Source organism: Astyanax mexicanus, chromosome 17 (genome assembly GCF_023375975.1).
Source record: "Astyanax mexicanus isolate ESR-SI-001 chromosome 17, AstMex3_surface, whole genome shotgun sequence".
In the NCBI taxonomy this organism is placed as follows: Eukaryota; Metazoa; Chordata; class Actinopteri; order Characiformes; family Acestrorhamphidae; genus Astyanax; species Astyanax mexicanus.
Window position 1 is genome coordinate 32,928,912 of NC_064424.1, and position 288,358 is coordinate 33,217,269.

Here is a 288,358-nt window from a genome sequence, read left to right on the forward strand (position 1 = left end):
CAAAAAGTTAAATCTTCGTCTCATTAGACCAGAGAATCTTATTTCTCATAGTCTGGGAGTCCTTCATGTGTTTTTTGGCAAACTCTAAGCCACTCTGCCGTAAAGCCCTGACTGGTGGAGGGCTGCAGTGACTGATAGTTGATTTTGTGGAACTTTCTCCCATCGCATTTCTGAAGCTCAGTAATCTTTGGGTTCTTCTTAACCTCTCTCACCAAGGCTCTTCTCTCACGATGGCTCAGTTTGGCTGAACGTCCAGGTCTAGAAAGAGTTCTGCTCTTCACAAACTTCTTCTATTTAAGGATTATGAGTATGGAGGCCACTGTGCTCTTAGGAACCTTGAGATCTGCAGAAGTTCTTTTGTAACCTTGGTCAGATCTGTGCTGAGTGTACATTAATGAGCAATAAAATCATTTATTTATTTTTTTTTTCATTTGATATTCAGCTCCATTACATCAGCTAAGAGATGCCTGTGCTGACCAACATTGCATAAGGAATGATGGGTGTAAGAGAGAGCCATATGTTCATTTAGAGAGAGCACAGCCAATTGCGCTCTCTATGACTTCAGCTGCTGATGGAGAAATTGCATGAGCCAGCATTTAATAACTTTAATTAACTTTATAATTTGTTAAATACAATACAGTCTATTTTCATTGTTTAAAAAGCAACAGTGACTGTGAATATATCTAGGCGGATGGGCGTGGTGGTCTGAAAGTGAAAGTTTGTTCAGGTACATTTCTGTAAAATTGCTATCTTGGCAATGGAAAACACAAGGGGCACCTTTGACTGAAATTAACCCAGGCAGATGTCAATAGTCATACGTTCATTGCTATCTTGGCAGTGTATTGACACAGGCACATCAAACTCATAGCTCGTGCCTGTTAGAAGCTGTACACACTTTTACATCGAGAATAAACAGAACAAACAAGCAGGTCAGTTTCCTCTTATGAGAAGCTTTGGACACATTTAGGTAGCTGCACTCCTAAAATAGCAAACCACCAAGGTCAGAACACACCTGAGAAAATGGAAAGTAAAATGGGGTTAAAAGAATTAGTACATGCCTTTTTGCATATTTCGAGCCACACAAGGCATACTTTCCCCATCGTTATGACAGCAAAGACATACTGATATGCCCTAAATCAAGCTGTATAGTACACAGTAGATGGCTTGTCTACACTGTAAAACCCGATAAGTTGACTAAACTCAAAACTTTTGTTGTAACCGATTACCTAATAAATTTTAAGTTCATGTAATATAATTTTTAAGTACAATAAACTTAACAAATACAAATATATATTGTGGTAGGCCCCTGGGGTAAGGGGCGTGACCACAGTGACCCAGAAGGAGGAAGCACACAGAGAACACAGACACGGGGAGTAAATGAACTCAAAACGTACCTTTTATTTGCTTTTAACGCCCTCCACCACACCCAGAATAAACTTAAATAAACATACTCAGCCCAATGGGGCTCTAGAGTCTGTAGAATGAACTTTAGTTTAAGTTAAAGGTCCGTGCAGCCTCAGCCCTCAGCTCCCCATTCAAGAGAGACTCCTTCAGTGAGGCTGAGTTTTATACCTGTCCCAGCCGGCTGCTTAATCAGTCCTGAATGCACACCGGCTGGGACAGACATGGCTGTGAGTTCCGGCATGGGGCGGACCCACGGTTCCCCCGCCTCCTCACGCCACAATATATACATATATATATGTATATATATATTTATTTATTAATATTTATTCATATTTTCCTGAACTTATATTTACTATATTTAGTCTTCTTTCTGGTTTCATTCAATTATTTTTTTTAAATACTTATAGAAAAGTAGATGAAAGAAAAAAAAAGATAAATCATAATATGTGATCTACAAGTTTACCTAAGGTAGCCCCCGGGTGAATCACTACACATTGCAATTGCTTGATCAAATCCAACTGTTTTTAAATGTGACATACCGATTACTCTTTTAGATGACGCTGATTCTTACATACAAGACTGTCCAAAAGTTTTAGGCACTTATTACACTACACTAATCACTATTACATTACACTAATCCATTTATCTCAGCACTATGAGTGTTTTTACCTGAAAAAGCACCACATATGATTTAAACAGATGCAAATAAACATACATACAGTATTTTATTTTTAACTAAGTATGCTATATTCTGTGAGCCAAGCTGAAGAACTGTGATGTAGTTCCAGATTTCTCCTGGATGCTCCTCAGCCAGCATGTGTGTATGTTCAGTTCCGTCAGCAGCTCACCTGATTTATCACATATAATATGATGAGAACTAGAAAGAACTCTATTAAACTCAGATGAGGAGGAGAAGAGATTAGAGGATGTTTTAAAGAAAACACTGTTTGTATTTATTGTAATGCTGTGTTAAGTGTTTTACTGAGCTAATAAACACTTACTGCACAGATAAGAAGCGTTTTCTTTGCTGAAATTCCACCACAGGTGCCTAAAACCCTTGCACAATACTGTATATATGAAGCCAGACTCTTGTCTGAGATCTCTTGTTAAACCTCTGTTGATAGAACATCACTGGGGTAACCACAGTTGAAGGAAAAGTGCTGGATCTCCAGCTCTGATACATCAGCTAGCAGACGCCTGTGCTGACCAACATTACATTTGGAGTGATAAGCACCATCTACCCACCCAGAGAGGGCCAATTGTGCTGGAGTCTCTCGGACTCCGGCTGCTGATGGCAAACAGCATGAACCGGGATTAAAACCATCGCCTTGGACTGATGGAACTCTCTGAGACCCGCACCAGCTCTTGACCTGCATACTGCATACTTGATAATGCTGTTTGGTCATGCTGTTCATCTGATGTGGTTTTGCTGATTATTTTGATTATGCTGTTCATCAAATACTAAATATGACTATGAACTGGGCCTAATTAACACAACCTAAATAACACAATCCGGACAAGGTCGAGCTGACCCTGACTAGGGCGTGTTCGCCGGAGAGGCCAGTAAATCTCTGACACACAGATATACAGTATACAGATAATTGAGTCCATTGATTTTCACTTCCTCCTTTTTGACGAATCACATCGCGATTCCGTGGCCGCAGATGGAAGACGATTTGCAATTGTCCGAACACTTTCGCGCACAAAGGCGAGTAACAGTCGTGGCAAAAGCCTGTTATTAAAAATGCTCTCTCCTTGTTGAGGCTCAGAAATTGGGCTTTTCTTCTCGTTTCATTCAGACTCTGATTATTCCAGCAGAAGTGCAGAACCTTGTTTTGCAGAAGATGATTTAGGGATGAGCAGTCTCTGCTTAAAACACAGCCTGAGTGCTGGATTAACACCCACTACTCAATCAGTCCCAGTTTCGTTAGTGAGACCTACACTGATCTCTTTAATAAATCCATGGAAATATGCAATCACCAAACCTGCAGTCTAGTTGATATTCAAAGTTTGCTTCTAAAATGTGAGATTTTCTTGATTCACGACTTTACCATTAAATCAGAGGAGATTGTTACACCTTTGTTACACAATTTTTACTTTAGAACAGTGATGTCAAACTCAAAACTCAGATTCAAACAGAATCGATTCATTTGAATCCATGGCACTGTTGAGTACGTCAGCCATTTTTTTTTTTATAGTTTTTTTTAGTTTTTTGTCATAAGGGGGATTTCGAGCGTGATTTTTAGGGCACTATAAAATCCCATAATGCCCCAGGATTTACAGTAAACACCACTGTATACTATGCAAACTGAATGTGTCCCAGAATGCATTTTGATTCTCGCTACTGAGCAACAGATAGCCGAACAAAAGGAGCGGACAGTGAGCCACCAGGGTTGCCAGATTGTTATAACAGTGGAATTCAGATAAAACCACAGATCAAATCACTGAGTAAAATGTGTTTTAGCAGGGTTTTTCCAACATGAATCTTTATAAAATACCTTACATATCTTAATCACTTAATCAAAAAACTACATTTAAATAATTTTATGTTATTTATGTGTTTTGTGCATTCTGTGATAGGACACAAGAACCAAAGAAATTAAAAATAAAAATACAGTACATAAAAATAAGCTTGCAAGCAATTAAAGCAGTAAATACTCATAACTAATAATCAACACAAACACTGCTTATTTAAGACTAACTGTCTCTGCAAGGTTAAATATCTAAGTTCAATTTCCAAACTCTTAACACTTGCCTCCAGACAATTTCAGACACAAGTCGACATTTAGCATGGAACCGCTCAATCTGGCAACAATGCGAGCCATTGTACGCTGTTAATTTTAGATGGTTTTCACATGTAGTTTATTAATATGAGGATTAACTTTAATTCAGAGCTCAGTTCAGTGTGTTTATGGTGTTTTAAACACGGCTCAACCCCTCTCTCACCTGTGTGTGTTTATGAGACTGGGGCTGGCGCATGATAATGAATTTACTTGTGTTTTCACCGCTACTTAGTTCACTAAATAGTGTCTCCCTATATAGTGCAACACTAATGAGGGAGTAGGGAGCTATTTCGGTCACAGCCTATATTAAAATAAAAAAAGCCATGTGACTGTCCCAAACAGGTTTCATTACATCACACAAACCGCTTCGAACTGTTTCCCACTAAACAAAGAGACGTTGAAACGACGTCTTTTCTAGGTCATTTTTGCACGTCCAATTTTGGTCTCCTGAAGGTGCAGACTGTGACGCCAGACAACGTCTTTTTTCTGACGTCCCCCAGACCTCCGGATAAGGGCTAATTCTAGTTTAAATTACGTCGTTGCGGACGTCTTTTCTACGTGAAATTTACATATATACGTTTTTATAGACCAACTACTTTGAGGCTCCCTGCATAACTGTAGTGCCATTTCAGATGGTGGCAACTGTTCCATTGTTCCAGCTTCAGCAGATAACTGGAAACGCATACAAAGCTAAGCCAAACAATTAGGTTCACAACCTTCTGGAACTAGTTATACACAATATGCTTTACAAATAAATTACATTTCAACCCTCTCACTTTTTCCAAAACATGTCAACCTGCAAAGAACCAGTAAAAGCAACGGATAAATTAATTACCCCCATCTTACCACTGTTGATTTTAAATTGACCCTTTCTGTTTGGGGAAACATTAATATAATAATAAAAATAATGAGTAAATCTCATTTGGGGTTAATGCCTTTATTTTACATCAACATAACATACACCTTAGATTCACACCATAACAATTTCACTAAACATTTACCTTCCCTTAAAACTATTACAGCTTTACATTACACCTTCCCTTAACAATATTATACCTTCCCTCAACACTATTACACCTTCCCTTAACAATATTATACCTTCCCTTAACACTATTACACCTTTAACATTACACCTTCCCTCAACACTATTACACCTTCCCTCAAAACTATTACACCTTTAACATTACACCTTCCCTTAACAATATTATACCTTCCCTCAACACTATTACACCTTTAACATTACACCTTCCCTCAACACTATTACACCTTCCCTCAAAACTATTACACCATTACACCTTCCCTTAACAATATTATACCTTCCCTTTAAACTATTACACCTTTACATTATACCTTCCATCAACACTATTACACCTTTAAAATTACACCTTCCCTTAACAATATTACACATTTACATTACACCTTCCCTCAACACTATTACACATTTACATTACACCTTCCCTCAAAACTATTACACCTTTAAGATTACACCTTCCCTCAACACTATTACACCCTCCCTCAACACTATCACACCTTTCCACTACACCTTCCCTTAACACCATTACAACTTTACATTACACCTTTCCATTACACCTTCCCTTAACATCATTATACTTTCATTAAGATTCTAGGTCCTGAGAGACAGCGGTGTGTCCTCCACGCCTTTGTGGTGCATGTTTGAGATGCTCCGAAGTACACATCCGTATGAAGTCCTCGGTGGCTGTCCCGTCACATTTCATGACTCCATCTGCACAAGTAGAAAAAGACAAATTAGAAATCTCAGCTAAGCTAGCTGACGCTAAGCTAACGGGAATACACCTGACGAGAATTATCGTGCCGTTTTAATTCTCACACATCATATTAAGCTATTTTAATTTATTTTTGTCCCACAACAAACTATATTTTAAATTGCCTTATTTATGTAATATTCACATAAACTTACTTCTTCACACTATGGCTTAGCTAACGCTAAGCTAACGGCGGAAATACACATTTAACACCTGACGAGAATTATCCTGCCGTTTTAATTCTCACACATCATATTAAGCTATTTAATTTATTTTTGTCCCACAACAAACTATTTTAAATTGCCTTATTTATGTAACTTAATATTAACATAAACTTACTTCTTCACGCTATTCAAAATGCACTTGATATTGCCCCAAGTTGCCTAGGTTAATTGTGGGCGCCACAAACTTATATAACTTAACGCTAGCTTAGCGAATTTAGCCAAAGACGGTTCTTTGATTTAGCTTAGATTGGCTTATCAGCCTAGCTCTGGTTAGTGCATTGACTTAATGACCGGACAATGCTTCTACGTTAAAGCTTCGGTTACAGTAAATATTATTGGCAATAAGTAATTCCAAAAAGTATGTTTTTACTTGAAATTCAAATTGTTAACTAGTGTACAAGGCCAGAACAGAAGTACTGTTTCGGTATTTACGTTAGCTAAGCTATAAACAGTTAGCTAGCTAGGATAGAAACCAGCCAGTTTGCTAGCGTTAGCTTAAATGCTTTTACAAACATACATACTGTAAAAGCATTTAGGCTTGCTAGTTAACCAATTTGGTAGTTAGCTAGCGAATTGGTCTTTACTAGCTAACCTAAATGCTTCCACAGAACTTTTGTTTAGATGTTGTACATTAGCTAGCTAGTCAGCTAGGTTAACTTAGTGGTTGTGTGTCTCTACAAGTCACTGTGTAATGTTTGTTTTAGCTAGCTTTTTAGTTAAATAAAATGGTGCTGTGTCTGTGAGTTAATATAAAAAAAATCTTTATTTGTATTGTTTATTCCAGAGTTCAGTAATACGTTCCTGCACACTCTGCTACTTCGTTAAAAGTGTATGTTATTAACTTAGCTAGCACATTTTTATATAAACACACTCACTACTACCAAATAAGCTTTAGTCAACATTTCTCTAATTTGTAAAATCACACTAGAAGTTGTTTGTGTATGCAGTATATTAGTATACTAGAGACAAAAATGTTTTACTTGAAAAAGTTTAAAATTAAATTACACACACACAGTTATCCTGTTAGACACAACAGGAGAATTTAACAACATTAAGTAAAATAGTGGAGCTTTTCAGAGCAATTAAATTATTCATGTTTTATATTGGCAAAAAAAGGAAATAGGAAAATCATAGATACATTTTATTATTGTCAGTAAATTAATATGTTTTAATGTTGCTGCCCCTACTTTCGCTTCTGCTGGTGCCCAATTTTCCAAGTACTTATTTCAAGAATGTGATGCTGAATTTAAAATGGTCATGTCATACAAAAGAAAAAACATAACAGCATTATATTTGTAAATATGACTGCAATAAACATATTTAACATTAAACTATTACTGTACTTTGATTCTATTAGTTGATAGTTGTATCTATAGAAACAAGCGTACAATTAAATATGTGTAGAGAAGGTATAACTTGCTTTTAGAGCCTACTCAGAAAATATAAATAATAAAAACTATACTGGTGGGTGTGTAATGCTCTCAGGGAGTAAGATATAAATTTACTGAGGAGGAGACATCAATGAATTATTAAATTATCTTTATTTTAATTGTCTTTATATTATTTTAATCTTTATAATCAACACATTTCCCTTATAATTAATGTAGATGTATTTATATATTTAAGTATTACAGTATGGAGGACCAAAAATGACATACGTATAAATAAATAAATAAATAAATGCACATATAAATGTAGAAATAAATAAATGTTGAAATAAATAAATGAATAAATAAATAAATGTTGAAATAAATAAATACATATATAAATACACATAGAAATGAATAAATATATAAATATATAAAAAATAAATACACGCATGAATAATTGTATAGGTAAATAAATAAATTAATAAATACATTTCTAATTTTTTATATTTATTTTTATTTATTCATTTATATGTGCATTTATTTATTTTTTCATTTATTTAGTCATTCATTTATTTCAACATTTCTACATTTATTTATTGATTTATTGCCACATTTATTAATTTATTTATTTCCACATTTATTAATTTATTTATTTCTGTATTTCTGCATTTGTATGATAGTTAGGTAGGCGGTCCTATCCTCGCTCTAAAGCAGGATTGGTTTTTGAGCTGCAAAAGTTTTGGCTCTACTGCTCCTGCCTTGGCCTGCAGCGGCGACATTTTTAAGCTGTTGACCCTCATTCATTTTCAGCAGTTGTTACTGCAGTAGGGGTTATAGCCGCGATGTTGCTGTGCCGTCCCTTTTGTTCCGTCTCACTGATACCGGAAGTACAGGACGGTGGAGATAAATAAATAAATGAAGAAATGTTGAAATAAATAAATGAATGAATAAATAAGTGTTGAAATAAATAAATGAATAAATGTTGAAATAAATAAATGAATGAATAAATAAATAAATAAATGCACATATAAGTAAATATATAAATAAATATATAAATAAATAAGAAATGTATTAATTTATTTATTTACCTATGCAAATATTTATTCATTCGTTCATTCATTCATTCATTCATTCATTCATTCATTTATATGTGCATTTATTTATATATTTATTTATTTATTTCAACATTTATTTATTTATTCATTTATTCATGTATATATTTATTATTTCTACATTTATATTTGCATTTATTTATTTATACTTATGTCATTTTTGGTCCTCCATAGTACAGCTCAAACACACACACACAAAAACCTATACAGTATGTGTGTATATGTACAGTACTGTGAAAATGTTTTAGGCCGATGCAAATTTCTTAAAACCAATTATCTCAATATTAAGTTGAGTTAATATTGAGTTTTACTTGGCAAAGGTACCACGTATTAAAACAGATACAAATAAAAATAAATACGGTAAAAAGTAACAAGAAGTCCACAGGTGCCAAACCTTTGTTTGGGCGAACCTATTAAACCAATGTTTTTCATAGTACAAAGTAGGGCTGTGAATCTTTGGGAATCCCAAAATTCGATTCAAAATTGATTCTTGGGGTCACAATTAAATTTTTTCCTGATTCTTTCAAATCAGTTGGATTTCTTTTTCTTCATCCTCCATACTTTAGCGGCGCAACAACAAACACTGTAACACAATACTACATGCCCCTCTGTAGCCTAATAGGGAGAGGCAGTAAGAGCACTGTCGTGGGGAGCTTTTTAACTGTACCGCAGAGCTCAGCTAGTTAAAGAAACAGTCCGGGGTCTCCGTTCTCGTATTTGGTCTTCATAATGCATGCATAATGTTGTTACCCCTGTCTTAACTTTTGGAACATGTTACAGGCATCAAATTCAAAATGAGTGAATATTTGCAACATTAAATTTCTTGTCTTTGTAGTGTATTCATTTGAATGAGTTAAAAAGAATTTGCAAATTGTAATCTGTTTCTGTTTTCTTTTTTTCCCTTTATTTTTTAAATATGTAAACTTTATGAATTAAACATAAATTTAATATAAATCTTTGTTTTATGTCTTTCTTTGAGCTTCCAGACAAAGTTTTTCTCTCATTAACACTAATTGAGTAAACAGAATACTCTATTTAAACCAATGGTGAGTTCCTTATTAGTGTTTCCTATAATAATATATAATAATCATATTGATGTACTGATGTACAAAGTGGTTATTTACATAAATTTTATGTACAAATAGTTTGTAGCTTGTAGTAGTAGGAATAACATTGTAGGTTCCTGAACCTCCTAGTTCTTAGAAAACAAATTCACCAACAGTAAAAGACAAAGTACCTTCAGTTACAAAAGTTTTGCTTAACTTGTGTTGGGCACTGGACCAAGTTCAGTGGCCGGATGTCAGCCAGCTTCCAGAACAGTCAGAAACCAGTGCAGGCCCAGTCCTGGTCCTACGTTCAAAAAGACACTGGGCCGAGTCCGGTGACCGACTCTCAGCCAGCTTCGAGGAGTCAGAAACCGAATAAGGCCCAGACTTGGTCCTACGTTCAAAAATACACTGGGCCGAGTCCGGTGGCCGGTTCTGGGCCACCTTTGAGGACAGTCAGAAACCAGCTAAGGCCCAATACTGGGCCAGCACTCGGTGGCTATCTGGGAATATTGATAACAACAATGTTGACATACATTTAAAAATAAATATATTCTTAAATAACCTTAATTTCCTGCACCTGTATTAGACGTCCCCATGACGTCCAAAAAAGTGACCTAGTCCGACGTTCAAATGTTTAACTGCATATTGACGTCCAAGTGGGGTCATAGTTAGACGTCCAAATAGTGGACCTAGTTTGTACGTCGTGTAGACGTACAGAATTGGTCTTGGACCGACCGACGCAATATAGACATGATCTGCACGTCCATAAGACGTCTAATGTTTAGTGGGTTAGAATCCTTTTGTGTGTTTTAGAACACACATAAGATAATGCAAGTAGCTGATCTCAGATCAGAATGTTTTATCCCCAAATGTTTCTAAAGAAGAGTTAAACAAAATCTGATCTCTGATCTCGGAACTGTGTTTGTGTGTTGATCTGGAAAAAGATCCAGGTCAGATAAGTAAAAAAAGGATGTCACTATGATAAATGAGGATTCAAACATCTGGCAAAATGTAATCTTTTTCCAAAAAGCCCCATTTTTACAATCAATATTTCAGAATCTAAAGAGTCAGTTTCCCAATGAGGGATTAAGCCTAGTCATATACTACAGCTACTTTCCACTGCACAAAAAAAAACACACACATTAATGGGTTTAGTAAATATAACAGAAGTTAATTGCCTGGCCACAAAAAAAAGTCACCACCTGGATTTAAGTAAGTAAATGATGTGGGGTTGATGCTGCAGTTGGTCTGCAGGTCTAGATTCAGCAACAGTATGTGCTGAAAGAATGAGGTCAGCTGACTACCTGAATATACTGAATATATAGACCATGTTATTCCTGGATCAATGGATTTTTTCTTCCCTGATGAACACGGCCATATTCCAAGATGACAATATCAGAATTCATGGGGCTGGAATTGTAAAAGAGTGATTCAGGGAGCATGAGATCATCATTTTCACACATGAACTTAGAGTTCACCACAGAGTCCAGACCTTAACCTCATTGAGAATCTTTGGGATGTGCTGGATGGAGAAGCGCTGCTCTGTGCAGTGGTCAGACTCTACCATCATCAATGCTGCTGCAAGATCTTGGTGAAAAATTAATGCAACACTGGATTGAAATAAATCTTGTGACATTGCAGAAGATTATTAAAACAATGCCACAGTGAATGTGTGCAAAAAAAAAATAAAAAATAAAGGAGGTCAAATTAAATATTTTAGTGTATGTGACCAATTTTTTTGGTGATGACTTTTTTTTTTTTTAGGTAGGCAGTGTAAGTAAGCAAAGCATAGTAAGCAAAACTAAATGCCATGGTTTCTTTTTCCAGATTTACTGTATGTATTCAGTCCTCTGGTGAGCATTAATTATTATTATAATCAATTTACAAACAGTGTCCATGTGAAAAAGCTACAGAGGGGCTACCCTTTCTGCTCAGAACAGTTCAGCCATGCAGAATTGACTGTATATTCAGTGTCTACACTGAATTATTCAGCGTATGTTATGAGTTAAATGCAGTTTTAAATTTGTTTTGTTTTGGTAAAGTTAAGTTTTGTATTTTTTTGTACGTAAGCTGACTGATGTGAGTGTGTTGATTCAGTAGTGCTGAGCTGTGTGCTGGACGCAGGTGCGGTCAGTGGGTGGAACATTGCGCTGACCCTGTGTTTGGATTAGCATGTCAGTGTTGCTTGTGAGTAATCAGAGGGGTAGACCTCATTAATCCTGTATTAGCACACTTAATTACACACACACACACACACACACACACACACACACATAGTGAGTGCAAGCATAATGTAGTAGCAGGGTGTTTCTACTAAAGTGGCCAGTGAGGGGAATCACAAGGTAGTAGATGTTTCTAATAAACTGGACAGGTTAAGTGAAAGCATAAGGTAGTAGTAGGTGTTTCTAATAAAGTGGCCAGTAAGGTATTATTAGCGTGTTTCCATTAAAGTGGCCACTGAGTGGAAGCACAAGGTAGTGAGTAGTAGGTGTTTCTAATAAAGTGGCCAGTGTGGGATTAGTAGGGTGTTTCCATTAAAGTGGCCACTAAGAGGAAGCACAAGGTAGTAAGTAGGTGTTTCTAATAAAGTGGCCAGTGAGGCATTATTAGGGTGTTTCCATTAAAGTGGCCACTGACTGTAATTATAAGGTATTAGCAGGGTGTTTCTAATAAAGTGGCCAGTGAGGCATTATTAGAGTGTTTCTATTAAAGTGGCCACTGAGTGGAAGCATAAAGTAGTGGTAGTAGTAGGTGTATCTAATAAAGTGGCCAGTGTGGGATTAGTAGGGTGTTTCCATTAAAGTGGCCACTAAGTGGAAGCACAAGGTAGTAAGTAGTAGGCGTTTCAAATAAAGTGGCCAGGGAGGTATTATTACGGGGTTTCCATTAAAGTGGCCACTGAGTGTAAGCGCAAAAGGTATTAGAAGGGTGTTTCTAATAAAGTGGCCAATAGTATATTATTAGGGTGTTTCCATTAAAGTAGGCACTGACTGTAATTATAAGGTATTAGCAGGGTGTTTCTAATAAAGTGGCCAATATGGTATTATTAGGGAGTTTCCATTAAAGTGACCACTGAGTGGAAGCACAACGTAGTAAGTAGTAGGTGTTTCTAATAAAGTGGCCAGTGAGGTATTAGTAGGGTGTTTCCATTTAAGTAGGCAGTGACTGCAATTATAAGGTATTAGCAGGGTGTTTCTAATAAAGTGGCCAGTGAAGGATTAGTAGTGTTTCCATTAAAGTGGCCCCTAAGTGGAAACACAAGGTAGTAAGTAGTAGGTGTTTCTAATAAAGTGGCCAGTGAGATATTATTACGGGGTTTATATTAAAGTGGCCACCGAGTGTAAGCGCAAAAGGTATTAGAAGGGAGTTTCTAATAAAGTGGCCAGGAGAGTATTATTAGGGTGTTTCCATTAAAGTAGGCACTGACTGTAATTATAAGGTATTAGCAGGGTGTTTCTAACAAATTGGCCAGTAAATTCAGGTATTTGCTTTATATTAAACTGTTTCCATTAAAGTGGCCACTGAGTGGAAGTGAATGCAGGTATCTGCTTTATATTAAAATGTTTCAATTAAAGTGGCCACTGACTGTAATTATATGGTATTAGCAGGGTGTTTCTAATAAAGTGGCCAGTGAGGCATTATTAGGGTGTTTCTATTAAAGTGGCCACTGAGTGGAAGCATAAAGTAGTAGTAGTAGAAGGTGTTTCTAATAAAGTGGCCAGGGAAGTATTAGTAGGGTGTTTCCATTAAAGTAGGCACTGACTGTAATTATATGGTATTAGCAGGGTGTTTCTAATAAATTGGCCAGTGAATGCAGGTATATGCTTTATATTAAAGAGTTTCTAATAAAGTGGCCACTGAGTGGAAGCATAAAGTAGTAGTAGTAGTAGGTGTTTCTAATAAAGTGGCCAGGGAAGTATTAGTAGGCTGTTTCCATTAAAGTTGGCACTGACTGTAATTATATGGTATTAGCAGGGTGTTTCTATTAAAGTGGCCACTGAGTGGAAGCATAAAGTAGTAGTAGTAGAAGGTGTTTCTAATAAAGTGGCCAGGGAAGTATTAGTGGGGTGTTTCCATTAAAGTAGGCACTGACTGTAATTATAAGGTATTAGCAGGGTGTTTCTAATAAAGTGGCCAGTTAGGCATTATTAGGGTGTTTCTATTAAAGTGGCCACTGAGTGGAAGCATAAAGTAGTAGTAGTAGAAGGTGTTTCTAATAAAGTGGCCAGGGAAGTATTAGTGGGGTGTTTCCATTAAAGTAGGCACTGACTGTAATTATAAGGTATTAGCAGGGTGTTTCTAATAAATTGGCCAGTGAATGCAGGTATGTGGTTTATATTCATAAGGAGGATGAGATGGGGGTTTATGAGGTGAGATGTGCTGCTGCTGGGATGGATTGGAGCGGGTGTTGTGAATGCTCTCTGTGAGCTTTGTAGTTGAAGGATTTAGCGTTTTGCATGCAGTTCATGAATAGCAGGTAATTGCTATGTAGTGTTAGAGACAGTGTGCGTCAGCCTCTGCGGTTTGGGCTGCCTGTGCCACAGTGTGCAGGCCGGGCCTTATGGTGAGAAATAATGGCTTATAAACAGAAGTGGCAGGCCAATCCCTCACAGAAGGAAGCTGGTGTCAGTTAGTGACAGCAGTGTCTGATTGAAATATCATAGCCAAATGAGGTATGTAAGTGCTATGCAAATCCGCGGCGTCCTATTCCGCAGCGCGATCCTTCACCGGCGGGAAGGGGAAGAGTCTGCCGAGGGTGAAGGTGCTGCCGTCTCTCCGCTGGTAAACAACGGCCGCATTTACATTAACCCGGGAACAGACCTCTGACAGATATTTTACACATTTCCTGCAGAAAAGATACGCAGAAAAAAAATGACACGACTACTGTTTTCTGAAAACCACTCAGGAGGAATTCCTCCTATCCTACACCCCATTATTAAAGCGATAGTTCAGCAAAAAAAAAATATTCAAAACATTCCATTCAAATTCTAGCGGGTTCCACTTTTTCCATAACTGCTGTCATTTCAGCAAAAAAAAAAAAAAAAAAAAAAAAAAATATATATATATATATATATATATATATATATATGGGGCTTCTTTTGTGTTACTTTTGTACTGTAGCTAACAAACAATGGAAGTGCAAAGCCATTAATTAGCAATTTGCTAACTGATATCACATTCTCACACTCTCCATAATTTCAAAGTACTGACCTGAGGAAGTTGTGATTCTCGGTTCTTCTCCTCTCTTGGTTTCATAGAACAGTCATAGTCAACCCACAGAGCAACTCAGAAAACGTACAATACGGTATCATCCAACTATTCAGTGCACTTTACACAAGGAGAGGCTGTGTGGAAGGGTAATGCAGAAGAAGCCTTTTCTGAGCACACGCCACAAACAGAGTCGCTTGAGGTATGCTAAAGCTTAAGCACAAGCTACCTTCATTTTGGAATAAGGTTCTTTGTACAGATGAAACTAAAATTGAGTTATTTGGAGGGCGGTTATTTATGCATGGAGGGAAAAAAATCACAGCATTCCAAGACAACACTTGCTATCCACAGTATAATCTGGTGGTGGTTCTATCATCATAGTGTGTGGTCAGTGCAGGTCTGGGAATCTTGTTAAAGTCGAGGATCTCATGGATTCCAGTCAATATCAGCAGATTCTTAAGAACAATGTTTAAAAATCAGTGAGAAAGTTGAAGTTAAAGCCCCGGGGCTGGATACTTCAAAAAGACAACGACCCTAAGCACTAAACACTGCTCAAAATCTACTAAAGCTTTCATGTGGAGGAACAAGTACAACATTCTGGAATGATCATCTCAGTCCCCAGACCTGAATATTATTGTGAAATAAATCTGTGGTGTGATTTAAAGCAGCTGTTCATGCTCAGAAACCATTAAACCTGACTGAACTGGAGATGTTTTGTTAAGAAGAATAATCCAAAATACCTTTTTCATCCAGAAGCCAGACTCTCTTTCAAAGCTATAGGAAGAGTTTAGAGGCTTTTACTCCTGCAAAAGGAGGATCTACTAAATATTGAAGTAATTTTTTTTTGTTGTTGAGGTGCACAAAACAATTTTGCACCTACATAATTTTGTTTAAAACATTATTACACACTTTCTGTAAATCCTATAAACTTAATTTCACTTCTCAAATATCACTCTGTTCCTCTGCTATATGATATATTTAACTGAAATTGCTAATCTGATAAAACAATGATTTATAAAGGTAAATAGTGAAAATTATAAGGGGTGTCCAAAATACCACTGTAGATGGATGGATGGATGGATGGATGGATGGATAGATAGATAGATAGATAGATAGATAGATAGATAGATAGATAGATAGATAGATAGATAGATAGATAGATAGATAGATAGATAGATAGACCAGTACATAGCAATGCTAAATAACATTAGCGTGAACATTAGCGTGAGCTTACTGATCACTCACGAAGAGAAGCACAGGACATGTTCTGGCTTCTAAAGAACCATCGTACAAAACTGTCTTGCTGAGTTATTCGTTAACTCTGCAGGCTCGAGGTTTCTGTCAGTTGTCGAGGAGACGCTCCAAATGTACACACTGTTTACGACGCGGGTCGTCAGAGACGAACGCGGAGAACGTTTTAGAGGCTGTGAAAAGGTTTCTTTCAGCGAGACGCCTTTCCTCAGTTTGTCACAATACATCAGACAGCTCCAGGTAAAGAGTAATAGTTTTCCCTGAAAGGGCCGCCGTCCGAAATTGCATTCTAATTACACAGCGGGAATCTTTTTTTTGTTCCTGATGTCATTTATTTTTTGATTTGTTTCCTTGAAGTGTTTTCATGGCCACTCTTCTTTATTTATTTATTTTTTTATTCCGTGCGTCCACTTTTATGATTTGGTCCGAAGCTAAAAAAAATGAAATCAAAAGACCTCCTGAAACAAGCTGAGATTTCCTGAATGGCCAGATCCATACTGAGTGTCTAATCTTTCATTGGTCTGTCGTCACAAATGAGCTTCAGAGCTTCCTTTTAAAAAACCTGAACAGCCCTGATCCTTCAATAGCGCTTGAGAACAATCTTAGCGGTCAGCCTGGCATTAGCGGAGCTCTGCTGTTCCGGCCTTCTCTTCTCACATCCACTCTATGATTGTTGGAGCCAACTTTCATATCTTTGTGGTTTCAGTCTTTATTTTCCTCCTCTCTTTTGTTTTGTATTGATTCTCTCAGAACCAAGTGAGAGCTCCAACAGCTTACTGTACAGCTTGCATTTATATTATCTCAGTAAAAGTTAGTTACAACCTCTTTAGTTGGAATTTTTTTAATGAAAACCATAAAAATGATGATATTACATTATTCAGATTGAATCACCTGGTTTTACATGGTAAGGAACATGGCAAAGACTCAACCAGGCACAGGCCTGCTATGAATGGAATGCTCCAGAGTAAAATCGCAGTAAAATCAAGGTAACTAATTACTGATAGCCATATAAAATTACGTTGAACCTTTGGGTCTCCTTACAGTAGTAAACAGTTAATTACTGTATAAAAAACCTCAATTTTCTACTCAAGAATATGTAATTCATTACTTTAACAGTACGATGCTTTTAAACTACTTCACGTTTTAGTATAATTTAGTACTGATGTAGGGATACAAGTTGACCTTTTCGTAGTACACTGTAAACCCATAAGTTGTTTGAACTCAAGTGATTTAAGTCTGTTTTATTTTGAGTTAGTTGAACATTTGTGGGCACATATAAACATTCAAACTATGATCTATTAGCTGAACCAACTTAATAATAACAATAATAACCAATAATTATTATAGTTTAGTCTGTTGCCATTGGTAGCTTCTTTTCCATTGGCTTCTGTCACAATCTATTTGCATACTGGGTGTGTCCAACAGTTTCTGACACTCACCATCAGTGTGTAGTGATTCCCCCTGGGCTACCTTAAAAATAAATCAAGTTCACCTTTAGTTGTAATAATAATAATGTTTTAAGTTATGCTAACTCAAGTTTTCATTCCCCATTACTTAACTTTTTTAAGGCAATCGGTTTCCTCATTTTTTTTTAAGTAAATTCAACTAATCCGGACTTACAGTGTACATTTTGTTTTATTTTATAACACATTATGATGTAATACAGTTATTTAGTACTGTAGTATTACTTCATTCACAGATTACATTACATTACATTATATAGAGAGATTTTGTATCTAAAGCATCTTACAAATGATGAGCTACATTAGAAATAGAGGACATAAAAGTTCAAGGCAAAAACATTTAGCAGGGCCTGAAGGAGGTCAAAGAGTAATATTGGGATAGAGAAAGAAGGAAAAGAGGGGGAGCAGGGGATGAGGTAAGAAGTAATTAGAGTGTTAGAAAGCTTCTTGAAGGTACTGAAGGATGCTCCTGATCTGGTAGTTTGTTAGAGGTGTTAGGAGAGTAAGTGCTCTTTGAAGAGCTCTGTCTTCAGGAGTTTATTAAAGATAGCGAGAGATTCTTCTGATCTGGTAGTGGAAGGTAGTTAGTTAGAGGTGTTAGGAGAGTAAGTGCTCTTTGAAGAGCTCTGTCTTCAGGAGTTTATTAAAGATAGTGAGAGATTCTCCTGATCTGGTAGTAGAAGGTAGTTAGTTAGAGGTGTTAGGAGAGTAAGTACTCTTTGAAGAGCTCTGTCTTCAGGAGTTTATTAAAGATAGTGAGAGATTCTCCTGATCTGGTAGTGGAGGGTAGTTTGTTCCACCATTGGGGAACTCTGTATGAGAACAGTCTGAATTGCTTTGTGTGAATGTTTGTTTGGTAAAGAGAGGCGACGTTCATTGGAGGAGCGCAGCGGGCGGGAGGTAACATAAGCCTTCAGGCGTGAATGCAGGTAGGAAGGAGCTGTTCTGTCATCACCTTGTAGGCGATTGTAGGAGCTTTGAATTAAATATGAGCAGCAAACGGAAGCCAGTGGAGCTCAATGAGCAGTGGGGTGACGTGCCCATTTTGGATGGTTGAAGACCAGGTTTGGTTATCTCCTTTACCAAGAGTTAGGTGGTCTGTTGAGTGAGGAAAAGTCAAAGTTGTCTAATGTTGCATAGCTCAAAAGCGGCAGGATCGAGCAACTGAAGCAGCATGATGTGTAAAGGATAGCTGCTCATCAATCATAACGCTCAGAGTTTGTTTACTATGAGAAGTACTGGGGTTGGACAATGAAACTGAAGCCTGGTGGCCAATATTCGTTAATTGCACATTGCACCAGTAAGAGCAGAGTGTGAAGGTTAAATTATCAGGGTAAGAGCACAGCTTTGCTCAAAATATTGCAATGCACACAATATTATGGGTAACATATTCTAAAGAGGACAAATTGTTGGTTCACGTCTTGCTGGTGCATCTGTGACCAAGACAGCAAGTCTTTGTGATGTATCAAGAGCCACTGTATCCAGGGTAATGTCAGCATACCACCAAGAAGAACCAACCACATCCAACAGGATTAACTGTGGACGTAAGAGGAAGCTGTCTGAAAGGGATGTTCGGGTGCTAACCTGGATTGCATCCAAAAAACATAAAACCAGGTTTCAGTTTCATTGTCCAACCCCTGCATATTTGATGGTTGGATCAGACTGAGACCGGATCACGTTCTCACCACAAACAAACCACTCTGGAGTTTACTTAGAACCGTGCAGAGATCAGCACCTCTCTTGGGTTGTTTCACACCTGCCCAAACAGACCACACCAAGACTGAATCAGAGTCTGTTTTAACTTTGTGCTGGTATGAAAACACCCTTAGTTGATACACAAGTACAAGTTCTACCAAGAAACTTAAATGCATGTCACTCACGTCACGACTTACCACCTGTCTTTGTAAGATCTCTTCCGCTTTTACACCATCACTGCTTTCAGACGCTGTACTGGTGGATTGGTGGACCTTGTTCAAAAGTTGGCTCTATGGTCAAAAACCCAAACCCAGTTCAGAAGCTACTTGTTGATGGCTGCCAAAAGCAACTGGTGTTCTATTCTTCTAGCGTGTCAGTGTTAATAAACAAGCATTATGGGTTGTTTGTATATTTTTGGTTTTTGGTTATTTATCTGATTAAAACCAGAGACTTCAGAGACTTTTGTAGTCATCATTGACTAAACTAGGTTAATCTAAGCATTCTTAGCTGCCTTTCTTGTTGGATGCGCTGTGTTTTTACTTGATTTAAGAGAAAGTATTAACACAAGTGATGTGTGACCTATGTTCCTTTAGGTGTGTTTTCTTGTTCAGAATAAGAACTTCCACTAACAGAAATCAAATTCGTGAATGTTTAGCTTTTTTTGGATCAGCTTTATTGATTTCAGCGAAGAAACACAACAGTATTAGAGGGACATACATTCGATTTCACAGCAGAAACAGCGCCCCCTTTGCAGGTCTACGGAACGAGTTTAATTAATTTACCGATGAGCGCTTGTCTCGTGATGATTGTCTCATGTCAAAATTTCAATTAGGTTTAGATTAGCTCTGTATCCTGGACCCTTGAAGGTCCCCGGACCCCCATGGATCTAAAACTCCCCAAATCATGTTTACAGTGTGAACGGCACGGATGGCTGTAGTCAGGATCCGTTCAGGTTTAGCGTTTAGCCTTTAGCGGATAATAGGGAAGCTGCATTGGGAATGGAGGATATGTTCTCTCAGTAGGTGTGTGAGTGTGTGTGTGTGTGTGTCTGTGTGTGCTCAGTCGCAGTGATGGATTGAGCACTGAGGCCAGGAGTTGACTCAGCAGTTTGATTCAGCACTTTTGGGTAAAATTACCTCCTCTTTGGGATGTATGAAGCGGAGGCTGAGCGAGCGCATCTCACATGCATCAGCAAGCCCTGAAAACACAGTCAGGGATATTATTACAGCATGTTATAAATGTATTATATTAAAATACACGCCAGAATGACAAATATGTAGGACTGCTTTCATTCACAGGTAGTCAGAATTAAAGTGAAGCGAATGCACTGCGTCGATTTCTCATTTCCTGGTCTTGTCTAATCCATGCATTGTAAATATACTCATAATCACAGGTTGCTGCAAAACTTTCCACGCAGTTGCCTGGCCAAAAACAAGTTCACACACTCTAATATTTGGTTGGACCATCTTTAAGCTTTAATTGGGGCACACATTCACTTTAGCATTGTTTCTAAAAGCTTCTGCAATGTCACAAAATGTATTTCAATCCGGGGGTACCTCCCTAAAATTATTTTTTTGCAGTTTGAGATGTCTGCTGTAAATCAGTGCATAATTGCTCGGTAAAATCATGTAAAGTCACAACCAATAAAAGAGCTTGTTTAGATAGGGTGACCAAACGTCCGTATTTCCCGGGACATGTCCGTATTTCACGTCCTGTCCCGGGTGTCCCGGGTTTTTTTTTTCAAAAAGTGAGGAAATGTCCTGGTTTTTAAAGTACCTTTATTGGACCATTAAATTTACAGGCACTAGGGCACTGCGCACAGCGCTGCGTTTGACAATCCCTGAGTCGCGTCAGTGAGAGCAGCCCTGTTCTTAATCAGAATGTAGACAGTGTGACTGTCAGTCAGTGCTACCAACTTAGCGGCTTTGTCGCTATATTTAGCCAATTTTCAGCCCCTTTAGCGACTTTTTTGTAAAAAAAAAAAAAAAAAAAAAGCGACTTCCGACAAATCTAGAGAGTTTTTGTGGTGTTACTGGACACTTTTGGCGACTCTGAGATGAACACACGCTCTCACACGCCCCGCCCACAACACTCACAGTGCAGTCTCTCAGTCAGAGCTTACACACCGCTCCACCAACAGCCTTCAGTGTGACACGAAAAAAATATTGAATTTATAACACAGTCTCAGTCAGTCTCTCACCACATTCACCACATAGCCTGTCACTCACCTCCTCCACAGTGTCTGCCTCTTTGTAAAAAGCTAAATATCTATTGAACCACTGAACAATTTGTCTATGATAGGTTTAAAAATAAAGAAAACGTAAAAAAATATATAAAATAAAACAAACAAAAACCCTAAAAAAAAAAAGCGTAAATTAACACTTCTGGCTAACTGCTGCTCTTATAATAACATCTAAGAACACGGCAAAAAAAATGTATTTATGTAAATCACGTAAAAATGAATTTGCTGTAAAAAAGTGACCGCCTATTTAAAAAAGCAACAGATGTTGTTCATTTGTAACATTTCTAACATATTTAGGATGTTTTTTTACACACTTTTTTCACTCCCACAACCTTAATCCTTTACAGCTTCAAAAACATGTATTATGCAAATTAGGTTACGTCGTTTAGCCCCCCCTCCCCGGCTCCCAGGTTTCCTGGTTTACTCAAATGGAAATATGGTCACCCTAGCTTAGATATATCTGCCTAGATACCACTGAGAAAGTGATCCTGATTGGACAGTTAACCAGTGCCAGTATTTCAGTACTGTAATACTGCAGAGTGCAAAGTACTCTCATATTTTCTGATCCTAAACACGCAAGAGAATTACAGATTGTGCCTAAACGTCTCAAAAAGTCTCTTACAACACACAGACACACACAGACACACACACACACACACACAGACACACACACACACTCTGTCAGCAGGGAAAACAGTTTGTACCTGCTCCTCATTCACTCAAGTGTCTTCTCTGGCAGACCGAGTGTTTTACCTGCTGTAACAGTTCATCGATTCCCAGCTCACAGCTTGACTGCAGCTCAGACCGGCAGATAAATCACACACCCTCTGTGTGTGTGTGTGTGTGTGTGTGTATGTGTGTGTTTTATGAATGAACACTATATTTTAGAACATAAATACATATATACATATACATAATATTAAATATACATCCGCTCAGATCTATTGATGTATTTTTAAGGTGAGCCAAAAAAATTTATTCTTTTTTTTAACCCATTTTCTCCCCAATTTACACAAGCAATTACCCAACCCACTCATTAGGACTCCCCCCATACTAATGATGCCCCAACACACCAGGAGGGTAAAGACTAGCACATGCCTCCTCCGATACATCTCTGACTCTTTTTAAACTGCTGCTGATGCAGTATTAACGAGTAGCATCACAGCCCACTCGGAGGAAAGTGCATACATACATCAGCTCACAGATGCATTGTGCTGATCGACATCACCTTTTGGAGTGATGTGGAATGAGAGCACCATCTACCCACCCAGAGAGAGCAAGGCCAATTGTGTTCTTTTGGGGCTCCGGCAGCTGATGGTAAGCTGCATGAACAGGATTCCAACCAGTAATCTCTAGATCATAGTGGCAGCGCCTTAGTCTGCTGGACCACTCGAAGCCCTACTTTTTAGTTTTTTTAGGTTTAGATAACTGGATGCAACAAAATATATAAGTAACATAAATGTATTTATACTATATACAGCCCTGTGAAAAAATTAAAAATATATTTAAAACATGTTTACTCCTACAGATATCTGAGCTTCATTTGTATTGAGATTATTGAGAGACGGAGCTTACAGTATATAAACAATTAAAACTGTAATTACATTTAAGCTTAAGAACACAAATGTATAAAGTTAGGACATCCCAAATCCCTCATAAAATACAGTGGAAATAAGTAGATTGTAGAGATACAGTACCAGTCAAAAGTTTGGACACACCTTTTAATTTAATGTTCCCTACATTTTAAATGAATACTGAAGTAATTCAGACCATATAAGGAATCGTGTAATAACTTAAAGGTGGTGTAACAATTCTGAGGCAGGAGAAAAATGCAAGTTTGTTTTATTTTCCATTTAAAGATCAAAAACTAAGACAATGAGACAAACACTTACTTAAAAAACAAATATGGAGCTAAATTAGTGCCAAAACTACGCAAATAAAGAAAACGTATTCTGTAAATATGATACTACTTGCAAATAAACACAACGCGTTTTACAAATACAAAACTCGACTCTCTAACTCACACGGTGTGTTTTACAAACACAAAACCTGATGGTTGTAAATATATACGTAAACTTCAAATAAATACACAGCTGTTTTCTAATACATTGCTCTTTACAAACAAATATAACACGTTTTACAAATGCAAAAAGTAATAAATAAAACAAGTAAAACATTATTTTCAAACATTACCGTGTCATGACTCACGAACACGCACAGCCCATTTGTAAATCACGTGACTTTTGGCACAGTTTTAGCAGAGTCGCAAACTCGTGTTGAGATTTTCTCACAAATACACCCAACCCTCGTACAAATGCATCGCCCCAGAACAGCAGGTGGCGCTGTGGGACACTTTACGAGAGGTGGCTGCACAGCAAAGCAAGCTCTCCTATCCAGCGCTCCCCAGAGCATTAATTTACACTGATTAAGGTGTTTAATACACCTTTAATAATCACAACTCTACCATTTTATACCCGATTTACACACGGTTTGGTTTGTTACAAACAGCAGAGATGTAATTATGATATAGGACGCTGTTACACATCACAAATATGAGCTTTCATGCTGAAATACTTTATATTATGCTCTTTAAAAAAGAAAGAAAAAAATATTAATTGATGTTTAAATTATATAGATAGATAGATAGATAGATAGATAGATAGATAGATAGATAGATAGATAGATAGATAGATAGATAGATAGATAGATAGATAGATAGATCTGGACAAAAGGAAAGACCACCTAAAAATGGTAAAAAAAAAAAACATTGATTTTACCAAATTGAAAACCTCTGGAAACTAATCTACAATTCTTTGCATTATTTGAGGTCCAATAGCTTTGCATCTTTTTTGTTATTTCAGCCATTTCTCATTTTCTGCAAATAAATGCTGCAAATTTACTGACAATATGCTGAAATACTTTGTATTATGCTCTATCTATCTATCTATCTATCTATCTATCTATATAATTTAAACATCAATTAATATTTTTTTCTTTCTTTTTTAAAGAGCATAATATAAAGTATTTCAGCATGAAAGCTCATATTTGTGATGTGTAACAGCGTCCTATATCATAATTACATCTCTGCTGTTTGTAACAAACCAAACCGTGTGTAAATCGGGTATAAAATGGTAGAGTTGTGATTATTAAAGGTGTATTAAACACCTTAATAAGTGTAAATTAATGCTCTGGGGAGCGCTGGATAGGAGAGCTTGCTTTGCTGTGCAGCCACCTCTCGTAAAGTGTCCCACAGCGCCACCTGCTGTTCTGGGGCGATGCATTTGTACGAGGGTTGGGTGTATTTGTGAGAAAATCTCAACACGAGTTTGCGACTCTGCTAAAACTGTGCCAAAAGTCACGTGATTTACAAATGGGCTGTGCGTGTTCGTGAGTCATGACACGGTAATGTTTGAAAATAATGTTTTACTTGTTTTATTTATTACTTTTTGCATTTGTAAAACGTGTAATATTTGTTTGTAAAGAGCAATGTATTAGAAAACAGCTGTGTATTTATTTGAAGTTTACGTATATATTTACAACCATCAGGTTTTGTGTTTGTAAAACACACCGTGTGAGTTAGAGAGTCGAGTTTTGTATTTGTAAAACGCGTTGTGTTTGTTTGCAAGTAGTATCATATTTACAGAATACGTTTTCTTTATTTGCGTAGTTTTGGCACTAATTTAGCTCCATAAACAAACACTATAGAACTATCTATGTCTAACAAATAAAGAGGCAAAAATAAACAAACAAGAAAAACAAACAAACTGTAGAAAACAAACCAGAAACTCACAAATGTTGCAGGACTGAGGCTCAAACTAATTACAGTAAACATTAATGCAGGATAACACCACAGTGTCAAACATGAAGCATGGCAGAGAACAAATGAACACATGGGGTATTTATACACAGACACAGACAAGGGACACATGGATAGGTAACGAGGGGGCGGAGTTACAAATGTGACTAGGCAGGCTAGGGCAGAGACAAAAAGGGAAATAACAAAACAAGGCCATTTTGCTTAAAGAGTGGCTCTGAGGTGCTGTTAACTTGCGGTTTCTGAGGCTGGTAACTCTGATGAACTTTGATGATGTGCAACAGAGGGAACTCTTGGTCTTTTTTTCCTAGGGCAGTCCTGATGAGGACCAGTTTCAGCATAACTTTTAATGGTCTTTGTAACTGAAAACTTAAGGATACTTTCAAAGTTCTTTGAAATAATATGGTTTAGAACATTACTCAAATTGACTGTATATTAACTCTATCTCTTTACAACTTTACAACTGATGCTCTCAAACACATTAAGAGACAAGAAATTCAAGTAACTAACTCTTGACAAGTTCAGCACAGCTGTTAACTGAAAGCTCACATTCCAGGTGACTCTACCTCATAAAGCTGACTGATAAAATCCAGCCAAGATGTTCAAAACTGTCATCTAAACAAGAAGTGCTAAAATATATAACATTTTCTGGTTTGTTTTATAAAAGAGTTTTATGTTTACTAAATAATCCCATTAGTTTTTCTTCATAGTTTGCATGACTTTAGTAATAATCTACAACTTTCTACAATTTAAGGTGTGTCAAACTTTTGATAGGTACTTTATTTGTTCCAAAGAATATAAAAATTGTGCTGGATGACAACCACCTTTCAATGACAGCATGCCGTGTTAAAATCAGCGCATATAAATTTGTAGTGCAACCAGACCTTTAGTAAAAGGATGAATTGAAACGTCTTAATTAATGTTAACTAAGTATTAACTTTACAAACAGACTTAGATAGAATAGAATAGATAGACGGAATATATGCAAATTTGATGCAACCCTGTCCAGTGGTGCCAATGATTTTGGAGGACGACGCCTAAGAGAAAGAATTCCAGGCAGTTCCGCTCTGAGTCGTCTTCTAAATCAGAGTCGGAGGAGCTGGAATCAGTAGGAGCGGATTCTGAAGATATTTTATTATTATTTTCTTTAATATGGAGCCCTGAGGAATTGGTTTCATGGCCTTGCTCAGACGCTGTCCCTCTAGCCTTGGAGCTATTTTTTTTTCTCTGACTCATCAATATTTATGAGCTGAAACAAAAACTCTTCCTCTCTCTCTCTCTCTCTCACTCTCTCTCTCTTCTATCAGAGTCTGCCAGTGTCCAAAAGTCTTAAAAAAGAGGGCATAAAACTCACTTTTTACGACTGTCATCATCACACTCGCAAAACGACATCTTAAAACTCCTAATCTGTCGCTAAATCTGTGCAGGAAATGACAGAAATACAATAATGTGTGATGCTAATAATTAATAGCTACAACTCTCATCATACAAAAGCAAACAATCAGAACCTTACCTCAAACAATGTCCATCTGAAGGGGCGGGGGGATGAGTATCCTCTGTTGTGCAGGAGGAGTTCATCAGATTTACCAGCCTCAGAAATATATAATATATATACTATATATCTAATATATACATACATATCAGATTAAACGATGCCTTATTAGCAGTTTAGCTCAAATAAATAGACCATATCTAATAGCTGGGTCAGATCGAGACCAGATCACGTTCTCACCACAAACAAACCACTCCAGAGATTACTGTTTTCACACCTGCTCAATCAAACCACACTAAAGGTACAAATGAACCAGAGTCTGTTTTAACTGGACCAAATAGTGCTGGTGTGAAAACGCCCCAATTAAAAAAAATAAAAAATACTGTAAAAAATGAAGGCCAGTCAATTTGAAAATTTCAAGACGTTTAAAAGTATCCTCAAGTGCAGTTGCAAACACCAATTAAAAACGTTATGATGAAACTGGCCCTCATCAGGAACACCCTCTGTTGTGCAGGATGAGTTCATCAGAGTTACCAGCCTCAGAAGCTGCAAGTTAACACCTTAACCCTAAATAAGAGCTACTTAAATGCTTCACAGAGTATTTTGTTTTTTTTTAACACTTTTAAGTTACTACATAATTCCTATTGTGGTGCTTTATAGTCTGGATGGCTTCAGTATTAATTAACAATATAGGAAAAATATATATATATAAAAAAAGAAAAACATTGAATAAAAAGGTGACTTTTTTGTGCTTATTTTGAGTTTAAATTACATAAAATAAGATAAAAAGCTAGAAAGTGAGACTGATTAAGGTCATTGTTCCTAAAATAAGCAAAATAATCTTACTTAATACTTTTTTTTACATATATATTTTATATATGTACTGGAAATTATATTAAGTTACAGTACAAATAGTAACAAAAACAATGCTAACATCTATTTTAACCTAAACAACATTTTCTAAGTTGGTCTAATGAGATGCAAAAGAAGAGAGGAAGTAAGTAGCATTTTTAAATACAATGTAAAACATACAAAAGTGAATAGAAAATAATATAAAATTAAATAATAATAATAATAAGAATGAAAGTAGTGCTGTGCGATATGACGATAAATATTGTGGGGATGACAGAAAAGTGTCTATTGTGCCACTTACCTTCTATCGTCCCTATCGTTTCTAAAGTAATTTCATCAATTATTCATGCAAATATATTAAGTAGGCTATGATGAAATGTATTGCCGTTGTCACTTTGCATAAACTCGGTTTATATAAGTGATAATAAAGTAATCTTCGCAAAAAAAGCTTCATAATGTGTTTTTCCGACATGCTTTACGATGCTTTACGTTATTTGACGGACACGCGTGGACAAGCCGGTTTGCGACATGCTTTACGTTATTAAACTCATGAGAGCTGAACAATGAAGACGCATTGTTCTTTTGGAAAAATTAGCTACTGCATCTACCTCCTCTGTTTAGTGTCACTTTAAAATAAAGTTGAAAAAAGTAAGCAATGATATTATTTTGTCATATTTTTCGAAGAATAACTGAAAACATGCTTAAATGTGATATATCATGATATATATCGTTATCGTGATATATAAAAAATCGGTACCACTTTAAAATAAGACTAACTTTATAAAGGGTTTATGTGTTATAAATGGTTTACAATTAGTGTATTAATGGTTACTAATTAGGTTGTAAATGCCTTAAAAATCATTAATAATCAGTTATAACACATACAAAGAAAGGGCAACAATATAGATGGCTGTGGGTTCACTATTTGGCAAACAACAGGTCATTGTTGCCCTTTCTACGTATGTGTTGTAACTGATTATTAATGATTTTTAAGGCATTTACAACCTAATTAGTAACCATTAATAAACTAATTGTAGACCATATATAAACCCTTTACAAAGGTAGTCTTATTTATTTAAAGTGGTACCAAAATTTCATATCGTGATATATGATTTTTGGCCCAGCTAAATGAAAGTAAAGGTAACAATGAATATGGTATGCACACAATATGATCGATTAGTTAAAAATAAAGATAGAGGCTCTTAAGAATTAGTCAGTTTATAGACAAACGTGGTGATTGTTTAAAATAATGAAGAAGAGGTTGCCAACATCAGTAAAATTTGTGAGTTGAACCTCTTAGTGTCAATTAGATTTTTTTCCAATTTCAGAAAGGACATTGAATCAGATATTCACATGAGGTCTGAGGGGGCAGTGGAAATTTCCAGTGTAAAAATAAACGTCTCCGAGCTTTTAAAGATAAAAAAGACAAAACATTTTCTATATAAAACATATATCTAACATATAGTTAGATACGTTTAAATAACTTATTGGGACGCCAAATAGAGCTATTGAAAGGCTGGGGTCTATACAAACGCCCTAGGAATCAGACATCGCTTAAAAAAAAAAAAACTGGACCAATAATTTTTGAAGTTTTTGGGCAAGACCAGAAGATGCGAGTGAGGTCAGCTAACGCTACTGAACATCTGTCACACTTAGGATCCATTTCTTTGGTTATACTATATAGATAATCTTGTTTTAAAACTTTGAACATGCTTGGTGTGATTCATTTCCTTGAAATTAGATTTACATTTAACCCTTTGAACCCTAGCCTGTTTTGGTGTGTTTTTTCTCTATTTTTGTCAGTTCCTCTTCATACAGGTCTTATAACACAGTAATTATATCAGACAGACACATGCTCTGATCTCTTTTACTCCAGAAGCCATATGGCTGCCCAAAAATATAATCATTTAAAATGTAAAAGGAAGCAGAATTGTTATATTTTTCTGGAACTGATCATGTTTTGCTCAAAATTTTACCAAGCGCCTATTTCGTTTTTTTTTTTTACTTATTTTTGAATGTATAGACTTTAAATATATATTCACACCTAAGAAATCTTTTCGAAAATGGTTAGACTAGAGTGTATATAAGTTGAAAGCATAAGAATATTAATGATTCATTACATGGTTTATTACTATTTTTTTATTACTATATTATGGTTTATTAGCTATTTTTCTTGATAATCACACCTCTAGGATACATGTAGATTAATTTATTTAAAAAACCTGATACTCACAGCAGCCTATGCCTTTCAGTATTTTGATCAGGACACACAAAGAAAACTATATACAAAAATTTCAACTTTTTAGTCTAAATAAATAAAAATGTTTAATAAGTAAAAATGTGTGAGTAAAATAAAAAACTATATAAAGTAGTGCGCACACCATACCTAGCTTTAGTTTGAGTAAAGCAGGTAGTTTCACACTTTTTCTGTGGACACTTTTGAGTCTTTATTTACTGATATTATTTGGTTTGAAACATCATATAAATATGTTTGAAGCACTAAAGGTGAATAATATTGGTTGGGGAAGGAGATCTCACTTTTTTAGGTGTGTTTCTCAATGGATTTCTTGTTGATGCTTTACTGCACTGGGATGTCATGTGTTGATGAATGAAGGGATTCCTAAATAATTAAGCTGAGAACACAAGGTGCGATTTTGGACGGAGAATCCGTCCGTAGGGTTCTAAGGGTTAATTTGCTAAGATTTAGTTTTTGCAGTGTGGAAAGTGGAAATTTATCCAAAATGTATCCAACTAATCAAGCCTCCGTCCTCACTGTTGTGCAAATGTGGGATTTTTCAGCCAAAACATTCTGCAAATTTGGCAACCAGCAGCCACCCGCCACTCATGGTTTGATCTGGGTTTCTTGTCCTCATGCTCCTGCTCCTCTCCAGGCCCCGGTACTGCCCCACCAGCCTCCGCAGTGGGACCATCTGAGCGTCTGACGTCTGTTTGTCTGTTTTTAGCCGCGCCGGAGGAGGTATCTGGCAGCCTGAGGGACGGAAGCGGCTGGGCATTCCCGCTGCAGCCTGTCCTGGCCCTCCGAATTAATCAGATTTACCGCGACGTCCATATGTCGAGCCAGCGTGAGCCGGACTCCACAGGGTCCGGCCCGGCAATCTGACCCAGGATCAGCTTCCACCTGCCTGATCTGTGAGAGGAGATGAAGCAGCACTGATCTGAGTCACAGTGTAGCTCAGTTCTGAGTTCTGAGTGCAATCAAACCCGGGCACCTGGATGCTCTGCTTTACTGTTGCTATCCCTCACGACTCCTCGGGGTTCCAGGAGTTTTACAAATATATATATGTATATATAAATGATAAAAAAGTGAAATAAAATGTAAAAGAAAACAATAGTTTGCACACTTTCAATTGTGCTGTTAATTTACAAACAAAAACCTTCAGCTGACTACTAGTTAAATATTAGTTAGCTACATAAGAATTAAAAATAAAAATTGATTTACTCAATGATGGCTTATATATCTGAAAAATATTGAAATTAATTTATTCTACAATATCGCCCAGCCCTAAATAATAATAATGTGGCTTTCAGGTGGTCACCTACATCGCCTTTTTGTCATACTGATATTTTTCATTTATCAAACCAACTTTAATATCAGACCAAGTCAGATAACCTGAGTAAATATAAAAAGCACTTTTTAAATGATCCATTTAATTATTTATTAAAGAAAAAAATATATCCAAACCAATCTAGCCCTGTGTAAAAAAGCATTTACCTTCTAAACCCAATAACTTGGTTGTGCTTCTCTTGGCAGCAACAACTGCAGTCAAGCTTTACAGATAACTGTCACTGATAGTCTTTCACATCTCTGTGGAGGAATTTTGGTCCACTCTTCTTCAAAACAGAATTGTTTTAATTCTGCCACAATGGAAGATTTTCAAGCATAAACATCATGTTTAAGATCAGCCACAGCATCCCAATCAGACTCTCCAGAACCTTCATTTAGTTTAGTTTTGTTGTTTTTTTTAAGTCATTCAGAGGTGAACTTGTTTATGTGGTTTGGATCATTGTCCTGCTGCAGAACCCAAGTACACCTGAGCTTGAGGTCACAAATAGATGGCCAGACGTTCTTCTCCAGGATTTTCTGGTAAACAGCAGAATTTCTGCTTCCATTTATAACAGCTTTTTTTCAGTTTTCCAGACCCTGAAGCAACAAAGCAGCCCCATCACACTACCACCACCATGTTTTACATTCAGTATGATGTTCTTTTTCTGAAATTGTGTGTCAGCTTTATGCCAGATGTAACGAGGCACACACCTATCAAAAAGTTCCACTTTGTCACATCAGTCCAACGGAAATTGGAAAGTCCTGGGGATCATCATGATGTTTTTGGGCGTTTTTTCCTTGGAACCACTTTCGACCAGTCTCTTTCTAATTATTGAATCATTAACACTGATCTGATCTGATCTTAACTGAGGCAAATTAGACCTGCAGTTCTTTAAATGTTGTTCTGGGTTCTTTTGTGACCTCCTGGATGAGTTGTTCATGCCCTTTCGGAATAATTTCGGTAGGCTGGTCACTCCTGGGAAGGTTCACCAGTGTTCCATGTTTTCTCCATTTGTAAATAATAGCTCTCACTGTGGTCCCCTGTAGTCTCAAAAACATAGAATAAATTTTAGAATTTCTTCAGATCATGATTTGATTTTTTGATTCTACAGGTCTGGCAGTAATCAGGTCTGGATGTGGGTAGCAGTGAAATTGAACTCACTGTGATAATTCACAGTTAATTTATGGGGGGCAAACCCTTTTTCACAAAGGGCTGGATAGTTGGTTTGATAGTTTTTTTTTTTCTCTTAATAAATGAAATCATCAAATAAAGGTGTTTTTTTATTTACTCAGGTTATATTTGTTGGATATTAAAGTTGGTTTGATAGTCTGAAAAATATAAATATGCCAAAAATACAAAAACATTAGAAATCTTTAAGGGGCAAATGCTTTTTCGCACCTCACACAGACACGTATGACTACGTCTTTGTTTCTACACCAATTTCCTGATTATCAGCTGCACTGATCATATAAGACACTTTGTAGTTCTATAGTTAAATGCTTCACAAGGCGAAGAGGAATGTTAAATGTAAACTACCATTAAATTTATATACAGCTATCCCATGACTTGTGGCATGTTATTTTGCATATGGGGCATATTGTTCTATTATTATTATTACAAACAGACACTGTATATGTGTAAAACATAGTACGTAGTTGTCTGTCTGGTTCTGAGTTTATGGAAAGCTGTTTATGGAGTAACAACAGACATCAGGAAACAGATGCTTGTTGTTGGTTTTGTAATCATATTCTAACTCCCTCTATTTTGATCTGTACATCTTAGTTTGTTTACTTGTTTGTTTATTCGTGTTTTTTTTTTTTTTTTTTTTCATTTGCTCTTCTGGTGCTTTTCTTTTCAGAGACATATAACGAGGTGTAACGCTGATTCCGGGAGGAGCGTCACAGGTAGCTGCTGCTGTTTGATGAGTTTTCACTTTCGCTCTGGAGCGCGTACTTTTCATTGGTTCTGTCCTGTTCAAATATTTATCAGCAGCAGCGTGATGGAGCTCAGGAAAGCAGAGTGGAGGCAGCGCGTCCGCCCGGGAGACAGAAACACCGCTATTATCTTCCCTTTATCTTCTCCGTGACACCAACCCTGATCTTCTGCTGTATCTCTCCGGCCTTCCAGATACACACCGCCTCCTCCCTCCTGCTCTACTGTCACACAAAATCATACACCCCCCCCCCAAAACACACACAGGGGAACTACAGCCTGTAATCATACAGCTAAAATACAGCCATTAGGTAGTGTGTGTGTGAGAGTGGGAGCACATGGAATTAAGAAGGTGTTTCTAATAAAGTGGCAAGTGTGTGGAAGCACAAAGTGAAAGTAGGGTGTTTCTAATAAATTGGCCAGTGAGTGGAAAAACAAGTTAGTGAAGTAGGTGTTTCCAATAAAGTGGCCAGTAAGTGAAATCACATGCTATTAGTAGGTGTTTCTAATAAAGTGGCCAGTGAGCGGAAGAAAAAGGTAGAAAATTAGGTGTTTCTAATAAAGTGGCCAGTGAGTGGAAACACAATTATTATTATTAAAAACATCTAAAGTGGCCAGTAAGTGAAATCACATGCTATTAGTAGGTGTTTCTAATAAAGTGGCCAGTGAGCGGAAGAAAAAGGTAGAAAATTAGGTGTTTCTAATAAAGTGGCCAGTGAGTGGAAACACAATTATTATTATTAAAAACATCTAAAGTGGCCAGTAAGTGGAAGCACATGGTAGTAGTAGTAGTAGTAGTAGTAGTAGGTGTTTCTAATAAAGTGGCCAGTGAGTCGAAGCACATGGTAATAGTAAGTAGATGTTTCTAATAAAGTGTCCAAAGAGTGAGAACACAAGATAGTGGTAGCAGAAGGTGTTTCTAATAAAATGGCAAGTGAGTGGAAAAACAAGGTAATAGTAGTAGGTGTTTCTAAAAAAAAAATGGCCAGTGGGCAGAAGCACAAGATGGTAGAAGAAGGTGTTTCTAATAAAGTGGCCAGTAAGTTGTAACACATAATAGTGGTAGTAGAAGGTGTTTCTAATAAAGTGGCCAGTGAGTGGAAACAAAAGGTAGTAGTAAGTAGGTGTTTCTAATAAAGTGGCCAGTGAGAGGAAGCCCAAGCTGGTAAGTAGGTGTTTCTAATAAAGTGGCCAGTGAGATGAAGCCCAAGGTAGTAGTAGCAGGTGTTTCTAATAAAGTGGCCAGTGAGTGAAAGCATAATGTATTAGAAAATGTTTCTAAAAAAGTGGCCAGTAAGCAGAAACACAAGATAGTGGTAGTAGTAGGTGTTTCTAATAAAGTGGCCAGAGAGTGTAAGCACACAGTGATAGTAGTAGTAGGTGTTTCTAATAAAGTGGCCAGTAAGTGAAAGCACAAGGTAATAGTAGCAGGTGTTTCTAATAAAGTGGCCAGTGAATGTAAGCATACTGTATTAGAAAATGTTTCTAATAAAGTAGTCAGAGAATGGAAACACAAGGTAGTAGTAATAGTAGGTGTTTTTAATAAAGTGGTCAGTGAATGGAAGCACAAGATAGTGGTAGTAACAGGTGTTTCTAATAAAGTGGCAAGAGAGTGGAAACACAAGGTAGTGGTAGTAGTAGGTGTTTTTAATAAAGTGGCCAGAGAGTGGAAGCCCAATGTAAAGTAGTAGGAGGTGTTTCTAATAAAGTGGCCAGAGAGTGGAAGCACAAGGTAGTAGCAGTAGTAGGTGTTTCTAATAAAGTGACCAGTGAGTGGAAACACAAGATAGTGGTAGCAGAAGATGTTTCTAATAAAGTGGCCATTAAGTGAAAGCATAATGTATTAGAAAATGTTTCTAATAAAGTGGCCAGTAAGTAGAAACACAAGATAGTGGTAGTAGAAGGTGTTTCTAATAAAGTGGCCAGAAATGGAAGCGCAGGGAGGGTAGTAGTAGGTGTTTCTAATAAAGTGGCCAGTGAAACAGGCACAGAATAATTTATTTGAACATGTTTTTTAATGGTTTGAAAAAGATCAGATTGAAGTGAACTGGACGTCTCAGTCTGCTGTTGTTGTTAATAATCGTCTGTAGTGGTGAACTCTGACAGGCCACGTAATAAACAGTGGCTTCACTAGTGTTACAGCATGTACAACACGCTACAGGCAGTAGAATGTAAAATGTTTCAGTGTAAATAATTTATGTGCCCCTTGTGCCTCAGGGGCATTTATGTCATTTAGACTCATACTATAATGATTTATGAATTACAGGGCTGTGTAGTACAGTCTAAATGGCTTAACTGCTCTGCTAAAAGGATATGAGTGGCACTTGGTGAAAATCACAGCTGTTGAAGAAATGTTGGGTCATTAGAGCACAATGTAATGTGGGGTAAAGTAGATTTTTACACCACTGGCCAAAAAAATATGAAATTCATTGTGGGAATGAAGTTAATCTTTATATGTGTGAATGTAATGATGACATACATTGGGGTTTTTAATGTATTTAATGCAAAATGCAGTTTTTAAATAAAGCTTTTCATTATTTAGAGAGAGAAAAATCCAAAACTACATGACCCTGTGTGAAAAAGTGTTTGCCCCTGTGTTGAAACAATACTTAACTGTGGTTTATGACACCTTAGTTAAATTCCTCTAGGTACACCCAGGCCTGATTACTGCCACACCTGTTCTCACTCAAGAAATCACTTAAATAGGACCTGCCTGACAAAGAGAAGTAGAACAAAAGATACTCAACGGCTACACAACCTTCCAAAAGAAATTCAGGAACAAATTTGAAAGAAAGTGATTAAGATCTATCGGTCTGAAAAAAGGTTTTCTAAAGCAATTTCTAAAGTTTTGAGAATTTTAGCAAACCACAGTAAGAGCCATTCTCCACAAACATGGAAAACGTGGAACTGTGGTAAACCTTCCCAGGAGTGGCTGGCCAACCAGTATTACCCCAAGAGTGCAGTAACCACTCATCCAAGAGGTCACAAAAGACCCCACAACAACATCCAAAGAACTGCACTCTGCATGGCAGAGAGCTAAGACAAAAACTACTGCTGAGCAAAAAGAACATTTAAGCTCATCTCAAATTTTCCAGAACACATCTTGATGATCACCAAGACTTAGTTAAATATTCTGTGAACTGAAGAAACAAAAGTTGAACCTTTTGGAAGGTGTGTGTCCCATTACACCACATTTCAGAAAAAGAACATCATACCTGCAGTAAAACATGGTGGGGGTAGTGTGATGGTCTCTGGCTCTTTTACTACTCCTGACCTGGAAGACTTGCTGTGATAAATAGAACCATGAATTCTGCTGTCTACGAAAAAGATCCTGAAGCAGAATTTTCGTCCATCTGTTTGTGACCTCAAGCTGAAACGAACTTGGGTTCTGCAGCAGGACAATGACCCAAAACTCACCAGCAACTCCACCTTAGAACAGCTGAAGAAAAAGAAAATGAAGACTTTGGAGTCCTGACCTGAATCTGATTGAGATGCTGTGGCATGACCTTTTAAAGGGTGGTTCATGCTGGAAAACCTTCCAATGTGGTGGAATTACAACAATTCTATAAAGACAAGTGAGGCCAAAATTACTCAACAACGCTGTAAAAGACTCATTGCAAGTTTCCGCAAATTCTTGGTTGCAGTTGTTGTTGCTAAGAACAACCAGTTATTAGGTTTAGGGGGCAAATACTTTTTCACACAGAGCCATTGGACTGTTTTGTCCCTTAATAATATATAAACCTTCATTTAAAAACTGTTTTTTTTTGTGTTGTCTTTGACTAACATTTAAATTTATTTGATGATCTGAAACATTTAATAGTGAGAAACATGAAAAAAAATTGTATCGTGATTACAATATTATAGTAAAAAAATTGTAGCACTGATAGAAGACTCTAGTACCCTAACTCCTTTATGGATACAAGATGAGATACGGTTGGGCATGGAGGTATACAGGTTTTGAATGGCAGCCTATAGCATATTTAATCACATATGTTGCAGCTTGGCCTGTAGATCCTGCACACTCGTAGGTTGCTGAAGCTTCCAAAAATCTTACCTGATTTTTTGAAGTAATTGCATCATTGCAATATTTTGAGTAAAACTGTGCTCTTACCCTGCTAATTGAACCTTCACACTCTGCTCTTACTGGTGCAATGTGCAATTAATGAAGATTGGCCACCAGGCTGCTCCAATTTAGCTATGAAACCTCCCACATTAAAATGACAGGTGTTTCAGTTTCATTGTCCAACCCCTGTAGATGACAAAACTCATGTGATAAAACTCTTGGATCCGGACTGCAATTTAAAAAACACTCGCTGTTGTGTTTACATGGATCTCCATGGAAACGTGTGGCCAAACTGTAATTACGGTGCGTGGCAGTGGACAAATAGGGATTTTATTAAATGCAAAGTGACGGAACTCAGAGATGTGCATCTGAACAGGACTAAAATTACCGGAGGACCACAGAGTTCAGTGTTAAACAGTAGTTATTTCAGCCTGTAATTTTCTCAGAGGACGTCTGAAAAAAACACATACATGGTCATTCCAGACGGTAATAAAATCACAGAGAAAATAAAAGAGGAAATCACCCCAAGACCCCGTGATAAAATAATCCCATTCAGATAGGGCTATAGATGCATATCTAGCAGTCAGCAATCTCTCACCAGGAGGGACACTACCCAAAACTATCCCCTGAGAATGATTTTAAAGGCCGGTGGAGAAAACACTTTTTCCCCCTCTTGTGGAAACCAGAACCAGTGTCCAATCAGAACGCACCTGTACTTATTTACATACCTGCATGCCGAGGTAATGTAGTAAAACAGGCTCAACGTGTTTTGGTCACCTTCTCAAATTTCTACAGCAGTGTAACCTAACGACTTTCCAAGCAGATGTTTCTCCAGATTCTTCCTCCTGACTGAAAATATCTTTGTTCCTGATCAGTGGATCTGATTTATTTGATTTGATTTGATTGAGTTTATAGTGGAGTGTGTAGAAACCACATTATTTGAATTTCCCTCTCTGTGTATCTGTGTAATAGAGCACTGCTTCACAACAACAAAGCACAGTGAGAACCAGCCTGACTAAGGTACAGCTTAAACATGGTGGAGGTAGTTGCACAAATATTCAATTACACTAACCGATGGGTTGCACACAAGTGGATGTGATGCAAATAAAAATATATATTTTTTTATTTATTGAATTATTTAATATACAATATGAACTAATAAATAGCCAAAATAAAATTATTCAGTAATTACTGTTTATTATTTGTATAATTAACTAGGAATTAATCAACATCCACTATGTTGAATGATTTATAACTTTAGTACGTAATTATAATACATATTAAATTCATATTTAAGAACTACCATTAATAATTCAGTTTTTAGGGCTTATTGATAATTTCCACTATTAATTATTAAGGAGTAAATGAAAACGAATCAATGTCCACAATTATTTTTATTTTAATACCCACAATTATTTAGTATTAACTACAAATTAAGCAAGCTCCACTTTAGTGTTATCTAGGAATTACTAAATATTCATTGTAAATTATTTAATATCAATACTGATTAAAAGTATACTATACTTTAATTAATATTAATATTTTTTATTAATTATTCTACAAATTATTAAGCGATAACTGGAATTAATCAATGTCTACTATAAATTATTCATTAGGAATTATTAATCATTTTATAGTATGCACTATAAATTATTAAATACAATAAGTTATTTACTAAAACATTATCCACTTTAAATGATTTAATATGGATGTATATATTGTTTATTAATATATGTTTCAGTATGTTTATTAAGATTTTTTTTGTAATTTCGGTTTACTTAATATTTATAGTGAATTGGACTTATTAGCATTAAATGACAATTAATTAATATCTATTATCAATTATGCAATCACTTCTATAAATTATTTAATATTGATTAAGATTTTTTTTCATGTGTACTATACATGATGACGTAATAATAGGCTTTAATCAATTTCTAGTATAAATGATTTTTTAAAATGATTTATATCTACTTTGAATCATTAAGTAATGTAAACTGACAAATGATTAATAATGAGGAATTAATTAGTATGCAATATTATTAATTAATTATTTAATATTTATTTTGAATAAGGCATTAATTGCTTTAAATTATTTACCATTTACTAGGAATGAAGGAATAAATTGCCTACAATGTTTATATTATATATTCAGCAATTACTTATTACACTACTATACACTACTGTTCACTACTACACACTCCTACACACACTTTCCCAAATGCTACACATGCTGTGTGCGGCTGAGAATTGTGAATGGGTCTAATGTTATGAATGAAAGAGGATTTTTTTCAGGACTGAACCTGCATTACATGGTTATAACCATGAATAGGTGTTTATAAACAGTTTATTACTGTCTAACTACAGTTTAATTCATAGTGTTTAATTGTAAGATTGCATTTCTTTATTTATTACTTGTATTTCCATCTTCTATTTCTTCCATGCATATAAACACACACTTACTATAGACCATGTGTGTGTGTGTGTGTGTGTGTGTGAGGTCAATGAGTTCAGTGTCACCGGCTGCTGCTCACTGTGGACTGTGGACACTCTCCTAGTGACCCCAGGTTGACCCCACGTGACGTTTGCCTATAGATAGTAGTATGCAGCTAGTTTTGTCTGCCTGTGTGTGTGTGTGTGTGTGTGTTTATGTGTTTGTGAGGACCCCCCCCCCCCCTTCTCTTTTCCCGCTAGCGTGTACACACTGAGACAGACAGAAGAAGATCATGGAAACACACACACAGACACACACACACACACACACACACACACACACACACACACACACAGGCCGGCTTTAGAGAGTGTGTGCGTGCATGCGCGATGAGCGCGTCACCGGCGTGCTCTCGCGCACCCTCTGGCGCTCAGTGCGCTCCAGCCTCCAAAATAAACTTCTTTTGTGCTGCTGCTGCCGCCGCGCGTCTCTTCCTCCTGCGCGTGGAGCTGCCGGACGGAGCCCAGAGGAGGAGGAGGAGGAGGAGGGAGAGGAAGAGCAGCTGCGGGAGGAGGAAGAGGAGAAGGAGGAGGAGGAGGAGGAGTTGGGGGAAAGATGGCGACCGGACAGTAGAGACAAACAGGAGAGGAGAGACGGGGCAGCCGCGCAGGACACGAGCCGTGAGTACAAAAACAGCACGAGCCTGGGAGCACTTCTTTCCAAGTGTAGCAAGTGTATGTGCGCGAGTGTGTGCGTGTGTGTGTGCGCGCCGCTGTCTCTGTGTGTGTGTGTGTGTGTGTGTGTGTTGTCTACACGGAGAAGGCTGCAGGACCTGAGGTTGCTTCAGTTCTCGTTCCCCTCCCCCGTTATTTTGTTGTGGAGCTTCTGAGGTTACGTGCAGGATCTTCTCTTCTCTTGAAGGCTCTTGAGAAGACGGCAGCTCTTGAGGTAGAGCTCCACCACCATCAAGTGTAGAAGCTCCACCAGGCAGGTTGGCCTGGAGGAGCCGGGTGGTGGAGAAAGAATAAGAAGAAGAAGAAGAGAAGGAGGAGGTGAAGGAGAGGAAGTAGAGGAAGGAGGGGGGCTGTCTTGCTGCCTTACTGTTGCCACTAGAGCCTCTACTGGCTTTATGCTATTTATAAACCAGCCCCGCTAAACCAGCAGCAGCAGCAGCAGGAGGAGGACCCGGCGAGGAGATCCATATGGACCTGGGCGGACAGCACTGTGGTCGTCTCTCGACCACTTAGAGGAGGTGGGGGATAGAGGCTGCCGGCACTCGCGAGAGCTCCTCACGTTGCTTTGGTGGAGCGAGAGAGGTGGAGAAGGACGAGACGGAGGAGAAGCGAATGGTGCCGTGTGAGGTGAGCCACCATTAAGTCGGTTGGGGTTGGCCAAAGTGGCTTCTGGCTGGATGACTGGCTGGCTAGCCGGTTAGCCGGCTGGCTCACTAGCTGGCTCACTGTCTGGCTAGCTGGCTGGCTGGCGTGAGCTTTCGCTCCACCTTCTCCACCTCCTCCGTGGTCCCTCAGTGGGCATTCATGGAGCTTCTGCCTGGTGTTTTCCGAATGCACGTGTCACTTTTCTGTGGTCCTCAAAAAAGTGTCTATGTACGAGTGTGTGTGTACGTCTCTCAATGAGTGTCTGCGCGAGAGTGTGTGTGTGTGTGTGTGTGTGTGTGTGTGTGCGTGCGCGAGTGTGCTCGCTCTCGCTCTGCCAGTGCTCTCTCTGAAGGCAGGTATGTGTCATTGTGGGCTTCTCCATAAAATGGAGGAAGGCAGATGAGTCTCACAGGAGCGAGAGGAGGAGTGAGACAGCTAGAACAAAGGTCGACTTCTCTCTCTCTCTTTCTTTCTTTCTTTCTCTCTCTCTCCTCTGTCTGAGCCTACAGTATCTCTCTCTCTCCCAATCTCTTTCTCTATCTCTCTTTCTTTCTTTCTCTTTCTTTCTCTGGTGGCCTCACTTGCTCACTCGCTCGCCTCAGGAACCCTTGGGAGATATTTTCAAGCAAGTTCAAGTTCAACTTCAAGGTTAGCTATTTGGTTGTACTTCTTCTTGATCTCCGTACACACTTTTGGAGAGTGTGTGTGTGTGGAAGTGGAAGTAAGTGTGTGTGTGAGCCTGTGTTGGGGCGCTTTTGTTCAAGGTTGTTTCTCGCAGGAGACGTCTAGAGAGAAAGGTTCCTGAGAGGAGACAGGAGGACAGGAGGAGGAAAGGGAGGAAGGGAGGGTGGACTAGAGAGCAGTGCTGGCCGCCGTGTCGTGAGGGACGTCGTGGACGAGATGCGAATGCTAATGCCTCCGTCCGCAGGCCGTTAGTGGTTTACGCAAGTCCGGCAAGAACTTTTGAGAGCCCCATGGAGCCCTGTGGAGTGGCAAGATGGTGTAACTTGCGCCTTGCCATTGCGAGAGGTTCATCTGCTTTTGACCCGTGGCTTTGGAAAGCTGGTGTTGCATGCCATGCACTCACTTTCCTTAGATGCAGCAGGTTCCGCAAAGGTTCCTTAGTTAAAGAGGGTGGTGGTGTTTGAAAGAGCGATGCTTCAGAGGCTCTTTAAGGTAGAGAACCAATAAAATATCTTTATAAAGAGCACTTTCAGAACTTGTTAGCAATATATAGATCCCAAGGAGAACCAACAAAAAAAGGGATCTGTAGGGAAGTCATTGTTTATGTGACAGCTCAGAACCATTAATTATTTGCATGGAAAAAATGGTTGTAATCTTTGGAGGAGAACCTTTTATGAAGAGTGCAATTCTATTTTTGGCAAGCTTTGGATTGGCCAAGCATTTTTGTTTCTCGCGTTCAATGTGGTGCTCATTCTTTTCTTTGGAAGCAGCAGGTTCCTCAAAGGTTCCTTAGTTGAAGAGGGTGGTGATGTTTGAAAGAGCGATGCTTCAGAGGCTCTTTATGATAGACAACCATTAAAAAGACCTTTCTAAAGAGCACCTTCAGAACTTGTTAGCAATATATAGAGATCCCAAGGAGAACCAATGAAAAAAGGATCTGTAGGGAAGTCATTGTTTACGTGACAACTCAGAACCATTGATAATTTGCATGGGAAAATGGTTGTTATCTGTGGTGGAGAACCTTTTACGAAGATTGTTTCATTTGTTCTCTATTTTTGGAAACTTTTCTATATAGTACTACATTTTTGGCAAGCTTTGGATTGGCCAAGCATTTTGGATTCTCACGTTTCTATGTGGTGTTCATGCAGAAGGTTTTCCCAAGGCTCTTTAGTTCTATAGAAGGCTGTGGCTGTACGATGTCCATTGAAGTGTGACTCTTTGCATGATGACGTCTTGGTTCCTTAGGGAAGTTCTAGTGAAACAACCTTTTTAAATAGCATTTACAGAACTTGTCAGCAATATGGGGACCCTAAGAAGAACCATCTTAGAAAAAGTGATCTGTGGTAAAGACATTGTTTTAGCTCATTTTTATTCAATTTTTAGCAATAACTTTTTAAAGAGGGCATGGGATGGCATGGGATTGTTCTGCTTTCAAGAGTTTCAAGCTTCTGAGTGCACATATTTCATGTAGTGCTCATGCTTTGTTTGGAAGCAAAACATTCTTCCAAGGTTCTTTAGTTGAAGGCTGTTGCTGTATGATGTCTCAGAGAACCATGGAAGCGAGGCTTTTTGAATGACCAAGCCTTGGTTCCATGGTGAAGATCCAATGAAAAGTCATCTTTTATTGACTTTTTCCTTGGTCAGTTGGTGTTGTTGAACATATCATCTATTTAGAGACTCGATGGAGAGCTCTAAATTGGTATGCAGCTTTAAAAAGGGATGTTCTTTAAGAGTTCCTTAAAAAAAGCATTGTTTATGTGTCATAAGCCATTGATTATTTGCATTTAAAAATGATTCTTGCCTGTGAAAGCGAATATAAAGAACCCTAAGTGGGTAAAATTCAAGTATATGACGGCAATGTTTCATTATTAATAGCAATGTTTACTTATAAAACTACAACAACCATGGTTCTTCACTGTGTTGTTGAATATGGCGTAGAGTTCCTAACTCACCATCAGTGTGTAGTTGTTTCCACTGTACTGCTTTCTCTTAGGTTTGTGTGTATAACTTATTTAGTAGCCTTAGTGTTGCAGGCTGTAAGAGCAAGTTAACCCTTTCTTTGCTACTAACAGTAGATTTATGTCAGCTAAAGGCTACAGTGTTCACTCATACGTTAATGCAAATTATGCCATTGAAATAGATAGTATATTTTAATGTTTCAGTCATTAAAAGTCTTATAGGTTTTAGACTTATGCCGTAACTTAATTTCAGCACATTTAACTTAAAATTATTTAGATAGGGTAGCTAGTTGGGAACGACTACAAGAGGACAAGCCTATTATGCAAACAAATGGTGCCATGAGCAAATGGGAAAGATGAATATGTTCATGTTTCAGTCCTTAAAAGTCATAAATAAGTATTAAATAAAAGAGACAACTTTGAATTGTGAATTTGAGGGATGTCAGCTTACACAACATGTTTTATTACACAGTAAAGACTATACTTAGTCAGGAGTACATCCAAAGATAATGATTAAGTCTATACTCTATATATACTTTTAAAAAAACAAATAATAAAAGTTGAAAATACTTTAAATCTTCTATGTTGACTCCACTTAAGACCTACTTAAAAAGCTTGAGTACAAAATGCTGCCTTGATTTTATTTAAGTAAATTCAACTGATAATTTTTTTCAGTGTAGTTTCTTTGTTATAGTGTCTTTTGTTATTTGCATGATTCATATCGCAGCCTAGAGCTCTATAAAATCTGTTTTATTGTTTTAACAATTTTACAATCAACAGTGGTGTAATGTATCACAAAACTCATGGTTTGCATTGGATCTCTAATTTTTTGTCACAGATCGGATTACTTTTCAGATACGCAAAAAAAAAGGAATGTGACACAGTAAGTTCAGCTTACAGTTGCAAAAGTATTTTGATTTAATGCTTCTTTGATATTAGTGACTTTTATTTTGGCACCTAGAGCCTTTACTCACCATTCTTAAAACATGGTGTCTTTGGCACTGACGCTCACCGTCAATGTGTAGTCGTTTCCCTTGGGCTACCTTCCTTTGGGTTAATGCGTATGACTTATGTAATGGCCTCAGTGTTGAAGGCTATAAGAGCTAGTTAAACCTTTCTTGGCTGCATGATTTGTTCTTTTGTATTAGACTGTTTATTTGCTCGTATGTAAGCATGTGTAGATAGCACAGGTACCAAAGGAACAACTGCAATTTTGGGATAATATTCAGATGGGTACCACTTTAAAATAAGACTACCTTTATAAAGGCTTTATAAATGGATTACAATTAGTTTATTAATGGTTACTAATTAGGTTGTAAATGCCTTAAAAATCATTAATAATCAGTTATAACTCATACATAGAAAGGGCAACAATGACCTGTTGGTTTGTGAAATAGCGACCCCACAGCCATCTATATTGTTGCCCTTTCTACGTATGTGTTATAACTGATTATTAATGATTTTTATGGCATTTACAACCTAATTAGTAACCATTAATAAACTTATTGTAGACCATTTATAAACCCTTTATAAAGGTAGTCTTATTTTAAAGTGGTACCTTCAGATGACTTAAGTCATATTGTGTACCTTTCTTTACCCATATTTAAAAAAATTACATTGCAAATGTTCTTTTTTCGACTATATATATTGCACTTAATCAGCGCCGAGCACTTAAAATAAAAAAAACAGCAATCGGCCCTTTAATCAGACTTTCAATTTTTTTTAAAAGGTGATTAAGAGGGTTTTTCTTTGATTCAAAGCATAAATTCAGCTGTAACTGAAAATATCTGCGCAAAACTGTGCTGGACTGAGGTGCACAGCTTTCGACACGTGTGCTTACAAGCACGTGCCCAACCATGTGGATGGAGGCCATGCGGTAACCTCGTGTTTGCTCCTGCTCCCGACCTCATGCTTCTCAGGCAGCAGCAGCCTGTCACTCACACGGACACAGAGACAGCACTGTGTATCTACTTCTTGTGTCAAGAATTAAAACATTGCAACATGATGCGCACATCACAATGACAGAGCTTAAACGATATATCGTGCAGCCCTACCTCATATATATAATTGAATTCCTGCTAAATTCACCCTTGGCCTTGCTTTGACCTGAGTTTATCCTTACCTGAAGCTTAAGATAAGTCCTAATCTTGACCTTGGCCTAAACTCAACCAAGTTCCTAAGTGAAGCAGGGGCTGATATTTTTAGCGTTTTCCCCCTGCGCTACTTCATATCTAAGAGGAACTGGGCATTGGTTGGGTTGTTTGTGTTGTTGAGTGTGTTGAGTGTGGTGCTCCAGGCTTCCAGAACCTGGAGTTTGGAGATGTTCGGTGGTCCACAGTTCCACAGTACAGTTTCAGCACCTGACCAAGGACCTCTCTGTCATTCCTCTCTTTCATTTTTCTCTCTTTCGTTGCATCAAAACCTGGTCTTTCTGGCTGGCGGCGGCTCGTCTTGCGCGAGTGAACGAGTGTGTATGTGTGTGAGTGTGTGTGTGCTTGGCTCCTGCAGTTCCTCTGGTCACTGAAGAAGAATCCTGCTGACGGGGACGGAGAGACAGAGCGAGACACACACACACACACACACACACTCTCTCTCTCTCTTTCTCCCTGCGACAACCCAGGGCTAGGAGGAGCTTTCAAAATGGTGGCACGGCTCTTGTGTCAAGGCGAGCAGGTTCCCTCAGATCAGGGTGGCTGTGCTGGGGGTGACAAGGACAGGCCGCTGTGGTCGACTAATGAGCCTCTGCGCCGCTTCTCGCGTCCTTGAGGAACGTGGCTTTGTGTGATGTTTTGCTGCGAGCTTTAGACGCAAGGTAAGCCAGGTTCTTCTGGAAGGATAGATAGTGTGTATCTGTTTGTGTAAGTGTTTGTCTGTGTGTGTTTGTGTTCTCTCTGGCCTTGTGTAGGCCTAGCGTCAGGTCATTCAGTTTTTGAACATGTTCTTCTTCTCCAGATGTTTTGCGCTCTTGGTTGTTTCTCTTTCAGTTTATTCAAAACTTCTCTAGGAAATGTCTAGGTATTTCTAGGTAGCCCTTTTCCACCAATGTGTAATGGATGGATCCTTTCTGGTTCACGCACTTGATTTTTAATTGTGTTGAGCATTTCCAACAACAAAAATACAGTAGCTTCTGGAACCCGGAAAGTTAGTTCCAAGCTGGAACCAAAGAATAGTAGTTTTTTCTTTCTTTTTTAGGGTGAACAGTTGTGGGTGTGACTTGTTGTACCAAGAGCCAAAAGTTCTTTGTTTTCTTTATGCATCTTCAAAGGTAATCAATGATCTCCACCATCTTCTTACCTCTTTTTACTGCCATTGTTCAACACCCTCTGTTATGTATCTTAGGTTCCACTTAAACTGGTACAAAGTGGACTGGTTCGCTGAAAAGCACCAAACCCAGGGGAAAGAACAATCAAATATCTCTCTAGTTTCTCCTAGACAACTATGAGATTCAATGGAAAGAAGACAATGGAGATGTTAGCGAAAGACTCCTGCTGCTCAGATGTGTCTCCTGAGATAAAAAGCTCAGTAATCTCACCTATCTATACTAAACCTCTTGAGGTTTAGTATAGATCTTAATGAAGTCTGACATTGTGCTCAGATATGCCATAATAATAATAGTAATAATAATAATAATAATAATAATAATAATAATACAATCAATCAACCTTTATTTTGACTCGGAAGTACATTGAGGGCAACCCTCATTTTCAATGTAGCTGAGCATTTACAAAAACAGGGATTGACATGACAAAGAAAATAATAGCTAAATTTAATTATTTTAAAATAACAGTAAATAAAATATAAAATTAGATAAAAAATATATAAATAGAATTAGAATAAAATGATAAAAAAAATTATAATAAAACTTGGTTTCATTGATAAAAAATAAGATCAAAATAAGATAAGATTAAAACAACAGAAATTTGTTAAACTTTTACATAAAACAATAAAAATACAAATAAATAAATGAACTAAAACAAATAAAAGCAATAATAATAATAAAATAATAGTAATAATAATAAAAGAAAATCAAAATAAGTTAAATTGCAATAATACAAAACTGTTAAAAATAATAAGAATAATAAGAAAATAAGAAAATAAATAAAAAGGAAATAAAAAAACTAAAAGAAGAACTAAAATAAAAATTGAAAGTTAAGGCTAAATAAGATTAAGTAAAAGAGGTGCAGGCTGTCTGAAGGTGTTTAGATATTAAACGTTTAAAATGATTAAGTGACACCAGTGAGCTGAGTTTTAGAGTGTCAATCATTTTTTAAAGACAGCAGTCTCAATATGAACTATTTCTTATCCAAAGACTGGAAGCAGAAGATCATTTTTAGTGCTGGTTACAACATATTGCATAATGTTTGAATGTATTTATTTTTTTAACAAGCATTTAAATGATTTAGTTGTACATTGTAGTTTTTTTTTTATAATTTTAAATTGTGCCAACACTTTAGGTGTTATTAATGCAATATGATTTTTTTTTTTATTATGATTTTTTTTGTTTGTTTAAGAAATAAAGGTTTGAGAATAGAAGGGCAGTTGTAGGGCAGTGGTGGCTCAGTGGTTAGAACACTGGACCACAGAAGGCAAGGTTGTGGGTTCTAAAACCAAATTAAGCAAAAATGTTAAAGAGGATATATTATATACTTCTTTTTACACCAGTTAGATTAGGTTCATTAAGTTATTCACACAATTTCAGTCTCACATAAAGAGATCTCGCCAGCTCTATTCTTGCCAGTTTCAGTCTCTTTCAGAATGAGCTGTTTAGGGGCTCTGTCACTTTAATGCAAATAAGCTGTTGCTGGCCACACCATGTTTTTGCTCTCTCTAGCATTCACCACGTTAGTGTTAGCTTGTGCTAAATGGCAAAACACGAACACGCTCTACATGCTTAAGAGTTGGGCAGTTGTTTGTTTTGATTGAGTTGAATGTGTTTAATTAGGGTTACAATGCTTATTTAGTTCTTTATGATTATATCTTCTGAATGATTTAGTAGATTTTGCAGTAGTGGCTCAGTGGTTAGAGCACTGGGCCATAGATGACAAGGTTGTGGGTTTGATACCCAGGTTTAACAGGCTGTTATTCAACCTATCCAGATCTCATATGCTTCTAAAAACCAAATTTTCTCAGTTTTGACTTCTTCTTATCTTATATCTCATGCTTGTCTAATGATATTTCTTCTAAGCAATTTTAGAGGAAACATCTGTGACACAGTCGATCTCTACATACGTCTCTTGAGACACCAAAGATCAACATTTGAGCAATAAAATGTTCCTCTGGGAAGGTTCTTCTGGAGTTCCAGAAGCTCCAGAGAAGAGCTATCTATCGCTTTCACTCTCACTCTCACTCTTTCACTAAGGCAACCACGTGAGAATTAATCAAATGTCCGTGATGACATGGCTGTAGTAACAGAGTAATGTATTTGATCCCTTTGTGTGTGTGCGTGTGCACATGTGTCTATGTGTGTGTGTGTGTGTGTGTGTGTGTGTGTGTCTGACCTGGAAAAGCTAAAAGCCCCCTTATGCAACTGTGGAACGTTCAGTGATAGCCCAAGGTTCAAGTTCACCGCTGACCCATTTATGCAGGAGAGTCCAGAATGACGGGGGTGGAAGGGGGGGGCTTTTGTTTGGCGCTTGAGTTTTAGAGTTTAGAACTTGTTCCCAGTTCACATAGGGTTTCCAGAGCATGTTCTGTAATACTCATATATATATATATATATATATATATATATATATATATATATATATATATATATATATATACTCCAGTTATATAGGCTAGTATCTATAATACACTGATCAGCCATACCGTTAACTAATTAATTAACATTAATTCATTCATGTGGCACTTGTTATGGGGTGGTATCTACATATCATGCAGCAGGTGAACAGTAAGTTCTTTAAATTACAGAAGTTCAATGTAGTTGTACACATTAGTACCACATGCACTGATCAGCCATAATATTAAAGAGGACATCGTATAAATTAGAATAATGTAAATGTATGATCTATACCAGGGATATTTAATTAGAATTCAGTTCGGTCCAGTTAGAGAAAATTTCTTCAGGCTAAGATCCGGACCGTCATCATTTTCTAATTTTTCTGATTTTCTTCCCAATTTACACGGCCAATTACCCAACCCACTCATTAGGACTCCCCCTATCACTAGTGATGCCCCAACACACCAGGAGGGTGAAGACTAACACATGATTCCTCCGATACATGTGAAGCCAGCCACCGCTTCTTTTCGAGCTGCTGCTGATGCAGCATTGCCGAGAAGCAAGCGTGCTCGGAGGAGAGTGCAGCGACTCGGTTTTGATACATCAGCTCACAGACGCCCTGTGCTGCAGACATCACCCTAGGAGTGATGTGGGGAGAGAGTGCCATCTACCCACCCGGAGGGAGCAGGGCCAATTGTGCTCCCTCTTTGCTTGGTGGCAAAGCTGCATGAGCGGGGGTTCGAACCTGTGACCTCCCCTCATCATTTTTAACTGGTGTTATGATTCAGTATTATATACTGTATACTGAAGAAGCCTAGTAGTTCTGTCAGTGTTTTAAAGTTTGAAAGACAAAACAAATAACAAATACTATTTAGTATATTTATTTATTTATTTATTTAACAATATTTATTGTTTTAAATATGCCTGTCACAATGATTACATTATTGACTTATCTTACAATAAATAAAAACACCCTCAATAATTAAACTTATCATGTCTATTAATGTGAATCTGTATGTAAACTTTGTTTCAGAATGTTATATTTATTCTATTTGATTTTATTTATATTTGATTGTGGCCTGCCTGTCATAATAATAATTACATGAATGACAAATCGTACAATATATGAAGAAATGTTTGCTGAACTTGGCCAGAAAATCAGCATTGTTCAAAAACAGCAGTTTTATTTAATTTAATATTATAACTTTTAGTATGTTTAATAAAGATCTGATTGGCAGAGGAGAGCGTTTGGTGATCTTACAACACACGTGATTGGTCTGTGAGTTTACTGCACCGTAAAGCACGTAAACCATAAAGACAAGAAAATTCCACCGCTTTAAATAAACACTGTCAGAATTAAATCCTTCTCTGTAGTTGGTAATTGGTTTGGGTCCGCATTGGACAACGTCTGGGTCCGGACCAGCTCTATTCTCACTAGTTTTAGTGCCTTTCAGAATAAGCTCTGTCACTTTTATGCAAATAAGCTGTTGCTGACCATGCCCTATTTTTTTCGCTAACTGCTACAAACAAGCGATTTTATGCTAAACTGTGATAGAAGCATAAAACTCATTATTTGAAAGAACTTACAGCAAGACTCCCTCACCTGCAGACTTTCCACAGAGAGTAGGTATAGATCCCTTCATCAGACGAAGTCTAATGGCAAATCCTGCTGTGTATTATCTGAGGTTCTTAAGCAAAATGACCAAAACAGCATTTTTTCAACTGACCTAGTGGGGTTTGACAGGTAAGGGGTGGAGCCAGGGTGGATCTATGCAGATTTTATCCAAACGGATTCAAAGAAAACGGATAGATGGATAGAAGAACTTTTTTTACAGTTCAAATCTGTTTTTAGGGGCAGTCGATTTTCAGGTGGAAATACAAAAGCATGCAAAAAGTAAGTTTTGCATAATATTTACTCATTAATTAACTCAATGACCTCCTTTAACAGCTGCTACAGGGTACTGTTTACATATTAGGCAGCAAGTGAACAGTAAGTTCTTAAAGCTAACATGTTTCTTGCTAATCTATTTACAGAAGTGTTATGATTAAATACATAGGCTAATACTGTATACAATGATCAGTCATAACTCTAATTAAATTAATTAATTCCTGTTGCACCTGTTATGGGGTGGTACCTACATATCTACATATATTAGGCAGCAAGTAAACAGTCTGTGTGTGTTTTTGCAGCCAGTTTAGAGAGGAGTAATGTATAATAATGTAGTTATATAGTGTAAAACTGTAACATTAGTGTTGTGAAACATTAATAACAAGGCTGATTATAGATACAGTGAATGGTACTGATTGTCTAGTTGAAATGGCACCAGTCAAGGGGTGAATACTATATATTAGGTATAAAACATTAATGACTTAAGCACCCAAGGTTCACTGATGCTCATCGCAGCCCCACCTTAAAACTTAGCAGCACTGAAAGGATATGCTGCTAATGTTAGCCGTGGTACCAGATAACAGAGGAGATATTCAGAAGTCTTGTGGAGTCACAGCTGTGTAGTTTTTTTTTTTTTTGTGTTAAAGATGGGTGGTTTTAATGTTATGGCTGATGGCTGGTGTATACAATGTCAGTTTAATACTGTAACTCTTTAAAACTAGCTGTTTTCAAGCTGTGCAGGGCTACGTTAGCTAAGGTAACTTAGCATTAGCACATGTTTGTTTACCAAAGTACTGACTGCTGTTCTCTGTGTAAATTTCAGCTTACATGTTATCCAGTGTCGTTTTCTGTTTCTCCCTGGCTTTAACTACATGTAAAATTTTTAAAATACTAAATAAAAGAATAATAATAAATCATTGTGAACCAATGAGGTATTAAATAGTACTTACAGTAATGAAGCTCCTGCGTGTGTTGATGTGCAGCAGCAGTGTCAGGCTTTATGTTACTTAATGATAGCATTTTTAATCTACCATTAATCTACCTTGTTGCACCTCTTGTATCCTGCATTTCAAAATAAAAGACCTCTGAAAAAAAATCTTAAATCCCTGAAGCAGCAATGGCAATAATTTATGTTTATTTTTTTATGATTATATATATATATATATATATATATATATATATATATATATATATATATATATATATATATATATATATATGCTGAACTGATTTTTTGTTTATATAATTGAAAAGTTACTTTATTTAAGTAATTCAGTGACCTATTTTAAGTATTTAATTATTTAATTGTTGATGATTATGACTTACAGCCAATGAAAACCCAAAGATCAGCATTTCAGAAAATTTAAATATCATATATGACCAACTGTTACTGCTGGAAAATGAAATCCGCATCTCCATAAAAAGTTGTCAGCAGAGGGAGGCATTAAGTGCTGTAATATTTTCAAGGAAAACACTGCAGATGACATGGTTCTCCAAACCATCACTGATCATCAGTAAATTTTACATTTCATTTGGAAATCAAGAGATCAGAGTCTGGAGGAAGAGTGGAGAGACACACAGTCCAAACTGCTTGAGCTCTAGTGTGAAGTTTCCACAATCAGTGATGGTTTGGAGAGCAGGTGTGTGTGTGTAATGAAAACAGCATATGTTGCAATAATGTGATTTTATTTTGTGTTTTTAACTGAAAATTAAAAAATTAGCACAATAATAGAATGTATTTATTTTTCATTCGGACTTTCAGACAATTGTATCGAACAGTGTCTGACTGAAATGAAGAACAGCAGTAATAAATATTTGTTTTAGGGACTTTTAGCATGAGGTATGGGAAGGCCTTTGTTGTTAATAATATCAGATGTTGGTTGTAACAGGCTTTGTAAGTAAGGTGGTGTTTGTTTGAGAAGAGTCTAATTAATGAATATAAATCAGGAGGTCTATCAGGGTAGTATGGAAGCCCATTTCCGCCACCTGAAGAAAAAAAAACGTCCTCAACTAAGTCATAATTATGAGATAGAAAAGTCATAATTATGGGATAGTAAGTCATAATTATGAGATAGTAAGTCATAATTATGAGATAGTAAGTCATAATTATGAGATAGAAAGTCATAATTATGAGATGACTTTTTATCTCATAAATATGACTTACTATCTCATAATTATGACTTTTTTATCTCATAATTATGACTTTTTTATCTCATAATTATGACTTACTATCTCATAATTATGACTTACTATCCCATAATTATGACTTTTCTATCTCATAATTATGACTTAGTTGAGGACGTTTTTTTTTCTTCAGGTGGCGGAAATGGGCTTCCATAGGGTAGAGGGAAGAATGTGAGAAAGAGTGAAGAGGCACACATTTAAAGCTGCTTTAGGTCTAATGTGAAGTTTCCACAATCAGTGGTGGTTTTGGGAGATATGTCATCTGCTGGTGTTGGTCCACTGTTTTTATCAAGTCCAAAGTGAGTGCAGTCTTTTCCCTGAAAATCTTACAGCACTTCATGCTTCCCTCTGCTGACAGCTTTTATGTAGATGTGGATTTCATTTTCCAGCAGGACTTGACACACTGCCCACACTGTCAAAAGTACCAATTGGTCACTGATTTTTTGAGTTTTCATTGGCTGTAAGCCAGAATCATCAACAAAAAAAGAAATAAACTCTTAAAATGAAGTGCTGTAAGATTTTGTGGGAAAACACTGCACTGACTTTGGACTTGATTTAACACAGTAGACCAACATCAGAAGATGACATGTCTCTCCAGACCATCACTGATTGTGGACACTGATTGTTCACACTAGACCTCAAGCAGCTTGGACTGTGTGTCTCTCCACTCTTCCTCCAGACTCTGATCCCTTGATTTCCAAATTAAATGCAAAATATATGGACGTCAACGATGGTTTGGAGAGACATGTCATCTGCTGGTGTTGGTCCACTGTGTTAAATCAAGTCTAAGAAGTCAGTATAAACGCTTAAAATAGATCACTCTGTGTGTAATACATCTATATAATATATTTTGAACTGAATTACTAAAATAAAGTAACCCTTGTTGTAATAATGGCAGGTGTTGGTTGTAACAGGCTTTGTAAGTAAGGTGGTGTTTGTTCGAGAAGAGACTAATAAATGAATATAAATCAGGAGGTCTATCAGGGTAGATGAAGAGTGTGAGGAAGAGTGGGGAGGAGCATAGTCCAAGAACTTCATGCTTCCCTCTGCTGACAGATGCAGATTTCATTTTCCAGCAGGACTTGGCACTCTGCCCACATGGCCAAAAGTACCTGTCAGTCTTATATTCTAATATTATTATATTCTTCAAATATTTTGAGACATATATGTTTGGGTTTTCTTTGGCTGTAAGCCATAATCATCAACAATAAAATAAATTGTTTTAATATTAATAATAATGTTATATAAACATATAAACTAGTGCATACTGCGATGAATGTGAACAGAGGGACAATTGACCAGAAAGTACAGAGAAAGAGACAAAAAGACAAAGAGAAAGAGCATTGAAGCATTTTTTTATCTTATATTCAATTTTATTTAAATTGCATAGCAGAACAATAAAGGATACCCCCTGTAAACTGCATCCCATAATCCAACAGAGGAAGATCAATCATGTTCAATTCAATTCAATTCAATTTTATTTATATAGCTTTTTATAACAAAGGTTGTCACAAAGCCTCTTTACAGGAAAAACAGGTCCACGCCTCTTATGAGCAGCACCACAGAGATGTGAACTATGTAAGTTATTTTAGCAGTACAGGTGAAAGAGGAACGATTTCTTTATGACAAATAGAATAAGCTTGGCATTAACCTGTGATTTTAGCTCATCAATATGAATTTATGCACAATATATACAATATTCACCATTTTAAGGTGCAATAAAGTGAAAAACACTAAAAAACGAAAGGCCAAAGGATCAGTTCTGGTCATCTCTGTAATCATTTGGATTGTAGTGCTACCATTATAGTCACAAAAGGGTGTCGAGAGTCCACTTGACCTTCTGACCTCTTTGTGTGTGCTTTCAAAGCATCAGCTAGCCTTGATTCTGAGCTAGCCCTGATTTTTGTCTGTGTGTTTTGCTGGTGCACGAAGAAAACCAACAGGCCCGAATAAAACAATTATGCTTTTTTTCATGTTGAGATTATGGTATTACTGGATCAGTGCAACACTCCATCATGTCTACGTGCAGATCAGCCGTGCATCTGTTCCTTTCCAACCCCAGAGCAGTGTGCTTTCCCCTCTAGCTGCAGCTTCTGCTGTCAGGCTAACTGCTAACTGTTAGCTGCTAGCTGTAGCTGTAGCTGTTGCTGATCATTGTATGACAACACAGAGGCAGACCTCTATAGACGTCAGATTCTACAGTTCAGGACTCTGCTTCTCTGTGCTGTTTTGTTAATGCTATCTGCTTTAGGCTGGGAACTGGGCTGCCCGGTGGCTGTGTTGGTATATTAGCATGGGTGCGCTAACTGTTTATGCTGGGCATAAAGGTACACAGAATCCCAACTTCAGCAAACAAACAGTGCTTTAGCAAGATAACATAGCAGTGTAATGGTTTTACAGATTGATTTTCTGCTTGTTTAAGATGGAATTGAAGCCTCAGTCGGGATGTTTTACAGCTAAATTAAATGTTCGTTGATCGCTATCAGGCTGTTCTATCTAAATGTAAACAAAACTGACCTAACCAGCAGGACTGAAGATCAGATCAGCTCCTGGATGTGCACTGGCTAAACGTAATCCGATGCTCTTGCTTCTAAACTCTTAACAAATGGTATTAAAAGTAGTGTTTTTAACTTGTAAACAATGGAAAAACCTTTTTTAGTACTTACTTTTTAACTCCAAATCTACATTTTAAACAAGCATTTTAAGACTTTAGGCATCCTAAATATGGACCTGTATAGACTAACATGTCTATATGGACATGAGACTAGTACTGTGTCCCATGAATTTTGCCCTGTCCTATACAGTGTGATTTCGCTCTTAGGCACTTGTCTGTTCAGTTCTAGCCAGACACTGCCGGTCCTGATCATTACCACCCACTGCACTGTTCACTAAGGGTCTTCTATTGCATTTTCCTGGTCCACACACAATACTGTAGATTGAGAAATGTATAATGTCATCTTAGTGGTGTCAATCAATTAAAATATGTAATCTAATTAATCACGACAATTTTCTTTAATTAACTGCAATTCATTAATCACACTTGTTTTTCTTAAGATGCAAGTTTTTATAGTGGAGAAAGTTAAAATAGTTTCATTGCTGCTTTGTTTGTAGCTGTGCTGTTTGGCTTGTAAACGCTGCATCGTTTCTAGGTTACCCGTGTATGTGGTAGAGTAATACATGGAGAGCTTCAGTTACAGTGCATTACCGGCTGGTAACGGTACTCATAGAACTCCACTCAGCCAATCACATTGCAGTGTCGGAACTAACTGTGATATAGTTATATTTATATTAATTGTGTTAATTAAAATATGATAAATAGTATATAATTGTATGTTTGAGGGGAGATAAAGCCAACGAGGGGTGCTGGAATAAAGAATGCATTACGAATTGGATAGAGGAAACTTATTTTTTTTACTTTGTTGTAAACATCTCAGCTTGGTTGTAAGGATTTCTGAATTTCAAGCACGCTGGTCATGAAGTGTTACCTCAGGGGATGCAGTGTTTCCAGGTTTGCGGTTTTCCTGCCAAATTGGGCTTGTTTTAAAATTCAGTCGCAGGTGGTGGGGTGCGTTTTTTGGGCTACTTTTAAAAATTACTGTGGCCTCCAAAAAACAAAAAAGTGGGTGGGGCAAGAACAGAAAATAGTAAATAAATGTCAAATTATGTTACTATTAAATGTTTATATTCCTTGACAGGAATATAAAACTGTAATGAAAGAACTAATAAAACACTAATGTTGCAATATTATTAATGACCTTAAGACTAGGGATAGGCATCAGCCCCCCTGTAACCCTTGACAGACTCTTGGTATTGACAATGACGATGACTTTAAGATAAATAGCAGTACTGATAATAAATCCCTTGTAAACAGAATACTAATTTGTACACTCATAGGTGTTTTGCCATTTGCTTTAAACGTGTGACGCACAGATATTTTGGGCTAGTTTAAGCTTCTGAGAGGGCATTTTTGTTGGACCTGGCAACCCTGAGGGGATGCCAGTAATTTTTGAAAATATAACCATGTTCTAGACCTGTCGAGAACAGCAATACACTGTAACTTTTCTGTTACACCTGCCATAAAAACCTTGTAGTTCAATCTACATAATACCTCATGTTTGCAAGTACTCCAGGACAGATGCCCCCCTGAAGCCCACTGGGATACCAGAGCCTGTTTGGAGGTCCTCAACCTGGTGTGAAGATTTCATTTGAATAATTCTTGACATAAATAGGCAGGTGGTGGAAAACATGAGAAGAGATTGGCTGAAGGTGCAGCTGAGGCTTGTTCAGTTTTATGTATCTGCATTTGTCTTCTAACTAAAGACGGACAAAGTGATTTTAAAGGGCTCATATCATGAAAAAAAATATTGTGTAATTATTGCTAAACTCCATGTATTATAACAAAGCCACACTACATTGTTTTGTGATGTCACAAAGTTGAAATACATATCACTGCTGTCCTAAGAAAACATGTATCTGTGAAATCCTGACTTTACAAGAGAAGGCCAGTATGGATTTAAATTTGAATGAAAGATAATGCAAAGTAATAGTTCATTTCACAAATTTAGAGCATTTCTATTGGTCCATTAAACAGGTTTTTATTGGAGAGCAGTGCTTTATCCATTCATTCGGCCTATTTAGCCCCAGCCATTTATCCTACTGCAATTAAACTGCACATATTCAATCTAAAGCAGTTAAGCTCCACCAATTTATTGTACAGAACTTTAGTTCCACCTCCTTAAAAATACAACAGTTAAGCTCCACCTATTCATCTTACAAGCTAAGCTCCACCTATTCAGACTACAGCAGTTTAACTCCATCTATTTATCTTACAAGCTTAGCTCCAACTATTTATTTATTTATTTAGCGTAAAAGCTTAGCTTCACCTATTCAGCCTAGAGCAGTTTAGCTACACCCATTCAGCCTACAACGCTTTAACTCCTCTTATTCAGCTTACAAGTTTAGCTCCACCCTTTTAGCCTACAGCATTTTAGCTCCACTTATTCAGCTTACAATCTTAGCCTCACCCATTTAGCCTGCAGCACTTTAACTCCTTTTATTCAGCTTTCAAGCTTAGCTACACCCATTCAGCCTACAGTATTTTAGCTCCACTTATTCAGCTTACAAGCTTAGCTCCACCTATTCAGATTACAGCAGTTTAGCCCCACCTATTTATTTTATAGAAGTTTAGCTCCGCCTACTCAGCCTACAGCAGTTTAGCACCACATATCCAGCCACAGCACTTTAGCTCCACCCATTCAGCCTACAGCACTTTAGCTCCACTCATTCAGCCTACAGCACTTTTGCTCCACCTATTCAGCCTACAGCACTTTAGCTCCACCTATTCAGCCTACAGCACTTTAGCTTCACCTATTCACCCTACAGCACTTTAGCTCCACCCATTCAGCCTACAGCACTTTTGCTCCACCTATTCAGCCTACAGCACTTTAGCTCCACCTATTCAGCCTACAGCACTTTAGCTCCACCTATTCAGCCTACAGCACTTTAGCTTCACCTATTCACCCTACAGCACTAAAGCCCCACCCATTTATCCTATAGCAGTTTAGCCCTTCCCACTTTTTCTGGCGTTCTAGTGAAACTTTTCATCACAGACTATGTTTTAAAGCACAAAGCAAAATAAAGCTTAACCACTCAGAACTCAGAACAGAGCTCATTCCCATAGTACAGTTAAAGAGACCTAATGTTCAAGTCTTTAGCTCCACCCATTCAGTCTACTAGAGTTTAGCTCCACCCATCCAGTCCACAGCACTTTAGCTCTTCATGATTTGTTATTGTTCATGTTCATGTGCTAGTCAGAGTGTGAAGATCATTCAGATTGTCAGCTTGTTGTTCCTAAGTAGGTGTTCCCAATAGAAGACAGCCAGTCAAATCAGAGCTGATTTGCATATATTACTCATAAAGACAGAGTCAGGTTAGTTCTACAGGATAAATACGAGTTGTGTTCAAATGCAGTAGGACTGTTTTAAGTTTATAAACCCACACAGATGCTGCAAGTGGAGAAAATAAGATTGGGTGAAGTGTGTTCTTGCAGGCCATTGAGGAAGGTTGCACGTCCTTTTGTTGTCGAGGCAGGATGACAAGCCTCCATTTTGATGGACGGAGGTGGAAAATAAGTGAAGTGTGCAACAAAATGGACCTCTCAGTCCAGGCAGGCCACAGGAGGAAGTGGTGGAGAGCTGCTGAAACCTTGAGCTGATTCTTCAGGCTTCAGCCAGAGAGAAAAAGTGAGAAAAAGAGAGAGAGAGAGCGAGAGAGAGAGGGTAAAACACACAAAAGCCAATTGAAATGGTCCACTGGCTGCTTTCTTGACATGATGCATTGGCTCCTGGGGAATCGCTAACCTGCTCCTCCTCACACAGCCCGGGCCTCTCCAGTGATGCGCGCACACTTAGCAGAGCGGCAGGTTCTTTTATAAAAAAAAAAAGAGAAAAAGACCCCGGAAAAGTGCATTCAAATCCCGTCTATTTTTACAAGCCTTTTTTTTGTCCCTCCACTAAAAAGGTCCTTTTAAAGTTATGTAACTTTTTAATTGGCCAAGCAAATTCGCTATTAATTTTACATCATCACACACTTCGCGACTTTACTCCACTGTACAGGGATTTTTTTTTTTATGGATCGTCTAATTGGCTCTTCTTGCGCTGCAAGACTAGCCTAATTGATTTGCATTAGCACAAGTTGGAGTTGATCTGATTAACACGCTTTTTGCTGAGTGTTTAATTATTGTGGATCATTACCCCACCGTCGCGCGGCCCTTCGTCGCCTTTGCCGCCAGAATTCTGGGGATATTCTCACACAGACTCGCTGAAATGTGATGACACAGTAAAATCAGCTGCTGTACACTAGTCAGTGTGGTGAATATTGCTCAATTTTGAGACTCGTACGTGTATAAGAATGTTATTTCTCTTATATTTTAGTCAGTTCATCTTAAAAAGTAAGCATTTTGACTAGCACAATCTAACACCTCCTGTGAATACAGTGACTAATAAAAATGTCACTAGAAATAATCTAGAAAGCTAAAAAAAAATCTCATTGAGTTCAAACTGTGGTGAATCTTGACACACAAGCTTGTGTCCACCTGCTTTGGCTGTGCTAACCTCTAAAGACCCAAAACAGAGGAAATGCTAATGTTAGCTCAGTCTAAGCATGACCGTTTCCCTTCACTGCCTCTAAATATAGAAAAAAGAGAGATAGAGAGTGAAAGAGAAAGAGAGAGAGAGACAGTCTGCACAGACAGTCAATCAGAAGCCCTGATTCTCATCACTTTACTGTTTATTTAAGGCATGTTAGCCAGCATGCTAATCGCTGAGAGGAGCTGAGAGGCGATTAAACACAAATCCCCCCTTGGTCTGGCCACAGAAGTTTCAAGGAAGTTTTTTTTTTCCTTATATAAAATATATAAATCACAATATACTTTAAGGATATTTAAGGATAAGGACTTTTTTTACAATATTTGACCAGAAGTCAATTATTCAGCATGTATTATATTAATAATGCATCCAATATATCGAAAACTGGGGTCTAATAAATGACACAGGATGGATTATTCTAAGGTATATATTTGCCATGGCAATATTTGCCTTTTTATTAAGGGACAAAAAAAATATTTTACGTAATTTGCCCTATGTCACATTTTACCTCTTGTAAAATGACTATTATACATTATACATTATCATAAGGCCTAATGATTCCCGAGATGTGGAGACCTTGGATGGAATTATGAAATTAAGGCATAAAATGGGGATTCAGATATAAACATCAAATACACACGAAAAACACAGAAATAAAAAATCTAAAAAAAATTACATTTAATAAACTGAATGAACTGTAGCCTGGTGGAGCTACTGTTCTAACCTTAGTAACTGAATAGAGTAAGGAATAGACATCATACACGTATCATATCATAGCACAGTGCCATCTATCTGCTATCAAACATCACAGCGTTAACAGTTAGCTGTTAGCATTACCAGTTAGCAAAAAAGATAAGCTGCCATTTTGGATTTCATAATAAGAGCCCCCAGGGCGTAAAATTGAAATGAATAGATGTTTTGACTAAAATAATAGAGAACATTTAATTTTTTTGTTACTTTCATAAGAAAACTTATGATATTGTCAAATTAGGCCTGGACAATAATTCGATATCGGTATTTATCGCGATAAGAAATGTTTCAATAACGGTGATATCAGTTTTGTGGTATATCGATATGTATTAGAATCACGGACAGGCGTTTTTTACTGGTGTCAGCTCGCCGCAGAGCTCAACACATTCAGCCCCCGTAGCTGGGCTACGTCAGTGCGTGATGACGTAACCACACAGGCACGTAGCCAAATAGGCTAGGCTAGGCAAGGCTAGGTTAAAATGGCTAGGCTCGGGTCCGCTTCGCTACGCAGCACATATGTCTCGCGCTGGAGCCAAACGGAGCCGGGACGAGCGGATCCAAGGCTAAGGTAGACTCGATTCGGTCGGCCCCGGATCCTCGAGGCCGGCCGCGGGTCCGCTCGCGGGTCCGCTCGCTCGCCCGCGGGTCCGCTCCCTTGCCGCTTTGCTGCAAATTGTGCGGGAGAGTGCAGCCGACCAGCAGCGGTAATGTTAATACATCTAATCTGTTCCACCACTTCAAGCAACTCCACTACATACAATATTTTTCTTATACTGACTGAAGCACTTTTATAGCTTATGTTGTAACTAAGTTATTCATAGTTGATAAAGCCTGTAGGTTTGTTTATTTGACGGGAAAATCTTGTTGCTTTTATGTATATAAAGGCTTATTGTATTCTATATCCTAGTTGAAACACTTGTTTTAATCTGTTAAATTTGTTCACAAAGAATAAGAAGCTCTGCCTCTGTTGTAATTTAAAGTTATTTTTATTGGTAATAGTTATATAGGCTTATGTTTGACAGGGATGTCATGTTATTATTTTGCTATATGCAAATAATATTGAGCATTCATTTATTTTGACTACTTTTATTTCTAAAGTATTACAGTTTTTGTGAAAGGAGGTTTCAATGTCTTAAATTACACAGTTATATAATAATTTAAATCCGCAGTGCTGCAGGGATTGCAGGGCTTCTTAGCAGTTTTCTGAGGCCTTCAAAGTATTTATATCAATATCGAAATTATATCGTATCGACCGAAATTTAAGGAATATATCGTGATATAAATTTTGGCCATATCGTCCAGCACTATGTCAAATATATATTTATTCTGATAAATTGTGTTAATATTTAAAAATTTCAACTATTAATATACTGTAAATAGCCTAGAATCTCTTTAAAATAATCTCTTGTCAGTGTGAGTGTCTTCAATAAATTGTTTTGTATTTTTAGATGAATAAATGTGCAGATATAAAAATGGGTGTTGTAAGAGATTTACAGCATCTGTTATTGTTAATGATGTTCATTACAGGGAGATTTTAAATCTATTTATTTAATCTATTTAGTTACTTATTCATTAATTTGCTCCTTAGCTAAAATGTAATTGAATTGTACAATTTAAAATACTTTAAAAGAAAGCACTGAAACATGAACCTAAAAATTCAGAACCTAAAAATCTGAAATGTGATATAAAAAAAACCAAAACAATAAAAAACGAAAATATAAAAAAATAAAGCAGAATTTTCCAAAAAAATAATAGGGTCCTATGCTTACTTTAAGAAGGTGATGCAGTGCTAGTGAGTACAGGTAAGCGATGATAAATCAACATGCTATGGGAACTTGTCTGTTACCGCTCATCATTTTGAAGTCACGTGACCCTCCGATGGAAGAAGTAGCGCTACGTGGTTAGCTCCGGCTGTGAGCCGAGTCTAAAACCAGCCTTGGTGTCACACCTTGCTAAAACATATGTAGAGTGAGCCCCTGTGTAACCAGCATTAGATACCTAACTATAGTTTATGTTCCACCTTAAAAGATCAGCAGTTACTCCTCACACACTAGCACCTGTGCAGGATTCATGAAAGTGTTGCACCCATTTAAGGTGGAATTGAAACTCCCAGTCTGAAGCTGACTTTAGATTTGTGAGAAGAGGAACAAGACAACATCCAGTTTCTCCAGAGTGAAAAAAGTGTACGGCTGGGTTGTGTGAAACAGACTCTCTGATTTGGAGAGGAGTTTGACAGTCCATCAGCTCTACAACCTGGTATGAAATGTGAATTTGCATAAAGATCTGCTGTACAGCTTATATGTTGAGTAGATAAGATCTGTAGCAAAGCAGAGGTTTGGGTCTGTGGTTTTCTGAGAGAACCACACACACACACACACACACACACACACATTCAGTATTATGGTTGGGTGCTGTTAACTTGCAGTTTCTGAGGCTGGTAACACTTGGTCTTTCTTTTCTTGAGGTGGTCCTGATGAGAGCCAGTTTCATCATAAAGTTTTGATGGTCTTTACAACAGCATTTCAGCATACTTTCAAAGTTCTTGACATTTTTTGGATTTCCTTATTGTTATTTTCTAAAGTATATACAGTATATTTTTTATTTTACTTTAGTTGTTCTCACCATGATATGTATTACAACAGTACTCAAATAGGGCTATTTACTGTATACCAACATATATTAAGAGATACGAAATTCAAGTAATTAACTCTTGACAAGTTCAGCACAGCTGTTAACTGAAAGCCTGAATTTCAGGTGACTCTACCTCATAAAGATGACAAGTATTATACTGAATGTGTATATTTAAGGGGAGATAAAACCAAACGTGGGGCACTGTGATAAAGAATGCATGATAAAACAAATAGAGAAAAGATTTTTTACTTAATTGTAAACATATCAGCTTAGTTGTAAGGATTTCGCAGATGTAGTAAAATATTAGATATTTTTTTTTATATTTAATAATATTTTTTTAAAAACTGATGCTGGATGATTAAAAGATAAGAGTCACAAAATATCAAATATGTAGTGAAATGTAGCATTGTGATGCTACGCTGACTGAAAAAGGGAAAATGCATTTTGTGTGTAACTTTGGTGAAGTATAATGCTGCATACTTACCATATACAGTAAAATTACTGTAATGCTACTCTAGCACTATTAATTTAAGTAATGGTTCTTTATCTGACAGCTTGTCCAGGATTGCATGTGTAAAGCGTGTCCGTTAGTTGAGTGGCTTAGTGCATGAATTTCTCTTCCCAGTTGTGGTAAGGGCCCAAGAGCAGGAAATACCAGTTGAAAACATAATACTGCTGTATATATGTAAGTATATTTGTCTAGTAAAAGTGTCTGATTTCTTTTTTTTATTATTTATTTACCAGTTGAAAACACTTCAGGTAGATGACGTGGCTAAAACAGCTTAAGCAGTCCATAAACAGCTGAGCTAATCTTCTGGTGTTGTTAGAAAGAGATATATTAGCCCAGATTTGAGAGGTTTTAACTGGTCGGGATGTTATTTTTGCAGTGTGTGTTCTGTCGGAGGTGTTCTCTCGGGGTGTTATCGTGTTGTGCACCGCTGTAGAGGAAGTCCTCTCCCCCCTCGGGGGATCCAGAGATAGGAAGTGGCAGTCTGCTTTCTGTTGCCACCTCAGACCACAGAGCAGATTTGATAGGAGCTCATCCTGTCTGTCTGGGCGCCGAGCACACGCCGTGTCTCCTGCTCACATTGCTTTCGTTTCAGCATGTTCTCCCACGTTAGCGCCGCATCTCCTCTGTTTAGCAGAAGATTCCTCTTTTTCCACGCTGAGCGGGGTGATGTTAGAGCAGAGTGAAGGCTTTTACTGTTTCTCTTTTGTCCCAGATTTGTGTTATTTTTTTTAACTGAATAAAAAAATCTAAGTAAATAAAAATCCTTTATCCTTTAAAATGACAATAATATACTTTAATTGCATTTATTTTACAGTATATTGTTCAAAACAAAGCTAATTTAGGATCTCATCTTGAACTCCACAGTTCCCCTGAACTAGTAAAAGTCTACGCTGTAGTAACGGAAAGCTGAACAGGCTTGGCTATCTTTGTGAATCCTTTCCCCTACTCTTCCTCTATCTTGTGGGCACTAATTAATTCAGTTTCACATCAAAACAAACAGACGCTTAGAGGAAGCCATGCTTTAATATTGATGTTTTTGCACTGAAAGTGTGTATACTTCTTTCTTCACCAGCGTCATTGTATGTCATTGTATGACTAGTTAAAATATTGCTGGTATGTAGTGGATGAGTGGTTCTTCACAAAATAGCTGCAGATCCTGTCTGCAAATGTTAAAGCATCTATTAAAAAACTAAAGCTAAAAAAAGAGGATGTGGAAAATATTATTATGGAACATAAACGAATAATATCTGCAATATTATTTTATATATTTATCATTTTTGCGTCTATTTTCATACACAAGGCATACTAGATTATAAGTTGCATTATGTGACACTAGTAAGGAACAGGGGTATTGCCATGTTTTCCTTCTAATTCAGCATGTCTCGCCGCTGGGTGGTGGTGGGTTTAACTAAGTAAAGTAAAGCTAAGTTAAGTAAGCAAAACTATAATAAAAAAAATTACATTACATAGATTTCTCTCCTGAAAACTGTTTATTTGGGTGAGTAAAGTACTTCTGTTTATTACAGTAAGCTTAGATTTCCAGATTTCCACTAGCATTAGCACTAGCATTAGCATTACCAGCTAACTGCTAGCGATAGTCGTGGTTAGCAGCTAATGCCGCCCAACAGCGCTACACTGAGGAACCCTTAGTGTTCTAGTAAACCAGCGCGATATTAGCTAGTGGTTAGCTTGTTTTAACACAGTAAACACACAGACTACAGTCTGATATATCTAATCTAATATATATAATTGCAGAAAGAGCTAGCGTTTAGCGCAGTTAGTGCCTAATGCTAATGCTGCTCCAGCAGTGCTAACCAGTGTTAGCTGCAGGCTACAGGCTGACCATATTCTCCTTAGATGGGTAAAGAGCTAGTGCTTAGCGCGGTTAGCAGCTGCTCCTGCTAGATAATGCTGCACTTCAGCAGAGTGGCTTTACTGCTACTTATAATCTGACTGCTAAAATTCATACATAATTAATAATCACAGAATATTGTTGTGATTAATCTGACTATTTTTTAATCAACTGATATCGATTAACACCACTGGTATAAATATAATCCCATTTTGTCAATCTTACATCATTCTTTTGTTTACATTTAAACACTTATTATTAAAAGATTATTTCTTAAAAAGAAGACCAAGTGCGATCAATTACGAGTAATCACAGAATATTGTTGTGATTAAGCAGATTTTTTTTTAAATCAACTGACATCAGTTGACACCACTAGTATAAATATATAATCCCATTTTGTGAATCATACATGCATTTATTTATTTACATTAAACTATCCATTATTAAACACTTTAAAAAAAGAAACGATAAATCACAGAACATTGTTGTGATTAATCAGACATTTTTTACTCAATTGACCCATTCAATGTACTGTAAATACAGTCTTACATTCATTCTTTGTTTACATTTAAATACCCATTATTAAATATATAGTATTAAAAAGAAGACGAAGACACGATTAATCACGATTAATCTCTGAATATTGTAGTAATTAATCAGATTATTTTTTAAACAACTTACACCACTACTACATGTATATATTTAATTATATATATTTATATTACATTTATAGAATATTTATTTGTATATAATCTGTATTTACACTATTTACTTTTTCATGCATCTGTCCATCATTTCGTCGTAATACAAAATGTGCCACAAATCTATATATTATCATAAATATACAGCCAGTTTTTTTTGGACCAAATGCATTGTGGGTTTTTTTTGTGTGTAAAGGAAAAACTGCATCCGCTGCAGGCAAACTCCAATGTCATCCTCTTCCAGTTTCTCCTTGCTCTGAACTCCTTGCCTGTGCGTCTTTACGAAGCGAAGCGTTTTCTGAGGGACCTGCTGATGCTGACGCTCGTGAAACGCTGACACATATCCTCGTTTTCCCCAGATGCCAGCCCGACACCAACCCCCCCAGGCTTCAGACTGTCCCTGCGTTTTCCAGTACAGCGGAGAGGCTGGTCGTCAGGAGGGATGCGTCGGTATAGAAATCGTTTTTTGGCGTCGATATGTGATATTTTTACTGACATTTAGATGACATTTAATGTGGACAGAAGTATTGGGACACCTGCTCTTTAATTGTTTCTTTTGGAATCAAGAGTATTTAAAAGAGTTTATTTTGCTAATAATAATAATAATAATAAACTTTATTTATATAGCACCTTTCATACATAAAAATTCAGCTCAAAGTGCTTTACATAGAGATAAAAAGAGTAAGAAATAGTACACAAGCACAACAAGCAAGCAAGGCATTTAAAAAAAAGAATACAATAAAAATAAAATAAAAAAAATCAATAAAATGAACATTAATAAAATACAATACTCAAAAACAGATGAATGAAAATTATGATAGAATAAAAAACAGTCAAAACCAGACAGATAAAAATAAGATCTAATTTAAAGCTATAAAATCAGAAAAATCTGAACTAAGTTATAAAACAGTTATAATATATCAATAATAAGAAGGGTCTAAATGAACGCTAGAAAATTAAGAATAAGGTCTAATTAAAAGCTAATGTAAAAATATATGTTTTAGCTTTTTATAAAAATAGTAACAGAGGTTGCTTGACGAATGTTTATTGATAACGTGTTCGAGATTTTTGGTGGTTAAACAACAGAAAGCTTCTCAACTCTTTTTGAGTTTCATACGGAGGATCTGGAGGAGTTTATCAGTTGATGAGCTTAAGACATTTCACAGTTGTATGAAGGTGCTAGACCATTAATTGATTTATAGACTAGTAATAACATCTTAAACTTGATTCTAAAAGAAACAGGTAGCCAATGGAGGGAAGCTAAAATTGGTTCGATATGGTCGTGTTTTTTAGTATGTGTCAGTAATATTCTCTGTGCTGTATTTTGCGCAAGTTAGAGTTTATTTATTGTAGCATTAGGAAGTCTTGTTAGTAGTGCATTGCAGTCAGCAGTCAATGCGAGAAAAAAATAAATGCATGTATCAGTTTTTTTAGCATCATCTAACTGAAGATGAGATCTCACTCGTGCAATATTTAAGTATATATTAAGTGATAAAAGGCAGTGATAGTGATAGATGTGATAGATATCAATTATAGTAAGTTTAAAGTCTTTGAGACCCAGGTCTGCAACATCTGGACCCTGGTGCATACATACATGGCAACCCCAGAGTAACAGGCGGGACAAAACTGGAAGAGGCGGGGAGAAAAAAGAGGAAACAAAACAGCGTCTGAAAGTTGTCACAGAAGATAGAAGTACAGTATAAGTGGAGGTCTTGCAGAGGCAGGTGGAAGCTGGTGATTGGTTGAGACATTGGTTGAGTGATGTGCGTATGAGTCTCCTGGTAGAACTTGCACTGAAGCTCCTCAGCTAAGTGCTGTATCCCTTTAGGCAACACCTAGCATTAGGCCAGATTCCAAAGAGCTCATGTTTGTTTATCTGCTTAAGAGGGTTCATTTCTCCTGCCAATATTTTTCTTCAGGTAGCTGAATGCGTTAATTGAAGAGCATTAGGATGTCCACAAATATCTTAACTTATCATGTCTCTGTCGACACATAAACATCACTCACGTTGGAGAATGGTCAGGAGATGAGGTGATGTATCATAACGTAGCATAACGTGTCTCCTAGTAGAACTTCCACAGAAGCTTTCATTTACGTTGGGTTTTACATGGTTCTTTAGCTGGTTAAATGATCTTTTGAACCAAAAAGCACCATTTCTGTATTATACATGGCCCTATTGTACACCCTGTGCAAGATGTGTCACAATGATCTTTGCTATCTTACACCTTATCTATATAACAGTCTATATTCCCTATTCTTGTGCGCACTACACTGATGTAGATTGTAGATGGTGGTCGGAAAGTGAGGTGTGTTCAGGTAAACTTCTGGCGTTTTGCTATTTTGGCGGCAGAAAACACTGAAATGAATCCATTGAAGTCCATTTCTATTGGTGCGCCCAGGGCGCGTACACCCCTGTTCGTTAAAAACATACACAGATGTGCTGCAAAAAGTGAAAACCCAACTTTTAAACCGAATAAAGGATAAAAAAAACTTGCTGCTCCCTTTAATGAGCCGCTGGTGTACCTTTATAATGGGCAGGTCAGTATCCTCTGCTGAGACACACGAAGTGCCTTACTGTTAAGAAACGAACGTGCCAAAGTCAGAGCTCACCTGCCTCTACCTTAAAGGAATGGCAAGTGACACACTGATTGGTTTATTTCCTATTATGCCCAAAACACATCCTTGATTACTTACAAGAGTAACAAGGTGTTTTTTTTTTTGGCGCCCTCCCAATATCAAAGACACAATGACACACCGTAAACCAAGCTGCATGATACACAATTGACTAGTGTGCTATAGATTGATAAAATAGGGCCCATAGTGCTTGTAGTAAGAGGCAATACATGTCCACAGCCCATTTTTTATGTTATATGTTATATAAGAGTGTTCACGCTCATAATCAAAAGTTCATTTAGTAAAAGGCTGTGATTATACACTGACTTGCAACATATCATTGGACAGGAAGTAGTTATCATGTCTCCAGCATTGAATGTGGATGTGATTTCTATCACAGAGTCACAGCTCTGTGGTACTTACTAATGTCTACATGTTCATTGCCTGAGTAAATGGTCCATCATACACAACAAAAACCTCTTGTAGATATATACTTTTTTTTTTACAGTATTAAACAGAGATATATAGTATTTTTCGCACTATAAGGGGTTTACTGGATTATAAGACACACTATCAATCAATGTCTATTTTCATACATAAGGTGCTGGATGTTAATCTACACAGATATTTTCGTGGAAACTGTTTATTTGGGTGAGTAAAGAGCTTCTATTTATTTACAGTAAGTGTAGATTTACAAATTTCTCCAGCACTAAGGCTGGAGCATTAGCATTAGCGGCAAACCACTAGCAGTTTGCGGCTGATTCCACTAGACAGAGCTACACTGAGGAACCCAGAGTGTTACGGTAAGCCAGGGAGATATTAGCTAGTGGTTCATTCCACGTAGCTTGTTTTAAAATGGTAAATGCGCAAAATACAGTCCTATAATAATCGCATCTGAATGACGAAAGAGCTAGCACGGTTAGCGGATAATGCTAATACTGCTACAGCAGTGCTAGGCGGGGTTAGGAGCAGGCTACAGGCCGATAATACGCAACTTCGAACGGGGAAATAGTGGGTAGCAGCTAATACTAATGCTGCTCCAGACTCTATGCTAGAGAAACTTCACTGTATTTCAGTGGAGTGGCTTTACTGCTCCTTACAACCTGACTGGTACAATTCATATACAAGGTGCACTTACGATTTTGTAGAATTTTTTTTTAAGAATTTTTAGTGCGCCCTTATAGTGTGAAAAATATTATATTAGTCAACAAATCTAGTTTTATTAATATACAGAACCCCTTTTTTCCCTAGAGTGTAGTAACTACAGCATGGACCATCATCACCACGATTGGTTTGAAATCCAAACATCTCAGCTGATACCAACATGCTCCTGATATCATCATCAGGCACCTCGGTCTAAACTGGCCCCCTTTTCTTTTACCCCCATTGAAGCAAGACACCCTGCTCAACAAATTCTTCCAGCCTCGCTGCTGTGAATGGAAAAACCCAGAGCTGTATGGAGAAGTCTGTTCCCTTGGAGGCCCAACCAGGACAAGGCTTCCTTTCAGAGGGAACAGGAGTAGTCTTGTGGGAGAGAGGGAGCGAGAGAGAGAGAGAGAGAGAGAGAGAGATCCACTGCTCTTGGTTCCTCTGGGCTACGGAGGTGCTGGTTTCCAAGTCTGATTAAACATTGAAGGAGTTGGAAGGGGAAGGCCTCAGCACTGAGTTAATATTAATGGCTCTCTCGTCTTTCCACCACAAGTCACTGGTTTGCTGTGAGAAGCTGCTTTGCCTCTCTTTATGTATCGTTTTGAACAAATCTAGTCAATCCAAACGTTGCAGACAGATAATGAATACACTGCAAAAAATCCATTGGCAAAAACTAGACAAAATATATGCAAATTAAGACAAATATATGTATATTAAACAAAAAGCAAATGGCAAAAAGCAATGGCAAAGTCTCAAAATGAGTGAAGTAACACCTAAATCAAACAAAAAAGTCACTGTTTTTGGACACAAGAATCAGAATAACTTGATTGCTGCTTGATTGTGCTTATTTTGAGTTCAAATTACTTAAAATAAGGTACAAAATTCTAAGTAAGATTGATTAAGATAATTATCCCTAAAATAAGCAAAATAATATAACACTTACACAATGCTTAGTAAGACAGAAAGTCTTATCAGAGATGAAAATAAGATTTATTGCCTTAAATTTAGAAAATTTCACTTGCTAAGATTTAGTTTTTTGCAGTGTTGACTGTGTACACTGCAAATAATCCATAAATTATTTGCATAAATGCTTAAATTAAGCAAAATAAATCTGCCAATGGGGTGAGCAAATTTTTCTTAGTAAGATTTTTTTCAAATAAGCAATCCCAAAGTTTTTAAATGAGTGAAATAAGCTAAATTTTTTATTTAAATATTTATTTTGTGACTTAAATTTGTACATAAGAATCAATCGTCTAACTTGACTAATAACTTTTTGTGCTTGTTTTGAGTCTAAATTACTTAAAAAAGGCGAAAATTCTAATTGAGACTGAATAAGATCATATTCCTAAAATAAGTAAAGCAATCCTACACTTAGGATGCTTAGTAAGACCAAAAAAAATTATCAGACAAAAAATATGATTTATTGCCTTAAAACTAGTTAATTTCACTTGCTAAGAATAATGTTTTTGCAGTAAAGTGATAATAAACTAGTGCATCTCAAAAAATGAGAATATTGTTGAAAAGTTACTTTATTTCATTAATTCAGGTAAAAATTTGGAACACACATATTATATCTGTATTACACACAAAGTGATCTATTTTAAACATTTATTTCTTTTATTGTTGATTATTATGGCTTACAGCCAATGAAAACCCAATAAAACAAAAGTGACTCTAAAAATTATAATATTATATAATACCAATTGGTACTCTTGTCAGTGTGGGCAGTGTGCCAAGTCCTGCTGGAAAATGAAATCCGCATCTCCAATAAAGCTGTCAGCAGAGGAATGCACAAAGTGCTGTAAGATTTTGTGGGAAAACACTGCACTCACTTTAGACCTAATGTAACACAGTGGACCAACACCAGCAGATGACTGACCTTCAGTAAATTTTGCATTTCATTTGTTAATCAAGGGAGCAGAGTCTGGAGGAAGAGTGGAAAGACACACAGTCCAAGCTGCTTGAGGTCTAATGTAAAGTTTCCACCAATCAGTGATGACTTTGGACTTGATTTAAGACAGTGGATCAACACCAGCAGATGACATGTCTCTCCAAACCATCACTGATTGGTGGAAACTTCACACTAGACCTCAAGCAGTTTGGACTGTGTGTCTCTCCACTCTTCCTCCAGACTCTGATCCCTTAATTTACAAATTAAATGTAAAATTTACTGATGATCAGTGATGGTTTGGAGAGACATGTCATCTGCTGGTGTTGATCCACTGTATTTTATCAAGTCTTTAAGTCTTTTTTTATAATATTATTATATATTTCTTTTGAGATGCACTAGTATGTAGCACTGAAAAAAAAATATTTCACATGTAGTGATAGGCTATCTACTATTTTCTAGGGAAAAATAACTGAGATTGCAATATTTTTTCCTGCAGTGTATATTTACAATACAAAATACATTAAATTCAGAAAATCAAGCATAAATCTTAATAAAAAAGAAATAAAATAATTCACTTAGTGTAATAATGATTGAAATAATAATAAAATAAATCTAAAATGTTATTTGGCAGATAAAATTTGTCTCATATAGATTAAAACAGAGTAAATTTTTCTTAACATAAACCAGCACAATTAAAAAAAAAAGTAACATAATTAAATGATGTAAATTATGTGACACTGCACATCCTGACCATGTGTCTGTGGTGCATATGCCCACATTGTGATGAACATGCTGAAACAATATATTTTAAAGCCATAAAGTAGCATTCAAAATCTTCCACAAGAGGCTGCAAATCAGTCTGAAGAGGAACTTTTAAACCAGGCTAAAAATACCTGAGACTCCAGATGTTTTTAGAGTTGTTCCGGGTATTTATGGAACCATCCTCAGCACCAAAACGCTTCTATGTGTTGCCATGGTTCTGCCATTTAACCAGTCCAACATCTGTTCAACCAGGCAAAGAACTGATTGACTAGTCAAATAACCTCAAATAACCACTTAACCAGAAAAATAACTATTTAACCAGTCAAAGAATCATTTATTCAGTAAAACAACCATTTAACAAGAAAAATAACTATTTATCCAGTCAAAGAACCATTATAATACCAGTTTAGCCAGGCAAAGAACAATTGAACCAGATGAAGATGAACCATTTAACCAGACAAACAAACATTTCACCAGGAAAAGACACATTTAACTAGGAAAAGAACCAATTATCCAGGCAAACATACATTCAACCAGTCAAAGAACTATTTAACAAAGGCAAAGGACCGGTTTAAGTTGATTCTTTGGTTCTTTGAATTGTCACAGTTTTATACAGAACCATTGCCCTGACAGTAGAACTCTTGAAGAAGCACACCATAAACACTGTAATTCAGTCTCAGCCTTGGTTTCATTTCTCTGAAATGTCATAGTCTTCTTCCCTGCTGATCTGAGACTAGATATTCACATCCCCTCAGCACTGCAGAAGAAGCGCTGGGCCAGGCAAAGCACTATATGTCCTTGAAGGCCTCCAGACCAGCATGTAACTCCACCCGCATGCTGTAACTGTAGTATTTGCAATGTCAGGATTGCACAGAAGGAGGCAAAGCTGCAGAGTCTTGGCCTGAGTCCACGACAGCCTGGACAGCTTCCTTTAGAACGACCTCAGCCAGGCAGATAGTGAAACGCTTGAAGGCATGAAGGAGTGTTTTGCGTCGGGTAGGGATAGGGAAAGGAAAGGTGCTTGCGCCGGCATGACTGGTTGTTCCAAGGCGAGTACGACAAGCTCTGGAAACACCTTTGTCTTCCTTCCGTACAGGAATTCTGTTTGGAAGCATTCTCCAAATGCAACCGTGTGGTAAGATGTGTTCTTCTTGCCACGACCTGCCAGGGAGTTACGTCTTCTTCCGGCTCGAGCCGAGCGCCCACAGATGCACGCCTAGAGTTCGGGAAAGCGTTTCTTCTCGGGTCAGGAATGTGCGAAGCCCAGGTTCACCCTTTGATCCATAATGCAGTTTGATCTTAGCAGGTGTTGGCCTGAGCAAACCCACCCAAATGGTGCCAAGCGCAGAGAGGTGGAACGCAGGAGTGCGCTCCTTGGTTTCCTGAAGGAACTGTCTCAGTGGAAAAACACTTCCCGGTTATTTTCCAGCTTTATGACCTTGGCACCCCTCCTCTTGCACAGTAATCCTTCGCGGTGTAAAAACGTCCTCACGGGGGGAAGCGTTTTCGGAGCGGTTAAACTCTGTACAGTAGGTCACATGAGGTTACATTTTTGAGCATTAAGAATGTAGAGGGGATTGCAGTTCTTGTTTGCGTGCTTGTTCTTCTTGTTGGAAGCCCCGCAGGCCTCTTAAGAGGAGCTTCGCCCGGCTTCCTCCTCATGACAGATTGGGTTTAGAGACGCGAGCCTGGTCAGCACTTTCTGTTCATTAAGCTCATCCTCATGTGAAGCCGGTTGAGAGGTCTCGTTGTTGCTGATTCCAGACTGGTGTAACAAACAGAAATACACCACTGCAGCAGATGTGATGAATTGCTGTTGCTTGATGCTGGGAAAAAGATCTTTCTTTCTGTGTAACATCAGGGTATGGTTTGGGAACACCTACACCTGTATGGTTGTAAATTGTGTGGTGTTATTTAAGGTGACTGGGGCTGTACACTGTCCAGCAATGCCTGTGGCAAGGTGACATGCATTGTGGGAGTTGGAGTGTGGTCTGATAGTGGATGGTAGATGAATGGGACTTTGAGGTTCTGAAGTTGTTTGGGATTTAACATTACCATTGGCTGGAAATTATGGGTACCGGCAGTTTCTGGATAGAATGGCAAAAATCATGCGACACCATACTAGTCCAATGACATGTGGCAATGTACAGGGGTTGGACAATGAAACTGAAACACCTGTCATTTTAGTGTGGGAGGTTGCATGGCTAAATTGTACCAGCCTGGTGGTCAATATTCATTAATGGCACATTGCACCAGTAATTGCTCAAAATATTGCAATGCACACAACATTATGGGTGACATACCAGAGTTCAAAAGAGGACAAATTGTTGGTGCACGTCTTGCTGGCGCATCTGTGACCAAGACAGCAAGTCTTTGTGATGTATCAAGAGCCACGGTATCCAGGGTAATGTCAGCATACCATCAAGAAGGACGAGCCACATCCAACAGGATTAACTGTGGACGCAAGAGGAAGCTGTTTGAAAGGGATGTTTGTGTGCTAACCCAGATTGAATCCAAAAAACATAAACCCACGGCTGCCCAAATCACGACAGAATTCAATGTGCCCCTCAACTCTCCTGTTTCCACCAGAACTGTCCGTCGAGACAATAAATTATTGTGGTCTAAAACCAGGTGTTTCAGTTTCATTGAATGGACAACCTTTTTTTTCTTTAGAGCTTGTTTGAACACTACTATAGAAAAAGAAACAAACATATTAGCTTCTGTACTTGGAACACTATTGAGGCAAAGCTTAAGTGCAAAGCTTAACTTCTAGAACGTTCTCCTCTAAGAAGGTGGAATTGTCTCCCAGGGAACCAGAACCTTGTTCTTGTTCTTCATCTTCTTCTTCAGGGCATGTCATCAGATCTGCTCAGACTGTGTCAGCAGTGGAGAAGACCTTGAGGTGGCCTTCTACCAAAAAAAAAAAAAAAAAAAGAGAGCTTCTTAGTTCTGCTTTCACAAGCACCAATGGTAATGAGAGCGCGCAGGGTGAAAAAAAAAAAGAAGAAGAAGAAGAAAAAAAGAGAAAGAAGGCAGGAACGGAAGCTGGCCGAGGTCTTCGCTCTAGGTTACTCCATCCCATCTGTGTAATAAGATAGCAGGGCTCGTAAAAGTGGGCAAGGAGGGAAGCGTGGAGAAAGGAGAACAAAGCAGAAGGAGAGGAGAAAGGCCCTCTTCATGGCCTTGAGCAGCACAAAATGGTGGCTGACCGGTGTCAGCGCTTGCTGCGACGCTGCAGTGGCTCCGAGTGTGTGTGAAATGGAGTCCTGTGAGCGACGCTAGCTCTCGGCCGGCCGATGCAGAAGATTATTCTGTCAGCCAGGCGAGGCGGCGGCTCCTCCAGCGCGGATGGCTTCAGCTGTTGTCCTGGGAGACGCTGGACCTCTCTGCTCTTTACTTTTTTTATTTTTTTTTAGTTGCACCCTTTGAACTCTTAAAAAAAAAAATCAATGAAGAATCATGGAGATGATTTCCTTCTCTTTGAAGGACCCTTTTTACCAGACATAGACAGATTGAAGCATGCAAAGAGTTCTTTAGAATCCTAGAAGAACCTATTTTTGAACGTTTTCCACCAATTCAAAGAGCAGTCTTATAGAGTCTTCTAGTATGGTATTATACAGTATATTAGGAGTATTGTATCCTCTCTCAGAGACCTTCCAGATGTCCAGAATTCAGTAAAAATACTACATTGGTTTCAGTCACTGGAGCTCCAAACACAATGTAATTGGATGAGTTCTAATTATTTTGTTTGTAATCTGATAAATCTAATGGAAGATCTGGTGTAAGATCTTCTGGAAGAGCACAACATTATCTATCTTAGAGTAAAATAATATATAAAATAATTATAATAACATTTTTGCTTCCATTTTATCCTAGAATACTGCTTTATATTTTAGAGTATTGTATTGAATGTGAGTATGAAATTGTATTTGAGAGTGTTGTGTTGTGTCAAGGAGTATTGTATTAATGTTGTAAAGTATAAAGTTTAGTATCATAAGCCCTATCCGAACGGAATTAAAAAACAGGAGGACCAGTGAGTTTTTTGGATTTCTCGGTCACATGACATCGAGTTGAGTAGCTTGTCTCGTAGAGTATTAAACTGCATTGTATAGTACTACATTATATCGTAAAGTATGAAACTGTATTGTTTTATAGTGTATTGTATTTTAGAGTATGAACTTGTATTGTAGAGTATCGTATTCTTTTACAGTATAGAGAATGGAATGGTATTGGAGAGTATTGTGTTGTATCATAGAGTACGAAACTGTATTGTAGAGTAGAGTATTGTAGAGTATTGTATTGTACCATTGATTATGAAATGGTATCATAAAGTATCATAAAGTATTGTGTCATAGAGTACACCTGCTGCACTGTAGAATACTGCGCTGTATCTCAGAGACCTTCAGGAGTTAGTCCCAAAATTAGTCCCACTGGAGAGGTAAACGTGATTGGTTAATTTAGATCCTGATAGTCTAACCAATGGGAGAGCTTGCTTGGGTGTATCTGCTTAGATACCACAGATAAACAATCCTGATTGGATGAGATCTGATCAAAGTTTATTAAAATAAATCCTCACATTTAAGCGTTTTTTTTTTTTGTAGTTTTCTGAAATCATTAAGCTTCTTGAAGACACTCTTGAAGGAGCGAGGGTTCCTCACTATTGGTTTTCATGGTAGGCAGAAGGAACCGGCCTGTAGACCTTTATCTCTTTTAGAGGTTCTTGTGCAAGAGGGCACGAGTGCACACTAGTGGTTTGTGCAACTACTCCTTTTACTGAATAGACAGTGGAGGCCTGATGGTGGACACAGAGGTACAGTCCCTCTAGGAAGGGTGTTTAAACTGCTGTAGGCCTTTGACTCACAAGCATAAGAGTGCAGCCAGCCCATGTGTGTGTGTAAGAGTTTGTGTATGTGTGTGTGTGTGTGTGTGTGTGTAAGGAGGACAAGAAGCTTGTGATTCATCTGGAATAATGCTGTGGGGTATTATTCAGTATTAAAGGGAAGTTGGGTGAATTTAGCCATCTGCTAGATGTCGGTCCGACGTTCCTGCACAGGTTCCCAGACATCAAACAGCAAATTATAATTTCAGTAAAGGATTAGCATAAAGTCGCAGCTGCCGCAAATGGCATTTCTGAAGAGAAGGTCTGCCTTAAAGAAGCCGAAAGTCAGCGGAACAGACGACGGCGAGCTCCTCTGCGCGTCTCGTGCTCCGCAGTGTTTACTGGCGAGGATGTTTCTTAATGAGATACTCCATATTTGATTTACCGGCAGCGGTTTTATTCAGACGCCGTGTCGACAGGCAGCTCCATTGTCAGATCAGGGCTGCCGTGGTTCAGCGCTTTTGTGTATTTGATATTTTAAGACCGTTTTTATTCAACCCAAACAAATGTCATAAAGAACGGTCCCGCCTGGCAGCAGATCACCGCCTGTAAACCACGCCAGATATGTAGCTTAATTGGCAGTCAGGTCACGGAGAGAGGGGGTGTTTTGGTATGTGATATGCCTGACGTTATGTCAATAGTCGTGTCTTTCTGTCTCGTCGTTTCATTTCTTTCTTTTTCTTTTTTTGTTGCAGTCTGTGTTTCTTATGATGCATTAGTTCTGAGGCATTAATTAGGGCTGCACTCATATTGAAAGGGTGGGCCGACACATGAAGGTATGCATGCATGTACATACTATAATACAGCATAGTATCAAATGCATTTATCAAATGAAATAAGAAATAATGATCATTTTGCATCAGCACAACACAGATATACAACCTTTATTTCTACACGGTTAAAAAAGCCCCCCATTTAAAATACACTACAGGTCATACACAACACACATTTAAACATCTATTACTGTTTAACCTAAAATCATTTCGAAAAGCTACAGGAATGATTAGGAATGTCATAATGTGTTGTGAGCTGTGTATGGTATGGTGTCGTATTGAAGAGTATGGTATTGTATTGCCTGAAATCACAGAGTATCATATTATGATTAAAATAGCACTGCTTAAGTACATTTATGATTGGAATAGCACTACCGAGGTAGCAAGCTAGCTATCTAGCTAAATGTGTGACTAAAACAGTACTGTTTAAAAAAACATTTAATGATTAGTGTAGCACTGCTAGGGTAAATGTTTTGTGCTTTGTTTAGGATATTAAAAAGAGTTCACTAAATGTATTTAAGTTTTGTAACTGACTTTTTTTAAAGCAATACAAAACATATTTTGGCTATTTCATTTATTCAGTGTAAAAAAAAGGTGAAATAACTGGAATCTTTTGAAAAAAACATATTTGGTATTCAGGATGTGGCATTGTTTCATTTTGTTAAGTTAGTTTTGCCCAAAATATGAATCCTGTGAACTGTATTGTATTGTTGAGTTATTGTGCTGTAGAGCAAATAATGTATCGTTAAGTATTGTGCAGTATTATAGGATGTAGTATTATAGAACATCTGTACAGTATTGTAAAATATTTTGCACAATTTAATTATATTAGTCTGCATTGCAAAGCATATAGCAATATTATAGGTTATTGTACAGTGTTGTAGAGTAATGTTTGGCATTGCATGGTACTGTGCAGTGTTGTATTGCATGTTATTTTAGAGTATTGTTCTCTATTGTAGAGTATTGTGCACTAATATATTGTGCACTATTGCTTAGTATTGTACAATAATGTATTGTGCATTATTGTAGAGTTTTGTTATGCATTGCAGAGTATTGTGCAGTATTGTAGAGTATTATACAGTATTTGAGAGTATTGTTCACCATTGTGTAGTATTTTTAAATAATTATAGAGCATTATTCAGTATTGTAGAGCATTGTACAGTATTGTAAAGTATTGTTCTGCATTGTAGATTATTGTGCAGTATTGTATTGTTTCCACATTGTACAGAATTGTAGAGTATTGTTCTGCATTGCAGTGTATTGTGCAGTATTGTATTGTTTCCACATTGTACAGCATTGTAGAGTATTGTTCTGTATTCCAGTGTATTGTGCAGTATTGTATTGTTTCCACATTGTACAGCATTGTAGAGTATTGTTCTCCATTGCAGTGTATTGTGCAGTATTGTATTGTTTTCCCCAGTGTAGAGCATTGTACAGTTTTGTAAAGTATTGTACTGCGTAGTAGAGTATTGTACAGTATTGTATTGTTTCCACATTGTACAGCATTGTAGAGTATTGTTCACCATAGTAGAGTATTGTGCAATATTGTATTGTTCTTACATTGGAGAGCATTGTACAGTATTGTATTGTTTCCGCATTTTAGAACACTGTACAGTATTGTAGAGTATTCACCATTGCAGAGTAGTGCAGTATTGTATTGCATTGTAGAGTAATGTGCAGTAATGTTCTGAATTGTAAAGTGTTGTTTAGTATTGTATTGTTGCACATTGTAGAGTATTGTTGTGTATTGCTGAATATTGTGCAGTATTGTGTATAGTGTTTTAGAGTTACATTTAATTCTAAATTCTATAATAATAATAATAATAATAATAATAATAATGTTGGCAGAAATGAAATAATGTGTTTGATTGTTGTTTCCCTTTTTAAGTAAATTTTTTTGTTGTTGTTGTTGTTGTAAAAGACAGTAAAATTCAGTTGACTATAGGACTACAATAAATTCATAAATATTGATATGGGCATCAGAGGCTTATCTACAGTACTGATATGTGGAACTGTTGTTATCTGTAATGATTAGCTGACTCTGCTAGCTCACTGTTGCGCACCACCACAGACTGTACATGGAAAAAGGGTTGTGTTCAGTTCCACCTGAGCGGTTCAGGTTTATAGCTGGAGAAGGATATCTGCTGTTTTATCGGCAGAAGAAGGACTGGCAGTGCGAGTCTCTAAGGCCAAACCAACACAAACAGGTCCTTTGTTATTGTCCCATGTTAGCAACTGCTGAGGAACTCGCCGCTCTTCACAGACTCTGCTCTTCTCTGTGTTTTTCTTTCTCATCTCTGCTGTTTTTAAAGCATGACAAAGGTTAGAGGGCTGAAATCTGCTCTTTGGAAAGGGGCTTGTGATGGTTGCTTCTTTGAGACGTTAGTTGGTTAATGGTTGACCTAGTTCTGCTGCCATCTGGTTCCTGGAATGGATTTGCTGAAATAAAAGCCAATGATTTTTTTGGGGGGAGGAAGAAGAAGATTACAAACCATGTCATACTGGGAGATCCAGAGGCCTGGGTTATAAATATCAAAACGTTGTGTGATCTGCACAAACTAGGAGAATTGGGTAGGAGGGTCATATGTTAATTTTTTTCTGCAGGTTATTTTATTTACAGAGCTCCAAATATAATGCTAAAAAAAACTTGCCATAATTCATCATTGCAACATATTGTTAAAATAAATTGTATTAAGAAATCTAAAAGATTACAGGACTTTTTAATTTGTCTAGCGTCCATTCATCTTACATCATTTTAATACAGGCTACACCAAATTAGGACCACTTATTCTGCATACAGCAGCTTAGCTCCAACCATTCAGTCTACATTAGCCCCATCCATTTAGCCTATAGCATGTTAGCCCCTCCCATTCAGCCTACAGCAGTTTAGCTCCAACCATTCAGTCTACATTAGCCCCATCCATTTAGCCTATAGCATGTTAGCCCCTCCCATTCAGCCTACTGCAGTTTAGCCCCGCCCATTCAGCCTATAGCAATTTAGCTCCAACCATTCAGTCTATGTTAGCCCCACCCATTCAGCCCACAGCAGTTTAGCTCCAATCATTTAGTCTACGTTAGCCCCTCCCATTCAGCCTACAGTATGTTAGCCCCTCCCTTTAATCCTACAACATTTCCATACAGGCTACATTAGTTTAGCCCCACTCATTCTGCATACGGCAGATTAGCCACGCCCATTCAGCCTATAGCAATTTAGCTCCAACCATTCAGTCTACGTTAGCCCCGCCCATTCAGCCTACAGCAGGTTAGCTCCAACCATTTAGTCTACGTTTGCTCCGTCCATTTAGCCTATAGCATGTTAGCCCCTCCCATTTCTTATCAACATTTCCATACAGGCTACATTACTTTAGTCCCACTCGTTCTGCAAACAGCAGTTTAGCCCCGCCCATTCAGCCTATAGCAATTTAACTACAAACATTCAGTCTACGTTAGCCCAGCCCATTCAGCCTACAGCAGGTTAGCTCCAACCATTTAGTCTACGTTTGCTCCGTCCATTTAGCCTATAGCATGTTGGCCCCTCCCATTCATCCTACAACATTTCCATACAGGTTACATTAGTTTAGCCCCACTCATTCTGCTCCAATCATTCAATCTATGCTAGCCCCGCCCATTCAGCCTACAGCAGGCTAGCTCCAACCATGTAGTCTACGTTTGCTCTGTCCATTTAGCCTATAGTAGTTTAGCCCCTCCCATTCATCCTACGACTTTTCCATATGGGCTAAATTAGTTTAGCCCCACTCATTCAGCCTACACCAGTTTAGCTCCGCCCATTCAGCCTACAGCAGTTTAGCTCCAACAATTCAGCCTATGTTAGCTCCACTCATCAGCCTATAACAGTTTAGCTCCAACCATTCAGCTTACGTTAGCCCTGTCCAGCCTATAGCACGTTAGCCCCGCCCATTAATCCTACATAATTTCCATACAGGTTACATTAGTTTAGCCCTGCCCATTCAGCCTAAAGCAGTTTAGCGCTACCCATTCAGTCTACAACAGTTTAGCCCCACCCATTTAGCCTACAGCACATTAGCCCCTCCCATTCACACCAGGTATTGGGAGTGTTTTAGCATAGACTGCTTTTGAATGATGGTGGCCACTTAGAACAGAGCTCATTTGCATATATCAGTCTTTACGGTGCAGTCTGATTAATTCTGTGTGATAAAGGGAGGCTGTAAGTTGGTCATGTAAACATGCTTTGGCACATTAACCCACATAATCTTCACAAATGGGCCTGCAGAAAAAGACAGATGCAGGCTGTGGGTCTGCGAGCACTGGGACTGTGTTGTGTGGAGCCTCTGCTGGAGGTGGGTGAAGAACAGTGAAGAACATTTAGGAAGAACATGCTTTTAACAGCTTTGCACATTTAGAGTCACATATAGAGAAAGACACTGTGAACGGCAATTTCTATACAGCATGTCTTGCCACAGATTCTTAATGGGATTTAGGTGTAAGTTTTAACTGGGCCATTTTTAAACATTCCACTGTAGCTCTGGGCTGTATGTTTAGGGTAGTTTTCTTGCTGGAAGACAACAGGTTTTCCTCCAAGATGACCTGTATTTATCTCCATCCATCCTTCTGTGAACCATGGCCAGCTCTCCTGAACCCCATTAAGAAAAGCATCACACAGTATAATGCTACCATCATGTTGCACTGTGGGTTCAGACTGATGTGCAGTGTTAGTTTTCCTCCACACATAGTGTTTTGTATTTAGGCCAAAAGTAAAATGTTGGTCTCTCTCTGGTCTTTCACATGTTTGTCCTGTGTAGTTGTGGATCTCTGCAGCTCTTCCAGAGTGACCATTGTCCTCTGCTGCTCTGGCTGCTTCTATAATTAGTGCTCTCCTCATCTGGGCTGCCAGTTTATGTGGATGGCCATGTCTTGGTAGGTTTGTAGTTATGCCATACTCCTTTATTAAAAAAAAAATATCCTGCTTTACACATCTCCACAACTTTTTATTCCTGACCTGTTTGGTGTGTTCCTTGGTTTTCATGATGGCCTGTTTACACCTGACAGTAACACATTTTGGGCCCAATTTTAGCGATCTATAGCACACCATTCAATTGCGGATCATGCATCTGGATTTAGGCCGTGTCAGTGTGTCTTTGGTATCAGGAGGGTGTAAAAAATACACCTGGTGCTGCTCGAAATGTTTAAAAGGCATAGATTAGTTATCTTAATCAATAACTGGTGTGTTTTTGGCATAATGTAAAATAAATGAATCAGTGTTTAACTCGTCATTGCCTTTCAGAGGCAGGTGTGCCATGCGCAGAGGAATCGACTCTGATTGTCGACTGTTGTCTAGGTTTATTACAGTCAGTGGCGCATCTGTGTTTTCTGCTGCCAAAATAGAAACACGCCAGAAATTTACCTGAACACACCTCACTTCCAGACCACCACACCCATTAGTGTAGATTTATTTCTAAATGTTGATGTTTTGGTGTGAAAATAGACAGTTGACGGGGTGAAAGATAGCAAAGGGCATTGCGACGTGCCTTGCACAGGGTGTACTATAGGGCCCTTTATGTTTCTCTTAATATTTATAATTGATTCTCACCACATTTTCCTGATCAGGGAGCCTGTAAACATTTTAGAGGAACTACAGGATTTTTACAGTATGGTGGAACTATAAATAGTTCTCACATTCTCATAATGCCTCTATCAGAAAGTGTGTGAGGGCATGAACTTTACTGCTCTCATCTACTGGTAAGATCTCATGTGATCACACACAGTGAGAGAGAGAGAGCAAAGGAGGTCAAGAGAGCAGTGGAGAGAAGTAAAGATTTGCAGTAATACAGTAATTAATGTTTTTTTTTATATAAAATATGTATTTCCACTTGTCTGACAAAATTTGATCACATAAAACTAATTCAGCATAAAAAAAATCCAACTCTAAGTGATCCGAATCATTGGGAGGGTGTTTACACCTGACCTTTTACCCAGACAAGTGAAACTGGAATGTGACCCGATCACCAAAACTGTTTTCAATTTGGTAAAATCTAAGAAACCCATAATTTGGAATTGGTCTCTTATTTTTTTTAGAGCTTTAATTAAAGGAAAAGTATAAATGGGCATGGATTGGTGTCAGTCTGTACAGAGAGATATGGGTGGGGGTATGAGCTTAAAAATGTAAACACACTTGTAGTATCAAATCATTTTAGCAGGCAAATATATGTATTAGGAAAGAAATATTCTACCAATGTTTTTTACAGTTTTGTGAATGAACTCTGAATTTGCTGGTGCTCTGGGCTTTCTGGTGGTTTCTCACATTGTCAGTCTGTGCAGTTTATGCTGATCTGAAACAAAGAACAGCTGTATTAAAGATCTTTTAGTGCCTTTAGAGAAGTAAAAACATATAACAACAATTTCAGGATGTCATTCTGTTTAAAAATGCCTCAGTTTCTGGAGGTTATAATTGAGTTCTGTTGTCTCCTGACTGTTCTCAAAAATTGCGACGCCTGGGCCAAGTCGTTGCGGCGGTTATTTCTGTTGCTTGTGTAACCTTTGTGCGCTCAGTGGGGCCACCATTTCCAAACTCAAACCAAAATAACTCCCAAATCCCACGTCAGGAACTTCCTTTTGCTCACCGCTTGAAATTTGTGGAGCAGGACGGCGATAAAGAGATAGCGAGGTTCAGGCAGGCTCTTCAGAGGCTGGGCAGCTTTCTGCAGGAGAGCAGGTATCAGGCGTGTGCCGCCGCTGATCCGCCGCCCGGCTTTGAGTGAAGGCAGAGCTGGTCCTGGGGCCTGTTCAGGATAAATCACAGAGAACGTGCTTCTAATTATATCAAGAATGTAAGCTATGGTGTGTGGAAGGAAGATGGCTCAGTTGGAAAAGAACCTGGCTTGTGACGAAGCAAAGTGCGTGCCTCTCTGCGTGATTACCGTGCTAAATCTGTGTTTTCGCAGTCTGTCACGACTGGGTTTCCTCAAGAAACATAATAATGTGAGGTGATGAGTTGCTGAGAGGGGCTAGAAAAGCTGTTTGTGGACAAACCACTTCCATCCCAGCGTTACCCATTTTCAAAACAGAGATTCCTTAAGAGTTTGTGACCTGGAAGGATTGGAAAAAAAAAACTTTAATAGTGCAAGGAATGGTGCCACACAAGTTTTTACTGAGCTGTGCCTTTGAGCAAAGAAGAACTACGCCCCCTGCAAGCAGTAGTTCCCAACCCAGGTCCTGGAATGACCCCCTGCCCTAGATGTTTTAGAGGTTTTCTGTAGGAATGCACCAAAATGAACATTTTTGGATAAAAATGAAGAATATTTAGCAGATTTTGCCACTTTTTTCACCATTGCATACATAAATAAATACACTATATTGCCAAAGGTATTGGCTCACCCACTTCTGTGGTGGCCATTTTGTGGTGACAAACATTAGTAAAAGAATGGGTCACTCTCAGGAGCTCAGAAAATTTCCACCTGTTCAACTGTAAACCCATCGTAAAAGTTCCTCATTACTAAATATTCCACAGTCAACTGTCAGTGTTATTATAACACAGGGGAAGTGACTGGGAACTCAAGCAACTCACTCTGTCAACGTAAAAAAAAATGCAGCGATGCAAAAAAATGCAAAATAGATGAGGTCAGATGTCAGAGGTCACCATTTTTCTACTGAATCAATCGTTACAGACCTCCAAACTTCATGTGGCCTTCAGATTAGCTCAGTAACAGTAGAGAGTAGAGAGACTCATGGAAACGGAGACTCATGGATGGAGTATTTCCATCCAAATGCATGGCAGGTGAGTGAATACATTTAGCAATATAGTGTAGCCTAATACCTTAATTTTTTGAGCTTGTAAAGAAATGTGAACTCCTTCTTTGATTCATTGCAGCCATTAGCTAAAAGCAAAAAAGTTATAAAAGTTCAATTTTATTTCTCAAGGTATCTGAACACTTATGTACCATAGATTTGAGAGTGTGATGAACCATTAACCTTTCCATGGGTTGTAAATGACAGTATGTAAATAATCACTAAATGTTAACTCAGGTGACGGTGGCTTAGTTGTAAGGTGTTATCTTGTGAGTGTGGCCGAACACTGGCCAGTGTGCTCATGGCAAGGTGATGTCAACTATGGAAGTTCGAGTGTGGCCTGATAGTGGGTACCAAATGATGGGACATTCTTTCATGATGTATAGTGAGATGGTTCATGATTCTGATGGCAGTGTAATATTTAACATATGACTTAAGAACACAAATGGAACAGTATTTCCAAGTGGTGTTGCAAAACATGCTGTTGTTGTGATGTTTGGTGGTTGCTCTTTTATCCCAGATGGTTGGTAGATTTTTCTGAAGGGGTCTGTAGAAAAATTGGGTCTCTGACTAAGGAACCCCCTTTAAAACATCTAACATACATACCCCATATTGCCAAAAGTTGGTAGGAGCTGCTTAGCCATGGAAACCCATTCTTGAGCTAATCTGAAGCCACGTGAAGTTTGGGGGTCTGTAATGATTGACTCTGCAGAAAGATGGTGAGTTGCATTTGTTCTCAGTCATTTCCCCTTTCTTATACCGCGTAAGACAAACCAAATTATAAGGTTCACTATACAACACTAGTAAGGAACAAGGGTGTTGCTATGTTTCCCTTCTTGTTCAACAGGTCTCGCCTCTAGGTGGCGAGTAAGCTTGGATTTCCAGATTTCCTGCTGTGTGCAGCAGCATTAGTGGCTAACCGCTAGCGCTAGCTGCAGTTAGCGGCTAATGCCGGCCAGCAGCTCTACACTCAAGAACCCTAAGTGTTCCAGGTAGGCCAGAGCGACATAAGCTAGCGGTTTGTTCCACGTAGCTTGTTTTAACACGTTTGTCTGGTCGTAGGACACAGAAAATGACCAAATGCTTCCAGTAAAAAGAGACGGTCTGTAAATACTTTAAAGCATGAAGGTCAACTTTGCAAGAGGCTGTAACAGCTCTGCCCAAGATCATCAGCATCAAAGGGTCTGAAGAAACTGGCATTCATGGGGATTGAACAAGGTCAGACAGGCCACAAGTTCTTTCCAGTCACAAGCCTGCAGCACCAGCGATTAACTGCCCCTGAAACCCAAGCCCTGCTTAAAGCTCCTACAAGTACAGATTGAGATGTTTCTGCGTCGACATCAGAACAGACGGAGTGAAAGTTGGCTGAACTGCAGAAGGACTGTATAGCTGAAGAACAGCACTGACAAAAGTAGGGATGGGATAAAATACAAGTGCATCATTTCAGTAATTCAGCTCAAAATGTGAAATCCTATGTTATATAGATGTATTAAACACAGAGTGATATATGTCTTTTATTGTTGATTATGGCTTACAGACAATAAAAACCCAAAGTCAATGATTTAGAAAATGAGAATATTATGTAAGATCACTTAGTACTTTTGGCAGTGTGGGCAGTGTGCCAAATCCTGCTGGAAAATGAAATCCCTAAATCAGTAAATTTTGCATTTTGTTTTTGTTTTGGTCCACCGTGAAAATCATACAGCACTTCATGCTTCCCTCTGCTGACAACTTTTATGGAAATGCAGATTGCTGCAGTTGCTTGTTGTTCTACAGTAAAACTACAGGAGCAAACACTGTGGGTAGACGTAGGCAATAACGGGGTAAATGTTGTGGTAAATGTTCTTGTCATATCAACAATAAACTTTTTATATAGCATATTGATGATATCTTCAATGCCCAAAGAACACTGACCACCTATAAATTGCATTGCAGAGAGTGCAATTAATCCAGTTTAATTGAATGAAGGACAAGACAGTTAATATCATCACTGTCCATTGAAAAACAAGTATCTCTATTTTTTTCTCGATTTTTAGTTTACTACATAATTTAAACAGACAAAGTATTTCTTACCCTATGCCAAAATTTCTTAATGAACGGACCAATAAAAACTCTTCAAAATTACCTGAAATATATGTATTTTTTTTTTCCATTGACTTCCATTGAAAGTTTAGAAGGTTTTTTCTCTCTCCTGTAAAGTTGCTGTTTTGGAGATACTTGTTTTTCATTGGACAGTGACGATATACAGTACCAGTAAAAGGTTTGGACACACCTTTTTATATATGTTTTTATTATTTGTATTTTTTTTTCTACATTGTAATGAATACCGAAGCCATCCAGACTATGAAGCAACATATAAAGAATCACGTCGTAACTTAAAAGTGTTAAACAAACCTGTAATACAGTGATTCTAATGAGCTAATCCTGTACAACAGTGGTAGGTCTTGGTCTTCCTTTTCTTAGGGTGGTCCTGATGAGAGCCCGTTTCATCAGTTTCACAATGTGTTTGATGGTCTTTGAACTGCACTTCAAAGTTTTTCAGATTGATGGATTGACTTTTTTTCTTTACTTAGTTGAGCAGTAGTGAGTCAATATGTAATGCAATAATATGGATTCACTGTATACCAACTCTACCTCTTCACAACTTTTCAACTGATGCTCTCAAACACATTATTAAGAGGCAAGAAATTCAAGTCATTAACTCTTGATAAGTTCAGCACAGCTGTTAACTGAAAGCCTAAAATTCAAGGTGTCTCTACCTCATAAAGCTGACTGAGAAAATCCAGCCAAGATGTGCAAAACTGTCATCTAAGCAAGAGGTGCTACTTTGAAGAATCTAAAATATAAAACCTATTTTGGTTTGTTTTACGCTTTTTTATGTTCTTTAGAACGTAAAACATGTAATAATCTTGATGTTTTAGTGCTGTCAGTTCTGTGTTGTCAGTTCTGGATTAGCTGAGCTCAGTGAGAGGGCTGTCCAGTCTATCCCTCACATGGCCTTCACCGTCTAGAGCGTTCCATGGCCACATGTAAGACCATGACTCACACGCTCGACCCCTCCGGGGGCCTTTAGCCCACCGAGAGCAGAGTAAGCGTTAGTTACAGAGTCATCCGTTTGTGTCACTGATTGCTGCGTCAAATCAGGCGGCTGCACAGAGCGTGCAGGAGGAAGGAGCAGAGGTCAGGTTGAGCTTTAGCTGCTTCCTGATCTTCTCACTCCAACTTTCTCCAGATGCATTCTTCATCAGTACTGTGATACAAAATGTAATTAAATTCTTTTCAAGACTGTAGGAAAAATCTCGGTGATGTCAGAAAAATGCCCAGAGTTTCTTGGTATTTGGTGTTTATGTGGTATTCTTTATTGTTGTAGTTTCTGTGGTATCCAATGTTTCTGTGGTATCCAGGGTTTCTGAGGCATCCAGTGTTTCTGTGGTACCGAGTGTTTCTTTGATACCTAGGGGTTCTGTGGAGTTCAGGGTTCCTGAGGTATCCAGGGTTTCTGTGGTATCCAATGTTTCTGTGGTATCCAGGGTGTCTGAGGCATTCAGTGTTTCTGTGATACCCAGGGTTTTTGTGGTGTCCTGTGTTTCTGTGATACCTAGGGTTTCTGTGGTACCCAGTGTTTCTTTGTTGTCTGGGGTTTCTGTGGTATTCAGGGTTTTAGTGGTTTTTGTGGGTTCTGTGGAATTCAGGGTTCCTGAGGTATCCAGGATTTCTGTGGTATTTAGTGTTTCTGAGATATTCAGTGTTTTTGTGGTATCATGGGTTTATGTGGTATTCAGTGTGTCTCTGGTATTCTATGTTTCTGTGGTACCCAGGTTTCTGTGGTAAACTGTGTTTCCTTGATACCCAGGGTTTCTGTTGTATAAATGGTTCATAAGGTACCTATTGTTTATGTGGTATTAAAGGTGTCCGTGGTATCCACTGTTTCTCTGGTATTCTAAGTTTTTCTTTGTGGTATCCAGTGTTTCTGTGGTATCCAGGGTTATTGTGGTATCAATAGTTCATGTGGTATCTAGTGTTTCTCTGGTATTGGTACCCAGGTTTCTGTGGTATTCAGGGGTCTTGTGATGTCCTGTGTTTTTTTGGTACCAAGGGTTTCAGTGGTATCCAGGGTTTCTTGGTATTTGATGTTTATGTGATATATTGTATTTTTGTGGTATCTGTGGTATCCAGTGTTTCTGTGGTATTCTATTTTTCTGTGGTACCCAGGGTTTCTGAGGTATCACAGGTTTATGTGGTACCCAGAGTTTCTGTGGTATCAAGGGTTCATGTGGTATCCAGTGTTTCTCTGGTATTCTATTTTTTCTGTGGTACTCAGGGTTTCTGTGGTGTCACAGGTTCATGTGGTATCACGTGTTTTTGCGGTACCTAGGGTTTCTGTGGTATCAAGAGTCCATGTTGTATCCAATGTTTCTCTGATAGTTTGTATGGTGCCCAGGGTTTCTGTGGTACACAGTGTTTCTGTGGTACCTAGGGTTTCTGTGGTACCTAGGGTTTCTGTATCCAAGGTTTCTGGAGTATCCAGGGTTTCTTGGTATTTGGTGTTTATGTGATATTCTGAATATTTGTGGTATCTGTGGTATCAAGTGTTTCTGTGGTATCCAGTGTTTCTCTGTAGTTCTAAGTTTGTATGGTACCCAGGGTTCCTGTGAAATACGGTGTTTCTGTGGTACCCGGGGTTTCTGAGGTATCAAAGATGATTTCTGTGATTTTCTATGTTTCTGTGGTACTCATATTGAAGCTACAAGGCTAATGTAGCTCAAAAGTAATGTGAGCTTACATCTCACTAATTAGCACTGGAGCTACCATGCTAATAAGAAAGCTTATAATAACCCACTAGTTATCACTTAAACTTTGGGGTTAATATACAGTAGTTAACACATTTTTGGAAGTATTACCCACCAATTAATACTTGATATATTACACCTCTGTAGCCCATTCACACAAATTGTCACTGATTCTGCTGTGCTAATGTAGTTAACAAGTAATGGAAGAATATACCCCACCAATTAGCGCTGGAGCTACGTATGGGGCTTGTGTAGCTAACGTGTGATGGAGGCTTACTGTATTTCCCAGCAGTTAGCATGGCAGCTACGAGGCTAAATTCACTGAACAACATGTGTGGAGTAAATTAATTTAGTGAGTAAATGTTGAGAAGTGGTGGAAATGGTCTTTTGTATGCGTAGTAAGGAGTTTGAGTTGGTGTTTGTTTCTTGTTGGAGGTCTGAGAGGTGATTAAACGTGTCTGTTGAAACACATCATGACGACTGTGGATCTCCAGCCAGATAATATAATCCCCCCCACCCACTCACTCACTCACACACACACACACACACACACACACACACACACATCCCTCCTCCCATCCCCCCGAGCTGCACGAGATGGTGGACCAACGGTTAAGGACAAAACCTCTGTACTTCTAATCAGCTTAATGCTGGCTTACTGAAAGGCCCTGTGTGGAGGAGCAGCTGCTGCGCTCCCTCTCTCCCTCTTTCACTCTCTCCCTCTCTTACTCTATCACTCTCTCTCTCCCCCTCTCTCTCCCTCTCTCGCCCGCCGGCTCGCTCTGCCGGGGCAGTTTGAGTAGAGGGTGTGACTGCTGGCAGCGCAGGGCAATGCGGAGAGACCGGTTGGTGATTAACAAACGTCAGTAGACTTTGGAATCCAGGGAGCCCAGTCAGATGTATGTGTGTGTGTGCGTGTGTGTGTGTGTGCGTGTGTGTGTGTGTGTGTGTGTGCGTGTGTGTGTGTGTGTGTGTGTGTGTGTGCGTGTGTGTGTGTGTGTGTGTGTGTGTGTGTGTGCGTGTGTGTGTGTGTGTGTGTGTGTGTGCGTGTGTGTGTGTGTGTGTGTGTGTGTGCGCACAGAAAGGTCTCCCAGGTGGCCAGGCCAGGCTGGCATGCTCCCCACTCCCCATCAACCCCCCCCAAACAACTCTCTCTCTTTCTTTTTCCCTCTCTTTCTTCTCACTCTGGTTCTCCAGCATTCATTCTCCACTCATCCATCTTCTCCACTTTTACTCTTCTTCTCTCTCATATCTTCTTTTCTTTCTCTAATTCTTGGCCTGCTCTCTCTTTTTTCCACCTGAGCTCTCTCACTCTTTCTCCACATCTTCTTTCCACGTACTTGTCTTTCTGTTTTCTACATTTTTCGCTTCTTCTTTTTCTTTATCTTTCTCCATGTCATCTCTTTCTCTCTCACTGTCTTTCTCTCTCTTTCTTCTCACTCTAGATCTCCACCATTCATTCTCCACTCATCCATCTTCTCTACTTTTCCTTTTCTCTTTTATTTTCTTTTCTTTCTGTAATTCCTGGCCTGCTCTTTTTTCCCACCTGAGCTCTCTCATTCTTTCTCCACATCTTCTTTCCACGTACTTGTCTTTCTGTTTTCTAAATTTTTCGCTTCTTCTTTTTCTTTTTCTTTCTCCACATCATCTTCTCTCTCTCTTTCTCTGTATACATCTCTCTTCTTCAATTCTTCTTTTTGTATTTCTTTATACCGTCTTTTCTTCTTTTTCCATTTTATTTTCTGCATTTGTTATTTCTCTCTCTCTCTCTCTCTCTCTCTCTCTCTCTCTCTCTCTCTTTCTTCTCACTCTGGATCTACACCATTCATTCTCCTCTCATCCATCTTCTCTTTTCTCTCTCTCATCTTCGTTTCCTTCCCTAATTTTTGACTTGCTCTCTCTTTTTTCCACCTAAGCTCTCTCTTTCTTTCTTCACATCTTCTCTCCACGTACTTGTCTTTCTGTTTTCTTAATTCAGTTTTTTGCTTCTTCTTTTTCTCTATCTTTCTCCACGTCATCTTCTCTCGCTCTTTCTCCACCTACATCTCTTTTTTTCACTTTTACTTATGTATATTTTTATTATAGTTTTTTTCTTCTTTTACCATCTAATTTTCTCTATTTGTTCTCTCTCTTCATCTCTTTTTTCTTCTCACTGTAGATCTCCACTATCTATTCTCCTCTCATCCATCCATCTCTTCCCTTTTCTATCTCTCTCATCTCTTTCTTTCTTTCTTTCTTTCTTTCTCTAATTCTTGGCTTGCTCTCTCTTCTTTCGTTCTCCTCTCCCTTATTCTTGCTCCACATGTTTTCTTTATTCGGGTTTTCTCTTCATCTCTCTGCACATCATCTTCTCCCTTTTTTTTCTTTCTATTCATCGCACTTCTTCACTTCTTCTCTCTGTATTTTTATTACCCTTTTTTATTTTCTCTAATTGTTTTAGAGTTGTGTGTAAAGAAGGGGATGTTCAGGTGTGATTTGTGTTTTTAGACCCTCTATTACAGAGATGCTGCAGTTCAGCCCCCACCAGACTGTGTGTGTGTGTGTGTATGTGTGTGTGTGTGTGTGTGTGTGTGTGTGTGTGTGTGTGTGTGTGTGTGTGTGTGTGTGCGTGTGTGTGTTTACAGTGGGCTGTGTGTGAAGGTCCAGGTGGTGGGTTCATGTTGTTATTTATGCAGGTGGCTTTTAAGACGGCTGCTTCTCAATGACCTGCTCAGACAGGTGCATGGTGAGCTTCTCATAGTTGCCAATAATAACAAATAATCAATAATTATTTTTCAATAGTAGTTAGCATATGACTGTAGGGTAAGGATTTTCAGGTGTTGGTTTCCCTCCACACAGTGTTAAAAACAGATGTATGAATGTGTGGGTGGATGTTTTTAATTAAGCATCTTCAACAGCAGACACAGCTCCTCTTGTTTGAAAGCAGGTGGATATAAGTTATATGAAGCTCCACAACACTCCCATCCAATCAGCTGTCTCCCTTAATCCTGCCTCTATCTAAACATAGTACACTTCTGTAATATTTTAAACTGTAAGGCGCTCTTAAAATCCTTTAATTTTCCCAAAAAATCATCAGTTCGCCTTATAATTTGGTGCTGGAGCATTGTTAGCATTAGTCGCTAAGCGCTAGCTCCTTTTGTCGTTCAGAGGTGAGTATAGCCTGCTGCTAACCCCAGCTAGCACTACTGGAGCAGCATTAGCATTAGCCGCTATCCATGCTAGTTAAATGCTAGCTCTTTTGCTGTTCAAATGTGAGTATATTAGACTGTAGTCTGTGCATTTACAGTGTTAAAAAAAGCTACATGGTACAGACCAATAGCTAATATCACCCTGGCTTACTGGAGCTCTCAGGGTTTCTCAGTGTAGAGCTGCTGGGCAACATTTATGCCCCACTAGCGATGTAGTTAGCAGCTAATGCTAATGCTGCTGCACCCAGCCTTAGTGGAAATCTGGAAATCTAAGCTTACTGTAAATAAATGGAAGTGCTTTACTCACCCAAATAAACCGTTTTAAGGAGAGGAATCTGTTAACTTAACATCAAGCACTCGTTTGACTTTAAAAGAAAAAAAAATATGGTACCACTTTAAAATAAGACTACCCTTATAAAGGGTTTATAAATGGTTTACACTTACAGTTTATTAATGGTTACTAATTAGGTTGTAAATGCCTTAAAAATTATTAATAATCAGTTATAACACATACGTAGAAAGGGCAACAATATAGATGGTTGTTGGTTTACTATTTTAACAACAGGTCGTTGTTGCCTAAGTATGTGTTATAACTGATTATTAATGATTAAGGCAACAATGACCTGTTGTTAAAATAGTGAACCCACAACCATCTATATTGTTGCCCTTTCTACGTATGTGTTATAACTGATTCTTAATGGTTTTTAAGGCATTTACAACCTAACTAGTAACCATTAATAAACTAATTGTAAACCATTTACAAACCCTTTTATAGAGGTAGTCTTATTATATATATATTGTAAATATATATTTTTTAAGAATTTTTATTTTTAGTTTTGCTTAGTTTACTTAGGTGCCCCCAGCAGCGAGACCTGCAGAATTAGAAGGAAAACATGGTGACTCCCCTGTTCCTTACTAGTGTCACATAATACGCCTTGTATTCCGCTGTGTGTATGAAAATAAGACTACAAATTGATAGTGTGCTTTATAATCTGGTGCGCCTTATAGTGTGAAACATATGGTATATAAAGTGAACAGTATAGCATGTATTATACAGTATATTTCACACAAATTGTAATGCATTCATTAATGCAGCTCTTTAATTGCAAATATATCAGTGAGGCAGGAGTTAAGGTTTCGACTGGTCACGTTTATCACTGCATGTGGATCAGGGTGGAGTCTCTTGCCGGGCCGTAACCCGACCCTGGGAGACAATGAGTGGAGCGGGCCTCTTTCAGATGCTGGTGGGGATTGTTCAGAATGAAGGTCTAGCCTTACGCTTGGAGAGGCCTGAGGTGATTGGCTGTGTGTGAGGAAGCTCATGTGTCTCTGTGCTCACCTAGAAGGAATTTAAACCATTCAGGGTTCTCACTGGTGCTGTTTCTCGCTACCTGGTTTTAGCAAAAGACTGGAAGTGTGGTCTGAGAGGACTCTTATTATGAAAAAAAATGCATTTAATTTGACTGAAATAAAGAAGTATGAATCGGTATATTGGTCAAGTTCCGGTTACTCAGTCCAGACAGTCCACTCTATATAAAAAAGTCTTAAGGATGCACAGGATATATTTGGCAACCCAAAAAAATCAGTCCGAAATAATATAAATAATATAAAATGTAATAATAATAATATGATATATAATTCATATATTCATATATTGTGTAATATTTTGTGGGACAAAGTAAACCCAATATTAATCAAGGCCTTTATTTAAAGCCGTAGTGTTTTATATTATATGCACTCCTAACAGTACAGAAACTCGCAAACCTATAATAAAATGAAAAAAAAAATAATGATAATTTTTAAAAATACTGTGATATATTGTGTTACAATCAGAATAAAAAAAAATACTGTAATATGCATTTTTGGCCCAGCACTAGTTTCTTTTCTTTTTCAGTAAAACCCCTTTCTACCCATCCATCACCAGCCCAAAATCATTGCTACTCCCAAAATAAATAAATCATATACCACAGATTATTAAAGCTTTCATACTCCAGTTATAAACCTTTTAAAAATAGTCTGACTCACTCACCAACTCACCAACCAATAAGCTCATTGTAGCAGTAATGCTAGAGTCTTTACTGCCTAAAACTGATTTATATAAGTATATTTTCTACTGTTTTTTACTGAAGAAAATTGCAGAAATTGGATGTGAATAGGCTCTACCTGAACTGGCTATGGCTTGGCTTGGCCTTCAGTCGTGCAACACTGCAAATGACACTCCTTTCAAAGAAGGTCTATCAGTAGTATCCAAGTAGAGGTTGCTGAGGCTATACCAGGTGGATGCTAGGGTTTTTTGAGGTGCGCACATCCGTGGGTGGGTGGGGGGGGGGGGGTCTGAATGCCTCTTTTGGTTTGGTTCGCTCGGTAAAATCCAAGGCGTGTGTTTCCTGTGGGCTTGTTTGTAGCAGCTTCAAAGCCTTGGCTTGCGTTCACGTGAACGGACCTTCTGCACTCGTATCCTTGTCTCCACGTCCCTGACTGAGTTACGCTACTGTTTATCGGCGGGAGCGGCGGAGCAGCCAGAGCTTAATGAGTCGGTTCGCCTCGGACTAAGACCGGCGTTTATTTTGTAGGAAGAGCAACCGAGTGTTTTGTTTGTTTTACCGGATTTCAAGGCCGTCCGAGGAGCGATGAACACCTACTTACCGCTAAACCGGTGTAATGTTCACTGACATCGGCATCTTTCCTGCTTTCTTGGTGGAACTTTGTTAGAACACCCCCCAGCCCCCCCCCCCCCCACCCCCCCCTCCACCACCCCAATCTTTGCTCTGATGTATTATCCTGCCAAGGCTGACGGATTACACAGAACTATGCAGATTTCAAAAGAGCCAGCGCCTGCAGCGTCCCTCTGACTTTCAGTCCGCACAAAAACGTTTGCGTCCTTGCCTCCCAGAAGCTGCAAGATGACCCTCTCACAATTGAAGACAGCGTATCAGCTGCTTTTACTGAATGTGTTTTTACTAAAAAGATATTTTAGTCCAGCATGCGTACGAAATGGCTACTTTACAAGGGAAGAAAACTCCTTTGAATGAAAGTTTGAATGGAAGTCGATGTAAAGAGCTTTTATTCCCAGTCATTATGCACTACTTCTATTGGTGCATTTATCGTGAAATTCAACATACGTATCTGTCAGACTCACATTGTGTCAAAAAAGTGAAAAAGGAAGACTAGAATGTATTTGACGTTTATAACAGGTAAACATAAACATAGAACTGCAACACGTTCTAAAACAGGAGCTAGTGACTATGTCCAAATGAAGCTAAAGTACATTGATCATTATGCATTGATCTGTGGGATATGTGCTATGTGCGTTATAAATATAATTATATAATCTCCTGCCCTGCATGTGGATATAATTTCTCTGGATGTCTTTTAACTTAGTCTCTTCTCTGTTCACATGGACAATTCTAGTCAGATTCCACTGGTCACACTCACTGCACTGTCCACTGTGGGTGGTAATGTCTTTTATGATGTATTCCCAGTACACACTTGATGTGTGGTGAAGAAATATTCAAACTACAAACGTATACAAAAATATTATGTCCCATTCATCTGGCATCCACTACCAGGCCTCGCGCCTACTGGCCAAGGTTCAAATTCACTCACAAGATAGCACCTCACAACTTACACATATATTCTACGCCGTCCCTTGGAGTAACATCTACTTTTAATATCTACTATAAGTTTTAGGATAAATGGACCGATTGGTGCTTCAAAATGGCCTTGAAAATGTATAAATGTTTATACAGTTCTGTGAAAAATATTTGCCCCTCACAGATTTTTTTTGTTTTTGCTTTTTTGTCATACTTCCATTTTTCAGATTATTAAACAAACTTTAATGTCAGACAAGGATAACCTGAGTAAATACAAAAAAGGGTGATTAATTACATTTTTTGGAAACCTAAATGAAATTTCACTACTCATAACCAGGCCTGATTACTGCCAGACCTGTAGAATCAAGTAAATCATTTAAATAGAACCTTTTTGACAACATGAAGCAGATAAAATATCTCAAAAAGCAGCACATTATGCTGTGATCTGAATAAAGAAGTCATTGACATCTATCAGTCTGGAAATGGTTCCAAAGCCATTTCTCACAGCGAATCACAGAGAGAAAAACATGAAACACTGGTGAACCTTCCCAGGAGTATTCCAAAAGGGCATGGACAACTCATCCAGGAGGTCAGAAAAGAAACTCAGAACAACATTAATAGAACTGCAGACCTTATTTGCCTTGGTTAAGGTCAGTGTTAGCGATGACTGTTGACCAAAAAGAACACAAAAATCACATTTTTACACTAAACATCCTGCCAACAAACAAAAAAGCAAAATTAAAAGAAATCTGTAGGGGGCAAATATCTTTTTCACAGTATTGTGTATATAGTGTTTAGCTTGTGCTTAAAAGCTCAGGAGCAAACCGTGAAGCAGATAAATGATCCTGTTAAGTCTGTTGAGTATTAAGTATTAAAATAAGATAGTAGAAGAAAAAATAATGCAAAAAAATATGCATTGATGTTCACACAGAGTGAGAGAGTAATTTAATCTTCATTGTTGGGATGAATTAAGCACTATTACCGACAAGTGATTTCACACCTTTGAATATCAGTGTATACTGTATATAGAAAGCCTAATTTATAAAGATTCTTAATGCAGATTCTAAAGCTGACTGCATTGTATACTGAAACACTCAGTTCTACAGCAAGAGGTCGTCCTCAAATAGGAGATTCGCAGGCGATATGAGTCTGTGCAGAAAATGGCAGACGTCCATATTTTAATGAAAAAATATTGATCTCAACGACAAGAAGAGATAGCTGTAATCAGACTTCGTTAGGCCGATAATAGGTCTTTGTTGCTGGACGTTGATTAGTTCTGCCGCTGGGTGCTCTCGGGGCATGAGGCATAATTATGCCACCTCCAAAGTGCTGGTCCCGTAATCCTTCATGTTTGCATGGCAACCTCGGGGGCCCAGAACAGCGCTCATCCCTCTCCGGATTCGCTCAATCTTATTTCAGAGGGGCTTGATGCAATCTGACGGAATTGTCTGATGTAAATACGGAGACACACTGGTGTTCTCCAGCTGCGGCTTATCCCAAGGTAATAAAAAAATGGAACAAATCAGCCCATAATCCCTCCTCAACTATTGTTCTTGGAACAGGCCGTCCGTTCACCAAAAAGAAAAAAAAGAGAGAGATCCTTCCTCAATTCTTTTGTGCCGCATGTTGTCAGAATTCAAGCCTGTGTTTTCTTGAAGTGCAGTGTGTAATTTTGGCTTGTATTGTCCTTAGAATTCAGTGTGTTTTTGGATTTGTTTTCTAAATCTATGTTTCTTTTCTCTCTCTTTCTTTCTCTCTTCAGCTTTCCCTGATTTTCCAGGGAGGCCTTAGCAATGGAGGTGCTACAATGCGACGGCTGCGATTTCCGCGCAGACTCCTACGATGAGCTGAAGGCGCACATACAGGATGTCCACACTGCCTTCTTGCAGCCCACGGAGGTTGGGAATGGGTCACCGCAGCAGTCAAGGTCCAACTCCTTAAATTCCCTCAGTCACACAGAGGAAGATGAGGAGGACCTAACCAATAACGAATATGAGTTGCCACACAAGGAAGCAGGTGCCTTTTAATGGTGTCTGTGCTTCATGCATGTCTCATAAAATCAATGTTTGCTTGTAAACCATCTAATGACCTCATCATGACTCTTTTTATGTTTGTTTTTAATGATGTCATTATGCAGGACGCAATGGCAAATTAAATTGCTTTAGAATAGAGAACATTTGTCATAACATGGCCTATTACAGCACCCGTATCTAAAGATTGTTGGAGCAGTTTCTGCCCCAAGCAAGTTAAAATGATGAATGGCTATGGCAAGAAACATAAATATTGCTCTTCTCTGTTTACGTTTCAGGTCTCAACTCCTTTGATTCAGACTCGGGGCACTTGTCAAGTTCAAACCAAACAATATACAACCAGTCCAGCAAGGCGACAAACCCATTTTTCCAGTGCAAGTCTTGTGTTCGCTACTTTAGATCAAAGTCCCTCCTCAACGAGCACACTAGAAAGGTTCATGGCACAGGGGGAGCGTTTCCAAACGATGGCAACTCACTCAATGCTTCCAAGCTGTCTGCCTTCAATGCTACGATGCACGATGGTGTGGAAAAGGTGTACTCGTGTCAGTATTGCACATACAAGTCTCCTCGTCGAGCCAGAATACTGAAGCACCAGAGGATGTACCACAAAGACAATTTTCTGGGACATTCAGATTCTCCAGTTGAAGCCGAAGCAGAGTTAGGAACTCTAGACATGGACTCTGATGCCTTGTCTTCGGAGGAACAGTGTGAAGAGTCTCCAGATGTTCTCATAGAACGCAGCATTCTGGAATCCATGATCAAACCTCAGACAAGAGACGGCTTCAGCTGCGAGTGGTGTGGCTTTCACACGTTGCAAAGGCAACGATTATGTGACCACATGATAAAGAAGCATCGAAACATGGTAAAGATCATGGCATCGCTACAAAAGCCCAAAGCGGAAGGAAGTGCAGGATCCTCCAAATCTGCTTCTCCCTTATCACCAAGGAGCACTCCAATGTCCAACTTAATGTTAAATGACCTGAGCGGAAATGAAGGATCCTTAACAAATATCTCATCTTTGAAAGGGACAACATCTTTGAAGTCCACAGCAGGGCTGTCAAATTTCCAGTATTCCCAGCTCACAATGAAAGTACCCAACAGCACAGGCTCTTCCATACTGTCGGAAAGGTCTACATTTGCAACTTCTGACATATCAAACTCTGCAATAGACATAGATTCCAGCCTTCTCAATGATTCACATAGCAGCTCTGATGGTGAACTCTGTGACATGGATGATCCCAATAACACTGAACCATTGTCAGCTGAAAATTCAGCTAAGCTGCTTCTGTCAGAAGAGGATAATAAGTTGCTGGAGACTAAAGGGATTCCAATCAGAAGACATCTGAATAGGTTTCAGTGCCCCTTCTGCTCCTTCTTAACCACACATCGCAGAAGCATCTCTCGCCATATAGAGAACATCCACTTATCTGGCAAAACAACATTGTACAAGTGTGACGAGTGTCCGTTTCTTTGCACCAGTCCTGTAAAGCTTACCACACACAAGCAATGCCATGGTGGCTCTTCTTCTGAATGGGACACCATGGACCTAACCAATGAATGTGCAGATGACCAAAATGAAGACTCTGTAAATGGAGGAAATGGCAGCTCTAAAATGAACGGCAAGAGGTCCTCTGCTGTAGATCAGCAAAATTCCCATCACTGCGCACTCTGTAACTTTTCCACAACAACGCTAAAAGGCTTACGCGTCCACCAGCAACACAAGCATTCGTACTGTGATGAGATTCAAGCCCCAAGTCAGGAGGGCTCATCAAATGAGCAGCAGGATTCTGAGTCTGAATCATACAGCTCATTAAACTTTGTGCAAAAAACTCAAACATCAATACTTGGATATTCATCCAGAAAGCACCTTATTGGAAAGACAGCCAGGAAGTCTATCAACGACTTGCCTCTGGATCTGTCGCCGGTCAAGAAACGAACAAGAATCGACGAAATTGCAAATAACCTTCAAAGTAAAATCAACCAGAGTCAACAGCATGAAGATGTTATAAACCTTGAGGAGATGGACGATGAAGAAGAAGAAGCTGAAAATCACATTGATGAGAAAAGGGAACGAGAGAATTCTGAAATTCTAAGTCAGCGCTTCACCTACAACACACAGCATCTGTACATTAGGAAATCTGGTGGAGCTCAGGCGGAGCGGGGTGTTGCCAAAAGGAAACGTAGCTTGCAGCCTAATTTAGGTTCAAGAAACATTCCTATCCCAGTTACTGTCTCTGACGATGAGGACAACAATTTCAGTGCCTCCATAGAGTCTAAAGATATCCAAGATCAAAGCAGTCTAGACGGCAGAGAGGCATTTAGCGAGAATGCTGACTACATGGAGGAAGCTGGGGTTCTTTTCTATTGCAAACACTGTGAGTACCAGAACAAGTCGGCCCGCAGTGTCAGCACCCATTACCAGCGAATGCATCCCTATATTAAGTTTAGCTTTAGATACATTCTTGATCCTGAGGATCAGAGCGCCGTCTTCCGTTGTCTAGAGTGTTTCATAGAATACAACAACTTCAATGACTTACACCAGCACTACATGGATCACCATCCGGAAGCTAGCAATGTTCTCAACTTTAACCAGCCGGATTTGGTGTACACATGTCGTTTCTGTTCGTATACCAGCCCAAATGTTAGAAGCCTGATGCCTCACTACCAAAGAATGCACCCTTCCGTGAAAATCAACAATGCCATGATTTTCTCAAGCTACGTGGTTGATCAGCCACAAAAGGGAACGGCAGAGTCGCAAACACTGAGAGAAATTTTGAATTCTGGTCCCAAGAGCTTCACAAGTTCTGCATCAAGGTCTTCATCAAGTCCTTCCCTGAAAAACCTGTGCAAGACGCCTGACTCAACTGTGGACTCTGAAGCCTATAGGGAAACTCTCGATGGCAACGTTGTAGTTTATGACTGTGACATGTGCTCCTTCGCAAGCCCCAACATGCACTCTGTGTTGGTTCACTATCAGAAAAAGCACCCTGAGCAGAAGGCCTCATACTTCCGCATACAGAAAACGATGCGAGTCATATCGGTGGAAAGAACGCAGCCACCGACCAACCAAGCATGTAACCTGGTTAGTACGCCGAAGTCCTCCAATGTTGTTTTGCCCTTGGCTGTAGATGAGGAGGTTTTCTACTGCAAACACTGTGTTTACAACAATCGCTCTGTGGTTGGTGTTCTTGTCCATTACCAAAAGCGGCACCCGGAAATCAAGGTGACAGCGAAGTACATAAAGCATGCCCCTCCCACACCAGGGTTAATGAAGCTTATGGAAGAGTTGCAAATTGCACCTCCTAAACAGTTCATGAAGCAGTTCAGCAGCAATTCAATGGATGGATCAAGCAATTCACACTCCAAAGGAGCAGCAGACAAAGGGGAGGGAGAGATGCTGTTTTTCTGTCAGCACTGCGACTACGGGAACCGTACTGTGAAAGGTGTGTTGATCCATTATCAGAAGAAGCACCGAGATGTGAAGGCCAATGCCGATTTGGTTCGAAGACATACTGCCGTGGTTCGCAGTCAAAGGGAAAGGGCGCAAATGAACCAAACAGGAACCTCCACGTCCACTGCGACTTCAGCAACTGACACAGAAAAGCCAAGAGCACTTCGATCTTTAAAGTGCAGGCACTGTGCCTACACATCTCCCTATGTGTATGCCTTGAAAAAGCATCTGAAGAAGGATCATCCTACTGTGAAGGCCACGGCCATGACCATTCTACACTGGGCTTATCAAGATGGTATCTTGGAAGCTGGTTATCACTGTGAGTGGTGCATCTATTCCCATGCCGAACCCAACGGGCTGCTCATGCATTACCAAAGACGACACCCAGAACACAATGTTGATTACGCATACATGGCCAGCAAGTTGTGGGCTGGCCCTGATACTTCCATCTCCAGGCAAGCGGGGAACTCTGATACAAAGCATTATCAATGCAGAGATTGTGCCTTTGAGGCTTGTTCCATCTGGGACATTACAAATCATTACCAAGCTGTTCATCCGTGGGCTATCAAAGGAGATGAGTCCGTTCTCCTTGACATCATCAAAGGAAACCAGGCTGCAGAAAAGCTGCTACCCCAGTTGGGAAAGGGAAATGTCTCAATGTCCAGCCCATTCAATAGCCACCAGTCTGATGAGGGAACTGTAGAGATTAGCAGGTCTGTGGCTGAACGCCAGCCAATCTTTTCCTTTTCAACGTCCTCCGCTATATCAAACAATCCCTACCAATGCACTGTGTGTCTATCTGAGTACAACAGCCTTCATGGTCTTTTGACGCATTATGGCAAGAAACATCCAGGCATGAAAGTGAAGGCTGCAGACTTTGCACAGGAAGCAGACATCAACCCCAGCTCGGTTTACAAGTGCAGACACTGTCCGTATGTGAACTCTCGCATCCATGGGGTTCTTACCCATTACCAGAAACGGCATCCCCTTGTCAAAGTCACGGCTGAAGACTTCGCCAATGATATAGAACAGGTGAAAGATGTAACAGCGGAGGGAGATGAGCGGGCTAAGAGCCAGAGGCAAGGATACGGTGCTTACAGGTGCAAGATGTGCCCGTACACTCATGGAACACTTGAAAAACTGAAGATACATTATGAGAAATATCACAACCAGTCAGCCTCGGACATGTTCACACCAGCGAACGTGCATTGCCTGGTAAACAAAGAGGACTCTGTTGCCGAATGCAGTGCGGCCAGCGTGCCGGAAGTCCCTGAGGTCTGCGACTTTGACCTCACTCTGTCAGAGCTAGCAAAAGGAGAGAAGCATGCCGTGTTCAAATGTCAGCTTTGCAAATACTTCTGCTCTACCAGGAAAGGCATTGCCCGACACTACCGCATCAAGCACAACAATGTACGAGCTCAACCCGAGGGCAAAAACAACGTATTTAAATGCGCTCTTTGCTCCTACACCAACCCTATCCGCAAAGGTCTGGCTGCTCACTACCAGAAACGCCACGACATCGATGCTTACTACACTCACTGCCTGGCCGCATCTAAGACTATAGGAGAGAAGCCCACTAAAGTAATGGTGCCTTTGGCCTCAGAAGAAGATGGACCGCCGATGAGTGATGAGCTGAGGGAGGCAGTGGACCGAAGGAAGTGCTCGATGTGCTCTTTTCAGGCATTCAGCAGGAAAAGCATCGTCTCACACTACATCAAACGCCATCCAGGAGTCTTTCCTAAAAGGCAACACTCAAGCAAACTTGGACGCTACTTCACTGTGATTTACCCCAAGGAGCCAGAGAAATCGCCCGTCAACGAGGACGTTGAACTTGTAGAGGTGAAATCGGAAGCCGATCAGGAGAATGACTCGGAGTGGTTGCCATTCAAGTGTCTAAAGTGTTTCAAGCTTTCTTTTAATGCTGCAGACCTGCTGGTTAGACATTACAATGACTATCATGACAGAGAGTTGAAGCGGGATTTCGTCACCATACCGAGCCTGGTGGAGGACGGCACCGAGCTTTACCAGTGTGTTCACTGTGAAATCAAGTTCCTGACCCTTCCTGAGCTCAGCACCCACCTAACAGACCACAATTCAGAATTCCAGAAGAAAGTGACACGGCAGGAACGGAGGAAGCAGCTCCAGTGTAAGCAGAAGTCTACCGGGCCAAGTGAGATGAAAACAGAGAACAAGGTGAGTTCTGTTTATTTTTATGCACACATTTTATTTCACATGTTTTTACAAGATATTGACTGACTGCAATTACTTGAGTATCCTGTTGTTATACAATTTGAAAGCTGACAGCTTATGATGGACAAAAAATGAATTTCCAGGTCTCAGAAGGATCTAAATCTGTCTAATTTTCCTCAAAATAAAAACCATGTTTAAAAGATTTAATAATGAATCTTACGTGCCAATTTAACATGCATCTGGACCTATGGAAGCAGATGCTCTGGGCTTTTTTTTATTTATTTATTTATTTATTTACTTTTACAAATACATTCCAGAGCAGAAAGTGCTCATAGGCAGGGCTAAATGTAAAATATAAAAAAAAATTAATTGAACTGTAATAGCTTTCTCTAAATGGTCTGACATTTATGTCATTCGCAAAGCCTTTGTAAGGCGGTTAAGTGGACAATCTCAGTGATTGCACTTGCATTTAGCATTCATTAGTTATCAAAGGCTTTTGATGACCCAATTATAAGTAATATTGAAGTGACTGCATTTCTTACCTCTCCATTTGCTTTGAAAAGCAGCTACACCCAGGAGATAACAATGGAGATAGAAATGCGATAATGGTGTTCTCAGCTTAGCAGCACTTGATTTGCAACTCTGTGCTAAATTCGTACCAATCAAGACCACATTGTTTCCTCATTGTCTTTTTTATAGATTGATGGCCAGACTGATAGAGCTCCTATTGGCTACAGATGCAACTTCTGCGTGGAGATGCACCAAACACTCCGAGCCATCTGCAACCATCTGAGGAAGCACGTCCAGTACGGGGAAGTTAAAGAGGGTCATGTGAAGGTAATATAATCTTGTAGCTCTAAACAAGTTAGACTGAACCTCCTGCAGAGCTTTTATGACTCGAGTGGTCCAGGGGAACGAGACGCTGTCACTACGATCTGAGGATTGCTGGTTCAAATCCAGGATCATGCTGATTTACCATCAGTGGCTAGAGACTTAGAGAGCACAATTGGTCATGATCTTTTAAGGGTTGATTGATGACTTTTCCTCCCAACATCACTCCAGTGTGTGATGTTGGTTAGCACAGGTGTCTTGTAGGCTGTTGTATCAGGTGCATTACCAGTGGTGGGTGAGTAATTGGCCTTCCTTCCAAATTGGGTAAAAATGCCTTGAAAATAGCCTAACTTGAAGAGCAACATCGGCTGCCTTTTAACCATGCTTCCCTTCTCTTGCTATTTTTGGGTTCTGGAGAAAGAGCGCTGATCATTGTGACATAATCATGGGTGGGTCCTTTTTTTTTACAGAAAGATACTGCCCAAGCAATATAACATAAGCTACAGTCCTCCAGGACTGCTGTTAGCTACTGCTGCTTTGGCTTTGCCGCTTTGGGTTTCCCAAGCACTTCCACATTTATAGGGCCTTTTTTTAGAAATCTATAGGCAATCTGTCACCCGTGCACTGTGCAGCTTGATTTAGGGCAAAAGCAGGTAATTTAAGGGAACAGCAATGTTATTTTATGAAGTATTCTGTTTATTATCTAGTAAAAGTTGGGTTTGTGCACTGCTGCATGTTCTTATGTGCGTTCCTGCATTGCTAAGATAGCTAGGAACGTCTGACTGTTGACTGTTTTCTAGACTTTTTTCAGTCAGTTGCACACCTTTGTCCTAAACACACCTCACTTCGAGACCCCCACGCCCACCGGCATAGATATATTCACTAGTTAAATGACACAGGTGCAAGGCGTAAAAAAAAAACTTTTCTTGGGGTGTAAGTTAGTAATGAGCATAGCGACACTTTGCCAAAGGTGTGAGATAGGGCCCAGAGTCTTCTAGTTTTTTTAGGCTTAATTATTGTCACTTTGAATTACTGTATGTGATGGATGGAGCCACTTGTCCTAAATGTGCACAGTAAATAAAACTGGGCCACATTTTGGGTTTCTCCTTTTTTTTCCTTCCACAAAAACAGTATGTAACTCCTCTTCGCTTCCTAGTCGTTGTTTCACACGCCTCAGACTTTAACGCTCTTTACATAACCGCCTGCATCCATCACCACAGGCAGCAGTGGGGATAGCCACCACCGTTCCAGGCCCGATCTGTCCCGGGGGGTTTTCTCCAGGGTGCTCTCTTTATCCTGCTTTAATGCAATAGCAGTGTGTCATAAACTCCATTCAGAGGCCATTCCAGCCCCGATGCGCTCAGCCTCCACCTCGAGTGTCTCCGGCTCTTATTTGGATGGTTAAACGGCTGCGATTCAGCCACACTTTCAATTAAGAGCGAGTCCTCTGGGGTCTTACAAAAGGACCAAGGATATAGAGAGAGCGTGATATTACATCAGCTGTGCTAGTTTGTGTGTGTGTGTGTGTGCAAGAGCACTTGCAGCATGATTACAAGAGAAAACCTTGAACTTGCAGTGAAGTTCATCTCCGCGATCAGATTTAAATTTTCAGATTTTTGTGGCCTTGTCCTTTGGGTCCTGTTTACACACCGCAGGCTTGAATCAATGGATCGTATTCATTTCTATAGCTGTGTTTTTTTTTTCTTCAACATCTGTGAAAAGATTCCAGTGCAGCTGGTGTTCAACCTCGAGATCAAGCCGAGCAGCTTTTCATTTGAGGGTTTTATTTTAAAATCATTCACCAAACAGAGAAAAAAGTTGCCTTTCATCACCTTGGAATTAATATTCTGTTATATCTTTCACTCAGTTTAGAAAAACCCATGAAAGCGGCTGTTTTAATCATCGCACTCCTCTTTTTGCATTTTCAAATCTGAGCGTAATAAAGCCTAATAGACTTCTTAGATAATTAGCAGATCCTAAATACACTCATTTTAAATTTGGAGGTACTGAATTAGTAGTTGCTGATTATTAGAAGGTCATTAATACAGCATTTTATTATTTGGATGTACTGAATTAGTAGTTACTGATTATAAGAAAATCATAAATACAGCAATTTTAAATTTGGAGGTTCTGAATTAGTATTTACTGATTATAAGAAGACCATAAATACAGTCATTTTAAATTTGGAGGTTTGGAATTAGTCATTTCTAATTATTAAAAGGTCACAAATACAGTCATTTTAAATTTGGAGGTTGTAAATTAGTAGTTACTGATTATTAGAAGACCATAAATACAGTAATTTTAAATTAGGAGGTATTGAATTAGTAGTTACTGATTATTAGAAGGTCATTAATACAGCAATTTTTAATTTGGATGTACTGAATTAGTATTTACTGATTATAAGAAGATCATAAATACAGTAATTTTTAATTTGGATGTACTGAATTAGTATTTACTGATTATTAGAAAATCATAAATACAGTCATTTTAAATTTGGCGGTATTGGATTAGTAGTCCCTAATTATAGGAAGGTCATAAATATAGTAATTTTAAATTTGGAGGAACTAAATTAGTAATTACTGATTACTAGAAGGTCATAAATAATAAATAGATTATGAATATTTAGCACATGCTGAATAATTAATACATTTTGAATCATTATTATGTACTAAATAATAAGTAGGAAATAAATAATAAGAAGATATTAGGATGCATTAAATGATTTTATGTGGCTGAAACCAAACGAATTGAAACGTGATGAAAGGCTGAATACTGAACATGATTTATAGGAGATTTATGTTTATTTACAGTAAGCTTAGATTTCCAATATTTGTCTAAGGGTGAGTTTTCAGTGAAGTTTCTCCAGCACTAAGGCTGTGTGCAGCAGCATTAGCATTAGCCGCTAATGGCAGCAGTAGCGAGACATAAATGCTGCCCGATATTGCTAGACTGAGGAACTTTGAGTGTTTCAGTAACCCAGGATGCTATCAGCTAGCAGTTCCTCCCACATAGCTTGTTTTATCACTTCAAACACTCAGACTACAGTCCAATATACTTGCCTCTGAACGTCAAAAGAGCTAGCGCTGCGGTTAGCGGCTAATGCTAATGCTTATAATGCTGTACATCAGCTTATTTATCCCAGTAAATAATGACTGTATATCAATCAATCAATTAATATGTACTGAATAGTAGCTGTTGGAAAATTCAGAAATAAGGCTGGGGTTCCTCTCAGTAAAAGGCCTGCAGTTTCTACCACTCCTACAGTTCAGTAGTGTTTATTAGGACCCCCGCCCAATCTCAGCAGACACTCTGTCACCCACCCCCCCCCCCCCCCCCCACTCCCCCCCACCACCACCACCCTTAAGGGAAAACAAGTGAGGTAGTTCTGGTTTGTAGCCCGGACAGGAAGACAGCCTGGCTTTGGCAGTGCTAAAGCAGCTGAGCTATTAGTATTCCGGTCTTGGCCCTCAACACAGAAGCAGATCGTGATGCAGATACTGCACACAAGGGGGCGGAAGTGAGAGGGTGAGGGATATCTCCTTTAAAATGAATGGAATGCAGGAACCAACCTTTATCCTACTGCTGTCGATTAGCTTTAGCATCTCTGTGATTGTACTTTAGGCCACTTGAAGTTTAGATGGATTGAAAAGTGTTTGTTTCCCAGATTTTATGTTCAGTCCGCATTTCAACCCAGTTCATTCAGGTTCAGAACCAGACTGGAATCCACCTTATAAGCTCTGAGTGGTCCACCGGTCTAAAGCTCTGCCACTATGATCAGAAAAGCTCTGATGTTCGAATCCCAGTCATGCAGCTTGCCATTAGCAGCTGGAGTCTGAGAGCACACAATTGGGTAGATTGCACTCTTTCCCCTCATCACTCCTAAGGTGATGTCAAATAGCAAAAGCCATCTGTGAGCTAATGTATCGAAACCGAGTCGGTGCATTTTCCTCCAAGCTCAGTGGCTGCTGGCAGTTTAAAAAAAGGTAATGGCTGACTTCAAGTGTCAGAGGAGGTGTGTTGTGTTGTTGCCTTTTGTTGTGGCATCACCAGTAATGGGGGGATATACAGCTGACTAGCAGCTGAGTGGGTGGGACAATCGACCTAGCTTAATCAGGGAGAAAAAATAGTAGAAAATTTGAAATAAATCTTTAAAGAAAACGTTCCCCTGCTATATTGAAAACTTTCAATCCATCCACAACTGTGTCTGTATGAAAAAAATATATATAAATATATATGTATATTATGATTTACTTTAGACCCTCAGGGGTTCTGCAACCTACGAATTTTCAAAACAGTCAGAAAGATATTTCCCCAGACTCTTCCTGAAGACTGAGAGTATATTAGATAATGGCACTCTGGGCTTTAGAATTGAGTTGTGTGTACAAGTTCCAGGTTCCAGAATTCACTGCTATGCTATTCGAGTCTCCCTCTTTAATGGCTATATTAGGTGGATAAAAGAGAGCACTGGTTTGGAACAGGTCAACCACTTACAGTAAAAGCAGGCCAGAATAAAGTACAACTTTTAAACATGGTGTAGGTAGTTATATCAGCAACTTACAGTGAGAGCTGGTCTGGATAAAGTACAGCTTAATTATGGTGAAGGTAGTTTTAACAACTACTTACAGTGAGAGCTGGACACAATAAAGAACAAAACGTGCAAAAGGTATGTACTAATTCTCTTAAATAATCATGGGCGCTTTAAGGGGCAGGTGAGCTCTGACTTTGGCGCGTTGATATCTTAACAGTGCAGAGAATACTGACCTGTGTGTTCATGCTTTGAAGGTACGCCAGCAGCTTGTTTTAAGGAACAGTGTAACGGCCAGTATTTTAGTTTTGTGTACACTGTCCCTTTAAGAGACCCTCGCGCCAGGCGCACGGGCACATGGGTAGCTACGCTGATAATGTTAGACGCAGAGAGTTGTTGTGCTGTACCACTAGACCCACTGGACCTAAGCTCCTTTATTTTGTTTATTTTATTTTTGTAGTAACGCCTAATAAGTGCTTTTGGTGTCTACTTAGTTCATGTATGAACTAATAAACGAGTGGAGTACCGCCAGAGTGAGTCAGAGTCTCTCATCTGATCCAGAGTGCTTCGTGTTTCACCCGCCCAAAGGCTCCCTATCTGGGCTGGAGCGTTACAACAGCAATGTTATTTTATTCTTTATTCTGTTAATTGTTGATGTAAAAGCTGGATTTATGTGTCTGTGTGTGTTTTAAACGAGTGGGGTGTACATGCTCTGAGGGTGCACAGTGCACACAGTGCTCCTGCATGGATAAAATAGGATTGGGCATCTGACTGTTGACTGTTGTCAGGGTTTTAATCAGTCAGTGGCGCACCTATATTACTTTAACGACACGGGTACAAGGTGTAAAAATAGACTTTTGATGGAGTGTAAGATAGCAACAAACATCACAACGTACTATCTGCAGGGTGTACGGTAAAGCTCATAGTGTTTATATGAATAAAGTAAACCCAGCCTATGGGGGAAGTTGTCACAGTTGCAGTCGGTAGAATCCTTCATAAACACAATTGATTATTCTGAGTAAATCGATACAAATCAGTACACATAGATTAGTCCTGCTCTCTCTTACCCTCTGCTCTCTCTCTCTCTGTCTCTCTCTCTCTCTCTCTCTCTCTCTCTATCTCTCTCTTTTGCCTCCTGTGACTGTCCAGATCAGCTGACGGTGCAGCACTGGTCGTTTTGGTGGACTGTATGAGAGTGTGAGTGTGCGTTATTTATGGCAGGCTGAAGTGCGTGGTCAGGTCCACTTGCTGCATTTCCTGTGGGCAGTAAAACGGCCAGCACTGCTCGTTCCCGCGGCCGTGTCCAAATTAAGAGTGAGGGATGTCCTGCCGCCGGTGAAGAGCCCTCAGAAGGCCTTTTAGCCCTGTAATCAAACACAGCCTCCGCCATAACAGCCTCAAAACTCCCCTTCACCCCCCCCACACACGCACCTCTGCGGCCTCTTACCGGCCATCGCACTCACACTGAGAGCGCAAACAGCCAACACGAGGGGTTTCCGAATATTAGATTACAACATGATTTATTAATAATAATAATAATAATAACAGTTCAAACAGCGCTATGAATGCCACCACACAATCTCTCAGTCCGAATCTGCACCTGGCCAGCATGTAGGTGACCTGTGAAGAGTGACTGCAGGTGGGCTGGTCATTATAAGTCCGTTATCAACCTATCGTTCCATATACAGTAACAGTCAAAAGTTTGGACACTCCTTAAATTAATTCAGTAAACAAAAAAATGTTAAATAATATTTTTAGATTTCACATTCTTCAACGTAGGCACCTCTTGCTTGGATGCCATCTTGGCTGGATTTTTTTTTCAGTCAGATTTATGAGGTAGAGTCACCTGGAATGACTTTCAGTTAACATCTGTGCTGTGATGTTGTCCTCTTAATGTGTTTGAGAGCATCAGTTGTAAAGTTGTGAAGAGGTAGAGTAGGTCTACAGTGAGTAGGTCTATTTGAGTAATGTTCTAATCTTTGAGTAATGTTCTAATATTATGGCAAGAACTGCTCAATTAAGTAGCAAATAAAACAGAAGAAATGAAGGTCAGCCAAGCCCAAATATTTCAAGTTTAGTCAGTCGCAAATACCATCAAAAACGCTATGATAGAACTGGCTCTCATCAGGACCGCCTCAGGAATGTTACCTCTGTTTTACAGGATAAGTTCATCAGAGTTACCAGCCTCAGAAACCGCAAGTTAACAACAAATCCGATTAGAACTAAGCCCATAAACTGACATTTTTTAAGTAAGCAGAGCGTTAAAACTGAACTTTTTAAAAACATTTAAAAACAGCAGTTTAAATGAATGAAATCTGTTCAGAATGATGTTGATTAACATTGCAACACTGAAGAAGCATAGGCCTATTATTTAAGAACAATGTTTATTAAGAACAGCCACACACAGCGCTGCATGTCAAGTGTGTAATGTAGACAAGTAGAGGAGTAGAGGAGCCCCAGAGCTTCATGATTCTAACATTCAACTTGTGCAACTTTTATTTAAAGAAAACTTTGATTTGTTACTTATCTATATTGTGATTATCATGCAATAGCTTTATATAAAATAAATATAGCATTAAAAAATTTATTTTCTCCATCAAGCTGCCGCCGCTCAGAGGGAGCAAAACTGGCTCTGTTCCCTCTGGGTGGGTAGATGGCGCTCTCTCCCCACATCACTTCTGGGGTGATGTCCACAGCACGGGGCGTCTGTGAGCTGATGTATCGGAACTGAGCCACTACGCTTTCCTCCAAGCGCACTGGCTGCTCAGCAATTCTGCATCAGCAGCAGCTCGAAAAGAAGCGGTGGCTGACTTCACATGTATCAGAGGAGGCATGTGTTAGTCTTCACCCTCCTGGTGTGTTGGAGCATTACTAGTGATAGGGGGAGTCATAATGAGTAGGTTGGGTAATTGGCCATGTAAAATGAAATAAAATTATATATATACAGTGCCCTCCATAATTATTGGCACCCCTGGTTAATATGTGTTCTTTAGCTTCTCATAAATTGAGTTTTGTTCAAAATAATATAGGACCACGATGGAAAAAAAGAGTAAAATACAACCTTTAACTCAAGTGAATTTATTCAGTAGGAAAAAAATCCCACATTAAGAAATAATTATTTAACATCAAATCATGTGTGCCACAATTATTATCACCCCTGATGTTAATACTTTGTACAACCCCCTTTTGCCAACAAAACAGCACCTAATCTTCTCCTGTAATGTTTCACAAGATGGGAGAATACAGAAAGAGGGATCTTTGACCATTCCTCTTTGCACATTCTCTCTAAATCATCCAACGACCTGGGTCCTCTCCTCTGCACTCTCCTCTTCAGCTAACCCCACAGGTTTTCAATGGGGTTGAGGTCTGGGGACTGAGAGGGCCATGGGAGGAGCTTGATTCTGTGTGCGGTGAACCATTTCTGTGTAGATTTGGCCACATGTTTAGGGTCATTATCTTGCTGAAAGAACCAGTGACGACCCATCTTCAGCTTTCGGGCAGAAGCCACCAGATTTTTTTTTAAAATGTCCTGGTATTTTAGAGCATTCATGATGCCATGCACCCTAACAAGGTTCCCAGGGCCTTTAGAAGAGAAACAGGCCCACAGCATCACTGATCCCCCGCCGTATTTCACAGTGGGCATGAGGTGCTTTTCTGCATACTCAGCTCTTGTGTTACGCCAGACCCACTTAGAGCATTTGTTGCCAAAAAGCTCTATCTTTGTTTCATCTGACCAAAGCACACGGTCCCAGTTGAAGTCCCAGTACCGCTTAGCAAACTCCAAACGTTTGCGTTTATGATTGTGAGTGAGAAATGGTTTCTTCCGTGCATGCCTCCCAAACAGCTTGTTGGCATGTAGATAGCGCCTGATGGTTGTTTTGGAGACTTTGTGACCCCAAGAAGCTACCGTTTGTTGCAAATCTGTAACAGTGAGCTTTGGAGAACTTTTTATTTCTCTTATCATCCTCCTCACTGTGCGTGGTGGCAAAATAAACTTGCGTCCTCGTCCAGGCTTGTTTACCACTGTTCCAGTTGTTTTAAACTTCTTAATAATTCCTCTGACAGTAGATATGGACAGGTGTAGGCGAGTAGCGATTTACTTGTAGCCATTGCCTGACTTGTGAAGGTCAACACACATCTGCCTCACTTGAATGGTATGTTCCTTTGTCTTTCCCATGTTGAAGATAAATGGCCTCTGTGTCACGTCATATTTATACCCCAGGGAAACAGGAAGTTGTGAATTACTAATTAAATGTTCCTACATACTCTGATCAACTTCGTAAACTACTGTAGAAGTGACAGAAATACTTTTATTAAATTTATTTCCTAAGAATTGTTAGGGGTGCCAATAATTGTGGAACAGGTGATTTTATGAAGAATAATTATTTCTTAGTCAGGGATTTTATTTCCCCCTTAAAATTTACTTGAGTTAAAGGTTGGACTTTACTTTTTTTTCCCATCGTGGTCCTATATTATTTTGAACAAAACTCAATTTATGAGAAGCTAAAGAACACATCTTAACCAGGGGTGCCAATAATTATGGAGGGCACTGTATATATTATATATATATATATATATATATACATATATATATATATATATATATGTATATATTTTTTTTTTCTTGAGCCTGACCTGACCTGACCCGGTGCGAGGAAAGTAATAGGGTTCGGGCAGAGAATCTAAGCTCTAAATAGAACCCACCTAAATGCTTCACAGAGTAACACTTTTAAGTTACTACATGATTCCTTATATATAGTCATCGTACATAATTTGAACAGACAAACTGTCCCTTGCACTGTGCCGAAATTTCTTGATGAATGGACCAATAGAACACTTCAAAATGACCTGAAATAATTTTTTTTTACATTGACTTCCATTGAAAGTTTAAAAGGTTTTTTTCTCTCTCCTGTAAAGTTGCTGTTTTAGAGATAAGTGTATTTCATTTTACAGCGACGATATGTTCCTTCATAGTCTGAATGACTTCAGTATTAATTTACAATGTAGAAAACAAATAAAAAAAAATACAAATATTGAATAAGAAGGTGTGCCCACACTTTTAACTGATACAGTATAGGCATGACATCAGTCATTTTTGCTGATCTCAGCATTGCTTTATATTTTTTTGTAGCACAGAGAGCCCATATGGTTTGGGATCTTCTTCCACTGCTCAACATCTGTGTATATGTTATGTAGTGCTGGAAAACACAGAACTGCTACACATGGAACCTGCAGTTTCATGCTATGCTAGAACATCAGCTGTTGTAAAGCTTTTTTCCAGTGTCTCAATCTAGTGTAAGAGTAAACTGAACCAGACAGCTTTCTTCTTTGCATGGGCTTCGTCAGGTGCAGTGGTTTAAAATAGGGAATTTATATTAAAAAAGCATTTTAAACTGTTGAAGAAACGCTTTCAATACACAGAAAACTTGTAATAGCTGATCCCTCGTCTTTAAATAGAATGTTATTATAATTTTATTTCAAATTTTTCCCATTTTCTCCCCAATTTACACGGCCAATTACCCAACCCACTCATTAGGACTCCCCATATCACTAGTAATGCCCCAGCACACCAGGAGGGTGAAGACTAACACATGCCTCCTCTGATACATGTGAAGTCAGCCACCGCTTCTTTTAGAACTGCTGCTGATGCAGCATTGCCGAGCAGCCAGCCAGGTCGGAGGAAAGCGCAGCGGCTCGGTTCCGGTACATCAGCTCACAGACGCCCTGTGCTGCAGACATCATCCTAGGAGTGATGTGGGGAGAGAGCACCATCTACCCACCCAGAGGGAGCAGGGTCAATTTTTGCTCCCTCTGAGCGCCGGCAGCTTGATGGCAAAGCTGCATGAGCCGGGGTTCTAACCTGTGACCTCCCGCTCATAGTGGCATCACTTTAGACCGCTGGACCACTCGGCACCCTTTAAATAGAATTTTAATAGACCAAGTTTAAAAACATCTGTAGCCAGCAACACCAAAAAGTAAATGGAGCTTGATTAATTTATTCCTTGAATTTAGCTAAAGTTGCAGTGCGACCTCATCATCTTGATCATTTGGTGTAAGGTAGTCATCAAAATGACAAGTCTTTCTTTTTCTTGTCTTGACGTGCTGAAATTAAATCAACCGTGTTTAAAGGACCATTAAGGATTAAGTATTTTCTGTAGTAAGATGATCAGTATGTATCATCAGACAGTTCTTGTCAAAAAAGCTTCATACATTATTTTTTTTAACTGAGCTGTACATCATGAAAATATGTGTGGGATTTACAGTAGATTTCAAATCTGCCTACTGCCATTTCCACACTCAGGGTTGTCGGGTATAGACATCAGCATGTAAACAACAGTGTGCTGTAGACATGGAATCAGACAAACTGCCTGTTTTTCTGGTGGACAGGTAATCACTAAGCTTCAGTAAGGTTTGCTGACCATTGTTGAGTAATTTATCATTACCACTAGTGTAGTAGAGATGGGCATTTTGGACACTAAATGTATATATTTACTGATTAGCTACAGATTTAGTCTTGTGTCAATCTTGCAACCCACATTCAGCTTCATGTCTGGGAAGGAACAGGTGGGGCAGAAAAGTCTCTCCATTGTTTGAGAATTGTTTTGAGAGTTCTGTAGCCATTTTATACACTTGCTCTGAGTTATTACTGATTGTTCCTTTAATATTATCCTTTTTTGTTTTGTTTGTAATTTCTTTTGTGATATGGACATTGTGAATAACCATTAGATGAGCTGTCTTCATCACCAGAGAGAAAGCATTTATCCCATTCGGATCATATTCATAATAAATTTTTCATTTATTTTACCAAACAATCTACTGCACACAAGGGCAGCTGTGGTCAGAACATCAACCAGGAGCATGATGGGAAACAATTTTGAAAGGGGAATGTCTCCTATGTATTGATGGTTGGCAAAGGTTATATTAGAAATACTATACTTGGATGATATATTAGTATATTCTTGCTTTTCGGCTGTGTTGCTGTAGTGTTGCCTAGTGGTACACTGTTACAGTAAGGACTTTGTGTGTCTGTGTAAATTCTGAATGGTGTACGTTTGTCTGTTTCCTCTCCCAGCAGGAAGTGCCGGAAATGCCAGTCGCTCCAGCCGTGGACGTCGTCCCCAATGGCAGCGTGGAGGAGGTGGTTGATGTTGATGCCATCCCAACAAACACAAACCTGGAGATGCAGGAACGAGTCACCCCTGCAGCCGAGCCAGAGCAGGGCGGAGTGGTGGAGATGACGACGGTGGACATGATGGCGGGAGATCTGGAGCAGGAGAAGGCAGCGGTGGTCCCGGGGCACCCCTGTAGTCTGTGTGACCGAGTGTTCATGTCCATGCAGGGCCTCCGCTCACACGAGAGGAGCCACTCTGCCATGGCCCTCATCAACAGAGAGGATAAATACAGCTGCCAGTACTGCCAGTTCCAATCCCCATTCAGACACAAGTAAGACCTGAGAGAGAGAAAGAGAGAGAGGCAGAGAGAGAGAGAGAGAGAGAAAGAGAGTGGATACTTGAATGGGATTAATCCCTTTAACTCTCTGCTTGATGTTTCATGATGAGTTATTTATAGTAATATGCACTGTGAATTATCCAGAAACTACTATAAATTATTTATTATACCACAGTTAGTTCAGACCACTGCATTGTAATTCGCTGAGAGGCGTTTTATGAGTGACATTATCAGCCGGTAATGCACTGTAACCGAAGCTCTTCATGTATTATTTCACCACTTACTACTAAACTATTATGAATTATTGAGTATTGCTTGTTAATTATTCATTGTCAGTAACGTCTATGAATTATTAAGTGTACACTATGTACTATTTAGCAGTTTCTATGGATTATTTAGTAACTATTATGTTAGGTTTAGTTACAACAACAAATTATTAAGTATCTTCTATGTATTATTCAGTAAGTAGTATGAATTATTCAGTATCTAATGTAAATTATTCACTATCCACTATGAAATATTTAGTAATGACTATCAGTTATTCAGTTTCCATTATGAATTCTCAAATAACTATGAATTATTCAGTATCCACTATGAACTATTGAGTAACTACTATGAATTATTTAGTATCCACTATGAACTATTGAGTAACTACTATGAATTATTTAGTATCCACTATGAATTATTGAGTAACTACTATAAGTTATTTAGTATCTAGTATAAATGAATGAGTTCTGAATTCTTAAGTATCCACTATAAATAGTTTAGCATCCACTATGAATTCTTTCATTTTTACTATGAATTATTGGGTACCTAGTATGAATTGTTTAGTATCCACTATGAATTATCGAGTAGCTACTATAAATTAGTCAGTATCCACTCTGAATTATTAAGTTACTACTATGAATTATTCAGTATCCACTATTAGTGACTGAGTAACTACTATGACTTATTCAGCATTCACTATGAATTATCGAGTAACTACTATGAATTATTTAGTATCAAATATAACTGATTAAAAAACTATACTATACCGTGCTGCTGCACTGTTCACTGTTCACTATTAACACCGTTACCACTGTTTGGTAAAAGTTTACTTTGCTTGTGTTGTAATGCGGACGCTATGTGTGGAGCAATCAGAAATATCCCGCCTGAGGGGTTTCGGGGGAGGTGAAGAGGCTTTGATCCCTCAGAGACAGATTAGGTTATGACTTCATTCCAGACGTCTAGACACTGAGCTGCATTAGGAGCTGCACTCTTCTCCAGCTGTGAAATGAGTGGAGACAGAGGAAGAAGAGCACTTGGACAGCTGATATTGTATGCTGTCAGGTTGATTAATATTAGTTGTGCTGGGAAGTTTGGGGAGGTGTTTGGTGGAGTATTTTTGGTAGGAATAGTTCCTGTTTTGGCTCTTTAAACCCGAGCTTTAGTTAAGCTTAGCTTAGCTGCAGAAGGACTGGGAGGGAGAGCTGACAAATCTACAGAGCCTAGAATGAGTCCAGCAGTAAATATCTTAGTAAGAATATGAAATGATGTGCATTTATTAATATAGAACTAATATAAAAATTAGTTACAGATTATAAACATGATTTTTGTGAAGTGCTAGGATGCCCTGTATATCTGGGTGCTTTTACTTTCACTTTTAATTTTCACATTTACTTTTAACATAAGTGTCACGGGAGCCAAAAGTGCAAGGCATAGGGAAGGTCAATAAACAGAAACAGATCAATATGCTAACAATGCTAACAATAAAGGGCTAGGCTAGAGAGTGGTCAAAAATTAGTAAAGGGTCGGCAACTAAGGAAGAGCAGGTAGAAGAGCTATACAAGATAGATTAAAAACCGGGCGACTAGTGAATGGAAACAGGGGGTATTTATATTAATGAGTCCAGGTGTGAGCAATCTCAGAAGCAAGGCGAACCGGAACTCCGATGTGTCACATGATCCGGCAAGTCTGCAGGACTGAGTATTGGTGCATTCTGGGAACTGGAGTCTTTCTCAGGAGAACTAGAGTCATTGGCAGGCAGAGCTGCAGCGACAGGTCTGACAGTAAGTCAGGGATTTTTAACATTTTTTGCTGTGCAACCCCTTTTGAGGGTTCAAAATATTTTATAAACCCCTTTCTTAAATAAAAAAAGATGTTCTGCAGCACTATTTTCAAACAATATGAGAATAACAATTATATGTAGTACCAGTCAAAATTGAGACACACCTTAAATTCAGATATTTTAGATTATCTGCATTGTAGATCAAATTTACAGTTATCCAAACTATGAAGCAAAACATTTGAAATGATTTAGTAAAAAGTGTTAAACAAACCTTAACATGATTTTAGATTTTAGATTCTTCAAATTAGAACCTCTTGCTTATAAGACAGCTCTGCACACCTTGGCTGGATTTTCTCAGTCAGCCTTATGAGGTAGGCTTTCAGTTAACAGCTGTGCTGAACTTATCAAGAGTTAATTACTTGAATTTCTTGCCTCTTAAAGTCTGAGAGCATCAGTTATAAAGTAGTGAAGAGGTAGATTTACAGGTATACAGTGAATAGCTCTATGTGAGTAATGTTCTAATCCATATTATGGCAAGAACTACTCTTTACTAAAAGTAAAGAAAAAAAAATACTTTTTAAAAATAAAGGTCAGTCAATCTGTAAAATTTAAAGAGCTTTGAAAGTATCCTCAAGTCCAGTCGAAAAGATCATCCCAAACGTTATGATGAAACTGGCACTCATCAGAACCGCCCCCGGAAGGAAGAACAAGAGTTACCTCTGTTGCACAGGATGCCATTCTAGATGACTACCTTAAAATATGGCCAAAATGTTGTGGAAATCTCTTCATTCAATGTTTCCTACAAAATCTAGAGCATAAACAGGAAGCTTGTCCTTTTGTTGCTGCAGTAACAGTATCTGCTCTTCTGGGGAGGCTTTATACTAGACGTTGGAACATTGCTGTGATGAGGATTTAATAGCATTCAGCCCCATGAGAGCAAGAGCATCAGGGAGGTCAGGTACTGACGTTGGATGATTAGTGCTGCCACTCCAGCTCATCCCAAAGGTGCTGGTTGCGCACCATTATTCCAGAGAACACAGTTCCACAACTCAACAGTAGTCTCAGTGCTGGAGGGCTTTTGTACTCCTCTAGCATATGCAGGGTGCAGGGTGATCTAGCTGTTCTGGAGAGGCTCACTGTAGTGTAATGCAGTAGAGCTCAGCATTAATTAGGAAGTAGGTACAGTAAGTGTAAGTGTTGCTCTGTTGTATGAAAGTGGACAGTGCCCTGGTGGAGCTCCGGTGAGACTGTTGGGTATGTTGATGGAGTAATTTGTCTTATCGGAAGCTGAAGGCTGCGTCTTTGTTGAGTTCCCTGGAGTAATCCGTCTTCACTGGATGTTCTGTGACCCAGAAAGCCGGAGCGTTCCCATGTCGCTCCAGAGGCAGGGATGAAAACACAGGGCCTATTCCCAAGATTCCTCCTGCTGGAGACGGCTGGGTTGCCAGAGACTCGCTGTGCCAGGGTGGGCTTTCATGCCTCCTGTTTAGTGGTATTAACAGGCAACAGTTAGCAGATAGCAACCTAAGCTTTAAATTTGGTATACTTTACTGAACTTTGCTTTTGTTTCACTGAATTTCTGTTTTATTTTACTAAACTTAGGTTTTATATGATTATTATTTGACCAGGATTGAGGATCAGTGCTTTCCAGAACTGAGTGGCACTTTAGGGACCGTAGAAAAAATATCGGACAACCCAACTAACGAATAAATCTATTTATTTTCTCAAAATGATAAAAACAATAATAAACTGTAGGGCTGCAAGCAAAAATTATTTTGATAATCAATAAATCTGTTGTTTATTTTTTTTAGATTAGTTGATTATTAATCTGATAAAAAAGGGAAAAGCTAAATTTGATTTCCAGCATTTTATTTAATAAACCAAACTGTATTGTACCTGTATAAGGAACACACAGTGTTTACATGAAGAATTAAACAAACATTTACACAGATTTTATTAATAACAACAGTGTATGTAACGTAAATACACTTTCCACTTGGCTGTGATTCTCAAACACAACCTCAGAGTCAGAAAAGACCTTGAAATAGGCTCTTTTTCATTTATTATTAAGAAATGCTGGATTTATCTTCTTTTGCTCTGAAACTCTTTAAACGCAAGATAAATGTACTAAAAATGAGACACATCTTGTTTAACTACTCTAGCAGGCTCTAGGAACACTGAGAAAGAAAAATAATAGAACTTGTTGCTAACATTTGCTTGTGTAAAACTGCTGCTTGTTTGGAACTGCTGGTCGAACGGTCACATTTAAGGTGGAATTTAAAGAAGAATGAAAAACTCCAGGGGGTGGGGGGAGTTCGTACTAAGGCTAACTTGTTTGCAAATCAATGATTTTGTTTATCTACTCTAGCAGGCTCTAGATAAAATATAATTAATTTATTACAAACTTAGCTTTTAATCATGGCTCCTACATGCATCCAGCTTAATAGTGCTTTGTTTGGCTTACTGCCCCATGTTAGGGGTAGCAACTGTACTTGTATAATATAACTGTGTATAATAACGACCCAACTAATCGATTATTAAATGAATTTGTTACTATTGTTCTTGTAGCCCTAGTAAAATATGTGTACATATTTTTGTATGGTACCATAGTCTTCACAAGTATCACAAGGCTAATTGGTACATCAGCCTTATAATTCCAGGACTAAAGAAAGAGAAGTTCAATACGATTCTAATTTTAATAATCTCTCTTTTTTCTGCTTTCTTTTTCTCTATCTAGTTTGGACCGGCATGTCCAGTCTCACCACGGTCATCACAAGCCGTTCCGCTGTAAGCTTTGCCCGTTCAAGTCTGCCTACCTGAGCCGCCTCAAGAGCCACCTGCACAAATCTCACGCAGGTAAAGCTGCCCCTCTGAACCAATCACAAACAGCCACATCATCACCTACCAACACCAATTACACACAGCTACATGAACCCACTTACACCAATTACACAAAAACAAATCACCTACCCATGTCAATCACATGTATCAACCTCACCTACAACAATCACAAGTATGGTAGCCACGTCACCAGCCTTCCCCAGGTGCACAGAGCTACATCAATCTACCTGCACCAACTGCATAGAGCCACATCCCTCACCAGTTTTAAGTAGTCCTGTTACCCACCTATACCAATCATGAGCAGTCACATTGTCCACCAATCAGATTCAGTCATGTTTTCCACTTATACCAATCATATGCAGCCGTTTTACCCACCTGAAACAGTCACACAGAAACCCTTTATCTATTTAGTACAGATTCCATGTTATAAAATATGCATACCTCTTAATTCTCCATGACCATGTCTGTGTGAGCGTCATGCCATTTATCAATGCTAATTTAGGTCCGGTTAGCATGAACTTTTAGAGCCATCTGCTACTTTCATCCGCCTTATTTTCTTCCACACTATCGAAACATTGTCACTGTGCTGACTACTTTTAGCCATTTCTTACACACACACACACACACACACACACACACACAACTTAGTACCAGCATTTAAAAAAAAAAAAAAAATCATGATTTTAATTATGGTTAAACACAGAATGTTGTGGTGATTAATTTTGTAAGTGATTGACACCACTAATATAAATATAATGTAATTTTGCCAATCTAATGCTGATTCTTTTCTTTACATTTAAGTATCTATTATTAAAGGCTATATTAACTACCTTTACCAATTAAAAGTAGTAGTAATGTCACCCATTATGTATTTTAATGTCCTGTAGAAGTAAACTTAAATAGCCTTACCTTACCCAGCAACCCAGGAAGAAGTGCCAACTTGCACGTTTACCAACATTTATGAACATTGTGGTCTGGTGTGTTTTATACTTTTGTCTGACTAAAATGAAACTGCCATGTCAGGTATGCTTTTTCTTTTTAAACCTAGTTAAAGCAGAACAGAACAGATTATTATGGAATTTCAGTGAGAAGATAAAGCTCACTATATTGCTGCGTTTGAGCCACAGTGGAACTGCAGTCAAACAGTATCTGTATTCATTCATAATAGAGCTAACTGCAGTTTCACTTCAGATTAGATCAGGAAGGTAGAAACAAACAGACATTCATCCCGTTTATTTACACAAATAGAATTGCAGTCTTTTCAGTCTGAGTGATGAGTGAATGCAGCAGCAGACAGAGGGCTAATGCTGAATGAATGGCATTTTCAGTCACGGCAGAGAAATAGAGGACAGAAACGAATGAGTCAGATCAATACAGCATAGCTTATATAATCCTCACCTGGCCATAATAACAGAAACATCATAAAATTGTGTGATGGTGTGAGTTCAGTCCTCGTCATCATCAAAAACCTCATGTCCACCTTGTTGCATCATTCTCCTCCATGTCCTTCGAGGCATGATCTTGGTGTGTGTGTGTGTGTGTGTGTGAGCGCACATAACAATCCTCACTCCACTCCAAGCCACTTGATTGAATCCATGGAAACTCCTGCCATGCTAGCGCTGGTGTGAAGGTCGCTCAAGGATACATTAGCAGCATCTGCCTTGCTGTCAGAGCTTTCCGAGCATGTGGCGTCTCATGTCAAAACACCTTAAAGAGCCTGTTTAATGGAAAATTTGTATACTGTATATTTTATAGTAGGATTTTTCATGATTCAAAATATTGTATATTAACCAATTAACCCTTATATACCATATTTTTCATACTATAAGGCTCACCGGATTATAAGGCGCACTCTAAATACGCCTAACGTCTATTTTCTGGTCTATTTTCATACATAAGGCACACCGGAATTTAAGGCGCATTTTAAGCAGCCTTTGTTAGGAACAGGGGTGTCGCCATGTTTCCTTTTTAAATTCAGCGAAGCTTAGCTAAGTTAATAAAAAACTGTAATTCTTAAAAAAAAAAATTTTGAGACGAGTCAGACAAGTCAAACCAGCACTGCATATTAATCTACATATATTCCTCTCCTGAACGCTGTTCATTTGGGTGAGTGAAGCACTTTTTAACAAACTTAGATTTCCAGATTTCCACTAAGGCTGGAGCATTAGCATTAGCATTAGCAGCTAACCGCCTAACGGCTGCCCGACAGCCCTGTTTTTAGAAACCCTGAGTGTTCATGTAAACCATGGTGATATTAGCTAGTGGTTCATCCCACGTAGCTTGTTTTAACTCGGGAAACGCTCAGACTACAGTACGCTATAATGTTAATACCGATCCAGCAGTGCTAGCTGGGGTTAGCAGCAGACTACAGGCCTATAATACTCACCTCTGAGTGGTCAAAAAGCTAGAGCTTAACAGGTAATGCTAATGCTGCTCCAACAGTGCTAGCCAGGGTTAGAAGCAGACTACAGGCCGATAACACTCACCTCTGAATGGCGGAATGGCTAGCGCGGTTAGCGGCTAATGCTAATACTGACAGAGAACTAAACTGAAACTCCTTTATGACGGTGTACTTCAGTGGAGTGGCTCTACTGCTTCTTACAACCTGACCGGTAAAATTAAAAACATATAAGGCACACTGTCGATTTTTGGGAAAATTTAAGTATTTTTTCTTGCGCCTTATAGTGCAAAATTCACGGTATATATATATATGCCCTGATGAATGTCAAAAATATAGACAATTTGGTCTTCATCAGTTCAACCCACCCAGACAAACAAGAAATATGACCATGTTTACTTATGACTACTAACTCAGCTTTACAGGAGTTTAGCCTCACCTATTCAGCACACTGTGAGCTAGCCTTGCCCATTTAACCTAGGCCCATCCATTCAGCTTACCCCAGTTTAGCTTCATTCAAAATAGAGAATTTAGACCCATTTAGCCTACAGGACTTTTGCCCCACCCAGTTAGCATATTGTAAGGCAGCACTATCTGTTTAGCATCGGTTTTTCCCTTCAAATTCAACCTAAAAAAAATATTAGCTGCCCCTATTTAACCTATAGCAGTTTAGCCCCACCATTCAGCTTACCACAGTTTAGCTTCACTTAGCATACAACAATTTAGCCTCATCCATGTAGCCTACAGGATTTTGCCCCACCCATTCAGCATACTGTGAGGTAGCACTGCCTGTTTAGCACTGTTTAGCATCGGTTTTCCCTTCAGATTCAACCTAAAAAAGATGAGATGCCCCTATTTAACCTACATCAGTTTAGCTCCACCCATTCAGCTTACCACATGTTAGCTTTATTCAGCAAAAAGCAAGTTTTCCTCTCAGATTCAACCAAAAAAAAAGGTTTAGTTGCCCCCATTGAACCTATAGCAGCTTAGCTTTGTCCGTGTTCTAAGCTAAACTGTGGGTATATTCTTCCATTACTTAGCCTTGTAGCTCTAGTGTAAAACTAAAGAAGGTTAAGACACTGAACATGACTGACGTAGAAACAAGCTACTAACCCCTTTGTGCTGTTTTTTTTTTCCTGGTTAGGTGAAAACACCTACAAGTGCATCTCGTGCTCCTTCTCAACCATGACCATCAGCCAGCTGAAGGAGCACTCTCTGCGGGAGCACGGAGAGGCGCTCACCCTGCCCAGGTTGCGTGCTGGAGCCGCCCTCCGCACCACACGGCCCAGCACCAGCCCCCACTCGGACCCTCAAGACGCACCAGTTGATCAGGACTCCAATGGTAAGAATGGACATGCTTCACCTTTCATGTGTGGAGCACATGGGAAACAAAGCTTGTTTGATGTGCAAAAGATGAAAGCTGTGGGTCTTCAGGACAGTCCAGCTGTGCTTTTCTTTACTCATATCAACTTCACTGATTTGGGCACCAAAGTTGATAACGTTGTGGCAACACCCTAGCAACCACCTAAAATGACATATGAAATGGTTAACAAAATATTAGCAAGCACTGTAAAAAACATAGAAAACCTTAACAACATGTGCAATACCATATCAACCATATATCAATGCTTTAAAAAACACCTGAAAACATTCTAGCAAGTGAAATATCATAGCAACCACCTTGCAGTTCCTTAGTGACTGAGTAACTACAGTATATTCTAGCAACCACTAGAAATGCCATAATAAACCACATAGCAATTTTTGCCCTAGCAATCACCTAACAATACCCTTGTAACCACCCAAAAAAGGTCACACTCTCTAATATTTTGTTAGACCGCCTTTAGCTTTGATTGCTGCACAAATTCACTGTGGCATTGTTTCGATAAGCTTCTGCAATGTTTAGGTTAAAAGCAGTGTTGCAATAATTTTTCACCAAGATCTTGCAGCATTGATGATGGTAGAGTCTGACCACTGCACAAAGCCTTCTCCATCCAGCACATTCCAAAGATTCTCAATGAGGTTAAGATCTGGACTCTGTGGTGAACTCTAAATCCATGTGTGAAAATGATGATCTCATGCTCCCTGAATCACTATTTCACAATTCCAGCACCATGAATCCTGGAATTGTCATCTTGGAATTTGCTTGTGTCATCAGGGAAGAAAAAAATGAATTGATTCAGGAATAACCTGATCTATTTTCAGTATATTCAGGTTGTTAGCTGATTCTTCCTCATTCTTTCAGCACATACTGTTGCTGAACCTAGACCTGCAGCGTCCCCAGATCATGGCTTAGTTAAATCCAGGTGGCAACTTTAGTAACCACCTTGCAGTATCTTAATGATTACTTAAGTGTTCACAGAAATATCATCGCAACCACCTAGCAAAACCTTAGCAACCATTTGCAATAACATAACATTAATAATCAAGGAATGCCTTAGTAACCACCTGCATTACATTAACAACCAACTAACAATACTCTAGGATCAATCACTAATTTGGTTTTAACGATGTTTATTTGAGTTTTCACTAAACTGCTCTTTTAAAGGCACACTATGCAACCCCTGGTTGGTTTTCTTGTGAGGCTGTTCCTCCGGTACTTCCTCTAAGCCATGCGTGATTGTTTTGAGCATAACAGATTGGCAAACATAATGGAAATGGGTTTGTATTCAGCAACAGACCACATCCATAAAAAAATAGTTGAACAAACACCTTTACAAACATTGACTACCATTGTAAAAGCACAAACATGCACAGAAAGAGAGAGAAATCATCCCAGTGTTAATTACAAAAAGCCTTTTAGCTCTGGCCAATCGGAGAAGGCTGGCCTGAGGTTTAATTTTTCTGTCGAGAGCTATTTTCTTGTTCCTTACTGCTTCAACATGGGCTTTCTCTGTTTTCTTGCTGATCATAAATGATTAACCTACATGTATACAGCTATTACCATTGTGATAGTAGAGCTGCTAGCAACTAGCCTGCCTCTCGCTCTCTGCTGGGGGTGTGTAGCTAATATTTGCCCGAAAGCAAGACAGACTCTCGTGATGCCCGAGACTTGTGAACCTGTGGGCGCAGGCCGAGGTCTCCTGAACTTAGCAAGCGTGTTTTTTTTTTTTTTTTTTTTCAAAAGGACAGCTGAGAGAACCTGTAGTCACCCATTTAAACATGTATGAACAGTATGAAATGGATTAATTAACTATAAAAATGTTGCATAGTGTGCCTTTAGGTCTGGTGGGTTTACACTGAAAAAGTGTATTTGAGTAGTAGTTGAAGTAATGAAGAATTTTGAATGAGAACAAGGTCAAATCTATCTGCTCTAATACTTAAACAAATTACGTTATTGTTACTTAAATACCACAGAAATATAAGAACACTTAACCTGATAAGATCATACTAACTCAAAAGCAATTATTTGAGATACACACTTAGATAAGATCAACGTTCGGGCATAGTTTGAGTTAAGTTGGATTGATTTAGATGTGTTACACTGACAGCAGTGATTCATTTCCGTAAAATATGGTAACTATTAGGATGTTTCTTATGTTTAGGATATGTAGTGCCTATCCTATTGGCTCTTGCACCCATATATTTGCATACTGGGTGTCACCCCCACCTTTACTCACCATTCATAAGCAGCTATTCCCCAGGCTACTTTTTCTTATGTGTACTTTTAGTATGTAATATGTCACAGCTGCCTAAACTCAGTGTTGAAGGCTATAAGAGCAAGTTAACCTTTTTCTCTGCTGCAAAGAGTGACCTTATGTTTTCTGAATGTCACAGTGGTCACTCATGCAACATTACGATATCCATACCTGTTACATGTTAGATTTAAGAACATTCTAGAAAGAGAAATACCATAGCAACCACCTTGCAGTTCCTTAGTGCCTGAGTAACTACAGTATATTCTAGCAACCACTAGAAATGCCATAATAAACCACATAGCAAAATCAGCTGCAGTGCTATATCAGTCATATATTATTGCCCTAGCAATCACCTAACAACACCCATGTAACCACCCAAAAAAGGTCACACACTATTTTGTTGGACCGTCTTTAGCTTTGATTGCGGCACAAATTCACTGTGGCATTGTTTCGATTTTTCACCAAGATCTTGCAGCATTGATGATGGTCCTAGATTTTGTGCTTGCTAAAATTTAAAGGAACAATTAATGTATTTAATTGGCCATTTAGCACCACACCTACCAAATATTACCATCCAAGGACTGGATCCTGGATTGAAGGTCCAGATGTAACAGAGTTCTTTGAGTACTATCAACAAATATTAAGTACAGATAACTTAATTCCCTTAAATAGTTTGTGCTTAGTTCAGTGTCTTATTAAAGCTCAAATTATTTATGTTATTAACAGTTATTATTATTTATTATTTAAGTTGCATTATTGCAAACTGTTAACTTGAAAACAATCAGATAATTAGGTCGAGCTGACTTAAGGTAACTGTGTTCATTCAACTTGTTAATCTGATTTAGAAAAACTTAATTCAATTATGTGTTACCAATTGAAGCAATTTATTTAAGTTGGTTCAACAAATCGCCTTTTTCTGTGTAATGAATAACAGTCAATAGATAGGAACTTGTTTATTTGCTGCCTTATCTGATTGAAAGTGTTCGAAAATATGCCACCTAATTACAGTGGTGTGCAGTGAGGCCCTTCTAACCCTTCAGAGAAGGGGTGACAATAAGTGCATGTAAAAATTTACATAATTTCTAATCAGGAAATATCTATAATAGCTATTGTAAGTATAAGGACTTATTTTATAAATTAACTAAACTAAAAAACAGCAACGAATTCAAAGCATTAGTCTGTGTTTTTCAGTTGCTACAGGACTCCTATCTGACTGACAGTGGTACTGACCAATTAAAGCTTTTTAAAATGGCTTCAGCCCCTTGTGTCTGCTCGTGGACTCTTCTCCTGATTTTGAGAAGAGTGTAGTAATGAGTCTATTAGCAAAGTCGCAGGACAATCTAACCAATCAGATTCATGATTTTCACTCTGGGGCGGGGCCATGGCTGTCCTTGCTGAAGGGGTACGTGTTGATTAGTTGTAAAACAGCGCGCATGCTGGATTAATTTATTAGTTAGCTAACTATCACGGAACTGCGACTGTAAATCAGACAGATATTGTGTCACATCATATTAAAAAGCCCTTTTAAACGCTGCCCTTCAATGTGAAACTAATCCACAATAATAGGCTGCGTGACCGGTGAGTTTTTGTGTGTACTTAATGTTTTGGCTGCCCTGGCAGACTGTTGTCATACAAATGAATGAGTGATATTTGTTGAATGGCTGTACTTGTAGGAACATTAAGCATTGATTGTTGGATCTATTGTATACTTTTGTGGTTTGTAGCTGTATTTGTGGGCTGTTAATGTTTGTTAAGTTCATAAAATTCAGTCAAGACAGAGAATATGTAGTTATTGTAATTTTTATCTATGTGTCACATTTTGGGGGGGCGGATGGTTTGCAGAAGGGTTACCCACTATATTCATTGCACGCCACTGCCTAATTATGAGCTGTGCTGCACTGATCTCTGACTCCTAGTATGATCAGTTATTGATGAATGTTGCTAAAGGTAACAGTAGCATCATCTTCCAATTCCTGTTAGAGACAGAGTCAAAAACACTTCATATAAAACTGCTCCAATGGTTTTGTTATCGTGATAACTGTGACCTCAGCTTTAGCGATTCATTAATTACGCCAGCATTAAAAAAAAAACAGCATGGTAAGTTTGTGTGTAAGCCCATCATGCTGGAGTAGAGTAGCAGCTTGGTCATTTACACCGGACTCTGTCCCAGGCTGCGCTGTGGGTCCCCGCTGGGTTTAAATGTTGGACGGGTATTGGGCTGTTTTGCGCTGTCTGCTGCTTTCTAGAACGTTCCTGGCAGCTGCTGGGCTCTCTCTGCTGCCGCTGGCACGCCGGGGCTTCCCCCGGGCGTATTCGAAGCGAGCACCACTCTGGAATGCACTGCTAGCATTTTCCAGAGCAGCAGCAGCAGCAGCGCTGGGGACCGGCCGGGCCAGGACGAGCCGCTAGTTATTATCAGTGTGAGCCGAGAGATGCTGAATTTATGCTGACGGCTGGTTAACGGGAGAGTTTATCAGAAATAAATGCTTAGGATTGTCAGTCAGCTACATTTACACTGCAGCTATGAGGCTAATGTAGCTAACATGTATTGGAAGCTTATGCCTCACTGATTAGCATGGAGCTAACTGCATAATTGAATCTTCCCACATTCAATAAAATACAGATAATATTGAGTTAAGCTAAATGGTGCAGTAGTTATATTTTTGCTTCTGAAGCTCAATAGGATCAAATACAGAACCAGTCAAAGTACCAGTACATAGTCATTCAGACTATGAAGGAACACCTGAGGAATCATGTAGTAACTTAAAAGTGTTAAACAAACCACAATGAAAAATGTGTGGTTTCTGAGGCTGGTAACTCTGATGATCTTATTCTGTGTGCAACAGAGGGAACTCTTGCTCTTTCTTTCATTGGGTGTTCCTGATAAGAGCCAGTTTCATCATAATATTTTTGATGGTCTTTGCAAATGCACTTGAGGATACTTTCAAAGTTTTTGAAATTTTTCGGATCGACTCACCTCATTTCTTAAAGTAATTATTTCTAGTTCCCACCATAATATGTATTAGAACGTTACTCAAATAGGGCTATTCACTCTATACCAACTCTACCTCTTCACAACTGTACAACTGATGCTCTTCAACACATTAAGAGGACAAGAAATTTAAGCTTTTTTTTTATTTAACGTAAGAGAACGGTATTCCGTACACATTTTCGGTATTTTCCGCGTTTGAGTGGATATTATGAAAATACCCGAGTTCAAATAGGCTGCAGTGATTAGCTAAACTATGGAATATCTGCCTAGCAACCAAAATAAATTTTGATTGGTTACTTTTGGACCAATAGTTTTAAAGAAAACCCCAAAAAACTGACCTCAGTCCTGTCACCAGTGTGCATCAGTATTCCGTACACCTGCAAACAAACAGGCAACGGTGTTCCGTACACCTCAGATTTCCGCTCGTGGTGGCTGTATTTTACAAAAGTTCACCACCTATAACATATGAGCTTAGACTGACATAGAAGCTTAGTAAAGTGTTTGTCAAATGGATTTGATAAGTTGTCTATGAATTGAAAAAAAAAAATGTGCTGAAGCTGCAGCACAAAATCTCAGCTGTCTGTGAGTGGTGATGTGGAGCTGGAGTAAGCTCGTTTTTAAAGTAAGTTATAAACTATGATTATTAATTCCTCAATCAAATATTACAACGGATGCTGTTAGTTGGATGTTTTAACGTTGCATTTTGGGTGAAATGTGATGTTTAAAAGTGGGTAAAACCTTATGTGAACTAGTCGATAAAGTTTTCCCCACCCCCTAGCCTCAACGTTGTTAACCCTTCCCCACCCACCCGTTTTCGGCGACGCGGGCAGTTCCTCCCTACCTACCGGAATTTCAAGAGAAAACACAACGTGGATGGTCACTGACCTGTTTTAATGGAAAGAGGAAGGATTGACAATGACCCCAGACTATATTTCAAACATAACAATAGTTTATTATTATTTTATTGTTTAAATGCTCAACTGTATGGAATACTGAAGTGTACGTAATACCGTTAAATGCCAAGATGTGCAAAACTGTCATCTAAGCAAAAATAGCCTATATAAAATATAAAACATATTTTTTATTTACTCAATAATTACATATGTTTCCTTTATAGTTGGGATGACTTTTGTATTAATCTACAATACAGAACATGTTTAAATAATGAAAAACCCCTGAATTTAACGTGTGTCCAAACTTTTGATTGGTATTTCATATTTTGATTATTGCCAAAATGCCAAAACGTCTTCTGTGGTTGAATTTCTTACATCATCTCTGTTGGAGGCGGGGCCAATTACAGTAAGACTTTTCTAGAGTAAGAGTCCTCAACCCAAATCTAGATGAGGTAGCTAGTTGCGCTTGCACCCCAGCCACCGTATCACCTGTATTCACTAGCTTGATATTTGAATGTACTAACCTGTGTGGAGGGTGGATGGTGTGTTGTGTTCTGAAAGGGGTGGTGACACAGTTAATATGGGCGGGATTTTGCTGTCGGAGGTTTGAGATGCTTTGGCGTTTACACTACAATAATAATGTGCTCATATGTGTCTCTCATCACCTTCAAATGTGGTTTGAGGGATCAGATTATGATTAGTCCTCAAGACGCACTGTAACTTGTTCACACTTGTACATTTTTCTGGACCCTACTGATTAGATCACCAAAAATACGTTGTTATAATATCGTATGATAGCAAACGTATAATAAAACCCAATTATTTCTTTAGTATTATGCTAACATCGCATGAATAAAATCTTGTGATAATATTGAACTCAATAGCTACTCAAGTATTAAAATAGTACTTTAATGGCATTTTTTGTCATCGGTTAAAATGGACTCTTGTTCGCTTGTACCATTAGTGTGGTTTGATTGAGCAGGTGTGAAAACAGTAACCGCACTCAGGTTCGGATCAAAACAACCTGCTAGTGGAGGTGGTCTCGATGCGGTTCCAAACGAACTCTAATATATTTATCTTTTAATCTCTAATATATTAGCCAGAACGATAATTACCACATATGAACAAACACTGTCTCTGCTCCATGCTGTTTACATGCCTGGTGTGTGCAGCGTTCACTACTCGCAGCCGTGCGACTCCATTTACTACATGTAGTGTTCTTTGTTAAAGCAGATCTGGAACACAAAATCTTCTTTCTATATATTTTCTTTCTTGCCCTTGCGACAGACAGCTCTGACCAATCAGAGGGCACAGTGTGCTTGCATGGTTTATTAGTGTGTATTTTGGTGCGTTTAGGTTTATTTCTGTGTGAAACCAAACCAAACAGAGGGAACAAACACTCCAAGTAAACAAACTCATCAACTGATCTGGACCAAAGAAAAAAAACTACAGGTGTGAAAACCTGTGAAAAAAAAAGTATTGTGATATTGTATCATAGCTAAAGGTATTTTTAATCGTGACATATTTTGGCTCAAGTATCGTGTTATGCCTCTAGCGATATCCACGCCTACTTAGAGAGTGTGAAATGTATTGCTGTGGGTTTTGAGTCAGCTGTTGTAGGATTCCTCTCAGATTAAGGTTATCCGTGCATTTGCTGATATTCCGCAGTCCTGCCGTGTCGTTCCAGGTCCCCTGTTCTCTCCACTGCTGTTCCCACCAAAGTAGATAAATCACCCCCGTGAGTGGAATATTAAAAGCGCTTGCTCATCTTCAGTCTTCACTGAGTGATGTGTTGGTGCTGCGAGTCCAGCGTGAGCTCAAGGAGGCTCAGGCAGGGTTCCTCTTCGCTCTGCAACGTGAGATCTGCATTTTGCGCTGATTTCAGCGCTGAACATTTTATCCGCTGAGGCCTGCGCTCTGCTGATAGATTGCACCACAAGCATGCTTTATTGATTGAACGGGCCTACGCTCAGACAGCAAGCCAGGTCTAGTGAAGTAAGCATGTGAAGAAATCCAGTTTTTTGGTGGGGTGAGCAATAAAACAGAAAAACAGTTACGCCAATGGCAGTATTTGTGCTAAAGTGAGTATGAAACGCTTTGAAATTAAGCTTTGAGCAGCTACTGCTTCAAGACACTAGGCGGCATTGGCATCTAGTATCTCTAGAGGAAAAAAGAGGAGATGTCTAGCTATTTACTGCAGCAGACACCAGAGACATAGTCAGCGGAGTTAACTAGCACTATCACTTGTAGTTTATTTGGCATAATTATGTTTCTGTTGTCGAAACACTTATTTTAACATTTAAAAACGAATGGATTAAACCAGATAGGAAAACTTCTGGTATATAGTCAAGAGGAAGCCATTAAACAAAGCCGAACTGCTTGATTTTTTGTACCAAGAATGGCATAAGGCCACCCAAAAGCAGTGTGCAAGCCTGGTGGAGAGCATGCCAAGACACATGAAAGTTTAAGGTCTGAAAGGTGCTATTTTAACTATTTTGGTTTTGTTAATATAAGATTTCTGTTTGGACAGTTATTATTGGTATTTTTGATTATAACTAGTGTAAGTAGTAAGTAGTGTTTGCCCTTGTGGCTGTATCAGCTATTGTTGAATGCTGTTTTTTGATGCAGTGCTGTCCAAGGAATCGTAAATCGCAGGTGTTCAGCTTAGGCTTGACTTATTACGTTTTTTTTTTTTTTCCTGCATAGTTTTTTTTTTGGAGATGTGAGGTTTTTGTATAACAGCAATATTCTTAATAATATTTTTTTTAATTAATAGAATAGTTAAATAAAATCAGTATAATCAGTATAATAGTCCAATACAAGTAAAAAAATGTATTCCAAATAAACCACATATGTACATATTAAACCAGAATGAGCTTAAATATCACTTAAATTACTTATTTTATTGACATTGTGCACCGTTTTAATCCTGTATAAATAGAACCAGGACTGCTTTCAGCTTTATATCCGATTTAGTTCATTTTCTGAAACGTGATGCAGAACCAATGTGAAACACCTTATGTACTCACCTCTCTTTCTCTCTCTCTTTCCCTTATTCTCTTCTGGTTTACAGAGCCGATGGGGTATCTGGAGCCTCCAGATGTTCAGCAGCAGTTGACTCACTACCAGCTGGCGTCTCGCAGCCAGGCCCCTGCTGTGCCCTGTAGCCCCCCAGGCTCTGGGCCCTCCCCCACGCTGGCCCTGGACTCCCCAAGTACTGTCCCGCTGCGGCCTGATGCCATCCTTACCTGCGAGTTCTGCGAGTTCAGCTCTGGCTACATGCAGAGCCTGCGGAGACATTACCGCGACCGGCATGGCGGCAAGAAGCTCTTCAAGTGCAAAGACTGCTCCTTCTTCACCTGCTACAAGTGAGTACCATTATCTGCTGCCTGATGATCTAAATCTGAGCTGCTTCGGTTCTGATAATGTGCAGTCGAGGGATTTCTGCTTACTGCAGTATTACGAGCAGCAGGTGGGACCTGGATTATTTACCACTTTATTAAAGCTAGGAGGGATCTGGTGAAGTGAGGTTGCACAAAAGTAATTAACATTAGATCATTACCAGGTTCCTTCACTGCCTTGCATCATGCTGAGTGCATGGGAGAGAGATGACCTCCCTCCTAACCCAGAGACAGAGAGAGAAACAAATTAGGGTTTCCGATACTTCTGGACACTTGGAATCAAAATCGCTGACCTCCTGCTTAAAGCCAAAAGTGGCAAGATGGCTACTCACGATCCACTATGTGTTAAATATATGAGTTCAGTATGAGCAGCAAAGGGTAGAACTTTCAGCGGGTGTTGTTTTTCTACACTAGGGTGTGTCTTGAAAAGAAGAAATGCTGTCTTGATGCCTTGCTGCTTAAATGATCTCACTAAGAAGGCATTCTACAGTGTCTTATGAACCAACAGATAAAGTCCTGCCCTTCAACAAAAAGAGCCATTCAGTTTGCTGGTTGTGCTGAGACTGAAGATGCGGAGATCTGCGCAAGTGCTGTAGCCATGACAAGGCTAAAAATGAGGATGTTTGTGCATTATGGAGACAAGCACTATATTGCACTACTATATAAGCACTACTTTATTCTCTCTCTCTGAATATACATCTCTGACAAGTAGGAGCTGTATAACTACAAACAAAAAACAATTACTAAAGTAGCTAAAACTAGAAAAACCTATGATTAAGTGTTAACAATAAACTTACACCACTGTAGTAAAGTATAAAGAATGTTCCCACCACTACCAATCTGATTTATCATCTGATCTCAAAAACACAACAGTAAAACAAATAGAACCTGAACATACGCCCAGGTATGGTGAAGAATCGATGCCAAATTAAAATGCAATTACTGCAAATGTAAGTAAACAGCCGTTTTTTTTATTGTATGGTGATTACATGTAAAATGTTTATTCAAAAGGCAGAACAGTACAAGGTAACAATAAAATGTAATGTTTAATATTAAATGTTGTTTCAGCATTAAAACAATAACAGACAATACTTCAAACATATTTCAACCACATTTCAATATTGGAGGCCTGTTTTCTGAGAGAACTAGAGGTACAGACACAAGGGGGCACACCTGAGTGAGTCCTTAATGAATGAGTTCTTCTGAAGCTTTTGAGCAAAATCATAATATATAAATATTACTGCTGAAAAGTGTACTCATACTCATATGAACTCCAGATCTAAATCTTTTAATCACTCTTTGAATGTTACTTCAGCATCAGCTCACCAACCAGTCAGCACCGAGTAGTAGTAATGTGTGTGCTTGTTGTAGAAAAAATTTTTTTTTTTTTTTTTGCTCTTTTATCAAAATTGTTTATTCTGCTCATGAGCTCTTCTAACAGCATATTCTGGATGAGTAGTTGGACACTATTCTTAATTTAAGATTTTTACCTGTTAACTCTATAAACTGGTTCTGACACTAAATCTACTAGACAAGAAGGAGGCAGACATCTGTTCACTAAAAACAGCACAGTGTTAGGACAGTTTTTTTTTTACCAAATACTATTAGCAGAGTAAGCATGTGTTAGCTATTTATAGTTGGCAAAATAGGTTGGTGTTTTTTTATGTGGAAGAGTTTGCTAGTGCCAGTAACTAGCTAGAATTAGTAATTTTAGCAATATTTATGTTAGCTTTTTATTTCGAAAGAAAATTCAGCTGGGGTTATTCTCAATTATTTTCAGCAAAATTAGACAGTTTCAGTTGGTTGTAATTAGCTAGCAGGGTTAGCTGGAGTCATATGATTCAGTATTATATTTGGATAGTGTCAAGTTTCAGTTGGTTGTAATTAGCTAGCAGGGTTAGCTAGAGTCATATGATTCAGTATTATATTTGGATAGTGTCAGCCTATTTCAGTTAAAAAAATATCTAGAGCTAGCAACCGTTTTTAAAATAATTCTTTGCTAGTGCTAAACTAGCTATTTTCAGTTAGCAGAGTTAGCTAATGCTAAAGTTAGATATTTTAGTTAACAACATTATACTGTCAGTTATTTCAGTTAGCGGAGTTAGCTGGGGCTAGCGCTTTTTTAATTAGCAAAAGTAGCTTAGCTAGATTAGATATTTCAGTTAGCAACATTATAACTTACTGTCAGTTATCCAAATTATCTTTTTCATTAGAAAGGTAGCTAGAGTTATAAAATTCACTTAGCAACATTATATTGTCAGTTATTTCGATCAGCAAAATTAAATGGAACTAGCTCTTTTCAGTTAACAGATTTAGCTAGAGTTAGTTTGGTTAGCAACATTATATAGTCAGTTGTTTTCAGTTAGCAGAGTTAGCTAGAGTAAAATATTTCCGTTAGCAACATTATATTGTCAGCTATTTCAATTAGCAAAATTAGCTGGTGCTAGCTCTTGTTAATTAGCAGAGTTAGCTAGAGTTATTTTAGTTAGCAACATTATATTACATGGTCAGTTGTTTTCAGTTAGCAGAATTAGTTAGAGTAAAATATTTCGGTTAGCATCATTATATTGTCAGTTATTTCAATTAGTGAAATTAGTTAAAACATTTCTGTGCCTCTTTAAACTGAAATGTAACTAACTCGGGAGAACTGCCACCCAGAGAGATGGAGGGATGCAAGGAGAGAGAGAGCATTCTTCCTAAAAAAGTTTGTATGTTGTCTACAGGTGGTTATTTTAGATTTATTGTAAATGTGTCTTAAAATGTAAGGAATACTGAACCTCCCTTGGGCTGTTGGGACGACTCAAAGCAGGCTGTGGAAAACCTACCTTATTTTTAAATCCAAAACTTTACCTTAATTGTGTCCAATAATATGATGCATATAATAATAATTATGTCTAATAATGAATATCACATACTCGAAAAAATAGTTCTATGTTTTGGGACAGTAGATGCTGTAGAAACTCCTGTACAAACAAAGCAAAACACTTTAGGACATGAAAATGCTGTGGTGTAGAAGAGTTACACGGCAGGTTTAGGGTTGGACTTGAGTGTGTCCCTCAGTAACACAGGGAAAAGGGAGCTGCTTTTGGATGTGTTTATTGTGTCCACTCCCAGGTCAAATTAAAGCTGTTAAATGGACGCCTCCAGAACACGCTGGAGGCCTGTTTGCTCTGTGGTTAGAGTGGAGGTGTTAATTTAACCCTGCTGATAGTGCTGTGCAGAGTGTTCACTGCTCAGACTTCATCATCCTCTCACTCCCATCACTTCACCTTCCAAAGATGTTCTGATTAAAGCTGATACACAAAGATGAAACAAAACATTATGACCACCTGCCTGGTATGTTGTTTCACCAAACCAGCGTCCTTTAAGTTATTTGAAGGTGGTCTGATGATTTTTAACACCAGGATGTTGCAGCTGATACTGTAAGCTTCCATTAGGCTCTTTTAAAGTCTTTTCCACTGAATTTATACAAGTCCTATCTTGTGTCTCGCTCAGGTCTACCTTCACCATGCACGTGGAGGCCGGACACGCCAGCACTCCTGAGGAGGGTCCGAAAGACCTGCGCTGCCCCTTCTGCCTCTACCACACCAAATACAAGACCCACATGATCGATCATATCATTCTACATCGAGGTAAATGCCCAGATAAGATTAAATTATTCGAATATCTAAAGCTCTTTCTATACTATATACTGTTGTATCTGTATAAAGATACAGTACAGGTTTGAACACAATTTCTCATTCAGTGTTTTTCTTAGATTGTAAATAAATATTGACGTGATTTCAGACTATGAAGGATCACATAAAAAAACATGCAGTACCTTAAAAGTGTTATTCAAACTAAAATAATCTGTGAAGCATTTAGGCAGCACACTTCAAACCAAGGGGTATAAGAATAACTGGCATCATGGCGGCACATGGCATAACTTTCCTGTTCCACCTTAAATGGTGTAACAGATGGCAGGGGCTGCAGCATTTAAGGCGGAATAAAAGCTAATCAAAGCTAATTTCAGCTCCCCATTAAAGATGAATAAAGGAATGGACAATAATAAAAAATAAACCCTACCTATTCACAACACAACTTATGATAAACCTATGGTAAACACATAACATATAATAATAATAGTAAATAGAATTATAAATTTAAGTAATTAACTCTTGAAAAGATCAGCACAGCTGTTAACTGAAAGCCATTCCAAGTGACTCTACCTCATAAAACTGACTGACAAAAAGCAAGATGTGCAAATCTGTCATCTAAGCAAGAAGTTCTACTTTGAAGAATCTAAAATATAAAACATATTTTGGTTTGTTTAACACTCAATCGCATATGTTTTGCCTCATAGTTTAATGATGTTAGTAATAATCTACAATGCAGAACATTTTAAAATAATGAGAAACACTGAATTTAAGGTGTCCGAACTTTTGATTGGCACTGCATGTATGTGATCATAAGCTGCAGAGGTCGTAATGAAGACTTTATAAACTGTAGGGTTGTGATGAAGAGTCATTACTGATGAATGTAATACAACTTTCCCTGTTTCTTTCTCTCTTCTTTGCAGAAGAGCGAGTGGTGCCACTGGAGGTCTCTCGATCTAAGCTGTCCCGTCACCTGGAGGGTTTGGTGTTCCGCTGCCACAAGTGCACGTTCACGTGCTCGAGCGACGAGAGTCTGCAGCAGCACATCCACAAGCACGAGGACCTGAAGCCATACCAGTGCCAGCTCTGCTACTACGACACCAAACACCGGGAGGAGCTGGAGAACCACTTGCAGGATGAGCACAAGGTCAGACCACAGACTCCGAACACGCACTGTGTTCAGTGTCAGCTGTTTATTATTAAGTTACCACTATGAATTATTCAGTATTATATCACAGTTAGTTTGGACCCTAAAATGTGATTGGCTGAGAGGTGTTCTATGAGTGCCATTATTAGCCGGTAATGCACTGTAACCGAAGCTCTCCATGTATTACTCCATCATATACATGTAACCTAGCAACAATGCAGCGCTTACAAGCCAAACAGTGCAGCAATGACACTATTTTAATTATAGCACTCCTTCTTGTGTATTATTGTTTAATTAATTAAGAATAACTCACCACCTTCTTTCTCAGAAGATATCAAAACTCAAACTATGACCTCAGTATCACAACTCTAAAGCTCTGTGCATTGTTGAATTACCAGGTGATTCGTAACTTTGAGCTGATGGGCCGGGTGAACCTGGACCAGCTGGAGGCTCTGCAGGAGAAGATGAACTGTCTGAGCAGCGCTGAGGAGGAGTGCGAGGAGATGGATGAAATGGCGCTTGCTGGTGAGGAGGTGGAAAGGGTGGAGCCAGTGGCGGTTCAGGAGGAAGAGGAGCGTGTGGCTGTCATGGAAGAGGAAGACATGAAGGCTGTTGAGGAAGAGGAGGAGGAAGCAGCAGCTGTTGAGGAAGAGGAGGAGGAGGAGGAGGATGAGGGGATGCTACAAGAAATAGCAGAAACAAAGGAGGGGAGGAAGCAGGAAGAAGAGTCAGATACACCAGAGGCAGCCGGTATAAAAGCAACCACACACACACACACACACACACAAAAAAAAACTTTTCTGACTGTTTTTTTTCCTGTGTTTTCTGTTTCTGTGTTGGACCTTATCCCTGACTGGCTCCAGGTGTTCCTATGGTGACCTCTCCGAGTGGCAGCAGTAGTGGTCTGGCATCTGGTGGCGAGAAGCGTTTCCCCTGTGAGTTCTGCGGTCGATCCTTCTCCCTCAGCTTAGAGTGGGAGCGCCATGTTCTCCGCCACGGCATGTGAGTCTGTCTCTTACAACTCGATCAATCAATTAATCAATCAATCAATCAATAAACAAATAGATATGTAATACTTTACAGTAAGGTTCACAAATAACAGTAATTATGGCAAAAAAAAATATTGCTAAATGGTTAAGTAATGTCTCAACTAATTATTAATTAACACTAATTAAGACATTATTAAACAATACAAAATTTTAATCATCAAGAATATTGTAAATAATTGTGAATCTAGACATAATTTAATACATTCAGATGATTAATAATGGCTTAACTTGTGCCCATGTGAGTAATAATGAGTCGAGACATTCTGTCATAAGTACTGTTAATTTGTATACCCTTACTGTAAAGTGTTAAAAATAAATTTAAAAAATGTCCAAAAGTGTCCAGATGCCTATTTTAAGAAATTAGTTCCATCACTTTGAGGTCCCCCATTGTGTTTAATTATTTAGTGACATGCAAATAAATTTTTTTGGTTAGAAAAAAATTATGTTAGAAAAAAAAACCCTGCTTTTAACATTTTAACGAATTAGTATTATTAGTTTGATCGTTAAAACATGTTCACACGTTAGGTAACACCACTTTATGATGCTTTATAAAAACCATGTCTCAACAATCAGCAGCCATAGTATAACTCCTCTATGCAGCTGCCTAGCACTCCAAAGAAAGAATGTATGCCCACAAAAGCAGAAAAAAAATGTATATTTTTTTCCATAAGTATATGGTGCTCTGTTGTACTGTGCACAGCATCTGCACAAATTTTGTTAAATAATTTTCTTTATTTTTATTACTATATTCAGCATTAAGCATTGATTGTATGTAATAGACTAAAACAGGAGTGCCTTAGAAGAACTATTTTTCTTTGTTCTACTGTGGGACACACCTGCATTCCAAAGAACACTATACAGCTCACAAGTGGCCTGACCAGCTGAGCATGTAATTGGCTCAGACATCAGGAGGTGGCAGGTTCCTGTCCCAGTGATGCTATTGTTATATGGTGCAGTATGATGATGTTCAGATCATATTAGCTCTAAACCCAAAACCTCCCAAGATACTTCCTATTTAACTTTAAAATCAACTTTTAAACTTTTAAAAAATCAAATGATCCATCAGACCAAGGTGCTGTTACTGTGATCTGAGGATCTCTGGTTCGAATTCCAAATTGTGCTGCTTGCCATCAGCAGCCGGAGTCAGAGAGAGCACAATTGGCCATTGGATGCATTGGAGTAGCCTTTAGTATGTGAGTTACCCTGGGCTAAGCTTTTCAAAATAAAGGTGCTACAAAGGGTTTTTTGAGCAGTGTCATTTTTCTTTGTTGCTCTGCTCTGCTAGGGAGTCAGATTCTGGCAGGGAGACAGAATTCAGCACAACACCTGTAAAGGCAACTCACCAAATTGATAACACTTCATCACCTAACACACACCTAGTGTTAAGTATAGGGAGACTCCTGTCACTAAACTGCAGTGTGAAACCAAATCTAACCGGATCAAATGTACAAAATGTAACAAACTTTAGTCCAGATTTGTAGCACCTTTTGTAGCACATTTTTAAAACGAAGATCCCTGGATGAGTTGGAGTTGCAGAACTGATCATCCAACACCAGTTCCTGACCTCCCTGATGCTCTCAGGGCTGAATGTAATCAAATCCTCCGTAAAGCAATGTTCCAACACCTACTGTGAATCCTTCCCAGAAGAGCAGAGGCTGTAACTGCAGCAAGAGAGGACAATCTCACAGCTAATACCTCTGATATCAAAAGAAACGCTGGAGGACTTTTGGACATGTACTGCCAGAGCTAACCTGACTTTTATTCACTAACCCCCAAACCTTGTTTTTATCCCATTTAGGACTTTTAACAGCAGCAGGACGGCCACCAGCCCCACCCCTGCAGTCGGAACCACCGGGCACATGACCATCGGCCTGGTGCCCGTGTCAGACATGGGGCTCGACCTATCTATGAACAGCATGGAGGCTGAGAGAGCGCATCATTTCGGCCAATCAAAGAGTCAAGCTCAATTCGAGGAGGACGACAGCGATGCCCACGAGACCAAAAATGATCTGTAGGATTGTAGAGTTAATTGGTGTTGAAGACCCATTTGGCTTTAGACCATGTGACATGGTTCAAGATTTTTTTTCCTCTGTGTTGTTGTTGGAAAAACGAAACGTAGGCTGCTTTTCACGGACACTTGATTTGAAGAAGAAGAAGAAGAAAAAGAAGAAGAAGAAGAAAAAAAAGAAAAAAGCGAGAACTCTTCATGGTTTGGAGCATCGTTAGATTTTAAGTGTTAAACATTGATATATAGGTTGTGTTACATCCTAGCTGTTTGTTAAATTTGCTGATCCTTAAGAAGTGTGACTTGGTCCCATAGGACAGATGCTAATATATTGGTAACCAATAGTTGAGGAAACTGTATGGGCTCCATTCAGGTCAGATTGGCAGTTCCTTTCGCGCAGACTACCTTCACTAGCCCCATTCGCTTTTGCACCAGTATAAACTAAGTCACCTTGATAATATTAAATATTATCTTATTTAATATGTAATATATACATATGATTTTCCATATTATCATTGGCTTTGTTTTTAATGCCAGTAAGTGAATTTTACATTTTCTTAAGAAAATATTTAATTGGCACATTTTGAATGTAATAAAACGTATGTGTTTTGTATTTATTGCTAAAAAAAAAAAGGGCCTGGCTGATATATCAAGATAATTTTTCAACAAAAATATTGCAGGTTTTGTGGTTTTTTTTTGTGACAGTTGAAGAGCTGATTGTGTTTGTAGCACTGCTAAGATTCAAACTCACAGTTTGTCAACCATAAGTCCAAAGCTTGCAACTGTGGAATTCTCTCGGGTATGTCCAAAGTGCGCCATGTTCTAAAAATTTGGAATTCAAACTCATAACCTTCCAATGACCCCAAAAAACTCAACTTTATTACTGTTTAAGTTTAACTTTATTACTGGGAGCTTGTGGAGAGTATGAACACTATACAGCTCCCAAGTGGACTGGCCAGCTGAGCATGTAATGGGCTCAGACATCAGGAGGAGGCAGGTTTCTGTCCCAGTGATGCCATTGTTGAATGGTGCAATATGATAAGGTTCAGGTCATATGGACTTCAAACTCATAACCTCTCAACATCCTTTCTATTTAACTTCCTATTTAAAAAAGAAAAATAATCCAGCAGACCAAGGTCCTGATACTGTCATCTGAGGATCGCTGGTTCCAGTTGCAAATCATGGTGCTTGCCATCAGCAGCCGGAGTCTGAGAGAGTATAATTGGCCCTGCTCTTTCTAGGTGGGTTAATGATGGCATTTTCTCCTCACACCAGTCCTAGTGTGCTGTTAATCAGCACAGACGTCTGTTGGCTAAAGTATCAAATATTGGGATCTGATGCTTTCCCAATGAGTTTAAAAGTCTTTTGGAGGAGGCAAGTGCTAGTCTTCACCATCCTAGTGTTGGAAGCATTATTGCTAGTGATGGGGGAGTTGGAAAATTGGATAACTTCCAAATTGGTTAAAATAGAAATAGAAGTAGAAATAAATAAATACATTATTAAAAAGTTGTCACAGCACTCTGTTGGCTCTGTTATCAAGGAGTCGCAGGTTCTATTCCTGGTGATGCCACATGCAACTTAATCTCTCTGGGTAGGAAGGACAGGTCTCCCCGTCCCCACTCTGTTATGTTAGTTGACATTATTATTGAATTAGTGTTCTCCTCCAAGTGTGTTAAGCTCCAATGGTGTTCGGTAATCAGTGCATTGTGAAAAGATGTGTTGTGGCTTCAAGTGTTTTAGAGGAAGCGCATGGTAGCCTTCATCCTCCCAGCACTGGTAGCATAGTTGGGGTTGATTGGGAGAGTCCTAGCTCCTAGGGAAAAATATCAGTCAGGCCCTAAATTATATGTCACATCACTGTTACAGTGAGTTACGGACTGATTCTGGATCAGCTCTGAAGCTCCGCATTGTTTTTTATAGTTGCACATGAACACATTAACCCTCCCCCCGCCCCCCTTCCTCACCCTAATGAAGGTAGTTCCGCTCCTGTGGAAGACAGACTCTGTAATCTGACCTGGACGCTGACCAGTACGGTTTCTGTATTTTTACATTTTTAGCCTTGTGTTAATTTTCCTGTAGCTGAATTCCTTCAGGAATAGTCGCCATCTTATTTATCTGTGTATCAGACGTTTGATTTTTAAACACGTTTTTAGTCGACACTGGCCCCAAAGTTTTTTGTAGCAAATTGCTACTGTAGTTTTTTATATTATTTTATTTTATTTAATTTGATTTGACTTTGGTTTTGTGCTGCTTTTTCAGGCATGTTCTGCACTCCCTCATGTGTACCTGCAAGCTTCTCTCCGGACTGTTCCGCAAAAAAATAAATAAATAAACAGTCGCAAAGCAAGCACCGACAACTTCTAGCACCTTCGGTTCAGTTCTGGTGCAGTGCGACCTTTGACCTTTCACAAGAACTACGCCGGCTCTTTTTTATTGTTATTCCGAGCAGCTAACCCCGACACTTTATTTTCTTTCCCTGGGTCGACGGAACCGGAGCCGAGGCAGGTTCCCGTCCGTCACCCGGAAGGCCTGGCTGCGTGCCCGTCCCTAAAGGGGGCGGAGTTTAAATAGGGCACAGATTGTATGGCGGTGGATAGAAGTTGCTGCTCAGATACCCCAAAGCCTTATTCGACGTGCATTTGTGGTTTGAATGCTTTTCTTCCCGACGCCGGCGGTTGGCGCAATAAAGCCGACGTCACGAATCTCAGCACCAGTAATAGAACAAAACAAATCAATTGACCAGGAGCCATGAAATCACAGATAAACGCAAAAGGGGGCGGAGGGAAAGTCTTCTCGGTACCAAATGTGTCAGCCTCCCAGCGGCCTCCCAGCAGCCCTCCACACGATTGTCCTTCCCGACTCCTCTTCTCGGCGAGAGGGGGGTAGAGACCCAGGTGCCTCCAGGGTCCTCTGCATGCAGTCTTTTTTGCAGCCATGTATAGAAAAGAAAAAAACCTTCTTGTCAAGTGTTTTGAGACTGTGGTGTTTCAGAAAGGAATACTGTACTCTTTCCTTTAGGTGTCGTCTTCATATTTAACAAGAAAAAAGAAAAACGGTAACCTTCTGGGTTTTTTTTCAGATCTCCAATGTTCAAAGCTGTTGTACGATGTCTGGTTTAGGAAAAAAGAAAACAAAAAAAAAAACAAAAACAAAACGAAAGTCCTCTTTTTGTACCTTTAAAATATAAAAAAAAAACAGTCCTGAGGGGGTGGAGGGGGTGGGTGGGTTTATCGGGTGCTCCTCATTTCCTTTATAAGGACTAGCCTAACCTTTCTAAAAGACAAACCCGTTTAAAGAAAGAAAGAAATAAGCTTTTGGGGCGCCGGCTGACGACCGGCGTTCCCGATTCGTAACACACTGGATACCTGTACATATGATTTCGAGTTTTTTTGTTTTTCATTTGTTTTGTTTTGTTTTGTTTTGTTTGTTCGTTTCTGTTTGTTTCTCTCCTCTCTTCTGACTGTTCGGAGTTCACCATAGTTCGACTTACAGTAGCTCCTCTTCATCTTGCCTTTTTCCCCCCCTGTGAAAGCCCACTCCCTGACGATGGGTTTGTGATGTTGACTAGAATGGTTGTTTACAATTTTATTCCATTTATTTCTGGATATTCTGTAAATATTGTAATTCATTGTTTTTTTAACTTGTTAATAAAGTTATCAGATAACAGCGTTCATCGTCCTTCCACAAGTGCTTTGCCTTCCCAAAGTGGGGAAGAAAGAGAGAAAAACAAAAAGACGAAACCGAAGAGCCACAATAGGATTCCATTCCATTTAATTCTACATTTGAAATTCATCTGTTGCCGTAGAGCCGTCCCTGGTGGGGCCTTCAGACGCGGACGCCCCGGCCCAGGAGCCGCCGCCTCTTCTCATGCTCATCACGGCGCACTGGTGAGGAGTAAGAGGATAAGTTCTTAAGTAAGCGAGCTCCGGGGAAAGCCAGTGGCAAAGAAAGGAAATAAACAAGGAATGCGCACTTTCAAGGACAAAGTGTTGCAGATGGTGGAGACGCCACTGTCGAACGGAGATAAAGCAGCAAAATTAGTGGAGTAAATTTGACTGGGACTAAAAGTATATGCTATTTTCTAATACATCACTGTTCTGGTCTGTATCCAAAATTATGCACTTTGCACTACATTTAGGAAATAATGATTTGGGGAATAATTTGTGTTCACTGAAGTTGTGTCCTCAATCAGTATTCATAAAGCCAGCCAGTCAGAACTAATTAGCCATGTCACGCAATCAGCACTCACTAGCCACAATGCCAGGCAAAGAAGCAACCACATAATGTCAGCCAATCAGCACTCAGTAGCCATAATGCCAGCCAATCAGCACTCAGTAGCCATAATGCCAGCCAATCAGCACTAAGTAGCTATAATGCCAGCCAATCAACACTCTGTAGCCATAATGCCAGCCAATCAGCATTCAATAACCATAATGGCAGGCCAATAAGGAATCAGCAGCCATAATACCAGCCAATCAGCACTGAATAGCCATAATAATAGCGAATAAGTACTTAGTAGCCAAAATGCCAGGCAATTAGCACTTATGACATAATGGCAGGAAAACAAGCAACCAGTACCCATAATGCCAGTCAATCATCACTCAGTAGCCATAATGCCAGTCAATCAGCACTCAGTATCCATAATGCCAGCTAATTTGAACTCAGTAGCCATAATGGCAGCCAAACGAGCAACCAGTAGCTATAATGGCAGGCCAACAAACAACCAGTAGCCATAATGTGAACCAATCGGCACTCATTTGCCATGATGCCAGGCAATCTGCAACCAGTAGCCATAATTCCGGCCAATCAACACTCATTAGCCATAATGCCAGCCAATTAGAACTCAATAGTCATAATGGCTGGCAAACAACCAGTACCCATAATGCCAGCCAACCAGCACACAGTAGCCATAATGCCAGCCAATCAGCAACCAGTAGCTATAATGTCAGGCAAACAAGCAACCAGCAGCCATAATGGCAGCCAATCAAAACTTGGCCAGTAAAGACACTAGCAATTCTGCTGAAGTAAAAGCCTGAGCTTGTTTGGAAGGTATATAACTGTGAGTATAAGGCTTTAAAATTAGGTCTAAAGTACTGAAACATTTGATGTTCTGTTGGTGAGGAAATTTTGGACTCACTGCAGAGCGCAATCTAGTGTATGACAGTCCTGGAACAAATTCTTAAGTTCTCCTCTTTAGAAGTTTATTCTGGCAATATGCTCTTCTACTTCTTCTACCAGCCATTTATCTTCTTCATTCACCTCCATTCACACAGGTCTCACTAAAGAGCGTCCTCTGGAGTGTGTTAGTGATTTCTGAAAGAACAGGAGGAATGGGAACAGAACCGGCTGCTCCTAAACTGGCTCTGATATCACACGCTGAATCTGACGCCTCAGCTCTTCCCGTCGCTAAGTGTGTGTCCACCTCAAGGTCAGAACCCTCAGCACGTTTTCACTGACCACTGATTTAAAAACCTGCTCCGGGGCTTCAGAGGACAGTGACAAAGCCTGATGTGGACGGACACATTGATTTTCCACACACACACACACCAACATACACACCAAACACACACACCTCCACTGCCTTCAGTCACAGCTTTTATAAAGCGACGTGACAGACAGTCATTTAGACCATGAAAAACGACAGGCGGTCGTGTCTGATATCCACAACCCTCCTCCACAGCCCCCCTAGAAGAAAGACTGGATGCACAGAAGAACAAGCTGATGTGACCTTCAAGGCTTGTGGAAGCAGGTTAAGCTGGCAGATGTTCTCGTGTGATGAGGTTATAGAACATGGAGGAACATGTACAGAATCGTAGATTAAAAACATGGTGGATTCATATAATATGGAATCTAGTTAATATGGTGAAACACATGCAGGATGGTTAGCTGAGACTGTTGTGAAACAAGTAAAATAGTACATATTTTAGAACTCATGTGAGGTGACAGAGTGATCCGGCTTTGATTCAACCCAACTAATAAATATACTCCTCATGTTTGAGGTAAACAGCTGTTCAGGTGCAGTTTAACCTGATTCATTACCCAGAGTATCACTACAGCTGTTAACTAATGCATTCTCTGCTGCTGCTCCATGCTAAAGGCTTTTCACTGTGAACACGGCATGTGCAGCACACACTGTTTAACATTCTGACCAAACTCAGGAGTTACTAATCAAATCCAGGCTCTAATTTGATGAGACAAGCTTGAACAAACAAATACCAGTATACACCAGAGCTTTGGGCAAAATTACTCAAAACAACGATAGTCCAAGACAAAAAAAGTACCAAAAAGGAAAATGCCCAAAAATAGCAACAGTAATCAAGGTATAAAGGGAATATCCCAAAAAAGACACGAAAAAATCCAACAACAATTCAACCAAAAAGAATGTTAAAAAAAAATTACTGATAATCCAAGCAAGAAAATGTCCAAAAAATACTCAAAAAAGGTAATAATAATCCAAGCAGAAGAAAACCCTAACAAAATACCCAAAAATCAACCCAGGGCACACAAGTAACAAATAAAGTCAAACAAGCAAAGCAAAAAATAAAAAAAAAGGAATAATCTCACCCAGCTCCTTGATGTAGCTCCACTGGCTAGAGAACCAATACATTTCCAAGGACAAAGAGGAACCAAAAATTTGTTAGGGCTTAAAAAAACTGCCATGCCTGAATAAGCATGGCAGTTGCTATTTTTAGGCATTTTCCTTTTTGGGACTTTTGTTGTCTTGGACAAAATTTGAGAAATTTTGGAAGGTGATTTTTTTTCTTATTGGAACCCTGGACTTTAAAAAACATAAGGGTTTATGAACTTTTGCAACTACATTTAGATGTATTTAATATTTACTTTTTCTTTTGATTTGTTGTTGCTGATGCTGTTAGGGCATTGTCTGTTTGGGGAAAACTAGTAAACTTCCTACTTTTGCATGCTCTGGTGTATACTGGTATTTGCTTGTTCAAGCTTTTCTCTCACCAAATTAGGGCCTGGATTTTATTAGTAACTCCTCACACCCGTTCTGTTTACTTTGCGGGCCTCTGTGCTGCACATCCCAGAGATCCCAGTTAGCTGTTGTATCAAAGCTGGGGATCCCATGCTCCTAGTTGATGCCAGAGTTCAGAGGAGAATGGCCCGACTGGTTCCAGCTGATAGAACGGCAAAAGTAACTAAAATAACCACTTGTTGTCACCAAAGTTAGACAATAGAAGATTGGAAAAAGTTTACCTGGCCAGATGAGTCTCGAATTCTGCTGCGACATTCGGACAATAGGGTCAGAATTTGGCGTCAACAACATGAAAGCATGGATCCATCCTGCCTTGTATCAACGGTTCAGGCTGGTGGTGGTGCTCAAATGGTGTGGGGAATATTTTCCTGGCACACTTTGGGCCCATTTGGGCACATTGAGCATCGTATCAACGGCACAGCCTGCTTAAGTATTGTTGTTGACCATGTCCATCCCTTTATGACCACAGTGTACCATCTTCTGATGCTACTTCCAGCAGGATAATGTGCCATGTTATAAAGCGTGAATCATCTCAGACTGGTTTCCTGAACACGACAATGAGTTCACTCACTGTAATGGAATGGCCTCCACAGTCACCAGACCTCAATCCAACATAGCAGCTTTGGGATGTGGTGGAACGGAAGATGCGCATCATGAATGTGCAGCCGACAAATCTGCAGCAACTGCGTGATGCTATCATGTTAATATAGACCAGAATCTCTGAGGAATGTTTCCAGTACCTTGTTGAATCTATGCCATGATGGATTAAAGCAGTTTTGAAGGCAAAAGGGGTCCAACCCGGTGCACCTAATGAAGTGGCCGTGAGTGTATATTGTAATAAAACATTTGAAACAACTGCAATAAAACGAAAAAAAACTTTAAAGTAAAGTAAGTTGCACGTAAGTTGAATTATCTCAAGTTTTCAGTAAACATTACTAAACAACTGTAAGGCAACCAATTTCCTCATTTACTAAAGTAAACTGATCTAATGCAGGTTTACAGTGTAGTAGCTGCAGAGCATGATGAAACACATATCATAGCAAACAGAGAACATAGTGGAGCCCATACTGGAAGGCAGGTACAGATATGGATGGAACATGTACAGGTAGGTAGATGGAGAAAGTGCTGGAAGGTGCTGTTGATGCGTATGGAGAGGTGACTTTCCAGAGAGCGAATGAGCTCGGCTCTCCTGCGGTGAGTATCACGGGCGTATTTTCTGAAGTGCTTGATTTCACAGGTCTAACGTCATCTTTTAAAAGTGAGCGTGAGACGCGAGGGATCAGCGAGTAATCTCAGTAGCTCATCTTCACACAGACTCCAGACCCCAGGGACACGGCTCTGTCTGGCTTAGCACTACTGAAGGAATGGCTGATGAGAAACGCCAGCCGTGGTTTTAACTGACGGCGTGACCAGGCCAAAGGCAGCGACCTCATCCAGACCTTGACATGTGAGCTCCAGTTCCATGAAACCCAGTCTTCACACAATTCACTCCTCCCACAGTTCCCACATTACAACACAATTACTGTTCAATTCAAACCCAGTTTACTGCTATTATACTTACTATACACAAGAGTACGCTAGTATTTGGACCTGGACTGGTCTTGAACTCAGTATTGCTTGGACCTAGACTGGTCTTGGACTCAGTATTACTTGGACTTAGATTGGTCGTGGACTCAATAGTATTTGTACTTGGACTGGTCTTGGACTCAATAGTATTTGTACTGGGATTGGTCTTGGACTCAACAATATTTGAAATTGGACTGGTCATAGACTAAATAGTATTTGTACTTGGACTGGTTTTGGACTCTATAGTATTTGTACTGGGACTTGTCTTGGACTCAATAGTATTTGGACTTGGACTGGTTTTCTACTCAATAGTATTTGGACTTGGACTGGTCTTGGACTCAGTATTACTTTTACTCAGCTTGGTCTTGGACCTAATAAAATTGGTACTTGGTCTGGTTTTCTACTTAATAGTATTTGCACTCAAACTGGTCATGGACTCAATATTATTTGGACTCGGACTGGTTTACGCTATAATTTGTACTCAGACTCGTCTTGGACCTTTATAGTATTTGACATTTTCTAGTCACAAAAGTATGAGTTATGCACCATATGTCCAAATGTTTTTATTAAATTCATTCATGTACTTTAACATTCAGCCACCATTGACATAGCAGTATTCCAGATGTTTTTTAAGAAGAAATGAATACCCTGTTCTCCACACCAAAGACAAAAGTATTCAGCAGCAGGTCCCGAAGCCAGGGTCTGTGATGGTTATGGGGTTGTTTCAGTCCACTTCTGTGATGCAGCAATAATGCGGAAATGTTCTGATAAATTTTTGAAAGGTGCAAAATACGAGTTAGAATTTTATAGAACATTCAAGTCAGACCACTTTCAAACATTTCAAACAACAGGTATACTGGGAACAGTAGAGGGTATACGTTTGGGTAAAAAAAGGAGGATCCAATGAAAGGCTCAGACTTTGGAAGCGAAAATGGGTCACGGCTCATCACTTTTTGTTGAACGGAGATTTGTCAATCAGTTCAAAAAGAACATTTCTTAACACAAGATTGCAAAGAATTTCACCATCTAGCATACATAATATTAAAAAGAGACTCTGAGAGAATATCGGCCTGTGTAAAGCAAGGCTGGAAATCGCTGTTGAATGTGAGTGACCTTCAAGCCCTCAGATAGCACTGCATGAGAAACCGTCACGCTACTGTGATAAATATAGGCACAAGGGCTCTGGAGTACCTCGAAAAAACGCTGTCACTTAACACAGTCCATCACTGCATCAAAAAATGCTACCTGAGACTGTTACGCAGGTACAAAACGCTGTACATTAATTTGATGAAAAAATGTTGCTAAGTTTAGTGGGCTTGAGCTCATTTTAGAGGGTCTAAAGACAATAGAATTGTGTGTGATGGTCAGGTGATTCCACATTTTAAGGGTTTCAAGGTAGAACATTAATCACTGAATTCAGGTGTTTCATTCAGTCCCATTGCCACTGGTAGATTTGATTTCTGCTAGAGTCTGTTTGCATAGACGGCCACTGCTCCGTCCACTGAGGGTGGTAATTCCTTCTATGACTGTATTCCAGGTACACAGGTGACACTGTTTACCTGTCTGAACTGTCTAAAAACATGGCATGGCGGAGCTTTTTAACTGTACTGTGGAGCTCAGCTACTGTACTGCGGAGCTTTTTAACTGTACCACAGACCTCAGCTACTGTCATGCAGAGCTTTTTAACTGTACCACGGACCTCAGCTACTGTCGCGCAGAGCTTTTTAACTGTACTGTGGAGCTCAGCTACTGTCCAGGGAGCTTTTTAATTGTACTGCGGAGCTCAGCTACTGTCGCGCGGAGCTTTTTAACTGTACTGTGGAGCTCAGCTACTGTACCACAGAGCTTTGTAACTGTACCACAGACCTCAGCTACTGTCGTGCTGAGCTTTTTAACTGTACCGCGGAGCTTTTTAACTGTACCGCGGAGCTCAGCTAATGTCGTGCGGAGCTTTTTAACTGTACAGCAGAGCTCAGCTACTGTACCGCGGAGCTTTTTAACTGTACCGCAGAGCTTTCTAACTGTACCATGGAGCTCACCTACTGTCGCGCAGAGCTCATACAGTCTCGCGGAGCTCACCTACTGTCCTGCTGTTAAAGAGCTCCGCAGGACAGTAGATGAACTCCACGAGACAGTTAAAAAGCTCTGTGCGACAGTAGCTAAGCTCTGCGAGACAGTTAAAAAGCTTTGCGCGACAGTAGCTAAGCTCCGCGGTACATTTAAAAAGCTCCACACGACAGTAGGTGAGCTCCGCTGGACAGTAGGTGAGTGTCGCTAGACAGCAGCAACAGGACAGGGAAAGGTTTTGCTCTTACTGGCTCCCTCTATTAGGCTACAGAGAGGCGTGTAGTGTCATGTTACGGTGTTTGTTGTTGCGCCGCTGAAGTATGGAGGATGAAGAAAAAGAAATCCAACCGATTTGAAAGAATCTGAAAAAAATCTAAACGTGACCCCTAGAATCGATTCTGAATCGAATTGTGGGATTTCCAAAGATTCGCAGACCTACTCAACATGTCTTACAGACATTTGCCAATCGTACAGGCAAATTCAAGTTAATACAGGCAAGAAGAGTACGTTTTATATATAACATATATGCATATATATATGCATTCAGATCTAAACTGCTCTGTTGCCAAAGAGAAAGAGAGACTGAGTGTAAATCCTGCCCACAGAAAACACTGATAGGTCTGCTGGGCATGTAGACAGACCAATCAGGATGTAAATCCCACCCATAGAGCACACTGGTTGGTCTAGTGATCACAAAAACAACACCAATCAAGATGCTCTGCATGTCACACTCTCTACATCCATCCCTGATATACCATGTTATACACTGTAGATGCTATCAGTCATGCGGGAGAAGTATGATGTCTGCGATGTAGCAGAAAAAGGTTTAAAATATGGATTTCTGTGGTAAAATAAAAAAATTTAAACATTTGGAACAATTGGAATTTCTCTCTGGAGATGGAGAGACAATGGAAATGGGCGGGGCTGTTTTGTCATTAAAATATACAGTACAAGGGTGGGTGGAGCTACAGATCATACTGCAACCAGACAGAAGTTCTTCTTATTCTTATATTTTCTATGAATTTATTAGTGTTCTTCTTTGTATTTCATGGTGTTCCTGTACGGTGCAGAGCAGAGCTTTATTTCTGAGAGCGTAAGCCCAGGAGTGGAGAGAATAAATGATGGGAGTGAGGATTGATTGAAGCTGGGAGAAGATGGAGGGGGAAATATCTGCAGATGACAAGACAATGAATCAGCTGCCTCTGAGGGTTTATCATCAGAAATTTACTGAAAACTAGCATTACCGAATTAAACGTGACTCATAGGCAGAACTGTGATACAAAGAACACACTCTTTCTCTCTCTCTTGCACCCTTCTCTCTCTTTTTCCCTCTCTATCTTAAAAATGAAATGTCATATATTTTCATCTTCATTTTTCACTCACTCCAGTGTGGTAGCCTTTACTTCAATATATAAAAAAATTATAACATACATTTTTAAGAAATTGTGGTGATTATTGTTGTATTGGTTACTCTGGATAATGGCAACTTATAACTATTTTAAGTTTAATTTAAATTTGAATGTTCTCTTTGCTGCAGCTTCAGTCGGCATACTTCTAAAAAAGCTCCACGAGCTGAGACAGAGTAAAGCGTGAATAAATATTTGTAATTTGTTTGATAGATAGAGACACCTTAGAGCCCAGAAGGACTACAAGACAGATGCAAAGCTAGATAATTTTCTCCTGATTAGCCAGGTAAGCATTGAGCTTAACTGATCAGTAGGTAATCAGTAGGTTAACTCCACAGTGTTTGTATTGGGAGCAGTGATTTTTTTTACATGATAATGGACTTAGCTTTGGCGAATGCAGAAAGTGGTGCATCATGTTAGCTAACAGCTGACTTATATAAAATCCACACAAGCTGGTTTATAATGTGACAATAAACAATACAAAAATTGCAAATCCTTATATTAGCCGGTCAACTCAATCATTCAATCATAGCTTACCATTGCAAAGGTCCTTTAACTTGTTTTGCATTATTTTTATAGGTCAAGTGTCCTCAACCTGGCAACCCGTGTGAGCTTCATGTCTGGGAAGGAAAAGGCAGGGCAGACAACTCTTTTCAGTGTTTTAAAATTAAACTGTGGTAATCATTTTATACTCTTTCATTCTTTCATTTAGTCAGTCATGAGCAAGATATTCAGTGTAAAAATGGCTGCAGCCCAAGGCCTTGGGCTACAATAAGAATGGCTTGGCTGGTCTTAAATTTAGGGTATATCGGGGAAACTGAGTAATTTAGAGTTCTCACTGAAGTAATGCTTTTAAGAAAGTCTGGCGGGATGATCTGGGTCATGGCCGCTCTGGCAGAGAAGGCCGCAGGGTTACCCCCCCTCAGGTACAGGGCCAGAGGTCTCTCCTGTGGGGGGCCAGGCTCCGCTCATCTTTTATTGAATACATTAAATAATCCCTCTACTGGATAATTCATGAAGGAGAGGTCAGGGCACATTGAGGAATTTTGGGCTTGGATTTTGACTTCTATTATTAAATAAAAATGGTATCCCAGATAGCAAAAGTCTGGCATTTGCCCACTGACAGCTAAGCTGGCATCACACTGGTGGGCGACTTGGTGGTACACTGGATTTTTGCTTCTTGTTTTCTGAGAGCTCCATTAGTAACTAAAAGCTACTTTTTTTGTTTCAAAATGTACATTTTTCCATTTTCAAGCTGGAGGTCCCATGCTACTACAGCCAGATCCCAAAAAGTGGGGCTAATTAAAAATGGCAAATGTCATTACCAAACAAAAAAACTCTGGTTAAGCTGGTTGACCGGCCTAGGTAGAGTATGTTTATGTCTGAGCATTATCAAGCTGACAACCAGCAGCGGCAGATTCATATAACAGATCAGGGACAAAAAAATAAAAAATACTAGAGGGTGTGTGACTAAAACCAAAAAGATGGACATTTTAGAAAGAGTGGTTTGTGCTAACATTGACTTTTACTTTGTCTTGTAGAATCCAATACAGTTTATTCTAGTATCAATTTTTTTTTTTTGTTGAGGTTCGCGATCAACCAATATGTCTTTTTTTATGACCAATGCCGATATTTATTATTTAGATATTAAGTCACAATTTTATTTGTTTATTTTTCACCCCCATTTATAATTATTATTATTATTAATAATAATAATAATAATAACAATAATAATAATAAGACACATTTTAGACATCTAAAATAACACTATTACATTATTTATTACTCTGAACTGACTTTAACGCCAATGGCTTAAACATTTTTTGTTGACATTTTTTGTTGAATCTTTGAGGCACCTTTACACTTGAAAAGTGTGCAGTGTAACACACATTCATTAACATTTCCATCTTATATACCTGATTAGGCAAAGGGAATCAGGGGAAAGTAAACAGTGGCTAAGTTAGTTCATTATTGGATATTTACTTCCCTTTATCACAGTGTTTCATTAGTTACTTACATTTGCCTTTGTGTTTGAAGGATTTAGCTACAGCAAACACTTTGAGTTTTAAAATCACAAACAGGAGCAGCTGCTCTCCTGTAGCTGCATTAGCCAGGCTGAGGTAAAGTAGATGTTTGGCATTAGCTGAGCTAAAATAGCCAGTTAGCATTACCATTACCTAAGCTAAAGTAGCCAGTTAGCATTACCGTTAGCTGAGCTAAAGTAGCCAGTTAGCATTACCGTTAGCTGAGCTAAAGTAGCCAGTTAGCATTACCATTAGCTGAGCTAAAGTAGCGGGTTTGCATTACCGTTAGCTGAGCTAAAGTAGCCGGTTAGCATTACCGTTAGCTGAGTTAAAGTAGCCAGTTAGCATTAGCCGATCTGAGCTGAAGTAGCCAGTTAACGTTAGCTAGCACAGGCACTACTAGACAGTAAGTCTGCATCTAACACAGCAGCTACACTGTTCGTTACTAAAGCCAGTCAGATGGGTTCACTTAAGCTGTCCACAAACTACACAACTTTGCAAAGACTCTGAAAAGACTTTTAACAGACTGCCTCACACCATCTCACATCTAAAGACAAGTCACAGACTTTTTACTCACAGAATGGTCACGAATAGTCACAAGACTGGGGGTCACTAACTGCAAGACTGCAACTAGATTCTTTCTGGATTATTTCCCATCATGTTTCTGGTGCAGTTTACATACAATACATATTACATATTAAGTTACAAATAATGTTTATATCAATACTGCGATTTATCAGAGACTCACAACTTTTGTCCCCAACAGTTTATTTTTCTACCACACTGTTAGTTCTTGATATTTTTTAATAAAATACATTTTGTGTTCAATTCTGCCTATAAGCTACTTTTACCCCCTTTTTTTGCTACAACATTGTATAGCAAAAAATCACAGTTTCACTGCTACACATTTGCCTTTGTTTTAGATAGAATTAATGCAATAAAGAACATCATTCTTGTAAAATCTGTATTTATTAAACTTGTTTGTATTAAAAATAAGACTGCATGAATAAATAACTGTGCAAAATAAAATAAAAAACACATAAGGCGTATTTACTGCAAAATATGTTCTTTTTTAAATTTGTATGTTAAGTTTGTATGTGAACAGTCACATGAAACATATTCTTGCCTCTTTCCATAACTCTCTTATTGCTTGTTGACATTGTTCTCGTCACTATTTGCGTGAGTCGAGTCTCAAGGCTTGCGATAATATTAAACATGGTTCATTTTATGCCAGGACGCGAACCCGACTGACTAAAATTTTCAACTGTAACCACCTTACACTTAACGATAGAAATGACGTGACCGCGACTCGACTGCAGCTCGACTCGAGCCAGACTCTTGTGATTATATCCCAATTTTGGATATTTTTCTGCGACAGAGAAATACCTGTCCTGTATGGGATCTGGTGGAGGCTGAGGTTAAGCCATTCTCTCCAGGTAATTTCAAGATTCAAGTCAAGTCAAGTAGTTTTATTTTCAATACTGTATATTGTACAGGACATACAGAGAATTTAAATTATGTTACTCTCCTTCTCAAAGTTACAACAAGTACAGCAGGATAAAAATATAAATATTAAAAGAATATGTGAGACAAAAGACACAATACTATAGTACAATAGTGATAGGAGGAATTAAAGAGGAAATGACAGTACCATTGTAAACAGAATCCGTAAAAACATCAGTGCAAATATAGAGGTATAAAAGCTTAAGGCTGGTAAGGCGAAGTATAAGTAGTGCAGGTATGGAGTATGTGAATGCATGTCTGTTTTGAAAAGTTCCAATACTATGTGGATTCCAGCACTTAGTTTCAGTACTGTGTTGGTGTGCATCCTTACAGCCTGATGGATGGAGCTGTCTCGCAGTCTGCTGGTCCTAGTCCCAAGACTCCGAAGTCTCCTCCCTGATGGATGCAGCTGCGTCTAAACCTCTGCAAGTTCTGGGAGTGTGTATGTTCTTCAGTTCCTCAGCTCCTCTGCTGTGTGTCAGAATGGACACTAGGGGGAGCTCTAATGGCTCTACTGCAGAGACTGTAAAAAAGATGGACGCCGTGTCACTGTTCCCATTCATTTAATGAAAATGAAGCCAAAATCTTCCGCCATGTTGGCGATCCTGAAACCCGAGTCTGCGCAGTAGAGACCAGAGGAGGGAGAAAGACTGTGGAGAGACAGCCTACTCATTTAAATAACCCCGCCCCTGAGGGCTGCCTCGTGGTCACAGGCTGCAGAGCGGAGCAGAGCGGAGCTGACGGTCTGATATTGGTCCCACCCATAACCAGCCCTTTTACAATAACCACATCTTTTTGAATAGAGCTGAAAAACGTTTTTAAAAACAAATTCTGTGGGGATATAAAAATGTAACATTATAAGCAGAGGTTACACCAGCTGTTACATTTAAATAATGGAGGTAGAATTACAGTATACGTGATTGAAAGTTGTCTGTTTTGCCATTGAAACCTATGGGGATGGGTGGGGGTTACACAGCTTTCTGAAACCGGGGCGCCCGACCTGTGGTGGCTTCACTTTTGAGAGACGATGCTCTGTCCAGCTATACACAGTCTATGCTCTACTGCAGCACAACACACAGGGTGTGCACTATCAAAAAAGGTTATAGTTATTACTACAGAAGTTCTCAAAAAGAAAGGCTGAACGGGAGCACAGCTCGAGTAATTTCTTTATTAAATACATTCGATACTCCATTAAATTATCTTAAGCCAAGACACACTGTTTGAGATATATATTACAGGAATACATCAAGTTTTACTCTAATCAGATGTTTGCAAACCTTCCAAATATGCTAAAAATGATGAACAGGTGTCATACAATTTTACTCCTGCTGTTTAAATGACTACTTAAATAATCGAACAACTGCAAAAATATGATTATGCACAGTTTTAAGTGCATGTAAACATACTTATTGTAAACAGAACATTGCCTGAATAATGAAGAAGCCCACATCAAATCAAATCAAACTGATCAAAAACACCATTCAGTGTTTCAGATCTGTGCTGATAATTAAATTTTCATGGATCTACAGGGACCTGTAGTCTTCCTCACAGGGTAGTTTGGCAGCGTGTGCTTTCGGCTCTGTCCCGCGGCCGCAGTGACGTACTCAGGAGATTCTTTTAGCTGAGCAGGAAACAGTTCTGTTTCTCTAGGCCTCGCCCCCCCATCGCTGCTGCATCTGTCACCTTATTCATCCCATGTTCTCCTCGGCCTGGAGAGGCGAATAATCCACAAAAGACAGGAAATGAATTATCAGGCTACAAAAGGCACAACATCTACTAGTCAAGATATTTAATAATGATTATTAAAGTATTACAGGCCTTAATTAGACATATATAGGCTTCAGACTCACAGCAGACATGACATGGCTACATCCCTACTACCTACAGTACTTCATTTGTATTGCATTGTCCATCATAACCATGCTAAAAATAATTCCGAACTGTGGATATTTATGTATACTCAACACTTACTTAAGTCCAATCCCATTTCACCCCTTGGCCCTACCCCTACCCCTCTGTTAAGTGTGAGCAGGTCTATGGACAGGGTGTCCCAATGCTGGTGTCCCAACTGGAAGGGTAGAGTGAAGTGTTAGAGACCTTCAAACAGACGTTTTTCAGAATCACACTCAAACGAGCTGAGAATCACTGGAAAGATGGGGGAACAAGCAACCAAATAAAACCCACAAGTATTTTCCCTGGGTAAAATTACAATAACCACTAGCTATATTTTATATATACCTTACCTTAGTAACATAAGCATTAAACGAATTTAGTTGTTTGTCTCAGTAGCTAGCTAGCTAACTTTGCCATTCCAACTTTGTGCAACAAACGACAAAGCTGCATCATTTAAGGTGGAATGGGAAAAAAAGCAAGTCAGATATAACGTACATTAAGGCTATTTAGCTAATGCAAAATAAATTAAAACCTATAAAAATATCTTTTCGGTTCATTTTTCTTTTTTTTCGTTCTTTTTTTTTGTTTTGGGTAAATAAAATAGTATGGTATTAGTAACCGAACGTAAAATTAAAAAAACGCCGCGGGTTTGTAGTTCGGCAGGTTCACCTGACAGCGCATTTGCGGTGCGTTGTTTTCTTTTTTCCTCCACCCGTATTCCACCGACAGCTTGTGAGCCAATCCCGGCGCGGGATGAACAGGGCCGCTCTGGGGCCGATGGGGAATGTGGCGAACTGGCCAATCGCAGCGCACGTGGCGGGACTGTATTAGCCAATCGCGACACGGCGGTGGGTGGGACTCCAGAGTGAAAACGTTCGGGGAAAGAACCGAGCGGATAACAACAGTTTCTCACTCTCGCCAAAATAATCTGGACAATTATTCAAATAAAAAAATTAAAATAATGCAGATCACGTTGAAAACGCTCCAGCAGCAGACGTTCAAAATCGACATTGACGCGGAGGAGACGGTGAGATCCCGAAACGAGCGAATTTTAAACGGGGAAAAAATTAAAAATGGAAAAAATAAAAATCGACAAAAGTTGTTGGCTAAGCTAGCGTTAGCATTAGCTCTCAGTGGTGACAGCTCTGGGCGGATAGTGGGGGTTTGAGTCGCGCCGCGGAGAGTAAATGCGTTTAGTTGGGTGTTTGTATATGGTTTGTGTGTTTAATGTCTGATTTGAGGGTTTTGTGGCGCTGTAGAGAGAAGAAAAGTTTAGACTGAGAAGCGCTAGCTTAGCTTAGCATACCATAGCTACATCCTACCTTTCCGTTAGCATGGCAGCTAACGCTAAGTCTAAGTTTATGGCTCCTGTTTTTTCTTTAAACCGCGGCTTTGGTCACTTAGCAAGCCAATTCTCATTTTGCTGGCAGTGTTTAGTGAGGCAGCTAAGCGCTGGCAAACTAAATCAAACATAGAGCTCATTTAACAGAACTTTTTTGCTACATTTCTAGCAGCAGTGTGCTAGCTAGTTAGCTAATTAGCTAGCGTTAGCTAATCTTGTAGCTGCCTTTACTCTGGCTGAACTCTCGTTTGCCAACCCCTTCATGTTGTTAAGCTAAAATCTACTTTAGCTAAACTAGTAAACACATCCTGGCTATCAGTTCACAGTTATTTAAACCACAGCTATAGCAGTAGTTGGTTAGCACATGTTAGTTAGTTCGTTAGCTAGAGCTAGCTAGGTTAGCTTTAGCTAAGTGGCTGCGTGGCCTGCAGGGTCACTGTACTCACCTGATCACTTTTATGCTCAGTCATTATTAGAGTTTTTATGTTTTGCAGATGTTCGGAACAGCGCTGCAGTGTTTCTTTATTGCTCACTTTACTAGTGAATCTCATTGGCTGGTGCTTTAAGCACGGATCCGTAGCAGCTGCTGAGTTGGAGTGAATTTAGCCTGTAGTGACTCAGTGATATTTACTTGGACTTGGTTTGTGGATCCCGACAAAACATTTATAATTAGTTCTTTAGGTCTGTTAGCTAACCTATATTATGCTTAAGGTACACACCTGTCCATCATTAAGACGTTTAAAAACGCATGCACAGTGTGTTTTGTGTGATATGCTCGATTTATCCATTCTGGAGAAACCTATGAAGAATCAAAATAGTTTACAGGGACCTCTAAACTACTGAAAGCTAATTTATTCTCACAGTAAGTTATTGCACCAAGTGGTTCAGAATACAGGCCCTGATGTCTGAGACACTGTTTCACCATAGTTTTGAGATGCTTGTAATCTCTCTATATAGGGGTGGGCAATATTATATCATATACAATATATCGTGACAGAGAAATATCATGATATTAAAAAATCCATATTGTGATAATAGGGCTGTTCTGTCTTAAAAGTAGTCTATTATTTACTGTGAAGCTTTAGGTGTATTTATTGTATAATTGTTTTAGCTTGCAGTTTATATGCATGCACTAAATATTCTGCAATATTATTTGCTGCATTATATTATTTTATGCTATATTATTTATTTTGCCACATTATGATTATACTGTTATACTCTTATACTATATTCCTGAAATTAATTAAATATTTTAGTTTTCCTATATCGCCAAGTATATCGTTATCGCAAAAATACCCTGAAATATTGTGATATTATTTTAGAACCATATCGCCCACCCCTATCTCCATATTGGAGGGATAGATTTAGGATGTTAGGGAGTAAAGGGTTGGTTTTACTTGGGGTGGTGTGGTAATGTCATTTTAAAACAATAGATCTGTAAAAATGTATGATCAGATTGCATTGGATTTTTTTTGGGCATAAATGACTGAAATGGGAGTGGCTTCTTGATTTATTCGCTGCCATAACCTGCTTAAGCTTTGTTCACACAGTAGGTAAATTAAGCCCAAATCTAGACTTTTATATCTTATGTGATCTTATGTTATCCAATTTGTGACAATGCAACTCTTTCTGAATGGCCAGATCAGAATTCATGATTAAAAAGTGGGACTTAAGTGGCGTAAAAATGAGTTAATAGACCTCATAACTATTTGGAGTAATTTGTTTCTGCGCATAATATTAGAAGGCTTGCGTGGCAGGCATGCGGTGTTTCTAATAATTTGCTGTAAGCTTGGAGCCTGAACTCATCCATAGCTCCTTACTCAAAGTTAAGAAGTAGCTAGTGCCTTAAAGTCGTTCTAATGCTTGGTTAGTTTTAAATGGGGAGTTACAGTAATGTAATAATGTATTTTTTTGCCATGAATATCATCACCTCCAAATAAACATGATTATAACCTGCCTTATAACCCAATTTGGCTATGTTCACACATGGAATCTGACATTTTCAATTCCCAATTGGGTCACTTCAGTATGTGCTATTGAAATCATTTATACATTTCCGATTCATGGCAGTGCAACTCTGTCTGAACGGCCAGATTGGAAATAATGTTACTTTTGCAGCAAACAATAGGAATAGAAAACAGAAGAGGAGAACAGAACAATGGGCAGCAGCAGTAATTTGAGGACTTAAGTGGCAGGCAAGCAGGATATCAGACCTCATAAATATTTGTACTGATGTGTTTCTTTAATTTATATTAGAAGGTTCATCTTGCAGCCATGCAGAATTCCTAAAGAATTTGGCAAATGCAGTGTCAAAGGACAATACAACCGTACCTGACCGTAGCCGAATAATGTGTCATTTTCATCGAGCTGCAGTAAACTCTGTGATAAGCTCAGAGGGCGTATAAACACCTTTATATAGCTCTTGAGATTCTGGCTGGGATTAAAGTGAAACTTAAAGTGAAGCACTGTTCTTTCACACATGTAGGCCACCTACAAAGCTCCAGCGCTTCAGAAAGATGTCAGATATGGGTCACGTTTTAAAAAGGTGGTGTGAATAGCCTACAAAAAATGTTTGATTTGGGCTTTTACTAGCTGTGTGAATGAAGCCTTTCAGTAATAATGGAATTTTATTTACAAAAAAAAAAATAGCAGCTATAGCTTTATGGCACTTGAAGGCGCTAGACTGCACTACACAATGACTTACCTAAAGTCGAAAAGAGTGTAATATGCCCCAAGGCCATGCTGGATGAAAATAAACTCCTCCTCATGCTTCTGTATGCCTGGGATTGAACACTATTTATTATTTTTACAGATGGAAAAAGGTGGTGGTGAAATGTTTACTGTTGATGGAATGTGCAGTCTGTAATAATAATGACTGAAATGGCACATCAGCTGTAGTAAAAGTAGTAGTACAGTTGATTAGCGCTTCTATCTAACTGTTTTTGGGAATGATTGGTAATAATGTAAAATTATTGAAATATGTTACTGGAAAGTTGTCAAATCATTTTTTTTTACAGCTCTGAAAAAAAATGAAGAGACCACTTTCAGAATCAGTTTCTCTGATTTTGCTCTTTATAGGTATATGATTGAGTAAAATGAACACTGTTGTTTTATTCTATAAATTACAGACAACATTTCTCCAAATTCCAAATAAAAATATTTTATGCAAAGCTTTCAGACCTCAAATAATGCAAAGAAAACAAGTTAATATTCATAAAGTTTTAAGAGTTCAGAAATTAATATTTGGTGGAATAACCCTGGTTTTTAATCACAGTTTTCATGCATCTTGGCATGTTCTCCTCCCTCAGTCTTACACACTGCTTTTGGATAACTATTTCACTCTTGCTGCAAAAATTCAAGCAGTTCAGCTTGGTTTGATGGCTTGTGATCATCCATCTTCCTCTTGATTATATTCCAGAGGTTTTCAATTGGGTAAAAACAAAGAAACTTATCATTTTTAAGTGGTCTGTTTATAGCGATATAACTTGCTGAAGTTCATTACCAATTGTGGTGGCGTTAAATGAATAGGGAACTGAAACTGACACCAATAAATTCATAATTTCTGGTATTTTCTTATTAAGGAGCATTTTTTTTTTCTTTCTTTTTTTGAGTATCACAGTGTCAAATGATCAATTTTATCGTGGGGAACTTATGATAATATTGTAGTGTAAGATGCCCTGGTGTTCCAACCCCTAATTCTCAGCCCAGACATGTAACTTCCTATTTAAATAGAACACAGCAGTAGAGTAAGTGCTCTCCTGCAAGCGTGTTGAACTCTAGCAAAATTGTATTAGCCTCAGTTTATAAGACGATGTGGTGGAACTTTGTGTGTCTTAAAGGCAGCATATTCTAGCCCTCACTCTCCCAACATGGGTAGCTCTGTGTAATCAGGAGTCCTAATAAGTGTGAGATGTATTGAGGGAAGTTGTTGCTTTTGGCTTTGATTCTGTCTCCTTTCTATTGTGCTGATGAGCTGTGTGCTCTGATTTTTTACAGGTAAAGGCCTTAAAGGAGAAAATTGAGAATGAAAAGGGCAAGGAGAGCTTTCCAGTCGCTGGACAAAAGTTGATCTATGCAGGTATGTTCTTGCTCCCTCTCGCGCTCTCCCTGCTACATGTTTTCGATGTGTTATTGTATATGGACAATGTTGTATATTATGCTTATTAAATAATATTTTCTCTTCATTTTGATGTAGGGCTTTGTTTAATCTTATTTTAATTGCATTTTTTGCGTGAGACAATGTCCATATATATCTTTATCTATTTTAAAATGAGCGTCATGTAAACTATGCACTGTCCCCATCTCATCAAAAATATTTCTTCATATATATCTGCTTATTCAACATATTTTGCCACACCTTTTTACACTTAAGTTAAAAAGCGAGCTTTAGCTCAGACTTGTTAAATGATGCATTGATTTATCCTAAACATAAAGGTATTGTCACACAAATGGTGACACAAATAATATGCTTAGTTCTAAGTAGGAGTGTGCCGATCTTCTACTTAGTGTCTGTATTGGCCGAAATCACTGAATCGAATGTCGGATGAAAAAATAAAAGTAACTAAGTAATTTTATACAGTATTTTGCACTGTAAGGCACACTTAAAATCCTTTAAATTCCCAAAAATGTCAGTTCGCCTTTATAATCTGGTGCGCCTTATGTATGAATTCTACCAGTCAGGTATTAAGTAGCAGTATGGCCACTCCGCTGAAGTACAGAGTTATACAGAGGTTTCAGTTTAGTTCTTCAGCACAGAGGCTGGAGTAGTATTAGGATTAGCTGCACTAAGTGCTAGCTCTTTTGCCTTAAGAGGTAAATATTATCAGTATGTAGCCTGCTGCTATCCCTGCTAACACTGCTAGAGAAGCATTAGCCGTTAACTGTGCTAAGCACTAGCTCTTTTGCCCTTCAGAGGTAAATATTATCAGTATGTAGCCTGCTGCTAACCCACTAATGCTGCTGCACCCAGCCTTAGTGGAAATCTGGAAATCTAAGCTTACTGTAAATATAGGTTTACTCACCCAAATGTGTAGATTAACATCCAGAGCTCGCTTGACTTTAAAAGCGTTTTTTTTTATTATTATTACAGTTTTGTTTACTTAGCTTAGTTTTACATAGCTTAGTTACCCCCACCACCATCCAACAGTGAGACCTGCTGGATTAAAAGAAACACTTGGCATCATCCCCGTTCCTTACTAGTGGAGCATAATGCGCCTTATAATCTGGTGCACCATATGTTTGAAAATAGACCAGAAGATAGACTTTTATTGACAGTGCGCCTTATAAAATGGTGTACCTTATAGTGCAAAAAATACAGTATTAGCAGACACCATTATGTAAATGCTTTGTCATATAATGTAGCATGACCTTAATCATTTTTCCTGACCTTAATATTGTTCCTCATTGTTTTCTTGCATGGTGGTTTACATATGAATGAACGTTATCGATATTTTACCAGTCATACAATGACCTCTTATACATACACAGAATGACTTTGCCTGAATTGATATTTATTAAACAGTTTTCATTTGAAATGCCGTGATTGCATAGTATATTATCAATATGTCAGAAGACTAAAACAAACTTAAAATTACAATATTTTTTTTTCTGGCTTAGTATACATACTGGCCTACATACTCATGTCTAACCCTAAATGCTAGTATTCTGGACATTGTAAGTTACATTGATTTAGGTGGTAAAGTGTAACTTAAAAACAAAATTGTACCAATGGAGTGTGGAGTTTGTTAATGGTGTAAAATAGAAAATAGAATTATTTGCATTGGCAACACTATGCTCCTATCACTAGCATTGTAAGCCTCAGAATGCTTGGGGTAACCGAAAGGTGGGCTATTCCACAAAAGTGTCAGATTTCACTAAACCCCAAGTCAATTCCACACTGGATTTCTCATTTAACTAGAACTGACTATAGTGGTTCCATCAACCAAGTATCAGTAAAGTGTTTACTGATTTTAGTGTTAGGCCAAGTGCATTCAGACAGCTTTGTGAAAGAGATGCAAAATGATGGTATCTGAATAACATCATTATCAGCAGAAACCAAAGGTTGAAGTTTTAATATAGGTTTCGGAGATAAAAAAAAGAGAGATCTTTCCACCCCTAGTTCCCCAAGCAGAGATGAAGAATGGTTGAAAAATGGTAAGTGAGGGTGAGCGATTACAGGAAGAAGGCAGGATGTGCACTCTTGTTAAGGAGCGAATAATCTTATTTGTATTCTATCTTCCATTAGAAGTCTCTGTAACCTTGTTTCTGTGCGTTTCCTGTGTTCATATGCGCCATTTTTTTCATTGGTTAAAAAAAAAAAGATGAAGTACAACAAGCCATTGGTCGGTTTGGCTGTGAATAAATCAGAAGTGGTCATAAAAATTCCTCATCGATTCTCTTCTGCCTTTCTGTTTTTCCCTGTTTCATTCGCTCTGACATTTTGATAAGGTTTGTCGTTGCCCTTTTGATAGAGACAGGTTCGTCACTCCGACCTGATTTAATTATAAGGCAGTATTTGGCTGCCCTGTACTGCCCCGATAAGAAAACAGCCTCAGGACCCGCTTATAATTTGTTGTCACCAGTTTCTGTGTAATTATGTGAAATGCAGTGATAACGCTGGGTTCGGCACGCAGGGAGTTATGGAGCGCCGTCACTCCAGCCTGCTGATGGAGGGTAGAAGTGATGGCTGATCCGGGCAGGAGGGAATTAGGCCTGTCAGGCAGGAGGAGGAGAGGGATCTGCAGGCACTTGTACCTGCTGATAAATTGCATGTAATTTCTTTTAATTATTTTGTCCCCCACAGGCAAAATCCTTAACGATGACACCGCACTTAAGGAGTATAAGATAGATGAGAAGAACTTTGTGGTCGTCATGGTAGCAAAGGTAAGAGATTTGTCTCATCAGCGATGAACACAGACATTCTCTTACCCCTCACCTTCCTTCCCACCGTTCCTTCTCAAAAAGTTGACCGGGAGTCCTCTGCTTGGTTAAAGTCCATATAAGTTTTTTGGTGAAACGTATTAAAGGTGTCCTTCTGCTAAAATTAACTTTTTCTTGTTCTTTGTGAAATACAGTAGGTCTCTTTGAGTTGTTTATGATTCTGCACGTGAAACTGTTCCTCAACCTCCATTATCAGCAGTAGCTTGTAAAAGAAAAAAAGAAAAAAACAGAGAAACGAGTCAATCAGGAAAAGCACTGTGTCTACGTCAACTTGTAAATTAGTATTCATGGCCTCGCCCACCTTGGCTTGTGACCGCCCATAGGCAGAGCTGAAGCCAGACAGCGACGCCGTCTGGTCAGACAGGAGCTAACTGTGCTAGAAACAGCATGGCAGTTTGTTCCTGTGTTATTTGTGCGAATAACACATCAGTGTTAAATGCTTTGCCCAGTAATTCAGAGTTAAGAAACCAATGGTTAGAATTTTTGGAACCCCAGTAGTGAAAATACAATTGAGATAGGTAGATGTATGTTTCGAACAGTTCTGTTTACACTAGTTAAAAAGAGAAATTATCCCCTGGCTCAGCCAACAAAAACCCGGGGTGGGTTTTTGCTTTCTGGACCTGGACTACCCACCTGTGTGTGTTTATGTAAGATCTCTGGTGCATTTGGCTTTTTTTCAGAGACTCTAAGACTAGGTCAGTGGCTGAACTGCACTCAGCAGGGCATTACACATGCTGTAAAGGAACATATGACATTGCAAAGACAGTTATTAGTGTAAAAATGTCTTTATTATAAACATTTCTAATTATTGTCTGTCTCGCTGCGTTGCAGTGCTGTTAGCCAATCAGAGGTGATATGTTTGCATGTATGAATATTCATGAGAGAGAGACGAAATCCTATTGTTCCCCCCTTCCCACTCCTCCACTTGACTTAAGCAGCGTTATAGCCAGATCACCAGGTCCCTATTTTTCACAAAAAACAGCTCATGGAATTCATTTATACTAGAGACCACAACTAGACGTTTTAAAATGAATAAAAACTAAATTATGGAATGAAACCTTTTTAAAACTTTTTAAAACCTGCGTTGCTGTACAGTTTCTTTTTAAGAGTAAATGAATCTGGTGATTTTAGCAAGGATTCCGTTACTCTCTTTTAGGTAGCCAGCTCTCTTGAGCTGTAGTCCTGCATTTCTTGTGAACATGTAAATGATCAGATGGGTTTGACATTCTGGTATCTTCATATTCACACTAGCTCTTGTATGGGCACCATTAGCAGTACCATGTTTGCTCAGGTAACCAGCAAAAGCTTACATAACCTAATTAAAGGCTTCCAGTATCTACCAGATGCCATGTTTTAAAGTGAATATGTGTAGATTTGCAAAACTGGTAGCAGGAGCACACTTTTGCCATTTATAGTAATTATGCCTTCTTCCCACTCAGGAACACTGTTACTCAAATATTTTCAATTTAAAATATGTTTTAAGGTCAGCTGATTTAAAAGTAACCTCATTTTGATGAAAAGATTCTTCACACTCACTATTAGCTATTACTTTTTCAGGCCTTTTTTTTTTTTAATTAAAATAAAATTATTGATGAAGTGTTGGTGAAAATGTTGAGTGAAAGAAGCATCATTTGAATTCTTATCCACCTCCTCTCGTTCCCTTCAGCCTAAAGCGGCCCCCGCAGCCGCTCAGCCTTCCGCTGCTGCCACGACGACCAGCACCGCCTCCTCCAGCACTACAACTCCCACAACCCCCTCAGCAGCTTCAGCAACACCCAGCGCTACACCTGCAGAGAGTGCCCCAAAAGAGGACAAACCGGCTGAGGAGAAACCGCCTTCTACTGCAGCGCCAGCCTCGACGCCAGCCAGGTACAAACACCTCACACACCTGACCAGCAGAGGCCGCTGTGGTGCACGGGGTTATCTGTATTAAACGCTTTACAGTAAATCCAATTACAAAGCTGCTTTAAAGATCTGAGCTCAGACTGACTCCTGCTCTGCAGACTGAGGTGCTCCGGGTAAACAAACTTGTTTATCCTTTGTTTGGAGTGCAGCTGTCAGAAATATTTAATAAAATATTAATGTAAAGTTCTGGTTCTTTTTTGTTTTTGCTATTATTACTTGTATTACTACTATAGATATTGTTAATGTTCTTTGCTAACATGTCGTCTTTTTGTGTTGCAGTTCTGGCATCTTGACAAACGTGAACATATTCGAGGAGGCGACTTCTGCTCTGGGTAAGCTGTGATGAAAATGTAGGGCTAAAATGACGACCCAAGCATTAAAAATGACAATAATCACTGTATTACCCTTGTTTATTGTGTAGTATGTATATATGTTTTTGGAGTGACGTGCAAAGGAGGAGTTGGGGTGAGAAATGAAATAAAAAATTGGATTTGGCCCTTAAATTTCTGCCAAGAAGGAGCTATTCTCAAAAAACAAAACCATTGTTTAAAAACTAAAACTGTTGTATGGAGACTTATGCCTAGGGGTAGTCACAATAATTACATTATCGACATATCGTTCAATAAATATACATCCCCTCAATCAATTTAATAATCGCGATATCGTCCATTGTGTTTGCACTCACAAAATGCACATATATTGTGACACCATGACCCGGTAGAGCGGAACAGAGAGATGCATACACAGGGAGTGGAGCTCAAAACATACCTTCATTAGGAAAAATGCCCTCCATCAACACCCAAAACAAACTTAAAGAAACATATTGTAACGGCCCAGTGCAGCTGTAGTCACTTTACTTTAGTGTTTCTTAGGTCAATTTTGCTTCAACCTTCCTCTCACCATCAGCATATCTCTCGAGTGAAAGCTGAGGCAGGATCTTAATGCCGGTCTAATGTGGACCAGCTGGGACCGACTGAGGCTGCACATCATGGTGTGGGGCGCACCCATGCTTCCCCTGCCTCCACACTTCGCAATGTGTATAGTCTTTAAAAGGGTGTAATTCCTTTGTTACGATATTATGTTGTTATTACAGGTGCTGGTCAACGAATTAGAATAATTTGAAATAGTGCAATCATGAAATTCTTTGAATGCATTTTTTGTGCAGAAAGCAAATCAGGTGTTCACAGCACCTGTCCTACTCGTTAGACTAATCACAAAACTCGTTACCTGGAAAAATTTGCTCAGCTGAGCTTTCCAAAAGGCCCATTTAGGCCATTTAACTGTGACACTGTTGTTTTATTGAATTAGAATAATGGAGAAACCGTTTCATTGAATTAGAATAAATGCTCGAATTTTTGTTTTCTGTGAAGAGTGTTCACTGTGCAGTATAAAGTCAGGGTTGAGTAGAATTTCTAAGTTGTAAAATCAATCATGGGTAAGCAGCGCGACCTCTCAACCGGAATAGTGGCTCAAATTCAAGCCCTTCGCCAACAAGGCTTGACCCAAACTAAAGTCTTCCGTCTGCAAAGCTCTCAAGAAAAACTGCAGCAAGCGCACCAACTGTTCCGGCGTCCGAAAAACTTCTGCTCGCGACAACAAGCAGCTGAGAAAGATCGCAGTCAGCAACCGGTTCAAGTCCACTTCCGAGCTCACCGACTTGTGGAACAAGCAGACCGGCGCTGACGTCTCCAGATCAACCACTTACCGTCGTCTGTGCGAACTTGGCTTCAAATCTCGCGTTCCAGCAGTAAAACCGATGCTGAACAAGAAACAAATGGAGAAACGGCTGAAGTGGGCCAAAGAACACGGCGAGTGGACTGCTGAAGACTGGCAGAAAGTGGTCTTCAGTGACGAATCACGCTTCTGCATCTCCTTCGGTGACCAAGGTCCTCGTGTCTGGCATCGTGGTGGCGAAACCTACAACCACGAGTGCGTGAAAAGATCCGTCAAGTTTCCCCAGAGCGTTATGGTCTGGGGATGCATGTCCGCTCGAGGTGTAGGGAAACTCTGCTTCCTCAAGAAGACTGTCAATGCTGCCGTAAATCAAGATGTAAATCAACTCGCCTGACCTCAATGTCATTGAAAACCTTTGGGCCATCGTCAAGCGGAAAATTCGCGACAGAAAGCCTACTACGCTGGACCAACTGAAGCAGAACATCGCCACTGCCTGGGAAGCTGTGAGTGCGGAAACTTGCGACAAGCTGGTCAAATCAATGCCGCGGAGACTTCAGGCAGTCATACAAGCCAAGGGGGCAGCCACAAAATACTGAGAAAGTGATGATTGTAATTATAATAAAAATTATTCTAATTCAATGAAACGGTTTCTCCATTATTCTAATTCAATAAAACAACAGTGTCACAGTTAAATGGCCTAAATGGGCCTTTTGGAAAGCTCAGCTGAGCAAACTTTTTTCCAGGTAACGAGTTCTGTGATTAGTCTAACGAGTAGGACAGGTGCGGTGAACACCTGATTTGCTTTCTGCACAAAAAATGCATTCAAAGAATTTCATGATTGCACTATTTCAAATTATTCTAATTCGTTGACCAGCACCTTTATATAAGTGCTGCTTAAAGCAGCACTAGGTAGGATTTCCTTGATTTTTGATATTTTTATAGAAGTAAAATTACAGCTTGAAACTCACTGCAGCGCTGCATTGAGGTGTAATAGGAGGAATAGCGGTGCTTTCGTGTCTGTGCCGGAGCTCCTCTAAGCTCAAACCAGACTCTGTAAGTTTTCCGAGGCGGCCGCGACCAACGCTCGCGAGAACTGCGCCCTGCTTTCCGACCTTAAGTTCTAACAGTTCTACAAGGACTACTGGTTCATTCTTTACAAACTAACATACAGACACTCTGGCAGAAGCTGGAAAGAAAACAAGAAGGAGAAACTAATCGGCCTGAAACATTTATTACTCTCTGCAACTGTAGGGGAAGCCCACGAGCACAAAATCTCAATCCAACCTAGTGGAGCTTTAATGATCTTAAAATGCCAGCAATATCGTTTATCACAATATTTTCTGGGCTACCATTTCGTTTGCAAAACATTGTTATTGTGACAGGCCTACCTAGTGGTGTTCAATATCAGTATCATACGCAATAATATCGCCAACATGTTTTTATATCGTGAACAATATTATACCCTGAAATATCGTGACATATCTCCCACCCCTAATTATCACATCAGGTTACTACTTTTTTGCTGGTTTTAGCAAAATAAAAAAAATCACACTGTCCTCATTTGCCATTTATATATCTACTAGAGACAGGTTATTCTACTCATTTTACTTTAATCCTGGATATATATATATATATATATATATATATATATATATATATATATATATATATATATATATATATATATATATATATATAGATATAAAAAATAAATAGAAATCATATTGTATGCAATAATAAAATTTAGTTTTCAATTTGTTGCAGGAGTTTTTTCTTGGAATACTTTTTTTTTTATTTATTATTACCAAGAGTAATTGTAAAAATATCATGATATTATTTTAGGGCCGTATCGCCCACCCCTACTTAAGCCAGCTGACTAATAAGTGTTATCTGTTGTGCTGTAGCCTGGTTTAGCTGGGGTTTCAGTGCATTAATGTTTGGGTGTGTCTCAAATGTTTACTAACACCTAATTGTTAAGTCCTTTGGAGCAGTATTAGGGAATAAAAGTTGGATAACAATGTACGTGCAACTGGAGAACGCGGTGATGTATGTTGGCATTTATTCTACCCTATCAGAGAGAGTGAGGCCAGTTTTACTTCCTGGGCGTAACTGTTACAAATGATTGTGGCATCACCAGGAATTGAACCTGTGACCTTCCTATGATTTGAGGATAGCTCTGCTCATCAGGAGAGCCAAACAGACAATTCTGTCCAGTCTAAATAATTAAGTCTTTTAGTTTAAAAAGACTAATCAAGAAGATTGATTGTCTTTGTTGGTGTGTCTCTCCCTCATTCTCTCCTGTTTTCTGTTTGCAGTGACGGGTCAGTCATATGAGAACATGGTGACGGAGATCATGCTGATGGGTTATGAGAGAGAGCAGGTTGTGGCAGCACTGAGAGCGAGCTTCAACAACCCAGACCGGGCTGTAGAGTACCTGCTGACGGTGAGTTATCAGGAATTAAAATATATACACTGCTCAACAAAATTTAAGGAACTACTTAAATCAGGGGTGTCCAAACTAATAGAATGAAAGTTGGCCCGCTGTTAAGCAGGTTTTTATAACATGAGATTCAAAAGAGATTTAAAAGCGGAGAGGGTGCGCATTTCTAGCGCAGAAAAAACGGGCCACAGAGTCTAAAAGCGGAGAGGGTGCGCATTTCTAGCGCAGAAAAAACGGGCCAAAGAGTCTAAAAACAGAGAGGGTGCGCATTTCTAGCGCAGAAAAAACGGGCCAAAGAGTCTAAAAGCGGAGAGGGTGCGCATTTCTAGCGCAGAAAAAACGGGCCAAAGAGTCTAAAAACAGAGAGGGTGCGCATTTCTAGCGCAGAAAAAACGGGCCAAAGAGTCTAAAAGCTGAGAGGGTGCGCTTTTCTAGAGCAGAAAAACGGGGCAAAAGAGTCTAAAAGTTGCCGTAATTAAGGAGTTTTATATTAAGAGACATCATGAAATTAAACATCAATTTGAAAAATCATAGTTTACACAACACTGTCAAAGATAAAGATAGTAAGTCAAGTAAAATGGTGTGTAAATGAAATAATCAGGAAAAAAAGTATTATTTAAAGTGGTATATTTCATTATTTGTTTTATTACAGAGTGTGGCCCGTGACTTAAAATATATTTCTCCTTCTGGTCCTCAACAAAAAAAGTTTGGACACCCCTGACTTAAATCATCCATCAGATCTCAACAAATTAGTTTGAATGTTTCTGGTTGAAAAGCTTTACTAAAATAAATTGTGTATCGTATTTTATGGAGTATAAGGTGCACCAGATTATATGGTGCACCATCAATGAACGATTAATTTCTGGTCTATTTTCATATATAAGGCGCATTTTAAGCAACACTAGTAAGAAACAAGTGTGTCGCCATGTTTACCCTTTTAAAAGGGAATCTGGGGGAAGAGCCCAAGCAAAGAAAACCTGTAAATCTTTAAAAAAAAAAAAAAAAAAAAAAAATGAGCACTGGATGTTATCCTACACAGATGTATCTCCTGAAAACTGTTTATTTGAGTGAGTAAAGCACTTCCATTTATTTACAGTGAGCGTAGATTTCCAATATTTTGCAACTGCTGCAGTTAGCAGCACTTAGCACTAGTAAATGAAGCCTGACAGCACTACACTGAGCTACCCTGAGAGTTCTGGTAACCCAGAGTGCTATCAGCTAGCGGTTTGTCCCACATAGCTTGTTTTATCACAGTAAACACACAGATTACAGTCTGATATACTCAACTCTAAACTATGAAAGAGCTGGTGCTGGGGTTAGCGGCTAATGCTAATACTTCTCCAGCCTGGAGAAACTCCTTCATAACGCTGTAATTCAGTGATGTGGCTTTTTACTGCTCCTTACAACCTGACTGATAGAATTCATACATAAGGCTTGCCAGATTATAAGGCGCACTGTCAAATTTATTTATTTATTTATTTATTTTTTTTTTTTTTGGAAAATGAAAGGATTTTAAATACGGTAATTAGTTAAGATTTAAATCACATAAGTCAGTGGAAACCAAAATTAACCCTTGGAAGAACAATCTAAAGAAAAGTAGAATAGTGAAATCGTAGGCTATTTCCGTGAATTTCATGACTGCATTCAGAATACCAGTGGTTGACCTATCACATGAAGGCTTGTGCAACCCTTCATTAACCTGCCTTCCTAGACCATCACCATTCCACCAAACTGGACATACTGAATGATGCTGCAGGCGGAATAATGTTAATCACAGCTTCTACAGACTTTTTAAGCTCTGTCACACGTACCCAGTAGGGGTGTCACGATTCTCTAAATCCTCAATTCGATTTTATTTCGGATTTTATTTCGGATTTTTTACAGCAGAGAGGCCTATGCCAGTTTTAGATTAGTCTATGGTCAGTCATTGGTTTGATTCATCCAATTTACAATATCTTATTTCAAAAGGTGGGCTTGATATAAGTGATGCAAAGTGATACAAGGGATCTGTAATTCACCACATTAGGCACTAATGGTCAAATTTAAATAATTTAATTAAGATATATATGTAATGCCATCTAGTGGCTTTTTGGTAGCAGCAGTGTGCACTATTGACGTACAAAATATTATGTACAAAATAATAGAACAATTAGAGCCTTAACAAACTGAACTCTATCCTACTATAACAGTTAAACATGAAAAATAAGACTTTGAGACTTTTTCTTTAACAAAGATATATTATTAACTTTATCTGAGAGAAAGATGCTCCTTAAGGTACCAAAACTATTAATATATTTGAGGCTAGACAAAATAACTGTTATTTTTATATTTTCAAGTTTTTCTTTAAGAAGATGAGAATGTCCACATTCTCTGGGGAAAGGGCTGCTTTTTGAGGTGTCGGCTACAGTGTGCTGCGCCATTTGCGTAGCGTGCTGTCTATTTGCGGGAGGGATCGTCGATCCTCTTTTTGACTTCGAGGCTCGAGACCATGACATAATTTCGTTCGATTACGGTGAAATATCGAAAATGTGACACCCCTAGTACTCAGTGTTGTACACCCTTCTCTTATCTGTAAGGCATTATTCTACCAGTACTGACAAGGACACTAACAATACGCAAAACTAGAGAGGAATAAGTCAGCACAGAGAAACTGTGTTTTTCTGTGGTCACCACCTGCAAAACCTTCCCCTTTTGATGGTTGTCTTGGTGGTTTGCCTCTCCAGTGTACCTGTTCTCACTTTAATGTACACAGAAGCAGGTGAACTTGATTAACAGTCGCTTCTGCTTCCTAACTGGGCAGATTGAAATCTCTAAAGGTTAACTGACTTTGTGATATACTGTGATGATTAAGGGTTCCTTTAGTTTTTTGGTGCAGTGCATGTAATTGTTCATGAAATATGATGTGTGGCAGTGTTGTAAAGTGTGTGGTTGATGTCACACGGTTGGTGTGTGTTTGTGTTTGTTCCAGGGACTCCCAGTGGAGGGTGAGGCTAATGCAGGCAGTACTGACCCAGTGACTCCAGCAGGGGGCACTCCTTCCATCACCGCTGGCCTCACCTCTCCCTCCAGCACAGCTGCAACACAGCCAAGCGCTGGATCAGGCTGTAAGGATCCCTTTACACACACACACACACGCATACACGCATACACGCACACACAGTGTTTCCTACTGGCCAAATTCCTAATAATGCAGATAATCTCATCTATTCCACTCTGTATTGGTGTCTCACAGCAGTATTAAGTATTCAGTATAAGTTAAATGCAGAAATTTTGTAAACATTTTTTAAATACATCTGGTTTAGTGACAGTGTGGTTAAGGTATAGGTGTTTGCAGCAAACATACAACAAAAAAAACAAAACAGTTACAGTTTTCATTATGTATAGTAATCTAAACGGATGTGTGTTTTCCCAGCTAACCCTCTGGAGTTCCTGAGAAATCAGCCACAGTTCCTGCAGATGAGGCAGATCATTCAGCAGAACCCCTCGCTGCTCCCGGCTCTGCTGCAACAGATCGGCAGAGAGAACCCCCAGCTACTGCAGGTACACATACACACTTAACTTACACAAAAGACCCCTAACAATGGCCATAGACCACTGAAGTTGTGTCGTCATTTTGTAGTCGGCGCCATGCTGTTTGTCCATATTTGAGGTTCCGTGTCTAAGAGGTTCAGGTCAATAGAAAAAAATTAATGGGCTTTTCAAAAACTGGCCTCTGTCACATTCTGTGTTAAATAAATATGTTCATGTCACTGGATCCTTTGAATTACAAGATTGTTTAAGATGCGTAATGAAAAAATAAATGCTAGCTTTAAGCCAATGCTACAGCGCAGCTGCAGAGATCGGCAGGCGAATTTTTTCGGTGCAACACCAGTGAACTCTGTCTGGATCGCGTTTTCAATTATTATTATTCACAGAATATTATTAAAGTATTTAAACACGTGAAAACTATCAGTATGGTGATGTTAAGCTGTGTAGACTGTGTTAGAGCTTTAAAAGGCAGATAATAAGAGAAAGTGAGCTTAAGCTGTTCAGTAGCAGCACTTCCGCTCAGGGTTTATTATTTAGTTACAGTCATTAGTTTATTACAACACACCTGACCCAAATAATCAACTAACAACTAACTAATCAACTAACTATCCAGTGGATCCAGTGGTATTTAGGAGGTAAATGTACACAGAATAAATGTACAGTGTTATAAACATATTTATTTACTACAGAATGTGATAGAGGCCAGTTTGAAGGGAAAAAAAATGTCTTTATAGGGAAAAAACGCTTAGACACAGAAGCCATACAAGGACTACGGTCTATGATGGGTCGAGTTTCCTTTAAAGCACATAATCCAAACAATCATTTGTTTTCAGTTTCATTTTTGTCTAACTTACCACATATTCTTTCCCCTCAACAGCAAATCAGCAGTCACCAGGAGCAGTTCATCCAGATGCTTAACGAGCCAGCACAAGAGGCGGGGCAGGGTGGAGGAGGTGGTGGTGGCAGCAGCGTGGCTGAGGCTGGAAGTGGGCACATGAACTACATCCAGGTTACACCCCAGGAAAAGGAAGCCATTGAGAGGGTAAGATTAGCCATTTTTCAGAGGAGAGCATATCGGACTGTAGCCTGCACATTTACTGTGCTAAAATAAGCTACGTGGAATGAACCACTAGCTAATATCTCCCTGGTTTACCAAAACACTCAGGGTTCCTTAGTGTAGCGCTGTCAGGCAGATCTTACTAGCATTAACTGCGACTAGCGCTAGTGGTTATCTGCCAAAGCTGCTGCACCTACCCTTAGTGGAAATCTGGAAGTCTAAGCTTACAGTATATTAATGGAACACTTTACTGACCCAAATAAAGTTTTCAGGAGAGAAATGTGTAGATTAATATCCAGCGCTTATTTGTTAAAGAAAAATAAATAAAAAATGCTACCCCCCACCAGCACCCAGCGGCGAGACTTGCTATATTAGAAGGAAAACATGACACCCATGTCTGTTACTAGTGTTGCATAATGCGCCTAATAATCCGGTGCGCCTTATAGTGCAAAAAATACAGTAAAATAAAATCAAACTGTTCTTATTGAAAAATAGATCTAGGTCACTATTAACAATTTAAAAAAAATACAGCTGTAGGCCAAACATGTATTTTTATCAATTTTATCCCCACAATTGTCCACCCTAGGGCTGGGTGATATGGTTCAAAAACTATATCTCGATATTTCTTTCTGAATTGCGATATACAATATATATCTCTATTTTTTCATCCCATAAGGCAATATCAAAAAGATACTTTTGAGACAGCTACATGTTCCAAATTTTATATTGGTACTTTTATAATTCAGTGCCGTATCCTGTATATTAGAGTAGCCTAGCAATTCTAGCAGCATTTTATATAATAATCAACAACTGAAAGTCATTTTCAAATTTATATATATATATATATATATATATATATATATACACTGCTCAAAAAAATAAAGGGAACACTCAAATAACACATCCTAGATTTGAATGAATGAAATATTCTCATTGAATACTTTGTTCTGTACAAAGTTGAATGTGCTGACAACAAAATCACACAAAAATCATCAATGGAAATCAAATTTATTAACCAATGGAGGCCTGGATTTGGAGCCACACACAAAATTAAAGTGAAAAAACACACTACAGGCTGATCCAACTTTAATGTAATGTCCTTAAAACAAGTCAAAATGAGGCTCAGTATTGTGTGTGGCCTCCACGTGCCTGTATGACCTCCCTACAACGCCTGGGCATGCTCCTGATGAGGTGGCGGATGGTCTCCTGAGGGATCTCCTCCCAGACCTGGACTAAAGCATCTGCCAACTTCTGGACAGTCTGTGGTGCAACGTGACGTTGGTGGATGGAGCGAGACATGATGTCCCAGATGTGCTCAATCGGATTCAGGTCTGGGGAACGGGCGGGCCAGTCCATAGCTTCAATGCCTTCATCTTGCAGGAACTGCTGACACACTCCAGCCACATGAGGTCTAGCATTGTCCTGCATTAGGAGGAACCCAGGGCCAACCGCACCAGCATATGGTCTCACAAGGGGTCTGAGGATCTCATCTCGGTACCTAATGGCAGTCAGGCTACCTCTGGTGAGCACATGGAGGGCTGTGCGGCCCTCCAAAGAAATGCCACCCCACACCATTACTGACCCACTGCCAAACCGGTCATGCTGAAGGATGTTGCAGGCAGCAGACCGCTCTCCACGGCGTCTCCAGACTCTGTCACGTCTGTCATGTGCTCAGTGTGAACCTGCTTTCATCTGTGAAGAGCACAAGGCGCCAGTGGCGAATTTGCCAATCCTGGTGTTCTCTGGCAAATGCCAAGCGTCCTGCACGGTGTTGGGCTGTGAGCACAACCCCCATCTGTGGACGTCGGGCCCTCATACCATCCTCATGGAGTCGGTTTCTAACCGTTTGTGCAGACACATGCACATTTGTGGCCTGCTGGAGGTCATTTTGCAGGGCTCTGGCAGTGCTCGTCCTGTTCCTTCTTGCACAAAGGCGGAGGTAGCGGTCCTGCTGCTCGGTTGTTGCCCTCCTACGGCCTCCTCCACGTCTCCTGGTGTACTGGCCTGTCTCCTGGTAGCGCCTCCAGCCTCTAGACACTACGCTGACAGACACAGCAAACCTTCTTGCCACAGCTCGCATTGATGTGCCATCCTGGATGAGCTGCACTACCTGAGCCACTTGTGTGGGTTGTAGAGTCCGTCTCATGCTACCACGAGTGTGAAAGCACCACCCACATTCCAAACTGACCAAAACATCAGCCAGACAGCATAGGTTCTGAGACGTGGTCTGTGGTCCCCACCTGCAGAACCACTCCTTTATTGAGTGTGTCTTGCTAATTGCCAATAATTTCCACCTGTTGTCTATTCCATTTGCACAACAGCAGGTGAAATTGATTGTCAATCAGTGTTGCTTCCTAAGTGGACAGTTTAATTTCACAGAAGTTTGATTTACTTTGAGTTATATTGTGTTATTTGAGTGTTCCCTTTATTTTTTTGAGCAGTGTATATATATATATATATATATATATATATATATATATATATATATATATATATATATATATATATATATATATATATATAAAAATATAAAAACAATTCCTCAAATTAAATCTGTTTTTACACTTAAACCTAGCCTAAAAACAAGGGATATATAAAAAAATGTAATTGTTCTTTAGGAAAAGAGCATCTAAAGTGCTCTCCTAAAGATATATCGCCCCCCAATCTTAGTCCACCCTGTCTTGTATCTTGCCATAACAGGGTGGAAGCATATGCGTATGGTGAGAAATGTGGGAGAAAAAATAATTATAATTATTTTTTTTTTTATTATGAGATGGCAAAAGGCACAGTATTCTGATAATGCTTCTTTACACACACACACACACACACACACACTGCTGAGGCCATCATTTTTTTTTTTTTGTCTAAGGGAGCAGGAGCCACACTAGATTCGACTCGGTTTTTGAAAAGCTAAGTACTAATCTACCCAGACATAGTGAGAATGAATTATTAATTATGTGAGAGAGGACGCAGGTTGGCAGAGGATTAAAAAGCGTACTGTGTGTCCAAGAGGAGGACCAGGCGATTCCTCAGAGGAGGCTAACCTTCATGTACTTTCCTTCTGTTTTCTCTCCAGCTAAAGGCCCTCGGATTCCCTGAAGGACTTGTTATACAGGCCTACTTCGCCTGTGAGAAGAACGAGAACTTGGCCGCAAACTTCCTTTTACAACAGAACTTCGACGACGACTAAAGGGAGATGTAGTCATTTTGATCTATCCCCAACCTGCCCCCCTTTTTTCCTCTCTCTCTTTTTCTCTCTCTCTCTCTCTCAATCGATCATATTGGACAAGATAAAAAAATATATACATACATTCACAGACAGTCTTTGATTTATTATTATTATTTTTTTTAAATATGTTTTCTCAAATTCCCTGACATCTGCTTTTATGACACACTGGATGACTTCATCATCGTCAATTCTGTGGGAAAACGATCGTGTTTGCGTTGCTTCTTTCCGATTGGGGAAATTAATATAAAGCCAACTTACTTTTTCTCAAAATGACTTTGTGTTTCTGTTTCTGCTTTTTTTTTGTTTTATTTTGTTTTGTAATTTTTTTTCCATTGTAAGGAAATGAACGCTGGTCGAAGGGATTGATTGCCAAGTTATCGATTTTCCACCCTATTTGGGATGTCAGGTGTAATCAGGAGGGTTTGTTTAGTCAAAAATGTTAATAATATTTCATTTTCTCTCACCTGGACAAAGCTTCCGTTTCCCCCTTTCGCTCTTTCTCTTCCCTGCTCGTGCTCTCTCTCTTTTTTTCTTTGTGTCCCTCTGCCTCGCTCTCTTTCTTTCACAATTGACCAGCTTAGGGATCCCCCAAACACTTCAAACTGCAGATTTAAATGACAGTAAAGATGGTGATTTTTAAAGCAACGAGAGTTCTGTTACTGTTTCTGTTTTTGCTTTATTAAAACAGTTCGAGCAAATCGGCTCTCCTTTGTAGTGCATGTGACACATGGGGGGCGGAACCTGCAAAGGAGGCTTTGTCCAGTAACTGGCCGGACCCTCTCGCTCTTCAGCTGACCAACACAGCCCATTCTCTTCCTTCAAATAAAAACATAAAAAGAAAGAAGTTAAAGCATGTATATTGCTTCCATAGTTGCTATAATTAGTGTTGATGATTACTATCACTACAAATTTACTGTCATTTTTACAGAAAGAAATAAAAACAAATAAAACTTTTCAACATAAATGCACAAAGGCCAACTGCTCTTTCTTATGGTATGGTGATGAAGATGAACTGTAATGTTCTGTAATAAAAATGTGTGTGTTTAAATATTAAGATTTGGAAGGCTACATTACAAAATGGCTGGGCAAGATATTGTAAATATCAATGTTTTAAATAACGGTTAGTTATACCTTCCACGTAGGATACAGTGTGTGGTTGTGTGAGATTTAACTGTAAAAAATGAGTATGGTTTGGTTTCTAGAAAAATGACTCAAAAGCAGGTTGGACTGTATTGTAAAATTTCTGCATTCATTGGTGGGAACTCCTATTGAGCTGCTAGTCAGCTGTATATCCTCCATCACCTCATTTTTAACTGCTGATGATGTAGCATTAAATAGCATCACAGTGTGCTCCGAGCAAAACAACGACTCTGTTGAGATACATCAGCTCACAGACGCCCTGTGCTGATCAACTTCATCCTAAGAGTGATGTAGGGAAAGAGCGCCATCTACTCACTCAGAGAGAGCAAGGCCAATTGTGCTCTCTCGGGTCTCTGGTAGAGGTTGGATCGGGCCCAAAAAATCCGACCCGACCCAGTCCGAGCCCGTGCACGTTCTGCCCGAGCCCGACCCAACACGAACCATAAACTGTCATTATGAGCCGACCTGCCCCATAAACTGGCTGTTTTCGGGCTGCTTGAATGAGTGAAATATGATCAGAATTATGCTAATTAACACTAACACTGGAACTAATATTTAATTTAAATGATTTTTAAGAATAGCTACACACAGTGCTGCAAGTCAAATGCGGAAGAGTTTACGTGAGAGAGAGAGAGATTTGCGTGTTCTGGTGTATGAGCTACTCACAGGTAAAGGTTCTCACATACAGTATCTCCTGTTTCTCTTTTATCTCCTCGTGCTCATACTCATATATAGTCCCATACATAATTCTGCAGCACCCTCAGTGTTTTCTGTCGTATTTTGCGGCTAGCGTGAGCGCTTACACCTAACACCGCGGACCGCAAAGTGCCGCTGTTGTGCCGAATCAGACTCCCTGCTGAATTCGACTCCCGCTTCACCTACAGAATCGGCACAACGGCCTCGGGTCAGGTCGGGTTCGGGCAGACAATCTAAGCTCTAGTCTCTGGCAGCTGATTGCAAGCTGCATGACCGGGATTCAGACCAGCGATCTCCCCATCATAGTGGCAGCACTTAGCCTGCTGGACCACTCGCTGCCTTCTCATTGCCAATATTTACACTAATTTTTTTCTCCACGTCTTTGGTTGTTGAGCTTTTTTGATGAATGCTTTGTAGCAGCTTAGATTTGCTTGTTAGCTTCCATGGCTGCTGTTGTGTTTTTAAACAGCGTCATAGAGTGCAAGCGGACTCAATTTGGCACAACACCGGCAAACTAGCATATTACACTCAGTTCAGTGCCCTGTACCATGAGCTAAAAGCTAGCATTTTTCTTTTTATGACTCTTAAATAACCTCATAATTTATAGGGTCCAGTGCTAAATAGGGACATTATTTACCACTGAATGTGATAGAGGTGAGTTTTTGAACAGCTCGTTCATTCTGGCAATTTAAAAATCTAATATAGGCATACACAAAATGTTACTGACTAGAAAATGACACTACTGCAGTGGTCTATAAAATAAGTTGCATACTTTATTAATATGCAAAAATGTAATCCTTATTGGTCTTAAAACAAAATCTTTAAGGACATGCAAAGCGGGGGGAAAGTTCTCCACAAGAGTGAAGTGCAGGAACAGCAGTAAGGTAAATTTGTGATCATTCTTCTCTAGGTTGGATTGTTAATAAGTAGTACTTTTAGGAACCATAGCCAGTGCACAGCTCTCCATAACTTTAAAATCTTCACAGGGCCAAAATAAACATGCATGAACCAAACTACGAATCAGAAAAAAGAAAATTAACCACATATTACAAGTTTTATATGGGCTGTTACTTGTTTAAACCGTCCAAAATACACAATACACTCTGAAAGTTACTTATTATTCCATTCCACCTTAAAAGTGCCAGATTGAGTTCTTTGAATTTTCTGTTCCACCTTAAATGCTGCCGCTTTTTTCAAACACCAACACTGACATTTTGGCTGCATTCACATTACCAGGCTGTAGTGACTCAAGTCAGATTTTTTGCTCAGTTTGGCTCAGATCTGATTTTTTCATGGCTGTGTGAATGTGCAAGTGTTACTCACTTTGATAAGTGGTCTTAAATCTGATACGTATCTGATCCATGGACATGCGACATAATTGTGAACGATCAAATTAGAATTCATGCATCTTTTTGCTTTTACACATTAGCATTAGCGCTACATGCTTCTCTCTCATACCCACACATCTCTTGGTGCAGCTGTAGCGTTGCCAACTCCTCAGTAAGGAAAGTAGCTATTGGCTCTCCTAAAAGTCTAGAAGTCGCTAAATGACGTAATCGCCTAATTTGCATAATACATGTTTTTGAAGCTGTAAAGGATTAACGTTGTGAGAGAGAGAAAAAGTGAGTAAAAAAACACCCTAAATATGTTAGAAATTATACAAATGAACTCCAACAAATGAACAACGTCTGTTGCTTTTTAAATAGGCAGTTACGTCTCAGAATAACTTTATTTTTGTGTAAGTTACATAAATCCGTTTTGTTTTTGCTGTTGTTAAAGTTATTATAAGAGCAGCAGTTAGCCTTTATTCTATGTTTTTTTTTTGTTTGTTTTAGTTTATTAAAAAAAAAATTAGTTTTCTTAAGTTTTCAAACCTATTGTAGATAAATTGTTGAATAGCTTTTTACAAAGAGGCTGACACTGTGGAGGAGGTGAGTGACAGGCTACGTAATTAATGAGGTGAATGAGTGACTGAGACTAACTGTGTGAGTTAAATGCAGTGAGGTTTTTTTTCGTGTCACGCTAAAGATACTTTTATATTTATATTTCTGCTCTGTAAATACGGGGCGGGGTCAGTCAGCAGCGGCTTTGGGTATGCGCAGTTCATTTACAGTGTGTTTGTGTTTGAGGACAGTAACTGAAGAGCACGTCAAAAGTCTCCAGTAACACAACAAAAACTCGCTAGATTTGTCGCTAGTCGCTTTTTTACAAAAAAAGTCGCTGGAGGGTCTGAAAAGTCGTTAAATATAGCGACAAAGTCCCTAAGTTGGCAACACTGTGCAGCTGTGCAGATAGCTGCAAAACAGCAAAAGCAAACCGCCTGGCCTTTTTTCTCCTCCTTGACCTGAGCACGTTCTTCAGAACAGCTGTTTGCTGTTTCTCCACTCCAGCAAAAGATGCTCCACATATGAGCTGCTAACAAACGCATCCATTTCCCTTTATAAAAGCTCTGAGTCGTCTCTCAAATATGCCGTTTTTTGTTGTTGGTGAAGAAGGGGACGTTTATACACATATCAATGTGAGCACGTGAGACGTTTCAGGAACAGATTCGTTCACATTACACCCAGATACAGGTCCAATACATTTGTAAATGTGAACTGTCAAGATAGCTAAATATGATCTGAGCAAAAAATCAGATTTCACCAATGTGGCTTCTAATGTGAACCTAGCTATTAACCAATGAACCAGTTACAGGTGTCTGGGTAAAACTGCTGCTCCATTTAAGGTGGCACAAAGTTGCAAGCTGGGCAATAGGCAGCTATGCGGGGTTTCTTTTTTCTTCTATTCGACCTTAAGAGCTGCAGCTGTTACAGAATTAGTGTTTGCCAGGTGATTTTTCTGTTCCACCTTTAAGAGTGAAGGAGTTGAATTCAAGCGCTGCAACTTTTTGTTTTATCGTTACAGGTATCTGATACTCTGTTTTTTTTTTATATTAAATGTTCTGTAAATATTATTGTTTATTTTTATGTTTGTGGGATACATATAATTTGTTAAACATAGTTTTCTCCTTTATTTTAGTTTGTTTTTAACAAACATGATGGAGGTAGTGCTCATTATTTATCTGTTTTTTAACACCCCTATTCTATGCAGATTTACCCTTCAGGACTATGCAGACATCAGTCATTTCTGTCACTTCAAAAAAAAATATATATATATATTATTAATTTAACAAGAGGAAAAATATTCTTAATTTACATTCTATTGGTCCAGCCAATATATAATAAAAAAAGAGATGTGTGACAGCAACAATATATGAAATCACTTTTAAATTATTATATATGAATCAAATTTATGGCATCTTGAGTGGAAACCAAACTTTCTAATGGTCCACGGATAATAAATTGATAAGCTATTTTTTTTTTTTTGAAAGATTGAATTACATATAAAACAGTGAAGTGAATCTGTTGCTGTAGTACTGAGACGGTCCAGCAGGTGGCAGTGCTGACTGTACTTTAATATGGAGGCTGTGCGCGTGGGGAGAGCGAGGCCACTGAGTTCACTGATTCACAGCCGCGTGCAGCTGAAGCATCAACACAACACAGCTCAGGTACAGCAGTCTGAGAAAGCGAGAACCTATACGCTCATTTAGATTTAATTGGTTAATTTGATTATTAATTAGCATTCCTCTTCCTGTACCAGATTTCTCCAGTTTCCAAGAGTTTTTTGAAGCTGTAGGAAACAGTACCGCTCTACTCACCGTTCTCCAACTTCATCTGTAATTTCTCTAAGGAAAAAAAAAATAATAATAACTTAGTTACCGAGTTCTCTGGGTTTCGTGTGTTTTTCTAGTTATTATGATGGTGAAAGTGTGAATGTGTTGTGTGTAAGTGTGTAAATGCTGCAGTAGAGAGTGCAGTAACACCATTGACAATTGACATTTTTAAAATTCATTTCCAAGGCTCAGTTTATTTTTGTGGCTACTTACCAGCTGTAAACTGTTAACAATAATTGTTTACATGACATTTTTCAGTTTTGTTGTTTATTTGTTTTTTTACTTAATAGCCCTGGCAGTACCCACTAAACATTAGACGTCTTATGGACGTGCAGATCATGTCTATATTGCGTCGGTTGGTCCAAGACCAATTCTGTACGTCTACACGACGTGCAAACTAGGTCCGCTATTTGGACGTCTAACTATGACCCCACTTGGACGTCAATATGCAGTTAAACATTTGAACGTCGGACTAGGTCACTTTTTTGGACGTCATGGGGACGTCTAATACAGGTGCAGGAAATTAACATTATTTAAGAATATATTTATTTTTAAATGTATGTCAAAATTGTTGTTATCAATATTGTTAATCACTATGAATATAGATTATTTATGATTAAGCATCATTTATTTCTAATTATTTATTTGAGTATTATATTTTTTATCTATTTAATTAATTAACGAATGTAGGTATTTATTTACGTATGTTTTTATTTTTATTTGGAAATGTGTGGAAAATTGTTAAGTTGATTTCAACCAGTCAACGCCACTCTGATTTGCTGAGACCGCACGTCATCATAAACTCCACTCTGATATGCCGAGGCAAAACACGCTAAACATTTTTTGGCTGCTGCAGTAGCTCAGCTCAGCTCAGCTCAGCTCAGCTCATTCAGTTCAGCTCGCTCAGCTCAGCTCCGCTCCGGACCGGACTCAGCTGCCAAGCTATAAGGTAAGACGATATGTATAAGTTAATGTATTTGTAGTGTTAGTTGTTTTAGCTCTGTGGTCTTAACCTGAACCTGCTGGCGTTGCCTCTCTTCCCAGGCAGTTCGCTAACTAGCTAGCTAGCTAACGATAGCTAAACAGTGGCCATAGTTAAAATGGAATTGGAATTACTTTTGAGAACGACCGTAATGCAAATAATATTTACTGTAACCGAAGCTTTAACGTAGAAGCATTGTCCGGTCATTAAGTCAATGCACTAACCAGAGCTAGGCTGATAAGCCAATCTAAGCTAAGTCAAAGAACCGTCTTTGGCTAAATTCGCTAAGCTAGCGTTAAGTTATATAAGTTTGTGGCACCCACAATTAACCTAGGCAACTGGGGGCAATATCAAGTGCATTTTGAATAGCCTGAAGAAGTAATTTTATGTTAATATTACATAAATAAGGCAATTTAAAATAGTTTGTTGTGGGAAAACATTTATTAAAATAGCTTAATATGATGTGTGAGAATTAAAACGGCACGATAATTCTGGTCAGGTGTTAAATGTGTATTCCCGCCTTTAGCTTAGCGTTAGCTAAGCCATAGCATGAAGAAGTAAGTTTATGTTAATATAACATAAATAAGGCAATTTAAAATAGTTTGTTGTGGGAAAAAAATAATTAAAATAGCTTAATATGATGTGTGAGAATTAAAACGGCACGATAATTCTCGTCAGGTGTTAAATGTGTATTCCCGCCGTTAGCTTAGCGTTAGCTAAGCCATAGTGTGAAGAAGTAAGTTTATGTGAATATTACATAAATAAGGCAATTTAAAATAGTTTGTTGTGGGACAAAAATAAATGGCCATCTTCAACATTTTCTGAGATTTCTAATTTGTCTTTTTCTACTTGTGCAGATGGAGTCATGAAATGTGACGGGACAGCCACCGAGGACTTCATACTTCGGAGCATCTCAAACATGCACCACAAAGACGTGGAGGACACACCGCTGTCTCTCAGGACCTAGAATCTTAATGAAAGTATAATGATGTTAAGGGAAGGTGTAATGGAAAGGTGTAATGTAAAGTTGTAATGGTGTTAAGGGAAGGTGTAGTGGAAAGGTGTGATAGTGTTGAGGGAAGGGGTAATGTTAAAGGTGTAATAGTGTTAAGGGAAGGTATAATATTGTTAAGGGAAGGTGTAATGCAGGGGTCTCAAACTCATTTTTGCCGAGGGCCACATTGACATATTGGCTGTCCTCTGAGGGCCAGATGTAACTTACAAATATAAGAAAATGTAACCAGATGTAATATAAAATGAGTGTAATTACTCCTTAATGTTAAATAACTCTCAATATACTATTTATTCAATCAAATATTACAGTTGCATGGAAAAATGTTTGCTTGTTGCTCTATTAACATAAATCCTTTTAATTTGTCATGTTATGAAATCCAAAAACTCCATCAATCAAGAACCAAACTATTCAAGTGAATAGAAATTACATCAAGTACAAGTTATATTAACTTTGATCAAAACGTTTGATACTGAAATAAGGCTTAATAAATATAAAATCAAAAATTGTGAGCTGTGACAGATTTAGCATTTCCTCAGATTTAGCAGTTCCTCATCCAACCACTAGTCGGAGCTGCAGCTGCAGCACCACAAGCCCGCAGTCTTTGCTTGGTCAGAGCTACAGCCCAGCCACGGGCTACAGGGCTCAGCTGAGCCAGTCTGGAGCGTTTTTAAAAATGTGTAAGTTCTTCTGTGTATGAAATAAAATAACCCACTAACCGGATAATACAGCTCTCTACAGTTCATCTTTCAGCCCAAGCAGCTAACAGCAGCAGTTTAGAGCAGCGTCACGGAGTCACTGCTCGGATTACATTATAAACAGGTCAGTTAGCGCGCTGCTAACCTCAGGATGTTTATAACTACGGAGTTTAGTGGACACACCACGGCAGCAAGGTTAGACTGTTGAAGGCTACTGAAGACTACTAAAGCAGGCAACGCAGCGTAAGCAAAAAAAAAACAAAAACCACACACACACACCAAAATACAAGTTAAGATAAAATATGAAAACGAACATAATAAAGCATAAATAATTAAATTGAATTGCGGGCCAGATGTATGTTTATTTTGTTAACCCGTGAGGGGCCGTATGAAACCGCGTGGGCCGGTACTTTGAGACCCCTGGTGTAATGTAAAGGTGTAATAGTGTTGAGGGAAGGTATAATATTGTTAAGGGAAGGTGTAATGTTAAAGGTGTAATAGTTTTGAGGGAAGGTGTAATAGTTTTGAGGGAAGGTGTAATAGTGTTGAGGGAAGGTGTAATGTTAAAGGTGTAATAGTTTTGAGGGAAGGTGTAATAGTTTTGAGGGAAGGTGTAATAGTGTTGAGGGAAGGTGTAATGTTAAAGGTGTAATAGTTTTGAGGGAAGGTGTAATAGTGTTGAGGGAAGGTGTAATGTAAAGGTGTAATAGTGTTAAGGGAAGGTATAATATTGTTAAGGGAAGGTGTAATGTAAAGGTGTAATAGTGTTGAGGGAAGGTATAATATTGTTAAGGGAAGGTGTAATGTAAAGCTGTAATAGTTTTAAGGGAAGGTAAATGTTTAGTGAAATTGTTATGGTGTGAATCTAAGGTGTATGTTATGTTGATGTAAAATAAAGGCATTAACCCCAAATGAGATTTACTCATTATGTTTATTATTATATTAATGTTTCCCCAAACAGAAAGGGTCAATTTAAAATCAACAGTGGTAAGATGGGGGTAATTAATTTATCCCTTGCTTTTACTGGTTCTTTGCAGGTTGACATGTTTTGAAAAAAGTGAGAGGGTTGAAATGCAATTTATTTGTAAAGCATATTGTATATAACTAACGTGCATAACTAGTTCCAGAAGGTTGTGAACCTGTTCCAGTAATTGTTTGGCTTAGCTTTGTATGCGTTTCCAGTGATCTGCTGAAGCTGGAACAATGGAACAGTTGCCACCGTCTGAAATGGCACTACAGTTATGCAGGGAGCCTCAAAGTAGTTGGTCTATAAAACGTATACATGTAAATTTCACGTAGAAAAGACGTCCACAACGACTTAATTTAAACTAGAATTAGCCCTTATCCGGAGGTCTGGGGGACGTCAATACTGGACGTGCAGAAGACGTCAGAAAAAAGACGTCGTCTGGCGTCACAGTCTGCACCTTCAGGAGACCAAAATTGGACGTGCAAAAATGACCTAGAAAAGACGTCGTTTCAACGTCTCTTTGTTTAGTGGGTACTGTAAAATTTTCATTTTAATTTCTGATTATTAAATTATATTATATTACTTAAATGGCAAAAATAAAGTAGAAAAAATTGAGTGTTTTGAAACTTTGAACCACCTTTTTAAGGTCATGCATCATTATCCCAATAGGATTAAGGTCAGGACTTTGACTAGGCCACTCCAACGTCTTCATTTGTTTTTCTTCAGCCATTCAGAGGTGGACTTGCTGGTGTGTTTTGGGTCATTGTCCTGCTGCAGAACCCAAGTTGATGGCTGGACATTCTCATCAGTTTTGGGGATCATCAAGATGTTTTCTAGCAAAATTCAGAAGTGTGTTAATGTTCTTTCAGCAGTGGTTTTCGTCTTGGCACTCTGCAGGCCATTTTTGCCCAGTCTCGTTCTTATGGTTGAAGAAGAACTACGGTGTAAAATGGACTTTTGTTGTAGTAAAACATGAGTACTTACCTTTGATGAATAGCACACCTCCGTTCTCACCACCTCTGCTATAATCCTGAGAGTACTGTGGGAGAACGGAGGTGTGCTATTCATCAAAGCTAAGTACTTTTTATCATGTTTTACTACACCAAAAGTCCATTTTACACCAGAGTTTTCCTAAACGCTGACCTTGACTGAGGTAAGTGAGGCCTGCAGTTCTTTGGATGTTCTTGTGGGATCTTTTGTGATCTCTTGGATGAGTCGCCGCTGCACTCTTGCGGTAATTTTCACTGTTTCACATTTTTGCCATTTGTGGATAATGGCTCTCACTATGATTCGCTTGAGTCCCAAAACTTTAGAAATGGTTTTATAACCTTTTTCAGACTGACAGATTTCAATTACTTTCTTTCTCATTTGTTCCTGAATTTGGATTTTGGATATTGGCATGGTGTTTAGCTTTAAGTATCTTTAGGTCTACTTCTCTGTCAGGCAGGTCCTGTTTAAGTGATTTCTTGATTGAGAACAGGTGTGGCAGTAATTAGGCCTGGTTATGGCTGGAGAAATTGAACTCAGGTGTGATAAACCACAGTTAAGTTATGTTTTAACTGGGGGACAAATACACAGGGCCATGTAGGTTTGGATTTTTTTTCTCCCTTAATAATGAAAACCGTCATTTAAAAGTTGTATTTTGTGTTTCTTTGTGTTGTCTTTGACTAATATTTACATTTGTTTGATGATCTGAAACATTTAAGAGACAAACCAGCAAAAAAAGAAATCATGAAGGGAACACTTTTTTTTACACCACTGTATAAAACATGTATATAGCTTTTTATGAACATTCTTTTTAGAAAGACAATAATAGGTGTCATCGTATTGCCAATTTCCCTTGTGGCAGGGTTCCTCCTGGTGAAAGATTGTGTAATTTGTGACCCTGTGTTGCTGATCAGTAGTGTTTTTAGAAGTTGTGTTGTGTGAAGAAGACTGCAACGATCTGATGACTCTGAAAGTTGTGCGGTGTGAACCTGGCATGTCTCTCTCTTCCATGCTCTGTAGAAAAACTAGGCTACAGGGTGTTGCTAATCAAACACCAGCGGTTTGGATGAGAAAAACACAGAAAATGACTGTTAATGAGCATGTTTGGCATCGGCACCAGCAGATGAAATGAATCCAAAAGCAAGCCAATTACACTTCACTTTGAGTGGAGTCCAAAGTGCTCGGATGTGTGAGTTAAAGGCCCCATATCCCCCTCGAATTGCTGAAATAAAGAGTCTGATGCTATGTAAAAAAATGTTTTTAAGATCTTAAAGCTCATAAAGTTCATATATTGAAATTAGGCTACAAAAGCCTGTTGAGAAATCCTTATTGCGTCACAAAAAACAACACTACCAGCAGTTAAGACCTGTACATTAACTCCCATCCAGCATGAGTGGGTGGGCCTAATCCCAGATAACATGCCTGTGTGGGGAGTCCAACTGGGAAACAGAAATCTTGTCCATGGGTTCATGTTGGCCACATATGAGGGATTGGACCAGGAGGGATTAAACATGCGCTGATCAGGGTTGTACACTGCACATGAAGTCTAGAATGTACCTATGTGATTTTAAGGTGTACTGTAATGATGTGGCCCATTTGAGAAACCTAATGGCTTTTAGGAACAACACATGTATAAACCCCAACTGGAACCCACCTAGCTCATGTTTTACCAATGTGAGGCTGACAAGAGTATCGTGGCTGGGAATAGTTAATTTATGCCCAGTCAGCACAATTTAGTAATTCCCACCCATTTATCGCATTATTCGCACTATAAGGAGCACCAGATTATAAGGTGCACTATCAATAAACATCTATTTTCTGGTCTGTTTTTATACACAAGGCGCAACAGATTATAAGGCGCATTTTAAGCGGCTTGTTAGGAACAGGGGTGTGGCCATGTTTCCCTTCTAATTCAGCACCATTAGGGGGGTGAGACCTGTAAAGCTCAGCAAAGTTAAGTAAACAAAACTGTAAAAAAAAAAAATAATATTAATTTTTAAGCGAGTCAGACAAGTCAAATGAGCGCTGGATGTTAATCTACACAGATTTTTCTTCTGAAAATTGTTACCTCTGAATGTCCAAATGGCAAGCACGATTAGCAGGTAATTCTAATACTGCTCCAGCAGTGCTAGCCTGGATTAAAGGCAGACTACAGGCCGATAATACTCCCCTCTGAATGACCAAATGGCCAGCACAGTTAGTGGGTAATGCTAATGCTGCTCCAGTAGTGGTAGCTAGGGTTAGCAGCAGGCTACAGGCCAATATTACTCACCTCTGAATGACCAAATGGCTAGCACAGTTAGTGGGTAATACTGGGCTACACAGTTAGTGGGTGCCAATACTGTGCACCAATCTCTTGTGATCAGACTAAATTTTTGTACTTTTTTCAGACTCTGTTTCACAGTCAATTTCTGATATAAAGGCAGAAATAGGAAATGAGTAGGATCTCCATAAACCTGCTCTCAACTTATTAACAATTTTAGTATTGCGGTTAAATTATTTACTTCAGGACAAACTGACTTGTTTTGTTCAGCGTTCACAAAAAAAATAAAAACATGAACGGGTTTAATGAAAGCTATTCATTAAAGGGATAAGGGCTGCTGCTCACACAGTCCACATTTAAAGGGGCATTTCTGGCCATTTAAAAGGGCATTCCTACATTCACACATGTTCTCACAGCTGCTAAATAGATAGAGACTGGAAGCTGGAAGACCAGAGCCCGCCGGTTCCGAGACAGCTTCTTCCCCCGGGCGACCATGCTTTGGAACAGCCAGTAGAACAGTGTTCTGCCCAACCTCCTGATCGCCATCTCAAAGAATTCACTGCATTTTACTTCACACTGGACCTATCAGACTTTCCCATACGTATCCTTTAATACACCATTCTGCTCCCTGTACTTCCCACACAACTCATTCTGTACCTGCATTTATTTGCAGAAATAACATAAAAGATGCAGAGCGTTCAAATAATGCATATTCATGAAGTTTTAAGAGTTCAGAAATCAATATTTGGTGGAATAAATATTTTTTAATCCAGTTTTAATGCATCTTGGCATGTTCTCCTCCACCAGTCTTACACACTGCTTTTGGATAAGGTTATGCCACTCCTAGTGCAAAAATTCAAGCAGATCAGCTTGGTTTGAAGGCTTGTGATCATCCATCTTCCTCTTGATTATATTCCAGAGGTTTTAAATTTGTTAAAATCAAAGAAACTCTTTGGCCTGTGATTGGACCATAAATCTGATTTGATTTGATTTTAGCTGTTTCTATCATTTTGTAGCAATAGAGAAAGCGTGCCCACAGGAAGCAGAGATGGAGGTCATGTCAGAAGCTATCATTAAACTAATTAACTAAAAATGACAAATTTTTCGACTACCAAAATAATCATTAGTTAAAGCCCTGGTGTAAATGCATCCTAAAAAAAATCAGAGTTGTTGTAATGTGGTGGTGCAGAAGTGAACTATGACAGTCGTGCAGACGCTGGGTGTATGCGGGTCCGTTACAGTGTAGAGAGTTTGGGCGTAGCAGCTGAACAGCAGCCAGAAAAGACTGTCTGTATGTTTCAGGCTGACAGCTGAAGGGAGGCTCTGTAGAAACAGGACTTTAGACGTGCTTTTAAACTCTGCTTTTTACTATTTTAAGGCGGAAACTCTCGCATGGCCTCGGGCAGCGTCTCTCCATTATTAGCCGCAGTGTCATTGTGTGGTTTGACGTGGGTTTAAATGGGTTTTCCTGGATGGAGTTATGGGCTGCTTTTTAACCCATTCAGTGTCTGATAAGTTAAACCTGCTCTGTATGTTCTGTGGGAGCAGAACTGTACCACATTTTTATAAATGAGTTTTTGTTTTGTTTTTAAATGGTTAAATTCTGTTTTTTTTTGTCTGATGTTTGTCTAACAAAATAAGCTAAAGAACATATAGAATTTGATTGTTATGACATGCATATATGCAGTGACTATATATATGCAAATCCAAGTAGGCGTAAAGGTGCAGCCTTAAGTAAAAGTATTAAATATCTTCTAAACTGCACTGGAACATCTGGGACATCCAGCAGCTTCCAGCACAGCACAGAAACTACAAGGGTGAAACTGCTTGAGGCGTGAGAATATAACGGCTGCACCAGTTAAGGCTGCAGTTAAGAAGCTGGCAAATTAGAATCCACTCAAACTGGTCAAGCTGGTTGGGCTGGTAGTTCAGCTTAGCTCTGGATCATGTGTATTGACCATTTGGAAAACCCAACTGGGTCCCAGTAACAAAACATGTACAAACCCACTCAGAGGCCATTTCCACCTGGAACCCACCTAGCTCACAGTCCACCCACCTGAGCCCTACATGTTGGCCAGGACGGAGTCTATAAAACTCATGAAAACAAAGAAAACCTTGGATATACTGGTCAAAAGCCCAACTGGTTCATATGCTTAACCAGAATTAGGCATGTTTCCTCCTGAATGACCAGCTTTTCATCCACCTTAACCATCCTGACCAGCTTACACCACCAGCAAAAGGTTGAATTCTTAGCGGGGTAAATAAGCAAAGGGTAACGCAAGAGAAAGGAGTTCAATTCAGAAAAGCTATCATGAGCTAAATGCTCAATTACTCAATCAGAACTGAGGAGAAAGTCCTTACTGATACACTTAACTAGAAGTAAAATCATTTGAACTATGAATCAGATTAATCACAACAAAATTGTCTCAATCACTTAAAAAATAAAAATTATTGTATTAAACAGAACAGTACCACTTTAAAATAAGCCTCCTTTATAAAGTGTTTATAAATATTTTTTACAGGAGTTTATTAACATAAAACTTAATTAAATTAAGTTGTAAATACTTTAAAAATAACGGTAACACTTTACTTGGATGGTCCATTTTATGGCCTTGTTGATGCTCAACAATTTAGTGTCCATTAAATTTAACTTAACCCTATGTTGAATGTAAATGATTCAAAATAGAACCTAACCCTACAGATAACCCTAACCTTAACCCTTAATCAACCATAAAATCTAACCCTACACCTAACCCTAACCTTAACCCTTAATCAACCATAAAATCAAACCCTACACTTTACCCTTACCCTAACCTTAACCTAAGCTTAAAATCTAACCCTAAACCCAATCCTAAAATATTAAGATAAGTGTTTGGGTTAGAGTTGAATGTAGGGTTATATTCAATAGAGAATCAATTACTTTCACATTTTAGTTCATTTGCATTTAATAGACATGCAGTTGAATGTTAGTTGAATGTCAGTTGAGCATCAAAGAGGCCATCAAATAGACCATCCAAGTAAAGTTTTACCAAAATAAGCACCTACAACACAAATATAAAGAGCGACAGTGACAGTGACTTCTACTAAAATAATCAAAAAAATCAGTTTAGTTGTTTAATATGTTATTATAGTTACATGAATTAAGTTATTAACAAAAATGTTAATGTACAAAGTAAGATAAATATCTTGTAAGATCTCAGGTTTAACAGTATAAATGAATGTAGAATCACTATTTGCTACATGACAGGCCACTGTTGCCCTTCCTGTTTTTGTGTTGTAACTGTTTAATAATCGTTTATACCCTAATTAAAAACCATTAATAAACGTCTTTATAAACTATTTACAAACACTTTTAAAAGAAGCCTTATTTTAAAGTGTTACCAACAAAACAATATTTGGTAATTAATCCTGATTATAATTTTAAATGCTGGCAGTTCATTGTATTGTAAAATAATTGAGAGATTGTATGGTGGAGAAAGAGATTTAATCCATACAGTAGGAACAATAATTATTTGATTCCCTTTCATTTTGTAAATTTACCTCCTTACAAAAACATGAACAGTTTATAATTTTAAAGTTTAATTTAACAGAAAGAGACACAGAATATTAACAAAAAAAATCCAGAGAAAAACATTAAATAAAGGTTATGAATGAATTTGTATTTGGTGAAATAAGTATTTTAATCTTCTACCAACCAACACAAATTTTGACTCCCCATGTTATGTGCCCATGCACTGCAAAAAACTAAATCTTACCAAGAGAAATGATCTAATTTCAAGGCACTAAATCAGATTTGATCCTCTGATATTTTTTGACTTATTAAGCACTGTAAGTGCAATGTTATTTTCCTCATTTTAGGAAGAATGATCTAAATAAATTGCTTACCCCATTGGAAGATTTTTTATTTTGCTTAAAATAAGGATATACATCTCTTACCCCATTATAGATATAAAAAACACATGCAAATCAGTCGTTTTCACTAAAACCTCTCAACCTCAATGGCCAAGAGATGAGGATCAAATACTTATTTTACCTAAATAAATAAGAATTATTTTATTTCTCTTATTTAACCCTTGTGTGGTGTTCGGGTCTGTGGGACCCGTTTTCATTTTTCATCAAATGATACAAAAAAAATATTTTTTCTAACTCATTTTTGTGAAAAACATATATCAAAGCTCATTTTCGATAAACACACACTGTACACTCCCCCCCCCACACACACATTTATATTACATACAGTATGTTTGGCCAAGGGCTAATAAACATTGCTTCATTTGTAAATTTGAAACTAAACAAATTTTCTACTCATATCTTGAGTTAAATTCATTTTCTTTTACATTTTATTAAAAAACTAATAAAAAAAGAGTAGCACTTTTTAAAAGAAATGTAACATAAGAAAGGTAAAGGGCAAATATTAACCATGTAAGCTGTTTATATTGCTTGCAATTTAGGTGAAGCAAGCATGTGTAAAGCATGTTAATGTAAAATTGCTTAATTTTGCTGAATTAAATACAAGTAACAAAGTAAACGAGTAACAAAAATATGAACACCACACAAGGGTTAATGTTTTTGTTTAGAATTTTTTGATGATATTTTGTGTCTCTTTCTGTTAAAATATACCTATTATAAAAATATTTCACTCGTGTCTTTGTACGAAGGGTAAATTTATTAAATCAGCAGGGATTCAAATAATTATTTTCCCTACGGTATATCAGCATAAAATAAAATAATATACCTTCTAAACTCTGCAGTAAGCAACACTGTGCTTATGTTGCTAAATAAAACCACTAATGTGTCATCAGGCTCTGTAAAAGGAGGGAATTGTGGGAGGAGGCTGCAGGTAAACTCAGTAATGTGAAACATTGACAGCACTAGTTTTAACACATTCCACCAGGAATGCTTTCGCCCATAGCTAGGCTAACCGCTAACTGCTAAATGCTTCTTCCACTGTGCTTCTTTTCTGTTGCTGCTAGCTGTTTAGCCCAAAATTAGCTAAAGTGCCACATTTGTCCATCCATTTTTTTTTCAGAAACATACCAAACCCTAAGGAATTACTGATAAATTGGTTCTTATTAGATTTATTTACCACTATTCATCTAATTCATCTAATTAGAGTTGCAGCCCTGTTGCTATTCATATCTTGCAAGAATGCATGTACAAAAATATGTGAAAATAAGAGTATTATTAAAGCTGATCTGAAATACATTTTTATTTGTTTATACAGTATTGTATTCATACATAAAATACAAAAAAATACAGAAAAAAAATATATTTACAAATGTACAAAAGCTAAGATTATATTACATTAATTTGACTATAAACAAAAACAAAAAAAAAAACTTTGTTCAGGATTTTTTTTCTTTTGGTTTCATACAAAAATATGAATGTCTTATTTTATATATCAAAATTATTGCACCTAACAGCCACAGTGCAGATAGGATTGCCATCACCAAGGAGAAGCTGAGCGTTATCCCCTGATTTTTAAAATAAAACAAATAAAAAAAAATAATAATAATAAAAAAAAGGTTCCCAAAAAACTTCCAGACTTGGTTTGTTCGGTCTTCGTCTTTGGTACCTTCATATAAAACACCTGGGTATACTGAGCACCATCCTGTAACAAGCTGTGGAACTGCTGTACCTGAAATGAAGGGCCTGAACTGAGAGATTCCGAGGAGCAGGGTTGACTCGGACAGTGTTGAGAGTTTATGAAGTGTTTTTTTCTTCTTCTTCTTCTTCTTCTGCAGCGAACGTAGCGTTCGAGTCAAAGGCCTCATTTTTATTTAGTTATTTATTTATTGATTGATTGATTGATTTTGTTCGGCTGAAACGCTTCTCGTATTGATCCCACAGATATCCCTGATATATTTATAGATTTCCAGTCTGATCGGGTTCCTCGGTAACTTCCAGTAACTCTCCCAGATCGGTCGGACGCAGGCGGGGTCGCTCCGCATCGTCATGTTGTGTTGGAAGACGGTAACGATGATGATGGCGACACACAAATAAATGACTTTAACAAGACAAAAGAGTCGCTTTGCCGTGGACGACACGGCTCGTCGTGGAGCTTTAGCTTCCTTTTGTTGACTTTCTCACGAAGGCAACGCGTGGTTTTGGGATAGAAACGTCCCGTATTGTCTCTGCCCCTCCTCCTCCTCCCGCTCCGGTTCCGGGGCGCGGGCTATAGGTGGCGCTTCATGTGCAGGGCGAGGTGGTCAGAGCGGGAGAAGGCCCGGTCACATTTCTGACACTGGAAGGGGCGATGTCCTGTGTGCTTCCTGTAGTGGCGCGTGAGCTCATCTGAGCGAGCGAACTTCCAACCACAGCCCTCCCAGTCACAGTGATACGGCTTCTCTCCTGCACACACACACACACACACACACACACACATTAACACAAAGGGTACGTTTTTTAGCCTGAGGTCACAGACTGCATTCAGATTACAGAGGTAAAGTGGTTCAGTTAGCATTTTGTTTGTGTCTAAAACTAAGACAGATTTCAGAACATCACAAGTGGCTAGGGGTGGGCGATATGGCTCTAAAATAATATCACGATATTTCAAGGTATTTTTGCGATTACGATAGGGGTGAAACGATTACTCGAGTAAATCGAGTAACTCGATTCACAAAATTGATCGATTAATTTTCTGTGCCTCGAGTAATCGTTTATTTAATTAATAAACTCAGCGCGCGGTATTTTCGCGACTTTTATTTTGACAACGCGCTCAGCGTTACGTCACCCTGCCCGGGAACAAGGAGACGGAGGTTTGAGCAGCGGCAAAAATGGAAGTGGCGAGAGAAAACAGCGATTTTAAAGGAATAAAAGCATTTTATGTTCGAACTGTGACCTGTACTCGGTGCAGTGCCAAAACAGCGCGTTTTAATGCTGCACCATCTGAGCCGAGGACACCCGAGACGCGAGGACGCCGAGAGAGCAGGTAAATATAACTTATAATAAATCAATGAGATTAACATTAATGTGAATTAATAACAAAACGACAGCGCTTTGGAGTGTGAATTAATAGAAGCACTGTCTATAATGTGTGGTTAGTTTATTAGAACAGAGTTCATACAGGCTTTATGTAAACAGTAAACACAGCGCTGTGGAGTTCAGAATATAAACAATAAAAATGTTAAAAGTTAGCTAAACTGAAGTTACTTTGGCTGGAAACTAAATGCTTGATTTCTTCATCTAAGAGTACATTTGGCCAGTGAGACAAAAAAGTATGAACACTGTTGTTCATATAAGGAAGTGTGTCTCTTATTTATTGGGTAAAATATTGATTACCACTAGTGTCTAATGTGCCCCAATGCGATAGGTGTCAATCTTAATAAATGCACGGCCATGAACTTATTATTAGAGTTATTAGTCTCAGTGATGTAATTAGACCCAAATAGTCCAACATATAAATAAAGAAAAAAGCAACATTTGTAATACTTGTGTGTCACAATTATTGCACAGGTCCTGATATATTTTGGAGAAGCGGCTTGGTGGTAAAAGAATGCAGCACACTGATCCAACACTGGCAGAACTGACAACGTCTCAGAAGCTAAGATGCACAACACAAAGACGATGTTTATGCCTTTTTTATTGATTTATACACTATATTTGTTATTTACAAGAAATCCAAATGTGAAAGTAATGTAATTAAATTTATTTTTTTTATTGTGGTATTTATTTATTTATTGTGTTTTATTTATTTGTATTTGCAATTTGGAAATGTATGTTGTGAATTAAAAAATATAACTTATCTAAAAAAGGAAACCAATTGGTCATTCATTATTGAGTAAAATTCCTTTTTAATTGCTCTTTAACAAAAAAAATGTTTTATCCGATTACTCGATTAATCGAATCGATTTTTCAGTAGAGTACCCGATTACAAAAAGAATCGATAGCTGCAGCCCTAGATTACGATATACTTGGCGATATAGGAAAACTAAAATATTTAATTAATTTCAGGAATATAGTATAATAGTATAACAGAATAATCATAATGTGGCAAAATAAATAATATAGCATAAAATAATATAATGCAGCAAAAAATATTGCAGAATATTTAGTGCATGCATATAAACTGCAAACTAAAACAAGTATACAATAAATACACCTAAAGCTTCACAGTAAATAATAGACTACTTTTAAGACAGAACAGCCCTATCCTATCCTAATCCTAATCCCTAATCCTATCACGATATGGATTTTTAATATCATGATATTTCTGTGTCACGATATATTGTATACGATATAATATTGCCCACCCCTACAAGTGACCAATTCAATTCAGTTACTGTCACAATTATACAAACATACATATTAAACCATCAATGTGAAATAATTCTGAATACAGAAAAAATAATCATAAACTGTAATATACAGTCATTTGTATCACATTTTTATAACAGCATTCAAAAAATATATAAAAACTAAAACCTAGCTTCACAGATGCATTTCACCATCAAGAACCTCTTAACATGGAGAGAGAAATTGTGTTCAGTGTGAACCTCCCTCAACCATCAAAGATTCATCTTTGTGCTAAAAAGCATTTGAAAACCCACTCCTGATCTTTCAGACCATATTTGAGTCATTTTAGCAACATGCATTCATTTTACTGCTTTAATGTGACACAAATCTCACTATTCCAAAGCAATAAATAATAAATAATTATTTACAAATAATTCAACATTTAGTTCAACAATAAAACACAAAATGAATAAGCTTTGAGACTGCCTAAATTGATATTAATAAAGATATTAATAGTAGTGATGCACCAAATGATTTTTGATTTTTGATCACAGGTTTTTATTCATTTTGCCACTTTTCTCAACACTGCATAATAAATTAAATAGCCTAAATGTGTTTTTGTCTGACATGTTTTTTTAGGAATGAATTGGTGGTAGAATTTCTATTATTATTATTATTATTATTATTATTATTATTATTATTATTATTATTATTATTTAAAAATAGATTTGATTAAAGCTGTGAAGTGAACAAATGGCTCAAATGTCAAAAGGGATTCACTGAATATTTGGCAACTAAATTTACCTGAAAATGCTTTTTTTTTGGCACATTTGGACAGACATTTCTAGTTGCTGAAATTTCTGTGCATCCTTAATTGATTAGTTACATTTCAATGTGATACAAATCTATAAAAAATGACACTTAATTCATTTTAGTATAATCTATATAATAATATATATTTTTGTGCTATATATTTTTGTCTATGTTCAGATTGTGAGCAACCTTACTTTCTTTCAATTATTTATTTGGTTCAAATTTTTGCATAATAAAAAATAATCTAATATAGAACTAGATCAGTGTGAACATGAAGCTTTTAAAATCAGACTGAAGTCTCTATACATATCCGATTATTGATGTAATAATAGGTTTCTGAGTTCCCAGTCATGAGTTCCCTTTATAAAAAAAATAAAGTGACTTAAAAAATGGAATTTACTGATATCTGTATATAATAAAACACCATTTCTTCTCCATTCCTGCTCTTGTAGGAGTAAAAACCAGACCATATTCAGTCCATTGTTACTGTTTGGCTTTTAACAAGAGATTTTTTTTAACATTACAGTAGTTTACTTTGATTAATCATCAAAATAATCAGACTAATATGCCAATAATTAAATAATTAACAGAATACTTAGTTGATTTCCAACAAAATCTGTAGATTATTAGATTACTTCCTAAAACAGTAAACTAATTACTTATAAATGATCAGTAGATTACTCAATTATTCACATATTCGTCCATAATAAAAACATGTTTTCTGATTCTGGTGTAACTCTTTGCTGTGTGTGAACATATAACTGTGGCTATAACCCAGTCATAACCTGAAACGGGGCCAGGCGGACACAATAACAACAACGCTGCAAAAAAGTGGCCCATCCAGTCCGTTAATGAATGGGAGAGTAAACTGATCGTGTGTGTGGTTTTTGTTTGAGGAGGGATCACTATCAACCTGCTGCTTAAACGCTAGATATTACCACCTGCCAACTGCTCTCTCTCTGTCTCTCTGTCTCTCTATCTCTTTACGAACTCTGCGGAGTCTGAGCTGTATGACCGTCACTGTTTTTGGAGGTATAAATGTCATTATTACAGTGCGCTTCCATATTTATCAAACGTCTCAGAGTAAGAGTTCTGATCTGGAATCCCCCATACTCATTAAATATTACTGAACACGATTACATGGACTTGATTCAGCAGACAGTAGATCAGTGTTGCTGATAAACATGAGCCCAGCCGGCTCCAGTATTCCTTTTCCTAAAACATCTGACAGTACAAAGCTTGTTGGATCAATTATCAAATAATCAGTAGATTTGTTGATTAATCGCCAAAAAACGGTATATTTTTAGTTTTAAAGACATCCAGTGGATTACTTAAATAATCAATAACTAGTTGATTACTTATTAAAAGCATCAGTCGATTATTTAACTAGTTGTAGAGCCAATCAGTAAATTACTTGATTCATTGCCAAAATAACCAGTAGATATTTTAACTTGTTGTAAAGCCAACCAGTGGATTACTCGATTCATTGCCAAAATAACCAGGAGACTACATAAGTAGATATAAAACAAACCATTACATTACTCAATTAATCACCTTAATAATTAGGAGATTTTTTAACTAGCTGTAAAGCCAACCAGTGGATTACTCGATTAATTGTGAAAATAACCAGTAGGCTTTTTACATAGTTGTAGACGCAACCAGCAGATTACTTGATTAATCACCAAAATAAACAGGAGATTATGTAACTATTTGTATGGCCAACCACTGGGTTACTCGATTAATCGACAATATAACCAGTAGATTATTTAACTAGTTGTAGAGCCAACCACTGGGTTACTCGATTAATCAACAATATAACCAGTAGATTATTTAACTAGTTGTAGAGCCAACCACTGGGTTACTCGATTAATCAACAATATAACCAGTAGATTATTTAACTAGTTGTAGAGCCAACCACTGGGTTACTCGATTAATCGACAATATAACCAGTAGATTATTTAACAAGTTGTGGAGCCAACGAGTGCATTACTCGACTAATCTGCAAAATAACCAGGAGATTATGTAACAAATTGTAAAGCCAACAAGTAAATTACTCAATCGACAAAATGACCAGTATATTATTTAACTAGTTGTAAAGCCAACCAGTGGTTTACTCGATTAATCGCCAAAATAACCAGTAGATTATTTAACTAGTTATAGAGCCAACCAGTGGATTACTTGATTAATCTGCAAAATAACCAGGACATTATTTGCCTAGTTGTAAAGCCATCCAGTGGGTTACTCGATTATTCGCGAAAATGAAAAGTAGATTATGTAACAAATTGTAAAGCCAAAAAGTAAATTACTCAATCTCCAAAATAACCAGCAGATTTTTTAACTAGTTGTACAGCCAACCAATAGATTCCTTGATTAATCAGTAGATTGTTCAAAATCAGTACGTTATTTAATTGTAGGTATAATCAGTAGATTTTTTATTAATCCTCAAAATAATCCCTAAAAACGGAATTACTGATATACTTATCTGTTTAAGACTTTTACTGAATAACTACTTTTCACTTTAATAACTATTACACCCTAAATAAACACACCAGTGGCCGGATGGTTCGAACTCCATTTATCAATGAAGAGAGAAAGAACGAAAGAGATTTATGAAATATCTGAGAATAAATGCTGGTTCATAATCTTTTGGCTAGTTTTAAAGTCAGTATAATGGATCAGAACCAACCGATGGAGAATCTGATCAGCTTTTATGAGCATAGAACTGCAGTCTGTCCTTCAGATCAGACCAGTGTTTATACTACACCTCAAACTGTTCACACAGCAGAACTAAGGTGATACAAATCTGCTTAAATATATATACTATCAAGTTAGACTGGAGTCATTTTAATTGTAGACGTTCTATACATATATGTCACATGATGTTCACACTGCAGAGCTCAGACTGCACAATCTTTTTTTTCACACAGATGATTAGTGATAGATTTTCACATCGGTCTGATCTATCTAATTAGATAAGTCATTTTTACAGCTTTTTGCGTGTTACACATGAAACTGTTCATGCAGCAGAGCTTTGGTGACACATACTTGATTTGATTTTGCCTAAATTTGACACAAATTAGATTTTTCCATGGTGAAAAGTCATTCACACTGAAGTGGCAAAATTTTTTGTATTTTCAAATGTGACTTTTTTCCCTTAAGCTTTATGAACACTGACATTTCTTCAATATCCATGAAGTGCGTATTCTTAGATTCTTTGTGATCGATATGATTGTGATTGTTACTCATTACACTGTGAATCAGGTGTGTATCATCACAGGAGCAAGATATTTTGAAGAGTGTTTTTTGCGTAGTATGTATGCTGAATATTATGGGTTGCCAGATCTAAACAGTCTAAGCACAGTCTGGGGTCAGGGTGGCAGCGGGTCACTGACCTGTGTGTGTTCGGTGATGAGCCTTTAGGTGGGAGCTCTTTGTGTACGTTTTCCCACAGCCCACGTAGTCGCACGTGTGCGTGGCTATCCGCTTCCTTGGCCACGAGCGCCGGCCCCGCTTAGGCTTCGGCTCCTCCGGGAGACACTCGGCCGGGGGCATCATCTCTGCGGGACGAGAGGGGGGGTCAGTTCCCAAAAATGTGTCACATTTTTAAAGAAAATATGGCAAATATATTATTGTTATGATATGAGCCCTTTAAACCAATAATTTCCAACGTCTACACTTCTACATTTAAATGCAGTTTATTTGTCTTTTATTAGAATGTGATTTTCTTTGGATCTAAATAAACAGACTGAATATATTAAGCTATGTTTTTATACATTCTTGTCAATCTTATGTAAAAACAAATCCTTAAAGTCAGGTAAATCTGTTATTTGTTAATGTATTTAATTAATTAATAGTAATTAATATCAAGCACACGTTGACATTTCTATTCTGACTTTTAGTTTGTTTGTTTCAGTGTCAAAAATTTCAAATTAGCCACAGTTTCTTAATTTGGATCAGTAAGTCTGAGATAATTTAATTAATAAAAAAATAATAATAAAGTTGGCTGGATAGAAATCTGTGTGGATTTTCTAAAACTAAAATTTGGTCCAATACAGAATGAAATTGGGTCACAGAATATATGGCAAATATATTACTGTTATGATATGAGCCCTTTAAACCAATTCATTTTCAATATCTACACTCTTACTAAACAAAAGTAGTTCTATATCCAGCTGCACACATTCAGCTCTTTGGCATTAAATAATAGTTGAGCTATATTTGAGTGCTGTACATGCTGTACCATTATTTTACAATCGGTTCTATTTAAAGGCTTTATATAAAAGCCCTTTAAACCTTTCCACCAATATTAAAAACACTTTAACCAAGGAAAGAACCATTTAATCACTGGGTTCTATAGAACCACAGCTTTTACTACAGAACAGAACCTGTTCTTTTAGGAGTGTAAATGTAGCGTGATTTACCTGTTCTGACTGGTTTTGGATGGAAATCTGACAGTATTCATTAGTTTCTTTCACATACACAAACCTGGAGTTTAATTATTTTTTTGTTAAACATCAGCACTACATGTATGTTCTAAGTTCTCCATACTGATTGGTCAGATTTATATTATAAGCAGTATTCGTTTTCTTTTTTTACATGTTTTAAACACTATTACTGGAGTGGGGTTCTAAAAGCTATGCCCTTTAGTCATTATATTTAAATCTTGCTGATTTTAATGCTCCTATTGGTGTTTAAAACAGTAAAGTTATGAATAGATGTAGTGCACTGATGTACAGTACAGGTCATGCTGATGTTTAGCAGGTATTTTTATGTTGACTTTATACCAGTTTCTGCACTCAATTTATCATATATCTGTACATACAGCCATAACAAAACATATTACAATTTATATTAACCTCCTAATGATTTCATCACAAGTACATCACAATCCAGTATGAATTATTCTGTAATTACTGCGAACTATTCAGTATTAACTAGAAATTATTAAATATTTTCAGCATGAATTCACATTTGTCTTTACAATAAATTATTCAGTATCCAATGTGAATGATTCATGATCAACTATGAACTATTCAGTACCCACTATGAATTCTTCAGTATATACTCTGAATGATTCAGTACCCACTATTAATTGTCTAGTATATACTCTGAATTAGTCAGTATCCATTATTTATTATTTAGCAACTACTATAGACTATTCTGTAACTACTATAAATGATTTCGAATCTACTATAAATTATTTAGTATTTACTATAAATTACTTAAGATTCCAGTATGGATGATTCAGTATCCACTATTAATTATTTAGTTACTACTATGAGCCAACTTGTCAGTAACTACTATTAATTGTTCAGTAACTACTATACATTATTCAGTATACACTATTAATTTTTCAGTTTCTACTAGGAATTATTTAGTATTCACTATTCATGATTCAGTATCTACTGTGAATAATTATTATGTACTCTTAATTATTAAGTATCCACTACAAACCTTATAGTATTCACTATGAATAATCTGTATTTCCTATTAATAATTTGGTTCTTACTATAAAGCAGGTAGCACAATCTTGCTGGGGTGGAAACCTCAGGCACCTTTATATAGGGAACATAACTGTATTTTTGCAATTCTGTATTTTAACTGCAGTTTTTCATTTGTATTGCTCCTCTAATTCTTTCTCTAATTCTGGGCTTTTATTTTATTGTTCTGTTTGAGTGGTTTGGTTCTGGAGAGGTATATATATTGGTTTTAACTCGACAGCTCTTTACAGGTTTAAAAACACTCTGATTGGACTGACCTTGGTACTGCATGGAGGGTGGAGGGGGCTGAGGATGGAAGGCAGAGTAACTCTGGGTGGGGAGGAACCCCAGCGGGTGTCCCAGTGTCTGAGAGGGGGCGTGGTGCTCGTCCGGACTGGAGAGCGAGGAGGAAGAGGAAGGCGGGCCGTGCCCAAAGCTGCAAGGGTCCATTGGCCGGCCCACAGCGCACTTGCTGGGGCACTCCTGCTTTATCCTGTGGCACGCGAACAACACGGAAGGGTCCGAGGAGGAGGCGCCAGCTTTGCTCACTGTCGCCCCCTGGCTGTAGTCCATATGCATGGTGGTCTTGACCACAAACTTGCCTTGGAGGCTGGTGGGCGGCTGCAGGTAAGCCGGGTCCAGCTCGGGCCGCATGAGCTCGGCCACGAAACCACCAGATGGGGACACGTCGTTTAGGTCCGGGATGGGGTACAGCGCCTCCCCCTGATAGGGTGGGTAGGAGCCGGGGGAGGTGGGCTGAGCACGGCTGATCATGCTCACGTCCTCGTCCTGCTGGTTCTGAGGGGTGTGGCTCTGTTGTTGTTGTTGCTGTTGCTGCTGCTGCTGCTGTTGTTGGAGCATGCTGTTGGATAGAATGAAGTCGTAATCCAGCAGGTCTAGCTCCTCCGGCTCTTTCTTGGTCATGACGGGCAGCAGGTCAGAGGTGCTGAGCTGGAGGCACGGGTGCTTCAGATGGGACATCTCGTCCTTCCATCTCTTAGTCCAAAATGAGAGAGAGAGAAAAAGAGAGAGAGAGACAGAGAGAGAGATTACCAACCTACGCAATCTATTATTTTATTATAATTTTTTTAAATTATTTTACTTCTAATTTTTCCCATTTGTTCCCCAATTTACATAATCATTTACCCAACCCACTCATTAGGACTACCCCTATCACTAGTAATGCCCCAACACACCAGGAGGGTGAAGACTAGCACATGTCTCCTCTGCTTCTTTTTGAGCTACTGCTGATGCAGCATTGCAAAGTAGGACAGCGGCACGGTTCCTATACATCAGCTCACAGACGCCTTGTGCTGATCGACATCACCCTAGGAGTGATGTAGGGAAAGAGCGCCATCTACAGTACCCCGAGGGACCAGGGCCACTTGCGCTCCCTCTGAGCGCCGGCAGCTTGATGGCAAAGCTGCATGAGCGTGGGTTTGAACCTGCGACCTCCCGCTCATATTGGCCACTAAATAATGTTTAGTAGACACTTAATACTTTGTAGTGGATACTGAATAATTCCTGGTAGATACTGAATAAATCACAGTGGATACTGAATAAATCATAGAAGCTCCTGAATAAGTTACAGCGAATACTGATAAATCATAGTAGATACTGATTAAGTCACAGTGAATACTGAATCATTTATAGTGGATACTAAATAATTCATAGTGGATACTGAATAATTCATAGTAGATTCTAAACCATTCATAATAGATACTTAATAATTTGCAGTGGATGCTGAATAACTGATGGTGCGTATCATATTGAATGGCTCTTACTGAATAAATTGGTTATGAATGGTACTTACTGAATAGTTCATGGTGGATCCTGAATAATTCATACCGGCTCTTCAGATTAATAAGTGAGTAATGAGGCAAGAGTAAAGGTCGAGAGGTGTAAAGGTGAAAGCTGTGACTCAGCAGGTGAAAGTGTCGGTCAGTCCGGAGTGCTGTTATGTCTTGTATGACATGACGTCACTGCTCTGCCTTCGGTCATTCCTCACAGCCTGAATGTGGATTCACTATGTGTGTGTGTGTGTGTGTGTGTGTGTACTCACTGTGTGTGCACTGCCGCCACTGCTGAAGGTGGATATGGAGGGCAGGGGCGCACCGCCCACAGCCACTCGCTCGACATCACTTGGGGGCTGCCTGCAGAGAGAGAGAGAGAGAGAGGGAGAGGGAGACAGAGAGACAGACGTATAAAGAGATAGATAGAGAGAGATACAGACAGACATAAAGAGAGAGTGAGGGGTGCAGTGTTTAATATTACAACTTCAAGAGTTTTTTTTCACAAAATCAGCACTCTATACTGTCCCAACAGCACTGAGAGAAAGAGGGAGTGAGGGAGAGAATGGGAAGAAAAAGGGTGAATAAAAAAGGAGGGAGAAAGTGCATAGTAAACCTCAAATGTATGAAGAGAAAATTAGGAAAGAGAATGAGAGAAATGTGTGATATAGCAAAAAAGATGATGGATAGAGTGAAGAAAGGAGAATGGATACAGAGAGAATGAAGGAAAATAGACAGAGAGAACGAAAGAGAGAATTAAGAGTGAGGGAAAGGCAATGAAGAGAAACAGAGAGCTAGAAAGAAAGTAGGAAAAAGAGAGACAGGTAGAGAGAGTAAGAGAGAATGAATGGAAGTAGAAAAAGGGAAGGTTAGCAAAAGGAAAGAAAGAGTATAAAAAGAGAGCGAGATATAGAGAGAGTATAGAGAGAAAAAGCTATAGAAAGAGTATGTATGTAGTTTATAGAGATTATAGAGCAAGAGAGACATAGAGAGCATGCATGTATTTACAAAGAGAGATAAAGGGAGTATATATATATATATATATATATATATATATATATATATATATATATATATATATATAGAGAGAGAGAGAGAGAGAGAGAGAGAGAGAGAGAGACAGAGAGAGACAGTATAAAGAGAAAAAGAGATGCTACTAACATGCATATATAAAGATTAGTAAATATATTAATATATTTATATATGTAATATGTATTTAGGTGAGGACTCACCTCATCGCGCGCGGATCAGTTTATAAATCCCATAAACACACTCTCTCTCTGTGAGTGTGAGAGTGGTGTGTGTGCGTGTGTGTTAAGTCCTGGTGCGCGCGCGGAGCTCTCTCTACGCGGGCCGCTCCATGGCTCTGTGTGCGTGTGTGTGTCTCTCGCGCTGCCGCTCGCGCTGAATGCGCCGGGCTTCCCTTCCGCCTCTTAAACCCCGGACACGCCCCCGTCTCCCGGCAACCGCCAAAAAACACGGCGCGCGCGAGAGAGCGTGTGCGTGTGTGACGACAACAGAGAGAAAAAAAGTTGGCAGCCGGCCAGCGAAAGAGCCTCTGCCTGTGTTTATACATATACACACACACAGCTAGCAACAAGACTGCCCCACACACACACTGTCTCTCTCTCTCTCACACACACACACTCTCTTTCTCTCTCTCTCACACACACACACACACTCTCTCTCTCTCTCTCTCTCTCTCACACACACGCACACACACACTCTCTCTCTCTCTCTCTCTCTCTCTCACACACACGCACACACACACACACTCATGGTAAAGTAATACTTGTGGGGTGTATGATTATTACATATAAATACTTACACACCTAGGGGTATATTATAATTATATATAAAACGCCTCAATAAGTTTAGAATTTTTAATTAGCTAGAACTGAACGAATCTCTATATCTTTTTCATTCAATGTTTTTGTTTTTTATTTATTTATCCCCCTCCCCCCCCCCCCCCCCTACATTGTAAATGAATACTGAAGTCATCCAGACTATAAAGGAAAACACGAGGAATCATGTAGAGACTTAAAAGTGTTAAACAAACCAAAATACTTTCAGTTTCTGAGGCTGGAAACTCTGATAAACATTTCTTGTGTGACAGCGGTAACTCTTGTACTCCCTTTCCTGTGGCAGTCCTGATGAGTGCCAGTTTCATCATAATTTTCGATGGTCTTTGAAATTTTTCTAATCGACTGACTTTTATTTCTAAAAGTATTTTTTTTCTTAACTTAGTTAAGTGGTTCTTGCCATAATATGGATTAGGACTCTTGACAAGTTCAGCACAGCACAGCTGTTAACTAAAAGCCATTCCTGGTGAATGTACCTCATAAAGCTCACTAAAGCTGTCATCTAAGCAAGAGGTGCTACTTTTTTTAAGAATATAAAATATAAAACGTTTTCTGGTTTGTTTAACAGTTCACTGAATAATTCCATACATTTTTGTTTATAGTCTGCATGACTTTAGTATTAATCAACAATGCAGAAAATGTTTAAATAATGAAAATACACTGTGTAAGGTAATGTAAGGTGTGTCCAAACTTTTGACTGCTACTACTATGTTAGTGGTTACCATCTTAAAGTTAAAATATACGTTTTTTTGGCTCTTGGACACTATTGAGAGCCTTTAACCTTAAGGATTTTAAGCATTACTGATAAGGCCAAACAGAACAAATCGTTTACATATCTGTCTGAAACAGAACTTTTTGTGGTTAAATATATAGAAATATATAGAATACATATCTGTGGTACCATTGTATATTACATATACAGCCTACTATTATTACACCCTCATAAATATTTCCGTGTTTGTGTTTGTGTGTGTGTGTGCTGTTTGCAGGGTGAAAGTGACTCCCTCACACATGGCTGGCTGCCAGGGCTGTGAGGTGTGTACGGTGTGTAAAAGGCTGTGATGAACAGAACAATAGTCGTAAGGTTGGAGAGTCTGCGTGCGGTAAAAAAAAAAAAAGGAAGTTACACCTGTCGCTCCATTCATTCCTTCATTCATCCGCTAACTACATTCATTCATAACCACCTCACCGGCGACCTATTCACCCCGGCACTGCCTTAACTGAGACGACCCGCCCAGACAGCATCCAGCTACAGGTCATCTGAGGTGACTCTGTTATCATTTTGTCTGCAGTCCTGCTGGAGGGTCTGTACGTTACACCCCCGCCCCCCCCCCTCCCCCGCGTACTCATATTGCTGTTATTCTGCCAAGACGTGGATGGTGTCTGATAATTGCTTCTTTAGTTTAACATTGAAACTATGACCCTATTATAACTAGAACAATTAATGGAAGTGTAGAGTGTATCACAAAAGTTAGTACTCTTCTCACATTTCTGCAGATATTTAAGTATATCTTTTCATGGGACAACACTGACAAATTGACACTTTAACACAATTTCCCTCAAAATAACTCAATATACAGCCATTAATGTCTAAACCACCAGCAACAAAAGAGAGTACACCCCTTAAAGACTACACCCCTAAATGTCTATATTGAGCACTGCTTGTCATTTTCCCTCCAAAATGTCATGTGACTCGTTAATGTTGCTAGGGAGCATGTGTGTTAAATTTTGTAGTAACATTCTCACACTCTTACATACTGGTCACTGAAAGCTCCAACATGGCACCTCATGGCAAAGAACTCTCTGAGGATCTTAAAAGACTTAAAATTCTTGCCCAACATGAAGATGGCCAAGGCTACAAGGAAATCCTAACTGTTGTAAGAAGGTCCCAACTTTTTTTTTTAAATTGTGTGGCAGGCTTGAAATGCTGGAATAGATAATTATTAACACACAAAATGAAGCTGACCAGGCAAAAGATGAAATATATTGGGTTCATCTTGTTAAACACTCTCTGAAATAGATTTTATTCTGTTTTCATTTTGTATCGATAACTGCTATATTTGGCAACATCCAAGACACTGGAAGGGCTGCAAGTTGCTTGTCTGCCAGACACCACTGGTCATGATCATTACTGCTTAATGTGCTGTCCACTGTGATCATGTGAGCATGCGTTCTGTGATGTATTCCTGGTACACATGTGACACTGTGGATTAAGGAATGTTTAATACCTGAACAACTTCATCCATCTGTTACCTACTATCAGTTCTTGCTCCAACTCCCATAACTCACATCAGCTTGCCATGAGCATGCTGGCCAGTTTTCCAATGACCTCACAAGATAATACCTCACAAGTTATACAGATGTGTACATCACAGTCATGCAAAATAGAATTTGTACAGTTCATTGGAAGGTAACACTGAAAGAAACATTCTTAAAGGACCATTAAGGATTATACAGCTCTGGAAAAAAATAAGAGACTACTTAAAATGATGTAAAATGAGTTTCTTTGATTTTACCAAATTGAAAACCTCTGGAATATAATCAAGAGGAAGATGGATGATCACAAGCCAACAAACCAAGCTGAACTGCTTGAAGTTTTGCACCAAGAATGGCATCAAGTTATCCAAAAGCAGTGTGTAAGAATTGTGGAGGAGAACATGATGCCAAGATGCATGAAAACTGTGATTAAATATTGCTTTCTGAACTCATATAACTTTATGAATATCAACTTGTTTTCTTTGCATAATTTGAGGTCTGAAAGCTCTGCATCTCTCTTGTTATTTCAGCCATTTCTCATTTTCTGCAAATAAATGCTCTAAATGACAATATTTGTATTTGGAAATTGGGAGAAATGTTATCTGTAGTTTATAGAATAAAACAAGAATGTTCATTTTACTCAAATATGTGCCTATAAATAGAAAAATCAGAGAAAGTGATTTAAAAACTGAAGTGGTCTCTTAATATTTTTTCAGAGCTGTATATATTTTCTGTAATAATATCATCAGGATGTATCAGTATGTTCTTTTTTGAACTCTGTGGTATGTCACGATTATATGTGTGGCTGCCATTTCTCTAGTCCAATTTCCACACCCCGGGTTGCCAAGTATAGAATACAACAGCATCCTAACAGTGTGCAACAGCCATGGAAAGGGACAAACAGGCTATTTTTTCTCCTAAACAGGTCACTGAGCTTTAGCTTGTTGCTAGACTGCAAGATTTACATGCCAAAAAGTGATCTTTTTGGCATGAAGGTCAAAAAGCGGCTATACAAGGTTTTCATTCCAGCAAACGTATGGAAATATCTATATAAAAGACAACTAGTCGACTAGACTTAAAGACGTTTCTGCTAATTGAATTTGATTTATGTGGTTTTAGAGACTGCGCTCTGTGGCGTCTCAATTTAGCTGAGTCTGTTCGCATCGATACGAAGAGCCAGATTACGACAGCCGAACGCAGCCAGTCCAGATTAAATATTTACAGTTATCATCGTGGAACGCTCCTGAGGCATCTGCTTCCTTCCTCCTGGCGCATCCCGCGGCCCTAACGCTCTCTATCAGGAATCCGCGGGTAATAATTACCAGAGCTTCTGCTCGTTAACATCCATCTGATATCATGCGGGAGGAATTCTACCAACACTGATGAAGATAATGAAGAGTTCCTGAGTTTTTTTCTGAGCTGCAGAATGTAGTGAATGAAGAACAGAGGCACACAGACACGCAAGACCAGCAAATCATACGTCAATGTCCACTGAACTGTCGTCCCAGATTAGATCTAGATCTGTCCACAAAAAAAAATTAAATCAAGTGTCTGTGCGAGAGTGATGAAAGTATGGGAAATATTATGTATTTCCTTTTCCTTTTATTGATTTTCGTTACTAAAGAAAGTTATATACAGTGCACTGCAAAACTTTTTCAACTTTTGCCACATTTCAGGCTTCAAACATAAAGATATGAAATTTTATTTTTTTGTAAAGAATCAACAACAAGTGGGACACAATCGCAAGGTGGAACGAAATTTATTAGATATTTTAAACTTTTTTTTGTGGGGCGTGCAATATTATCCAGCCCCCTTGCATTAATACTTTGTAGGGCTACCTTTTGCTGTGATTACAGCTGCAAGTCGCTTGTGGTATGTCTCTATCAGTTTTGCATATCGAGAGACTGAAATTTTTGCCCATTCTTCCTTGCAAAACAGCAGTTTTCAGCTCTTTCCACAGATTCTCCATTGGATTCAGGTCTGGAAGTTGACTTGGCCATTCTAACACCTGGATACGTTTATTTGTAGATTTTGCTTTATGTTTTGGATCATTGTCTTGTTGGAAGATAAATCTCCATCCCAGTCTCAGGTCTTTTGCAGACTTCAACAGATTTTATTCCAGAATGGTCCTGTATTTGGCTCCATCCATCTTCCCATCAATTTTAACCATCTTACCTGTGCTTGCTGAAGAAAAGCAGGCCAAATCCATGATGCTGCCACCACCATGTTTGACAGTGAGGATGGTGTGTTCAGGGGGATGAGCTGTGTTGCTTTTACGCCAAACATAATGTTTTGCATTGTGGCAAAAAAGTTTGGTTTTGGTTTCATCTGACTGGAGCACCTTCTTCCAAATGTTTGGTGAGTCTCCCAGGTGGCTTGTGGCAAACTTTAAATGAGAATTTTTTGATGGATATCTTTGAGAAATGGTTTTCTTCTTGCCACTCTTCCATAAAGACCAGATTTGTGCAGTGTACGACTGATTGTTGTCCTATGGACAGAGTCTCCCATCCCAGCTGTAGATCTCTGCAGTTCATCCAGAGTGATCATGGGCCTCTTGGCTGCATCTCTGATCAGTTTTCTCCTTGTTTGAGCTGAAAGTTTAGAGAGACGGCCGGGTCTTGGTAAATTTACAGGGGTCTGATACTCTGTCCATTTTGTTATAATCGCTTGCACAGTGCTCCTTGAGATGTTTAAAGCTTGGGAAATCTTTTTGTATCCAAATCCGGCTTTAAACTTCTCCACAACAGTATCTTGGAGCTGCCTGGTATGTTCCTTGGTCTTCATGATGAAAAGTTCTGTGTCGACGTCAACCAGTGACTTCATGGCCTCATCCACCTCGGCTAAAGGCCGCCTACAGCTGGGCTGGAGCAGAACTGACACTGTCTGTTTAGCTAAAGAGGAGCTTACAGCTTCTGTTTACAGCAGCTAGTTAGCATTAGCAATCTTGTGTAAGTAACTGTAGGTTTAAATCGGATCTCCGGTTGATTCCACGTTTTACTGAGACCTTAAATATACGCTAGGGAAGTACGGTTTGACAAGGCAACACAACTCGACAGAAAACAGGTCAAAGGGGGCGCCGCTCATGTCACATTTTTTTCCCCATTTTCTCCCAAGTTTAAGGGTTAAATTTACCTAACACTCAGTGCTCTATCTTTATAACTAAGGCTGTATCTCTGAAAACTTGTGTCCTTTCAGTTTTAGAGCTGTAAAATTGACTGTGAGGGTAGGCAGGTGTTCTCTGCTGCAGTGCTGTTAGCCAATCAGAGGCGATATGTTTGCATGTATGAATATTTATGAGCAAGAGCCAAAATCCTGTCTTTCTTCAGAGACCACTAATCTAGTGATCTAAAGCAGGGCTAAATAGAAACACCAGACCAATTTATTTAACAAAAAATGGCTCAGATTGCATTCATTCATATTAGAGACCACAACTAGACTGTTTAAAATGAATGAAAAAAAACCCTGATGGAATGAGACCTTTAAGAAGAGACTGGTTTTAATTTAACAAACGTCTTTTAAGTGAATTAAATACGTTTGCAAATCTAATGGTGAAAGATGACTGAACTATGTATTTACAGTATCTACAGCTCTGTGAAAATACAGGCCTTTAAACCCTTTAAACTCCCTTTTCTGGACATTATGGTCAGCACATTTAGCACATTACAAACATACAGTATACTCCCTCTGGTCACTTTATCAGAAACCCCTCCACCTTTCTTCCGTACAGTTAGAGACTATAGCCCGTCTGTAGCCTACAGTTTGTGTTGCTAAGTCGTAAAGTGTTTCTGTTAAAGTGTCCAGCCAGTGTGTGAAAGCACATGTTGTAGGGTGTTTCTAATAAAGTGTCCAGTAAGTATATATATACTGCCTGTGATGTGGGGTTGTTTTTGAAGAGGGCTGAGCTGTGTTTGCAGAGGTATCAACCCAATATAAACTCATTTCTGTATCAGAGAGCGGTGGAGTTTTCTCTGCGTATATGTGTGTGTGCATATATGTGTGTGTGTGTGTGTTTGTGTGTGTGTGTGAAGAGCAAACATGGCTTTGTGACGATCCTGTTGCATCAGGATCTTGTCTGTTTGACTCGGTCAACATAAAGTCTTTCCTTTACCTGCTGAATATTCTTAAATGTTCAAATACTTGAATACACACTTACACTCACACACACACACACACACACAGAGGAGAGCCACTGTGGTACGCTGCTGCAATTTGAAATTATAATTAGGATTGTTTGGACAGTGATGTAGGTGATGTAAGTTTACTCAGTGATTCCTGTAATCTTCTTTGCCGTTGCTGTGGACAGAGTGTTTTCCGCTCCATTAAACTTACAAGGGTCAAAACTGCAGCTACCAACAGGTAGTAGAAGCTAATTACCCTCTGATAAGTTGTGATGCTAATGTAGCTAATTATCAATAAAAGCTAATGCCTCAACAACTTGCACCAAAAAAGTCATGTTATTAATGCCAGACATAAGCAATTGTCTTGAAATCATTTTGCCGCTCAGAGGTGAGTATTATCAGCCTGTAGCCTGCTGCTATCCCCGGATAGCACTGCTGGAGCAGAATAAGCATTAGCCGCTAACAGCGCTAAGCATTTGCTCCTTTGGCGTTCAGAGGAGAGTATTATCAGCCTTTAGTCTGCATGTTTACCCTGTTAAAACAAGCTACGTGGGACAAACCACTAACTAATATTGCACTGGCTTACACAGCGGCGAGACCTGCTGAATTAGAAGGAAAGCATGGCAACACCCCTGTTACTTACTAGTGTCACACAATGCACCTTATAATCCGGTGAACCTTATTTATGAAAATAGACCTGAAAATAGAAGTTTATTAATAGTACACCTTATAATTCGATGCACATTATAGTGCGAAAAATACAGTAAGCCCACAAAGAGTTTGGGCTTATTATGAAGAGTGTTAGTTAAGCAGCACAGCTAGCAGCTAGTATACATAAGATTAGCTATAGCGCGAAAAAATGATTCCTAATGATTTCCTCAACATCTCTTACAGTCATTTCTCCATCATGAGTTATACAGGCAGGGATAGTGCCTTTAATATGAGCTGTAGAAAGAAAGAGGTGGAGTGTAAATTCAGCCTAAAGAGAGACCAGTCATGATGTACACTCACCAGCCACTTTATTAGGTGCACCTATCCAACTGCTCAGTAACGCAAATGTCGAATCAGCCAATCACATGGCAGCAACTCAATACATTTAGGCATGTAGACATGGCCAAGACGATCTGCTGCACTTCAAACCGAGCATTAGAATGGGGAAAAAAGGTGATTTAAGTGACTTTGAACGTGGCACAGTTGTTGGTGCCAGACATGCTGGTCTGAGTATTTCAGAAACTGCTGATCTACTGGGATTTTCACACAAAACCATCTCTAGGCTTTACAGAGAATGATCTTGTTGATGCCAGAGGTCAGAGGAGAACGGCCAGACCGGTTCAAGCTGATAGAAAGGCAACAGTAACTCAAATGACCACTCGTTACAACTGAGGTCTGCAGAAGAGCATCTCTGAACATCAGCACAACACGTCCAACCTTGAGTTGGATAATAAGCTACAGCAGCAGAAGCTCACACTGGGTACCACTCCAGTCAGATAAGAACCTGAGAAAACTGAGGCTACAATTCACACAGGATCACCAAAACTGGACAACTGGAGATTGGAAAAACGTTACCTGGTCTGATGAGTCTCGTTTTCTGCTGCAACATTCCTGCCAACATTCCTGCCTTGTATCAACGGTTCAGGCTGGTGGTGGTGGTGCTGAAATGGTGTGAGGGATGTTTTCCTGGCACACTTTGAGCCCATTAGTACCAACTGAGCATCGTGTCTCAAACGCCACAGCCTACCTGAGTGTTGTTGCTGACCATGTCCATCCCTTTATGACCACAGTGTACCATCTTCTGATGCTACTTCCAGCAGGATAATGTGGCATGTCGTGAAGACCAATCATCTCAGACTGGTTTCTTGAGCACGACAATGAGTTCACTGTACTGGAATGGCCTCCACAGTCACCAGATCTCAATCCAATAGTGCATCTTAGGCATGTGTCGGAACGGGAGATTCGCATCATGGATGTGCAGCCGACAAATCTGCAGAAACTGTGTGATGCTACCATACTAATATCCTCTTTGTGGAATGTTTAAAGTACCTTGTTGAATCTATGCTACGAAGGATTACGGCAGTTCTGATGATGGCAGCCTTCCACCTCCTGCATTTGTTTGGTGCTTCAGTTGTGTACAACCCCAGATACTAATGTCAAACACAATGCAAGCACTTAACAGCATTAAAATGGCAGAGAACATTTGATAAAAAGGCTGCAACTGTATAATGTAATTCTTGTCAAAACAGATGGTAGGAGAGATTAATATGGATCAATATCAATATGGAAACCTGCAAAATTAAATAAAGACAAATACAGCCTCCAGTAACGTTCATAGCATGTAAGCTTGCATGCAGTATTTGAAGTATTTGTTACGTCCACACTGCAGTATCATGGCTGTATCAGCAAATGCATGTCCAAACATCAAGTACATTTATATTAATTTACAGTGCATCGCACATGTGGCCGACACACAAGATCTCACTATGCTAAGCTTGTGTTAGACACTGGATGATGTTGCACCACGAATGATTCGTCCTCGCACTAAATCAAGTTCACTTTGGGCTGACAGAAAGCAGGGCAGGTTGGCACAGACCTGAAGGCCCTGGATCAGCTGAACCCAGTGTCCTGAGCGCTTGTGGAACATTTAGGTAATGTTATTCTAACAGCGGCCGTGATCATGTGTGCGCTAACCCAATCCTCTCGAAAGTGTCATTCTTTCCACTGCTCTCGAACAACACCCAGGAATGTTTCCGGATGTTTGTAAAAGGAATGATTATCCTAAAATCACCCCGGGGGTTTATCAGCGAGAACCCAAGTGATGACCCAAACTGCCATGGCTTTAGGACCAGCATCAGCCAGACCTACAGGATCAAGTTGTGCAATATACTGTATTTATAAGATTAGCTATACCACTGAAATATTTTACAGTTATTTGTCCACCATCATCGATACAGACAGAGTCCCTGTTTGAACTATCCACTATTGAACTGATGCACCATGAAAGAAAGTGGTGGAGTGTAAATTCTGCCCAAAGACAGACCAGTCATGATATAAAGGTCCAGGGTTGTACTGCGCAAAGACTTTAGACCACTACGCACAGTCTTCATCAGCACATCCCAAATGCCAATTTCTTTTCCACCGATCTGGAACCGGCAACATTCTGGTTCGCAAAACCTAATTTTGAACCGGTTTGCTGTGTTTCCACCAACAAAAATAGGTTCCACAACCAAGAACGTTCATTCGCAGGGGGAACCAAAGAATACTAGGTTCCTCAGCGCAAACCGTGACGACACCTGTGGGCGTATCTGAGAATGCACAGTGGTCTGCTGAGGAAACACAGTATTTACTCTGGATTTGGTGTTCTCCAGTGTTTGAGGATAAACTTAAAGGGAGAACTAGAAAGGAGAAACTCTATGGTGAACTAGTGGATGATGATTGTGTGGATTGAGTGGGTTTTATGATGATTGTGCTGGACAGCGTGCTGGGCAGTTGGTCAGCTAACCAGATGACTGGGGCGCCGAATTCGGCCACAGCATCGGACCGGTGCAACCCTGGTTCTTCGACCTTGTCCACATCAGTCAATAGTGCCCATACGTGACGTTTGGACGGTTCCATTAAAACTGGTGGAAACCACAGTTCTTATAAGTCAGAAAGGAACTCGTTTAAGAACCAGAGTTCTTTTGGTGGAAAAGCACTAAAAGTTTCTCAATGGGGTTCAGGTCTGGACTCATGCTCCCTAAATCCTGCTCTCTTTCTGGCATTCCGGTATTGTCATCTTGGAATATGCCCGTGCCATCAGGGGAAAAAAAATCCACTGATGGAAAAACCTTGTCATTTAGTATATTCAGGTAGTCAGCTGACCTCATACTTTGGGCACATAACGTTGCTGAACCTAGACCTGACCAATTGCAGCATCAACCCCAGATCATAGAACCGCCACTATGCATGATGGAAACAGGGTGTATCTGGAATCATCAGACCACATGACCTTCTTCCATTGCTCCAGAGTAATTTGCATTGTGTGTGGAAATGCTCTTACTTTCACTGTTAAACATATATACAGCTCTGGAAAAAAATAAGAGACCACTTAAAATGATGACTTTCTTTGATTTTACCAAACTGAAGACCTCTGGAATATAATCAAGAGGAAGATGGATGATCACAAGCCATCAAACCAAGCTGAACTGTTTGAATTTTTGTACCAATGGTGGCATAAAGTTATCCAAAAGCAGTATGGAAGACTGGTGGAGGTGAACATGCCAAGAGGCACGAAAACTGTAATTAAATATTGATTTGTGAACTCTTAAAACTTTATGAATATGAACTTGTTTTCTTAGCATTCTTTGAGGTACTCTGTTCATTTCTGTTAGCGTGTTATGTATGTCAGTCTTGTAGCTCCAGTGCTAAAACGAGTAAATACCAAACGAGATTGCACTGATCAGCATTTGAGGTAAATTTAAGGGGAAGTTGAGCATGTCATTCAAGCCCTGTGTTTGTCACTGTGGGAGTGTTTGGGTGGCACACCACAACCAGCACTCTGGTGAACAGCATGTGTGTATGTGTGTGTGTGTGAGAGTGTGAGTGGTGCACAGGATTCTCTCACAACTCCGGGAAGAAACATGCAAATGCGAAAATGCAAAGAGGCAGGTGATCCCTCCTTTGATTTACCTCCTTCTGATTTGTATGCAGGAGTTCAGGCTGGTAGATCAGGCTTGACCTCTGTGCAGGCTTGTGTGTGTGTGTGGTGTGCATAAGTAGTCTATCCTGACCTTTTAGCATAAACACACACCTGCAGTGCTAATTTGCCTTGAGAATAAGTGTATGTAAGTCTCTGTAAACTCAAACCTGCCTTTTCTTTTCATAGGAAATGTAAATAAATACAGAAAAGGGTTTTCAATGAAGCCAATGATGGGTTGGCGCACCATGATTTTGAGTAGTAGACCTTGTTTCCAACAACTCTTTTGCTGCATTATCAGTACTCAGATCATTACACACATCTGATTCTGGTAGTCAAGTTTAATATATAAGAACAGGTCACAGCGCCACCTGCAGTACTGGATCACTGATTGTTTCGTTTAAGGAATATCGAAGTCTTAAAAGTGGGCAATAACGAAAAAGGAGGAAAAATTAGCTAAATTCTGAGCAAATTCTTCTTCATTATCCCATCCATTTGTTAAGCCTCAGAGTATGATGCTACCAACACCAAGCTTAAAAGCTGGTTGCTTCGTCTAGGCTGAATGAGGTTGCTTAGTTTTAATGTTAGTCAAATGACCTTTTTCCTTATCAAAAAAGGCTGTTCTTTGAATCTGAGACAGAGTGTACCCTACACTCTAATAGACCAATCAGGAGATGAATCCTGCCCAGTAGGCACAAAAAGAGACCAATCAGGAAGTTCTCTGTGTCTGTAAATGGTTGCAGATGTGGAATCAAATCATCAAATCTTCCATTCTAGTCACCATCATGGTAGTACACCAACAAAGTCAACACTGTGTCAAGCCAGAGTAATGTTTTTGCAGTAAACACACAAGTATAAATGCTCACAATGGCATAGGCCACTAGCACAGGCTCAACATAGACTGTGTCATGCCTGAAGTGATGAAGTGCACTAGACCTGTAGGCTGTTTTGAAGGGTAACGCAGATCTAAACACTGGGATTCAAGGTTATTTCTAATTGACACCATGATGTTTCCAATGTTTTCAAAGAACTTTCCAAATTTTACGGTTTTAGCTGGTCCAAGAGTCAATGGAGTCTATAGTCCTGATCCACTCTCTCTGCTTTACGCCAGATGCTCCATGGTCATTAAGCTTCAGCTCACATTTCTCGCTTCAGTCTTCTGGTTTTCACATCTTACCCTCACTTACTGCAGCTGAGCATGTCTTTACACATCTCTGCACACAAGGTCCACATTGCCCCCAATAAGTGGACCAATCAGGATGTTCTCTGTGTCACACGCCAACTCCGTTTCACTGGATCATTCCAAAAAAAAAGGAAGTAAAGTTGCAGGCATCAGGGAGCAAATCTCAATGTGCATGAGAGTCACAGTATTTACTGGGATTGGACAGTAAAACTGGAACTACTGGTTTTAAACCACAATAATTAATCGTCCCGAAGGACAGTTCTGGTGGAAACAGGAGAGTTGAGGTGCACACTGAATTCTGCTGTGATTTGGGCAGCCGTGGTTTTATGTTTTTTGGATACAATCCAGGTTAGCACCCGAACATCCCTTTCCGACTGCTTCCTCGAGCGTCCACAGTTAATCCTGTTGGATGTGGTTCATCCTTCTTGGTGGTATGCTGACATTACCCTGGATACTGTGGATCTTGATACATCACAAAGACTTGCTGTCTTGGTCACAGATGCGCCAGCAAGACGTGCACCAACAATTTGTCCTCTTTTGAACTCTGGTATGTCACCCATAATGTTGTGTGCATTGCAATATTTTGAGCAAAACTGTGCTCTTACTCTGCTAATTGAACCTTCACACTCTGCTCTTACTGGTGCAATGTGCAATGAATGAAGATTGGCCACCAGGCTGCTCCAATTTAGCTATGAAACCTGCCACACTAAAATTAAAGGTGTTTCAGTTTCATTGTCCAACCCCTGTACATTTTCTGGTCAATCCCCTTTGATTCTAGTCACCATCACCAAAAAACTCAACACCGTGGCAAGAAACCCTATTGCAAGACTTGTGTTGACTTGTTTTGGCAGTGAATTGCAAGGCAAAGCAGGTGCACTAATGCATAAGGATAAATGCTCACAATGGCAAAGGCCACTAGCACAGGCTCGACTTGTTGCCAAGTGCACTAGACCTATATGCTGTTTTTAAGCGGTAACACAGACCTAAAAGACATGATATCTTCAAGGTTTTCAAGGATCTTTTATGTTTTTCAGTTGGTCCAAGAGTGTTAGTTAATGGGGTCCTTACTCTCTCTGCTTTACCCCAGATGCTCTGTGGTCATTAAGCTTCAGCTCACATTCCTCCCTTCAGTCTTCTGGCTTTCACTTCTTACCTCACTTACTGCAGCTGAGCACGTCTTCACTCATCTCCGCACAAAGATCCACATCGCCCCTAATAAGATTACACACTCTCTCCTGAGTCCATCCGTCCGTCTTTCAGGCTCTCCAGCTGTCTGCTCTCTTTATGTCTTTGTCTTGTTCTCTTCTCTGTTCTGTTCCTCCCTTCAGTGCAAAGGAAAGACACACTTGGAACTTGAAGATCCCAAAACAGTGACATTGAGTGGTCATACGTGTAATGTTGTTTTAAGACATCTACAATCAAACATATACAATACCGGTCAAAAGCTTTAGAACACCCCTGTTTTTAGTTGTCCAGTAGCAGTGCTGCATGGCTCAGAAATGCTGTCTTTTGAGGACTTTATTACTGCCCTTCACTTGTCAGATCTCTTACTCTTCTCTTCAATGCTGAAACTAAGGCCCCGTCCACATGAATCCGGATATTTTTGGATTTTGGATGGTTTTGGTCTTCGTTTTTAAAAATATCTTCATCCATACATCAATGCCATACCACTCAAAAACGCTGAAATGAACAGGGATTCTTAAGAAATTTAGAGGTTTTCTCGTCACTCCTCAGCAACAACTACTTCATTTTCAAAATTGTCCCACCAGGTGCTTGTTGGTGCCTCTGCTCTGTTTGGTAATGTGAGAGAAACATTAAATTAAGCTGCAAACAAGTTAGTAATCCGCAAAGACCAAGACCGGGACATGTGAAATCCGAGTCAAGACCAAGACTTTTTAGTGGTCGAGTCTGAGTCAAGACTGAGACTCTCTATCTTCTTTATTTATCAAAATGATCTGTGTCTCTTCTAAAACTTAATCAGAAATCACCTCATGAAGTCAACTGAATCAAATTCTATTCATTTTTATTATCATATGTAAAAAAAAAAACAATCACAATTTGCCCTTTAGTTCTCTCCCCGGTAACATTAGTATTTTAACTAGCTTGTCGCTAAGGTTAGCTAGCTTGTCTCTAGCTTTAGTACTCCCCAGTAACATTGGTATTTTAGCGAGCGAAATTAAGGTCTGCTAGCTTATTGCTAAGGTTAGCTAGCTCATTGCTAAGGTAAGGTCAGTGTGCTCCCCAATAACATTAGTATGTTAGTTAGTTCCCTGCTAACATTAGCTATCTCGCTATTTTGTACTTATCTCTTCTTTTTTTTTTAAATGTCCGGAAAATTTGTCTTGGTCCCTAAGGGTCTTTGTTATCAGAATGTGATAGAATTTACATTTTGTTGAGTGTTTCTTCTTCCAGGAAGTCCTGCATACAAATGCATGATGATTCACATAAACCAAGGAGTATAACTCCAGCGAAAAGCACAGTTGAATTAACATGGGGAGTAGATTGTTTTTTCACTGTTAGCCAATCTGTGTGCAGATTTTAGACACACAGAAAAAGGACTGATTCTGTTCGTTTGAATGAATTGTTGATGTTCAGTAATGGTAGAAAAAAGGTTCAGTTTCTAATGAACTTCACCTCAGACAGAGGTCTCGTCCACAGTTTCAGAGTCCACCTTATACCCCGAGACTAAGACAAGACCGATTCCAAAAAAGGTTGAGTCCAGGACCAGGCCGAGGCCGCTAGTTTTTAGACTGGAGACCAGACTTGGGTACTACAACAGAAAGCTTCAGAAAGCTTTGTTTTCCATGTCCACTCTGCTCTGCTGGTAGCGGAGTTTTCACCTTGAAAGGCTTTTTTCCAGAAACCTCTGTTTTCAAAAAATATCCACATTTGTGTGGACAGGGCCTGAGACTTAGTCCAAATGTTAAGCTGAGTTTAAGGCTTTGCCATGTGGATCAGCCAGGCCCAACTCTTCCTGTAGCAGTTTTCTTTAGTTTTCAAGAGTCTTTTAAAGATGCAGGAAATCATACTCAGCACTCTCTGGCTTTATCTTTAATTTCTCTAAAGAAAAGACTTCTATTTTTAATAGTTACAGAGTTCTCTCTTTCTGTGTCTATTTCTAGTTATCATGATGAAAGTGTGAATGTGCTGTATAAGTGTGTAAATGCTGCAGTAGAGAATGCAGTAACACCATCTGTCCCAATGCTACTCTACTATAGATAAAGACTTTGTAAATTGACATTTTATAAATCCATATCCAAAGCTCCAGTTTATTTCCAGTGATTTTTACCAACTGTAAACTGTAAAAAAAAATGAATTGCTCCCAAAAAGAATCATCCCCTCTTTTTTTTTTTTATCAGAGTTTACAATGTACTTTTACAGTATCCTAATATATTTTATATTTTTATTTTTTACAATAGTAAAATAGTTAATTTTTAGTTTTCATTTTATTGCCCTGGAAATTTACTGCAAAATGTTGTACCATTGTCAGTGCTTGATTAGACCTGAAGTGCCTAAACGAAAAAAAATGTAAGGGAAAAAATTGGGGTGTTCTACATCTTATGACCGGTAGTGTGTGTTATTTAGCATAAATTAAAAATATACCTAAAAAGGTGTCAGTCTTTTTTTAGTGTTCACCACAAACCACATGAAGTCGCATGAACGAGTTTCACCTCAGAGAAAAGAGCAACTTAGAGCCCAACATGCATTTAAAAGCACAGTCAAATCCAGACTTTCCCACTTGAACAAGCACTAATCCGCTGGCTGTTTAAGTGCGTTGTGGAATAAACAGTATTTTCAGTCTCGGACATCACTTAAACACAGCATTATTCCCCACTAATTACCACCAAATCCATAAGGATGATGTAGCTAACGAACTAATGAAAGCTTATACTGTGCTGAGTATCACTGGAGCTACGAGGCTAATGCATGTAACAGGCTATAATGGAAGATTATACCACAGCAATTAGCACTGAAGCTAACTGCAGGCCTAAAACATCAAACACTCGACTTAAACTGTGCAGAGCTGTTAAATAAACAAAAACATAAACATAGACTAAATTACAGAGCCGGGCTTAAACAGCAATGCTCCGTACTTCAGCCCCTGTTTATAGATAACAGTGAGTCATACGGTGCCAGAAACCACATAAACAACTTTATTAAAGGTTACTGAACAACTCCACACAGATCCACGGTGTGTTTCTCAGGCCTGATTGCTTTTACACTGTTGCTTTCAAGGACAAATGGGGCTTTGCTTTTCCAAATGCCACATTTTTTTGCCACATGATTACCCATATGTATCCTTATATTTGAATATTAAAAACTGTGGCATTCCAGGAATTAGAAACTCTATTCATAACTGCTTCATAACCTTTTTTAGACCTAAACGTTTCTATTTGTTTCATTCTAACAAATTTAAATACTAAAGATGCAACTGTGTGTTCTTATGATTATGTATGTTGATTAATTTAATATATATATATATATATTAAATCATCCTTTTCTATCCAACTACCCCACCTATCACCCCTCCCAATCCATCATCCACAACTATACCAGCTATTATCCCTCCCCTTCACCTCAATCCATCACCCCCACCTTTTATTTCTTCTGCTCTAACTACCCCAGCTATCATTCTTCCATCATCTCCACTGTTCATTCTGAACTATCCAACTACACCCGCTATCATACCTCCCCTCAATCATCCACACCTTTCATCCCTTCCCATCCAACTACCCCAAATAACATCTCTCCCATCCATCATCCCCACCTTTCATCCTTTTTTATCCAACTATACCAGCAATCATCCTTCCAGTCCAATCATCTCTACCTTTAACCTCATCCCATCCAACTACCCCAGCTATTATCCCTTCCCTCCATCATCACCAGTGTTCATTCTTAACTATCCAACTACTCCAAATAACATCTCTCCCATCCATCCATCATCCCATCCATCATCCACCTTTCATCTTTTTTATCCAACTACACCCGCTATCATACCTCCCCTCAATCATCCACACCTTTCATCCCTTCCGATCCAACTACCCCAAATAACATCTCTCCCATCCATCATCCCCACCTTTAATCTCTTCCCATCCAACTACACAACCTATCACCTCTCCCTTTTATCATCCCCATCTTTTGTCCTTTCCCATTCAACTACCCCAGCTATCATCTCTTTGCTCCATCATCTCCACATCTCCATCATCTCTTAACTATTCAGCAACACCAGCTATTCCCATTCATCATCCATACCTTTCACCTTTTCCTATCCAACTACCCCAATTATTATTTCTCCCCTCCATCAATACAAACCTTTTTCCTTTCTTATCCAACTACCTGTCCACCTGTCCCCCAACCCTACCCATTATCCCCAACTTTCACCAATTCAACCATACTACCCCAGCTATTACCCTTCTCTTCTGCCATCATCCTGATCATCCTTTTCCACCAGACTATCTCCCTCCATTTTCCCCACCTTTTATCTCTTATCATCCAACTACCCCAGCTATCACCCATCCCACTCCATCATCCTCATCCTTTCCCATCCAAAAAACAAAGCTATCACTCCCTCTATCACCCCCACATTGTATCCTTTACAATCCAACTTCCCCAGTTATCACCCCACCTCCAACATCCCCATATTTTATATCCTCCCATCCAACTGCCCAAGCTATCCCTCCCTCCATCATCCCCTCCTTTCTTCCTTTACCATCCAACTTCCCCAGTCATCACCCCACTCCCTCCATCATGGCCAACTTTTATCTCTTTTCATCCAACTACCCAAGATATCATTCACTCTATCATACCATCCTTTCTTCCTTTACCATCCAATTTCCACAGTTATCACCCCATCGTTGATTATTTCCAACCACCTTAAACACTCATTCCTTTCATCAGCACTTCCACTTTTCATCCCCACTAATCATCAAACTCCTCCCATCATTACATTTTTTATTCTTTCCCATCCAACTTACTTCACCTGTTCATTTCCCCCTTGCATCCTTTCCTCCTCCCACCACCACCAACACCACTTATCATCCCTCCCCATCCCATCATCCCCATCTCTTATTCATCCCTCTCCAACCACCCCATGATTTTGTGCTAATGTCATAATAAACACAACTAGTATATAAACAAGTCTATACACTTATGGGACCTCGAGGGTCCCTAAATGACCACAGACTTCGCTTACAGTAAGAAAGAGGCCTGAATCCACACCTGGGAGATGTTGATGGGAAGTGAATTCCTTTGTGTCCATGGCTACAGAGTTAATCTCAGGTACGGAGAGAGAATGTTTACACAGTCAAAGGCCAGACGTAATTCCTCCAAAGCAGGCCAGAGCTGGACTCGCCGCGCCTTAAATACTTCAATATTTTGATGTTTTCGGGAGGGGGGGAAGATGGGGATGGTGGGGGTGTAGCTTCTCCAGGCCAAGAGCAACACGAGCATGACTCTGACTGAAACGGCAGGAACATTTGAGTGCTGTAATTCAGACTTTGTGTTGCAGAGAGAGTTTACATTAACGTTTATGTTGAACTATGTTAAGATTATTCTGTATTCATTTATAATGAGTTATTCTATAAAGGGCAAAATTGCAATTCCATAGTGAAAAAATAACACTGACGATTTTAAGGGCGTTTTCACACCAGCACTATTTGGTCCGGTTAAAACGAACTCTGGTCCGTTTGTAACTTTAGTGCGGTTCGATTGAGCAGGTGTGAAAACAGTAATCGCACTCGGGTTTGGATCAAAAGAACCGGACCGAGACCAGCTAGAGGAGGTGGTCTCTGTCCGGTACCAAACAAACTCTGGAGCGGGTCACTTGTGGTGAGAACGTGATCCGGTCTCGATCGGATCCAGCTATTAAATATAAGCCATTTATTTGAGCTAAACTGCTGATAAAGCAAGCACAGTTTAAACCGATATATTAGCCAGATAACGCTAATTACCACAGCTGTGAACAAACACTGTCCATGCACGCGCCGTCTGCGCTGCATTCACTGCTCGCAGCCGCGTGACTGTTTATTATGTATAAATCTGCGCTGCACGGAGAAACACTGTGTTTGAAAGTGCAGCGTTTCAGCGGTCAGTGTTAAAGCACAGATATTTGCGCTGGAACACAAAATCTTCTCGCTGTATTTACTTTTTTCGTATATTTATATTAAACTTACTCCCGTGTCAGACAGCTCTGACCAATCAGAGGACACAGGCTGCTCGCGTGGTTTATTGATGCGCATTTTGGTGTGTTTACATTTACGCCTATGTGAAACCAGACCGAACAGAGCGAGAAAACGCTCCAAGTAAACGAACTCATTAACTGATTCGGACCAGAGAAATGAACTACAGATGTGAAAACGCCCTAACACTCACAAGTGTTAAAATAACATTTTAACTTTTATACAATCAAAATTAACACTGTAGTAGTAACACTGCCTGTAGTCAAATTTACTCTACACTGGTGTAGGTGTTAAAAATAGCTCTGGTAGTGTAAAATGTTAACTTTACACAGTGAAATTGGCTGTTATAGGGTTAAAAATTGAGTCATATCTTAACTTTATATAAGACTCATTGTTCTGTATACATTATAAAAAATAAATCTACCATTAATGATTTAGTATTTGATATCAGTTCACAGTAGGAACCGAATAATTCATAGTAGATACTGAATAATGGTTCTCTGTATAAAACTGTATAATTCATACATTTATAGTCTGCTATAAATTATTTTTTTTTCCAGAGCTGTATGCTGTAGTATAAAATACAAAAATACACATTCAGACCCTTGGAGGTTAAGGGGTTAATTAAGTGGATTAAACTGTACTATGAATGCTTTGGTAACTTGATATGGTTTTAATGACAAAGCTTCTTTGAATTCATGTGGTGCGAGTAAAGAGAGAGAGAGAGAGAGAGAGAGAGAGCGAGAGCGGGCGAGAGACCCTCTCGGAAGGCAGGCAGCGCTGCCTCTGCTCATGCCGGGATTCCGTCTCTGCCTTAAATATGCCGGTTATTTTTAACCTGGTGCGTAAGAGGCCCCAGCGCCGCCCACCAGAGTTCCCCTTCAGCCAGCGAGGGGAAATGGACAGGAGCCACGCTTCCTGGTCACGTGACGCGACCGTCCAGTTATTGCAGGAGGGAGGTGGGTGAGGGGGATCCAGGCTCGCTGCCCGGGCCTCTGTGCCTTCGGTCCGGCCGGCGTGTGCAGGTTTAACCCCCTCGGCGGCGGAGAGTGTGGAGCGGGGGCGGGGGAGAGCGAGCGGAGAGGAAGCCGGGGGTTGAGGGCGGGCGGGCGGGCGCTGGGATCAGGTGACGTCACGGCACCCGCCAGGATTAGAAACCTCTAAAAAGCTGGGCAGAGTGTAAGCAGTGGCACTCTCAAATACACACACTCTCACAGACTGGTGCTGGGAGCAACTGGGGCAGTGTGTGAAGACGAGTGAACGTAATGGGGGAAAACCACTGGCTGAACTCACCTCCACTGACGCCGGTGTGCAGAATGGAAACAGCGTCGTTCACTCGCTCACAGTGAAGACCTTTAACCCTTAGAACCCTACGGACATCCAAAATCCCACCTTGTGTTCTCAGCTTAATTACTCAGGAATCCCTTCACAAATTAGCATAAAACATATTTGGTTAGAAAGCGCAGAACTTACTCTTTCTAAAGTAAAAAAGTGAGATCTCCTTCCCCAAAAGATTATTTACCTTTAGTGCTTCAAACATATTTATATGATGTTTCAAACCAAATAATATCAGTAAATAAAGACTCAAAAGTGTCCACAGAAAAAGTGTGAAACTACCTGCTTTACTCAAACTAAAGCTAGGTATAGTGTGCGCACTACTTTATATAGTTTTTATTTTACTTATTAAACATTTTTATTTATTTAGACTAAAAAGTTTACATTTTTGTATATATATATATATCGTTTTTTTTTTTGTGTTTCCTGATCAAAATACTGAAAGGCATAGGCTGCTCTGAGTGTCAGTTTTTTTAAATAAATTAATCTACATGTAACCTAGAGGTGTGATTATCAAGATAAATAACTCCGTCTGATGCTGTTTCTCCATGTATTTTGATAAAGTAATAAACCATGTAATGAACTATCATCAATATTCTTATGCTTTTAACTCATAAACACTCTAGTCTAACCATTTTTGAAAAGATATCTTAGGTGTAAATATTTATTTAAAGTCTATACATTCAAAAATAAGTTAAAAAAAAAAAAAAAAACAGGCACTTGGTAAAATGTTGACCAAAACATGATCAGTTCCAGGAAAATATAACAATTCTGCTTCCTTTTACATTTTAAATGATTATATTTTTGGGCAGCCGTTTGGATTCTGGAGTAAAAGAGATCAGGGCATGTGTCTATCTGATATAATTACTGTGTTATAAGACCTGAAAGAAGAGGAACTGACAAAAACAGAGAAAAACACACCAAAACAGCCTGGGGTTCATAGGGTCAGTGTTCAGGATCATCTCGACATTACACTGTACTAATACATACTGGATAACTGTTCTGTATGTATTGACATCTCACCCTGCAAATACTCAGGAAGGAAAAAAAATCAGGACATCAGCACCTAATCAGAACCCCTGTAAACTTATTTTAACATGTCTTTAATGAGCCCGATCCGGACGGGATTCCTTTCTCATGGGCTCTTTTATGGGGGGGTCCTCTGTAATTTTATTCCCGTCCAGAACAACCATGTGTGTGTTTTTCTCAGACGTCCTCTGCGAAAATTACAGGCTGTATTTCCCAGTGCTACTGTTTTTTGCTGAACTCCATGGTCCTCTGGTAATTTTATTCCTGTCCAGATCCACTTCTGAAATCGTAATTACACTTTGAGCGCGTGTTTCCATGGAGATCCACGTAAACACAACAGCGAGTGGAAATGGAGGAGCTACTGAACGTGATGTCACGACCGAGAAAGCCAAAAAAAAATACTTACTGGTTCACCTGTGTTTTTAATTGCAGTCCAGATTCAAGATTTCTATCACTAAGAATAAGTGTCAAATATTTTTTCACAGACGTCCCCCTGAAATACTAATCCGTCCGTATAGGGCTTTACAGTCATTTGCCCACCATGAGCAATACAAGCAGCGGTAGTGCCTTTTTATACAACCTGTGTTGGAACTTTCTGTCATGAAGTGGATACATTTTGAGTGTTTTTCTCTCCTGAGGTAGACCTGATGAGTGCCAGTTTCATCATGGTCTTCGCGACTGCACTTGGAGATACTTTGCAAGTTTTTAGATTGACTGAGCTTAATTTCTTTGATTTTTTTCTTTACTTAATTGAGTAGTTCTTGTCATAATATGAATTAGAACATTACTCAAATAGGGCTATTAACTGTATACCTGTAACTCTACCTCTTCACACCTTTACAACTGATGCTCTCAAACACATTAAGACGCAAAAAACTCAAGTAATTAACTCTTGAGAAGTTCAGCACAGCTGTTAACTGAAAGCCTGACTTAAAACTGACTGAGAAAATCTAGCCAAGATGTGCAAATTTGTCATCTAAGCAAGAGGTGCTACTTTGAAGAATCTAAAATATAAAACATATTCTGGTTTGTTTAACACATTTTTGTTTACTAAGTAATTAAACATGTTTTCTTTACAGTTTGGATGACTTGTGTCTGAAATATTGACTGGTAGTGTATAACAGTGTTGTTAAAGTTATTCCCAAATAATCCATTGATCCATTACATTGTATATGAGTACTGTATTAATAAATAATGTTATAAATGTAACTATTGTGTAGTAATGATAGACTGATGAAGACATGTTAGTATGGTGCAGTGGGTAACACCACCGCCTGCCGGTGAGGAACCATGTGGAAGACTGGGGTTCAGTTCCAGGTCTGGATGACTGTATGCTGTGCTACACCAATAAGAGTCCTTGGGCAAGACTCCTAACACTCCTGTCTCTTACATTACATTGGTCCACCGTTTTAAATAGGAATAACCTCGTAAGTCGCTCTGGATAAGAGCATCAGCTAAATGCTGTAAATGTAATGTAACGAAATATCACTGTACACTGAGGACAGAGGTCAGTGGTTATTTTATGTTTACCAATTTGCATGTCTATGCTGAACCCATTTGTGTTCCTGAATAGTGTTCGTATTTTAGTGTGTGTTTATGGATAATAGGGGACTTTCTCCAGACGTCTGCGCTTTGTTTATGGTCTTCATGGCTCCATGTGAGAAGCGCCGCAGGAAGCCCCTTTGTTTTTTTACTCAGATAAGATGACAGTCAGCTTTAATATGTCTCTCTCTCCAGCGTTCTTCACCTTATGTAACCCGAGGGACACACACTGTCACGAGCGCTTCCATCATAATACCTAATCATCAGCAGCTTTAGAGGTACCTTCAGATGGTAAATGATACAGTATACTCATCACATACTGTATACTCATCATACACATCACATACATTATACTTGCATAGGGTGTTAAACAGGGCCCTTTATTGCTATATCAATATGAGATTTGTAGAGTCAGTGAGGTGAAGTTTCTGGGTCTCATTGTTGATAAAAAAAACTGACATGGAAACCTCACATAAATCATTAAAAAACAAAAATGGCTAAATCTATTGCATTATTGTACAACGTAAGGGAGTTATTTAATGATAAAGCTGTGTATAAGTTGTATAATGCTATATGTATTCCACACTTGATCTACTTATTGATTTCTGGGGGAAAGTGTGAAAAACAATTACAAATTCTATTCTTGTTCTACAAAAAAGGGCTGTAAGAGTTTTCACTAGAGAACATTCATCAAATACATTAAATTATTGAAATCCTATGATTTTGTTGACTTTTATACTTTACATTTTATTGTTTTGTTCATAAAAATACATTACCTTCAAACATCCAATTACATTTTGTAAAGAGAAGGATATAAAGTTGTTATAATCTGAAGGGGATAGATTGGAACTAGTTTGAAGGAGTGGTGTAATGTAATTCAAGGAATAAGATTATGGAATCATTTAGAGAGTGATGTTAAAAATGCTAGATCAATGTGTGTGTTTAAAAGAATGATAAAAAGTTTGTAAAAAAATATATATATACACTATATAAACTATATAAACTGTTGATTTGATTTTTTTGTTTTTGTTAAGTTTTGTTTTTTTGGAAAATAACTATTGTTCTTAAATATTTTTGGGATAAAATATATAATAGGGGTTGGACAATGAACCTGAAACACCTGGTTTTAGACCAAAATAATCTATTATCCTGACAGACAGTTCTGGTGGAACATCCCTTTCAGACAGCTTCCTCTTACAGCATCCACAGTTAATCCTGTTGGATGTGGTTGGTCCTTCTTGGTGGTATGCTGACATTACCCTGGATAACGTGGCTCTTGATACATCAAAAAGACTTGCTGTCTTGGTCACAGATGCGCCAGCAAGATGTGCACCAACAATTTGTCCTCTTTTTAACTCTGGTAGGTCACCCATAATGTTGTGTGCATTGCAATAGTTTGAGCAAAACTGTGCTCTTACCCTGCTAATTGAACCATCACACTGTGCTCTTACTGGTGCAATTCGCAATTAATGAAATTGGCCACCAGGCTTCTTCAATTTAGCCATGAAACCTTTCAGTTTCATTGTCCAACCCCTGTATATAAATTTCAGATATTACTGGACAGACATTATATTCAGATTGTAAGATAAATACACTAATTGACTCTTTTTCTTGTTAATCTGGTGATGGTGTTATCGGTGAGGAGGTGTTTTCACTGTGCTGGCGTTTGGAGAACAGATCTGAAGCGTATGGGGGTTGTTATTGGGGGGAAGTTGGACAGACACTGCTGTGTTGTAAGAGTTTATAAACTGACCTCTTTCTGTGTCCTCAGCAAACATTTCACTTGCTCACAGCAACACGTCACACGGCGGTGGCGGGGTTTTGGTCAGCTTTGGCCGTTTGACCGGCGAGGAGCTGAGCAGGGGGTGGGGGGTATAAACGGGTGGGATTGCGGCATTTCTGTGGTTTTGGGTGAAAGAAGGCACCATTTCCTCTTCAACATACTGGAAACCTCACGGCTCCTGGAGCAAAATCTCCCTGGACAAGTTTACCACACAAAAAAAAAAAATAGAATGTGCTTCATTTCAACTTAACAAATTACATAAACATTTTGTTTTCCGTATGTTTTCTTCATAGTTTGCATGACTTTAGTATTAATTTAGAATGCAGAACATTTTAAATAATGAAAACACACTGAATATAAAGTGTGTCCAAACCTTTGACTGTAACTGTACGTGAGCTGAGTCTCTCTATACTTGACACTGATTGGATTGTAGAAAAAATTTTAGAGTGCTGGCACATAACACGGTAGAATAAGTGTAACAGATTCCCCTTTGATTCTTTTCATTACTGTTTATAAATGTATAAAGGGTTAATCTACAGTCACAGTAGATACGGAAAAATCACCAGCATAATCTGTTGTAACCATACTGCATACTGCTGTGTGATGAATGTGAAAGGGATGTAATATTTCGACACAACATATTTTTTTTATACGTTACAAAAGCCTGCCTCAGAAAAGTGCTCTTGTCTGGAATGATCATGTACCGTATTTTTCGGACTATAAGGCGCACTTAAAAACTTTTAATTTTCACAAAAATTGACAGTGCGTCTTATAAAACGGTGCGCCTTTTGTATGGATTTTACTCGTCAGGTTGTAAGGAGCAGTAAACACACACTCCGTGCAGCGTTATAGAGAGTTTCAGTGCTATACAGAGTCCAGAGCCGTGCAGCTCCGAGGCTGAGCAGCAATAGCATTAGCTAGATGCTAACCGCTAAGCTAGCTAGCTTATTCACTGAGATCAGTATTATCTAAATTTTACTCGTCAGGTTGTAAGGAGCAGTAAACACACACTCCGTGCAGCGTTATACAGAGTTTCAGTGCTATACAGAGTCCAGAGCCGTGCAGCTCCGAGGCTGGAGCAGCAATAGCATTAGCTAGCTTATTCACTGTTCAGAGATCAGTATTATCTAAATTTTACCCGTCAGGTGTAAGGAGCAGTAAACACACACACCGTGCAGAGCAGCAATAGCATTAGCTAGATGCTAACCGCTTAGCTAGCTAGCTTTTTCACTGTTCAGAGATCAGTATTTTCTAAATTTAGCACTTTTAATACTGCTGGAGCAGTATTATTAGAGTTAGATGCTAATCGCTAAGCGTTCACCGTTCAGAGGTGAGTTATCAGCCTGTAAGTCTGTGCTGCTTTGCCTGGCTAGCATTAGCTAGATGCTAAGCGCTAACTCTCTCAGAGGTGAGTTTTATCAGCCTGTAATCTGCTTGTTTACAGTGTTAAAACAAGCTACGGGGGACGAATCGCTAGCTAATATCTCACTGTCTTACCAGAACACGCAGGATTACTCAGTGTAACGCTGTCGTTTAAGTTTGGGTTAACTTTACTAGTTTAGGTGACTAGCTAGCGTGCTAGCGGATAGCTATGCTAACGCTGGTGCAGCAAGCCTTAGTGGACATCTGGAAATCTAAGCTTACTGTAAATAAACTGAAGCACGTTACTCACCCAAATAAACAGTTTTCAGGAGAGGAATCTGTGTAGATTAATATCCAGCACTCGTTTGACTTTGAAAGAGCTAGATTTGTATACTGAGACGCTCCACCGGCAAGCGACCACCCCCGGTGGGGGAAGGGAAACATGGCGCCACCCCTGTTCACTTTGATATAGGCACCCTTTCTAGTGTCACTTAACGCGCCTTATAATGCGATGCGCCCTATGTATGGAAAAATAGCAGAAAATAGGCGTTCTTTGATAGTGCGTCTTATAATACGGTGCGCCTTATAGTCCGAAAAATACGGTATGTTTTTCTCAGATGTCCTCTAAAAATAACATTAGAGACAGAATTATCTACTGTTTTTCTCTAAACTCTGTGGTCCTCCGGTAATTTTAGTCCCTTCTGGACTGAAATCGCTGAGTTTCGTCACCTCACGTTTAATAAAATAGCTATTTGTCCACTGCCACGCACCATAATTACACTTTGGGCACTTGTTTCCGCAGAGATCCTTGTAAAAATAACAGTGAGTGGAAATAGAGGAGCTACTGAACGCGATGTCACGTGACAGAGAAAGGCTAAAAACTCTTTTCAATTGCAGTCCGGATGCAACAGTTTTATCACTGAGTAGAAGTGTGAAATATTTTTTACAAACGTCCCCCTGAGGAACTAATCCCGTCCAGATAGGGCTTTACACTGCAAACAACTCGATTACAAATTCCACTTTAAGAAACGAGTCTATGGGTGCTTTTTAGACTTGCATATTTTAGTCCAGTTAATTCAGATCCTGGTTTGTTTTCACTATTGGTGTGATTTGTTTGGGCAGGTGTGAATGCAATAATCACACTCAGGTGCAGACCAAAACATCTGTATCAGTCCTGAACAAACTCTAGTGCGGTTACTTTGTGATGGGAATGTGATCTGACTTGGATTCCATAAGTCTGAGCTAAATTACAGATATAATTTAAGCTGTTTTTTCCTAGATTCCCAGATAATTATTACAGCTATAAACGAATGCCATCTATGCAGGTGCTTCTGTGATAAACTGCACAGAATCATACACTAGTCCAGAACACAGGATCTTTTATTTATTTATTTATTTTTCCTGTATTTACTTTCCTGCCAATAAGCAAAGAGAATGAGCTCACAAAGTTTGTTGAGACACATTTTAATGCACATAGGTTTTTTTTTTCTTGTGTAAAACCAAACAGAACCAAAACAAACTAATGGTAAAACTCAACAACAAGATTACAAACTAACTCATTAACTGATTTGGTCTGGAGAGAAAACGAGCTATATGTGTAAAAAACGCCCTAACAAAGAACTCCTTAGATAACCACAAACTTCTGCAGCGCCCATCATTGTTGTCCATGTTTCTAGATGTGAAGCGTGACTGAAGGGGCGGAGAAATGACCTTTTGCTAAATCACGGCTTTAATGAAGGTCTGAGTTGAGTGTTCAGTCTGGGGCTGAGCTCCAGATCTCTGAGACACAGGATGATGAAACAGGCTGAGAACTGCTGCAACTCTTTCAGGGGAATGGAGAAGTGTGGGCCTGTATGGAAACGAACGAGGGATATGAGTTCTTAACGTAAACCTTTCTCTCTCTCTCTCCCTCTCTCTGTCTCTCTCTCTCTCTCTCTCTCTCTCTCTCTGTCTGTCTCTCTCTCTCTCACGGTGGGATTCCCCCAGCACTACGCTGGCAGGGTCTGGCCCCGGGCCGCTTTACCGCGTCTGCATATCGTCTACGGTGAGGATTTAAAGTGTAATAACGACTCAGAGGCGAGATTTACTTTGGAGCCGTTTGCGAGAGCTACACATCCTTGTTGTGCAATGTGACACATTTTCCAGTATTAAAGATGACTAAGCGTCACATTTCTACAAAAAAACAACTTTCTCATATTTTCTCTTCTTGTTTCATGACCCATTAGTTCCAGTCTTTACTTTTTTTTTTTTACCTTTTTGATTATTTGAGTATATAGCTTTTCTATTGGCTTTTGGCACAATCTATTTGCATACTGGGTGTGCCCTCTAGTTTCTGACACTCATTATCAGTGTGTAGTGATTTCCCTCAGACTACATTAGTTTAAATTGCCTGGTCTCTATGTTGTAGGCTGTAAGAGCAAACATCATTTTCTAATCAGCTGAATCTGTGTTTAAACTGAATCTGTGTTTAAACTGTCTTTAAAATTTAAGTCTACATTTAAGTCTAATTATCTCAGGTTTTTAGTAAAAATATTAAATTAATTTAAAGCAACAAATTGCCTCAAATTATTTGGTATAAGCCTGCAAATTATGCTTTGCAACTCTCTGCTGTTTCCCCACATTATTAATCATTTACTGTATATCATGTTGACTGATATATTATTCTTTAATCTGATGCTGAATTGACACCACCCAAACATCAATGCATTAATTAATCACATACATAATTACATTGAATCATCCTTTAAATCAGTTGTCAATGACATATAAATATAAAATATAATAACATAAAATATTTGGTAGAAAATAGGAGATAGGACTGGATTTCAGAGCCTAGTAAAAATCAGATGTTCCACACAGACTCACATCAGATGGCCGAGGATGATCGAACCGAATAATCCTGCTTTTCTCTGAAACTGAACTCAGAAGTATTTGATTTGGTTGATAAAGAACGACAAGAGAAACCACACTGTTGAGGACACCGGCAAAATAAAACCCAACAATATTGTGGGAAACAGCATACAGTTGTAAAAAAAAACACTAGCAGGATTAGGCTAAAGCATTTGCTGTTTGTATAAAAATATAAAAATGATAAAATATGGTTTCTGTGTCGTGCACAGGTGTAAAAAATAAAATAAAATAAACTCAGGTCTAAAAAAAAAGTTTTTTTTTTGTTTTTGTTTAGCTTAGTGTTTTGACGATCATGAAAAAAATCCCAAAGCTTCTAAAGATACATTTGAACATCATAACAGCAGCCTGTCTCGGCCTTCAGCCGAATCATTCCAGCCTGGATCCTGCAGAGCCAGATGAAGAGTCTGAAGGGTTCTGCCACTTAAAGACCTGATTGAGCATAAGTTTCTGAGAAAACAGACCTTTTTGTCTGTAATTACAGCAATCACTGACGTACTGAAGTGCTCTGGGGTCTTGGCAGGGCCAGTAGAGACGAGAAGCCATCTCTGCAGCCTGGCGCACTCATGATTAGCCATTAGCGATTAGCTATTTGCAGTCTCCGTCTGAAATCCCGAAGCCATTCTGCAGTGTTTGATTGAAAACAACTGCAGGACGGAGATGCTGCGTTGAGCATGAATCCATGTCGGAGTCACGAGGGCCGTTATTACCAGCGGCCCTGAATTCGGCCCTGCGGCCCCGGCCCGGCTCTGCAGCGGAGAAAGCCTTCTGCTACGCGGCCGTGTGCAGATAGAGTTTGGCATGCTAATTCCCAAGAATTCACGCTGTAATTACTGTCAGGCTCTGGGAGCTGGCGCTCTTATGAAGGTGTGGGCTTCACTTTGTGCCCCCAGAGACCAGCGCAGAAATGTGTGACCTTTTCCAGAGTTATTCATTCTGAGGCTTCGGATTCAGAGAGCTGGATCTCTGCCTCAGCACTGCAGAACCCAGAGAGAGAGAGAGAGAGAGAGAGAGAGCCAGAGAGAGCCAGAGAGAGAGAGAGAGAGAGAGAGCCAGAGAGAGCCAGAGAGAGAGAGAGAGAGAGAGAGCGAAAGACTGACACACTAAATGAATGGTGGAATGATTGAATTACAGGTTCAATAAGTGACTAATGGAAATGAGTGAGTGAGTGAGTGAGTGAGTGAGTGAGTGAGTGAATGAGTGAGTGAGAGACTGGGTAAGGGACTGATTGAGTAAGTGAGTGGATGAGGGAGAGACTAAGTGAATGGATAAGGCACGGAGTGAGTGAGTGAATGAGTGAGGGACTGAGTGAATGGATAAGGGACGGAGTGAGTGTGTAGGGGAGTGAGTGAGTGAGTGAGTGGGTGAGTGAATGGATTAGGGAATAAGTGAGTGATTGAATGGATTAGGGAATAAGTGAGTGAGTGAAGGAGTGAGTGAGTGAATGAGGGAGAGACTGATTGAATGGATTAGGGAAGGAGTGAGTGTGTAGGGGAGTGAGTGAGTGGGTGAGTGAATGGATTAAGGACGGAGTGAGTGAGTGAATGGATTAGGGAAGGAGTGAGTCAGTGAATGGATTAGGGAATAAGTGAGTGAGTGAAGGAGTGAGTGAGTAAATGAGGGAGAGACTGAGTGAATGGATTAGGGAAGGAGTAAGTGTGTAGGGGAGTGAGTGAGTGAGTGAGTGGGTGAGTGAATGGATTAAGGAAGGAGTGAGTGTGTAGGGGAGTGAGTGAGTGAGTGAGTGAGTGAATGGATTGGGGAATAAGTGAGTGAATGAGTGAGTGAGTAAATGAGGGAGAGACTGAGTGAATGGATTAGGGAAGGAGTGAGTGTGTAGGGGAGTGAGTGAGTGAGTGAATGGATTGGGGAATAAGTGAGTGAATGAGTGAGTGAGTAAATGAGGGAGAGACTGAGTGAATGGATTAGGGAAGGAGTGAGTGTGTAGGGGAATGAGTGAGTGGGTGAGTGAATGGATTAAGGAATAAGTGAGTGAGTGAATGGATTAGGGAATAAGTGAGTGAGTGAATGGATTATGGAATAAGTGAGTGAGTGAATGGATTAGGGAATAAGTGAGTGAGTGAATGGATTATGGAATAAGTGAGTGAGTGAATGGATTAGGGAATAAGTGAGTGAGTGAAGGAGTGAGTGAGTAAATGAGGGAGAGACTGAGTGAATGGATTAGGGAAGGAGTGAGTGAGTACGGGACTGAGTGAGGGAGTGAATGAGAATATAAATAAGTAAAGGGCAGGCATAATGTGTGAGGGACGATGTAAATGAATTAGGGAATAAATGAAATAGTGAGGGAGTGAGTGAATGAATTATGGACTGCTGCTGTAGTAGCGGATGTAGATTTATTCTGCTGTAGTTTTGCGTTTCTGTAGTGGAACCTGCTGCAGTTTTGCGTTTCTGTAGTTATAAGCTGCTGTAGTATGAAGGTCCTTTGAAGGAGCTTTGAGTTACTGATTTTTATTTGATGTAGTTAAAGCTGCTGTAGTTTGAAGTTGCTGTAGTTTATGCTGCTAAAGTTTTCAGCTGTAGTTTTAAGTTACTGTTTTTCTTTTGCTGTATATTTGAGTTGCTGAAGTTGAAACTGCCACAGTTTGAAGCTGTTGTAGTTTTGATTTTCTGTAGTTTGAAGCTGTTGTAGTTTTGAGTTTCTGTAGTTTGAAGCTGTTGTAGTTTTGAGTTTCTGTAGTTTGAAGCTGTTTTAGTTTGAATTTGCTGTAGTTTGAATATCTCGGATGACAGATCTGAGGAAGTGCTGGTGAGGGTGAGGGGGGGGGTGGTATGCTGAAATGGCCATTTTTAAGAAAAAAAGAGATAAAAATGAGCAGCCTGGTACTTAGTCTGAGAGAGAGAAAGGGGTGAGGGAGAGAAGTGAGGAAGGGCGAGAAACCAACTTTTCATTTCCTCGTTTTATTCCCCTCTGAGCCGTTTTAAAGCCAGAGCGATTGGGCGTCAGGAACACCTGGACTTTATGGCTCTGTGTGACAAGAAGTGTAAAACATAAATTTCACGAAGCTGATCTGCCAGTAATAAAAACTGCACTTCAGCGTTCATCTGAGTGTAACTATAATAACCCATTTCTGCTGAAAACCTCGCCAGACTAACACGTACTGTACATACACTTTACTCAGCCGGGGCCCTGCTGCAGCCAATAGCCTTCCATACTGCATCAGACAGCTAATCAGCAATAAACGTAAGTCTCAACTAATTAAAGAAAAAACATTTTAAGAACTTTAAAAGTATTCTCAAGTGCAAAGACCATCAAAAACGTTATGATGAAACCGGTCCTCATCAGGACGCCCAGGTTTAGAATACGAAGAGTTTCCTCTTTTGCACAGAATAAGTTAATTAGAGTAACCAGCCTCAAAAACATCAAGAGAACAGCTTGACCCCAGTTAAGAGCAACTGAATGCTTCTTTCTTTATGTGTTCCTTAATAATCTGGATGACTTTAGTATTAATTTACAAAAATATTAACATTAAATGAGATTGTAGCACGTAATATATGCTGCTACATTACTGTACTTAATGTGAAATATAAGGTGTGTGTGTGTGTGTCTACTGAAGTGTGTGTGTGTGTGTGTGGACTCTTAACAGAAGAAGAGCAGACGGAGGAAAATAACCAGGTTAATGTGAAAAAAAGTGGAAGTTTACTGAGAGAAACTTCAGCAGTGTCCATCTCTCTCTGTCTCTCTCTCTGTCTCTCACACTCACACACACAGTGCAGTCAGCGTCACCCTGGCAGTGGTGTGTGTCGTCATGATGCTATTTAAAGGACAATGCGAGGCTTATTCAGAGTGAACACACTCTGCTCTCCTGCTTAAATAAACGCAGGCCTGGCTTCCTGTACACACCGCTCAACTGTGTGTGTGTGTGTGTGTGTGTGTGTGTGCAGGGTGTAATGTGTATGCGTGTTGCCTGAGAATGTGGGTGTGTGAGTGCACATGCTTAGGTGTGTGTGTGTTTGCGTATCTTGGTGGCCTCATGTGCGTCTGCATACATACCTGTAAGAGTTTACATACATGCGGGAACACCTGTACGCGTGTGTGTGTGTGTGTGTGTGTGTGTGTGTGTGTGTGTGAGAAAGAGAGTGTGTTTTGTTACGTCATACACAACATCAATTGTATTCTATCCTGCTTTTGTTGGAGTAACTGCCTCTAATGTCCAGATAAAACTTTATATACTAGATTTTGGAGCACTAGTGAGGTCAGGATCCAACTCATCTCCTGGTGCTCTGTGTTGGACGGAGCACCATCGTTCCAGAGCACACAGTTCTCCTCTAGGGCACGCCTGGCATAAGGCATTTTTGTTTTGTTTTTGGTTTCAGCTGCAGAGAGTCTTTATTCTGTGGGCAGTGCTTCACTACAGAGACTATACAAGTCATGTGTGTGTGCATTTGCACATTAGTGTCAGCAATGGGTGCAACTTAAGGGCCATTCCACTGAACGGGTGCCATTTGCTTGTTGTAACTCTTTTTTTATATATATAGAACAAATATGTTCTATAATTTTATTTCTAATTTGGTCCCATTTTCTCCCCAATCCTAAAATTTATATTTTAAAAATAAACAAATAAGATCCAAGAATTAATTTTAGGTAACAGAACAGAGATTGTGTTGAGATTGAGCTCCTCAGTCATAGTTACAATAAAATCAAATATACAGAAAAACAAATGAGGGAACTTAATTCTGGTCTTCTTATGGTCTTCAGAAAAGTGTTCATGATGTCACTTCCTGTTGTAGATGTAGATGACTTGTAGAAAAAATATTTTTTTATGCATAGATAGGATTTGGACTCACAATTTTAATAATTCTATTTCATAGTAAAGTTTGTAGTTAGAGAGTGGGGACAGACAACAAATGCTATTTTTTCAGTGTTTAAATTACATATCTTACTTTTGCAATTATGTCAGTGTACAAGACACTAGGCTTAATAATAAAATGCATTTAGAGTAAAAGAACAAATAATGAACACACTTTTTAACCAACTTTTTGGGATTGTGGGTATTTAATCAATCAGTAAATCACACTGTCATTTTAAGTGGCGAAGTGTTAGATGCTCTCACTCGACAAGATACTTGATAGGGCTCTGTGTGTGTGTGTGTGTGTGTGTGACGTACTCAGTGGAATGCATGCCCAGAGTGTATGCCCAGAATGCTGCAGGTTTAGTGTGTCACCTGCTGAAACTGCTCCTGTGGGAAAGACCGCAGGGGAGCCCGTGTTGTGTGTGTGAGTGTGTGCGTGTGTGCGTTACTATTTTAAGAATGGCCTTTTATACAGGTTGATAGTCACACACATACAAACACACACTCACACAGCATAATAATAATAATAATAATAATAATAATAATAATAATACAAATAATAATAATAATAATAATAATAATAATACAAATCATAATAATACAAATCATAATAATACAAATAATAATACAAATAATAATACAAATAATAATAATAATAATAATAATAATAATAATAAAAATGGGGTCATTATCCAAAAATTATGCATCTTTTGGCGTCTAATAAATAAAAGAAAATGCTTTATTTATTCGTTTGACTATTTATAATATTAATTTAAGACTTCAGACTACAAACAAATCATTTTTTCCCAGCTCAATAACTTTTTATTTTCTGGTAATTATGCTATACTATACTATATGCCATTGATTGCATTAACAGACATGCTGTACTAAGTTATTGGCAGATGTAGCAAACTGGCCTAATATTAGTCTATTTAAAACATTATTATTATTATTATTATTATTATTATTAGTTGTCACTGGTGTCACTGCAAACTCAGTAACTCAGTGGTTTAAGGGATGTTTCACACCTGTCCTGAATAAATGTGTCACGTCTTGGCCTCATCTCGTGTCTCTGTGTCTTCCCCACGTGACCTGTGCTCCCCTGTGTCCCCTGTACTTTTCCACCTGTGTCTCATTTGTAGCTCCGCCCCTTCCCCAGGTGTTTCTATTATAGTGTGTTTCCTGTTTCTTTAAATAGCCCTCCTCTGCCACTTTGTCTCTGTCGGTCTTTGCACTAACCCCTGTTGTTTGTCTCTCCGTGTCTCTTTGTGATTTCAGCCTTAGCCCTAGCCCTAGCCCTAGTTCCTTGTTTACATCTTGTTTCTTGTTCCCTTTAGTTCCCTGCTTAGTTTATTTATTCTTGTCTAGTTTAGTTTTTCCCTGTGTAGTTTAGCCTCTTGTTAGTTTTCCTTGTATATATCCCTGCCTTGTTTAGTATTGTATTTATTCAGTCCCTCGTTTGTTTCTTTGTTTATTTACTCCCAGTTTATTTTGCTATTTATTATCTCTTGTTGGTTTAGTTTATGTTCTCTGGTTTCTCTCGTTTGTTTTGGTTTTTGGTTATTTGTTTATCTAGTTTAATTTATTTAGTTCACTCCCTTGATCCTTGTATATATCTCCCTGTTTTATGTTTAAGTGTTTACTTGTTTCTCGTTTCCTGGTTTATTTATATTTATTTATTAAATTATTCATTTCTCACCCTACCTGCACTTGCGTCCGTCTCCTCGTCCCCCTGCCTGGGTCATCCCCATTTCCTGAATAAATGAGTGCACGCTCAGGACTGATTCTGGACTAGTTTGGGGGAGGGGCTTATTTGAGCTGGTTTGTTTTCAAACGCACAAAATCTCTTGGAACGGTGGATCGATTGCTCAGTTCCGTCCATCACTTTTCTACATATACAGTTACAAAAATCTTGGCAATAACTTTCTGCTGTTTGCTGCTTTTTATTATTTTGTTTGGATATCAACACTCCAGCAGTGAGGAATAGTGACCGTGCAGGAGCTCCTCCAAAGAAGCAGCCGTTTATATATGAGAAGATTTGTATCCAGTGTGAGACCAGCATTTATTACCATGCTGTACCATGCTGCTATCACAAAATTAACCAATCACGTAACCCCATATGTGGCTTAGAGTGGACAGTTTTTTTACACATGCAGTGGACCTAACCAGAGTTTACGGTAACACTTTATAGTAACTTTCATTAGTATATGCTTAATTAATGATCAGTACATGTGAACAAAGCAGTAGTTCATCAGAATTCGAGAATAAACAAATGCTCACAAATGACACTTATTTATCAGCATGGATATTTACTTTAAAAATGTTAGTAAAACATTGGCTCATCAGAATTTAAACAAAACATCACAAGTAAATGTGAATTTTAAACCGGACAAATGTTTATCAATTGCAGTTCATGTTGCAAATGCGTTCATTAATATTTACAAATGTGATAGCAACTTTTTAGTTTCTTAAAATAGGAAAATTAACAGTTATCAATCATTAGTTAATGGTATATTAATGAAAGTTATTATAGTGTTACCAAGTTTACTTTATGTAACATCAGACCACCAACTTTCAAAAGAAATACATACTAGTCCAGGACACAGAATCTTCCTGTATTTACTTTCTGGCTCCTTCCTCAGGCAGCTCTGACCAATAAGCTGAGACAGTGTGATTTTATTGTGAAGCATTTTTTTGTGTGTGAAAACAAACCAAACCCAGGATAAATGCTCTAAGTTCCCAATCTTGTTAACTGATTCGCACCAGGGAAACAAACTACAGGTGTGAAACACCCTAAAACTGAAGGGCGTCCATGTTTTTTTTTTTTTACAGTTAATAGGTTAAGGTGTTTATTGTGCTTATTGCACCAACTTGGTCACATGACTAAACTCTGGTTGGAAATTCCCATCCAGCAGCTAAACTGCTCTATTTCTTCTTGATTCTGGGCAGAACAGTGAGGATTGCATCAATGTGGAGATAGTAGTGTATGAGACTCACTGCAGAGCTGTTTTCTTTACGTTCTCTCTCTCTCTCTCTCTCTCTCTCTCTCTCTCTCTCTCTCTCTCTCGCTCTCTCCAGTGTCATTCGGTACATTAGGAGGGTGCTGGACTCTTTTGGCACTCTTGGCAGCATGAGTGTGTGTGTGTGTGTGTGTGTGTGTGTGTGTGTGCGTACGCACAGTAGGGTAATGGAATACTGCTCTCAGGTCTGAGGCAGCAGTGTGTGTTTGCTTACGTATGGCCTGCATGAGTCACTGGACACACACTCTTGGACACACACAGACACACACACACTTGGACACACTCACACACTCACAGGGACCATCTAACACCCATACACCCACTGCCATGGGTCAAGTGGTACACTGTGATCACTTAGAATAAAAGATTAACACCTTGTTTTCAAACATCATCAAATCATAGCAATCTAATTTAGAGCTTTTTGGTTCAGCCAGAGCATCCTTTCCAGTGCCTCTGAACCTACTGTGATCATGATGGACTACAGTACCATGGAAAAGTCCAAGAAGCTCAGTGCATGTCTGAGAAAGATGATCAAAAGTGCACAAAAAAGCCAGGAAGGTTTTTTTGGGCCATTTTAAAACAGCTGTGGATTCCAAGATCTACATTTTAAACAGTTGGTACAAACCTAAAGTGACGTTAGGTTCAATTTGAACTTGGATGCTGGAGTTCTAAGTAGGAAATTTCACATGGAATGCTACCACGTAGGGCCGGCGCTAGCCATTTGGTGCCCTAGGCACAAATTCTTTGTGATGTTTGTGGTATGCTACTGGCAGAGGTGTCAAGTAAGGAAGAAGAAGTACTTTTGGGTTTAATTTTGGGTATCTATTCTTAAGTGGAGTAATTATTTTTTACATGACTTTTTACTTCTACTCCTTACTTTTTTAAACAGTTATCGGTACTTTCTTCTCCTTACATTTTTAAAAACAGCCTCGCTACTCATATTTTACTCCGGCCTGATTTGATAAATACGCTTGGAGACATCTTGGTGTTCCAGAAGAACACTGTGGAACCCAAACCCAAACTCCACTAGTACCACCAAGACAAGACAAGTGGTTAAATTTCCAACCAGAACTTTGCCAGTGGCCTGATAGATACCTAAGGCACATGGCAAAAATCATGTGATGGATCCTAGAAGACTGTTTACACTAGAGCTTAGATCGGGCCCAAAAAATCGGACCCGACCCAGCCCGTGAACGCTCTGCCCGAGCCCGACCCAACCCGAACCATAAACTGCCATTTTGAGCCCGAGCCCGACCCGATCCGCCACATAAACTGTCTGTTTTCGGGCTGTTTGAATGAGCGAAATATGATCAGAATTATGTTAATTAACACTGTAACATTGAAGCATAGAACTATTATTTAATTAAAATGATTTTTAAGAACAGCTACACACAGTGCTGCAAGTCAAACTCGGAGGCGTTCACGTGCGCCCAGAGCTACGTGATGATAACATTTTTCATTTTTTATTATACTTTAATTTAATTTTGTTTTTATTTTTTCTCCTACAGTTCAGTACATTTTAATTTGTTTTTAGAGTGGGCTTGCTAGTTTTTATTAGTTTTTACACATCTCATCAGAGAGATCAATCTAAGAAACAAACGAGAGAGAGTGAGACAGAGAGAGAGAGAGAGAGAAATTTGTGTGTTCTGGTGTATGAGCTACTCACAGGTAAAGGTTCTCACACACTGTATCTCCTGTTTCTCTTTTATCTCCTCGCGCTCATATTCTAATCCCATACATAATTCTGCAGTTTCTCAGTGTTTTCTGTCGTATTTTGCGGCTAGCGCGAGCGCTTTAAACAAGAACTAACGCCACGGACCACGAGGTGCGGCGCACTGCCACTGCTGTGCCGTATCCGACTCCCTGCTGAATCCGACTCCGCTTCGCAAACAGAATCGGCACAACACCGCCCGCTGTACAACTCCGGGAGTGAAAACAGCGCTTAAAAATAAATTAAACACGAAAATGAGGGTAGTTTTAGTTAGTTTTATAAACACACAATACAGTTCCAGTTAGTTATGTTTTTTCCTTTTAATTACCGTTTTTATTAGATTTAGTTAACACAACTGTTTTTTCACTTTCAGTTTTCGTTATTTCGTTCGTTTTTGTAAACAACAATAATTGGTTACTTAGCAACATTGTGATTATCACACCAGAGCTTTATATAAAATAAAAATATGATTTAAAAACAGATGCCTACATCTCGGACTATTTTCTGAAGCCCGACCCGGTCCTCGCGTCAGGTCGGGTTTGGGCAGAGAATCTAAGCTCTAGTTCACACCCACTATTAAGACCTCGATGATAAGATAACACCTCATAACTTATACCGATGTGGTCATTCCCAGCCATGCCTGATAAATGACTTTGGACTTTTGGACTGAAGTATGTAGGAAATTCAGGCTGCTACTGTTTTTAGCCATGCTGTAAACTTCTGTGATTTTTTTTCTCCAGAGTGTTTAACTGAACTGTCAAATCTGCAAAAGGAAATAAACACCCAGGATCTACATGCTGTGTGTAATCCGATCATACCCTCCACACGCGGTTTGAACCGGACCTTCAGGTCAAGCGCTGTGGTCTGTGTGTGGTACGGCCATGAAGTCATCAAAGAGCGCTGGGTATTCATTATGGCAGATGACGATTTGATTGTAGTGGGATACTTTTGTTCTATTTCTCTCCCTTTCTTTATTTCTTTCTTTCTTTTTCTTTCTGCCTCTTCAGTTCAGTGCACCGCTGTTCTTGTTGTTGCAGCCACTGATTACAACAGTAAAGCCAATAAATAAAATTACAGTTACTTACAGTAGCGCTGGATCAAATGTCATTAGTATCACCACATCATTTCTAGTGAGACACCATGACATATTTTGGGTTAGTGATGGTGAAAAATAATGGTTATTACATTTATTTAAACCAATGAAGACAACGAAAAACAATGAAACCATTTCAGACCCAAAGCAAGACCAAGAACAAAATGATTGAGAACCATGTAAAGACTAGACAACAGTAGAACACAGTACAATTAAATGCTCTAATACTAAAACCAAGACCAAGATTTGACCATTGATCACCACAGTAAGACAAGACATTTAGTCTAGATCAATATCAAGATTTGATTTCAAACCACAGTAAGACCAAAGTTTAGGTTTCTTTAAATTTTAACCCAAGAGTAAGAGAAGAGACAGTCTTTTAGACCAAAATAGAACTAAATGGTGGATAATCCAAAAATTTAATGTGGCAGGACTAATTATTTATAATAATAATAATAATAATAATAATAGTAATTACTTGGGGGTACCTTTTTTAATGTTTGGTAGTATTAATTTAAATATTTAGAATTATGATTACCGGGTGGTTGATTTGAGTTAGTTATTTGGTGCTCCTATAAAAGGGCTTCTTTTTGCATGCTGCAGGTCTGCCTTGGGTTCCCCCCTCCCCCTTCCGCTTCACCGCGTGGCTCAGAGAGCGTTTTGTTGCTGCCTCATCCTCTGAAACTGCACTCGAGTCTGGCTTATTCCAGTTCTCAGTTTAACTCCTCAGTGGGAATTGTTGGCATCTGACCAATTGTAACGCTGCCTGACGGCATTTTCATCAGCTCTCGGGTCTAGCCGATCTGGTGTGCTTACTGGCTGTTGCATGAACATAGCATCCTGTAACGGTGAAATAAGCTGCCGTTTTGCCTCCAGAGAAGTTTAATGAAACTCTAAGACACTTTTAATTTGGTTGAGCTGGCCATGACACGTCTTGATCTGGTCGTCCTTCATCCACACATTAATTGATCTAGCTGTGTGAAACTGAGCATTGTCCTGCTGAAAGAAAAACAGTCCTCAGAGTTGGTAGAACATTGCCAGGGCAGAAGGAAGCAAGTTTTCTTCCAGGATAATCTTGTATGCGGCTTTATTCATGTATCATTCGCAAAGACCAAACTGCCCAATTGCAGCCTTGCTGAAGCATCCCCAGATCATCACCGTTCCTCCACCAAATTTCACAGTGGGTGCAAGTACACCTCTGCAGGTCTTCATCTAAACATTTGCTGGCCAGGTGTTGAGCAAAGCTGAAAATACTCCAGTCCTCTATGGTCCAATTCTTTTGATCCTTTTCAAACTTCAGCCTGGCTCTTCTTTGCTTCTCATTGAAGATTGTTTTGAACCGTCTTTCCATGCACTTCACCCCAGCTGCCATTTGCCATTCTTTTTATAAGTCACTTGATGTCATCCTGCGGTTGCTGACTGACATTCAAATAAGTTGTCGGTCAATCTCCAGACTTGAACCCCACGAAAAAACCTCTGAGTGTAATCATGTAAGGTGTAAGTTGCATGATCACAAGCCATCAAACAAAGCTGAACTGCTTTCATTTTTGAGCCAGGAGTGGAATACGGTCACCCAAAAGCAATGTGAAAGACTTGTGGAGAGCATTCCTGGATGCAATGTTGTTTCTAAATGAATATGAACTTGTTTTATTTGCATTTTTCATTATTTTAACCATTTTTGCAATTTTCTGCAAATAAATGCTCTAAATGACAACATTTATTTTAATTTATTTGGAATTTGAGAGAAATGTTGTCTGTAGTTTATAGAATAAAACTGCAATGCACTGTTCATTTTACTCAAACATTTACCTATAAATAGTTCATTTAAAGAAACTGATCATTTTGAAGTGGTCTCTAATTTTCCTTCCAGAGCTGTAGGTACTATTATTCCCTATGATATTTCCAATGATATATCGTTTTAATACATAGTTTATTTATTATGTGTCCAATCTAAGTAAATACAACTTTTTATTTCTTAAGAGTGGAACAGCACTTGTAATAATCACATCATTCACTCAAGGTCACATTTAAGTAAAATCTTAACAACTTAAGATGCTTGAGAGACTTCAAGACTTTGGTCCACACACACAAACTTTTCTCTCTCTCTCTCTATCTCTCTCTCTCTCTCTCTCTCTCTCTCTCTCTTTCTCTCATTCATTTCCTCAACAATGCCCCTTCAGAGTTTTTCTCTGTGAAGGGAGGCATGTAGACCAACACGAACACACTGGGCTGCTTTTGTCACTGCCGTAATTTCGATGCTTATCTTTTGGCGCTCCGCACGCCAGCCGGACTCTGCCGTAATGTCCCGGTGGCACAGACGCAAGAGGAAACGCTTATGCTGAGCAGAGGGGCGAACGCTACTGCCTCTCAGAGCAGAATCTGATAAGAGAGAGAGCGAGAGGTAATGAGGAGAGCCAGTGACAGAGGAAATCACCCACCTGCACCGCTCTCACACAGAAAAGCACTTTCTCCAGCACTGCTGTTCCTGAATGAATGCCGGTGTTTATGGGCTCTGTGTTTATGGTTCTGGACGGTTTGAGCAGGAGAGCAGCCTGTGTGTGCTTTATTGGTGGATAATCCAAAAACAATTATACTCCACAAACCTGACAGTGTATCTAAAAGTTCCTTAATTAGCCTAATTTCCTCAGATATTTAAAGCACAAGACGCTTTTGGTGCAGATTGAGTCATTGGGTCAAATATGAGTCTGCTTCTAGCATAGAACCATATGAGTTTGAGTGTTCTTCATGTTTGCCTGCTGGTTTTCTTTACCTGGAAAGATAAACAAGGTTCTAATTTATCTAATTTATTAAGTCTCAAGCCAACAGTCTGAAGACAGAACTATATAGATGTTTGAGACTTTTTGTTTAAGAACAACGTTTGAAGAAAACTTTTTAAAGGGTTCTACATAAGTTTAGGGAGTCCCTGGATGGTTCTTTGAGGGTTTTCTTCCTTCATATTCTTAGAAAGTCCTTTGTAAATGCGTGTGAAAGTGTAAAGTGTAAATGCCTTAAAATCATTAATAATCAGTTATGTTTCTGTGGGTTCACTATTTGGCAAACAACAGGTCTACATACATTTCTACGTATGTGTTATAAGTGATTATTAATGATTTTTAAGGCATTTACAACCTAATTAGTAACCATTAATAAACTAAACCATTTATAAACCCTTTATAAAGGTAGTCTTATTTTAAAGTGGTACCGTTTCTTATTTGAAAACGTTTTTTTCCAACATACTTTTGGGAAATTCTCCTTCGGCGTCTTGGTTTCTTTCAGAATGTTCTTTCTCATGCATGTAGTGAGCCCTGTATTTTGAGTGCCAGTTCTTTTTTCTACTCTTAGACAGGTTATTTTATTGAGTCATGGTTCCCATATTCATGATATTAGAGTTTCTAAATTTAAATCATGGTTCCTTTTAATGGTTTTCATTATTCGCTCAAGAAACTGTAGAAATTTCTACTTCTAAGTTTTGGATCTTGTCAGTAAAAGATTCTCCTGTACTTCCTTATACTTGAAGGAATTTCTCCTTTTGCGTCTCGCCTCCTTGCTTTTATAAAATCCTCTTCATTTTCCTTTCTGTCTTCATTTTGATCCCCTCAGTGGGTCTTCATTGTGCTATTGGGAGTCTCTCCTTTTAACTCTTGGTTCCCACCAGTGGATCTTCCTCATGATTTTAAAGAGTGTTCCTCATTTAAGAAATGGATTCTCTTAGCGTTTTAGTGTTTTCTTTTTTAAAATCTATGTCAAATTTGTCCTTTTGAATTTAAAGAATTGATTCCCCACAATAGTTGTTCCTTATTAATTTTTTTAGGGGATTGTCCTTTTGAATCTCAGTTCTTCTCAGTGCTTTAAACTCAAGCCTTAGGTTCCTCTCAAATGTTATTTCTCATGCTGTCTTTTGAGTCCTTGATTCCTTCAGTGGTTCCTGAAGATCCTATTGAGGATGCATCTTTTAAGGTTCAACTTATGCCTTTAGAGAGATCCTTATTTGAATAATGGCTCCTCTAAGTGTTTTCCCCCCTTTTTGAACTCTTGGTTCCTCTTGGAGGTTTTTTGAATTCTCTTTGTTAGTTTTTTTCTTTTGAGTCTTAATTCCTTGCCTTTACAGGGTCTCTGATATGAGACCTGACTACCCCTTCCCCCTCCCCAGTATTTTGTCTTTATTCTTTAATAGAGATTCTCCTATTGAATCTCGATTCTTTCTAGTGGCTCAACCTGAGGCTCTTTTTGGGTCTTCCTTTCTGAGGTTCCAATCAGGTTATTTCCTTATGTTGTTTTTATTCACTTGTTCCTGAAGAGCCTTTATCTTTTGGTGGTATTTTTTTTTAGATTCTTCCTCATGTTGTTGGGAGTTCCTTATTTGGATTATAATTCTTCGTAGTGTTTTTTTTTTACATTTGCTATTAAAATGAGGAGATCTGTGTTCTTATATTCTTAGGAAGTCTCTCTTATTAAGTCTTGAGGCATTATCTTACACCCTTCACAAAGCACTTTGTGATGCTCATTGCTACCTTACACCCTGCCAACGATCTATTTTTAATTCTTGCGCCTGCACGTTTATATAGCAGCGAAGGTTATGAATATATCTACGTCTGTAGGCGTGTTCAGGTGCACCACTGACTGAAATTACCCTAGACAACAGTCAACCGTCAGACGTCTAATGCTATATTTGAGTCTTGGATAATCTCAGTGGCTCTTTTGTGTGCTTCTAGGAAGTCCTACCGTTTAACTCTTGGGGCCCTATTTTAGCAATCTGTAGTGCACCGCTCAATTGAAAATTGCGCAGCTGGATTTAGGGAGTGTTGTGTGTTTTCGGTATAGTGAGGGTGCAAAAAATGCACCTTGCCATTCCCTTTAAGAGCCAGCTGCGCTCTCACTTTTGCACATTCGTATCTTAAGAGCAAGGCACTTTGTGCGTCTCAGCAGAGGATATTCTATATCATTTATTTTGTTTATTGTTAAGTTAAAAGTGAGCACACCTATAGGAATGGATTCTGTCGATTGACTGTTGTCTAGGTTTATTTCAGTCAGTGGTGCACCTGTGTTTTCTGCCACCAACAAAAGCCAGAAATTTACCTGAACACACCTCACTTCCAAACCACCACACCATCAGTGTAGATGTATTCCTAAAATTGACACTATTTTGAGGGTGCTGGTGCAAGGCATGAAAATAGACTGTTTATGGGGTATAAGATAGCAAAAATATTGGTTTCTTTCAGGGGTTCCTCACGTGCTGTTTGGAGCCTCCCTGTTTGAGTAATGGTTCCTCTTCTCTTAGTGTTTTTCCTCATGCTACATCCATTTGAAGAGTTTATCATTTTGGGTCTCAGTTCCTCTCAAGACGCTTTTCTACCAGTATGGTGCCGGTGCTGGTGCCAGGTTCCCAAGAGGTTCTTTGTGTTTCCACCGCAAAATCACAGGTTCTCGGCCAGAAAAGCCGGTTCCATTCTGGCCCCACAATCTTGCTGGTCTGGAACCAGCGAACCTGTGACGTGAGCGGCCAAAGGGCGGGCGCTGAAGTGTCTCCGAGGCAAAGTTCTTTACAAACTTAATTTCCATTCACAGCTAAGAGCAGCAGAAGCAGCTAAATGAATGAAAATAAATCAGCAGCAAAAGTTTTAAAAGGAGCTCGGGTTCCGCCATGTTGTTTTCAAATCTCACCCCGACTTCTGTTGACGCCCACATTCACATACGTAGTAAGTGACTCCTTAGAGCAGTGGAAACACGGGACGGTTCTTAAAAGGTTCGCAGGAACCGGCTCCAGCACCGGCACTTTGTTGATGGTATCAGTGATTTCTACTTATGCTCTTTTGTTGAAGGTTTTCTATTTGAGTTTCAGATCTTTTCAGTGGTCCTTCAGATATTTTACTTTGTAGAAAAATGACAAAACTTTTTGAACGTATTATGTCAATGTTCAGCTATTCTTAGCAGTTTTTAACAGTTTCTGCTTTCTCATTTAACATTTTTGCGATAATGTCCGGAATATTCAGAATATTTAAGTTTTCTATATAAAACTGTGTAAGCATCCAAATAATTCTTCATGTTGTCTTGTTTGTGAATGGAACCTTTGCCATTTGCCCGCCAGACTGTAAAACCTGTATCTGTAGACAGTGAGAGTTCTGGTGTGTAAAGATAACACGCCCTTGAGTTTTATAGTGGGACTGAATTAAACGATGCGAGGGGCGGCGCGGGGCCGGGCCGGATCGGGTGCGGGTGGGTGATGTCACTACATCCAGGCGTTTGGTGCTGGCTGGTGCGGGACGGGTGCAGCACCGGGCTCGGAACATTCGACAGCCAGTTATGCAACGAGAGCAGGCCGGCTTTCCGGCCAGGCAGGCGTCCTACTCACACACACACACACACACACACTGAAGGAAGTGGCCAGGACAGAGCGGTCCGATCTCCAGAGGCGGGTGTGGAGACTAGCTGCTCTGATCTGATTTCTACAGGAAGGAAAGGGCCGAGCGAGCAAGTGAAAGAATGAGGGGAGAGAGAGAGAGAGAGAGAGAGACAGAGAGAGAGGAAGGCATGAATAAGGTTTTTTCTCTCTCTCCTGGCTGATTTTATGAAAGATTATTGTAGTTTACCAAAAATGGCAGCCAAGCGTGCTCTAATATATAAAATAAGGATTCATAGCTTAAGAGAGTATCCATATTAGCCTACTAGCTCCATTGCTAATTTCTGGGGTGTAATCTTCTATTAACTATAACAACATTAACCTCGTAGCTCCATTCATAATTAGCCTACTACTAGCTCTATCGCTAATTGGGAGCTAGTATTTTCTTGGGTTTTTCTTTCTCTCCTGTCTGATTTTATGGAAGGTTATTGTAGTTTACAAAAAATGGCAGTCAAAACATGCTCTGATTTATAACTTTAGAGCTAACTGATGGTGTATAAACTTCAATTACTGATTATCCATATTAGCCTTCTAGCTCCATTGCTAATTTCTGGGGTGTTATCTTTTATTAACTAAAACAACATTAGCCCCGTAGCTCCATTCATAATTGATAGATTTTAAATTCTATTACTGACCTGCCATATTAGCCTACTAGCTCTGTCGCTAATTGGGAGTTGTTATCTTCTTGGGTTTTTCTTTCTCTCCTGGCTGATTTTATGGAAGGTTATTGTAGTTTACCAAAAATAGCAGTCAAAACGTGCTCTAAAATATAAATTAAGAATTTATAACTTTAGAGATAACTGATGGGGTATAAACTTCTATTACTGATGATCCTTATTAGCCAGCTAGCTCCACTGCTAATTGGTGGTGGTGTTATCTTCTATTAACTGTAGCAACATTAGCCTTGTAGCTCGATTCATAATTGATGGATTATAAATTATATTACTGATCTGCCATATTAGCCTACTACTAGCTATATTGCTAACGTGTGGGCTACTTCCCTTTTCTATTCACTTCTATTACTTATTAGCTACACTACGCTCATAGTTGCAGTGCTAATGAGTTATAAAACTACTTTCTTGTTAGCCATATTAGCCTCGTAGCTCCAGCTTTAACTGATGGGGTATAACCTTCTGTTACTTGTTGTCTACATTAGCTGCTAGCAGAAGTGCTAATTGCTTGTGTATAGAGTTATATTACTTGTTAGCTACATTAGCCTTGTAGCTCCAGTGCTAATTGATGATGTATAAACTTCAGATACTCTCTCTCTCTCTTTCTCTCTCTCCCTTGATCACAGGTGAACGAGTGCTGCTGGATCTCCATTTTTTGACGTCTTGTCTCATAGCTAAAATAGACTTGTTACTGTAACAGGAAGAAGCTGTCATTACACACACATACACACACACACAAACTTGACCTGACATTATTCTGCTGCATTTCTTATCTTATTCTCTCTCTCTCTCTCTCTCTCTCTCTCTCTCTCTCTCACACACACACACACACACAGAGGTTTTTATCACACCCAAACATAGCACTTCTCCTCCACCCAGTAGAGGAAGCTGTGTGTGATGTGGTGTGGTGTTCCAGGGAATGTGTGTGTGTGTGTGTGTGTGTCACAGAGAGAGAGAGAGAAAGAGAGAGAGAGAGAGAGAAAGAGAGACTCGGTTCTGTTGAGCTCAGCAGAAGTGGCCACCTCCCTCCGCTGGACTTCAGGCACACACACACTTACACACACACACACACACTGTGCTACACCTGTCTGCACTGTAGCCACACCAGTATCCCCTAATGAACTGCTGATACAGACGTTCACACACAGCTTGTATAATCTCAGGGGCAGCTCATAGTGGCACAGCTATTGTAACTGATATGAAGCACCACAAGCTGTTTAAATAAGAACAGAATCTTCAGCCTGCTAAACATGAGCAAGCGTGAGTTATAATCCAGGAGTGAATTAAACAGAGAGAAACATCGAGCAAAGAGAAAGAGAGAGAGAGAGAAAGAGAGAGAGAGAGAGGCTTCAAAACACAGATATTAAAGCCATAACTCTGTCATCAATAACCCAGGGCTCTAACCCCTGAGCCACCACTGTGTTTAAAAGACTAATTAAGTATAGTGAATAAGGGAGTTAGCAAGAGAGTAAGGGTGAATCCCATTTCTCCCCTTGGCCCTACCCCTTACCCCTACCCCTCTGTTTTGCACGTGCATGTCAAGGGGTAGGGGTGTCCCGATTCCTGTTAGGATGAAGTGGTAGGGGTAAGGGGTAGGGCTAGTTAGCCCTTCAAACCACTTCGTACCAAGGGGTATGAGAATGACTGGCAAGATGGCGGAACAAGCGACCAAAGAAAGTATTTTCCATGTTAAAAATTACGATTAGCACTGTATTACCTTAGTTTATTGTGTAGTCTTGATGTTTTATGGCTGAATTCTTCGTAACAAGCATAAAAAGTTCGCTAGTAGTTCGTTTCGGTAGCTAGCTAGCTAGCTAACTTTCCCGTTCCACCTTAAATGGTGTAACTCCGTTCCAAGGGGAAGGATTACACTCGGAAAGAAGGGGTAGGGGTAAGGGGTAGGGCCAAGGGGAGAAATGGGATTCACCCTAAGTACATAAGTGAATGGGTGAGTAATTGAATAAATTAGTAAGTGATTAAATGAATGAGTGAGTAAGTGAATTAATTAGTGAGTGATTAAATGAATGAGTGAGTAAGAGAATACATTTTTGAGGTATTAAGTGAATGAATGAGCAAGCAATTAAGTGAGTGAGTGAGTGAGTGAGTGAGTGAGTGAGTAAGCAAGGGATCCTAGAAGCAATCAGTTGTGAATAACTGAACAAGTGAGCAAATATGTATAAGAATGAACAAGAAAGTGAGTGAGAGGGAGACAGTGTGAGTTAGTGAATGAATGATAAGGAAGACAGTAAGTGAGTGAATGAATAAGTGATGGAGACAGTGCGTGAGTGAGTGAATAATAGAATAAATGAGTGAATGAGAGAGTGAGTGAGTGATTGAGTGAGTAAATAAGAGTGGGAGACAGTGAGTTAGTGTATGATTGAAAGAGGGAGACAATGAGTGAGTGAATGAATAAGTGAAGAAAACAGTGAGTGAGTGAACGAATGAGAGAGAAAGACAGTAAGTGAGGGAGGGAGACTGGAAGACAGTGAGTAAGTGAATGAATGAGATTGAGAGACAGTGAGTGAGTGAGAGAGGGAGGCAGTGAGTGAGTGAATGAGAGAGGGAGACAGTGAGTGAATAAATGAGTGAATAGGAGTGGGAGATAGTGAGTTAGTGAATAAATGAGTGAGAGCAGGAGTTAATGAGTGAATGAGGGAGTGAGTGAGTGAATGAATAAGTGAGCAGGTGAAAAGGTCAGTGAATGTGTAAGTGAAAAATCTCGTAAGTGCTTTATAACTAACATTTTTGACACTTTAAAGCATTTTGTACACAAAACACACACACACACACACACATTTTCAGCATTATGCAATGCCTCTGAGGATAAAGGCAACGGGAGTGTCTGGAAAGAGAAAGTTCAGAAGCGGCGTCCTCCAGCTCGCTCACACGCAGCAGGCCGCCAGGCTTTGATGGGCCGTGCATTGTTTCTGTTTTCGGGGAAGTGTTTGCTCGCGGTGGAGACAGGAATCACTTGTTTGCTGTTTAACAGGCCGTCCCGTTTCCCCGGCCTTTCCCCCAGCCGCTGAGTGCAGCTTCCGCAAACTCATCAGCGCGCTGAGACTCCAAACCAGCGCCATCAAGTCCTGCAGATACCCAACAACCCTTTAAAAGATGTATAATAGCTGCATAACACATTTGAGCTTGAGTTTAGCATAATTATCAGTTAGCAACAAATTCTTCTAACATATTTGCCTGCACCTGCTGGGAAGATGGAAGTCTATATGCCCCAATACACTCTCTATGGTAGGGGTGCCCAAAGTGGTCAGCAGGGCCCCCTAGGGGACCACAGAGCTATTGCAAAGGAGGAACACTGGGTGAGACGTGTTCAGGCACTGCTAGCATAAGTTAATAAGATTTCACCAATAAGAAAATAAGACAAGGAGTATACTTTTATATAGACCTCTGCTTCACCAGTAGAGCAACACATCTGGAGAACCAGATGCACAGATAAACCCAGCACCTAGTACATGACACAGGTACATAACAATTGGTGCACAAATACCTATGATAAACCAAGTACAATAACATAGTCTTTCTCCTTGATTAAAATTAAGAGCACATTTTTAATTTGTAGTCCTGGAGCCTATCCCAGCCTTCATCATGTTGAAGACAGTATACACCCTAGACAATCTATCGTAGGGCAAACAGACACAGACAGACATTCTCCCACACACTCACACCTAGGGGGCAGTGTCAACTGGTTCCCAATTGGCCTGAACTTGCCGTCTTTGGACTGTGAGAGAAAACCGGAGCACCTGGAGGAAACACACGCAGACACAGTGAGAACGTGCAAACTCCACACAGAAAGACCTGGATCACCCCAGCGGGGAATCAAACCCAGACCGTCTTGCTGTGAGGCCACTGCCCACTACCCACTGCGCCACCGTGACACCCTATTTTTAATATTAATCTAGGTCATCTAGTGACCTAGATAAATATTAAAGACATCAAAACAGTTATGTAGTAAACAATACAACTCCTTGTCCTCCACAATTCCTTGACCTAAGCCCAACTGAAATGGTGGTGGATCTGAGGTGATTTGAGATGAGCTGGAGCTTCACAGCGTGAAAGAAAAGCAGCAACTGTTGTTCAGCACCTCCAGGAACTCCTTTAAGATGCTGAGAAAATTATTCCAAGTGACTCTCCCTCATAAAGACACAGATCTGTCCTCAAAGCTAAATGTGCTACTTCCTTGTGTGTTTCTGTTTAACTTTTATGTCTTCAATATTAAATTTAGGTAACACTCTGTAAGTACACAGTCCTTACCCTCTACAACGCGAGCTGTATTATAAGCGTACAATGTAAAAATATATTAAAAAGTTAGAGAATGAGAAAGAATGAGAAGAGTTGGGTCCAAAGAGAAGACACTAGTACTGTATTTTGCATATTCGAACACCATGTAAACATGTCCAAAGATGGACGTTGAACAATACTCTATGTATGACTGATTTAATGAGACATAACTAGAAAGAAGTGCAAATGAACTGTGTGAAACTACAGCTTTAATTACTGAGGACTGAAGATGTGTGAGGCAGCCATCTTGGATTCTGACCGCAGGGTTGATGAGGCTTTCTATGTAGTAAACCCAACTTGTGTGGCCGATTTAGAGTAAAAATGTAATGCAATATTATGCCGATTAGCACTGGAGCAGCCAGAAGTGCCAGACATGACTTCTGTACCATTTAATGTAAAATCTAACATTTAAAATGATATAAAACTCAAAGCATGTGGAGACATCAGTATTTTTAATAGGCTTCAGTATGTGGTTTCTGACACTGTCTGACACATTGTTTTCTACATGATTTTAGAGTTGTTTTGAGCTAAAAGAAGCACTGAACCACTGATGTACCTGATAAGCACCAGGGAAAAAACCCAGCGTAGCTCTGCGCTTGCTTCGCAATTGAGGTTTCTAATAATACTTAAATGACTGTGGAGAGGTGAAGTGTGTTTTGGCATGGCTGTAAGCTCCTTTACTCAGAAAAAGGGGTTCTTTATGAAAGCTAGAGTGTGGTAAAGAGTACAGCCTGCACTCTGCAAACCCTGCTTCTGTTTTTAAGTGTTTCTAATTAATGGTAATCGTTTAATAATATAATAAACAAATATATATATATATAAATCAGTTCCTCTCATGTCTATTTAAACTGCACAAACATCACTTCAGTCTAACTGCTCTTGTCTGTGAGAATGCTAAAGTGCTAAAGCGGGATTATAAACCTAGATCAGAAGTCTATAAAAAATCCTGAGGGGTTTCTGAGGCTGGCGTTTTAACAGCTTGAGGGCAATTTAGAAACCTGTAAAAAAAATCTCTCTTTGCTCACAGTGAAACTTAATACGAACACTCTTTCTCAAACACACACGCGTTTAGATACAATAATGATGTTTTAATGACTTCAGTATTAGGAAAGGATCAATTTATGGAGAAAACTGTACAACTGAAATTATTATGCCTGGAAACAAGATAAGACACAGTTGACCATGAAGGCATGCAGGCTCTGTATGGTAGGTAATTTAGATTTCTATTCATTAGGTTCTGAAAGTTCCAAAATGTCTTGGTTCTAGATCTCTTAACCTTCTGTTAGTGATCATGATAACGTCTTCTTGTTTCATTGTACTGTACAACCCAGTGTAAATTATCAGTGTAAATTAAAAGCTACATGTAAAAATAGCTTATGTAAAGCTAATGAGCAGATTAATTTCCCCCTGTAAAGTGACTGTGCTGGACAGTTGGTGCTATAGTATTCTCACAGTTAGCCAGATGGAGATCTGCTCGGGTGAAGTGAATGTGTCTCAAGTGACTTTAATACCAAGACCCATGTCCAAAAGCTCCAGTAACTTCTACAAACAAATATACCATGAAGACTGAAGATCTCTTCACACAAGCTAGAAATAAGTCTGTGGATGGATATGAAGTAATTCCCAGTCCCTGACGTCAGCTAAATCCATTATTAAGAAATAAAAAAGAAATACAGCATGTTTGAAGGAGTTAAAACAATGCTGCCACCCCCATGTTTTTAAGTAGTGATGGTGTGTTTATGATGATGTGCAATGCTATGTGACTCCCACACAACAGCATGTAAAAAAAGCGAAAAAGTAAGCATCTTAAAGTAAGAAAAAAGGTATACCACCAGGTCCATCTAAGTATTGCCTCAAGGAGAGCTTAATCAGATAAATTGGATGTATTAGATTTGGGATGGAGGTGTGACCTACAGGATTGTAGCTCTAGGAAAAAGGTTGGAGACCCCTATTCCAATTAGTCCAATGAATATAAAATATACACATACATATTAAAGGTTCCAATTGTTTTAAAGCATTACAAGTAAAAATAAAAAAAATATCTATATAGTTAAATTTCTATTATTGAGGTGCTAAAGCATCCAAAATGTTTTGGTTCCAAAACTTGTTAAGGTCAAGGTTAACTTCTGTTAGTGACCACGATGGACTACAGCTTAAAGCTTGTTTGTGCTTAAAGAAAGTCAGGCCAAAGTCAGGAAACCAACAAATTGAACTCAACTCAAATCTATCTATCTGTCTTTCTGTCTTTTTGCTCAGCAGTGGTTTTCGTCTAGGAACTCTGCCATACAGGCCATTTTTGCCCAGTCTCTTTCTGATGGTTGAGGCATGAACACTGACCTTAACTGAGGAAAATGAGGCCTGCAGTTCTTTGGATGTTGTTGTTGTGGGGTCTTTTGTGACCTCTTGGATGAGCCATCGCTGCACTCTTGGGGTAATTTTGGTTGATCGGCCACTCCTAGGAAGATTCACCACTGTTCCATGTTTTCCACATTTGTGGATAGTGGATCTCATTGTGATTCACTGGAGTACCAAAACTTTAGAAATGTTTTTAGAACCTTTTCCAGACTGATAGATCTCAATTAGCTTTACCATTGCTTTGCATATTGGCAAGATGTTTAGTTTTTAGTATCTTTTGGTTTACTTCACTTTGTCAGGCAGGTTCTATTTAAGTGTTGTCTTGATTAAGAACAGGTGTGGAAGTAACATTTAAACTTGTTTGATGATCTGAAACATAAAAGAGTAACAAACTAAGACTAAATAAACTAAAAAAAAAAAGAAATCATGAAGGGGGCAAACACTTTTTCACACCATTGAACTATCATTCAATTTACAATCAACTAAATGTCTATTAAATGTTCCTGCCTATTAAGGTAAAGGTAAATGATTGTCTACTGAATGTAACCTATAGATTAGATTCTGTAGAGAATCATTTACACTCAATTTAGTGTAAAGTTGCGTTTAACAGATATATAGTTAAATGTTAGTTCAATGTTAGTTGAGCATCTATGAATAATCTGTAATGGACCATACAAATAATATGATACAAAGTGGCTTTAGTGCTTTTCCTAATATGTTTTAATACTTAGACCAGTTCATACACACAGTAGCTCTTAGGAACCCACAGAATTAGCCGAGTGTATTGCAGATGTAAGCGCCGTTTATCACAGAACTATGTAAATAGTTGTGTAACTACATAGTCATAGTTATAAATGAGGTGTGGTTTAACAAAGAGCTTATCTTCCCTTTCGTTCTGATCAGCTGTTTCATGCTGATGTTCAGGAACAAGCAGTGAGGTCATCGAGTTGTGTTGTTTTTCAGTAAGTCACTGCTAAAGTGCTAAAGCAGCAGTGGTTCATCAGTGCAGCTCAGAAAGCTGGAATGCGGGTGGGTTCTGATTTCATCATTTCAGTTCAGCATCTCAGAAATCAATCATTTATTACGATGAAGTCCAGAGCAGGCAAGGGGATCTTCAGCAAAGGCAATAAAAAAAAATCTGTGTAGAACCATGAACAAGAAATGTCCAAAAACAAGAATCCAAAAATGTCCCCCCCCCAAAACTTTGTTAATCCCAAAATCAGTATGTCCCATCCAACTGGTGCCCTCGGACTCCCATAATTCAGGTCACATTGCCATGAGCGCATTGAATAGAGCTATTCACTGTATACCAACTCTACCTCTTCACAACTTTACAACTGATGCTCTCAAACACATTAAGAGACAAGAAATTCAAGTAAATCCCTCTTGATAAGTTCAGCACAGCTGTTAACTGAAAGCCATTCCATGTGATTCTACCTTATAAAGCTGACTGAGAAAATCCAGCTAAGGTGTACAAAGCTGTCATCTAAGCAAAAGGTGCTACTTTGAAGAATCTAAAATATTAATACTTTTCTGGTTTGTTTAACACTTTTTTGTTCACTAAATAATTGCATGTGTTTATTTAATTGTAATAAGGGCCGATACCAAGAGTAGTCAAAGCAAGCAGGGTCAATACCGGTGAACAGGAGCCAACAAGGAATGACATACTAATAACAAGAGAGAGACCAGGGTCAGAACACAGGCAGAAAGAAACGCAGGCAAAAACGCAGAGTTAAGATACATGGAAAAAAGGGTCGTAAACAAATAAACAATCAGAGCAAAATGCAGCAAGGATTGAGTGAGCTAGACAGTCTTATATACAGAGAGGAAGAGGTGAAGCTAATTACAATGATTACTTCCTGGAAGTACCGTGTGCAGAGTCATGAGATCATGTGATCTTCACCATATACACCACCTCTCTAGGTCAGGTGTTATCTTCTCACATGGCTTTTCCTACCATTGCTTTGCTGATGACACCCAGCTCTATCTGTCATTCTCACCTGAAGATCATTCGATCTCTGCACGGATATCGCAGTGTCTCTCTGACATATCCTCATGGATAAAGGAGCATCACCTTCAACTAAATCACTCAAAGACTGAGCTTCTGGTTATACCAGCAAAACCATCTTTTCAACACAACTTCCAACTACCATAACCATCGATTAACTCTCACTTTACCTCTCCCCGACAGAGTTTGCTAGGAACCTGGGTCGACTACTGCAATGCCATACCAACTGACCTCCTGGCCTGTGTAGTAAAACCACTCCAGATGATCCAGAATGCAGCAGCACGTCTGGTCTTCAACCAGCCAAAACAAATAGGCACATGTCACCCCACTGATCGCTGAGCTCCATTGGCTACCAGTTGCTGCTCGTATCTAATTCAAACCTCTTACAATCGCCTACTACAAGGTGGTGACAGAACAGCTCCTTCCTACCTGCACTCGCTCCTGAAGGCTTACGCTACCTCCCGGCCGCTGCGCTCCTCCAATGAACGTCGCCTCGCTTTACCAAACAAACACTCACACAAAGCAATCCAGACTGTTGTCATACAGAGTTCCCCAATGGTGGAACAAACTACCTTCCACTACCAGATCAGGAGAATCTCTCACTATCTTTAATAAACTCCTGAAGACAGAGCTCTTCAAAGAGCACTTACTCTCCTAACACCTCTAACTAACTACCTTCTACTACCAGATCAGGAGAATCTCTCACTATCTTTAAGAATGTTTTTTTTTTATGTTTTTTTTTTACCTTGAACTTCTATTACTCTATGTACATCATTATTGTAAGTCGCTTGGACAAAAGCGTCTGCCAAATGTAATGTAATGTAATGTAGTGTGAATGACTGTAGTCCTGGTGTGGTGCGTTCTGGGTAACAAAATCCAGAGACTGAAGATTGCAAGTAGAGCTGAGTGCAAGGGAGACAGGTGTCAAGTGTGACCGTTTTTCTTTATAGTTTATAGGATTTTGGTATAACAAAAATTTACGAAGCAGAATTTTTTAAAATAATGTAAAACACAGAGGGCCCTATTTTATCAATCTATAGCGCACCGGTCAATCGTGTTTTTGGGCGTAACGAAAAAAATAAACCAATCAGTGTGCCAGTTGTCATTCCCTTTAAGAGTCAGGTGTGCTCTGACTTTGGCGCGTTCCTATCTTAACAGTGTAGCGCTTTTGTGTGTCTCAGCAGAGGATACTGACCTGCCTGTTTGCACTATGAAGGTATACCAGCAGCTTATTTAAGGCAACAGCAATGTTTTTTTTATTCTTTATTCTGTTTATTGTTGGGTTAAAAGTCAAGTCATTTCAGTCAGTGGCGCACCTGTGTTGTCCACTGACAAAATAGCAACATGCCAGAAATGTTTTTTTTAACCCTTGTGTGGTGTTCATATTTTATTGTTACTCGTTTACTTTGTTACTTGTATTTAATTCAGCAAAATTAAGCAATTTTACATTAAAATGCTTTACACCTGCTTGCTTCACCTAAATTGCGAGCAATATAAACAGCTTACATGGTTAATATTTGGCCTTTACCTTTCTTATGTTACATTTCTTTTAAAAAGTGCTACTCTTTTTTTATTAGTTTTTTAATAAAATGTAAAAGAAAATGAATTAAACTCAAGATATGAGTAGAAAATTTGTTTAGTTTCAATTTTACAAATGAAGCAATGTTTATTAGCCCTTGGCCAAACATACTGTATGTAATATAAATGTTGGGGGGGGGGGGGTGTACAGTGTGTGTTTATCGAAAATGTGTTTTGATATATGCTTTTCACAAAAAATGAGTCAATGCCAATGAGTTTGAGTTAGAAAAAATATTTTTTTAGTATCATTTGATGAAAAATAAAAAAAACGGGTCCCACAGACCCGAACACCACACAAGGGTTAAGTGGCTTAGACACATTCCATTAACTTAAACCCTCCTGTTATGTTCATTTGTCAGGAACAATAATGGTGCAACCCTGTGCATGTTTAATTAGTGTGAATACTTCATTACTACTAACGCTATTACTAATTATTCTATTAATATTTAGTGCAATGGTGTTCCTTACCTTTAACAGGTAGTGGTTCAATTAAGATAATTCGCTCGTTTTTGAAACATTGCAATTTAGTTTTTGTTTAGTTTTTGAAGGGGGTGGTTGCAAACATGTAAGATGAACCAATTTTTTTTAATATTAGATGTTGATTACATTAATTAAGGCAAGCAGAAAAAGAAGTTTTATACTGAAAAAAATACTTTTAACTATTTTTTCTAGAACTTCAAACTTTAAAACGGGCAAATTTGACCCAGAACGTAAAAGGAGGGTTAAAATAACTGAAAGTTAAATTCAATTTAAAAAGATTCACACCTTAAATGCCTAAACGTTCTTTCAACAGCTCATTTTTTATATTACATTTTTTCCCTAAATGCTATAGACTAGTACTGTACTTTAACACAGATGTATTCTATTGTAGGAGTAGGAGCTCTTTGTACACTTTGCTCCAGTTTCTATGTTTGGCCGTCCAGAACTTCATTATTGTTTCTTTTTACAGCCTTTTAACAGACTTTCAATAGACCCGGAAAAAAAAGTCACCACAGTCTGATATGCTTTATCAAGGTCCACACAAGCGAATCGCGCTACGTCACGGCATTACTTCACAGGTCTAGTTTAAGAATGGCACAACAGCGTGATTGATTGTCCCTCAATCGCTTCTTGATTGGCCTTTGAGTGTTTGATTGCTGGACGCTGAATTGTTGTATTGGAAACACCTGCCATGGCAACGGGAGATCTGCCTACGTGGTGTGGGAGCCTAGACTGCGTGGGCGTCTGGCGTCCAGGACACTTTAAAAACAGGTCGGACAAAGTCCAAGCAGCCATAAAGCCGGGGTCAGGAGGTCAGAGGAGCAGGAATCTGCCCTGTTAACATACCTTCCAGCGGCTGTGGCGGTTTCTGAGAGAGTAGGTCAGAGGAGATAAGGAAACGCAGGTGGACTGAGTGACACTGGACTGACTCGTCGAGGAGGATACTGGAACAGATTTTACACTCTGAGAGACGGTAAATAAACGCTGCTGTGTGAACCGTGACTCACCACCCATTCCATCAGGCTTCCAGGAGCACAGTTTCACAATTACAGTTCAGAGAGATCACTGAAAAGTATTACTACAATCTTCTTGAATCTGCTTACTTGTTTTATATTACTATTTAATAACAATATTTATAAATTAAACATTGTAGCTGTATAACATCTATCTGCCAACAAGGGCTTGGTTTATGTTTATGAGACTAAATTTAAAATTTAAAATTGGCTTTAAAAGCACATTTCACTTGTGTCCATTGGTACAGTAAATAGTAAAAGAAATAGGGGTAACACTTTACTTGGATGGTCCATTTGATGGCCTCTGTGTGCTAACAGCTGACATTCAACTAACCTTCAACTACACGTCTATTAAATGCAAATGAACTAAAATGTGAAAGTAATTGATTCTCTATTGAATATAACCCTACATTCAACTCTAACCCAAACACTTATCTTAATATTTTAGGATTGGGTTTAGAGTTAGATTTTAAGCTTAGGTTAAGGTTAGGGTAAGGGTTAGGTGTAGGGTTAGATTTTAGGGTTGATTAAGGGTTAAGGTTAGGGTTAGGTGTAGGGTTAGATTTTATGGTTGATTAAGGGTTAAGGTTAGGGTTATCTGTAGGGTTAGGTTCTATTTTGAATCATTTACATTCAACATAGGGTTAAGTTAAATTTAATGGACTTTTAATTCAGTGTTAGTTGAATGGCAGTTGAGCATCAACAAGGCCATAAAATGGACCATCCAAGTAAAGAGTTACCGAAATAGGTTTTCATTAAACTTCCAATTCCAGTGTTTTCCTTTTTGTCCCTCAACCTGCTTGTGGTTAGAAGTGAAATTAAACTCAATTACACTTGATTAATTAAACAATAAATTAATTTATGGCGGGCAAACACTTTTTCACAAAGGGCTAAATTGGTTTGGATAGTTTTTTTCCCTTAAAACCTAAATAAACCTGTAAGGGGCAAATCCTTTTTACATCACTGTATCTCTGGCTAATAAGTTATACAGAAGTGTTTTTTTTTACCAAAAAAAAAAAGAAAAGAAAATTATTTACTTCATAGTATGCTTTATATCAGGGTTTCTAAACCAATGGGCTGTGTGCAAAGCACTTGCAGGTTAGGTGCAAAGGTGTGAGGTGATATTAAGAGAGTGTCTGCATATCTGTACTCACTATTTGGAGATTAGCTGTTTTGTGATTGGCCACGTTCAGACTGGCTAAAGGGTGGAGCAGAAAAGTTGAAATCAACTTTAAACTTTAGATTTTAACTTCAAAGTTAAACTTTGTATTATATGACCCTATACGCATCTGCTACGCCAGACTCAGTGTACATTATATACACATAAAAATAAAAACATAATGCAGAAGTAACTCCAAAGGCAATGCCTTTTGGCAAAATAAAAATATCAGTAATATAAATAAGAGTAATATAACAATCTATTACACTCTATAAATATACTCATAACACATTATAATGCATGCATAAGGTGTTATAAACAGTTATACGTATTCATATAAATGTATGTAACACATTATATAGATACATTTATTATGCATGTTGAATTGTGTTGATAATGCATCAATGTTGTGCTCATAAGATATCAATACCAAAAACCTTAACGAAGCATGCTATAATCACTATTAGCCCCTAATTAATTAAACTTATGTTTAATATTATAATAACTAATATTAATTTATAATACATTATATTGAGTCATTTTATCATTTCAGTAAAGTGACAGATGTCCATTTTGGGAATATATTAATAGTGAGAGCTCTGGAAAAAAAAAGAGCACTTAAAAATGATAAGTTTCTTTTGATTTTACCAAATTGAAAATAATCAAGAGGAAGATGGATGATCACAAGCCATCAAACCAAGCTGAACTGCTTGAATTTTTGCACCAGGAGTAGAGAATAAAGTTATCCAAAAGCAGTGTGTAAGACTGGTGGAGGAGAACATGCCAAGATGCACAAAAACTGTGATTAAAAACCAGGATTATTCCACCAAATATTGATTTCTGAACTCCTGAAACTTTATGAATATGAACTTGTTTTCTTTGCATTATTTGAGGTCTAAAAGCTCTGTGTCTTTTTTGTTGTTTCATCCATTTCCCGTTTTCTGCAAATAAATGCATTAAATTACAATATTTTTATTTGTAATTTGGGAGAAATGTTGTCTGTAGTTTATAGAATAAAACAACAATGTTCATTGTACTCAAACATAAACCTATAAACAGCTAAATCAGAGAAACTGATTCAGAAACTGAAGTGCTCTCTTATTTTTTTTTCCAGAGCTGTACATTATATTTTAACCCAGATGTATAACATATTACAAGTGCATCTTATGATGCATTACATTCTCAATTCATAATGCATAAAAACATGGCTATAATGTGTTACACATTTTTGGAACTATTTGTAGCCATGCTTATAAATGTGTTATAATATGTTACAAGTATGTTTATAGAGTACAACAGACATATCATTCATAGAAAATGTTTTTTTTATGTTTTCTTGTTATAAAAAAAAAAGATGGACCATAAGTTGAACAAATGGACAAGGTCGAGAAGCCTTGTCTTATATCATCCTTTAAAATACTTAGAGTAACACTTTCTATGAATGTCATCTTTATTAGATGCTATAACCACATTCATAACATATTATAATGCATTCATAAGGCATTATAGACATGGCTATAAATGTTTATAAAAATGCATAACCCATTATAGCCATGTTTGTTAAGCATTATGACCTGTAATCATAATACATTATAAGCTGTGCTTATAATATATATGTTAAAATAGTATATATCTTTCATTAATATTCTAGTCCTACAATGAAAGTCTGGCACTTTACTTAGAGCGCACAGAGACCTGTTATAATACATTATAATTGACTATAATTAATATTATATTCAAGACAAGAATAATTAATGAGTGGTTAAAAATAGATTTATAGGATTATTGAGGGTGTGTTTATAAGTTTAAGTTTTTTTAGTCATAATACAGTCTGTAAGCTGGGACTGAGTTTCTTGACATTGATGTATAACATGTTATAAACGCAGCTATTAATGCATTATAATCACAGTTCATGATGCATGATAAAACATTGCTATAATGAATTATACATTTTTATAAATATGTATAGCCCTGTTTATAATGCCTTATGAATGCTTGTAAAGCGGGGTATTGAGTATTGCGCGAAACACGTTGCTGTTGTTGCTGCTTCTCACTCTGCAGGAATCTGGTGAAACTTGTGGTCAGTAAAATGTTGTTTTTCTTCTTGCTTTTGCGAAAACACTCTTTTATTCCCTCCCCCTCCCCCCCCGCTTTCATTCGCGCTCTCTCTCTCTCTCAGGAGGCTCGCGGAGTTGCACTCCACTGACGAAACTCAACAACACCAGCTCCCCCGACCCAACCCCGCCCTACACACCCGTCTGGGGTGACATCACCCCGTGATGTCATCAAGAGACCGCCAGAGGCATGCCGGTGTGACATCACTCTGGCGCGGGCCGGAGCGAGAGTTTGCGAGGCAGCTGCGAGAGCGGCCCCCGCGGCCGGCCTTCCGCGGACGCAATCGCGCTAATTCAAACAATCTGATCTGACCGAGCTCGGCTTTTTTTGGCCACTTAGCCTGTTTGTAATGGGCTCCCAGGACAGATTCATGTGCTGTGTGTGTTTCTCAGCGTTGCAGCCGGTGATGAAACTCGGCCGAGGAGATATTTGTTGAGGAATGCGAGAGAGCGAGGTCAGAGTCCTGGCGAGGAGAGAGAGCTGGGGTGGAGGGATGGTTAGGCTGGGGGAGTGTAAAGGGTGGGACAGAGAGAGAGAGAGCAAGAGAGAGAGAGAGAGATGGAATTTCCCTACTTAAGCCTCCATCTGCAGCATCGGAGATCACTGCTCCTGGATTTGAGGACAGCCTTCATGACGCAAATCAGCCAGCATGTGAACGATGCAATGACAATTCTACGTCTGCCTGCAACACCGAGCGCAATACCTCATGCTGTAATAAAGTCACAGCATGTTTTCAAGCGTTACGAGGCCCAGAGCTTAGAAATGACATAACACATTCAAAATTATATCTTTACATAAAACTCTTTACATTACCAGACGTTAAAGGTTTTTCCCCTGATTTAGTCATTTCCTGTTCCACCCGCTTGCTACTAATCCCAGCATCACACAATGCTACCAGTTTGAAGCTTGAAGGGTGAAGGCTAAAGCATCTGCTTTCTACAAGACCTGCAACTTTCCATAGCATCTTTTTTTCCAACAGCTGCTAACGCAAGTCTGTAGTCTCTATAAAATCTCAGAGACTGGGATCACCCAGTAGGGATTCAAATCTTTGTTTGTGTAGTCCAGTCCTGGTCTCAGTCTTAACTTGAGTACCTCATATTCTTGCATTGGCCTGCATTTTGACTTAGTTTCTCCCGCTCCTGGTCTAAGTCTTGAATCAGTCTTGTTCAGTCCTGGTCTCAGTCTTAAACTAGTCTTCTAATCTTGTTTTTGACTCAGTCTTGAATTATTCTCTCCCATGTACTCCTGGTATTGGTCTTGACTCAGACTCATTTCATCCTGGCCCCAGTCTTGACTTGGACTTGGTCTTGTCCACTCCTTGACTGCATCTTTACTAAGTCTCTTCCACTTCTGGTCTTGTTATTGACTTGCTCTTGTTTAGTCCTGGACTCATGTGTTGTTATGTATGAGACAAGGAATGGTATTGGGCTTGACCTTAATCTTGACATATCTCAGTCATATTTTCTCTCAGTTCTGTTTTAAGACTTTGTCTTTTCAGTCCTTGCCTTGATTTAGTCCTGCCCACTTTTTATCTGCATCTTAAATGTCAGTACCTACTGGGTCTCATTCACTCCTAGTCTTGGTCTTGACTTAATCTCTCCCACTTCTAGTCTCAGCCTTGATTGGGTCTTCTGATCGACTACAAGTTTGGTCTCAAAATAGTCTCTCTTGTTCTCAGTCTTAATTTAGCCTCACTTGCTTTTGATTAAGTTTAATTTACTGCTGGTTTTGACTTTGACTCATTCCTGGTTTTTGCCATACCTTCTAAACAATTTTATTTTTCATTTTAATTTGATGTGTCATGGTCTTGTCTTTAATGCAACAGTAGTATTTACAGTGTCTCCACACACACCAGTATAGAATACACCACTTAGACCCAGTTTTATGCAAAAATGTGCCAACACAATTCATCCAATTTGCACCTTAACTTTTTTATATGCTTGACCCATCCATAACTATAGCATAGTGTCATATGGTCATGACCAAGAACCTTTAAAGAGAGCACAGATCAAAGACATGTCATAAGGTCATTAAGGTAGATTCACCTAATTTGGTTCTTTTGGTTTTTAATTGGGCTTTATGTTCATGGTTCATATCTCTGAGCACTGCTGTGGAAAAAGATGTAAAACAGAGTTCTGACCTTGACCTGGATTGGCCAGGCTAATGAAATTGTGGTTGGCTTGGATCATACGCTTCAAGAAGCTTGGAGCGGTTCTTCCTTCATCTGTCCAGAAAACATTGTTTCAATAGCCTCCTGGCTTGACCGTGTAAACCATAGCAAACTGGAGATGAGCAGCAGCAATTATCTTTTTGGAGAGCAGCAGCTTTCTCCTTGTATCTCTGCCATGCCCACCATTGTATCTCAGTGTTCTATTAAGGGTGGACTCATAAATATTAACATATTAGTCAATGTGACAAAGGCCTTCAGTGGCTTAGAAGTTACATTGCCATGGGTTCCTTTGTGATCTTCCTATTACTTGTATATGTCTTATAAACTCTTACATGCTCTTAACATTGTACTTGTACTTCCTCCATTTTTTGTGACTGTGGATTGGTGGAGCTCAAACTCTTTAGAGATGATTTTATAAATTTTCCAGGCTGATGAGAATCTTCTCATGAATCTCTTATGTTTGTGCCATGGTACACTTCCACAAATGTGACTTTGATAGTTTCCTGTTCTTTAAATAAAACAAGCTCCACCCACTTACACTTGATTGTCATCCCAATGACTCAAAAAACACCTTTGAATTTTCTGCTTATCTTAAAGGTTTGCATTTTTCCACTTATAGATATGTAAAATTTGACATTTCTCCTCAATAAATGAATGAGCAATTCTGAAATTTCCATTCCATTGTAATTTTTGATTTGGTCCTTTTTATCTACTTTTAGCCTTTGGGAAAAAGTAGTATATTTAAATGAGTTTTTTTTTTTTTTTTTTACATTAAAGCGTTAATGCACATGAATAATTTGGAACCAGTAACTCTTTATTATTTATTTCATGCAATTAATTACGCCACCAACTTTGACCCCGACTTCTACCGTAATCTGTCCGCCCCCACCCAACACACAGATTGTTTCTGGTGAGAACGTGATCTTGTGGTGAGAACGTGACCCAGGTATCAAATATACTTCTTTTTAATAGAGTTTAATAAACTGCTTATAAGGCGCAGTTTAATCTAATATATATTGGCCAGATAATATATATACTGCTATGAACAAATGCTGTCTCTGCTGCTCCATGCTGTTTACACACTAAGAGTGCAGTGTGTGCAGCGTTCACTGCTTGCAGCCCTGACCATCCATTTCTGCTCTTCACATCCCATTGAAAACACTGTGTTTATAAGCGCAGCAGCAATTTGTTTTAGCGTTCTGTGTTAAAGCAGCTTTACACTGCACAGATATACGCGCTGGAACACAGAATTTTCTCACTATATATTTACTTTATTGATCCCATACCAGACAGCTCTGATCAATCAGAGGAGACAATGTGCATGCATGGTTCATTGGTGCGCATTTTGGTACTATTAGGTTTATGCCTGTGTGAAACCAAACCAAACAGAGGGAGAAAACGCTCCAAGTAAACAAACTCATCAATTGATCTGGACCAGAGAAATCAACTACAGGTGTGAAAATGCCCTTTTATATTCAGCAAATTAAGTTCTAATTCAGAAATCCTTACAACCAAGCTGAGATATTCACAATAATGTAAAAAAAAAAAAAGTTTCCTCTATTCAATTTATAATGCATTTTTTATTCCAGCACCCCACGTTGGCTTTATCTCCCCTTAAACACACAAATATATACTAGTATTTTAATTTAAACCACTAATATAAATAAAATTGGGTTTAACATTCCTTACATTCATTCTTTTATTTACATTTAAATATACACCATAAAAACTTGTCTCTTTATGTCTTTACTTTGCTTCCACACCACACATGAAGCTTTGTTTTACACATTCTACAGTCTAGTAAGGTAAAAAATCGGTCTGACAGGTGACATATCAATCAAATCAAAACATGCAGCTCCTCGAGTCAGACACGGCTTGCATAAAAAAGACATTTTGTTCTGCGTTAGAACAGAAGTTATAGATGTCGGATATTTATCGATTAAACAGTGTGAAAGACTACAGCAGCAGTAAAACTGCACCTTGTATGTGTGTGGAGCCCTTTTCCCTCTTTGCACCTGATTAAATTCAGCATATCACCCAAAAATAAACACAAGTATTTATGTCATGTTCAAGTATTGTACAATAAATTGCTAATTCGAATAAAAACATAAAAAAATTAAACACCTTTTTTATCCTCAGAATTCTGAATTCCCTGCCATTTATAAATGCAGTGTCAGGACCCTCCTTACAGAGGAGGATTAACTTGTTTTCTCTCCTAAACACATAAAACATAAACCCACTAAAGTTCCCCTGAAGCTTAATCAGAACCAGAGAGCAGATATAAAAACGTCCGATGTTTAAAGGAGAAGAGGCTGAACTGGGATGGAAGGAAGCAGGATATCAGAACTCGCTTGTCTGCTGCTCTATAACTTTATCATCAGAGCCGTGGTTCCAGGGATGAGTGTGTGTGTGTGTGTGTGTGTGTGTGTGTGTGTGTGTGTGTGTGGAGATGATGAGAGTGGGTGGCTGGGTTCACTGGGGCCGTGACTGGACTGAAATGAGGAAGAGCGCTTCATCCAAACCAAAATTTTTGCCACTGCTGCTCTGAAGAGTCTGGCGCCACTCAGAGTGAGTGTATGAGTGTGTGTGTGTAGTTACAGATACATATATACAATGGCATGAAAAAGTATTTGCCCCCTACATATTTCCTTTGTTTTTGCATTTTTGTCATACTTACATTCTTCAGATTATCAAACAAACTTTAATATCAGACAAAGATATCCTGAGTAAATATAAAAAGCACTGATATATGTATATAAAAATATGATTTTTCATTTATTAAGGAAAAAAAACTATCCAAACCAATACAGCCCTTTGTGAAAAAGTGTTTGCCCCCATAAATTAGCTGTAATTAATCATACTTTTCTGGAAAGTTGAGTTCAATTTCACTACTAACCACAACCAGGCCTGATTACTGACACACCTGTAGAATCAAGAAACCACTTAAATAGAACCTTTCTGACAACATGAAGCAGATAAAAGGTTTTAAAAAAGGAACACAATATTCCATGATCTGAAGAAATTTAAAAACAAATGAGAAAACAAAGTCATTGATCATCTATCAGTCTGAAAAAAAAGTTAAAAGAATCCAGGAAACCAGAGTGAGTGTTATTATTTACAAATTGATAAAACATGGAACACTGGTGAACCTTCCCAGGAGTGGCCGCCCGAGCAAAATTATTCCAAAAGGGCATGGACAACTCATCCAGGAGGTCACAAAAAACCCAGAGCAACGTTTAAAGAACTGCAGGTCTCACTTGCCTCAGTATTAAGTATTGATTAAATAATAAGAAAGAGATGGAAGAGGCCAAAAATGGTCTCCATGGTAAAGTTTCAAGGCAAGAAAAACTATTGACCAAAAATAACACAACAGCCCATCTTATAATTGCTAAAACAAATATCTTGATGATCCCTAATACTTTGGGTAAATATTTTCTTTAGGCTGACGTGACAAAAGTGGATTTTTTTGGGAATGTGTGTGTCCAATTACGTCTGGCATTAATCTTACACATAATTTCAGAAAAAAGACATCATACTGAATGTAAAACATGGTGGTGGTAGTGTGATGATCTTGAGCTGCTTTGCTTCTTCAGGACCTGGAAAACTGAACTGCTGTAACAGATGGATTCTGTTTAACAGAAAATCCTGAAGGAGTATTATGAATGTTTATCTGTATGTGGTTCCTTATACAATAGGAGATACACTGACATGCCATAAGTCACGAGACAGCAGTATGTATAAATTAATCATGAGGTGTTACCTCAGGGGCTTGGTTTGGGAGTGCCAACACCTGTATCGCTACAAGGTGTTATCTTGTGAGTGAGTTGAACACTGGACACACTCATATCACACAGGTCAGAGCAGTGTTTTGTAGCTGTGACGGGGCAATGCAAACGTCATGAGACACAATACTAATTTCTATTAGTCCCATGACTTTTGGCATGTCAGTGCAAATGTATGTATACCTAAATATTTATGCATGTGTGTGTAAATATGAAATAAACACACATGCAATACACATTATACACAGTCAAACAAAAAATGTTGTATCCCTGTTTTACTGTTTTGGATTTCTGATAATAATAATAATAATAATAATAATAATAATAATAATAATAATAATAATAATAATAATAATAATAATAATAATAATGGATATGAATGGATTAATAAAAATGGTCCAAAATTCAAAGTTCAAAGTTGTTTTCCAGTAAAGTTGCCATTTTGGAGATACAATTTTTTGCCTGACAGTGACCTAATATGACATATGGAACACATTATTACATATAGATACTACACACTTACATAAATATAAAAAAGGAGTGTGAGAAGTAGAGGAGAAAGGTGTGACTACAGACAGAAAAATAAATGTTGAGTAAGTACAGTGTGTGTGTGTGTGTGTGTGTGTGTGTGTGTGTGAGAGAGAGAGAGAGGCCAGGCTATGTAAGTTTGTGGCTGATGGCGGAGGTCCAGCACTGGCTGTTGCGTCATGGTGCTGCTCCCTCTGCTCCAGCTCCAGCTCCAGCGCAGCTCTCTCTCTCTCTCACACACACACACACACACACACACACACACACACACACACACACAATGAACATATTGATGTACACTGCATTATCAGGTTGTTGGGTAATCTGACGGACATGGTGTTAGTGTGTGTTGTTCTGGTATGAGTGGATCAGACACTGCAGCAGTGCTGCTGGAGTTTTTAAACAACTCAGTGTCACTGCTAAAATGAGAATAAACCACTAACATGGCATATCCAGAAGACAGTGTCCTATGGGTAGTGTCATTTCGAAAGTGTCCTGTGGACAGTGTGGTGTGGGAATTGTCCTGTGGGAAATGTCCTGTGGACAGTGTAGTGTGGGAAGTTTTCTTTTGTGAAGTGTCCAGTGGGCAGTGTCCTTTGGGAAGTGTCCTGTGGGCAGTGTCCTGTGGGAAATGTCCTGTGGACAGTGTAGTGTGGGAAGTTTTCTTTTGGGAAGTGTCCAGTGGGAAGTGTACTGTGGGCAGTGTCCTGTGGGGACTGTCCTCTGGGCAGTGTCCTGTGGGCAGTATCCTGTGGGAAACCCCTGTGGGCAGTGTCCTGTGGGAAATATCCTAAGGACAGTGTGGTGTGGGAAGTTTCTTTTGGGAAGTGTCCAGTGGGCAGTCTCCTATGGGCAGTGTCCTGTGGGGACTGTCCTGTGAGCAGTATCCTGTGGGAAATGTCCTGTGGGCGATCTCCTATGGGCAGTGTCCTGTGGAGACTGTCCTGTGGGCAGTGTCCTGTGGGAAAGTCCTGTGGGCAGCGTCCTGTGGGAAGTGTTCTGTGGGCAGTATCGATTTAATCAATTTATCAATTTACACAGCCAACTACACAACCCACTCATTGGGACTCCCCCATCACTAGTAATGCCCCAACACACCAGGAGGGTGAAGACTAGCACATGCTTCCTCCGATACATGTAAAGTCAGCCACCGCTTCTTTTTGAACTGCTGCTGATGCAGTATTGCCGAGTAGCATCACAGCGCAATTGGAGGTAAGCACATCGACTCGGTTCTGATACATCAGCTCACAGATGCCCTGTGCTGATCAACATCACCCTTTAGAATGATGCGGGGAGAGAGCGCCACCTACCCACCCAGAGAGAGCAAGACCAATTTTGCCCCTTTAGGGCTCCAGTAGCCGATGGCAAGCTACATGAACAGGATTTGAACCGGTGATCTCCTGATGATAGTGGCAGCGCTTTTTTTTTTAAAGCATCCTGACGTACAGTTGCATCAGAGCTTAAGAAATGTTAGAATGAAACTGGCACCCATCAGGACTGCCCCAGGAAAGGAAGAGCAAGAGTTACCTCTGTTGCACAGGATAAGTTTATCAGAGTTACCAGCCTCAGAAACCACAAGATAACAGCACCTCAGATAAGAGCATCTAAATGCTTCACAGAGTATTTTGGTTTGTTTAACACTTTTTTTAAGATACTAAATGAATTACTTGAGCATTCATTTACAATGTTGGAAAAAATATATAATAAAAACATTAAATGAGAAGGTGTGCTGAGAGTTTTGAATGGTACTGTATTTACATTTTTAGCACATTTTGTATACTAATAAATGTGCAACATACTGATTTCTAATAGATGGTAATTTTTGACACGGAACACCAAGGATGTACAAAACGGCTTGACGTGGACAGTCAAGTCCTGAAGCTCATGATACTCAGAGCAGCTCGTGAAATGGTTTTGATTGTGCGTATGCTTTGCGTTATCCTTGTTGCGTGTGTTCACAGACTCCCCCGTCCCCATCTTTTCCTCCCCACCCCCAAACTCCATGCTGTCAGGCAAAGTTATAACATAATATAGCGTTTCCCTTTGGATTACCACCAGATGTTTAATGTACAGAGAAACAGAGAAAGCTCAGAGCGTCACTTTCACTCTGATGCGCTCGCGAGTTCTACCACACGAACCCAGGACTGATTCTTTAAAGCTGCAGAGATTACAGACAGAAGTATTTCCGTACTGCAGGAGACTGGAACTGTAAAGGTCAGAGAAGAAGAGCAGAAGAGGTCTATTAGGCTATGTTAACATTAGGCGCCACATTGCTTAAATCCGTTTTTTTGCTCAGATAAGATTTAGCTATCTTGACGGTTCACATTCACACATGTAAGGAACCTGTATCTGTGTGTAATGTGAACGAATCTGTTCCTGAAACTTCTCACATGAGCACATTGATACCTGTTTAAACGTCAGCTTCTTCACCACCAAAAAACAACTCATATTTGAGAGACGACTGGTAGCTTTATAAAGGTGAAATCATATGTTAGCAGCTCATATGTGGAGCATCTTTTGCTGGAGTGGAGAAACAGTAAACAGCTGGTCTGAAGCACATGTTCAGGTCGAGGAGGAGAAAAAAGGACAGGCTGTTTGCTTTTGCTGTTTTCGCAGCTATAGCTGCACAGCTGCACCAAGAGATGTGTGGGTACGAAATAGAAGCATGCACCAAAGTACACAAACACATCATCCTCACCTATAGTACAGTTAAACCTGAGAGGGAGCTGCAGAGGCAGAAATTACCACAATAAAAGGGTTTTTAAAGGTAAGGAAATGTTTATAAATAATGAGAAATGGCTAAAATAACAAAAAAGATGCAGAGCTTTCAGAGTCCGGAAATCAATTTTTGGTGTAATAACCCTGGTTTTAAATCACAGTTTTCATGCATCTTGGCATGTTCTCCTCCACCAGTCTTACACACTGCTTTTGGATAACTTTATGCTTTTCACTCCTGGTGCATAAATTCAAGCAGTTCAGCTTGGTTTAATGGCTTGTGATCATCCATCTTCCTCTTGATTATTTTCCAGAGGTTTTTAAATTTGGTAACATCAAAGAAACTCACAATTTTTAGGTGATCTCTTATTTTTTTCCAGAACTGCATCTTTTCTATTGGCTCCTGCCATCATATATATGCATAATATATATGGGGAATGCCCCTCCATACCATTTACCATTAGTATTTAGTCTTGCATACTTGGATCCCTATTTAGTAATGGTCAACATCATGGATGTCACATTGTTGTAGGCCATAAGAGCAAGTTACTATTTCTTTAACTTCTATAATTTGAGTTTTTGATGATGATTTTCGTTTCTATTATACCACACCATTAAAATTAAATAATTAATTATCAGTCAATTATTTTGTGTGTTTGAGTGGAGGGACGTCACAAAATATTTTGTAGAGAGCTTATTAAACTTATAAATTACTTTTAAATTGCACACAAATTTAAGAGATGATTGAGTTGAGAAATGAGTGTGGAAATAACCTAAATTATAATAATATATTTTATTATAAAAATAATTATGAGAAAGAGGAACATTTAGAGCTTTCTGGATGGTTGCCGGGCAGCGAGGCGAGAACGCGTGAGGGGGGCTGGTTTGCATTAAGTGAGTAAAGTGCTGCACAGAGCTGTACATTTGATCAGTCAGTGCTGGAACAGAGCCAGACCATGTCATTAACCTCTTATTAATCCTGGCACCGGAGAAAGCCACGGCTCTGATGGCAGCGGTTTCCACAGGCGTGTTTACCAAACACAGCAAACGCAGCTCTTGGATCCAGTCCAGGAGCTCCAGACCTCTCTGGTGACGTCTGGGGTTGCTTTGTGTTCTAGCGCCATGAGGTCACACACTAGCACTGCTTGCGTTAGCATGCTAGTGCTTAATCCTCCTGAGCTGTGGCAGAATGTTAATGATCTTTAGCATGGCCAGATATACAGTGAGTCACTAAAGTAAGTACATGCCTCACATTTCTGCCGATATCTAAATATATATTTTCATGCACTGATAAAAATGATGAATAAAATTTACTTAAAAATAGTTTCGCAATTTACTTTCTGCATTTACTTTTTTGAAGTAAATTTAATTTCAGATATATTTAAGTAACTTAAACTCGGGTTCAAGACTTAAATGTTACATAGAGTAAATAAGTGAACTGAACTTCAGTCAATCCTTTCTTTTATTAAAACTTTACTTAATTTATTTTTGCTGAATCAATTCTTTCTTTACTTAATTTCTGCATAAAATATTACCTAATTATAATTACCTAATTTATACAATATTACTCAATATCAAATCTTTGAAATTTTGTAAATATTTGAATGTGTGTTTAAACTAAAAATATTTAAATTTCAGCGCTTTAAATCAATGGCATGGTCGTTACACTTCTTTCAGTGTAGATATTGACCAATACAGCATTCGGATTGGCATCTCTTCATGCGTAGTTGACCAATGAGGTTTCTGTGTGGGTGGGACTTGAAGTGCATGTGAGAGTAGGAGCTTGAAAGAGCGGGAAAGACGGACTTTCAAGTCCATCCCTACAGGAGTAC

At 39.0% G+C, this 288,358-nt stretch overlaps 3 protein-coding genes and 1 long non-coding RNA gene across 12 annotated transcripts; 3 read left to right on the plus strand and 1 right to left on the minus strand.

Annotated features, from left to right (window-relative positions):
• The first annotated feature begins 40,318 nt into the window (after window positions 1-40,318).
• znf462 (zinc finger protein 462) lies at window positions 40,319-148,732 on the plus strand. Of its 7 annotated transcripts, none has more exons than XM_007230616.4 (13): window positions 40,319-40,418; window positions 100,305-100,558; window positions 100,851-106,216; window positions 106,913-107,050; window positions 118,645-119,012; window positions 123,803-123,921; window positions 127,449-127,646; window positions 136,898-137,192; window positions 140,721-140,857; window positions 141,784-142,007; window positions 142,406-142,757; window positions 142,871-143,009; window positions 144,855-148,732. In XM_007230616.4, the coding sequence occupies exons 2-13, from the start codon at window positions 100,336-100,338 to the stop codon at window positions 145,069-145,071; spliced, it is 7,776 nt and encodes a 2,591-aa protein (XP_007230678.3). In that variant the 5' UTR covers window positions 40,319-40,418; window positions 100,305-100,335; the 3' UTR covers window positions 145,072-148,732. The 7 variants fall into 7 exon arrangements, with proteins under 7 accessions (XP_007230678.3, XP_015463065.3, XP_007230674.3 ...); XM_007230612.4 differs by having other exon boundaries at window positions 40,320-40,418; window positions 118,642-119,012; XM_007230617.4 differs by having other exon boundaries at window positions 40,320-40,418; window positions 100,305-100,469; window positions 118,642-119,012.
• A 14,631-nt stretch (window positions 148,733-163,363) lies between these two features.
• On the plus strand, window positions 163,364-185,592 carry rad23b (RAD23 homolog B, nucleotide excision repair protein). The gene is made up of 10 exons (XM_022676330.2): window positions 163,364-163,541; window positions 167,853-167,934; window positions 170,659-170,738; window positions 172,462-172,664; window positions 172,980-173,032; window positions 176,690-176,817; window positions 179,783-179,918; window positions 180,227-180,354; window positions 181,220-181,384; window positions 184,476-185,592. Exons 1-10 carry the CDS (start codon window positions 163,476-163,478, stop codon window positions 184,587-184,589), a joined length of 1,155 nt encoding a protein of 384 aa, XP_022532051.1. The 5' UTR covers window positions 163,364-163,475; the 3' UTR covers window positions 184,590-185,592.
• A 6,715-nt stretch (window positions 185,593-192,307) lies between these two features.
• LOC125782401 (uncharacterized) lies at window positions 192,308-193,780 on the plus strand. Of its 2 annotated transcripts, none has more exons than XR_007425045.1 (2): window positions 192,308-193,514; window positions 193,570-193,780. It is a non-coding gene; the product is annotated as an uncharacterized LOC125782401 (long non-coding RNA). The 2 variants fall into 2 exon arrangements; XR_007425046.1 differs by having other exon boundaries at window positions 192,308-193,437.
• Window positions 193,781-202,838: 9,058 nt separating this feature from the next.
• On the minus strand, window positions 202,839-214,829 carry klf4 (Kruppel-like factor 4). 2 transcript variants are annotated; one of them, XM_022676331.2, is made up of 5 exons: window positions 214,636-214,829; window positions 213,676-213,762; window positions 211,892-212,607; window positions 209,526-209,690; window positions 202,839-203,436 (listed from the first exon to the last, which is right to left on the minus strand). In XM_022676331.2, the coding sequence occupies exons 1-5, from the start codon at window positions 214,638-214,640 to the stop codon at window positions 203,261-203,263; spliced, it is 1,149 nt and encodes a 382-aa protein (XP_022532052.1). In that variant the 5' UTR covers window positions 214,641-214,829; the 3' UTR covers window positions 202,839-203,260. The 2 variants fall into 2 exon arrangements, with proteins under 2 accessions (XP_022532052.1, XP_007230681.2); XM_007230619.4 differs by having other exon boundaries at window positions 211,892-212,609; window positions 213,676-213,766; window positions 214,636-214,828.
• Window positions 214,830-288,358: the final 73,529 nt, after the last annotated feature.

Excerpts from the sequence above, each read along its gene's own strand:
- znf462 (XM_007230612.4), top strand. The coding sequence starts at position 100,336 with ATGGAGGTGCTACAATGCGACGGCTGCGATTTCCGCGCAGACTCCTAC. Across the intron at positions 106,217-106,912 it reads AGATGAAAACAGAGAACAAG|ATTGATGGCCAGACTGATAG; the intron begins GTGAGTTCTGTT and ends TCTTTTTTATAG. Across the intron at positions 123,922-127,448 it reads CCTGCACAAATCTCACGCAG|GTGAAAACACCTACAAGTGC; the intron begins GTAAAGCTGCCC and ends TTTCCTGGTTAG.
- rad23b (XM_022676330.2), top strand. The coding sequence starts at position 163,476 with ATGCAGATCACGTTGAAAACGCTCCAGCAGCAGACGTTCAAAATCGAC. Across the intron at positions 170,739-172,461 it reads TGGTCGTCATGGTAGCAAAG|CCTAAAGCGGCCCCCGCAGC; the intron begins GTAAGAGATTTG and ends CGTTCCCTTCAG. Across the intron at positions 172,665-172,979 it reads CCAGCCTCGACGCCAGCCAG|TTCTGGCATCTTGACAAACG; the intron begins GTACAAACACCT and ends TTTGTGTTGCAG.
- klf4 (XM_007230619.4), bottom strand. Across the intron at positions 209,691-211,891 it reads ACCCTCCATGCAGTACCAAG|AGATGATGCCCCCGGCCGAG; the intron begins GTCAGTCCAATC and ends CTCGTCCCGCAG. Across the intron at positions 203,437-209,525 it reads TCATCACCGAACACACACAG|GAGAGAAGCCGTATCACTGT; the intron begins GTCAGTGACCCG and ends GTGTGTGTGCAG.